The sequence below is a fragment of the Rhineura floridana genome, chromosome 3 (genome assembly GCF_030035675.1).
Source record: "Rhineura floridana isolate rRhiFlo1 chromosome 3, rRhiFlo1.hap2, whole genome shotgun sequence".
Classification (NCBI taxonomy): domain Eukaryota; kingdom Metazoa; phylum Chordata; class Lepidosauria; order Squamata; family Rhineuridae; genus Rhineura; species Rhineura floridana.
Window position 1 is genome coordinate 116,118,228 of NC_084482.1, and position 222,280 is coordinate 116,340,507.

Genomic DNA, 222,280 nt, shown 5'->3' on the forward strand with positions numbered 1-222,280 from the left:
AATATAGACTCGGAAGATTTTAAGTTACAGAATACTTACAGAATTTTTTTAATTTGATATGATCCATCCTTGGCTTTTGGGGTTCCTAGTACTCCTTCATTAATCAAATAATAAACAGGAGAGGGAACAGCCACCGCTGTCCTTTTTGGAGGGCAATTCATTAAAAAATATTTTTAAGTTGATTTTATTGATAGATATTGCAAGTTGCTTCTGTGTCAGCATATGATGGAAGCCCATATTTTTCTCCAAGTGTGTATGATTCAAACTGTGTGTATGATTCAAATTGTGAATGTCATCTGTGGTTTGTCACGTTCATCGCTCAATAAAATCAGGACCGGTCCTACCATTAGGCAGAATGAGGTGGATGCTTGAGGAGGCAGGTATTGGTGGGGAGCAGTGGGAGTAGCCCTCTCTCCACTATTCCACTTGAGCTCTGTTGGAAGAGAGAGCTGTATGTGCAATGCAGCCTGCCCTGAATCCCTAAGCTTGCCTGCCACAATCAAGCGTGGTGGAACATGCCATCCCATTGCCAGTGTTGCAAGTCTTCCATTCTGTAAATGGAATGGATGTGGGTCGTTTACTCTTGGGCCAACTCTGGTTATGGTTTAGTTTAGCCAAATACATTTAGACTTGCCATTAAAAGAATTGAAGTGAACTAGTGATCTGCAATTTTCTATCTCCGGTGGGGTTGTAGAACAATGGTTTGATTCCTGCCTTTGCCGTAGCATTTGCCTACATAGAATGTGGTTCATTATGCAGAATGCAGCTCACCAGATATCCATGGCAGCCCATTTGGAGTATGATGAGCTTGCTGTTTTGGCTCCTTGTCTGGAACTGTAAAAAACTGGGCTTTGGATCCTTTCAATTCTGATTCTGCTTTGAGTAGGTGGTCCATGCTAACTCCATAGTCACTTTTCAATAGAAAAGTGCCATGGTGAGGGCATAAACAGCTTCCTAACAGTATCCTCACTACAGTTTCAAAACACCTTATCTGCCATATTAACCACCTGATTTCCTTCATGACTTATACCATGGACAACCATTTTTCTTTTGAGAACACACTCCCTCAGGGGTAATCTCTCACGGGATGCATGCTGACTTATGTGTGGCTGAAATGGTGTGGTGGATGGGGTCAGAGACCATTTTGCCCCCCCACTGTCTGCCACCCTGTGTCTTCTCCTGTAATGGACTGCTGTGGGAGAGACAGATCACTATTGCCAGGTGTCAGAACTGATCACTTGCAGAGGGCTTTTGAAACTAGGCCTAGGGCTACATTAAACTAGGCCAACTCTGACATACCTATATTACTCTCATTTGGAGATCAGTGGGCAGATTACTGCCATCTTTCCCATTGCTTCCTGAGCTTTTCTGTGAGATGAAAAACTCTGGATGGTGATGGAGTCTATTTCCTGGGTAGCTTCATTCCAATGCCCAAAAAAGATCAGCCCCAACCTGAGACTCAAATGGCAGCTACAGAGCAATACCCACGACTAACTAAAATAATGCAGCATGCCAGCCTGAGTAGAGCTTGGCTTTTATTATTTATTTATTTATTGCACTTGTATACCGCCCCATAGCCGAAGCTCTCTGGGTGGTTTACAGCAATCAAAAACATTAAAACAAATATACAATTTAAAACACATATTTTAAATACAATTTAAAACACAATTTAAAAAATTTAAAACAATACAAAAACAATTTCAAACACATGCTAAAATGCCTGGGAGAAGAGGAAAGTCTTGACCTGGTGCCAAAAAGATAACAGTGTTGGCGCCAGGTACACCTCATCAGGAAGATCATTCCATAATTTGGGGGCACCACTGAGAAGGCCCTCTCCCTTGTTGCCTCTCCGAGCTTCCCATGTAAGGTCAAAACCAGCACCTTGAACTGAGCTCAGAAACATACAGGCAGCCAATGGAAGCGGGCCAGAATTGGTTTTTTATGTTCGGACTGTCTGGTTCCTGTTACCAATCTGACCACTGCATTTTGCACAAGCTGCAGTTTCCAAACTGTCTTCAAAGGCAGCCCCACATACAGTGCATTGCAGTAATCTAATTTGGAGGTTACCAGAGCATGGACAACTGAAGCCAGGTTATCTCTGACAGATAGGGACGTAGTTGGGGCACCAACTGAAGTTGGTAGAAGGCACTCCGTGCCACTGAGGCTACCTGAGCCTCAAGTGACAGAGATGGTTCTAGGAGAAGCCCCAAACTACGAACCTGCTCCTTCAGGGGGAGTGCAACCCCATCCAGGACAGGTTGGACATCCACCATCCGGTCAGAAGAACCACCCACTAGTATCATCTCAGTCTTGTCTGGATTGAGCCTCAGTTTATTAGCCCTCATCCAGTCCATTGTCGCAGTCAGGCACTGGTTCAGCACATTGACAGCCTCACCTGAAGAAGATGAAAAGGAGAAATAGAGCTGCGTGTCATCAGCATACTGATGGCAATGCACTCCAAAGCTCCGGATGACCGTGTGACGCCCTTCCCTGGCTCTCCCTGTCAGGTTCCTACCTGCGTGTGGCTACTGCCTGTCACTAGGCACCACCAGGGACTCCACCAGTCCGGACTGTCCTTTTTTATTGTTTCTCTCCCCGCTCTAGCACAGATCTCAACAGATCCCCCTGCTAGGAAACCACCAGTCACGTCCTAATACTAGTATTCCCAGAGACTCTGAATACTGGTATTGTTATTCTCTTCACCGCTGCCACCATTTGTTACAGTTCCCCTTCAGCCTTGGTCATTACCTTACCCTCCCTTCTGGTCTGTGAAACCCCAGCCAAGGATCAGGCCTTTGGTAAACCAAATTAAGTATTTATTAAAGATAACAAAGCTAACAAGATTAACAAGATTTCTTCTTAAGGCACATAAGCATATGGTTTTACTCAATACTAATCCGAACTCCACCCCCCTCCTTCTCCACTCTCTCCTGGCAAACAACTCTCTAAACCCCACCAAGCAACCCACTCAGTTCACCTCATCCACCACCACCACCTCCCAGATTCCACTGTCTCTCTTCCTTTTATACGTTCAGCCATTTTAAACACTCAGCCAATCATCTAGCATTCTACTGCCCATTCACTCCCCCTCCTCTTTCACTCCACTTAACATGTATCTTCTAAACAACCAACACTTACCATATATACATTAATATAGGAACATCACAGACCGCACCCAACGGTTTCATGAAGATGTTGAACAGCATGGGGGACAGAACTGACCCCTGCGGAACCCCATACTGGAGAGTCCAGGGTGCCGAGTAATGTTCCCCAAGCACCACCTTCTGGAGCCGACCCACCAAGTAGGAGTGGAACCACAGCCATGCAGTCCCTCCCACTCCCAACTCAGTTAGTCTCCCCAGAAGGATACCATGGTCGATGACTTTATCAGTGAATGAATGGGTGAACCTGCATTCTTTTCCACTGCACTGTTTATATACTCAAGCATGCTGTTGACACAGATCTCTTAATGCCTTCTCTGTATCCCATGGACTGTGCTTGTACAATAGCAGCCCATGGCCTGCTGCTGGCATTGTGCTTTACTTCTCTGCTGAAACCCCTTTTACCTCAGGCTCGCTGACCAGTTCCTGACAGGGTGCTATTGGCAGGGGAAGCAGTGAGTTGTTTTGCTGAGAATGTGAACTGTGCATAGCCGCTTTAGAGTGAATGGAATAGGACAGGGAGAGCATAGACTCTAAAACAGTAGTCCAGGAGTATTCTTAAGAAACCTTGCTAGACTTCTGAATTGCCTTTGCTTCTGTTGGATTTGTCTTTTCATGTGGAGTGTGTATGAATAGTCACTCCAAGCAAGATGGATGTTCCAAATTTGAAATGCTCTAATTCAGCCTTTCTCAACCTTTGGGTCCTCAGATTGTATTGGACTGCAATTCCCATCAGCCCTAGCCAGCATGGCCAATGGTCAGTAAAGATGGGAATTATGGTCCAGAAACATCTGGGGACCCAAAAGTTGGGAAAAGCTGTAATTTATTGACTTGTATGTTTTAAACATTTCTAAACCACCCTTCATTCTTATGGATTCCAGGACAGTGAACAACAACACAATATAGAAAATATAATAGAATGTAACGAAAACAACAACTGCATCTTTCAAACTATTTATTTATTTATTTATTTAATTTATATCCCACCCTTCTTCCCAGAAGGAGTCCAGGGAGGCAATAAATAATACTGAGAGGCAACAAATTATTAAACTGTAAGGCAGACAGAGGCCATGAAAAGAGCAAATAAAAATAGTTTTGACCTGGCACCAAAAAGATTGCAGTATTGGCAGTGGTCAAACTTCCAAAGTTTGGGTGCCCCCACAGAATTTCCTTTGTGTGATAGGTTTCTATATTTGTATACTAGGGGAATCGGTGTGGTGCCTTCCCAATGTTGTTGGACTACACTTCCCCTTATCCCTGGCCTTTGGCCATGTTGTCTGAGGCCGATGGGAGTTGGAGTCTACCAATATGTGGCGCGTATCATGTTGGCTATCCCTGTTGTGTGTTGTAGCAACTTTGGTGGGTTACAGGAATGAAATAAGAATTAAAGCTGAAACAAAAAGGAAAAGAGAGGACCCAGAATAAAGAACAGCCAACGAAGGGTGTTTTTGTGGCTGCCCATTCTTCTTCTTTTTTCAGGGTAAGTTCCACCTCATCCCAGTCAGCTCTTTGTTACTTCTCCAGCCTATTGTATCTGAAAGCTTTCCTTTGGAGAAGTGAATTTGAAGCAGCTTGGCATTTGTTACAGTGTTGACAGTCTGCCTGCCCTTTTCCCTGAATTCTTACAACAAATATCAACATCAGTGAAGTATGCTGCTCAAAGGCAGGGTACAGAGAAGGTGGGAAAGTGTGTTTGAAAAAGACGATAGGGCTGAGAAGGGAGGACACCTTGAATATCTGGTCAGGGTAATGCTGAGGTGGGAGTGTCTCCACATGGTGGGTGTACTTCCCACTAAACTGCAACCAATTCCTCTGGCGACGGCCACACACACGGCACAGGCCAGCTGAAGTTATGTGCATCACAAAGCAAACCAAGCCAAGGGCTGTAACTGAAATATCCCTTCACCACAAAAATGGAGAAAGAATTTAATTTATTTATTTAATTTTATTTTATTTTAAGATAATAATAGGGCACTCAGGGCGGCTTACAAAAATAAAACCAAACACGTGCATAATAAAATTGTAAACAAAATCACAAAAACATTAAAATAAATTAAAATACATAAAATACAATTAAAATACAATCACACACACACATATTTACATATATATAGGGAGTGGTATTAAAGGGACTACAAGGGTAAAATTTAACGTAGAGGGCATAAAATCATAAAATCAGTGTCAGGCTCTACCTTCAGTCCCTCCCAAAGACTCTCCAGAACAAGATTGTTTTCAGAAGTCTCCAGAAAACAAACAGGGAGGGAGAAGAGCGGACTTCTTGGGGTAGAGTATTCCAAAGCTTGGGGGCCACAGCTGAAAAAGCTCTCTCCCACGCGTGCCTGTCAATCTAACATCTTTCACTCCAGCCACACAGAGGAGACCAGAGGCAGATGATCTTAAATCCTGGGCAGGTACATATGGGTGTAAGCGGTCCCTCAGGTATATTGGTCCAAGGCCATTTAGGGCTTTAAAGGTCAGAACAAGAACTTTGAATTGGGCCCGGAAACAAATTGGGAGCCAGTGGAGTCGATAAAGCACAGGAGTGATACGTTCCCTGCGCCGTGCTCCAGTTTACATTCTGGCTGCTGCATTTTGAACCAACTGGAATTTCCGAACCGTTTTCAAAGGCAGCCCCACATAGAGTGTGTTACAGTAATCAAGCCTCAATGTCACCAATGCATGTGTCACTGTGGCCAAGTCAACTGTCTCCAGGAACGGACACAGCTGGTAGACCAGTCTGAGTTGGCCAAAAGCACTCCTGGCTACCGCAGCCACCCGATATTCAAGCAGCAGGGCAGGATCCAGGTGGACTCCCAAACTGTGGACCTGCTCTTTCAATGGGAGTGCAGCCCCATCCAGAACAGGTTGCAACCCCATCCCTGGTGTAGTTTTTCGCTTGACCAGCAGTACTTCAGTCTTGTCTGGATTAAGTTTCAGTTTGTTAGCCCACATCCAGCCCTTCACAGCCTCCAAGCACCAGTTTAGGATGAGCACTCCCTCCCTGCAATCAGGTAGTAGGGAGAGATACAACTGATTGTCATCAGCATATTGATGACATTGTACTCCAAATATTATGGGCCTTCCCTGGTGGGAGAGGGCGCTTTGGATCAATAGTGTCTACCGCCGGGGTCACCTCTGTATTCCAGAGATTGACCAGGGCTTCAGCAGTGTCGCCAGCCATGCTGGGAATATCCCCCAGAGCATTCAGGAAACCATCTAGATCCATGAGTCTCCGGGGACGGATGAACTTAATCGACCCTTAATCAGCCCTTCACCCCTGCGAAGGTTACCAGGGGCAAAAAAGTCTAAACCTTGTCAGGTGATGATCTGTCCATGACAACAGAGTCACTAAGAACCCCTCCACCCTCAGATCACCTTCTTCCTGTCCCGAACAGAACACAAGATCAAGTGTGTGTCCTGCCACATGTGTAGGTCCAGATGATATTAGAGACAGCCCCATGCTTGTGATGGCAGCCATGAAGTCCTGAGTTGGACCTGCCCTTACGTAAGCCACTGTGGGAAGAGAGAGATGCATTTACTCTCCTACTGAAGCAGGGACTACACAGTCTCTGAAAATGAAATGGAGGAGGGGGGAAATGGCTGGGGCATTGCTGTGGTGACAGGTGATAACACTCTTTGGGGGTGGGATCTTTTAAAAAAGAGTTTCAAGAGCGTTCCTCATCCAAAGAAAAGAAAAGAAAATTGCATGGAAAAAGCAACAGAGTTGCTGATAACCCCTATAAATGTGATGGGCACTATCCAACAGCTGTCTGTGTCTATTGCTGTTGTTATTATTATTTCAGTTTATTACCTGCCCTTCACCATAAGGTCCAAGGATGGGTTACATAATATTTAAAACAGTTTGAAACAAATTACAGTCTCAAGAAAAGGGTGGATCCATATATTGCAGGGGTCAAAGGCCAGGGTAAAGAGACGTGTCTTCAGCACATGATGGAAACTGCATAATGAAGATGGCAAACATACCTCCCTAGAAAGGGAATTTCCCACAGGTGCTGACACTTGCAATTATAGGAAAGATGGCTGGGAAGTAGGGTGGAAATAATATTTTCCCAACAGCAAAATATTGAAGATTTAATGCTGGAAAAATGCAATAGACAAGCTACCTAGGAAAAGGTACTTGGATACTTTGCAATAGCCTAATAAAAATAGCACATTTTTGTGCAATAAAAGGCGCTCTTTCTGCTAGTAATGAAAAACAACTTTATTCAAGTAAATTGCTGCTCACCTAATTCAAAACTACTGAATATAATAAACTCAGCATATGTTTAACAACCGGCACTAAATGCTATCCCAAATGTAAATGATATCTCATTGCTTCTAGAAAATGTATAGGCGCAGGCAAACTCCCTAGAGAAGGGAATTCTACAACTGAGACCCACTGTCAATGATAGTTACCTGTTCTTTCTGGTTTAAAGTGGTGCTCAGCACAGATGATGCCACAAAGAGGCCATTTCTGGTTGACCTTTAATCTCATTATAGTGTGTAAGAGGTGAGCTCTTAAAGAGTTTGGGTGGTATTCAAAGAAATAATAATGCTAGAGCAAAGATTACCACTAGCTAGGGTTGCCAGGTTCAGGGCCTGAGACTGATCCTGTATCTTTAGGAGAAGAGAAAGTCAGCCAAGTGGAAAAAACCACAAGGTGGAATTCTCCCTTGCCCCTGCACAACTTTTAAAGATACAGAAGACCTCTTGGTTGCCAGGCCCAGCCTCCAAGAGGTCTTCTGTGTCTTTAAAAGTTGTACAGGGGGAAGGGAGAATTCCACCTTATGGTTTTTCCCATTACAGTGTTGCAAGAACACTTGCACTTGGCTGACTTTTTCTTCTCCTAAAGATACAGGATCAGTCTCTGACCCTGAACCTGGCAACCCTACCACTAGCACAATGAGACTTGCCCCTCTCCCCGCATTCACCCCATGTCATCCCCAAATTTGCTCTGGCGGGTTGGGGGAAAACTCTGAACTGATTTAGGGGGGGTGTGGGGGAGAAAGTTCTGTTTCGCAAGGAAAAATATGTGCACTGCTGGAACATTTGCATTAGCACTACATTGAAAACAATAGTTTTAGTTTAAATCAGGGGTCTCCAACTTTCTGGGCCAGTAGGCACATTTGGAATTTTGTGAAAGTGCTGTAGATGCCAGTCATAAAATGGCTGTTGTGGGGGCATGGCATAGCATATAATGGCTGCTGTGGAGGCACGGCATAATGACTTCAGTGTAGGAGAGGCTGAGCCAGTGCAAACAGGAACTGAACAGGAAGGGCAAACAGTGTCTCATGTATTGTGGATTTTTTGTGGATTATTGTGAATATATGGAGATCTTTCACATGTAGAAGGTATTGGTGGGTACAGTGGTGCCTGCCCTGTGAGTACCATGTTGGTGACCTTTGGTTTAAATCATGTTCCAGGACCTTAAATAGTGTCCTGGAGTATATTATAAGTCAAAGCAGGTTATACAGCAGTAGTGCACTGTTTCCCCAGCAATTCCCTCTCTTAGAAGTGAGTTAACACATTCCAAACTAGCTGCATTTTCTGAATGGTAGTCATATTCAGGCCCACATAAAGCATAAAAGAAGCAAGGATGCTGCATGCACCAGTTATTCATGTGTTCTGTTTGCTGCTTAAGGTTGGGACAATATGGTTTAAATTCATAGGGCAGATGAGCTTGAAAGACTCTTACAGACAATATAATTAGGTTGAGATGATATCTTCCACTGGACCAAACAGTGAATGGAAACAAAGTCAACCTCACATAACTCTTCATTAGGCAAAATAATCAGAACAAAATACAAAGAAGATGGACTGTGCCAGGTTGTGTGGGTTAATTATTAGTACATCAAAAGTTCTGAAACAAAGAGAAAGTTTTTAGTAAGAGGGAGTCAGTTTACCAGAAAGATTAGATCAAGGAGCTAGGAGCATCATTGTTATCCAAGAAGGTCACTTTGGAGTTCATGTATTTTACTAGAAATATAAGGTTAATGAAGATTATTTCAATAATGTAACAGACGTCAAGGATCTGGGGGATATAAGGCTCTTCCTGGTGACAGTGTGAAAATCCAGTGCCCTGTGTTGTAATATTAGACTAGTTTTTAGACCAATAATATGATACACCATTTTTGGAATCCTTCATGGGATTTAGTGACACTGAAGCATTTGTTAAAGTGGGGGTTCCCAAACTGTGGTCCGTGGACCAGCAGTGGTCCACAAGCTTCATTCCGATGGTCTGCAGCATGTCCATATTAAATATTCATATTGTTGCAATGAGTTAAAATTAAAAAGGTTGTACTGAAATAAAATCAAACAATGCTAAGCGAAACATATGCTTGCCTCCCTTGTGAAAAGTATGGGAGTTTTCCGCTTATCTGCTTCTTTAACAATTAAAAATGTTATTCCCAGCTTATTGGACCAAAGGTCAAGGATAGAGGAAGTTTGGGATGAGAACAGAGAAGTGGACCAGAATAGACAGATGCTGAGAAATTAAACAATGATGTATTCTTGATTAGCTATGCATTTCTGATATTATGTATGTGACGCATCTATAGCCTATAAATATGATGACTGTCAGCAATTCTGGAGAGTCACTTGATGGTGGCCCTCCCTTTGCAAAGGTTCTAATAAAGGCAAGTATTTGCAGTAGTCTGGTCTCGTCTCTATTCCTTATTGGCATCTCAAGGAATTCAGAGCTCTTATCGGTCTGGCCTCCATACAGGCCTGGCTCCTTTTGTAACAATATTGATTTTTACTTGTATATTTATTGCTTCTTTTATTTCTTATATTGCATTTTGTTGTATTACAATTTGAATTCTATGCAAATTATAGCAGTGTAAAATACAATAAAAGAAATCAAAGAATAAAAACACAGTTAAAAATCACACAACATCTTTGTTGTTGTTGTTATGTGCCTCCAATTCGACTACAACTTATGGCAACCCCATGAATCAGTGACCTCCAAGAGCATCTGTTATGAACCACCCTGTTCAGATCTTGTAAGTTCAGGTCTGTGGCTTCTTGTTTGGCCTTCCTCTTTTTCTACTCCCTTCTGTTTTCCCCACCATTATTATCTTTTCTAATGAATCATGTCTTCTCATTATGTGTCCAAAGTATGATAACCTCAGTTTCATAATTTTAGCTTCTAGTGGTTTAATTTGTTCTAACACCCAATTATTTGTCTTTTTCGCAGTCCATGGTATGTGCAAAGCTCTCCTCCAACACCACATTTCAAATGCGCTGATTTTTCTCTTATCCGCTTTTTTCACTGTCCAACTTTCACATCCATACATAGAGATCGGAAATACCATGCTCTGAATGATCCTGACTTTAGTGTTCAGTTATACATCTTTACATTTCAGGACCTTTTCTAGTTCTCTCACAGCTGCCATCCCCAGTCCTAGCCTTCTTCTGATTTCTTGACTATTGTCTCAATTTTGATTAATGACTGTACCAAGGTATTGATAATCCTTGACAAGTTCAATGTCCTCACTGTCAACTTGAAAGTTACATAAATCTTGTGTTGTCATATCTTTAGTCTTTTTGACGTTCAGCTGTAGTCCTGCTTTTGTGCTTTCCTCTTTAACTTTCATCAGCATTCGTTTCAAATCATTACTGGTTTCTTCTAGTAATATGGTATCAACTGCATATCTTAAATTATTGATATTTCTCCCTCCAATTTTCACACCTCCATCTTGGTGCAATCCTGCTTTCCGTATGATATGTTCTGCATATAGATTAAATAAATAGGGTGATAAAATACACCCCTGTATCAAACCCTTTTCTATTGGGAACCAATCAGATTCTCCATATTCTGTCCTTACAGTAGCCACTTGTCCAGAGCATAGGTTGCACCATCAGGACAATCAGATGCTGTGGCACCCCCATTTCTTTTAAAGCATTCCATAGTTTTTCATGATCTACACAGTCAAAGGCTTTGCTGTAATCTATAAAGCACAGGGTGATTTACTTCTGAAATTCCTTGGTCTGTTCCATTATCCAACATATGTTTGTGATATGATCTCTGGTGCCTCTTCCCTTTCTAAATCCAGCTTGGTCATCTGGCATTTCTCGCTCCATATATGGTAAGAGCCTTTGTTGTAGAATCTTGAGCATTACTTTACCTGCATGCGATATTAAGGCAATAGTTCGATAATTACTGCATTCTCTGGGATCCCCTTTCTTTGGAATTGGGATGTATATGGAACGCTTCCAGTCTGAGGGCCATTGTTTAGTTTTCCATATTTCTTGACAGATTTTTGTCAAAATTTGGACAGATTCAGTCTCAGCAGCTTGTAGCAACTCTATTGGTATGCCATCTATTCCTAGTGATTTGTTTCTTCCAAGTATTTTAAGAGCAGCTTTCAACTCACATTCTAAAATTTCTGGTTCTTCATCATACGGTTCCTCTGTGAATGAATCTGTCATCCTGGCATCTCTTTTATAGAGTTCCTCAGTGTATTGCTTCCATCTTCCTTTTATTTCATCTTGGTCAGTCAGTGTGTTTTCCTGCTGATTATTCAACATCCCTACTCTTGGTTTAAATTTGCCTTTCATTTCTCTAATCTTTTGGAACAGGGCTCTTCTTCTACCCTTTTTGTTGTCCTATTTCTATACAGTAACTATTGTAATAGTTTTCTTTGTCCCTACGTACTAATTGCTGTATTGTTGCATTTAGGGTCTGACTGTGTTTCTATCTCCTTTTGCTTTCCTTCTCTCTTTAATCATTTTAAGAGTTTCTTCAGTCATCCATTGAGGACTTTCTCTCTTTTTAACTACAAGTATTGTCTTTTTGCATTCTTCCCTGATAACGTCTCTGACTTCATTCCATAGTTCTTCTGGTTCTCTGTCAACTAAGTTTAAAGCCTCAAACCTGATCCTTATTTGATCTTTATATTCTTCTGGGATGTTATTTAAATAGTATTTTGGCATTATGATTGCTTTGTTGGTCTTCTTCAGCTTTACTCTGATTTTCGATACGACCAGTTCATGATCTGTACCGCAGTCTGCTCCTGGTCTTGTTTTTGCAGAAAGTATGGAACTTCTCCATCTTCTGTTGCCAATTATATAATCAATTTGATTCTTATATTGACCATTTGGTGATGTCCATGTGTACAGTTGTCTTTTTGGTTGCTCAAAAAATGTGTTCACAAGAAACAAATTATTGGCTTCACAGAATTCAGTAAGTCTTTCTCCTGCTTCATTTCTGTCTCCTAGGCCCTATTTCCCTACAATTCCTAATTCTTCTGTTCCCTACTTTTGCATTCCAATCCTCCATGATTATCAGCACATCTTGTTTTGGTGTGTGATCAATTTCTTCCTGTACTTCTGCGTAAAATCTCTCCAATTCCTCTTCTTCTGCATTTGCCGTTGGAGCATAGACTTGGATGATGGTTATGTTGATAGGTTTCCCGTTTAATCTCATTGATATAACTCGCTCAGACCTTGCGTTGTAGTTCCTAATTGCTCTTGCTGCATCACTTCTCACTATTAAAGCAACCCCATTTCTTCTTAATTTCTCATTTCCTGCATAAAATGTTTTGTAGTTGCCTGATTGAAAATGTCCCATTCCCGTCCATTTTAGTTCAATCACACCAAGTATTGTAATGTTGATGCGTTCCATTTCTTGTTTGACAATTTCTAACTTTCCCTGGTTCATGCTTCTCACATTCCATGTTCCTATTGTGTGCGTCGTACAACTCCGGACTCTCCTTTCACATCTGTGTGCATCAGCCTCTGGGCTTCCTTTCGGCTTTGACCCAGCTGCGTCATTAGTCACAGCGCTACTTGTACTTGTCCTTTGTTCTTCCCCAGTAGCTCGGTGAGTGCCTTCTGACCTGGGGGTATCATCTTCCAGTACTATCTCTTGTTGCATTTTGGATACTCTGTTCATAGGGTTTTCGTGGTAAGAGGTATTCAGAGGTGGTTTGCCATTGCCTTCCTCTGAGTTTGGATGCATCTTAGTCTGGTGTTTCAGCTTTGACCATTCTGCCTTGGGTGCCCCTGCTAGGAGTCTAGCCTCTTGGTCTAGACTTCTGACAGCATTGCTCTCAGCTTCTTCAACACTCTCAACCCCCCTCACCACGTTAAGCATCCTAGAGGGGGACACAACATCTAGCACATTACAATTGTTACAACAGGCAGGGAAAAAATAATTAAGTGGTCCGCCAAGACCATCACTAATTTCCATGTGGTCCATGGGGAAAAAAGTTTGGGAACAACTGTGTTAATGTAATCTGAAGGTAATCGTCTTAGATTGTTTTTGCAAGATAGTTATCAAAAGGCACAAATGTGGGTAGGATTAATGTGAATCTGCCACTACTGTTCACTAGTCTTTATGGGTGTGGGAAATACAACTGTTTAGTTATGTTTGATGGTTTTCAAGCAAGGTTGGACAGCCATCAGTTGTTCAGGTTGCCATATTGCCCAGTTAACCAGGTTTTACTACTGGCTGGGATCCTCAGCTTTCATTTTTTTTAAAAAAGCTAGTCTCTAGCCCTTAGGGATCCAGTGATAGAAGGCAAAACATGGAGGGAGTTTTCTGCCCATTTTGCCCAGACTTCCAATGCAAAGTATTTAGAGTTTTCACCATAGAAATGACCAGGGCTTTAGAGCAATGCCAGTCTCCATCCATAAAGCCCATAAGCCTATGTCACTTCCTTGCATTTTCTTTTAGAGCTTTGGCGGGCACACGTGCTGCCCGCAAGTACTTTTTTGTTGTTACTGCAACCACCCTTTGCTTGGCCAGGTTGCTATGGTGAGTCCAGGGGATGGTGTTTCTCATGCATGAGCCTGAGTAGTGCTGCGGGATTATCCATTAGGCTTAGTAGGCTGAAGCCTAGGGGCCCAGAGCACTTGGGGGCCCGTGAATAAGCTAAAAAAATTATAATACTGCCTGCCATCCCCCGCTTCACTTACCTTTTTCTCTGCTGTTTTTTGCGGTTTGTCATCAATCAAGATGGCAGCCGAAGTTTCCCTAAGGGGCTGAAGCCTCTGCCGCCATCTTGGTTGATGGCATGCATGTGTGCTACACGCGCGCATTGCTGCCATCAACCAAGATGGCGGCAGAGGCTTCAGCTCCTTAGGGAAACCTCGGCCTCCATCTTGATTGATGGCAAACCTGTGCACGCAGTGCGAGCAGCCACAAAAGGAGCGGAAAGGTAGGTGAAGTGGGGGGGATGGGATGGGATGGGACGGCGGGCAGCTCAGAAGCTCCTGTCCTGTGATCCCTCCTGATATTGTGTAAGAGGAGAAGGGCCCCCCCAGACACCAATCAGCCTAGGGGCCCTCCTCAGCTTAATCCAGCCCTGCCTGGGGAGGTGGGGGAAGACTGGCAGCTCCTGAGTCCCAGGCAATGTTCAACCGAAAGGGACCAATGTAAGGGCATACTTTAGTCATAGAGGAGATCCTGCTCATTCATTTCATTGGCGATCAGTCGTGGCTGAGTAAATTGTCTTCCAAGATAAGGTTTTTAACAGTGGGTCTGTAAGTGACTGTGGAGCCCAATTTTGGATCCACACAGCCTCCCACAGTGAGGACATAGGTTTCCAGATGGAAGATGGTCTTGATGAAGATTTGCTTGACGTGCCTTCCGCTTAGCTCATTTGTTCCATTCGCCCTTTATTTGTGCTTCTTCAAAGTCCACAGCACCTCTGATAATAGCCAACCTCCATTTGGGAAGTTCATGGGCCAAGACTTCCCAGTTCTTGATGTTCATGTTACATTTTTTTAGATTCACTTTAAGAACATCTTTAAACCTCTTTTGCTGTCCACCGATGTTCTGTTTTCCATCCTTAAGTTGGGAGTAAAGTAGCTGCTTTGGAAGACAGTGATTAGGCAGTCGAACAACATGGCCAGTCCAGCGAAGTTGATGTTGAAGGATCATTGTTTCAACACTGGTAGTCTTTGCTTCTTCCAAAACACTAACATTAGTACGTCTGTCTTCCCAAGTAATTTGCAGAATTTTCCAGAGGCAGCGTTGGTGGAATCTTTCAAGAAATTGGGAGTGGCGTTTATAAATGGTCCATGTTTCACAGGCATACAGTAAGGTCGGTAGTACAAGGGCTTTGTAAATAAGCATTTTGGTCTTCCTGTGAATACCCCAATGATCTACGCTTCATTTGGGAGAATGTGGCACTCGCAGAGCTCAGACAATGTTGAATTTCAGAATCGATGTCAGCTTTTACTGAGAGATGACTGCCAAGATAGGGGAAGTGATCAACGTTCTCCAACGTCACACCATTAAGCAATTTTGGACAACAAAAAAGATCCTGCTAATCTCTTGTCTAGTCTACAAAATCAAGTCTAAAATCCTTTCACAATTTCTGTAAAAGATTTAAAACCTTTTATCGTGGGTAACTCTAATATCACACCAATGTTCTACATAGACTTTGATTATAATAGTTTATAATAACATTTTCCTGTGCAGTACACTGCTGCAAGCTGCATTGATCACATATTATAGCCACTCTGCCCCTGTGTTATCCTATAGGTTTGTTTAAATGGAGCTAAAAAGATGAGGAGTAAATATTAAATGTAGAGGGACAAAATATATCTTTTTAGAGAAACAATAAATGTGTTGATTACTCATTACTGTAGTAGAATATATGATCAGATTGTCTCTTTAGATGTACTTTTAGATGTACTTTAGATGTGCTTTAGACTAGTAAACTTGTATTATTTACAGTGCAATCCAATACATGTCTACTCAAGTAAACTCCATTGGGTTCAATGAGATTTACTCCCAGGTAAGTGTGTATTGGATTGCAGCCTTATTTTTTATGTTTGTTAGATTTTCTATGTATATATTTTTTAAAAAAAGAGATATGTGGAGTAATTCAAATAGAGATTTTGTTCATTTTCTTTCACTACCTCATACTGAGGATATGATCAAAATTTCCCATAGCCCTGGAATATATTGTTATTGTTCCCAGTTAAGGCTATTCTGCCTGCCTCATTTAGCATAGATGTTCAGTGTAAAGTTTCACAAGTCACTTCGAAGTATTTCATATATTTTAGTTTTCTGTACAGACCAACATCACGGTATTGCAATACAGAATTAGTAAGCTACAACAGATGTTAACGAACTATAAGGACCAAGATCAGCAGGGAAATATTATTTACAAAGTTGGACCAGTAGCACAATGGATTTAGATCTAGACCTTATAGTATTTCTAAAATTATTATCTGAATTTTGACTTGTTTTTAACAGTGGAAGGGCAGAATATAAATCCTCTTAATAAATAAATATTCCATAGTATTGGAATCTAAAGTCTCTAGGCATTTAAGGCTGAAAAAGTAAGGCTTTATTTTTAATTCCTCCTATTCTCCCCCAGTTTTTGGTGGTAATTACTAGGCACAAAAACAAAACAACTGGACAATGCAACTATGTGAAAAAAGTGGATAAGAGAAAAATAAACTCATTTGAAATGTGGTGTTGGAGAAGAGCTTTGTGCATACCATGGACTGCAAAAAAGACAAATAATTGGGTGTTAGAACAAATTAAACCAGAACTGTCACTAGAAGCTAAAATGATGAAACTGAGGTTATCATACTTTGGACACATCATGAGAAGACATGATTCACTAGAAAAGATAATAATGCTGGGAAAAACAGAAGGGAGTAGAAAAAGAGGAAGGCCAAACAAGAGATGGATTGATTCCATAAAGGAAGCCACAGACATGAATTTACAAGATCTGAACAGGGTGGTTCATGACAGATGCTCTTGGAGGTCACTGATTCATAGGGTCGCCATAAGTTGTAATTGACTTGAAGGCACATAACAACAACAATTTACAAAATTGCATAGTATGCAAATTAGCCTGGCTGGATTTGTGGAACTGGAATATGGCAACCCTATCAGTTGTTGGGTATGTTGTAGCTCTTGATGTCTTGCAGGGGCCTGTTCTATGATTCTCGAAAAACTACTTCTGTGTACCTTGTTAATTATGCCACTCAGATAAGTTTTGTCTGTGCTTTATGTACGTACACCAAGCTGGAACTCAGACAAGTTTCTTATGCAATTAAAAGCCACCCTGCAAGACATTACCACTTCCATAATCATGTGGCCAGATGTTGAGGTATTACTGTAATATGTTTAACAGTATCACAGTTCAATCCTTTGCATGTTTACTCAAAAGTAAGCCCCATTGACCTCAGTGGGACTTACTCCCAGGTGATCCTGTATAGGATTGCAGCCCTGTGGAAGAAAAGTGAGATCCCACTAGTTCATATATTTATTATAAGTTCTTCTTGAGGCAGCACATAAAACAATTAAAAAGTAAATGCAAAAATAAAATGAGCTTGGAGCATGAAAACATGAAACACTTTGTGCTAAAAGGAAAATAAAGTGGTTGCCAGGCATAGGACCCAAGCATTGTTTTTGGAGCTGAGTACACTCTTGCAACACGGGCCCCCTCTAACACACATATCACAATCTCATTTGATATATGCAATCTCATGAGTCATGAAAAGAACATTTTTATTTTAATTCTGAAATTACATTTTTTATATTTCTGATATTACACCATTACCCATTCTGGTATTTTTCTACCATGCCTCCAACTCCCCCCCCCTTTTAAATTTTTTATTTAATGTGACATCTGGCCTGAAGAAGAGGTCTACAAAGCTTGGTTACTGTTTTGTAACTTTTTGGTTGGTCCTTATAAACGTATTATGCTGCTGATGCTTTGATTTTTTATTATTATAATGGGCCAGTGCAACTGCAAGCATTTTATAAATAGAGCAATTAACTTCAAAGTTTTATTGTTATGTCCTTTTTCATTGCAAAAACATGAACGATTTCCCAAAGTCTAAAGAGGATGTTTTGTTCAGTTAATTGTATTTTATTGATTGTTTTTTGTAGTTGCTGTTTTAAGATGTTTTCATTTGTTATACACTGCTTAGTTTTATTTAAATATAAGTGGTATATAAATGGTCTAAATAAATAAATAAAGTCAAATTCTCTTTCAAATTTACATTTTATAGATAAAATAGCTAGATGGCCTAAACATTTTTGCTCTGTAGTTGAACACCTATAGCTTTTGATGAGTGCAGCTTGTTGAAACTCGTTTCACCTTTTTTGCAAAAATCTGCAGGGCTTTGCACCCTTCAGTGAAAATTAGCATGATCTAGAATCTAGCCTCAGTTTTTTCCCTTTGTGGTAATAGGGTTGCACCATGAGCCGGCCCCTGGCCATTTCCTCAGTTCAGAAAGACTGGCACTTATAAGGAAGCTGTTGCTTCAGAAATAAAGCAGCTCCAGACTGGGAACTGATATAGGAGCTTGATGCTTCACCTTCATGGCTCTCAGATGGGCCCCCTGACCCAGGCAGGTGCTTTCATGGACTTTTGTCTCCTCTTGAGCACCCTCAAATGCAGCTAGCCAGACTTTGGCAGCAGCCTTGAAGTCAGTTGTGGTCTGTGTGGTGGGGCAGAGCAATGGAGTCGCCCTCCTGACCCTGTCATCAGCTTTGCTGCACTTTCTCTGGATGGGGCGGGGCCACGGGGCAGGGCAGCTGCTCAGACACTCTACAGGAGCACCAGACTGGCTGTGCTGGTGAACCTGTGCAGCCCTGCACTTGCTGCCACCTTGCCTACCCCAACCCCCTCAGGTAAGCTGTGGCAACACCAGTGTTGGGAGAGTGACTAAACACACTGTCACACAGAACACTCCTGCCTGAAACACCTTCCTGGCTTAATATTTCCTCTGCCCCTGTGACTTTGGAGGAGATGGAGAGGGGAGCTGAGAGCAGGCCAGAACCCAGGCAGTTGGGGTAGGGACCTACAGTCCCAGGACACAGATGTCTGGATCCAGTGGCTCTTTAGGGTCACTAGCAGTGTGGGGATTTGCTGGGGGGGGTCCTGATCCCCCTGCTCCTGGACAAGGCTGAACCCTGACAGACCTTCTGGATCTTTGGGCAATGGTAAAATGTAGCTTCCCCCCTGGCCAGGCAAACTTATGAGAGCTGGGGTGCCACCACTGAGAAGCCCATCTCTCTAAGAGCAACTGACCTTACCTTAGATCAGCAATTGGCTGGTTAACCAATCTTATTTGCATATTTAACCTCCATTTTAGCAGCTTCTGTGTCTCTTATCTGCTATAAAAGGATCCTGTACAAGATACTTCCTCAGAAAAGAATCATTATGATTGTTCCTTCTACTGTTGAAAGAAACCCTAAAACATTTTCCTCTGTGTGAAAATCCAGGTTGACTGAAATGTGTTTAAAATGTTCTTTAATCATGAAGCAATCTCTCAACGAGCCATCATGAGTCTAGAGATGTAAGAAGGCAAATGTCTTATATTGTATTGCCCCATGCAGCTCAGGGAAATATGGAACAAGTGAAAGCTGCAAAAGTTTTAAATCTTTTAGAGCCTGCCCCTTAATTAACATATTTTTCTGACGCTGTGCTACTGATTCCAGTTGTGTAATTTTTATCAAAACTCAGCCAAGAAATTTCAGCCTCCCTCCATTCCCGAAATGGATATGTATGGAGAGGGTTCCTAAGCACCAAGAGTGTGTTTATATGACAGTCCACCTTTACTTTTGCCATTGCAGGATCCCTGCAAAGAATCAGAACCTGAGCAGTCTTTGCTATTGGCCAACGTTTTTCTCTCTATAGAAATAGTGAACCTTTAGTAAGGTTGTAGTCAGGCTGCAATCCCATGCACACTTACCAGGGAGTAAAACCTGATTAACCTCTGTGGGTTTTATCCAATGTTATCCCTACTCAGAGTAGATCCACTGAAAATAATGAACATGACTAACTTAGGTCCATTAATTTCAATGGGTCTACTCTGCCTTAGTTGGATACAACCCTAAGGCTGCAATTGTATACATTCTTACCTGGGAGTAAGCTCATTGAACTCAGTGAGATTTACTTCTGAGAACCTAAATGCAACTAACTAACTTAATTCCACCATTGGGATTTACTCTCAAGTATATAAACATACACTTGTTTGTAGGGATCTTTGGCTAGTCAAAAGTTGTATGAATGTTTACTAAGAAGTAAGTCCTGTGTGACTTTGAAGGAATCTTATTTCTAAGAAAGTGTGCATGTAGTTGTAGCCTTCCCGCAGATATCTGTTTGACACAGGCCTTTTTTTGCAGGGAATATTAGGAACTATTTTAAGAAACAGTAATTTATTAAACATAAATTTTCTTCATACATGGGGCTCACAGTGGAATCCCATCTAACAAAACGTTCACACATGCTTAGTTTCTTTCTGCAATAATGCATTATCAAATGCTAATGCTCCCAGACCTCTCACTGTAATCAAGACATTTGTTTTTAAAATAACTGTGCAAGAAGATTTAGTAGTGTTGCCAATTAAAATAAATCACTATCACCTATCTAGGTACTGCGGAACTGTTAGCCCAGAAGGCTAGAAAGTGAGAAACGTTCAAGGCTATAGACCCATTCTGACATGAAACCAGTGGAGGGAAGATGCTATCTCCCAGGCTGGCAAACCTGTGAGCATAAAATGGGATAAAATGTATTCATTTTCTTATATGTGGCTAATTTATTTTTATTCATTAATTCAAGGTTTGGTTTTGACATGTGAAGCAAACAGCTTGGTACTCTGAGGGTGTGCCTCTCCTCATATTGTCCTACCCGTGTGACTTGAGTTTTGCAGCTGGGGAGCCCCTGTTGATTTTATTTATTTATTTATTTAATTAAGCTTATATACCGCCCGACTAGCAACAGCTCTCTGGGCGGTGAACATTAAAAATACAATAAAAATAACACAAAACTGTACACAAAACTGTACAGTCTAAAATCAAAATATAATAATTTACAATTAACAGGAATTAAAATGCCTCAGAGAAGAGAAAGGTTTTAACCTGGCGCCGAAAAGATGATAGTGTCGGTGCCAGGCGCACCTCCTCGGGGAGACCATTCCATAGTTCGGGGGCCACCACTGAGAAGGCCCTAGATCTTGTCACCACTCTCCGGGCTTCCCTATGAGTCGGAACCCAGAGGAGGGCCTTCGTAGTAGACCGTAGTGTACGGGCCGGTTCATATCGGGAGAGGCGTTCCGACAGATATCGTGGTCCCGCGCCGTATAGTTCCAGCACTGAATGAAGTGGTCCCTCAGAGGGCTTTCTCAGTTACAGCTCCCCAGTTGTGGAATGCACTCTCCCTGGAGGTTTGGCTGGTGTCACTCTTGTGGCCACATCTACACCATACATTTATATCACTTGAACAGTCATGGCTTCTGTCAAAGAATCCTGGGAGCTGCAGTTCACCCCCAGTACCCTTAACAAACTACAGTTCCCAGATTCTTTGGGGGAAGCCATGTAATTTAAATGTATGGTGTGGATAGGTGCCAGCTCAAGATGTTTGTTCTTCTTCCGGCTTTTCAACACTGAAAAATCAGCCTGTGGATCAGAAAATTGACTGTTGATATCTTATTGTGTTTTATGTTTATTGTCTTATGATAAAAGGCAGCATCTATGTTTTAAAAATAAATAAAATCCAAGGGAAAAATGTTCTCCTAGATATCCAAAGTTTGGGAAGCACTGGATTTGACCACTGTCTTGCCTTTGCTTTTTATCATTTCATGCTGACTCCTATAAAAATATTTCCAGCCTTTGTGAAGAAAGCTGTCATAGAGCTCTCTCAAATGGACTTTGCTGGTTCTCCTCTTTATGTCCTTGCAGCTGAAAAAATCTGCAGGCTGCCCTTCTAATAAATTGGTCCTTCTCTCCCCAAGTTTTGGTTGCTATTAATATTATGTGTCATTCCCCCCCCCACACACAAGTATTCCCAAAGTGGCTTGTATAAAAAGTATTTTAAACCAATTAAAATACTATTAAAAGGAGCTAGAAACACACAAAAACAGGAAGCCACAGCATCAGTCAGAAATTTAATAACCTTGATCTGTAAGTTTAGCTGCATTCCATGATGTTTCTGGAAGGATGAAGTCAGCTGAATATTCAGTGATCATTGAATGAGGAAGATGAAGGGAAATATGTCTTAGGAGAAATGCAGACATATCCTGATTAACCTGTCAAACTAGTTCATGGGGACAACTGATTCCTTCATCTTGGGTTCAACTCATTTGACCTTTCCCATTATTATTTTTCTATTATATATGGAGGTGCAGGTTGGTTACAGTAACCACTGCACAAATATACAATCAATTATATTACAGATACCATGTATTTGTAATTCTCCTCCTACATGGAGGAGTTCTATGGATTTATGTCACTACGCAGGCTGAATGTGCAGACTGATGGTATGTGCAGACAGTGGAAGGCACACAGCTGCTGTATGCACCATTGTTTGGAGCAGAACTAGTCCACACTGTCCTCCAACCCCTTCCTTGCATTATGGCATAGGGTGGGCAGAAGGTTGCTGTGAGGCGTCCTTCCCTGGCTCTCCCTGTCAGGTTCCTACCTGCTCGTGGTTACTGCCTGTCACTAGGCACCACCAGGGACTCCACCAGTCCGGACTGTCCTCTCTTATGGTTTCTCTCCCCGCTCTAGCACAGATCTCAACAGATCCCCCTGCTAGGCAGCACCACCAGTCACGTCCTATAACCAGTAGTCCCAGAGACTCTGCCTGAGTCTCCCTCAATTAGGTTACCTCTGTGACTGTGTGCTTAAGCTGTCCCAATCCCTTTGATTTACTCAGACTGCTTATAATTCTGGTTTACTCTGAATACTTGTGGTGTTATTCTTCCTTTCCCCGCTGCCACCATTTGTTATAGTTTCCCTTCAGCCTTGGTTATTTACCTCACCCTCCCTTCTGGTCTGTGAAACCCCAGCCAAGGATCAGGCCTTTGGTAAACCAAATTAAGTATTTATTAAATAACACAGATAACAAAGATAACAAGATTACTTCATAAGGCACATAAGCATATGGTTTTATCTAATACTAATCCGAACTCTACCCCCTCCTTCTCCACGCTCTCCTGACAAACAACTCTCTCAAACCCACCAAAACAACCTATCAATATCCACTCCAACGTTCACCACCTCCAGATTTACCTGACCTCCTTCCATTTATACCCTCAGCCATTTTAAAACATTCAGCCAATCATCCAGCATTCTACTGCCCATTCACTCCCCCTTCCTCTTTCATTCTACTTACCATGTATCTCCTATACAAACAGCACTTACCCTATTTACACTAATACAGGAACATCACATTTCCCCCCCCTTAACATAACGGCAGAGTATTATTCCTGTTCCAGGATTTATACGCCGCGTTAACAAATAAACAAGTCTCTATGGGGAAAATGTCTTTTTTGTTCCTCCGTCTGGTCACGTCACTGCAGTCCCAGCCACTTGCCTGGAAAGTCCATCGGCCAGTACATTGTCCTTGCCTTTGATGAACTGGAAGTCCACTTGATAGTCCTGTAGGGCCCAGGACCACCTCTGCAGCATAGTGTTATGGTTTTTCATAGTCTGCAACCATAACAAGGCCCGATGATCCGTAGTCACTGTGAATCTTCGTCCCCACACGTATGGGCGCAACTTGTTCAGTCCCCACACGACCGCTAGGCGCTCCTTTTGGACCGACGAATAGTTTTTCTCCCTCGGCGTCAGCTTGTGACTCAGATACGCCACTGGATGTCTGGTGCCTTCTCTCTCCTGCAGCAAGACGACTCCCAGCGCGAGGTCTGACGCATCTGTAGGCACGATGAATGGTTGCTCATAGTGACTTCCGGGAAGGGTGACTTAGCCTGTGCCTGCTTTTGAGACGGGCTCCTGCCTCAAAAGAAGCTTATTCAGATATATCAGTCAGTTTTTTCTTTTTTTTTTGACTGATTAAACTTCTCCCGGGTAGGGAGAAACGAAGAGATTAACCTCAAAGCCTATTTTTGTTGGGACGACCAGATCTCATTAATTTATGGGACGAGGTCCAGCCGACGAAGGTGGGACGGATTTTCAACAGCAAGCTCTATCTGTTAAAGCGAACGTTCATCTTATCTTCTAAGAGAGAACGCACTAACAGGCAAGCACCCTTCTTTCTATATTTTTCTTTTACTTGACTTAAATTGTTGCTGTTTAAAAGAGATTTGCCAGATTGATCGGTTTTTGACATCTCACTGGGGAGCCGTAACTTCTCTCTGCTACGCACTAATTAATAGCTTATCTCTGTTTTTGTTGCAAAAAGCTGTCCTGGATTTGCATTCTAAAGATACACACAGAAGAGGGATTTCTATTCCAGATTTTTATTTTGAAAAATATTATACTGTTTTGAGACTACTCTCTTTTTGGTCTATTTTATTTTGACGAATCTGTTTCTTGACGATTGCCATTAATTGCTTCGATCCTGGGAACTGCATTTTGTTTACTTAACTATTGGAGAGATAAGGCTGTCTGCTCTGTTTATACTGTGATGTCACCAAGTTTGGAGTATTAACCCAATTGTTGCTGAAATAAGAAGTGGTTTTCCTATATTTTTCTTTTAAAATGGCAATTAAGAAAGTGGCTGAGAATCTGGAAATAACTATGTTTCAGAGAATAATGAATGAGATTGAGATAACGAAAATTGAATTGAGTAAAATGAAGCAGGAGATTAAAGATATAAGGGTCCCTGTGAGAGAGGTGACCCTGGAAGGGGTCCCTGTGAGAGAGGAGACCCCGGAGATTGGAATAGGGGTCCCTGTGAGAGAGGAGACCCTGGAGACTGGAATAGGGGTCCCTGTGAGAGAGGAGATCCCGGAGATTGGAACAAACGTGGAACAGGAACAAGATTTGGAGTCTATGGACTTTAGAAATAAAATCTATTGTTTGGAACTCAATGTTATCTCTGAAGAAATTAATGAAGATTCTAGAGATAAAGTTATCAATGGCATGGATTATCTTCTGGACTGGAATGATGTGATGGAGCCCAATATAGAGAAAATCTATGGAATTAACTGCAGCCATGTGACAATGGAAAAACTTTTAAGAGATGACCCAGTGTATTTTGAAAAAAAGAACAGAGATATGATTTTACAGCAGTATTTCAGCAACTTATTCAGAATGGATGGCAAGAAAATATTTGGGATAGAGGTAATTCCCATCAGACTCTTATTATATGACTATGGCTTTGACAGCAAGATTATTATGGAATACTGATAATGGAAGATTGGATATTGAAATTACTGGACTTAACAAGACTACTGAAGATGGAAGATGGAAAATGGAACTAATAGAGATAATAGAACAATGGCTACTGAAATTACTGAACCTAACAGATTCTGATGTGATGGATTAATTGAAATGTTTATTTTGACTATGGTTATGACAATAAGATTATCATAATTAGTAATGAGATGGATTAATCGATATGCTTATCTGGAAAAAAAAATTGATAGATATATTTCTTAAAGAATTGAAACCTCTCTTTGACTTTTTGTGGAAAGAATAAAGTAATGTTTATGAGATTTGATGATTAAGTAAGATAACTACTGGAGGAAAGTGATTTTATAATATGACTTAAGAGACAGGATTGCTATATATTATAGACTTATAACTGATTTGATCTTTGACAAATGGGAAGTCAATATTTTACTCTTTATTTTTTATTTTTGTTTTTTTTTTTTTCTTCTTTTCTTTTTTTCTTTTTGTTTAACTATTTTTGATTTTGTTTTTTGTCTTTGAATGTTTTATGATTTTGTCTTGTATGTTTTATGAAAATCTGAATAAAAATTATTGAAAAAAAAAAAAAAATGAATGGTTGCTCATAGTCTGGTGTTATTAATATGGGTCCTTGGCACAAGGCTTGCTTCAGCAGATCAAAAGCCTTCTGACATTCATCCGTCCATACCACACGCTCAGAACACTTCTTCTTTGTTAATTCATGCAAGGGGATAGGCCACGATTGCACTGCCTCTACCTTGCTCCATAAGGGGGTGACTTTCCCACTCCCCACCCCATGTCCTACACAGATTACTTCACTCACAACTTTCCCATTCACATGGTATGGCATAGATCTGATTGGGGCATGATATCCAGTATTAATGGAATGTTTGGCTATACTGGTTCGGCCGGGTTTATTACTAAAGAGATTCCCATAGTTTTTCAAAACTTTCAGAATCTCTTCTTTTACTTCCTCCTTCACCTCTTCTGACCATTCCACTTGATCTACCCCTCCTTTGTCTTTGCTTTCCTGTACCAAATCCGGAAGTTCAGGCCCACTTCCCTCAGGGAATAAGGTAACTTGCAACACCTGTGCATCCCTGGTATGGTAAGGCTTTAACATATTTACATGAACCACTTTGCTTTTGTTTAATTGGTCTGTGGTGATTACATACGTCACTGTGTCAAGCCTTTCTCTGATGCTATATGGTCCTTCCCAGTTAGCCTGTAATTTGTCATGTTTCCTGGGTATGAACGCCATAACCATATCTCCCACATCATACACACGTTCCCTGGCTGTTCTGTCATACCAGTAACTTTGCTTCTGCTGTGCTTGACTCAAATTCTTTTTCACCACCTCCATCATTGATGTTAATTTATTGCGGAATTCCAATACAAAATCTACTACAGATGTTTTGTACTCTCCCAGGGTTCCTTCCCATGAATTTTTTAACAGTTCCAAAGGTCCCCTTACTTTTCTAGTGAACATGAGTTCAAAGGGTGAGAAGCCTGTTGACTCCTGAGGGACTTCTCTGTATGCAAATAAGAAGCATCCCAAACGTTCATCCCAGTCTTGTGGGTGATCTTGAACATAGCTTCTTATCATGCCCTTCAAAACGCCATTGAATCTCTCTGTTAACCCATTAGTGGCGGGATGGTAAGTAGTGGTCTTTAGATGTTTTAGACCACAACATTTCCACATACATTGCATCACTTATCCCATGAATACACTGCCTTGATCCGTCAGCACTTCATGAGGGAAACCCAGCCTCATAAAGATTTTTAATAAAGCCTCTGCCACTACAGGGGCTTCCACGGATCTTAGTGCTTCTGCGTCTGGGTACCTGGTGGCAAAATCCACCACCACCACTAGATATTTCTTGCCATGCCTTGTGGGTTTGGAAAAAGGGCCCACCAAATCTATTCCCACTCTATAAAAGGGTTGTCCAATTATAGGAAGGGGCTTAAGGGTGCCTTAGTCTTTACTCCACTTTTTCCCACCTTTTGGCAGATACCACAAGATAGACAATGTTGTTTTACATCTTTGGAGATGTTTGGCCAATAATAGTGTGCAGCCAATCTCCTCTTGGTCTTTTTTATTCCCAGATGTCCTGCACATGGGACATTGTGGGCTACCTCTAGCAATCTGGTTCTGTATTTGCTAGGTACTATCAATTGCTTCACTGGTTCACATTCATCCTTTCTGTCAGCAGGCATCCACAGTCTATATAAAATCCCATTCTCACACACAACTTGATTCCTCAGTTTGTCAGTGAAAGGAATCTGTTGGGTCAGGGCTTGTTCCTTTATTTGATTCAAACTGGTATCCTTATTCTGAAATGCTCTGTCTCTTCCCCAGAGACCAGCTGATACAGTTTGTCTCCTTCAGCAGGCCTGCCAAGGGTTGCTATGGGGACCTGAGGCTCGGAAACAGATTCCACCCTGTTTCCTTCAACCCCCCTTAACATGGCTTCTTTTTCTCTGCCAAGTTGCTGTCTGGTCACCACATATATTTTCCCTTGGGCTCCCATAACATCTTTTCCCAATATCACTGGTTCTTGTTGTTGGGCATTAATGCCTACTTTATATCTGCCCTCTCGGCCTCTCCACGCCATTTTCACCAGGGCCACAGGCAAGCTTTCTGGTTGACCCCTCACTCCTTGGATATTCACAGTTTCCTGAGGTAATATTTCCTCAGATTTTATTAAATCTGTCCTCAGTAATGTCTGAGCGGCACCAGTGTCAAGCAATGCCCAATAATTTGCCCCTTGTACACTCACTTCCTCTCTCAGACTTGAATCAAGGTCTGTTACTTCTGTCCAGTTTATCTGGCAAAACTGAACCTTTTTCGCTGTTTCTAAAGCCTTGGGCTCTGTTTTCACTGCCCTTGTCTGAGCAAGATTACTAATGGGGTTGGCAACCTCACATTGAAAATGTAGGTGCCCCGGTCTACCACATTTGTAGCATAATTTCTCCTCTGTTTTAGGGTACACAGATCCACTCTGGGGTGTCCTGTGCCCTTCAGATTTTACTGGAGGACTTACTCGCTGTGGCACCACATCTTTTCTGCCAGCATTATATGGTCTGGGTTTAAAATCTCTTGATGTTTTCCCCACCCAGCCAGTTCTGTTGGAGGCGAAGTGATCCGCCATCTCTGCGGCCTCCTGCACCGATGTAGGGGAACGGTCTTTGACCAGGAGCCTTATTTCTGGTGGTAACTGATGGTATAATTGATCCAGTATCATGAGGTTTTTCACCTCCTCCACAGACTGAGCTTTTGCACTTGTCAGCCATTTCCCAAATATGTCCATCAGTTTTGCCCCCAGCTCCACGAAAGACCTCCCTGTCTGTATCTGGCAGTTTCTGAAAAGCTTTCTAAAATAATCAGGCCCCAGTCTGAATCTTTTGTAGACTGCCTCTTTAAACTCAGCATAGGTGACGGGCCTGTCTGAGGGGAAATATTGGTATACCTCTGCCAATTCCCCTTTGATCAGGTTTGATAAATACTGCATGTATTTATCTTCAGGTAGCCCCCACAACTGAGCTGCCTTTTCAAAGGTTGTGAGATAAATTTGAGGATCTTGACCAGGCTCATAGACAGCAAAGTCCTTTGGAGTAATTTTTATTTTTGCTCCATCTCTGTCTTTCCTTGTCTCCTCAGAGTGAAATTTCTCTCTATCAAATTTTAACTTTTCTACTTGTAATTCAGCATCCAATGCTCGTTGCTTCTCCCTCTCCTCAAACCCCAATCTCATTCTCTCAGTTTCCAACTCCCTCTGTTTTTCCTTCTCTGCACCTTCCATCCTCAATGTCTCAGTTTCCAACTCATGCTCCCATCTTAACTTCTCTCTCAAGTACTCTATATAAGCGGGATTGCTTAAGTATCCTTCTGGGGTCTCTTCTCTGACAGGTTGTTTTTGCTGGGCAGTTGCAAATCCTATAAGTGCTACCCTCAATTCATCTACCTCTTTACCCTCGTGAGGTAAATTGAATGTTATGCACTTCTCCACCAGCTCCTCTCTTTTCATTTTTATATATTCAGCCATGGTGTTTGAGTTCACTCGCTCTTTGCCACACACTCTTTGCCAGTCACTCTCACAAGTAATCTTGTTGTGTTATTTCTGTTTGTCACACCACTGTTAGGGATTCTCTAGTATTCGTACCACTGCTACAGCCAACACCTGTGACGTAGTCTCCTTTGTCACCACGTGTCTTTGGGACTCTCTTTGGTTCGTATCCCACCGCTACTGCCACCACATGTGAGGCGTCCTTCCCTGGCTCTCCCTGTCAGGTTCCTACCTGCTCGTGGTTACTGCCTGTCACTAGGCACCACCAGGGACTCCACCAGTCCGGACTGTCCTTTTTTATGGTTTCTCTCCCCGCTCTAGCACAGATCTCAACAGATCCCCCTGCTAGGCAGCACCACCAGTCACGTCCTATAACCAGTAGTCCCAGAGACTCTGCCTGAGTCTCCCTCAATTAGGTTACCTCTGTGACTACGTGCTTAAGCTGTCCCAATCCCTTTGATTTACTCAGACTGCTTATAATTCTGGTTTGCTCTGAATACTTGTGGTGTTATTCTTCCCTTCCCCGCTGCCACCATTTGTTATAGTTTCCCTTCAGCCTTGGTTATTTACCTTACCCTCCCTTCTGGTCTGTGAAACCCCAGCCAAGGATCAGGCCTTTGGTAAACCAAATTAAGTATTTATTAAATAACACAGATAACAAAGATAACAAGATTACTTCATAAGGCACATAAGCATATGGTTTTATCTAATACTAATCCGAACTCTACCCCCTCCTTCTCCACGCTCTCCTGACAAACAACTCTCTCAAACCCACCAAAACAACCTATCAACATCCACTCCAACGTTCACCACCTCCAGATTTACCTGACCTCCTTCCATTTATACCCTCAGCCATTTTAAAACATTCAGCCAATCATCCAGCATTCTACTGCCCATTCACTCCCCCTTCCTCTTTCATTCTACTTACCATGTATCTCCTATACAAACAGCACTTACCCTATTTACACTAATACAGGAACATCACAGTTGCCCATGAGGGAATGTGACTCTTGGCTGAGAAAGGTTCTACAGCCCTAGTTTAAAAAGCAACTTGCTCCTTGATCATTACAGAAGTGTCTTTATAGTGCACAGATATTAAAATATGGGCCAAGAGCCTCCATTTTCTTGGGGAAAGGCAACTGCAGTATGTACACAATGGAACTATAGTCAATGGGGTTCAGGAAATGGAGCCTTGGAAAATATCAAGACAAAAAAAATGGGCCAAACTCTAGCCATCTGACACAGAAAATTCACAGAGGGAGGAAAGGGGAGGAGAAAGCTCAAGAACAAAAGCAAGAGTGGTCTTTTTGAACCCTTTCCCCTCTGGCAGCTTTCCTGTTGAAAATCATAACCTGAAGCTGTGTGGCTTACACACACAGAGGAAAATACATACTCAGATATGGGATACAGGTACCCCATATCTCTCCCCCACCCCTTAGGGAGCACTAGTAGCAGCAAGCAGCAATAGATTCACATGAATTGTTGAGGCTGTGTACACACCATACATTTAAAGCACATTATTTTCCCCAAAGTATCCTGGAAACTGTAGTTTGCTAAAGGTGCTGGGTTCCCAGGAGTTGTTGATTTCAATGTGCTTTAGATGTATGGTGCGTACGCAGCTTCAGTCTTTTCTCTCCTGGTATAAAATGAATAATACTAACCTACTTCGAAGGGTGGATTTGAAGAATAAATAGGGATTATAAAGTACTTAACATATACAGAACACTATATAAATAAAAATAAAGCTTTTTTTAGCAATAAGTATTTAATGTGGTCATGCTTGGCTACTTAGTTACTGGCCAGGATGGTTCCATTCTGCTGGGTCACTGTACAGCATGAGCGCGCACACACACACACAATACATGCACACACTCCGTGCAAGCTCTAATCTTGCAGGGATACAGACAGCAATCATTTAGAATAACAGCTGTTCAGTCTAAGCTACAAGCAGAGCAAGCTGAAATACTCATTTTACTAAACGCAAATCTCTCTGCTTGGCTTAGTAGAACAGGAGTAATCACAGGGTCTTTGAACTGTTATCTCTCCCTGCCCCCTTGCAAGTCACCCTTGTTTGTGTTAGGCTAGGCCATGAGCAAAGTGCTGAACCCAGCCCAAATGGGTTATTCTAGTGGTGCACTCAGGTCCTCCTGGTTGCCCATTTAATTTATGCATTGATGTGTAGAATAGGCATGTACTGAGCAGGGTGACCTAATGACATGGGTGCCTTTGCCATGTCTTACTGTTGCCCTCTTTGCGTGGCTAATGTAGAGGCATTTTGGGCAACAACCTTGCAATTAGTGGGCGACAGTGGAGACACAAAGGATGCCATAGGAATGGCTGTCATCGTTACTCTTGCTGTGCTTCCAACTTTGCTACTTGCTGAGCAACAGAGTACAACATGAGCCATGCCCTTTTGCAGGTTACTCTATTCCACACCACAGTTTTCTGTCCCCCATCCACCATCTGTCAGTCAGCATTCTGTGGCCACTGTGCATGCTCAGTGTACGTCTGCAAACTTTATACTTGTACTTCTGCAAACCTTGGCGTTCCAACAAGCCTGCTGATGCTTTTCTCTTGTGTATGGTTGGTGCTGTTTTGACAGTGTAAGGACCCACACTTGAATAATAAGTTTGCTATTAAAATAGATGATAAAATTATTGGTTTCCTAATATGCTTGTCTTTTACCATACAAAGATTATAATGGGATTTTAACAGATGTTTATTCAATGGAAATAAGGGATTACTGGTCTCCCAGAAGCTTAATCCAGTCAGGTAGACGTACCAATCTGTCTGTGTGACAGTACAGAACAAATAAAGATAAATATTGGGAGAACCACATTCTCTATTCTTCCATCCAATTTGCAATATTTGGTCACTTACCTTTTCTTTAAAAAATTGCTTATACATTTTTTTTTGCCCTTCTCCTAGTACAATGACTTGGGCTAGCCACTCTCTCTCAGCCTAATCTATAGTAATCTGAGAATAAAATGTGGTAGGATGGGTCCTTGGAGGAAAGGTGACAGAATCATCAGCATCAGCAGCTGATAACATAAAGTTCAGTTTATTAACCACAGTATTAAATGGTATATAAATTAATAAAATAATAAGTACATTTAGATAAAAGAGGCATTTGATTTCATTCACCCTAGAAAATATAAATTCAAAGCTGACCGTATAAAAATGATGCCTTGGCTTTTTAAAAAAAAACTTATAGTGATCAAGTTGTTCTTGTACAGATGCTTATCTTTTGTTAAATATATACCTAATTATTTAACAGGTTGTTCTGTTCAGCTGAACGTACCTAACATAAAATAACAATAAAAAAGACTCTGGATTAATTTATTGTTACCTATTACCTCTGTTTTACACTATCCAAATTAGCTTTATAACCCAAAATAGATTCACAGTTCTAAATAAGAGCACTTAATGCCACTTCTGATCATTCTGCAATGGAAAGACATAAGAATATAATCTCTTTATAGGTAATGTTTACATTTGCTTGCTATTCTATGTAGTCAGTTTGCCTTATATAGTTGAAGAGACAATAGAGATAGCAAATAATCAGGTCAATAATGGGCATCCAGCCTTGTACGAGCTCAACTCCTTGATTTACTGAGGACCTGGGCACTAAGAATTGGTTTGGGAGATGGCTTAAGTAACAGTGGTGGAAGATTCAAGCTTTATCTAACTAAATAGGCCCATCAGCAATATTTTTCTGTTATCATGACTTCAACAGAACCATATCCGGCAGAGCTCTTCTGGACAGTGAGGGGGGGTTTTTGGTTCCCAAAGTGGTCTACTGCAAAGGGAATTGTATTGATATACAGTCCACAATGGCAATTTTCTCAGCATTTTGAACATCTGGTTGGAACATTAGTGCTGGCTCTTAGATGATTTTATTCCTTTCTGTATGTAGAGCTCCATATTGACACACGTTATATGCTATCGGTATCATGGATAGATAATCTCAGGGTGGGGGCTGAATGTGGCCTTCAAGACTTTTCTACATGGCCCTTGGGACTCTCCCCATGCCACACCATCTATCTCCAGTCCACATCCCGCACCACTGGCACACCATTCATGAGTGCTTTTGCCTGGCTAGTGTGTGTTCTTGAACTGTGATAACACCTCTTGTTTGCCTGAATGGACATAAGTGTGTGTGTGTAGAAACATCTGACTTTTGTGTGGCTGAAATGCAGCCTACTATAACCAAGGTGTGTTGCTCCATCCACTTTTGCCTTGGATCCTGCCCATCACTAGCATGCTCCTCCCAGATTGCCCATGGGGGAACATGGCCCATAGGTTGAAAACCCCCAATCTATATAAAGTCATTGTTGGAAGTAAAATACCCTGAACCAGTGGGGGCAATAGACAGAAAGGCAATCTTTTATTCCCTCTGCTGATTCTTCCTCTACAGTGTTTGTTGTTTTTGCAGGCTTTGCTCCTCCCCATCCTCCCTTCTCTTCTCAGTTCTCAGTTAGTTAGTAATGGCTCCCTGAGTACAAGTCACATGGCTGCTTCTGCATGTATGAGTTTACCGCTTTGTATTAATAAACCTTAACTTTCTTTATTCTTTCAATCATCACTCTTAACAGACCAGTTATTTCTGCACTCTGCTGTTATTGTGATTAACAAAACAGGGTTTTTTTTTTTATCTTACTAGCAAAATGTTTTGGCTTCCGCCTTCACCACCTGCTAACATACAAATGCTGTTACTAAGGTGGCAGTTATAGAGCTTTGAGGATGGAATGCTCAGAGGGGCTTCATTTGCAGAAACTAAGTAGCGGTGGTCCTCCAGGTTCAGGCCATGTGGTGCCAATGTGTCCAGAGAGTATATCCAAAAGTTCTCCCTTTTGCTGCTGGATCTGTTGGCATCTCTATAGTTGTTATAGATAAGTCAAACACGTTGCAGCCCTCAGTGTTGAAATGTTTTGCAATTGGTTGCTCCATTTTTTTTTAGTCAAGATTGCCGATTTGTGGTTTCTGAAATGTGTGTAAGTCAGTTGTAGTTTTTCCTACGTATTGGACCTTACATCCTGTTTTTTTGCATTCAATGACATAAATTATATTGCAGGACATGCAGGTGATGTTCTGTTTGATATATGTTCTGCCCGTCCTAGTGCTTTTGAAAGTACTTGTCTCCATGAGGTACACACAGATGATACAGCGTTTGGAATTACAAGGATGAGATCCAGGATTACTGATAGGTGGCTTAAGCACAGCTCTCATTAATAGTTTAAGTAAATTAGGAGACTGGCGAAATGCTACAACAGGAGGTGTGTTGATGGCTCTAGGAAGACATTCAGTTTGGTAGCAATGGGTAGCTCTTCCTGATTGCTAGTGATAATTAGGAGATGTTGGATGGAAATTTAGAGGCTCGGTGGATGTTGCAATCAATTACATATGGAGGATATCCTCCCAGAAGAAGGTGTTCTTTAAGTTCACAAAACCTTCTTTGGTATTTGTTTTCCTTGTTGCAAATACATTTGATTCTGAGAGCTAAGATATAGACAATGTTTTTCTTTATATGCTTAGGATGGCAGGATTTCCAGTTTAGATAGATGTGATAGGTACACAACATTTAGCTTCTGCAAATGAAGGCCCTCTGAGCATTCCATCTTCAAAGCTCTATAACTGCCACTTGGTAAAAGCATTTGTATGTTAGCAGCTGATGAAGGCAGAAGCCAAAACATTTTGCTAGTAAAATGAAAATCTGTTTTGTTAATCACAATTATGTGTATATATTTTCTGGTGATTAACGGAATCCTTACAGGGATCCAGAACAATCTTGGATGAACTTCTGTTTGTTCCTTTCAAAACTCTCTCTCTCTCTATTATACAGCCATCAGTGGCTGTATACTATAGCCAGCATGGATTTTTCGCATTCTGCAATGTTAAATTGAAAATACCCCCATGCCATTCTGATCCTTCCCATAAGCTCATTTCAAAATAAAACCTTACAAAACTTATAGTCCTGAACTCAGAAACACTTGCTTGGCGATACACAAAACAGTCAGAGAGAACAGAGAGTTCAAAGTCTAAAAAGAGAGAAAAACAAACCAGACCCCTGTTGGACTTTTTTCTGCCAATGTTCTCATAATTTGTGGAAATTAATTAAAAATCAGCCATGTTCATAGATTACATGTAATCCTATTACTGACCTTGCCCCATACTCTGAACCATCTTCTGCAGTGTAAAAGTTTAAAAAATGCCTGGCTGATTTTTAATTAATCTAAGAAATTTAGCATTGGAGTCAATGATAAGCGCGGGCATGCTCAGTAAGAAGCAACTATCAGTGTTCTAAAAGCCAGACTCACAGCTGCTAGGCTTGCTTAAACAGAGGGCCACACTCACACCAGATCTTTATTTCACTTTAGACAGTCATGGCTTCCCCCCAAAAACTTGGGAAGTGTAGTTTGTGAAGGATGCCGAGAGGAGGCATCTATTCCTCTGACAGAGCTCCAGTGGACAGAGTAGTTTAACAGTCACCTGCTCTGATTGAAGGTCTGTAAGGGAAGCAGGGTGTCTTCTAGCAACTTTCAACACCTTTCACTATCTACACTTCCCAGGATTCATTGGGAGAAGCCATGACAGTCTAAAGTGAAATAAAGGTCTGGTGTGGATGTGGCTGGGGACACCTCTGGTTTAAATTTGGGTGGGAGAATGCATGTGCCTGCTGTAGAATAAAAAGGTGAGGGAAACCCTGAAAAACAATGATACTGTTCACAATGTTTTCCTTTTGGAAGGGAAACGGACTTCCCTTCTGCCCAGTGTCCATCCATCCGATCTTCTCCCCTCCCCCTTCCCTTCCTGTCCTCCCCCTTCCCTCCCTGCCCCTCCCCCAGGTCAGTTTCACTTATCTAAGCATGATGGCACAGGAGTAATCCCACTGAAGTCAAAACACATGCAGTTGATCGGACCTGCCCTCCCCTCCTCCTCAGATGCTCAGAGGCACGTTACCATATTATTTCAAGCTACACAGGAAGTGGATTGGACTGTGTTTGCATTTTTACAAATTTGTAGGGCAGTACAATATCTCAGAGAGGAGGTCAAGTCTCCTGCTGCCTTGGTGCATTCACTAGAGCTGCCCTATTTCCCTGCTTTTTAAAGTTTGATAGAAATATCTGTGGGCTATAGGTGCATTCTTAAACTGCAAGGTTTTTTGCCTATTAGTGAATATATATATATATATATACTCTAATCATTAAGTTCATTTAGGAGTTTGGAGTGTATGTTGTCCATATGATGGGGACACCCAATTCTATGTTTCTGTGATGAGGCATCTCCCATGTTTGCCATTTATTATTTATTTATTATACCATTATGCCATGAACCAGTGCTTGGTCAAAAGGATGAGGCAATCAGGTTGAAACTGAATCCAGATATGTGGAAGGTGATCTTGGATCCTGCAAGTGGGACTGGTGATTGATAGGGTTGCAATCTTCTTATTAGTGTAGGTATGAAGAGTTTCTTGACACCCAGCACTGATTTTTGATAAGCAAATTGCTTTGGTGTCCTGAGATGCATTTTACCAGATGTATTTATGATGCAGGCTCTGCCCCTTAAGAACATAAGAAGAGCCTGCTGGATCAGGCCAGTGGCTCATCTAGTCCAGCATCCTGTTCTCACAGTGGCCAACCAGGTGTCTGGGGGAAGCCCCTTCTTGGACAAAGAGGATGTTACTATGTGATCAATTTCTAGTCTCAACTACTTTAGTGCACTCTATGTGGAGTTGCTATTGAAGACTATCTGGAGGCTTCAGCAAGTACAAAATGCAGCTGCCTGCCTCCTTTGAATACAGTAATACCTCAGTTAAAGTAGATGCATTCTTGGACATTACTTCTTTAACATAAACTTTGGTACCAGAGTGATGTAGGAATAACATGGAAAGAATAGGGATAGGTTCCTACACCTACTCATAGATGGTGGGGGCCACTTCAACAGGAGCTCTACCAGGTTCTACCAGGCACTTACCCCCTCTACCCCTCCTTCTCCGCCTCTGAATGTATTGGATCCTTCCCTCCCAAGCTCTGGGAGAAATCAAAAGATCTCTTTAATGCAAAGCAAACACACAGACTTGTCAGTTTCACCCTAGCAAAGTAAAGGCACAGGCTTGAAAGTTTATCCATAGCAAAGCAAAGACAAAGTTTGGTCAGTTTCGACCATGGTATCCTTCTGGGCCGCCTTGCCGGGATGGGACTTGGGGGCACTGTGTTGCGGTGGCTCAGCTCCTTCCTGGAGGGACGAACCCAGAAGGTGGTGCTGGGGGATTCCTGTTCGACTCCTTGGCCGTTGACATATGGGGTCCCTCAGGGTTCAGTTTTGTCCCCTATGTTATTTAACATCTACATGAAACCACTGGGTGAGGTTGTCCGGGGGTTTGGGGTTTGGTGTCATTAAATCCAGACAAGACAGAGGTGCTCCTGGTTAGTCGAAAGGTAAATCAGGGAATAGAGATTCAGCCTGTGCTGGATGGGGTTACACTCCCCCTGAAGACACAGGTTCGCAGTTTGGGTGTGCTCCTGGACTCAGCTTTGAACTTGGAGGCCCAGGTCTCTGCAGTGGCCAGGAGTGCTTTTGCCCAGCTAAGACTGGTGCGCCAGCTGCGCCCATTCCTGGAGACGCCTGATTTAACTACGGTGATGCATGCCTTAGTTACATCCCGTTTAGATTACTATAACACGCTCTAAGTGTGGCTGCCTTTGAAGACTGTTCAGAAACTTAAAGTGGTACAAAGAGCTGCAGCCAGAGTGGTAACTGGGGCTGGTTACAGGGACCATACAACCCCCTTGTTACGACAGCTCCACTGGCTGCCAGTTTGTTTCCGGTCACAATTCAAAGTGCTGTTTTTGAGCTATAAAGCTCTATACGGCCTAGGTCCAGGCTATTTGTCAGACCGTATCTCCCTATATGAGCCTGCCTGGGCGTTGAGATCCTCAGGAGAGGCCCTTCTCTCAGTCCCAACACCTTCGCAAGTGCAATTGGTGGGGATGCGAGATAGGGCCTTCTTGGTGGCTGCCCCCAGGTTCTGGAACTCCCTTTCTAGGGAAGCATGAATGGCCCCTTCCTTGCTATCCTTCCGTCGGCAGGCAAAGACTTTTTTATTCCGACAGGCTTTTGGACTAGAAGATGTTTAAGATAGGGCCTCATAAGGTCTGTTGTATTGTTCTATGGTCCTATTCTTAATGTTTTAAATTGTCTTAGTATCTTAAGTGTATGTTTCATGGTTTTAATGTCGCGAATAGTTTAATTCTATTTTAATTGTATATTCTTGTATGTTTTTTTTACCTATGTGTAGTTTTTATTTGTAAGCCGCCCTGAGTTCCAGTTTTGGAAAAAGGGCAGGGTAAAAATAAAGATTCATTCATTCGTTCATTCACCTTAAAGCAAAGGCACAGGCTTGAAAGTTTATCCATGGCAAAGCACAGCTTGCCAGTTTCACCTTTAAAAAAGCCTTCCTTAAAAGAAGCTTCCTTCCTGAAGGATTTGTTAACTGAGGTATTACTATATTGGGAGGTTTGACCATGTTTAACCTGCATTTAATAATCTGCACCAGCTGGTAATGTGGTTCCAGCCAAATTCATCATTAATTTGGGGAGGTGTGAACATATTTCATGTATGCTATCTTCACTGGCTGCCAGTGTGCATCTGGTTTAAACCTTCATGGTCTGGATCTCCTGCACCTTAGAGACCATCTCTCCTTGTGTCAGTTCTGCTCCAAATGTGTAGGTCAAATGAGCCTCTACTTAGTATCCAGTTATTAAGTGAAAACTTTGGCTGCTAGGAGCAGGGCTTTACAGTGGTGGTTCTGGTGCTGTGGAATGATCATACTCCTGGAGAACAAAGTTGCAGCTGCTTTTAGAAAGGATTGCAAGAGGATTCCCAATGGCTTTTATGCTGTCTGGTAAGAATATGAGTTGAACTGATTCAGTTTGGAAGCCAGTGGATGCTGTTACCTTTTGTTGTCTCTTGCATGTTTTACTATTTTATTTTGTGGCTATTTTGTAGTATCATTTTATCAATTGTAAGCCAGTTTGAACTTGAAGGAAAGCAGTCTATAGTAAACAAACAAACATATAATCAACTGTGAATGTTAAAAAGTTCTTATATATAGCCATTCATCAGCAACCTTGCTTTCAGTACGATGTAAATAATTCTGACCCAATTGTATAAAATACAATAAAACACTAAATTTATTGTCATTGGTAGTAGCACATTTAAAACAAGCATGTGAGATGCCTGTCAATTACTCCAGGTTAATCATCTGATGGCATTTTTCCCCTGAGGGTGGGTTTCCATGGAACATAATTACTCAACATGCAACTGACAGATTATTCTTGTTACAGGACTAGAGATGGTGTGTACATGACAGGTAACTATAAATGGAGCGCTGAAATTGCATCCAGAAGCTAGAATAATTTGTAGAGGCTGCAGGCATTCTTTCATATTTTTCTAGTTATCTTCTGATGCATGACTTCAACAGAATAGTTTCCAATCAGGTTTTGAAATACAAGCTATTTCTATAGGTATCAAAATGTAGGTATTATTGTAAAGAAATACATTTTTACTTCACTTTGCTCCCACCCCCTGGGTCACAACCCACTAGGTTTTCATATGGATTACAAGGTTGCTTGGTCCAAGATCTTATCAAAAGCTGTGTCTGTACGTTAGTTTCACTTCTATCTATGCTGAGACATAATACTGTTATGAGCATGGGGCGTTGGAATGGATGATTCCTATGGGTCACCTTTCCAGCCCGAGTTGGAATCCTGTACCTTGGAATGAGGAACTGGCTCTGCTGGCCGATGAGTCCTTTGTTTTGATAATAAGAGTGCCCAGGTAGTTAATGGGCCTATTTAGTTGCCCCAGCAACTGGTGAAATGGGCCAGGAAGATCCTTTTGTTATTGAAACTCTTCAGGAGAGCATCCCCCCCCCTTCCTGCAGCCTAGGAGAGTTTTGTGTTTGTAGTTTTATTTTATTTTTTAATAATTTTTATTCAAATTTTTCAAAAGACAAACAAAACAAAGTCAAACAACAAAAACATAACAATACAACAAAAGAAAAAAAATAAAATAGTTGACTTCCGATTTGTCGCAGATCAGCTATAAGTATATAATATATATCAAACCTGTCCCTTAATATATACATACAGGATCACTTTTCTCCATAGGCTATCTTAGTTAATCGTCAAATCCCAATATCATCATTTTATTTTGATCTTTCAACAAAAAGTCTAAGAGAGGCTTCCATTCCTTAAGAAATGTGTCTGTCGATTTTTCTCTAAGTAAACATGTCAATTTATCCATCTCTACTAAGTCCATTAATTTCAATAGCCATTCTTCCGTTGTTGGTGTTGATTCCATTTTCCACTTTTGTGCATATAATAATCTTGCTGCCGTAATCATATATAATATTATTCTTCCATATTTCTTTTCTATTTGTTTATCCATAAAACCCAATAAAAAAATTCTGGTTTTGACTGAATATTTATCTTTAGAATTTTTTGCATCATCCTACCTATCTGTGCCCAAAATGATTTTGCCTTTTTACACAGCCACCACATATGATAAAATGATCCTTCTTGTTGTTTACATTTCCAACAAACATTAGAAACATTACTATACATTTTTGACAACTTTTCTGGAGTCATGTACCAACAATACATCATTTTATAGAAATTTTCTTTAAGATTATAGCATAATGTAAATCTCAAGCCTTTTTTCCACATATTTTCCCATTGATCCATTTGTATGTTATAACCAAATTTTTTTGCCCACTTTACCATACACTCTTTTACTTGTTCTTCTTCCATATCCATTTTCAGCAAGAGTTTATACATTTTCGCAATTGTATTTTCATCATTTGTACACAAACCTATTTCAAAATCAGATTTACTTATTTCAAACCCATACATTTTCTTGTCCATTTTATATCTTTCTAACAATTGTAAATAGGCAAACCATTGAGAACTATATCCTTCCTTTATCAGTTGTTCTCTCTCTTTCATTATATATTGTGCTTGTAGTTTTAGAGTGTCAGATTTTGCTGTGGCTGCAGGCAGGCAGAGAGGCTGGCTCGCTGGATCATGGCTATAGGATGCCCCTGCACCCAGATGGAAAATCTGGATATTAGACTGCTGATGCATTGAACCCCTTCATTCTTGAGCTCAGGTTGGAATGTGTGTAAATAAATAAACCATATTTCATAAAGACACCGCAGTCTCCGCTGACCTTTTTCCCAAAGGAAACCAAACCCTGGATGGGCGCAGGGACCCCCGAAATCTCACCGCTCGGAGATTGGGGGAGGTGCGCAACACTGGTGTGAGCAGTGGGATTGAGTTTCCTGGGAGAAGCATTGGAAGCAAGGTGTGCCTGAGTCACGATGGAGGGAATAACAGCAACCCTCCTGGAACACATGAGATTGATGTTCCAGCAGTATAGCCAGGAGGACCAGCAGGAGAGGCAATTGGACTGGGAGCAAAGGCAATGTGAGCGCCAAGAGGAATGGGAGCAAAGACAAAGAGACCGCCAGGAGCACTGGCAACGAATGAGGGAGATATTGGGAAGTACCTTTGAAGAGGAAAAGAAGACCCCATGTGATGAGGTGAGAGCCCAGACTGATCAGCCGCTACAAGGGGTTGTGGGTGACCAGTCCAGCTGCAGAGCACCCAGACTGGGGTGGCTAAAGAGATCCAGAAAGTGGGTGGGCAGCTGGCGGGTTTGGACTGTAAGAAGTTGCAGTCAGTAGCAGAGGAGGAAGAGGTTTTTATTGTCCAGGAGCCTGCCGGGGGGGAAGACAGCAGAAAGCTGGAAGTGAAGCCCCAAGATTTGAAGGACAGGCTGGAAAATGAAGAGGAAGAGGCCTTGGAAGAAAGTGAGACAGAGTCTGGAGAAGAGATGCTACTGATAGATTTCTCTGCTCCCTGTGTGCCTGCTGTTAAGGAAAAAGTGCAGGAGGAAGAAAAAGTCTTGGAAAAAGGTGAACTAGAGGCTGGAGAGGAGCTGCCAGCAACTGGAGAAATGGCTGTGCAAGAAAAAGTGCAGGAGAGGCCTGAGGTGGGAGTGCAAGTCCAAGAGGCATTCCCAGCGCCTGGAGAGATGGGTGAGATAAAATCCCCAAGTAAGTTTGTCCCTTGGGTGCCCCATAATGGTCTTGTGGGGTGGGATGCGGCTCATATGATGGGTGCAGTCCCTGGGCAAATTCCAGCAGTGAGAGGCACCCAGCACTCTGTGGGTTTGGAGGGCAAGAGACACTGGGAGAGTTACCTGCCTCTGTTTGGGCCCATGTTTCACACTGGAGATTGTGAGGGAGAACAGAGAAGATTCCTTTCTGCCAGCCTGGGTGGGCTAGGTCAGCTAATCTTTAAGAAGTTCCCCCCAGATAAAGACTTGTGGCAGAACTTTGATTTGGAGTTTGGGGCAGGAGACCAAGTGGACTGGCTTAAAGACTTTTCCCAGAGCAGAGAGTAGCAAGAACATGGCTACAGACAGCCGTGTGCTGATGGGGAAACAGATCTGTTCCTGGAGAGGAGTCCCAACCCCCTGCAGGCCGCAGCAGGGATCAGCTTGGACTGGAAACTCCATGAAGCCCCAAGACAAAGGACCATTTTGGCAACCGCATGGTTTGGGGGTGGGCTTTGTGCTTATGGGACTGTGTACTGATGGGACTGTGTACTGATTTGCTGTAGGAATTTTTCTGATGGTTTTAGTATTGCCTTTTGAAATGCTGTTGATTTGTGCTTTTTTCATGAGTGTGGGGATATGAGCTGTTTATTTGGGGATATGAGTGGTTTAATTGTTTTTTAGGAATTATGCTGATAGTTTTTTTGTAATAAGAGTTTAATGTTTAAGATTTGTTATTCTGTGACTTGGATTGTGGGTGTATGTACAACTGTTTGGGAGAGCAAGAAAAAATGTGTGTGTGCTTGAGGGCATGCTTAAACATGTCAGTAACTCAGTATCTTGGCCACTGCCAAGTTATGAGGACTGGGAGCTCCAAGAAAGAAGAGGAAGCCTAAAGAGAGAGTAATTAATTGAAAAAGTGCTGTAAGGGAATGGACTGTTTTTTGTACTTGTGTGGAAATGAGACTGTAATATGACTATGTTTTAATGATGTATATTTCAATGTCTTGCTAACCTGTATCTGTTATTTCTTTGTAGGAAAAATTGTTATTCTGTTGTTTGTTTGCAGGTCTGGGACAGACCTTTTTTCAGAGAAGGGTGTAGTGTTATGAGCATGGGGGGTTGGAATGGATGATTCCTATGGGTCACCTTTGCAGCCCGATTTGGAATCCTGTACCTTGGAATGAGGAACTGGCTCTGCTGGCCGATGAGTCCTTTGTTTTGATAATAAGAGTGGCCAGGTAGTCAATGGGCCTATTTAGTTGCCCCGGCAACTGGTGAAATGGGCCAGAAAGATCCTTTTGTTATTGAAACTCTTCAGGAGAGCATCCCCCCCTCCTGGAGCCTAGGAGAGTTTTGTGCTTGTAGTTTTAGAGTGTCAGATTTTGCTGTGGCTGCAGGCAGGCAGAGAGGCTGGCTCGCTGCATCATGGCTATAGGATGCCCCTGCACCCAGATGGAAAAGCTGGTTATTAGACTGCTGATGTATTGAACCCCTCCATTCTTGAGCTCAGGTTGGAATGTGTGTAAATAAATAAACCATATTTCATAAAGACACGCAGTCTCCGCTGACCTTCTTCCCAAAGGAAACCAAACCTTGGATGAGCGCAGAGACCCCTGAAATCTCACCGCTCGGAGATTGGGGGAGGCGCGCAACAACACAGTATATTGTGTTGAGGCCATATTGCCTACCTTGTATAGGGAACTGACTGGTTTGGTCAGTAGCATACTGGTCTTCAACTGGAAAGTAATGATCTATGAAGTTGTCCATCAACTTGGATGGCTTTAAAATGATTTGGACAAATTCGTGGAAGATAAGGCTATCAGGGGCTACTAATCATGACGGTTGTGTACTACCTCCAGTTTCAGAGGCAGGGTGCCTCTGAATCATAAGTGAGGACAGTGCTGTTGTGCATGTCTCCTGCTTGAGGTCTTCCCAGAGGCATCTGGTTGGTCACTGTGGAAATGGGATGCTGGATTAGATGGGCTTTTGGTCTGATCCAGCAAACCTCTTATGTTCACTACTAGGATATGACTAGTGAGTGACATCTGCTGTACCATCACACTTTCTACATCAACAACTGCTGCTGAAAAATAAATTAATTAAGAGGGGTTATCCAAACAAAATTGTTGAGAACAGCTTTAAGAAGGTTTCCTATTGAGAATGCACTGATCTTTTGCAGCAAACGATACAGAAGGCTCCTGATCATTTGAACTGCAATGTGACATTTGACCATATCACCAACATACTTCAAAAAAGCGTAAAAAAACACTGGCATATTCATGGCTGTCATGAACAACCCCTTATTTCCTTCAAGAGAAGCAGAAATTTAAGAGGTAGCCTGATTAAAAGTGAATTTAGGGATAACATTCATCTCAATAAGAATATCCTGCCAGGCACTAGTGCACCCAGGGGCCATCACCCTGTGGGCATTGTGCCTATTGCAGGTTTATGTGTAAAATGACAGAGTTTGTTAACCTTATTAATAAAAAAAAGTACATTTTGAATCACTTTTCAACATGCCATACTGCCGGAGTTATTTATGTAATTCAGTGTGGATGTTTGAAATTATATGTTGGACAGACCTCCAGAATTGTCAAGAAATGCATAGGGGAACACCTCAGCAACGTTAGGAACAAGAGGTCTGGGGCCCTCTTAGTGGCTCATTTCAATAGTTGCCATTATTCTGTAGCCAAGCTTAAATTTTGGGTTTTAGAAAAAGTATATGGGGACAACATTGATGTTTTGCTCAGGAGAGAGATGTTATGGATACTGAATTTGAAAACAATGACCCCTGATGGTCTTAATGAGGGGCTCGAGTTCCTTCCTCTACTATGAAATCCAGAAAATATCTACGGTCCTTTACTTGTTTTTCATTCCCAGATGGTTGGCATTTAGTAACTAGAAAAATAATCAAGTGGTTCTACCTGTACCTTATTTCTGGTTGCTGTAATATATATACACATGCTTAATATTCTGTTCTTTGAGGTGTTTATATTGGTGTAAGTGGTCTGCTCATTTGAGTTTCTCGATAATCTGCAATGTAAGTCATAGACTGATTTAGAGATGTTATATGTTTATATAAGTAAATTTGTCCCTGCTGTTTTATTTGTTTATAGCCCCTGATGAAGGCCTAAAAACCTATAGGCTGAAACGCATCGGGTTTGAACACATAATAAATTCCTATTTTTCTAGCATCTTGGCTTTTGCCCTCTATTTTTTCCTGGTTTGGATGCTAGCCACTTTCTGTTGTTGCTTCCTATGAATCAGTGACCTCCAAGAGCTTGAACCACCCTGTTCAGATCTTGTAAGTTCAGGTCTGTGGCTTCCTTTATGGAATCAATCCATCTCTTGCTTGGCCTTCCTCTTTTTCTACACCCTTCTGTTTTTCCCAGCATTATTATCTTTTCTAATGAATCATGTCTTCTCATTATGTGTCCAAAGTATGATAACCTCAGTTTCATTTTAGCTTCTAGTGATAGTTCTGGTTAAATTTGTTCTAACACCCCATTATTTGTCTTTTTCACAGTTCATGGTATCAGCAAAGCTCTTCTCCAACACCACATTTCAAATGAGTTGATTTTTCTCTTATCCGCTTTTTTCACTGTCCAACTTTCACATCCACATCCAACTTGCCTACTCCAAGGGAAGCTCGGAGGATGGCAACAAGGGAGAGGGCCTTCTCAGTGGTAGCCCCCAAATTATGGAATGATCATCTTGACGAGGTGTGCCTGGTGCCAACACTGTTATCTTTTCGGCGCCAGGTCAAGACTTTCCTCTTCTCCCAGGCATTTTAGCATGTGTTTTATACTGTTTAAATTTTTAAATTGTTTTTATAAGATCTGTTTTAAATTGTATTTGTTTTAATGTTTTTAGTTACAGTAGGGCCCCGCTTTATGGCGTTCCGCTGATGCGGCGCCTTACATTTTCAATTTTAAAGAGTTCTTTTTCCCTTTTGCGCCGTTTTGCGCCGTTTTCGCGCGACACGGCCCATTAAAGTCAATGGGGTTCCGCTTTAAGGCGTTTTCCGCTTTACAGTGGGGGTCCAAAATGGAACCCGCCATATAAGCGGGGCCCTACTGTACTGTAAACCACCCAGAGAGCTTCAGCTATGGGGAGGTATACAAGTATAATAAAATAAATAAATAAATCCATACATAGAGATCGGAAATACCATGGTCTGAATGATCATGAGTTTAGTGTTCAGTGATACATCTTTACATTTGAGGACCTTTTCTAATTCTCTCACAGCTGCCCTCCCCAGTCCTAGCCTTTTTCTGATTTCTTGACTATTGTCTCCATTTCAGTTAATGATTGTGCCAAGGTATTGATAATCCTTGAGAAGTTCAATGTCCTCATTGTCACTGGAAAGTTACATAAATCTTCTGTTGTCATTACTTTAGTCTTTTTGATGTTCAGCTGTAGTCCTGCTTCTGTGCTTTCCTCTTTAATTTTCATCAGCATTCGTTTCAAATCATTACTGATTTCTGCTAGTAGTATGGTATCGTCTGCATATCTTAAATTATTGATATTTCTCCCTCCAGTTTTCACACCTCCTTTATCTTGGTGCAATCCTGCTTTCTGTATGATATGTTCTGCATATAGATTAAATAAATAGGGTTTCTATACTGTTAACTATTGTAATAGTTCACTTTGTCCCTACATACTAGTCGCTGTATTGTTGCATTTAGGGTTCTGACTGTTTTTCTATCTCCTTTTGCTTTTGCTTTCCTTCTCTCTTTAACCATTTTAAGAGTTTCTTCAGTCATCCATTAAGGTCTTTCTCTCTTTTTAACTAGAGGTATTGTCTTTTTGCATTCTTCCCTGATAACGTCTCTGACTTCATTCCATAGTTCTTCTGGTTCTCTCTCAACTAAGTTTAAAGCCTCAAACCTGATCCTTATTTGATCTTTATATGCTTCTAGGATGTTATTTAAATTGTATTTTGGCTTTATGATTGCCGTGTTGTTCTTCTTTAGCTTTACGACCAGTTTTGATACGACCAGTTCATGATCTGTACCGCAGTCTGCTTCTGGTCTTGTTTTCGTAGAACGTATGGAACTTCTCCATATTCTGCTACCAATTATATAAATTGGTATATTTATATCCTATATTCACCATTTGGTGATGTCCATGTGTACAGTCATCTTTTCGGTTGTTCAAAAAATGTGTTCGCAAGAAACAAATTATTGGCTTCACAGAATTCAATAAGTCTTTCTCCTGCTTCATTTCTGTCTCCTAGGCCCCATTTCCCCACAATTCCTAATTCTTCTCTGTTTCCTACTTTTGCATTCCAATCCTCCATGATTATCAGCATATCTTGTTTTGGTGTGTGATCAATTTCTTCCTGTACTTCTGCGTAAAATCTCTCCAATTCCTCTTCTTCTGCGTTTGCCGTTGGAGCATAGACTTGGATGATGGTTATGTTCATAGGTTTCCCGTTTAATCTCACTGATATCACTAGCTCAGATCTTGCATTGTAGTTCCTAATTGCTCTTGCTACATCACTTCTCACTATTAAAGCAACCCCGTTTCTTCTAAATTTCTCATTTCCTGCATAAAATGTTTTGTAGTTGCCTGATTGAAAATGTCCCATTCCTGTCCATTTTAGTTCAATCACACCAAGTATTGTAATGTTGATGCGTTCCATTTCTTGTTTGACAATTTCTAACTTTCCCTGGTTCATGCTTCTCACATTCCATGTTCCTATTGTGTGCGTCGTACAACTCCGGACTCTCCTTTCACATCTGTGTGCATCAGCCTCTGGGCTTCCTTTCGGCTTTGACCCAGCTGTGTCATTAGTCACAGCGCTACTCGTAGTTATCCTTTGTTCTTCCCCGGTAGCTCGATGAGTGCCTTCTGACCTGGGGGTCTCATCTTCCAGCACTATCTCGTGTTGCATTTTGGATACTCTGTTCATAGGGTTTTCGTGGTAAGAGATATTCACAGGTGTTTTACCATTGCCTTCCTCTGAGTTTGGATGCATCTTAGTCTGGTGTTTCAGCTTTGACCATTTCGCCTTGGGTGCCCCTGCTAGGAATCTAACCTCTTGGTCTATACTCCTGACGGCATTGCTCTTAGCTTCTTCAACACTCTCAACCCCCCTCACCACATTAAGGTGTGCATCCTAGTGGGGCGCCAAGAGGTAGCCTGTGTGTTTTTAGTTAGTCTGATGGGGAGCTGGGAAGAGTCAAAGAAGCCTGACTGCTCTCTGTCTGAATCCAAAGCCAGGGCTTTGAAGTGCCTCCCTGGAAACCTAATGGGGAAGCACGATTTGTTGGACTGTTCATGCTGAGAACGCTGCCATCTAGGGTTGCCAGGTCAGAAACACCCCAAACCCTGAGATTTCAGGGATGGGCCCTAGTGATGTCATGGGGGCACGTAATGATGTCACGGGGTGGGCTGTAGTGATGTCATAGGGTCAGGTCTGAGTGATATCACAGGTGCAGGCCCTAGTGATGTCATTGAGCTTGATACATTAAGAATCAGCCACAATTGCTTGAAGAGTGCAGTTCAAACAATAATATTTCTCCGATTGGACATTAATTTAGAAATCTTAGCTAAAAGATGGAGCCTGGGTAGGGAACTTAATCTAGCCTTCTTGTTTCTAGCAAGAAGGGTTTAAGTGCCCTCAGCCCAGGCCAGGCCAGTCACCAGAAGGCCACTGTAGGAAGAAAGGAGCCTAGTGTTGTGGAGATGTTAGATGAGAGCACTCGGGAGTAAAGATGGATGCCCCCAAAGGCTGTAATTCTAAACACACTTACTAAGCCCCATAGAACTCAATAGGACTTACTTCTGAGTAGATATGGTTTGGATTGTGCTGTTGGTAACGCTTGACTAGGGATCCTCTGCAAAGATATCCATACCCAAGCAGGGTTGACAATGCCCTGCCCCTACCATTTAACATGGCTGCTCCAAACTTCTTTACAGATTTGACCCTTCACTTCAGAAAGAGGTCTGAGAAATAAGTAAGGGTAAGAAGATTCTATACCCTTTTCTGCCTACCCTGTGGGCTGCTATAAACTCACTATGATAGCCAACCCAATTCCAGTGAGCAATAATTGACAGAGAGAAAACACACATGGTTTGGGTCTACCTTCACAGGCAACAGATTGGGAACAACAATTGCAGCCACACTTTCCAGTATGTGAATTCTCTTTTACCACTATTGGGCAAGAAACAAACCATCATGCAACCAACAAGATGCATCATCAGTGGGTTTAAGGGGGTTGAGCTGAGTGCGTGCAACTACTGTTGTTGCTTCTATGGATATAAGGGAGTGAGGTCAGAGGTAAATGAAAAGCAAACAGAAAAAGAAAAACAAGATAGTGATGCTTTCCTAAATGCAATACCATACCAACCACAACAAAATTCTTGTAAGGCAGAAAACTCAGCATTCCACAACCAGTCAGAATTTCTAACCAAAAACCAAAACTAAAAACACCCTGGCAGCTAGTCAGCCAAGGTCACAGAAATCCCCATACAGCACAACCTGACTCAGGGACTGCAGTTAGTGCACAATACTGCAGCACGATTGCTGACAAGAGTGAGACCCTATCAGCACATAATACCTCTGCTCTGAAATCTGCACTGGTTGCCGATTTGCTACCAGGCCAAGTGATATGCTTTTTGCCAATAATTTCACTGTTTTAATTCCTTCTGTGAACTGTTTTGAGTTTTTTTTACAATAAAGTGGTATATAAATTGAATATTGGACCTTTGCATGCAAAGCATATGCCCTGCCACTGAACTACAGCCCTTCCCATTTTAAAAAAGTATCTTTTAAAATTGTTCTTTTCAATTCACTAATGAATGCACATCATACCTAGGGCAGTTCCACACCATTCATTTAAAACACATTAAACACATTTGAAGCACATGAATTCCACCACACAATCATGGGAATTGTAGTTTGTTAAGGGTAGTGGGAACAATAACTCTGAGGGGGAAACTACACTTCCCAGGATTTTTTAGGGGAAGTCATGCACTTGGTCAGGCCATTGGTCCATCAATCTCATTACTGTCTACATTGACTGACAGAGGCTCCCCAGGATTTCAGGCAGGAGCTTTTTCCAGTCCTACGTGGAAAAAACAGGAACTTCTCTGGGGAATTCTGTATGCAAAGCAGATGCTTCATCACTGAGCTTGGGCCTTTCCCCAAATCCAGGCCTTGCTTACCCTGGTCAGTACTGCCTGCAAGATACCTTGTTATGTGTTAACTGAAACTCATCATAGAATCAGGAGATGGCAGGGGCACATTGGACCAACTTCTGCAGCATGCTCTCCTAAGAAAGGATATACTATGCCTATGGCTGCCACTTTTATTCTGGCCCCGCTCCTCTAACTGCTATGTGACTGATGGAAGTCGAACAAAATTTCCTTGCATGAGTTGAATTTCTCCCAGACAGGTCTCTGTGAAAAAAGAAACTACTGCAACCATATTGTAGCACATAGCTGCACAATGTCATACCCAAGTTAATGTGACAAATATTTACAATTTCAGAATATCCATCAATTTGGTTGGCTGGCTGCACCCTCATGACTGCTTCACATGAGATTTCAGAGTTGAGCAAACCTAGCATATGTCTATGCTGTGTTATACCAGTGGTAAAAAGCACTGCTTATTTACATGTCAATATTCCCTTGTATGACTGGTTTTCCAAGCATTACAGTTCCACTCCCTTCCTTTCTTCCATGTCTCTCTCACCCCTGACATTTACATCGATGGACAAAGAATCAGTATGTAGAATGGTTAGAGTACAGGGCTACAGCTGGGGAGACCCGGGTTCAGATCCCCACTCCGCCATGAGGAGTGCCAGTCACAAAATCTCACCTTAACCTACTTCGCAGGAGAGAACCATATACTCCTCAGCTCTTTGAACCAAAGGCAGGAAATAATGTACAAACAGGTAAACAGCATATGCTGATAAATCTGGCCAATTCTGCAACCGTAAGAAGGAAAGCTAGATAAAGTCAGAATGCAAGGAAGAAGAGAAGGTAGCAATCGGGAGGAGAAAAGCGAGGCTAGAAGGGGGCATTCATAAAGAAAATACAACACTAGATTAAAGGGACTTCTGAGCAAACACGATAGGATGCCGTGGTTAAGACAACAGAAACATGGAGATGATAAAGGAAAGTGGGAACTAATAGATCCCTCCCCGCGAAGATGGTGCCTACCTGCCCAGAGCCTTAAATGTTTCTGAAGGCTTCTACCGAGAAGGGAAAGCAATGCAACCGTATGCATACACCTTTGAACTCAACGGGATCTACTTCCACGTAAGCATGCATAGGATCGGGCTGTTAGGTTATACTTGGAAGTAAATCCCCTTGTAAATGCTCTCAAGGAAATAGGTGTAAGGACTAGGGTTCTGAAGGGCGATTTCGGTCCTTTGGAATGCCACAGGCCCTGCTTTCCTTCCGAATACTTGAGCCGAGGAGCAGAATGATGATGCCTGCATAAAAAGGCAGTGCTTCGCGAAGGCCCTTGGTGAAGTTAATAACGACGGCCGCCTCTTCGCCAGCGCTGTCCCTTTAAGGAGCGTCTCCTCACGTCAAATTGCATCAGGCACGCGCGCGTTTCCCCGGGCTCGGGCTACCTGCCTTCCTCTTTCTCCTTTCCCCCTCCTTCTTCGTAGGCGCGCTCGCTGCCGGGACGGGCGTGCACGCTCCCTCAGTCTCGCTAAGGCGGAGCTGGATGAGGGGCGCGCTCTCTCACCCGGCCAGTCGCGTGGTCTCCTTGCTTCTCCATATTGCTGCGGCGGCATTACTGGAGACGGGGGAGGGGGCACGCTGGGGTTGGGTTTCAAGGGTGGGGGGAGGAAGCCGGTGGCTCGAGCTCCCCCTTGCTTCGGGGTGCGCACCTACCTGAGGAAAGGGTTGGGGGTTAAAAGGCGAGAGAGGGAGGGACGCCTTGGGCTCGGTGAGGCGATTTTGGGAAAGGGGAGTCGGCAAAGTTTGGGGCGGGCGTGTGTTGTCCAGGGAGAGCCTGGAGCAGGGGGGACGAGGCGGCTCTGTGGAGGCGCAGATGGCTACCCAGGTGGAGGCTCTCCTGCCCGCGAACACCCTACTGCCCTCTGAGGAGCACGGGCTGGTTATCAAGAAACCTCAGGAGAAAGGAGAACACCTCATGCACCAAGGAGAGAAGGCCAACGCCGACGAGGGCAAGGGGGACGGCCCCGACAGCTGCAGCAAGGAAGGCAGCGGCAACGTGGGGGAGCATCCGCGACGAAACGGGGCCCTCCTGAAGCCACCCAGCATCAAGCAGCAGAAGGAGGACAGTAACAACCAGGAGAAGGAGAACCTGCTGCACCAGAGGAGCGGCGGCATAGAATCGAACCGGCTGCCCGGCGAGGCCAGCAGCGGCGGCGAGGAGGGCGGCGACCAGGGAGGAGTTGGGCGCCAGGAATTCATCGAGGCCCCCCCGCCCAAGGTGAACCCTTGGACTAAGAACGCCCCTGTGGCTTTGGTCACCCTCAACGGACAATCTCCCCCAGGTGGGTAGGAAGGGGCGCGGGTGGGCGGGAGAGCGAGAGGTGGTGAATGATGAGGGCCTCGTTTTGATACGGCGAGGAAGAGTCGGCTGCTCGTGGTGGGCAATCCTTCCTCTGCAGTATGGTGACATTTTCTCTTCACCCCCCCCATGGAACTCCACCCCGTCTTTGTCCATCTGCACCCACTCTGCTGTACCTTACCTCGCCCTGCGCTCTTTGATCCGTTTTGTAAAAAGCACAGAATCGAAGGCAGGCAAATGGAGGTGGATGAAAGCATGGGACGGGGCTTTCGAAATCGAGCGTGAGAAATCTAGGCCTTGCTTGTTAGGAAAGACGCCCGCGCTGGGCATGGATAGAACTGCCTTTTTAAAAAAAAGTGTCGTTCCCCCCCATGCCTCCCTCTTTCCGGCGTGGTTGATATGGGGATTGGACTTTTCCTGTGGTATTGAGGCGCCCGTAAAGTGAATAGATCTCTCCTATGTATCACCCTTCAATACGGCGCGCGCGCGCACACACACACACGCACCCGTTGTTGCAGTATTTAACAGATTGTGTTTAATAAGCGTGAGTTATAGAGATTCCCCACGCTGCTCCCTTTTTCTAAATAGTCCTAGTTAAATGGCGTGGGGTTGGGTGAAGGCTAAGAATATCGGCAGGCTAAACGTTAACCCAGTACAAAGTAGATCAGCCCAACGTCTTTAGCATCTCGGCATGGACGGGGTGGGTGTGGGGGTCGTCTTGGGTGTAGCAAACTGCGGCTTCCCTTCAAACTGGGAGGGGAAGATTTAAAACATAGTTTTGTTGCTTTTTTTTGTAAACCGTCAAACATTTGTTTTATGTCAGGGTAGGGTGGGGTGGGGCAAGAGAAAGTGACCAGCCGACAGCTGGGGCCCCTTTGAGAGACCTGAAGGCGTAAAGAGCATGTGTATACAGTACAAATTCCGGAAAGGCCCCGAATCCTGACTAGCGAGGCAGTGGGCCATGCGGCTCTGGTGGGACTGGGAAAAGTAGCGCGTTTTCGATTATTTCGTGGCGTTGTTGCGGCGTTCTAGGCCCGGTAGAAACGTGCCGCTGGCGACGGTTTGAGTGTTCCTTCTCTCAATGCCCCGCCGCCCAATGGCTAGGCGTGTGTGCCGCCGCGGTCTGTGCTTCCTCCCCTTTCCCAGCATTCCGCTGCAGCAAAGGCAACGTGGTTTTCTTTCGAGGCGAACATGTGATTTCTGTGAGCTCGCCGTGGGCCTTGCTTTTGGACCTCTTTCCCCCCGGCATTGCTCGTGCCTTTTTATTTTTTTTGCTTGAGCTCCGGAGAAAAACCTCTTCGGGGCCCCAGCACGTTTGTCGAGGGTGACAGTGAAACCTCCGCCAAAGGAACGAGAGCAGAAAAAGATTAGGCCTCTTGACTCCTTATGTTAACGATGTTCCCATGAGTGGATCGGTCCTCTGTATTGCCGTTTCTTTTTACATAACCCGAGAGGCACACGTGTTATCATAGTATAGGGTAACGATACTGAGTGTGGGACAAAGGTATTCTGAACGCCCACGTGGGCTTAGGCCTTTCTACGTTAATGCTGCTGGGCTTTTCATTCTTCTGTGACTTAGTGGGCTAGTAGTGTGACATTTAAACCTTCAGTCCAGCTTCTCAGTGAATTCGTATTTGGAATTCAGTGAAATGCTCTATTCCTCTATTCCTAGCATTGAATCTGGGTGAAGACTGGGAAGAGGGGTTGCAGGCCTCAGTTTGAAAGTTACAGCAAATTTCTCTTCACCTTTTGATATATATATATAAATGACCTTAAAGAAATTCGTATCTCCCCCTTCCATATGTTCTTGGATAATATGCAGGGAGGAGGGACTGAATTTACTACACAACAGATTTCTAAGCTTACATTTGTTGGCTTGTAGGTGGGAAATCTGAACTTTTTAAAAACACAATCCAGAAAGCAAGCAATTTTAAACTGCTATCTTTATTGAATTTAAGCTTTCAGTGTTGTTTAGATCATTACCAAAAGCAACACCAGGTTGTTCATGAATGCTTGTACTAAGTTATATGATGAATCATCAAGTTTTACCAACTCCGGGAAGATGCACTGCTCTGCAGCACCTACCTGAAATACTATCTTTCTCTCTTCAAAATTAGGGTGTGGTGGTGCTTATTATCACAAATGCAATGTCATGAGAATAGTTTTAATAATGCTATTCAGTCCAACTGTATCAACTTCTCATACGCAGCCTGATAATGAGTCTTCTGGAGGTTAAAGTCCTAGTAGACAGTTTATAGCATGTTGTGTATAATATTTAGTGTACTTGGAATGCTTCATGTGTTAAGCAAGTTTGGTGAATTACTTATTTGCTTTACTCTTGCTGCTAAGATACCTTAACAGAAATGCATGTTTTAAACTCTTGATTACTCTTTTATAGATACATATTGATCATGATAATAGAGCCTATTTTAAACAGTGCTATAAATATATACTGTTCATAAATAAGAAATGTAACTCTTATGAAAGGAAGATGTATCTCTTGTGCTTAAATTTTTCAGGATCCTGGAAACAATCTGCAAAGTTAAGTTATTTTCAGCATAGTCTGTGAATTCCTATAGGGAACAATTCACTTGCACAGTGGGCACTTTACCTACAAATGGAAGTTCTCTATAGGATTTAATAGTTTTGTTCATGACCTTGCCCTTACAGCCATATTGAGCACACAGGTACTTCCCATAACCTCATACTGCTTTCTCTTTGCCTGATGCAAGTACAGATACCTTGCAGTGCATGGAGATGGAGGACTGGACAGGAATATGGGAGGTAATTGCAAATGTTTCTTTTCCCCAATGCCTTGTTCTCAGGCACTATATGCATGGTAAAAGTGGATCATGCTTGTAATGTTTAAATCCATTTTTTGTCGGGCTGTCTAAAAGGCCTGCTAAAGCAAATGCTGCAAGCATTTCTGCTTCTTGGTAGCAATTATCATAATTCACACAATACTAGCTTGGGCAAATTCTGCTTTTTCGGCACTGTTTTTTCTGCTGTTTTTTTAATTGCAACATAAACATGATAGTTGGAGATATCAAATTGGACTAAGCAGTGATTGAGAACTGATGAACTTCAGAGAAATAAATTACTTGAATGTTTTAAGGTGGCTATCTTTTTATAGCATGTTGCACAAATTTTAAAATGGCCATGTGTTGTGTGCAGGCATCTGGAAGCTTGCTGTATTAGTGTTGTCTGCTTGAATATATTTGTGTAAACTTCCTGAAGTTTCTCAGCTTAGAAAAAGCTTTGTGTATTGTAGTATTGATTTCCAAAGCTGCAGATTGGCAAAGGCAGCTTTATTTTTATATTGCATAGAAAATTTACCCATAACAGATTTGGAAAAACAAAATGCTATATGGAATAGTCTATAATTTGTGTCAAACTAGTAATGAGTTATGAAAGAAAGGGCCTTCTAATATTGAAATCTTTATGTGATAAATGTTTATCAAAATAATTTTACTAGAGTGGATATTTGGGAGAGGAGGATTATTGTGGGAGCCAAGCTGACAGCAGAGCAACACTAGAGCTTTGTCATTGAGATTCTGTTCTCAGGCTAATTCCAATCACATACTAGTCCCTGGAAAGTCATATTGAGTTGGATTTTCCAAGAGAAAAGCAAATCGGTTCTCTTCAGTGCTTACCATGGAGGGTACAGTGAAATAGTTCTAGCAACTGTTTTGGCCCTCTGGCCTGAAATCTTCACCTCTTATTGTTAGAGTATGTGGATAAAAACACTAATATAATAAATCAGTGATTACTTTAATCTCCTGCTGTATTATCCTATCTTGTAGAACTTGAGGCGGTTTACATAGATGCTACAGCAGTCTCTGATCTAGCCACTGACTGGGTGCAGACCTGCTTAGTTTCAGCAAGGTTGCTATGTCACGTCCCTTCAGACCATACTTGAAGCTTATGTTTTAATTCAGCCATAACACCAAATCATGGTTTGGTGCTACAAGAATAAACTTTGTGCTCGATTTAAAATGCAAACCAAGATTGCAAATCTCAAAGCAGGCTCTTAATCCTGATTTCAAGGACAGGCATGAATCATAATTGCCCAGCTTCTACATAATGGGAAATTGATGGTTTATGATAAAAAGGAAGTAACATTGGATTAGTGTGTATAGGGAGGAGGAAGGGTGCTAGCACATGGCTCATTCATGTAATACCAAACCATTGTTGAGCCCTATGTGTGAACCAACACTATATGTGAAGAACTCTTGACTGTCTTGAAAAGCGGGCATGGTATCCTAAAATGATAATGAAGCTTTTCAGCTTGCTGTTTGCATAGTGGGCAAAAATCAGAAGGGGTCATGCAGAAAGTGTAAAGTTATTTTCAGGCATATCATAGCAGTGCCCAAGACAACTTGATAAAAAACGGTTCGGATAGTATGCATAGCTCAGCTTGTTTTCTTCCTACTTTCTAGCAATTGAAAAGTTTTTAAAAATGGAAAAACTTAAGTATTTGAAATTTCCAGGAAACTTATAAAGGGCAACTAAACAAGCACATGTGGTATTAGGCAACATAGGGAATGGTTGTATAATATAAACATGCAATATCAAATTTGATGCCAAAGGATAATGATCTTTTAGATTGTGTTGCTTACAAGAAAGTCTTTAAGTAATGGTGCTACACTGCTTGGCATCAATAGGATACCATCTGGAAAGTCAAGTTCATTTTGAGGGTGGGTTAAAAAGGTTTATAGAAGGCGCAGTCATGGGCTAGGTATCTTGACAGCCTGGTACCATGCATGTATGTTGAGAGTCCCATTGTGTTCGATGGGATCAACACTCAACATGCATAGGAATGGGATTGCTGTTAAGGCTGGTGGCAAGTAGACTGGCAGCTCTCAAATATTGAAAGGACTTTGTTATAAAAGACAACAATTTGCTGTGTGGTAGAGTTGGATTAGACAGGAATCTGTATATGAGCAAGTCAGCAATGGGATATAGACCTGCTTGGTGGCTTTTGAGCAACAGATTGAAAAAGCATCTATTGTAGATGCTTTGGGTGCAATATACTTGGTTTTATGGTAATAAAAAACAAAATTTAGAAACTGCTTGACTGTTGTGGCTTCAAATCCTAGAAATGAGAGGAGTATCTATAATTCCTTGGGCTTTCATAGTACTGCATTTTTGTTGCCCACCATGGATTAAGTTACACCAGATTAAGGTTGCAGTCCTATGCAGAGGTTAGTGAATGGAGTTTATTCACAAACATGTTTAGGATCAGGCTGTTTGATTGTAATGGAAAGAGCGTCCTTTGGGTAGTAGGTTAGACCAGGATAATCAGAAGGTAGGTCAAAGCCAAGATTTGTGGTAGATCATCTACTTGCCTCATGATTGTGGAAATTCTTCTGGATTTGGTAGACCTTTTAATTTTAGTGAGGCACATCATAGGCTGTCATAACACAGATCAGTTATACTTTAATTATTTAAAAGGTCCTGAACATGCACACGCTGTTGCTCTGTAAACTTAGAATTTTTCTATGTCATTTATCCTGGGTCTTGCAGTTGATGTTGGGGTGTGTGTGGTTGCTTTGTCGCCCCATCCTAATATGGTGATATGTGAGGAGGCCTTCTGTGTTGTGGCTCCCCAAATCTGGAGTGCCCTTTCCCTGAAGTTCAGACAGTAGAGACTCTGATAGGTTTCCACCAACACCTAAAAACAATCTCATTCTCCCAGACATTTTTTGGTTTTATTCTTGTGTTGTTCCACAATTACTTGTTTTATTGCGCTGTTTTTAATAATTGTTATATTGTGTGTGTTGTTGGAAACAACCCTATGATCATGTTGGTGTGAGGAAGGATGATCTACAAATTGGAGGACCTTGAGAACCCATTGGGACTTTCCAACCTTATAATGTTCTTAATTTTGCAAAGAAGATTTCTGTGCAGTTTATTACTAGTGCAGTTAGCTTATGAAGAAACCACCATTTTTGTTTCTGTATTTCTGAGAATAAGTATTGTGCCACCTCTGATGCAGCCTGGTGTATGAATGAGAAGAGTCACAGTTGCTCAGTCAATCACCAACTAAGTTTTAAAAATGTTTATGGTTTTTCATGGGTTTAAAAATTTATTTTTTATCTTGTGCTCTTACAAGTATATGAAACATACTTGTTAGGAAAGTATTTCTAGTATAGATGTTGCTCACAAGAAAATTTTCTTTTCTTCTAAGGCTCACAAGGAGCCAATTGTTTTATTTCCCTCCCCCTCCGCTGTGATTTTGTAGGATAAGGTGTTCTTCTGTAAGGACACATCTTTGCTAATCCTAATCTTAAAAGTTTAAATCCTAGTTGTTTTCGTTTGGAAAGGTTATTAAAATGACACATGACTCCAGAAAAGTGAGAGCTGAAGTGCACTTGCCTCAGTTCAGCCATGAAACAAATCTCGCTAGTTGTGTGAGACCTGACAACAGCATGGGAATTCCTTAGTTGAGGGTTGCATGCAGCCATTTTTCTGCAATGTGTCACGCTATAACAGTACTGTGGATGGGACTAGATAAACTCCTTGGCAGCAGGTTTTGCCCCTCTGTGATGCACTGCAGTATATTTTGTTGGCTTTGATTAACCGTTCAGATGTTGCTGGGTTGCAACTCCCATCATTCCTGACCATTGGCCATGCTAGTAGGTTGATGGGAATTGTGGTCCAAAGCTTCTGGAGGGCACCAGGTTGGGGAAGACTGATTGAGTGATTTAGAGCATTGTTGAATTCCACTCCATGAAATCTCTGAAAGCTACTGTGCTTAGTGCTTATTCTGAAAGTTAAAAGTTCTGTTATTTAAAATAGTTGATTTGGTTATGGTCTACTCCTCAGGAGTGGTTTCACTTCTTAATGTTTGGCACAAGTGAGTTGGGTGGAATTTCTTCTTTTGAAGTACAGTAGGGCCCCACTCATATGGCAGGTACCGTTGCAGGCCCCTGCTGAAAAGCGAAAACCACCGGCAAGTGGGGCCCTACTCAGCTGTAGCGCGGGAGCTCCAGCCACTACAGCTGATCGCAGACTCCAGCTGATCAGTTGGAGCGCGGGGAGCTCCAGCCGCTGTGCTACAGCTGACAGGGATCAGCTGGAGCACTCGAGCTTTCCGTGCAACAGCTGATCAGCTGGAGCGTGGGGAGCTCGCACGCTCCAGCTGATCTGTCAGCTGTAGTACGCAAGCTCCCTGCGCTAGAGCTGATTGCGCACTACAGCTGATCAGCTAGAGCACGTGATCAGCTGGAGTATGGGGAGCTCCAGCCACCACGTTACAGCTGACAGCGATCAGCTGTAGTGCGGGGGCTGGAGTTCCCCGCGCTACAGCTGATTGCCCCACTGGCACCGCCATATTAGCGGAACTCCGACAAGCGGGGCGCCGACAAGTGTGGGCCTACTGTACATCAAATGTCAGTTTTTCTCTTTAATATGCCCTTTTATTTTTATTTATTTTTATTTTATTACATTTCTAGACCGCCCTATAGCAGAAAGCTCTCAGGGCGGTGTACAACAAATAAAATCACAATTAAAATATGAGCAAGTGTGAAAAATATAACATGATAAAAATCCGAAATAGAATTGCCATGAGTTTATAAATTAAAATCCATATTAGGTTTAAAATTAAATTTAAAATGTTTAAAAAGCCTGGGCGAAAAGGTAGGTTTTTACCTGGCGCCGAAAAGATAACAAAGAAGGCGCCAGGCGTATCTCGTCTGGGAGGGCATTCCATAGTTCGGGGGCCACCACCGAGAAGGCCCTAGATCTAGTTGTTGATCTCCGGGCCTCTTTATGAGTTGGGACCCGGAGAAGGGCCTTCGACGTCGAGCGTAGTGAACGGGTAGGTACATAGCGAGAGAGGCGTTCCACCAGGTATTGCGGTCCGATGCCGTTTAGGGCTTTATAGGTAAGAACCAACACTTTGAATCTGGCCCGGAAACATATCGGTAGCCAGTGCAGCTGCGCCAGGACAGGTGTTATATGGTCAAATTTCTTTGTCCCAGTGAGAACTCTGGCCGCAGCATTTTGCACTAGCTGAAGTTTCCGAACCGTCTTCACAGGTAGCCCCACGTAGAGTGCATTACAGTAGTCCAATTTAGAGGTTACCATAGCATGGATAACTGAGGCGAGATTCTCCCTGTCCAGATAGGGTCGTAGTTGGGCTACCAGCCGAAGCTGGTAGAATGCATTCCGTGCCACCGAGGCTACCTGAGCCTCAAGTGACAGGAGCGGATCTAATAAGACCCCCAAACTACGTACCTGCTCCTTTAGGGGGAGTGTAACCCCATCTAGGGCAGGTCGAACGTCAACCATCTGGGCAGAGGGCCCTCCCACCAACAGCATCTCAGTCTTGTTAGGATTGAGTTTCAGTTTATTAGCTCTCATCCAGCCCATTATCGCGGCCAGGCAGCGGTCTTTAATATGCCCTTCAGTTTTATTCTAGACCTTTGCTGTGTGCACTGTTTGTTCAAGAGGAACTGTGGAATGTAATGTTGAATGAAAACTGATTCATGGCATGCTGTTTGTTGTTCTCTAGAATAATCCTAAATCTGTAGGATTTCCAACTGTAAATAATTTATCTGCCTCTCATTCAACTATTTCTACTCTATCCTTTGGTTTGTTTTCACAGAAACTGACTGGGTGTTTGCACTCCAAGCCATAATATATTTATTTGGAAGTGAGTGTTACTGGTTTCAGTGTGATTTCCTTCCAAAATAACTATGTTTAGCATTTTAGTTTTATGGTTACTTTAAGAAGAATAAACGTGAGTATACTCCCCAGCAATAGGTGTGCAGGGGTGCTTAAAGTTATTTAAAGGGATGGGAAACAAAGGATGTTTCCAAAGTTTGTTTTTGAAAACTTTGTATTTAATACTTTGACTCTAGGTGATGATCAGGGTGGGGTTGTGACTTCTGCAGCCCTCACATTCTAATTGTAAACTCTTCTGAATTGAAACAAATTCAGCACTACATGTTCTGTATGTGATTATTTTGCATGGTAAGGATGGGATTTTTGAGATGAGATGGCTGAAGATGCATTTTTCTTAAATAGGTATTCCATTAGATGAAAGTGATATAAGGACAGTCACAGTGGTGTAATTTTCTCCTCTCAGAATAATCCTCATTTGCTGCATGTATGAGACCCAAGATTTAGTCTCGGGCGTTTTGATTTGAGAATTTTATTAATAGTTATATGGCACTCTGAACAAAATGCTCTGTATACCCTTTTTTAGTATTCCTTGTAACACACCTATAAGGTAGGCCAGTATCTCCATTTTGCTGATATAGGGAGGACACAGTGGTTTACATAAGGACATTCCAAGTTTATAGTTGAGCTGAAATTTCAGTTGCTCTGGATCAGGTCATATTCTTTTTATTTTACCAGGCCTTTGAAGGAGCAGGATGGGTCATTGAGTTGGACTTCACTTTCCGATTCATCCCTGTGCTTTCTGAGTGGCCTTTGACAGAATTCTGGAATCTTTGCAAGGGATATGTCTGGGATTTGAACAGCGGTGATTCCTTATGAAGCTGTAGCATATGCTATGCATGCTGGATTTGTGTACATGCTGATAATTATGTCTGCTTCAGTTCTAGTCAGTGGAGCAACAATATTAAGATGTGCCATTTTGAGGAAGAATGAGGTAAAAATTATTTTAAGTGCCTTGCAGAAAAAAAGTAGTATAGGAATAACAGAAAACTTATAGTGGGTTTGTAGAAGGCCTGACTGATACCTTGCAGAGTTGACCTCAACACATCTCCCTATTCTGATCCTCCTGTTCAAGATTGATCTTTGCACAAGATGGCTCCTACTTATCTGTTCGGTTACAGTATTTGTATACTTTTCTTTTTATAGATAAGCCTTCTGATGGGAAGAGCAGTTCAGTTGCATTGTAGTCTTTTATATCTGGCTATGATGCACACTATACATAAAGGAAAGATCACCTGTCAATTTTGGTCATACATTTGACTTTTCTGATTTGCTGTGGTTTACTCAGTTTGATCAACAGACTTGCATCAATAATTCAAGAATTAAATCACTGACTCAGGAAATCCTAGTATACCATACCTATTTAAAATGGGGAAATAATTGAAATCTTGGTGATTGGCTTCCTGCAAATACAAAGACCACATTGTATTGTTTGATGAAGGGATTAATAGGGGAAAACAAAGTTGTATTGTGGTCTAGCAGTGCAGTTATTTAAACCAGCTGTTTTCTTGTCTGAGCAGACAATAGCTGATAGGACCTGGAAGCTGAATATTGCTGTTGGACGAATTGATTAACTGAGCATTGTGAAATGATTGGTTATATGCATAGAAATATATTTGGAAGGGCATAGAGGAAGGCACATAGGACTATCACCAGAAAGAAGGAACTCAATCTTGAAAGTTGAAACAGTTTGGGGAATTGCATGTGTGGGTCATAGTTTACTATGTATGACTTTCTAAGTATGCTGGTATGTTTAGACTGTAATTGGCTATAGTTAAGATGTGTAATGATGAAGGATGCTTTCTGAAAGAAGCTGCTAGTTGTCGCATCTAGTGTGTGCAATATGTTGTAATGTGGTGATATTGTATGGTGGTGGTTAGAGCTGCATATCTTAAAACTAAAAGACTTAATCTTGCATCCATAGGGCTGACTGGTATTTTTAAGCTATATGGGCAGGAACTCGTTGATCAGCATCAAAAGCTTTTGCATTTGGTGAGGATTTGATAGTGTGGAAGGGGAACATTGATAAAGAGTGCTGTTGCATAGACCTTCACTGTAAAATGAAAAGTTTATGTTAATAGTTTTGAGGAACATCACAGAAAAGAGTGACGGGTGTCTATTCACGCTGAATGAGGAGGGGTAGAAGTTAAGCTGCAGTTGACTTCTACTTGTTAAAATGTTTGGCACTGTACATGAGCTAAAGGTCTGAAGTTTGCATAGCTTAACTTCATCTTGTTGTAGCAGGTATTGTAGCAGTCTTACATATTTTCTCTGCGTTCGGTTGTTTCAGTGAAGCCCTTACTCAATTTGTTTCTGAAATGTGGCTTGTTAGCTAGTGGAGAGGTATTTTACATATAAAGTTCTTTATGGCTGCTTTCACACTGCACTTTATTACATTATTCTCATGATTTCTTACCTGGTAATTTGCTCATTATATTTGATCTTTCACATGATAAATTATAACAGAAGTAATCTGTTTGAAGCTTGGGAACCTGGAAAATCAAGAGAGTTTTTCACTAGCTGCAGTCGCTCACATGACAGGCATCCCAGCATGCAGTGCATTCCTGCCCTTTATATGCACTTTTTTATCTCATGAAAGTTGTACTGGTACTGTGGTGTGGGTGCGGATAGCAGCAGCATTTCCCATACACTCCCATATGTCTATACAACTAATTTATATATAATCAGATGCTAAAGGGAGAGAGACAAGATTCTAGACCTACATAGTGGAGACCTACAGTGCACATGTGTATAATAGACGAGGGACTAAAACGACATTGTTCACTGCAGCTGTGTGAAAGACATTTGCACAATGCCGGTATATGGGCTGAAAAAGCTACTTTTCTTTAATGCAACAGGTACTGCAGTGTGAACGGAATTTGAGGAATTGGGACAGAAGTTTTAATCGGTTTTTTAATCGGTTAAACTAACTCAATAAGTCCTATGTCTGAAAGCAACCTATGTAAATATTGCTTGCTTTACAGGTAGCTTGTGTGCATGTGGCTTGTACCTAAAACAAGTGGCTCACAAATTGTGGGCAGTTGTCCTGAGTGGGTATCAGAAGGTCCAGGAAGGAAGAGGATCCTATGGAAGTAGAGTGCCTTATCTCAGTAGCACAGGCTTAATATTGTAGCAACTAAAACTCTTATGCTAAGTGTGAAAGCTGCAGAGAACGAGGAAACAAATGAAAACGTCTGGGCATAGCAGAGTTGTCCCCCCCCCCATCTTTAGGGGCGATGTCCTTTTCTAATTTGCTTGTAATCCCAATGTTGATGCCCCCCTCCACAGACACTTTCAAGCACGCATTGTCAGTGAGTGAGTAGTGGTCTGCATTTATATGCAAAGTCAACAAATTCTGACTGGCTTTGCAACTCAACCAAATACTTGTGATTAACATGGAGAGAGAGGCAGATCTTGGCCCTGATCTCACGCTGCACCTCTGTGCAAGAACAGAACATAATCTTTAGCATTTTGGGTTCCTCAGTAGTTCTATAAGGACCTCATGAACAAATGATGTATGGCAGGGATGGGGAATATCAAGCCTATGCCTGAAATGTAGGGCTGTCTCAAGGTCAGTCAGCTCACCTTCCTGATTCCTTGCTGTCCTCAAGTCCTCTTGCCTGTCCTTGAGCTATGATGGTGCCTCTTGCCTGGAAGGAGGATAGAAACGTTTGTGTGCAGAAACATTTGACTTTCATACAGCTGGAATGCAGCCTACCCTATAAAGGTAAGTTGTGCTTCTGTTGCTCTGCCTAACTTAGGGAAGGGCCATAACTCAGGGGTAGAGCATCTGCTTTGCATGCAGAAAGCTCTAGGTTCAGTCCCTGGCATGTCCAGGTAGGGCTGGGAGAGACTTATAGAATCATAGAATAGTAGAGTTGGAAGGGGCCTATAAGGCCATCAAGTCCAACCCCCTGCTCAATGAACAAATCCAAATCAAAGCATTCGAAACAGATGGCTGTCCAGCTGCCTCTTGAATGTCTCCAGTGTTGGAGAGTCCACTACCTCTTTAGGTAATTGATTCCATTGTCGTATGGTGCTAACAAGAAGTTTTCCCCGATGTCCAGTTGAAATCTGGCTTCTTGCAATTTGAGCCCTTTATTCCGTGTCCTGCGCTCTGGGACAATTGAGAAGAGATCCCGGCCCTCCTCTGTGTGACAGCCTTTCATGTACTTGAAGAGTGCTATCATATCTCCCCTCAGTCTTCTCTTCTCCAGGCTAAACATGCCCAGTTCTTTCAGTCTCTCCTCATAGGGCTTTGTTTCCAGTCCCCTAATCATCTTTGTTGCCCTCCTCTGAACCTGTTCCAGTTTGTCTGCATCCTTCTTGAAGTGTGGAGATCAGAATCGGACGCAGTATTCAAGATGAGGCCTAACCAGTGCTGAATAGTGGGGAACTAGTACTTCATGCAGTTTGAAAACTATACTTCTGTTAATGCAGCCTAATATAGCATTTGCCTTTTTTGCAGCCACATCACACTGTTGGCTCATATTCAGCTTGTGATCAATGACAATTCCAAGATCCTTCTCACATGTCGTATTGCTGAGCCAAGTATCTCCCATCTTATAACTGTGCATTTGGTTTCTTTTTCCTAAGTGTAGAACTTTGCATTTATCCCTGTTGAATTTCATTCTGTTGTTTTCAGCCCAATGCTCCAGCCTATCAAGGTCCCTTTGAATTTTGTTTCCGTCTTCCAGTGTATTAGCTCTGTCCCCCAATTTTGTATAATCTGCAAATTTGATAAGCATGCTTTGTACCTCCTCATCCAAGTCGTTAATAAAAATGTTAAAGAGTACTGGGCCCAGGACCGAATCCTGTGGTACCCCACTCGTTACTTCTGCCCAGTTTGAGAAGGAACCATTGATAAGCACTCTTTGAGTATGATTCTGGAGCCAACTGTGGATCCATCTAATAGTTGTTCCATCCAGCCCACATTTAGCTAGCTTGCTAATCAGAATATCATGGGGCACTTTGTCAAAAGCTTTGCTGAAGTCAAGGTATATTATGTGCACAGCATTCCCACAGTCTACAAGGGAGGTTACCCGATCAAAAAATGAGATAAGGTTAGTTTGGCAGGATTTGTTCTTCATAAATCCATGTTGGCTCCTAGTAATCACTGCATTGCTTTCAAGGTGCTTACAGATTGACTGCTTTATAATCTGCTCCAGAGTCTTTCCAGGGATCAATGTTAGACTGACTGGTCTGTAGTTCCCTGGTTCCTCCTCCTTACCCTTTTTGAAGATAGGGACAACATTAGCTCTCCTCCAACCATCTGGCACTTTACCAGTCCTCTTATGATTTTGCAAAGATAATAGAGAGCGGTTCTGAGAGTTCTTCAGCCAGTTCCTTCAATACTCTAGGATGCACTTTATTGGACCCTGGAGATTTGAACTTGTTCAAAGTGATTAGGTATTCCTTGACCATTTGTCTATCAATCTCAAGCTCCAGTCTTGCCCTTTGTACTTCATGTTTCCTGGGAGGGTCACAGACCCTTTTTTGGGAGAAGACTGAGCCAAAGTAGGAATTGAGCACTTCTGCCTTTTCTGTGTTATCTGTTATCATTTTGCTGTGGCACCGTTTCTTTTCTCTGTCTTTTACTACGGACATACCCAGAATCCAAATCTCTCACGTCTGCACCACCTTCATAGCCATTCATTCACATGGAGTATTTTTCTTTCCCTTTCTACTCCTCTTCTAAGTACTGGAAGGATGGATGAAAAAACTATCTGGGCCCCAAAGCCCTTGAGTTTCCCTCCCAGAGCTTCAAATCTGATGTGATTTCTTTATAGCTCTGTTTGGCAGTATCATTTGTTCCCACATGGATGAGGAGAAAGGGAAACCTGTCAGTGGAGTGGGCTTGATGAGTGATGGCAACCCTTCCGTCAGATCTCTTAATTCGTCCTCCTGGTAGACAGCATATCTGGCGAGTCCACAGATCTTCTTGGCATACTTGGGGTTTGATCCCACGCAGTAGGGAGTCTCCCACTACTAGTACTCTTCTTGTTGTGGGGCGTGTTTTCCTTGTCCCTGCTTGATTGAGCTTCAGCCTGTTGCTTTTGTTGGATGGGGTCTCCTGTAATTCTTCCTCCACAGGCTGTCCTCCAGTCTCCTCCTCGAGTGGTTGAAAGCGGTTCCATAGTTCCATTGGTGAAGGGTGTCTTCTCACTCTTCTGCTCCTAACTGTCACCCTTTCCCACGGAGTTTCCTCCACTTTGTTGTTCCTCTCCAAAGCAGTCTCCTCTTCTGCTACCACATGTTGTTGCTCTTCCACTTCTCTTTGCTGCTGTTGTTCCAGCGTTCTGTCTAAGAACTCTTCATCTTCTCTTATAGTCCTCAGCATGACCACCTGCCGTTCCAGGCCTCTCACCTTTTCTTCCAACAGTGCCACGAGCTTGCACTTGTTGCACGTATATGCCATGCTTTAAGATCCTGGAGAGCCGCTGTAGATAATACTGAACTTGATGGATCAATTTGTAAGGCAGCTTCCTATATTCCTATGTGTTTTGCTCTGGCCACACCCACAACTGGTATGTGGCCCTTGGAAGATTTCCCATGAAGGAATGAGGCCCTTGGGCTGAAAAGATTCCCCATCGCTGATGTCTGAGATAAGCCCCACCCCTGATGGTGAAGTTTGCCCTATAAAGGTAATAAAGAGGACACATTTGCCTCATCTCTCCATGGGCTTTTAAATTAAAAATAATGAATGGAGCAGGCCTAGAAGTCATTCTTGTTGCCAGAATGAATTCATGGTTATTTTCGATAATGTTATTCAGTAAAGCTCAGTATTGTATTACAATTTTGATCACTTTTATGCTATTCGTTGACTGCTTTGTCAGATGCCCAAATTATTCTCCTTCTAATTTCTTGAACTTGGGGGTTGACTAGGATTTATAATGGTGAGTTACAGCTTTTCTGTTGATTTATTTTAAAAATGTTTATGCAATCCTTCAGTAACAACTCTCAGGTTGGTGTATAATATGTAAAAAGACAGTAAATATATAAAAACGTTTAAAAAATAAAATGGCAAAAGTGGCAATTAATACAAACTTGTGAAATTCAGCATATAGATAAAAATGTCATCAAGGTTGCTTAACAGTATATGTTAACAGTACAATACCTGGGCACATAAAAAGGGAGCCTGATGCCAAAATGGCATCAATGCTGATGCAGGGTAAGCTTCTCTGAGGCGGCAATCTGCATGTTAGGTGCTATGACCAAAAAGGCCCAGTCACCATCCACCTAACTTTAGGTGGCAAAGAGTCATGAAGGAGAATTTCAGACAATGACCATAAGGTTTGGGCAGCCTTGTGTGGTAAAAGGTAGTCTTTTATGTACCCTGGTCTCAAGCCATTTAAGGGGTCAAATCTTACTAGAATTTTCCCCTGCTCTGAAGCTCAGATTACAGGGTGTGTATCTTGCTGTTTAACAGCCTTTCAAGCACAGGGGCCTGTAAACATATGGTTTGGTTTTTTTAGCCAGCCATCATTTGTGATTTCACTAGTATCTTCCCTGGGACCTAATTGTGTGCCAGAGGACCAGGAAGAGGGGGTGGCCTTCACATTTCACATGGGGCTTTTGTGGAAGGAAACAAAAGCAGTGCTATTCAGTTTTATTGGTCTCGCATCCTGTAAAGCCAGCAAGAAGGAAGACTGGTCCCTTCCCCTTTCCAGAGTTTTCTGCACTTCATAGAGGGTACTTCCCTTTAGCAAGTGGGTAAGGGGATTCTTGGAGTCTTGCTTCTAGCCAAATAAAACTGCACTTCCTGGTTACGGATAGAATCTTGTGTAACATTAGTGAAGAGCAACTTAACTGCATGTTGATTCTTAAGGCGATTATAGGAGCACAGTTCTGTAAAGAAATTGGTGCTTATATTGAAACTCTGTAGATGTCCATGCATCCTAATTTCCTGCTGTAGCAGGAGTGTAAGTGCTGTAAGCTGATTCAGGTATTGTTCTCTAGAAAAACCTTGTGGCTTCTTGCTTAGTGTTTACAAGTTATCTCTGTGGTTTCTATCTCTTATAGTCCTGCATTGGGAAAACAGCATGACAACATAACGTGTAACTATTGGGAACACAGTCAAATGTTTAAATAGTGCTTTTTGTATACTGGATTGTTATTTAAACATAAAATGATACATAACATGTTAACAAACTCCAGACTTGTGGTACATTGAGTTAGGTAGAGCTCCTTTCGTGTAGGAACATAGGGAACTCCTTTATACCAAGTCAGACCATACTTAGACCATTGACTCAGTACTGAGCAGTAAGCTCAGTATTGTCTGTCCAACTGGTGGTGGCTCCAGGATTGCATATGGGAAAGTTTCTGAGCCCTACTTGGAGATGTTAGGGTTTGAACTGAGGTTCATTTGCATCCAAAAAACCATTGTGATATGACCCTTCCTCCACGTCCTCGCTTTTGATGTGTTGGTTTCACCTGTTATAACTGAAGGTGAGTCTGAGACAGGGAGTTCATCGTGGGCCAGGTTCAGACATTGTCAAAAAGTGGCTATTGGCAGCACCAATGTGAATTCATGATCCTCTGCAACCTTTCTCCCTCCCTTTCATGGTTTAAGATAATAATTTGCCATGCCATCTGAATTGGGCAGAGTGGTTTCTACTAATTTTATTCTAGTTTTATGTTCAGTTTTATTGTCCTTATATTGGTCTCTTACTATTTTAGAATATATACCATCCTGGGAGTTTTATGCTGAAGACTGACTTATAATTTTTACTATACATAAATAGTTTTCCATCCAAGGCAGGGATTCAGATAGCTACACTGTGCTTAGTTACCATAGTTTATCTGATTCAGATGTCACAGCAAACTATGCTTAGGAGAAAGTGTGCTTTAGGTCACAGGTGCTCCCAGTTGCCAAACCATTGTTTGGCTATGGCTCTTTATTGAGCAAAGTGAATACTTAAAAAAAAAAAGCAGTAATAGATGCAGAGTTAGCAGCTCCTTAATGTACAAACTGCATTGTTACAGTTGTGCTGGATTGATGGAGCAAATTAGCATTTTTGTTGAAAAACAGGCTTACAGAAAAAACACTTTCCTGAAAGAGGAAGAAAACAAGATATTTTACTCTTCTTAGGGGCCTCTGTCTCTAATCCTGTACCTGAATGTGTACATGGAATCCTTGCTTGATACTAGAAACATTAAGCCTCAAGAGAAGGTGGTGTGTGGTAAGAACTCAGGATGCTCCAATTCATATCTCTCCTCAGTCTGGACTCTGTGTTACTCAGGCTCCTACATACAATATGGGACAACATTGACCAACCTTACAAAGCTGTTCTCTATTACTGAGATAATGTGTAAACACTGGACCTGTGTTTCATTCAGTGTAGTAAGACTAACTGTAACCAGAGTCCTTCTGGTCTTAAGAACAAGATCCACATTAAGTGGTGTGACAGAGCTTCACTTGCAGTTTCTACCAGAGGTGACGGCTTTTCTGTTTGGAAATGGGAATGGCTGCTACTGAAACAGACTAAGAAAACCTCTGGCTACGTATGAGGCTCTTGTCTGTGAACGCCACAACTTCTAGAGAGGAGCAAGGATTGATGTCCTGCTGCAAAAAAGTCTCAGTCTTGCTAATGCCTGTGGTGGTAGAATGTATACAGCAGAACCTCTATGCCAGAATGAGCTTAGGAGTGATACTTCGTGTGTACTCAACAAAGGTAACTGTGGGGCTTTCTACTAACTTTGAGGGGAAAGCATTATGTTGTTGTGATAAAGTGACTTGGTGTCGGTTGAGCTGGTATTGTAGCATGGAATGTTGTTTATGAACATTCCAATTACTCAGGAAATAAAGCTGTCAATGCTTGCAGTCCTAAATCTATGAAGGAAGGAAATGTCAGTTTGATGGAGATTAAAATCTTGTAAACTCTATTGGCTGGACTAGCTTTGCAGGGTAGACTGAAGTGGGAAAGTGGTCCCAAACGGTAAGAGAAACTTAAGATCAGGATGGCTAGTGCTGACGTATTTGAACATAAACAAACATTATATCTTTGAAAATGTGCTCAAAGCCCTTCTAACATAGTGGTTCTTAATCTTTTTTGGGTCATGAAGTCCTTTGAGAATCTGATGAAAGCTGTAGACCCCATAAATAAATAAATACAATTTATTTTATTGCATTGGAAATGTGTTTTTGCACCCTGTTCACAGCCTGCCTGAAGCCCGTTGTCCATGCTCCACAGGTTAAGAACCCGTTTTTACATAAGATTGCAATACAATATAACAAACATTAAAATACAATAAAATAATGATCAGCAATCAAACATGTTGCAAACAGAAGGTAAATATTGTGTAGTACAATATAGTACAAAGGCCTGTCTAAATTAAAAGGCTGTTAACCCTTTTTGAAAGGAACGATAATGCAAATTTTGCAAACCTCTGAGAGGAAATTCTAAATTCAAGAGGCCATAAACTTAAAACTTTGACTGTAGCCTAGAAACAAATTGGTAACCAATGGAACACAGGTGTAATATTCTGTAGCTGGCCCTGTTTTGAAGCTGCTGGATTCTTGACTGTTTTCAAGGTCAGCTTCTGAGGCATTACTACCTTATTTTCCAGGAAGAGGTGTGGGTGGTGTACTGTATGAAGCTAGTAAAAGACACGTCTGACCATATTTGACAACTAGAGTATCCAATGGGAGACCTCTGTTCCAGGAGCCTAGATGTGAACCTTTTCCTTTAAGGGAAAGTGGGAATCCATCTGTGGAAGTTACATTCTGCACCCCATGAAGCACCCATGGTAGGTAACCATCTTGTGAAGATTTATTGCACACACCCTTATCAAATCCATTTGTGATTTCAAGCAATTGGCACCACTATTCCTGGCTCAGATGGCTAAAGAAATAGAGTTGGATGTCTTCGTATTGATGGCACCTCACTCAATTTCTGGACAACATCTCCCATTGGTTCCACGTTAAGACAAGATATGGAACTGGTATAACTTTCAACTGGCCCTGCTGTCATTAGTGGTAATATGGCACCCTAAATGTGCTTGCTAGGTTTCTACTATTGCAATTAATGGTAGCACCAGAAGCATTCCTCTCAGTTGGAAAAATGTGACAGTGGTGTCTTGCTCTTATGAAGAACATAGGAAGTTGCCTTACCGTTGATCTGTTTATCTCAGTGTTGTCTATACTGACTGGCAGAAGCTCTCCAGGATTTCAGTACCTGGAGATACTGGAGATCAAACCTGAGACCTTCTGCATGTAAAGCAGATGATCTGCCACTGAGCTGGAATTGACTGTAAAAAACGGTTTCTTTTAGTGATCACTCACAATAACCTTAACAGAAAGGAAAGTCAGTCCAATTCAAAGTTATTTGGATCTCAAGCTTGTGTGTATGAGCTTGTTTGTGTGATGAGCTTGTTTAATTTGTGCTTCTTTTTGTGGTACTGGCATAATCACTAGAGATTAGGTGCTTCCAGATTTGTCTCAATACTGATTCTGCAACCGCAAAAGAAATTGCTGTCAAATCTGTGCAGCTTGTTCTTTTGTAAAGCTAACTGTTAAGCAGGGCTTTGTTTGTAAAAACCTTGGTTGAAATTACTATTGCTAGTACACAGTTTTCTGTATAAAATTACGTATATGGTGTTCTGGAATACGTTAAACATCTTTTTTAGCGTTTGAATATGAAAGCAGCCCAGCTAGAAGGTTAATTTTTTTAGAAGTTTAGATTTTTGAATTTCATAAAGAAATAAACTTGCCACCTAACTTGCACAATCATCATGATACCACTAGGAAAATAACACAAAATAAGCTTCTTAAGGAAGCAAGTAAAATACTTTTGCCCTTAATTTGAAGGAGCTGCTATTCTAGAACACAATCCAAAAAGAGAATTGAAAATAAGTTTTGCAGGTGTGGTTGCCTACCCTGTTCCTACATAGCCTGTGGCAAGCTGGCTCTTGTTGAGAAAGGGTGCACCTGCAACAGCCAAGGCCAGCTGGGGTGGGATTAAAATAAAGGTCATATCCATGAGCACTGTGGGTGTGTTTTCCCTTTGTATCTGCTGGAAAAAGAGTATGAGTGCAGTTGGATACAGAAGTAGTTATTGGAGCACTCCTGTTCTTCTTCCAAACTGTGGCTTCTGTGTGTGCACTCTTGTTTTTTTTTTTTGGTGGGGGGGAATTACACATGGCAGCTGGAGGGCATTTTTCCTTGCCACACATGACCAAGTGAGAGTGTCTAATTACAAGGTTGTTCTAAATTACCTTGCACAAGTTATCTCCTGTGGCCCCAGTAATGATACACTTTTGGAGAACATTAACAATTCAGCCTTACCAGTAGTAGGTGGAACTCCTGAGAAGTGTCTTTGTATGTTTCGGAGAGAAGTTCAACATATTTTTTCAACCTTTGGAAGAGGCATCAAAAGGAACGCATGATTTGAAATAATGCTGACTAAAATGAATTTAGATGCTGGCTTTAGTCAAACAGTAAATTAAGCTATACAGGTAAGCCAGAATTGTCACCAAAATGTATATCAGGCTATTTTTTCCTAAACCTGAAATGTTGTCCTTTGACAGAAGAAGCAGTTTGCCTCTGAGTGTTAAATTGCTTCTGAGCAAACATGAAATGATTTGAAGTTTCACAAAAATCTTTTCTTGCTTTATCCCCAGTTTGTATTTTTGTCCTATTCTTTTGTAAGAGACTTCTTTTTACTTGATAATGCAAAGATACCTTTTCAGCTTTTAAATAAGACACAGAAGTTACTGAATCAATCCTATTTTACATTTATCCTAGCCTTCCCCCAATGGCATACGGTACTAATGATAGACCAACCCAAAACGTTGATCTTTCTCCAATTCCATCCAATGCGTGGCATGCTCTAATTTTCATGTGAAACTTGTTGAACCCTTCAGGTGTAAAGTGTCAGATTTTAGAATTTGGTAAACTTCAAAACTGTAATGGTTATCTTGAATGGTAGGTAGTTTTTATTCTTGAATCCCAATATTGCAAAGCCTGAACTGCCTGTATCTGCAGTAAATTATTGTGTAGAATTGTGTCATTTCATGGATGCTCAATTTATGACATTTCCCTTTTCAATTGAATGCCCTCAGGATATTTGTTATATTGAGAGGAAAAGCATCTGGCAGAACCAGTAGGTGATACAGTAGCATCTTGGGACTTTAGGTACTGCAAGTACTTCATGTGTAACCAGTATTAAAACTGGATAGACCTCAGGTGCAGTAGGGCATGCTTAACATAATCTGGCTTTTCCTTCCAGTGACACTCTTATGAAGAGCATGGATATATTATGAGAAAATTTGATAGGAGAAAATGCTATTATAGTCAATAGGACTGCTACAAAACAGTACAAAATGCTGCCTCTTCTCTGCAGCTAACTAAATGTAAATGTACTGCCTTCACGTCGATTCCGACTTATGGTGACCCTACAACTAGGGTTTTCATGAGGCTGAGAGGCAGTGACTGGCCCAAGGTCACCCAGTGAGCTTCATGGCTATGTGGGGATTTGAACCCTGGTCTCCCAGGTCGTAGTCTAACACCTTAACCACTACACCACACTAGCTCTCGTAAACACACTAGTTGTTACCATTAGCCACACCTGAAGGGCGAACGGGTTGATCTGCTGATCAGGTGGGAAATCTCTTTGAAGCGAAATAAAAAACACATCCCCTGGCTAATCCCATCAGGTTTTACAGTAAAAAGGGGCAGGGTTTAACTAGCGTCATATTCCCGGTTTTCAGCAAAGAGAGGTGGAGAGGTACTGGAACCGGCCGGACATGAGTGTGTTTCTGCCTTCAGAATCGTAGGCAGGATCCAGCAGAACATGAAGCCATTTTTGGTCACCGTTTCAATGGCTTAAACTCGTGTTGCTTATCTTCCTCTTTCCAATCTCTGAGACTAAAGTCCTGTGATCCTAAGCATGGTTAGGCAGTGGTAAGGCTGGACGAATTCAATAGCAGGTACTCCTCACTTAGCTCTTCCTAGGATTTCTTGTTTATACATATAAGATACGTCATGTCTCACCATGTCTCATATTTATTTATTTATACTGTGACTTCCTTAAAAACATCAAAGCGGTTTACAAAAAGTTAAAAAGGAAAAGGAAAAATGATACAATAAAATAATTAAAAATACAATAAAAACAAAGGTCAGCTGTTGCACGAAGGCACCTTCTTAATTGCCTGCATAAGCCTGGCATATGTGAGATTGATGTTTGTCTGCTTCGGTTATCTGCAGTTCTCACTGTTACAAACAAAGTCATCGTACATAAAACCATAACGAGAGCCTGCTGGTTCAGGCCAAAGGCCCATCTAGTTCAACCTTCTGTTCTCACAGTGGCTAAGGCCTATGGGAAACCCAGAAGCAGAACATGAGGACAACAGCACTCTGGGACATAGGAAATTGCCTAGCCTTATACTTAGTCAGCCCAATAACTGGTCAGTATTGTCTACACTGACTGGCATTGGCTCTCCAGGGTTTCAGACAGAAGCCTGTCCCTGTCCTACCTGGAGATGCCGGGGATTGAACCTGGGACCTTCTGCATGCAAGGCAGATGCTCTAAGACTGAGCTATGCCCCTTCCCCTATGCATTGTGTGAAGAAGTACATTCTTTTGCCTGTCCTGAATCTTCCAACACTCAGCTTCGTTGGATGGCCACAAGTACTAGTGTTATGAGATAAAAAGAAAAAATACTCCCTCTCCAGTTTCTCCAAACCATTGCAATGCCTAACCATTCTGATTAAACTGATTGCTAAATCTGTTGCCTTTTTATGTCCTGTAATGCCTACAGACAACAGGGTTCCTTGGTTTCTTTGCAAATGGGCAGTGAGCCACTATATCTGCTTATAGGCCCCTTCCTCTTCTGGCTCAGCTGTATGACAACCCCCCTATCTCCAACAATATCGCTTCAGGCTTACTGGTGATTAAAACACAGAGCACAGGACCTGGGTCACCAGTTGCTTCGTGGGACTGTTAATTGGGCATTACTTTTCTCTTGTTCGTTCTTAATCCATCTTATACTTTCTCTGAATCTTCAACACTCCCCACATTAACAGAGGGACACTTGGTCAGGTGGCACAGACAAGAAATATTTTGCTACTTATCCAATTTGCATGGCATTATCAGGAAGGTGGGGGTTACGATAAGGAATGTCCCGTTCTTGCTAGGTACAGATAAGTAGCTGAGAGAAAAAGCAGCTGTGACCTTTTATTTTTATATATTACCTCTCTGTATGTATGTTAGCCTTCTTAGTAAGTTCCCAAAAGTTTCTAGCCTTCACTTTTTGAGAACTTGCCTGGTTTTGAACATAAGACGGGTCCCTCTTAGGACCAAAAGTCAGGCTGGTAAAATTATTTTACAGGCTAAATCTAGAAGTGCATCAGGCTGGCAGAGGAGACATGGAGTGCTGCCTGTCTCCAACATTCTGCTTGATTTCTATGCTGGATGTGCAGGAAGAGGCTTTGCCTCCTGTCTGTCCAGCATAGAAGCACAGCTGGCTGACACAGATTGCTCCATTCCTCCATAGCCCAGGTGCTATGCTGCTTCCCTTCCTCTGTGGCTAGGGTGGAATTCAAATGAACTGACTGCTCTGTCCCGCCTTTGCCATCCTGCCCACTTGTCGGGGTAGGGGTAGGGAATTTCACATCCTCACCTGGAATTCCTGGTCACCAGTGGCATCCAAGTGACTGGTTAAATACAGAACTGATGTGTATGGCGAATCACAGTATTTGTTGGAAGAAATCTTTTATCTTTTCCAAATCTCAGAACTATGTTCAGCATTTTTGCTTTTATTCCAAGTTGGGTCGGGTTAAAACTGTTGCATCTTCATTTTCTTTTTCCTTTGCGTCTTTAAATGTCTGCTTGCATATAAATTCACTTACATCAGTGGATGGACATAACAGTTACTGTAGGCTAACTTCTCAACGTTCCTTTAGTTGTTTCTTAAATGGAGCTTAAATTGTGCCAATCTTTCTTTTCCCTCCTATTAAATTTTTGACTCAGGTGATGAGACAAGAGAATAGGGAAGAGTGCAAGATGCCAGGGAACACACATTGGCATATTGTGAGATGCTTCAGTATGTGGGAAACTAGGGCTGTACACACACTAGTCGCCAGATCAAAGCATTTCCATTTGTCACACCTGGAGTGGGAACAGGTTGATCTGCCGATCAGTTGTGAAATCTCTTTGAAACTAAATTAAAAAAAACCCCACACTCAAGCTGCTTCCACCAGGCTTCACAGTAAAAAGGGTGGGGTTTGACTAGCGTCATGTGCCCCGTTTTCAGAAGAGACGTGCACTGGAACCATCAGAACAGTGAGGATGTTTCTACCAACATTGAGCAGTAGTCTTCAGCCTTTTCTGACCAGGATCCACCGTAACTGAAACAGTATTTTGGAGCCTATCATGTGGCAGTGATGGCAGCGAAGGGCACTTCTCTACCACCATTGCGTCTGCTCAGTATCGTCCAGTGATGCTTTTCCGGGTGGTCCGGGGTCTTATGGGCTTTGGCCCTACATTAGACTCTGAGCCCTCAGTCGCTCGCTGTGACATGTTTGCGAGGCACTTTGCAGATAAAATTGCTTGCATTTGGACTGACTTGGATTCCTCATTAACTACAGTTGTGCCAGATGTCCCTGAAACTTCCTCTGGTCATTTTTCTATGGATACTTTTCAGCTTGTAAAGCCTGAGGATGTGGACAGGATTCTGGGAGAATTGAGGGCCACTACTTGTTCCCTTGACCCTTGCCCATCCTGGTTAATCAAATCTGCCAGAGGGGGAGTGGCTGACCAGTTGGCATATTTAATTAACACCTCCCTAAGGGAAGGTTCTGTGCCAACATTGTTGAAGGAGGCTGTGATAAGACCTTTGTTAAAAAAGCCTTCGTTAGACCCTGTGGATTTTAACAACTTCCGCCCAGTCTCTAATCTCCCCTTTCTGGGCAAGGTGATTGAGAGGGTAGAGGTTGCTCAGCTCCAAGTTTTCTTCGATGAATTGGACTATCTAGAACCTTTTCAATCAGGCTTCAGGCCTGGCCATGGGACACAGACTGCCTTGGTCACCTTGCTTGATGACCTACGCCGGGCATCAGACAGGGGGAGTGCATCCCTGTTGGTGCTGCTGGACCTCTCAGCGGCCTTCGATACGATCAACCATGGTATCCTTCTGGACCGTCTAGCTGGGATGGGATTGGGAGGCACTGTTTTACAGTGGCTCCAGTCCTACCTGGCAGACAGGACCCAGAAAGTGGTGCTGGGAGACTACTGCTTGTCTCCCTGGCTGTTGGCCTGTGGGGTACTGCAAGGTTGCATTCTTTCTCCCATGCTCTTTAACATTTCTATGAAACTGCTGGGAGAGGTCATCCGGAGATTTGGAGTACAATGTCATCAATATGCTGATGACACTCAGCTGTATCTCTCCCTTCCACCTGATTGCAGGGAGGGAATGCTCATTGTAAACTGGTGCTTAGAGGCTGTGAAGGGCTGGATGTGGGCTAACAAACTGAAACTTAATCTAGATGAGATGGAAGTACTGCTGGTGAAGCGAAAAACTGCACCAGGGACAGGGTTGCAACCTGTTCTGGATGGGGTTGCACTCCCCTTGAAGGAGCAGGTTTGCAGTTTGGGAGTCCTCCTGGATCCTGCCCTGCTGCTGGACTATCAGGTGGCTGCGGTAGCCAGGAGTGCTTTTGGCCAACTCAAACTGGTCTACCAGGTGCTTCCGTTCCTGGAGGCAGTTGACTTGGCCACAGTGACACATGCATTGGTGACACCGAGGCTTGATTACTGTAACACACTCTATGTGGGGCTGCCTTTGAAAACGGTTCGGAAATTGCAGTTGGTTCAAAATGCAGCAGCCAGAGTGTTAACTGGAGCACGGCGCAGGGAGCATATTAGTCCTGTGCTTTATCGACTCCACCAATTTGTTTCCGGGACCAATTCAGAGTTCTGGTTCTGACCTTTAAAGCCCTAAACGGCCTTGGGCCAATGTACCTGAGGGACCGCTTACGCCCATATGTACCTGCCCAGGATTTAAGATCATCTGCCTCTGGTCTCCTCTGCGTGCCTGGAGTGAAAGATGTTAGATTGACAGGCACGCGTGGGAGAGAGCTTTTTCAGCTGTGGCCCCCAAACTTTGGAATACTCTATCCCAAGAAGTTTGCTCTGTGCCCTCTCTGTTGGTTTTCCGGAGACTTCTGAAAATGATCTTGTTCTGGAGAGCCTTTGGGAGGGATTGAAGGTAGAGCCTGACACTGATTTTATGCCTCCTGCATTAAATTTTACCTTTGTAGTCCCTTTAGTATATCTGTGTGTTTTTGTGTGTGTGTGTGTGTGTGTGTGTGTGTGTGTATGTATGTATATATATATATATTGTATTTTATGTACTTTAAATTTTAATGTTTTTGTGATTTTACTGTTTTCAATTTTATTATGTACATGTTTGATTTTATTTTTGTAAGCTGCCCTGAGTGCCCTATTATAGGGTAGAAGGGCGGGATAGAAATATTTTAAATAGATAAAATAAATAATATTATTTAGGGACCCATTTCTTAATTTTTTACTGTGTATAGTATGGAGGTAGTGCTGTTATTGGGTAGTGGTTCCCTACCTTGCAATTAAAGATGAATGTAGACCGCTTTAATTATGTAAAGGAACAGAACTGCTTAACTAATGATATAAATTTGAACTGAATTCAGCAGAAGAAATGTTAGCAGTCAGTTAGGCTGTTTATTGGAACTAGCAGATAAGCATCTGGAGAAGGTTGAAGGATTTGAAGGCACTTTGGTAGTTTGAATGTCTTGTGATTGAATCCTTATGGGGTCTTCATGAAAAGATTGAATCATTCATATAACATATCATCAATACAGCAATACTGTCCTTTCAAACACTGCTGATATCCTCTTTGAAAATAAATTGTACTATCCTATACTTGAATTGCAACATGGATGAATGTTGCTTCACTTTTTATTATAAACTATTAATACATTGTGCTTAACACAAAATGAGAAGGGATTGTGAAGCATCATCTTTTGATCTGTGTATGTTTAAAATTGATCTTGCAAATGAATGAAGTTAGGGAGTGGAAGAAGAGAAATAATTGAACTCAATTCTTTCAGTTTACTTTAAGATCCATATTCTTACAGTTTAAGAAGAAACATCTCAGGACATCATGCGTGATACCCCTTCCTTCCTGTTCATTCAGGTTTGCATCCTTGAGGTTCTGTATAGATCTGTATCTGTAGCCAGGGTGCATTTCGCCTGAGGAGACAGTGTCATCTCATATTAGATATAGATATGGTGATCACCATTCAAACCTGCCTTGCTTCAAGTCTAGACTACCATCACATCATGCTTTATGTGGCTGCCCTTGAAGAGTCTGGAACAGGGATGGGAAACTTGTAGCCCTTCAAATGTTGTAGGACTACAGCTCCTATCGTCCTTGACTATTGATCGTGCTGGCTGGGACTGAAGGGAACTGGGATACTAATAACATCTAAAGTGTTGCAGGTTTCCCATCCCTTATCTAGAAGATTTTATATGTAGATAGTTCACCTTTTATTCTCTATTATCCTACTTTTCTGTTGCCTTCTGACATAATTTAAAGTGTTTTGAGCTATAAACTCTTTTTAATTACTTGGACCTACATGAGAGCGTTTCACAAGTATTGTCACCAGTGGCAACCTTACATTTATATCTATAATAGAAATGGATATAAGTTGTGTATAAAACAATAGAAACATGAAGCTTTCAGAAATGGACAGTTTCACCATTTGAGTGGTACTAAACAGGTGGGAAGAAAAGAGTATTCTGAAAATTTTAAGTTGTATTCCTGTGTAGGACCTCTAGAGTGATTTAAAATTGAACTTTCTGAGGGCTACTTCACAAAGGATGTTTATCATATATACACCTAAGATACACCCCAACTCAGCCTAACCCACCTCACAGGGTTGTTGTAAGGATAAAATGGGGCAGGGGAGAACCATGTACACCACCTACAACCTGTGGAGGAAAGGTGAAAAATGCGTAAATAAATGTATTGGTGGATCCAACAGATGAATATCATAAGGCCCTAGCCAGCAATGGATGGTTAACAGGGCCCATATTTTCAGCTGAACAAGGGCTGATGGGCCAACAGCATGGGCTCTTTAATTCCCTTTTAACCAGTGTGAACTGCAACAGAGGCTTTTGCAAAACTCTTCCATAGGCACTTCAGCTATTCATTGTCATTTCTCTGTGCCTTGGCTTGTGTATGGGAATGAGCAGCTCAGGTGGATAAGGAGGGGAAATAGCCTTCATACTTTTTGTCTAGTGCTTGGACTAGTATTGTTCAGAGCACGGTTGGGGAACCTTTGGCCTTGAGGGCACATTTCATCATGGGTAACCTTTGGGGCTGCATAAGAGTGGAGACAGAGCCATAGCTCTTTCAAGCACTCTTCTTCCCTCCTTTTTCTCTATTCATCGGCCATTAATTCCTCACACACTCCCCCGTAAAGGTGAGCTGTGTGAATGTATATCTGTGAGGAGACAGTCCAGCATTGTTGCAAACACTCTGGGAGGAAAGAGAAGGTTGGACAGGAGGAAATTGTCCTCATTCACAGGCAGAGTCCATGAATGAGAACTTGACACTTGTCCCCTGACGGATGGGAATAAATGATAGTCCTGTGGTGCATGTGTGTTGAGAATGTCCCAATGGAAGCTGTTGTACTGCTGTTGCTACCATCATCTCACCTCATTCCTTCTCCTGTCTGTCTTCAGTATGCTGATGCTTCCATGGTGGCTTGAAGCATTCCTCTTCCCTTTCTACAGTTTATAGTCCAGCTTTGGGGCTGCAGATATGTACTTCATCTGTGAAGCAAAGGCTGGAGGTGGAGGAGTTGGGCAGGAAAATGATCCTGTTAACAGGCAGAATTAATAGTAATATCATTTTCACTAACACAGTCAGTGAGAGCTGTAGAAGAATGTCTCAACTGCTTTGAGCCAGAATTTCAATAGCTTAGAGAGGGTGATTTGGCTAGGACAAATGACAGCTAAACCATAGCAAAGGAATTGTGTGGGCTTGCCCTTAGTGCTGATCATAGTTAAGGTAGTAAACCATGACTTGTTTTTGCTAGCTAACCATAGTTAAGGCACTGGACTGGGTTTGCATGTAACACTAAAACATAGTTTATTAACTAAGGTTTATTTAAACCATGGCTTAATGGTTACATGTAAACCAGGCCAGTGGATGGCTGAAGTTCCTAAAGGTAATATAGGTTTGCATTTTGGCAAAGCCCATAAATGTTGGCTGACCTTGTTGTCCAACCAAACTTTTGTGATTGCTAGGACCATATCCTCCCCCTCCCTCTCTTGCTTGGGTTCTTGTTCCAGATTTGTCTGCACCTTTGAAACATGTTTTGAAATGAAGGATATTTCCCTTTCCATCTTCAAGCTTGGTTCTGGATAAAGGGGTAGTGGATTCTGTGCAATGTAAGATAAGCTCCTCACTCCCCAACCCCCGCTTATCTTGTAGCTTGGAGGGTGGGAAGGTTTGCTTTCGCTTGGTGCTTGCAGCAGTCATATTTCTTGCTTGATAGAGAGTTAAATAATATGGAGAGCAATGGTGTGACTCCCTATTTGTTGAAAAGTGTGGTGTAGAGAGAGATGTAAACCTAAGGCACCCATATTTTCCATTGTCTTGGCAGTGTCATTTTGCAATGAGACACTTGGGATGCAATTTGATCCAACTTGAGACAATTGGATTGCTGCAATAGAGGCTACTAAAACAAAAATTATGGAGGTTCTTAGACAAAAATCTAAGGGCTCCTGCTGGGAGGAAGGGTGGGATATAAATCAAATAATAAATAAATAAGAAATGCCTATGACCTCTTAAACAGGCTCATCGTAAAGTTTTTTACATATGCTTGTGCAGGAGCAGTTCTTAACAACCTCTCCATCTGCTTCTGTTCTAGCTACACTAGATGTATCCAAAAGAAAGTGCTGTCTCATTTAGATGGAGTGTGACAGTTGCTGGTTACAGGCAAAGTAATGTCATAATCTTGTGCTTGCAGGGGCTCAGTTAGTGAAGGTGTGTCCCAGCTTTGGGATGGGAAATATTCCCTTCACATAGTACTTGATGTTAGACACTTGATGCATACGGAATGTTACTCCTATGCATCTTCAGTTAACACTTAAATATATATATATTGGATATGTTTGCCAGAATCTGAATTTTCCCATTGCCGTGTATGTTTTTCCTAGTCAGGACTAGCCTTGCCTTGAAGCAAAGTGAAATGGGTGCTTTGGGTAGCAGATTCCAAGACAGTACCTAAAAGTGGTGTTATAGTTCCTGGAGATTGACTTTGGTGCTGACTGGCTTAGCCAGTCAGATGTTCCAGATGCAAAAACTCCCCTAACAGAGATCTGTTTGCTTAGGCTGAGAAGGATACTGAAAGTTCTCTTATCTATTCATTTTCATTCTGATTTGAGCTTGTAACTGAAAAACTGACTGTGGCATGTAACCATACTTTTATAACTAAAACAGACTATGCTGTGCCTTGCCATGTGATGTATTTGAGGCAATGGCCTTGCTTTCCCCTTCTTGCTGCAGTAAGTGCCATCAGATGAACTTTATGGCTCCAGTGCCCATTAGAATGGCAGCTATGCTATTTTTAAAATATTTATAGCTCACCTTTTTTTTTGTCATGGTACTTTTGGTTCCCAGGCAGTCACCTGGCAGACACTTGACCAGACTGCACACAGTCACTGCTCTCCTTACTTAACTGCAACCGCCCAGTTCCATCACTATCTAAATTATTCTGATTATTCCAGGCTACTCTAGGACTATGGTTCTCTGGTGACTTAATTTTCTCTAGTCCAGTCCCTCATGGCAGAACTTCATGACCCAATGTGGAAAAAAAGCAGGACTGTCCTGAATCTCCTCCACAGGTATATTCTAATAAAGACTGGCACATTGATTTTGGAATATGTTGGAGAGCTATGGAGTACACAACTACTTTGTTGAGACTGCTTGAAAACAGTTGATTGTCATTAAAAAAAACCTGTGGAATTCCCTCACCTTAAATATTAGACAGGTGCCATCTCTGTTACCTTTTCGGTGCCTACTGAAGACCTTCCTCTTTCAACAAGGCTTTTAAGTTGAGACCTTATCCCAGTCTGCGTCTCTGTTGGAATTGCTTATTAATGTTTTTACACCTTTTTTAAAAAATGTGTTTAACCATTTTTTTTTAAAAAGATGTTTTGTTTTATCTTAATGTCAGTTTTTATGATGTTTTAAAGTGTTTTTAGTGCTTTTGTTTGCCGCCCTGAGCTCCTGCTTGGAGGAAGGGTGGGATATAAATCAAATAATAAATAAATAAATAATAATAAATAAAAAGCACCAGGCACTGATTGGACTATTCTGGTCAAGAAAGGGAATAAAGCCACAACAGTGATCTGTGGGCTGGCATTTCAGGCTGGTGTTTGCTTAAACGTGCTGATAAGCTTGGGCTCTCTGTGCTCTGTTCCCAAAGGACCTCTGGCTCTATGTCAAGCACCTCGCCCATATTCTTTTGAACTTCCTAAGGCACGCTTCCAAAGGTTTTTATTACCCTTCACAAATGCTACATGCATAGCCACATTTGACCAAGAAAGCATGGGAGGTTTAAATGAATTTAGACTGGGCATTCTTATCACCTTAAACGTATTGCTTAACCCTTTTTCAAAAGTGGCTTCTCTCTATTTTTAACGAAACCTTCTATAGATAAGGTGTGTGTTCATACATTTTTGCTTGTTGTTGTACAAAATACCTGCATGCTTTCTGCTGCATAAAAGCAGTGGCTTGTAGGGCCATAGAACTCAAGTGGTGTAGAGCATGTGTTTTGTGTACAGAAAACCTTGGGTTCAATTCCTGGCATCTAATAGTTAAAAGGATTTTGGATTGCAGAGTTGGGAAAGCCTTTGTGTTATACTCAGTGTATTTTAGTTTTATTTGTTCACGTTCTTCAAGGACAAGTTGGCTTTGGAATATTGGTCACCTACATGTCAAGAGTAATGGGCTCTCTTCTTCCTCTGGTGTTGGAGTCATTTCTAGCACAAGAATGTGTGTGGGGCTATTGCCAGCTGACCACCTGGATCTTGCTCACATGATTGCTGGACTTCCTCCTAGCAGAGTGCTCTGATGTCAGCATGATCTGTCAGATATCATTTTTTCCAGTGGCATAGGAATCCATCATAGGGTTGTGTTGCACTGTGTAAAAGAGTATTGGGCTGGTTGTATCGCTCTTGTCTAGAGAGGATTCTAGATTCTTTGGGTCTGAAGGGGTGAGGGTGGGGCTGTTCCTCACTAGGCAGTAATTTTGGGCCCTGCCAGTACTCCTTGCTTAATTAGTCCTTTGGAGTTCGCTGCTTGCATGTGCAACAACAACAATGGTTTGCACTTGCCAAAATACTTGTGACTGTCAAGATAAAGGTCAGCAATAGTTTGTTCTGAATATTATTTTTGTACATCTGAGAAAATTTCATTTTGGTTGTTTTGGTGACATTAGAGCTGCTTGTCTGACAAACTGCTTTGATGCAAATTTTTCTTGTAACAGAATTAGGGTTACCCTGAACGCTGCCCATCTGGATGACTAATGAATTTTGAGGAATAGTGTGCTAATGTCTACAAATACCCAGTGAGTGACACACTATGAAGATGATGGTTAAAATATATTGAAAGGGGAAAGGGTTGATGGTAGCTTAAAAATGGTTCTCCAGATGATGCTGGATTATAACTCCCATAACCCCTGATGGTTAGCTATGCTGGCCGGGGCTAATGTGAGTTGAAATACAACAACATCTGGAGAACTACAAGTTCACCAGGCCTGCCTTAAAATTTTGAAAGTTGTTAGCTCTTTGTTGTGTGGTAAAAAAAATTCAACCTGTGGATAAAGAAATGATTATTTGAGGTACACATAAATTATTCTTGCTTGAAAATAAATGCTGTTGGAAAGACTTTGTTTTCTTGTAGAATTTAAATAAACACAGCAAAGCTTGTGTTATGGTTTTAGCTCATAGATGTTTCCTTCTCAGCTCCAGCTAGTGTGTGAAGGAAGGGCCATAGCTCAGGGATAGAGCACCTGCCTTGCATGCGGAAGATCCCAGGTTCAATCCCTGACATCTCTAGGTAGGGCTGGGAGAGAACCGCTGCCAGTCAGCGTACACAATACTGAGCTAGATGGACCAGTGGTCTGACTCTGTATAAGACTGCTTCCTATGTTCCTTCTAAGCAGAATGCTATGATGTATCACATGGGTTAAAACCGCGATAAGGGATATATGTTGACTTAGTGAAAATGTGCAGTGTTCTTCCTCTGTTAGTGTAATGGGTTGTTTTGAAAATTTACCTTAACCTCTCCACCCCCTTTTTTCTTAATACATTGTTGTTTGCTACTGATAAAACATTGTATGTCTTACAAAAAAATTTTTTGCCACCCTGTGCTCCTTCATGGGGAAGGGTAGGATATACATTTAATAAATAAATACAAATAGCATGTTGCAGCAAATGAAACAGTCACTTGTGGCAACATAAAGACTAACGAATTTATTGTATATAATTTTTCATGATTAGAGCCTGCTTCATGAGTGCATGAGGTGTTGTCAATTTAGGATAAGTAATTATAATAAGTAGTATAACGAATGACCAGTTCACATGTAATGTTAAGTCAAACTGGTTTAGCGCCACAGCGTAGGCTTTTGGAGAGCAGATTGTGGCCGCTTTCTGCTGTTGCTGCTGCTGCGCTGCTAAGCCATGGCTTGGCTTAGCACATCTGAATCATGGATTGTGGTTTGTCTCACTCCAGACAAACCACAAACTGTAACTAACTTTTGTTCTTGGTTTACAGGTCATGGTTTGACTGAAGGAGACAGACAACGAACTCTGGTTCAGGGGACATACCAAACCATGGCTTAGCTCACAGCAGCGGAACAGGACTGGAGGTGGCACAAAGCAGCTGCAATCTCTTCTCTGGGAATCTTTGTACTTCTGCATTTGTGCTAAGCCATGGCTTGGCTCGCTGTTAAAATGCAAACTGAGCCAATGTAATAATGAATTATTCTACAGTCACGGGACCATGTTTACAATTTTGTTTTGTGGGAAATATTCACTCTGAGGGAGGGTGTGTGTGTGTGTTTAAAATCAAGCTGATACAAAGCCTGAAAACCGAAAAATGTAGCTGGAATGATTTGGTTGGTTTATTAGATTAATTGCCCTTAATATAAGTCTATGCACAGACCTTCTTACCCATTTTATTTAATTTTCTTACATATATACTCTTCCGTGATGGAACCCAAGTCAGCATGTATATGGTTACCAGACAGTCACCCATCCAGACACTCACTAGACTCAGCCATGTTTAGCTTCAGCAAGGCAGTGAGCTCACATCCCTTCATACTATATCCATAAATGTTAGCTATTTATATAGTGTCCTTGATAGGTAAAGTGATATACAGCACAAGCTTGATCTATTTTTTAAAAAGATTTGCATACTGTCCTTCATCATTTGATCCCATGGTGGCTTACAGTATGTCAATGCAATAAGAGGAGGGGGGGAATCATGTACACCACTTTGAACTCCTTGGAGGAAAGGTGGTATGTAAATGTAGTTGTATGTAAATATTATAAGCAAAATGAAGAAATAAAAATAAGCTACAATAACTACAACACACGATTAAAACCATCAGCCAGTATAAAATACAGCAGAGTGTAAGAATCAGAAGCTTAAAAATACCTGACATATTTTTAAAAATCGTGAGCAAATAAAAGTTTTTACCTATCACCTAAAAGATAAAGTCAGAGTCAAGGAGGATTTCATTAGAAGGAAATTCCAAAGACAGGGTGCCACAGCCAAAAATGCTGTCTCCGTGGTTGACACCTGCCGAGTCTCCTCCGATAGGGATCTTTAGCGGAGAACATTGGTAAATAATCTTGATATATGGGCTTTTGGGAGTAGATGTTCTTTTAGGTACCTGGATGCCAAGCAGTGAAGGTTTTAAAAGTAAGCACCAACACTTTGAATTAAGTATGAGAATAGAAGCTCATAAGGCGGAATGTTTCCAGTTAGAGATCCTAGTTACTTTAAAATGTTGATGCTAGAATTCCAACTGCAGTTTATAAAATCTGTTTAGATTGTGCATATAACACATTTCAGCAAAGTATGGATTAAGTGGCCATAACCAGAGTTCTTCCATTTTTGTTTCTAAAAACTCCGGTGATTTCTGTGCTAATCTGAGGAAAGCTTGGGATATCTTGCCCATCTCTAGTAATTAGCCATGAATGGTAAGGATCGATCAGATCAACAAAAAATAGGCTGCATAGCCCCAAGCACCTTGTCTGCATTTTCAAGTTACATCAACTGAAATTAATCCCACAACACTAGATCAGACAGTACTTTTGACAAATCCTCAGATTGAACTGCCGTAATTGTGGCATCTAGTATCTGATGAATGTGAACGGAAATGTTTTGTCAACATGCTTAGCAAATATGTTACAGCAGGTCTCCAAGGATTATTGAATTGCCCCAGGTGGGACAAGGCCATGAACCACTTGGATAATCTCTGCTGGATATTACTCCAAGGATACAGTGGTAGCAGAAAAGTGTGTCTTTGCTGCTATTGTGACCACAGAGTATGCTCAGTAATGAGCGTTTACCTGTGTCTGAACATATTCATTGTGAGTCTTTTGTCACGTGCATTCTACTAGTTTTCCTGCCTGTTTCAATTACGTAAGCTATCTGGTAAGAGAACACTTAGGAGCTATTTGCATCAGCTGCCAGAGTCGTCTCTATATTTCACATTGGGACTGGGGCTTTGGGGGGACTGGCCATGCAGCTGGAAACTCCTTGAGGGTTTTTAGGAATCCATCAACTGTTTCCGGAGCAGACTGTCCTAATTGCTCCACTATCCCTACAGAGGAGAGTAGTCACTGCTAGTCTAAATCTCATCTGCAAGTGGTCTAAACATGATAAGGGAGTTAGTGGAAAAACCCTCTACACCACTGTTTTCCTGCTCAGTTGAGAACACTAGGACCATAATGTGACTTGCTGCATGGGTAGGGCTGATTATCTCCATGGTTGTCATGACATCTTAAATCACTCCTGATAAAACAGCCTCAGCCTGAATATTGAAGTCCCTCAGAACAGATTATTTTGGGAGTTATCAATATCAAATCCCAGACTACTTCCATTGGTTTAGGCAGAGCTTGGAAAAGTTACTTTTTTTGAACTACAACTCCCATCAGCCCCAGCCAGCATGGCGCTGGCTGGGGCTGATGGGAATTGTAGTTCAAAAAAGTAACTTTTCCAAGCTCTGGGTTTAGGAAGGAAGATTGTTGGTCAGTGGAGTGACTGATACACCAGCAAAATTCCTAATCTGTCCCTAGAGACCAACAGCAGATAGAAACACTGTAAACCTCAATCTGACTGGACAGGTACTCTACAGGGAGATTGGATTCTTATAGATCAGCAATCTCCAACCTTTACAGACCTGGGACCCACTTTTTAGGTCTGATATAAAATGTCTTTAATTTTTAACTGTATATTCATATGTGGTACTGCTGTTGAGAACCACCCAAGTCAGCCTGTGAGCCAGTAGCAGGTTCAGTCCCTTTCCTCCAAGATTAGATAATGAATAGTAGTTTATTATGGATTGACCTGTTAAGTAACAGGCAGGTCATCATTTCCAGCATGGGTGGCCAGACCTGTGGGATAGCCAGTAGTTTTCTTATTGCAGCAGAACTTGTCTCTGGCATAAGTCGAGCCAATATGTCTGTCTGCCTCTTCCATGCTGTGTTGCTATCAGATCTCTGGCTCATTATGCTTGAGGCAAAAAAGCACCAAGGTGTGAAAGTCTGAATCTGTATTGAACTATTAATATTTATTAGTCTTGTTAATCACTTGGTACCCAGAGGTCTCCAAGCAACTTACAACACATTAAAAACACAAAAACATAATACTATAAAAACAGAACAAACAACCCCCATAACAGCCACAGGAAGCTTGACAGCACACTAATGACAAAACTGGGAAGGTCTCACTGAAGTGGCATTACCTATGCGTATGGTATGTTTCATGTTACATGTGGTTGATCAACAGTGTTTTACTACTTGGGTGTTCAAGAGAAGGTAGAAATTATCCAGGACAATTCTATGAACCTGTTCGTGAGCAGATAATTAAACCAGCTTCTTCAAACTAATGGCATAATCACTCACTTTTGTAATCCAAGATTCCACTATTAATTGCCTACTTCTCCAGATTTTCTTGGTGTTCTATATAGTCTTTGGTAAGTGAGATTCCTTTTTATATTTGCTAACTATACTAGCTTGTCAGAAAATGAAAGTTTACTGTGGATGAAGGCATCAGAACAGCTTAGTTTGTAGCTTGTAGAGCGGGGATGGGGGAAGGAGAATTAGATGTAATACACCCTGAGTGTTTAATCTTGCTGCAATTTCATGTGTATTACCATTTATTATTGTAGTGCATATATTTAATTTTGCTTTGCTTTACATATTCCTAAACTGAATGATCTGAAGACTATTCAGTCGACCAAATGCATCTTGAGAAATGATTTGTTACTTACCTTAATTGTACTGTTATTATGAAGTACTGTTTTAAATTGACTTTGTGGCAACAAGGAGAAGATTTCTTAAATCATGTTGTCTTTTATAGCAATTAACAGAAATGCAACTGCAAATAATGTGACAAGCTGTTGTATGGCAATCGAGAGTGTTTCTCCATTTAGCTGTTGTTGAGAATAAGAAGGTTGAAGAAAAGGGAACTGGTTGAGTTGTGAACAATTTTAAGCTGTATTTACATGAAGGATGTATTTCTTCCTTTTATTTGCATAACATATATGATGTGCCTGAAGCCTGCAGTATATCCTCAGGGTAGGTGGAGGCTACTCTTCATTGCTGTTTCTCAGAAAAAGAACACTGCCAATACCGGTTTAGCTGATAATTACTGCAACTACTGATTTAAATGTACTTTTAAGCCTCATGGAGTAGAGGAAGCCCCTTGCTTATACAGATGAGCTGGAAAAGTCAGTTATGCTGGTGGTAGATTTTTTTTAAGAAAGCAAAGCACTATTTTTTATTGCTGCTTGATTTTTCTCCAGCCCTCCACTGTGCTTAGCCTTCTAACAAAGTGGTTGAATAAACTGCATTTTGTAAGCTTTGGCAACTGATCCTTAGCAGTGTCTTTGTTAACTCAGAATTTCTGAAGAGAAACTGCACCATCCTGTTAATCAGGATCAGAGGAATGTCTGATCAGAAATTGCAAGTCTCTGATCACTGGCAGCTTGGCATGATTACACAAGAGGAAAAAACCCTCTGTGGATCTCATCAAGCTGTGCCTTGGAAGCTCTGATACTGCTCATGTGCAGTTACAGGTATTAGTTATTCTACAGTTCCCCCCCCCAAAGTAAGAACAGGAGACTGACCCATAGCTCAGTAGTAGTTCACAGGTTAGCATGCATTAGGCCCAATGTTTCCACTTTTGAGGTCTCTAATAACAGGACTAGGAAGGACCTCATTGGCCAGTTGTCTAAACTGACTTACTTCGTCATGGTACCTTCCAGTTGTTCAACTACCATCAGCTCAAGCCAGCATGAACAATGGCCAGAGATTGGCCAGTGGGCTCCTGCTGGGAGGAAGGGTGAGATATAAATCAAATAATAAATAAATAAATAAATAAATACATTATGGAAGCTATCGCTCAAAACATCTGGAAGGCTAACTTGATAAAAGACAACCTCAAAATGACAGTTCCATGATGAAATGCCCCCCATGAAGTTGCTATATTGTGGCTGTGATTACTTAACTTTTGCTTATTCTGGAATCCAAACATTGATTTGATAGTAATTTTGGTAAATCTATTTATTACATAATTCTGTTAGATTAATTTAATTATGTAATAGTTGAGACTGTGGACAATATAATGTGAATCTTCTATCTTGAATTCATCAATTAGAAATGGTGTTTGTTGGTTAACCAAAACTTTGCTTGAGTGATCCAAGGAAGTGGTTGCATAGTTCATTCTTCTTTGATTTGCAGTTCACATATGGAGGGCCTCTTGTAGTGGCTCTGAAGCAAGATGGTGGCTTTCGGAGAGAGGGCCTTTTGGGGTGGGTGCCTCAGATTTGCCTGAGACCTCAGTTGTGCCTTGGACCTTCTTTATCTTTTCGTTGTTTGGCAAAGACCTTAATTTTCACTACGTTCACTACGCTCGACGTCGAAGGCCCTTCTCCGGGTCCCAACTCATAAAGAGGCCCGGAGATCAACAACTAGATCTAGGGGCTTCTCGGTGGTGGCCCCCGAACTATGGAATTCCCTCCCAGACGAGATACGCCTGGCGCCTTCTTTGTTATCTTTTCGGCGCCAGGTAAAAACCTACCTTTTCGCCCAGGCATTTTAAACATTTTAAATTTAATATTTTAAACCTAATATGGATCTTAATTTATAAACTCAATGGCAATTCTATTTCAGATTTTTATCATGTTTAATGTTTTTATAATTGTACTATATTTTTCACACTTGCTCATATTTTAATTGTGATTTTATTTGTTGTACACCGCCCTGAGAGCTTTCTGCTATAGGGCGGTCTAGAAATGTAATAAAATAAAATAAAATAAAATAAATAAATAAATAAATAAATAAAATTTTCTGAATTTTTACGTTTTAATTGTTTTGCTCTTTATGTAAACTGCCAGGGGAATGTGATTGACAAGAGGTCTTAAATACTTAAAATAAATACAATGATGTCTTAACTCTAGATTTCCACACAATGTTTTAATTTCAAAGGCCCCTCATGTCCAGACTGGATTCTCCAAAAGCAGCCATGATTCATTTGTGAAAATCAGTGCACCTAAACCTTCCTATTGCATCTTCATGGTCAATTCAGATAGCATGGCAAGCCATGGTTAAGAATGCTTAACTATAGTTTGGCATGATTCCTGAAGATGAGCCATGATGTGTGGGGCTACCAAACTAGAATGAGAAGCCGTGGATTGAGGTGGGTTTGGAAACAATGATTTGGCTTGTGGAAGAGCAAGTTCTTTACTGCTTGGCCATGAAGCACAGTGTCTGATCTTGCGCTAGTCATGCCAATGTCACAGAATGATTATGAGGATGAAGACAGGAACAAATATAAAGCTGAATGCTGAGAAGACAGAACACAAAAGTGTACAAAAAATTATTCTATTTTATGTATAAATTTTCTGGCTACTCTGTGTAAATCTGTCCAAAGCATTTACACAATAAAATCACAAAATATAACAATAAAAAACAAAAGTAAGGCAGTAGAAATAGCAGCAAAAGCAACTTGATATCTGAAAGCTGCAGACCATCAAACGTTAAAAAAGTGGTGAAATATAACAATAATAATCATAGTTCATCTAAAAACAGAAAGGGAAAGACCATGAATGGACTCTCTCAAGGAAAGCATTTCATTGTTTTAGTGGCACCGCTGAAAAGGCCATTTTACACTTGCCACCTCTCTTCTCACAATAATGGGACAGAAAGCAGGGTCCTTAGCTGAATTTAATATGCATGTTGGTTTAGAATCAAAATATAGTTTGAGCTGCAAACTCTGGTTAGCATAACCCATGATTAGGGGTGAGTTAGTAAAGTTTCTGCTGAGCCTTTGGCTGCCATCTTATTCACCTGGGTTCAACATGCATAGGATTTTACCTTTAATACTCCAGTGAGGAGTTTGTCAGAAACCACTTCCCCAGGATGAATAGATTGAATAGCCCTTTTGTTTTGTTTTGTTAGGGCTATGAAGCTGCAGGATGGCTATATAAAGACACTGGCACTTTGAAATGTTAACTCACAGTTATGGTCATGTTGTGCCACTATGTTGGATTAGAATTATACAGCCATGAGAGTGCCTGTATACTGTAGCCAGCGTGGATTTTTCACATTCTGCAATGTTAAATTGAAAATAACCCCCATGCCATTCTGATGCTTCCCATGAGCTCATTTCAAAACAAAACCTTACAAAACTTAGTCCTGAACTCAGAAACACTTGTTTAACAACCCTCTCAATTTTCATGGCGATACACAAAACAGTCAGAGAGAATAGAGAGTTCAAAGTCTAAAAAGAGTGGAAAAAAACTCAAGAGCCCTTTTGGACCTGTTCCTGTCAGAGTTCTCATAATCTGTTGAAATTCATTAAAAATCAGCCATGTTTACAGAGTACCTGTAATCCTATTACTGACCCTGCCCCATATTCTGACCTTCATCTTCTGCACTTTAAAAGTTTAAAAAATGCTTGCTTGATCTTTAATTAATTTAATGAATTTTGCATGGAACTCAATGATAGTGTTGGGCATGCTCATTAAGAAGCAACTGTCAGTGTTCTAAAAGCAAGACTCACAGCTGCTTGGCTTGCCTAATCAGGGGGCCACCAACATGAGACTTTGATTTCACTTGAGACAGTCATGGCTTCCCCCGAAGAATCCTGGGAAGTGTAGTTTGTGAAGGGGCTGAGAGGAGACTCCTATTCCACTGACATATTCTAGTGGCCAGAGTGGTTTAACAGTCAGCCACTCTGATTTAAGGTCTGTGAGGGAAACAGGGTGTCTCCTAGCAACTCTCAGCACCCTTTACTAACTACACTTCCCAGAATTCTTTGAGAGAAGCCATGACTGTCCAAAGTGAAATAAAGGCCTGGTGTGGATGTGGCCAGGGACAGCTTGGGTTTAAATTTGGATGGGAGGCTACATATGCCTGCTGTAGAATTAAAAGGTGGGGGAAATGCTGAAAAGCAATGATACACTTCACAATGTTCTCCTTTTGGAAAGGAAAGGGGCTTCCCCTCTGCCCAGTGCCCACCTAATCTTCTACCCTCCCTGTCCCTGTTACCAGATTCTCCCAAGCTACACAGCAAGTGGATTGGACTGTGAAAGACCAACCCAAATTGTGTTTGCATTTTGACAAATTTGTAGGGCAGTGCAATATCTCAGAGAGGAGGTCAGATCTCCTGCTCTCCTGGTGCATTCACTATAGCTGCCCAATTTCCCTGCTCTTTAAAGTTGGATAGAAATATCTGCGGTCTATAGGTATGTTATTAAACTGCAAGGGTTTTTGCCTATTAGTGAATTGCTTTCTATTTCATGGCTTTTTAAAGCACTTGATCATTTATTGGTAACGTTGTAAATCAATTAGGGATATAACGTGTTGAAGCATATATAGAAACAGAATGAAGAATTTTTGTACTGAAAACTTCAATTGGCTGCTAAACACATTAAGTTTTGTTGCTACTGATATAGAAATTTCCTTTCTTGTTAGTATTTAAGCTGCATGCAGAGGATCTCCCGTGCATACCAAAGGAATGTAATTCACTTGGTTCTTGCTACTTTTCTGCTTTATTTTTGTTTATAATGTAATTAACTTCATAAACTTTAGAAAAGTATATGATTGAATAGAAAGGATTACTATTTTATTATGTATTTTTATGTTGCTTATATACTAAAGTAGCTTCAATTATAAAATACATACATAATTAAAATACACAATTAACAACTTGGTCAGAACATTAAAACATCCATAATTAAAAAATACACTAAAACAAACCAGTTAAAATGTATGACAATTAAAACAGTTAAAAAAAAAGTTAATAAACCAAAACAAGTTCAGGAGAATGCTTGCATACATATACTTTCTATAGTTTTCAGATTTTTGAGTAAGTTATATATTGCTTTGTTAATAGTTGCTTACAGCTAAGCCATTCAGGATGCTTTAGAGCTATGTTTTGTTAGTTTACATGCCCCTATGGCACCTGTTCAAAAAGAACGCTGTGATAATGCATACAGGGGTTTCATCTCTGCTTCTTTCCAAGCATAGCTGAAGTTTTGATGGTTCTGCTCTGTGATCTTTCGTATAACAGTGACTAATGAAAGTGTATATTTTGCTACTTAATTGCCTTATTCATTTTTGTACAGTTTTAAGTTATATTTCCTGCACAGGAATGTCTGTCTTTGTGTGGTCGATTTTCACTTTGTAGTTAACAAGTGGGATTATGAGTGATATGGAATGCTGTCTTTCTGAACAGAGTGAGATACTGAGACTTTCTAGTAAGTCTTAAAACTTGCATCAAAACTCAATCCCTTTGCATTCAGACAAGCGGCTAAGGATGGCTACTACACTGTTAAAAGAAAAAATGTTCACTCCAGTTCTCTGAGGCTCTAAAGGGAGCTGCAAGCTTTTTAAATTAGATTCTAGAATTCAACTATCAACCTTTCTGTTTTTTGCTCTTCTTGTCCCTTGCCAAGGTGGCTGCTACAGAATGCGTTGCTCTCATTTCCATGGGCCAAGAAGTAGAATAGATCATCCTGTATTGCTGGGTTGAATCTTGTCACTCATATGCAAAGTGCACCATTCTGTGCACAGCAGGGCACCTGCCAGTTACCTTGGCAGAAGGGGATGCAAGGCATCTGACAAGAGGGGGAGATTAGTTTTCCTTTGGCTTGGGACAGATAGGTTGCCTCTTTGGATTGTCACAGAGGATTGGGGGTGGGAATGTAAGCATTATTTATAGCACTAAATATAGCACTCTGCTTTCATAGAATAAAATTTGAATCATGTGACCATTTTCCTCCTTCCTTGGTTGCTGGTCTGTCCTGAGATCATGCATCTAAATAGGTAATAATTAACTGTTAATGAGCTTTTCATTAGAGGCCAGGCTGTATATGTGCAGGGAGGCATTGCTAAGGCTCTGGAAGAACCTGCTCTCTCTCTCTTAGAACAAGGTTGCAATGCTTTTAGGCTACTGTTCCCTCCTTTAAATGTTCCCTAGCATTTATTCCCTGAATAACTTGCATTGCTCCAATTACTTCAATACTGCGGCATTGTTTTGAGGTACAATTGCTTGACAGTGAAACTTTTTGCTTAGAAAACGGTTAGTGTGCTATTTACTTTGAGTATAAAGGAAAGTCTGACCCACATATTTTTTTCAATTACTTTTTTGCTGGTGACTTGTTCAGTTGCTTGTAGCAATTGGGTGAACTTGAGTGTAGTTCCGTGGACTTGCCCAGGTGAGGGTGGTTGTTAGAAGCTGGTTGCTTGTGTTCATGGAGGTGCATGGTGACAGCTGAAAAAATGTGTAACTTTTCCCAAGAGTTATCATATAGTCCTAGCCCAAGGTCATGATAGACAGACGCAGGTGGGGAGTGACAAAAACCAGCCCACTCCTGTGTGTGCATTTCCTCCTCCGTCTTTCTTCTGTTAACAGCTTCTTTTACTTTGACTGTGTGCTTCCAGATTGGACTACAGTGACAAATGTAGGGTTTTGATACAGCAACCCTGGAGAGAGCTGCTCATTAATTAACTTACCTCTGTTTTTGGAAAGGCAAGCAATCTTTGGATTTATCCCAGAATTTTTCTTTTCCAGTTTGCTATGCTGCAAGTAAGGAGGCACACTTGTCAAAAAGCCCTTCTTTCTTTCTCTCTCCATCTCCAGCCTGTTTGGGAAAGATATCATGACCTAGCTGATTGCAGAAAGTGGGGAGTGGGATGCCCTTTGAATTCAAATGGGAGTAAAATCCTTTGAGCAAATGACCTTGAGCATGTAAATGATTTGCCTTGCTTTTCTCCCCATCCAGCTCAAAGTGTGTGTGCACGTGTGTGTGTGTGAGTGAGAGAGAGCATGCATGGGTTCTAAATACGCATTTGCTGCTAACAGCAAACTTGTTTTTATAACCACCCCTCTGTTTCTTTCTGGAACTGTTTTTTTGGTAGGTCTGCCTTGTTACTGCTTATAGCCATTTGGTGATAAAAGGTATATGGATACTTTTTGTTACATATTTTTGTGGAAAGATGGCATTTTAGAATGATTTACAACATAGGACAGACTTCAGGCTTGCAGGATCTACTTTTGTTTTTTACTAGATCCCTGAGATCCACCAAGTAGAGCCAGGTGAGTTACTACAGATTGTGGTTTTTTATAGCATTCTGGGGAGTGGAGGGAAGATGCTTTCTGGTGTAACTGTTAAACACTTAGAACAATTGGAAACCCTTGCTATGAACCCAAGACCTGCCAGCATATCCAGGTCCACTTTTTGCCCACTACCCCTGATTTAGTAAAGCAATCTCTCTGCCTTCCCCCCCCTCCGCCCAATAAGTGAACTCTGATACCAGAGTATTACTGCTTAAGGGTGCTTTCAGCATTTCCTTTCTGTGCCCACTTATTTGGAGTTTTAGAACTTTGTAATGGGATAGCCTACAAAATAGTGATCTTTATTTATGTGTATTATTTAAGTATTAGGTATTCCATCAGGATGGCTTTCCCAACATCCAAGGAAAAAAGCAAAGGTAAAAAAACCACTGCAGAGCAGTTGCAGGATACTGATACCTTGTAAGGCATCTTACTAGATACCATGTATAGTCTGTTTTTTTTTAAGCTCTTTTTTTTTAAGGAGATGTTTATTTAAAGCATTTTTACCCTTTTTTCAGCCCAAAGGGTTTGTATGTCATTTATAGAGCAGTCAAAACCCCTGATCTGCTGTACTGGAGGCATTTGGAGGTGTCCACCCACAGAACTCCTCCTGGCCCCATATTGGCAGGGGAGCGCTCCAATGCACCCACCCAGGCAGTGGCTAGAAGCTACTAGTAGCAATAGCCAGTCAGGAAACCCCCATATGGGGTGTTTCAAAGCCAGTGGATTTTGAATGTGACCTGCTGTCGTCATGTGATTGGAATGGGTCCAGTTCAGGTCTCTTCTCTTCTCTAGGCTGGGAGCCGGTGCACTGAAGAAGCATTTTTTCTCTCCCCCTTCTGCCCTAGCTGATGTGAGTGGTGGGGCTATGGATGTGGTGGTTGCTGTGCTGCTCCATCAAGCTCTGCTGCTACTAGCCAGGGGTTAGTAATATATCCTTACTAATCAAAATGTGAGACAGCTCCTGTCCTCAGGCTTTACAATCTTGATGCAACACAAAAGGAAAAAGGAATGGGGAGGGAACAGGAAAGCAATCAAACTTGGGTGCCAGTTTTTAATAATGTCACATGGTTCTTAAAATGACTAGTTTGGATGGAAACCGTTCAGGGCAGAGGCGGAGCTAAATAGAGCAGGTTTCCCAAGAGAGGTGATGGCGTTACGTGGCTTCTCTTCTCTCCCTTTGCTGTACCCTGATGGAATGGTTGCTGCAGTATTAGAGTTGTCCTGTCTTGAGGCTTAAATAGCAGATTCCTCTCAACCACTTGGGTTTGCTACTTTTCCAGCTGCTCTGATCACTCTTTTCATCAATAGCACATTGATGAAGATTTAATTAAAAATGAAGTGTAATATTTCATTAGAAACACAATCAAATAGAACCTGCTCTTACACAAACTTCTATTGTAGGAGGGCATGGGCAAATGGAAAAGAGAGACCTGAATGTCTCTTTCCAGGTAGAGATGTGAAAATATTATTACTGTTTCTATCGCTATCTGTCCATCCACTGTTCCTCCCGCTAGGAGCCCATGGTGGCATTTATAGTAGTTATGGGGGAACTCTCCCCTGGCTTAATTTCATATGACTGTGCAGATGCTGCAGGCCACTGTTGCTCTCCAGTCAACCCTCTGGGAATCAGTTACTCTTCTGTATTGTGCCTTGTAGTTGTAGGAGCCTGGAGGGAGAGAATCAGGGCTTGTGCCAGAAGGCGGCCAGGTCGGGCCCTGGCTGAGGGCCCCTCCTGAGTGTGCGAGGGTAGCACTCTTGTACTGCAATTCATGGCAGCGTCGACTCCTGATCCTGCTGCAGATTGCAAAGAGGGACCTCCCAGCCCCCCCGCAGACCATGCGGATCCGCAACACCCGTCTGCAACCCCACCTACCTCTCCTGTTGCTGTGAATGCTGTGCATGCTGCATGTGTATACCTGCCATCAGCCAAGATGGGGGCGGAAGCTTCTCTAAGGGGCTGACACCCCTATACCCATCTTGGTTGATGGCAGTGGGGGCATCAGCCCCTTAGAGAAGCCCTCACCGCCATCTTGGTTGATGGCAGCCATTCACATGCAGTGCTCAGGGCATTCTCATGAAGCAATGGAAAGGTAGGTGTGTGCACTCTGGGCCTGAGGCAGGCTGGTACCCAAGGGCCCAGTCATGCCTGGCGCCAGCCCTAGAAAGAATAATGGTGGGAGGGAAAAAATGAAAATGGATGGAACCCTGGAAGGTGTGTGTATTTGTGTCAGTTCCAACCTGCGTTGATTAAAGGGGTAGAAGTGGTCGGAAAGCTGAAACAGACAGAGAAATTGAGGGACTGGGAATGCAAATACAGAGGATGTAAGGCTGCAATGCTGCAGATTCCACCCACTTTTGATTCTGCCCCCACCTGTTGCTGGTATGTGGCCCCCAACACATTGTCCCTGAGGGAATGTAGCTCTTGACAGAGAAAAGGTTCCCCACCCATGGTTTCAGGTTTGACGTCCATATTTGCCATCTTGGTTCTCTAGTTATTGTGCTTGAAAATGTCTGCCAGATGGACTCTTAATAGAAGCTTCTCCCTAAAGTTGCATATTCATGGTGTACTGAAATGGCTTCAGCAGAGGGATTAGTTGCTGATAAATTGTTTACAACTCTACTCTTTTTAGGTAAGAGAATTCCACATAATGGTTCACCATGGACTGGCTCACACAGAGATTTACGTCACTTGATTGCTTTAATTCATTACGTTATGATTTGAGGCAATATCAAAAGTTTTGTCTGTGCTATTAGATCTGTAATTGCTCATTCACACATGCAAATTGTTTGATACTGCAGAAATCAAGTGATGAGCATGCACCAGCCCTTAGCTTCTGTTTCTTGTCAGGTATGATTGTCAACAAGACCAGAAGTACTATTGATGAGCCCTTTTCCTAAGAAGAAATGTTTCTTGCTTAGGAAGGCATCTGTAATACTTGTTCATCTATATTAATTACACTCGCCCCCTCTTCTTTTTGATACTTGCATAACTAAGTAACTGTATATTCATTCTATTGAATTTCAGTGTGTTTTGATAAAAGCATGACAAGTTCTTCTCAGGCATCCAGTTCTCTAGGAGTAAAAAAAAAAGATTATTTATAGGCCTTAGTATTTGCTTTTTAAAAAGACACTTGCATATATTTACTCTTCATAAAACATTGAGAGATTTTTCTGGTGTTTTCAGATCTCACTAGATGCAGAACTAAATAAAATCTTTAAAGAAAGAAGCACAAATTTAAAATTGCATGTTAAATCTACTAATTAGATGAACAACTCAAATTATTGAATTGGATAGTTAGCACGTGCAGTAGATGATTGGACAGCATATTACAATCTTATGGAATATGACTCCTGCTTAGTTAAAACTCGCATAAAATGTTTTGTGCTTGAAGCTGTCATACCAGTTCTGTCACCCCATTCCTACACCTCTTCCCCAAATCTTCCAAAGCTCAACATGGTAGCAGGAACTTCACAGAAACATCCACTAGTAGCAGTAGTTTTCCATACAGTTCAACCACTAATGTATAAGAGAACTATGTCCTAAGAGATGGTCTGTACGTACTTTAAATAAATAACCTGGATGTTGCAGTGCTGATTCTGAATTAGGGGTAGTCTCAGCAAGGGTAGCTAATATGGTGCCCACCAGATGTTTTTTGGACTGCAACTTCCTTCAGCCCCAGGCAGCATGGACAGTGCTCAGGGATTATGGGAGTTGCAGTCCAACATCTGGAGAGTGCCGCATTGGCTACCACTGGTCTAGAGCATAGCGTATATCCAGCAAAGATTCCTTGAGTTTCTGTGCCTTTTATTGTCCAAATTGGACATACCCATCAAACAACTGGCTTGGCATAAACTGAGTTAATACAGGGCTAGACTGATGTGCCTTTGGAAGACTAATTTTTCCAGACATTACTTCGTTGTACTACCTGAGGACACTGAAACTGAGCAGTCCAGGAACTTTTCCCCTGTTGATGAGAATCGTCCTGGGTGTTTACCTGTTACCAGTGAGAGAAGAAAACTTAAATTTTGTTTTGTAAATTTTCACTCTTTCAGTAACATGAAAGCCAGCTCCTACCACTTTCTGGTGTCTTGGGTAGATAAGGAAGGTGAAGGTTTCTATGTATCTGCATTAGGAGATGACTGCCAAATTCTTGAGGCATCTAATTTTCTCTGTTGAGTATTTCACCCTGCCTTCCACTGTTTTAGTATGAATTTGTGTTTTGTTGTTTGACTCCAATTTGGAGAGTGCAAGATGCCTTCAGCAAACATTGGCACACTTTCTGTTCCTAGTTCTGTTGTTGTCTCTGATAAATGGGGGTTTCGGGGAGAGAGGAGGGATACCCTGCCCACTTTTCCCACTCTACACAGATGAGGGAGTATTTCTTTCCTGGGATCGTAGCAGAGAGTTGCATACCTATAGTCAAACAGGAGTTACTGTATTATTGGTGTTAATAATAATTGCTGAATTTTGCTTTTGCTTATTGCTGTTCTTTATGTGAAATATTTAAATAGCCAAACAAAATTAGTGAATGCAATATCCCTCCCTAACTTAAAAAGCAAATCTTAATTAAGAGTTGCTAGGCTTTTGATGTGGTGGAAATTACTTGACTTTCCTTTTTACTTGGGTGCTTTCAAACCTAAATATGTACAGAAGAGTGAATGGCAGAACCTTTTCCTGCCGTTGTTGGTTGTTGCAGTGTTATGTTTAGCCCAGTGCTTTTCAAGTTACAGCTTGCTCCTCTCCATTTGGGGTGTGCAGAAAAAATGGAAGGGGGAATAAAGCTCTAGGGCACAATAGGACTTTGAGGCTAGCACAGCCTTTATCACTAGCCAAGAGATGTGAAGGACTGAATGCACTTTTGGAGACTTTCATTTGGGTCATACAATTTTTGAGAATGAATGGGCAACTAACCCCCTCCTTGTCCCATCATCTTACTCTCATTTGGGAAGAAATTCTACATTATTTTGACAGAGTGGGGAAACTCATAAACATTTGAAGGGACACTGTATCTGTGGATGTCATCTGGAACATCCTGTTTCTTCCACCGCTGAAGGAGGGAAGTTAAATTTATTTGGGAATGTTATGGTATCTAATTGTGACATTAGACATTGTATCTAATGTGTGGGTGACCATGGCTGGTTGTGTGGCGTGGATTGAGATTCAGAAACCATTTTGAGTATATAATTACATTACCAATGTAAATGCATTACACATGCTTCCTAAGCATATCTTGGTTCTGTGTTGGTAGTGAACTAGTTTTGGACGCTGACTGTTGGTAGAGACTGTGTGGGTAAGAAGAGTGGGAGGAGGAGGATTATGGAAGTGAGCTGTGGTGTAATATTTTGATTGGGGGGGTGGGGAGTAGAAGACCTGGGAGTAAAGCTAGGTAACTTGTCTTCCTCATAGTTTTACTACTTCCTATTAAAGCGACTATGAAAGGTGTTGTCTAAAAGTGTCATCCATGGAAACCATTGGGGCATTCTTTCATCTGTCCAGCCAGCCAGTGATGCCTTCATATTTGAACTTTCCCTTTTACTGCCTTGGCTTGTACAGAATCATTCCTTGCAAGGCACAGTAGCACTTGGGATCATCTTGGAGTCTCATGTGGCAGTGCTCCCTGTTCCATTTTTGTGAAATAGTTTGGCATCCTCTCATGAGGCAGCTCTCCAGATTGACTGTGGTTGATGCTGTGTGCATACTAGTTTTTTCTCTTGTTTGGAATGGGGACTGTTAGCCTTTTCAGTGCTAAGGGAAAATAGCTATTCCTCCAGGTCACTTAGTGACATATTAATTGGGGGTTTGCTGCTTTGGTAGCTCTTGAGATTCTGAGTGCTTTTGGATCAAAGAGGTTGTTTTGCTCCAGTCATGAACTCTTTTTTTTCTAATACATGTGATAGATAGATTTTATTTTATTTTACATGAATATCTGCAAGAGTTCATTCTGAAACAGAAGCATGTGGCAGGAAGAGGTATGAGAGTGGAAATGTTAATGAACCTTAATTAACTGTAGCTGCACATGTGGGGTGGCCCTTTGGTCACTATCTATAAAAATTCACATAAACATGTGGTGGACACACACGCACGCACGCACGCACACACACACACAGTTCATATAAAACTAAGCCATGAGTATTACTACAGTGTAGAATTACTGCAGTGTCAAATTATATTGTATTTATTATTTGATTTATATCGCACCCTTCCTCCCAGCAGGAGCCCAGGGCGGCAAACAAAAGCACTAAAAACACTTTAAAACAGCATAAAAACAGACATTAAAATACATTAAAACAAAACAACTTTAAAACATTTTTAAAGACTTGTTTTTACAAAAAGATTGAAAAACACTGCTTTTTTTAAAAAAAAAAAGGTTTAAAAGCATATTAAAAACCAATTCCAACAGAGACGCAGACTGGGATAAGGTCTCAACTTAAAAGGCTTGTTGAAAGAGGAAGGTCTTCAGTAGGCGCCGAAAAGATAACAGAGATGGCGCTTGTCTAATATTTAAGGGGAGGGAATTCCACAGGGTAGGTGAAACACACTTAAAAGTCCATTTCATATGTTGTGCGGAATGGACCTCCTGATAAGATGGTATCTGCAGGAGGCCCTCACCTGCAGAGCGCAGTGATCGACTGGGTATATAAGGGATAAGATGGTATATGTAACAAACAGACTCGCTGCAGTAAAAAAACCAAAGGTAGCAGTGTTGGTCCATAAAGGGGGGAAAACTTTAAAAATCCTTATGACAGTACCTTTATTGGTCCCATTGAAGGTCCCTTTGCTGTGGGTTTTGGAGTGGTTTTTTTAAAGAAAAAAACTGCAGTAAAGATCTTCCAGTAGATGCATATAGCTGTTCCAGATCTGTAAGCAGAGGCCACTGTCCTGGCTGCTGTACGAAACAAAATCAAAATAGCAATTTATTTTTTGCATACTCTGTACTTTTTAATTTATTTTATTTGTTGGTAGTTAGAATTGTCAGGGGGCAAACTTTTGCTGAAAGCTAATTGGATGTTTTAATCACCCCACTTTCCCCCACCCCCCTAAGATGTTTTGATGTGCTGAATAGCAAGAGAGCTGGCTTTGATTTTAGTGCTTTTCTTTAAGGAGTATAAGGATGCTGAAGAAAAAGCCACTGCCACCCTCCCCACTTGCCTGCCCTTCTCAAATGTGCCTACACTACTGCCCACTGGTACTAAAAAATACAGACCTGATGTTCCTAATCTGGGATCTCTTACTGCACAGCGTCATGTAATAAAATCATTTCTGCAGAAAAGATGTGATTTATGCCTACTGTCTGTGAGGTGCATTATTATGGATAGTGCTAGCAGTCTGTAGTTTTTTTATGATCACATTTGCCTACTAGGATTCTTATGGCAATGGTAATCCTGTGCTACTCAGCCAAATTTAGGAGACACTGTCTGTATAGTATTGTTGTATCTGAAATTGCCCTCAGTGTTGGTTACAAATCCACAATATGGTACTGGGCCAGAGTAAACTTCTTTCTTCCCAACCAACTTTCCCTTTTCTGTTCATGAGCAAAGCAGAACTTTATGTTCATGCATAGAGGATGTTGTTCTGTCTGTGTATGCATACACAGTTCAACAACTGGGAAAACCTACACTAAGGGGATGCTCTAGAAGTTGGAAACAGAGCTTGGCAGCGTACTCTGTAACTAGCTGAATGATTGTCTTCTGACTGATATGCAGCTAGTAGCCATTCCATTTTTGGTGAGGAGGCTTACTTATTTTAAGATTTTGATGTATAGCTGCTTCTGTCGATTTTTGTTGTATCCAGTTTCTGTAGAGATTTACGTTCTTGGCCTCACTGGTAGTAGTTTACTAGTGAAATAGGGATATTCTCTCATTTGTTGTTGTCCAGATCCTGGGGTGATCTCCCACTTTATTCACTAGGAGGCAGGCTCTTCTAAACAAAAATCTGGGTAGTGGGCAGGAGTAGGAAGTATCTCCTACTTCTCAGAGTTAGGCTTCTTCCTTCCTTCACAGTGAATGGATGGAGATTCACAACCTCCCCTTCATGCCAGTTTTGAAAACACAGGTATTGCCCATTCTTAAGGTGGGTGAGAACTGTTTGAAGATAAATGCTTTTCATTTACTTTTAGATGGAACATTAAGGTTTTTCTGGGTACAGAATGATAAGAGCAATACATTAAAAAGAAAAAAATGTAAGACTCATGGCTTTTTATATTGAACTTGAATATCATGTTTCAATCTACAGGAGAGAGACTTGAATGTCTTAGAGGCTGACCTAGTCATTCCTTAGAAGACAGATGAATATTAAGTGTGATTGTGTGGAATTATACAATAGGAACTAAAACCTGCTTCAGCAACCAATTTAGCATATTAATTTTTTGGCTTTTCTTCCTCCCTAGAGCATTCAGCCCCAGCCAAGGTGGTGAAAGCAGCAAATCCAAGGCAACGTAAAGGAACCAAGGTAAGTACTAAACATTTTTATTTGTGAGTACTCCAAAAATGCCTACACTGTGGCAAGAGGTGGAGACCCACATTAATGGGATACTTAATTGTGTATCAAAGTGAATTTGTTGTGGGCCTGTTACTGTTTTATTATGATGCAGGTAAATTTACATCCTTGGAGTTACACTGTCTTGGTTGTGGTTTGTTGACAAAAACTTGAAGGCAGGTTTAGGTGTCTTGTATTTTTGGTTCCATGCTTGAACTTTCTGTTGTCTGCCTTCAAATATGATTTTGATGATCAGTACCTTTTTACTGCATCTGTTCTTAGGCTTTCCTCTCAAAGGAGCCCAGGGTGGCAAGATGTTGTATTAATGTATGGAAACTGAAGACAATAATCCTTCCCACCCATCTAGTCACTGGCTGGTTTCTTTAACCCTCTGTGGTTATCTGCTGTTACGTCTGGATTATTTGTTCAGTCCTGTCCTCCTGTCACTCTTGGTATCTGTGGAGCAGCTTTAATCTATGATGAAAAAGCTTCAATATACAGCACTGAATATTGGGAAAAATGATGTTTGCTTGTAGAAGTTACATGCCTGGAGTTAGCTACTAACACCTCTAGAGAATAGGCTTGGGTTTATGCTCCTGTTTTTTCTTGGCACTAGAGACTGCATCATAAGAACAGCTCTGCTAGATCAGACCCAGAGGCTCATCTAGTCGAGCATCCCCTTTCCCATAGTGGCAGGGGATACACTGCAACATTTTGTTGTGGGCCCTGCTTGTTATCCCTTAATAACAAAAGTAGTTTCCCTCATACACACCCTATGATTATAGGTAATAAAGTGTCATTATTGTGAAATGCCTACATTCCTAAAAGTGTACTTTCATGTTATCCTTGTAATGTTTCATTTGGCCTCTCTGAAACCGTTTTGCTTGCTTTATGTGGAACATGTAGCTTTTTAGTGAATATGACACCTTACAAACAGATTTTTGATTACAATATTGGGGTACTAATGCAAGCTGTAGAAAGGTCACTCTAAGGTGACATAATTTAGGTTAGACCAGAAGAAATCACATTGGAATATCAAGGGTTAGAAATTGGAAACAGCTGGAAGCAGGATATGGCATTGATTTGATCTACAGTTACAGGTTCTGCTGGAGGGCAAAGCTCAAGATGTACTTGCAAATTAAAACCAAGTTAGGTTCACTCATTCATAGCAATGTTTGCTGAATATAACATATGTGTGCCACCCAGTATCCCTAGCAGAGCTTGGAAAAGTTACTTTTTTGAACTACAACTCCCATCAGCCCCAGCCAGCACCATGCTGGCTGGGGCTGATGGGAGTTGTAGTTCAAAAAAAGTAACTTTTCCAAGCTCTGATCCCTAGGTATATACCATGATGTCTCATGAACAAAATGTTATAATTTCAAAACAATAGCAATAATGCAGTGAGCAAACTTGACTCAGTAAGGACGAGAGCTGGTGATTGTTAATTTCATGTAGCTATTTAAATAAGCAAAACAAAAATTGCTATGTCATATGTAAATACAGGAAAATATTCCCAGAGTAAGAGTAACCATTCGTATTAAGTTGTGCAAGTGCCCCTGTCTCCTAAGGACATCATTACTTGCTATTTTATCCTTCTTAAATCTCCTAGTGTCTGAATTTCTTCTTCTCCTGTTTATTTGGGAAGCAGTGTCTGTCCTTGCTGCTACCTGCTTCTCTTTCTACATCTTGTACTTCTATTCACATAAGAAGAATAAAGCCAAACCTTTAATTTTAAGCAAACATTTTGTATAAATCAGTTTTATCTTAGGGTGACTTCACATGTTGCAGGGAAGCAGATGTAGAAAGCATTTGGAAATCCAGTTTATTCTTCCAGGGCAACTTCTCGAAGAGGAAATGCAAAAGCTCCAAGTGTGTGTATCTGTTCAGCTTGCATGCACTGTCCAAAGTGCACACAGGAATATGTGGGAGGCACTTGCACAACTGCTTTTGGCACTTTGTGAAATATGTGAAGCTGCAATCCCAATTTGGTATTCTTGTTAGGCAAGAAATATAGGTCCAGTCCATTAGGATTGGGCTTTGAGATCCCCTTATTTGATGTACGCCTGATTTAGGGTTTAACCAATCTTCTCTATTTGTGCTATTTAATTTTTTATTTATTTACATTTAAAAATCTGCCATTTGCCTGAAAGCCCAAGGGTGAAAGATACACAGTAAAAGCAAAATTTAACAACATAAAACCAAGACAAAATACAGCAACAACCATATAATTTATAATAATAAATTATAAAATAATAAATTAATAATAAAGAACAATAAAATCAGTAGCAGCAAAAACACAGTGCTATCAATACCAAATACACCTCAGCCTTCCTCAAAAGCCTGGACAAAGATGCATCTTCAGCTGCCAACAAGGAGACAACAGTGTTTACGTGAGACACACCTAGAGGGGAAGTAATTCCATAGATGTGGAGTTAATCATAGAGAGCCCTCTTATGGACCCCATTGGATATGGGAGCTACCCAGAAGGACTTCCTCAGCAAAATTCAGGCTGGTTGGTATGAGATGAGGTGTTACTTCAGATATTTGGAGCCTAAGTCTTTTAAGACATTGAATGTTATCATAAGCACCTTTGATCTGGCCCAGTCAACAATTGACAGCCGACACATTTGTTTCAGATTAGGTGTTGTATATGAAAAAATGGAAATGGACTGCCTTCATGTCGATCCCGACTTATGGTGACTCTTTGAATAGGGTTTTCATGGTAAGCAGTACTCAGAGGGGGTTTACCATTGCCTCCCTCTGAGGCTGAGAGGCAGTGACTGGCCCAAGGTCATCCAGTGAGCTTTATGGCTGTGTGGGGATTCGAACCCTGGTCTCCAAGGTCGTAGTCCAGCACATTAACCACTGCGCTACACTGGCTCTCGTTGTATATGAATGACAAGCCATATCTACTAACACAAATTCATTCCAACCACTTGGTAGAGCCTGTTAGTGGAAACAATGTTCACTAGGTGGCACTGTGTTTGGAATGACAATGTTTAATTCTGTCTTAATTTCTGGAACCTTGAGTTGAGGCCCTTCCTTCCATTGCATTTTAAAGAGGAATAAATCAGTCATACCTCTCAAGTCTGTGGAAATTGCAGCATGGAAATCTATAAGGAACTTAGAACAATACAGATGAAAAATAATGTAAGGATATGTAGGTAAGACTTACACAAAGCAAACATTTGGAGGATGGCAAATTAAATTTACTTAGCAACTGATCTTTTTAAAAAAAATAATTTTGCACAATCTTAATATTAATCTATTTAGCACTTTGTGTCACAGATTAACAAAGTCATCAGCTCCAGCCAGCATGGCCAATTGTCAGGACCGATGGGAGTTGTCGTCCAGCAATGCATAGAGGGTGTCACTTTGTTGCTCTAGAGCACTGTTCTTCAACCTTGGGTCCCCAGATGTTGTTGGACTGCAACTCCCATCATCCTTGGCCATTGGCTAAGCTGCCTGGGTTTGATGGGAATTGTAATCCAACAACAACTGGGGACCCAAGGTTGAAGAACAGTGCTCTAGAGCAATATAAGAGGATGCTGTGCCCAGTCAGTATACTCCATAATGGTATTAGAAATCTGAAATATTTTTCACCATTGTGAGGTCATCAATGCTTCATTTAGATTTGTATAGGAGGTCAAAAGTTCTCATTCTGGAAAAAATATTTTGTTGATTTTATAAATGGGAACTTTCTGCTATATGGTAATCTATTGATTGGCTATTTCTGTTTGTCTTATTAGGTTGGTGACTTTGGGGATGCCACAAACTGGCCAACACCAGGAGAAATAGCTCATAAGAGTGTCCAGGTAAAATACACATTCTGATGTGAGAAGGAAGAAGCTTATTCTTTGGCATGAATGTGGATGACTAGGGTTCCTGAGTGAATTGTGTTCTATCCAAAATCAAAGCAGTTGGGAATTTTCTTTTTACTGAAGTGGTTTGCTGTGATACTATAAATTTAGATATCTTACAGCACAATCTTATTTATGTATTCTCAGAAGAAAGTCCCATTATGTTCAATGAGACGTACTGTACGTAAGTGTGTGTAGGATTGCAGGCTTGACGTATGCCTGTGTTAGGCCTAGGCAAAAGTTTGTCTAGTTTACCAGTAATGTGCAAAACATTTTTCATAGTCAGAGTTGGATCTAAGTCATTGTGTGAGCAGAACGTTTCCTTGCACAATGGAACCTTCCCTCCCATGTGTGCCCCCACACCCCAGATTTTTCTCTGAGTTTTCCCCTATGCATCCAGTGCAGATTTGGGAATTGTGTGGGGGCAGGAGAGGGAGGGGAAGTTCTGTTGAATGCACAGAAGTTGTTCTGCTTGCACAATGACTTATTGGATACAACCCAGAATAATGTGAATAATTCTATCTCTGCAGTGCATCAGAATAAATTATAGAATCATAGAATAGTAGAGTTGGAAGGGGCCTATAAGGCCATCAAGTCCAACCCCCTGCTCAATGCAGGAATCCAAATCAAAGCATTCCCGACAGATGGCTGTCCAGCTGCCTCTTGAATGCATCCAGTGTCAGATAGCCTGCTAACTCTCTAGGTGATTGGTTCCATTGTCATATGGCTCTAACAGTTAGGAAGTTTTTCCTGACGTCCAGTTGAAATCTGGCTTCCTGCAACTTGAGCCCATTAGTCTGTGTCCTGCACTCTGGGTCCTCCTCTGTGTGACAACCTTTCATGTACTTGAAGAGTGCTATTATATCTCCCCTCAGTCTTCTCTTCTCCAGGCTAAACATGCCCAGTTCTTTCAGTCTCTCCTCATAGGGCTTTGTTTCCAGTCCCCTGATCATCTTTGTTGCCCTCCTCTGAACCTTTTCCAGTTTGTCTGCATCCTTCTTGAAGTGCGGAGATCAGAACCGGACGCAGTATTCAAGATGAGGCCTAACCAGTGCTGAATAGTGGGGAACTAGTACTTCATGCAATTTGAAAACTATACTTCTGTTAATGCAGCCTAATATAGCATTTGCCTTTTTTGCAGCCACATCACACTGTTGGCTCATATTTAGCTTGTGATCAACGACAATTCCAAGATCCTTCTCACATGTCATATTGCTGAGCCAAGTATCCCCCATCTTATAACTGTGCATTTGGTTTCTTTTTCCTAAGTGTAGAACTTTGCATTTGTCCTTGTTGAATTTCATTCTGTTGTTTTCAGCCCAATGCTCCAGCCTATCAAGGTTCCTTTGAATTTTGTTTCTGTCTTCCACAGTATTAGCTATGCCCCCCAATTTTGTATAATCTGCAAATTTGATAAGCATGCTCTGTACCTCCTCATCCAAGTAGTTAATAAAAATGTTAAAGAGCACTGGGCCCAGCACCGAGCCCTGTGGTACCCCACTCGTTACTTCTGCCCTGTTTGAGAAGGAACCATTGATAAACACTCTTTGAGTACGATTCTGGAGCCAACTGTGGATTTGTTCTTCATAAATTCATGTTGGCTCCTAGTAGCAAATGTTCCATTTCTGGGCAAGGTCCTTGAACGAGTAGTTGCGGGCCAGCTCCAGACACTCTTGGATGAGACCGATTATCTGGATCCAGTTCAGTCGGGTTTCAGGCCTGGTTTTGGCACAGAAACAGGCTTGGTTGCCCTGTATGATGACCTTTGTCGGGAGAGAGACGGGGAGTGTAACTCTGGTGATTCTCCTTGATCTCTCAGCAGCTTTCGATACCATTGACCATGGTATCCTTTTGGGAAGACTGGCTGAGTTGGGAGTGGGAGGTACTGCATTGCAGTGGTTCCGCTCCTACTTGGCGGGTCGCCTCTAGAAGGTGGTGCTTGGGGAACATTGCTCGGCACCCTGGACTCTCCAGTATGGGGTTCTGCAGGGGTCAGTTCTGTCCCCCATGCTGTTCAACATCTACATGAAACCGTTGGGTGCGGTCATCCGGAGCTTTGGAGTGCATTGCCATCAATATGCTGATGACACGCAGCTCTTTCTCCTTTTCATCCTCTTCGCGTGAGGCTGTCAATGTGCTGAACCGGTGCCTGGCTGCGACAGTGGACTGGATAAGGGCTAATAAACTGAGGCTCAATCCAGACAAGACTGAGATGCTGCTAGTGGGTGGTTCTTCTGACCAGATGGTGGATGTCTAACCTGTCTTGGATGGGGTTGCACTCTCCCTGAAAGAGCAGGTTCGTAGCTTGAGGGTTCTCCTAGAACCATCTCTGTCACTTGAGGCTCAGGTAGCCTCGGTGGCACGGAGTGCCTTCTACCAACTTCGGTTGGTGGCTCAACTACATTCCTGTCTGGACAGGGATAACCTGGCTTCAGTTGTCCATGCTCTGGTAACCTCCAAATTAGATTACTGCAGTGCACTGTATGTGGGGCTGCCTTTGAAGACGGTTTGGAAACTGCAGCTTGCGCAAAATGCAGCGGCCAGATTGGTAACAGGGACCAGACGGTCCGAACATATAAAACCAATTCTGGCCGACTTGCACTGGTTGCCTGTATGTTTCTGAGCTCGATTCAAGGTGCTGGTTTTGACCTATAAAGCCTTACACGGCTTGGGACCACAATACCTGATGGAACGCCTCCCCCAATACGAACCCACCCGTACACTGCGTTCAAGATTAAAGGCCCTCCTCTGGGTGCCTACTCCAAGGGAAGCTCAGAGGGTGGCAACAAGGGAGAGGGCCTTCTCAGTGGTGGCCCCCAAATTATGGAATTATTTTTATTGACGAGGTGCGCCTGGGCGCCAACGCTGTTACCTTTTGGCACCAGGTCAAGACTTTCCTCTTCTCGCAGGCATTTTAGCATGTGTTCTATACTGTTTAAATTTTTAAATTGTGTTTTAAATAGTTTTTATAAGATCTGTTTTTAATTGTATTTGTTTTAATGTTTTTAGTTACTGTAAACCGCCCAGAGAGCTTCGGCTATGGGGCGGTATGCAAGTATAATAAAATAAATAAATAATCACTGCATTGCTTTAAAGGTGCTTACAGATTGACTGCTTTATAATCTGCTCCAGAGTTTTTCCAGGGATTGATGTTTGGTTGACTGGTCTATAGTTCCCAGGTTCCTCCTTCTTACCCTTTTTGAAGATAGGGACAGCATTAGCTTTCCTCCAATCATTTGGCACTTCACCAGTCCTCCATGATTTCGCAAAGATAACAGATAGCAGTTCTGAGAGTTCTGCAGCCAGTTCCTTCAATACTCTAGGATGCAGCTTATCAGGCCCTGGAGATCTGAACTAGTTCAAAGTGATTAGGCGTCCCTTGACCATCTGTCTATCAATCTTAAGCTCCAATCTTGCTGCTTCTACTTCATGTTTCCTGGGAGGGTCACAGACCCTTTTTTGGGAGAAGACTGAGCCAAAATAGGAATTGAGCACTTCTGCCTTTTCTGTGTCATCTGTTATCATTTTGCCATCTTCATTGAGTAGCTGTGCCACCGTTTCTTTTCTCTTGTCTTTTACTATGGACGTACCTGAAGAAAGTTTTTTTTTTGCTTTTAGCATCTCTCGCTAACCTCAGCTCATTCTCAGCTTTAGCCTTCCTGACATCATCCCTGCACTTCCGTGATACCTGCCTGTACTCTTCCTTTGTGGCCTGGCCTTCTCTCCACTTCCTGTATATGTCTTCTTTTGTTTTCAGGTCATCTCTAAGCTTTTTGTAAAGCCACATTGGCTTCTTCTCTTGTTTTCCCCCTTTTTCCTTTTTGGAATTGCTTGCCATTGCGCTTTTAGACTTTCCTTTTTTAGAAACTCCCACCCATTTTGGACTCCTTTTCTCATTTGGGTGGCTTGCCATGGAACGGTACTTACAATTATTCTGAGTTTATTAAAATCAGCTTTCCTGAAGTCCAGGGTGAGCGTATGGCTACTCTCAGCTTTTGCTTCTGTTAAAATCAAGAATTCAAGTATGGTGTGGTCACTTTCCTCCAGAGTTCCTGTAACTGCCACTTCATCCACCAAATCATCTCTGTTAGTTAGAATCAAGTCCAGGATAGCTGATCCTCTGGTTGCTTCCTCCACTTTCTGTAGGAGAAAGTTATCTCCAACACAAGTCAGAAATTTCTTGGAGGGGCCGTGTTTGGCAGAATTTGTCTCCCAACAGATATTGGGATAATTGAAATCCCCCATTATGACTACATCTTGCCTCCTCGAAAAATTGGCAATTTGCTTTTCAAAAGTTACGTTCTTGTGTTCTCCTTGATTGGGTGGTCGGTAATAGACTCCAAGCATCACATTCCTTTTATTACTTGCCCCATTAATTTTAATCCAGATACTCTCATTGGAGCTACCAAGCTCATCTTCCTGTATTTCTGTGCAGAGATATATATTTTTAACATATAGCTCACCTTCACCTCCCTTTTTATTCCTTCTGTTCTTTTTGAACAAGCTATATCCTTCAATTGCTGTATTCCAGTCATGGGAGTCATCCCACCAAGTTTCAGTTATACCTATCAAGTCATAATTGCCCTCCTGTAGTAAGAGTTCAAGTTCGTCCTGCTTGTTTCCCATGCTCTGTGCATTAGTATACAGACACCGAAGACCATGTGATTTATGGCTTGGCTTCCTTACTACATTTTTCTGAGGACTGTTACTGGTCCCTATTAAAGCCGATCTCTCTGTTCCCGTTACTGTGCACAAGCCTTCATCAGTCATTACCACCAAGTTTAAATCTCCCTCCCCCTTAGGATTCAGTTTAAAGCCCTCCTGATGAACTTTTCCATGCTGTGGCCAAACACATTCTTCCCAGTCCTTGTGAGATGCAACCCATCACTTGCCAGCAGTCCATCTTCCAGGAAGTATAGCCTGTGGTCCCAGAAGCCAATTCTCTCACGTCGGCACCACCTTCGTAGCCATTCATTCAGATGGAGTATTTTTCTTCCCCTTTCTACTCCTCTTCTAAGTACTGGAAGGATGGATGAAAAAACTATCTGGGCCCCAAAGCCCTTGAGTTTCCCTCCCAGAGCTTCAAATCTGATGTGATTTCTTTATAGCTCTGTTTGGCAGTATCATTTGTTCCCACATGGATGAGGAGAAAGGGAAACCTGTTGGTGGGCTTGATGAGTGATGGCAACCCTTCCGTCAGATCTCTTAATTCGTCCTCCTGGTAGACAGCATATCTGGCGAGTCCACAGATCTTCTCGGCATACTTGGGGTTTGATCCCACGCAGTAGGGAGTCTCCCACTACTAGTACTCTTCTTGTTGTGGGGCGTGTTTTCCTTGTCCCTGCTTGATTGAGCTTCAGCCTGTTGCTTTTGTTGGATGGGGTCTCCTGTAATTCTTCCTCCACAGGCTGTCCTCCAGTCTCCTCCTTGAGTGGTTGAAAGTGGTTCCATAGCTCCACTGGTGAAGGGTGTCTTCTAGCTCTTCTGCTCCTGTCACCCTTTCCCACGGAGTTTCCTCCACTTTGTTGTTCCTCTCCAAAGCAGTCTCCCCTTCTGCTACCACATGCTGTTGCTCTTCCACTCCACTTCTCTTTGCTGCTGCTGTTCCAGCGTTCTGTCTAAGAACTCTTCATCTTCTCTTATAGTCCTCAGTATGGCCACCCGCCTTTCCAGGCCTCTCACCTTTTCTTCCAACAGCGCCACGAGCTCGCTCTTGTTGCATGTGTACGCCATGTTGTTCTCAGGCAAGAAAACAAACATGGCAAACACCTTGCAGGTCACAACCACTGGAGAATCCTTCCTGTTGATACTCCCTTCTACCTTTTGTTTCTTTCTGACTACTTGCATGGGAGTGGCCTGTCCTTTGTCCTGTCCTACTTCAGGGTAAACTTGAGAGTCCCACTGGTATGCTGTGCGCTGTACAAGGAGAATTAGTAATTTGTTTGGTGTTTTTTTTAGGGACCTCCCCCTTGACTTCCCCTGTGGAACTCCTTTGTCAAACTCCTGTTTGCTCTCCCTGTTTGCTTGCTCTCTGAAAGCTGGCTTGCTTACATGTCCTCACCTGTAGACCAACTGAGACAGCTCTCTCTGCTCTGTTAGGAGTCAGGAAGCAGAATGAAAGTCCCAGCACACACAGCTGCTGCTTGTTGCTCTCATCAGTTCTCAGGCCACGCCCTTAAGCCAATGGCTATGAGGCCACACCCCTTCCAATGAAGCTGCTATGGAGCCCTTCAGAGCACACGGCTTAGAGCACATGGCTTCTGAGCCCTCTTGGCCTTTTTCCTTTCCTCGGTACAGCTCCTTTGTCAAACTCCTGTTTGCTCTCCCTGTTCACTCGCTCTGTTCGTTTGCTCTCTGAAAGCTGGCTTGCTTACATGTCCTCACCTGTAGACCAACTGAGACAGCTCTCTCTGCTCTGTTAGGAGTCAGGAAGCAGAATGAAAGTCCCAGCACACACAGCTGCTGCATGTTGCTCTCATCAGTTCTCAGGCCACGCCCTTAAGCCAATGGCTATGAGGCCACACCCCTTCCAATGAAGCTGCTATGGAGCCCTTCAGAGCACACGGCTTAGAGCACATGGCTTCTGAGCCCTCTTGGCCTTTTTCCTTTCCTCGCTACAGCTCCTTTGTCAAACTCCTGTTTGCTCTCCCTGTTCACTCGCTCTATTTGTTTGCTCTCTGAAAGCTGGCTTGCTTATATGTCCTCACCTGTAGACCAACTGAGACAGTTCCCTCTGCTCTACTCTGCTCTGTTAGGAGTTGGGAAGCAGAAACATTTGTGCACGCCGATAAATATAATATTTTGTTAGTTTTCTTTTCCTTGCATCCTATCAGTTGGGATAGCATTTGATAGTGGCATTTTTGAAAATTACATATAGCGTAGGGGATCCCTTCAGAATATTTTATGTGTCCCTGGGTTGTATGGGTTGAACTGGAATTACATGAATGTAAGAACTGTGTCCTCCCGCACCCAATAATGAAAAATGATAATGGCATTGAGAAAAAAATGAGGGTAAATAGTAGCTTTTAAGCAAAATCTTAGTTGCCCCTGAAGAGACTTGTTCCTTCAGTTTACTATGAATGGAAAGGACACTTTAGTGGTGGGGATCTGCAAGGTGTGTGCAATGTTTTTGTTGCCTCAGAACAGCATGGTGTACACATGCAAGAAGTACATGGTTGTGCTGTTGGAAGAAAAAGTGAGAGGCCTGGAGTGGCGAGTGGCCACACTCAAGGGTATAAGAGAAGCTGAAGAGTTCTTAGAACTCTTAGATCAACAACAACAGAGAGAAGTACAGTAGGTGGGAAAACAACAGCAAGTTGAAGCGGAAGAGGTTAGTGTTGAGGTGAGGATCAGCAAAGTGGAGGAAGCTCGGTGGAAAAGGGTGACAGAAGCAGGAGAGCTAGAAAACACTCTGTACCTGTAGAACTGTGGAACTGCTTTCAGGTAGTTGAAGATGAGAATGAAGGACAGCTTGCAGAGGAAGAGTTACAGGAGACCTCGCGGGACTGTGAGTGAGAGGCTGAAGCTAAGTCAAACAGAAACAATGAAATCACACCCTACAACAAGAAGAGTAGTAATAGTGGGAGACTCCCTACTGTGTGGGGTTGAAACTCAAGTATGCAGGGAAGACCCATGAACTCACCAGGTATGCCATCTCCTTGGAGGATTGATTAGAGATGTGACTGAAGGGATACCAACACTCATAAAGTCCACTGACACATATCCCTTTTTTCTCATCCATGTGGGAACAAATGATAGTGCGAGGAGTTACAAAGAAATCACGTCAGACTTTGAAACTCTTGGAAGGAAACTCAAGGACGTTGGGGCCCATACAGTTTTCCCATCCATCCTTCTAGTACTTAGAAGAGGAGTAGAAAGGGAAAGAAAAATACTCCAGGTGAATGACTGGCTATGAAGGTGGTGTTGACGTGAGAGATTTGGATTCTGGGACCACGGGCTACATTTCCTGGAAAATAGACTGCTGGCAAGTGATGGGTTGCACCTCACAAAGACTGGGAAGAATGTGTTTGGCCACACCATAGAGAACTTCATCAGGAGGGCTTTAAACTGAATCCTAAGGGCGAGGGAGACATCAACTTGGAGGTAACAATTGACGAAGGCTTGTGCACACTAACAGGAACTGAGAGAACATCTCTAATGGGGCCCAATAATAGTCTTCATAAAAATGTGGGAAGGAAACCAGACCTTAAATCATGTGCTCTTTGATGTATGTATACTAAGGCCCAGAGTGTGGGAAACAAACAGGATGAACTTGACCTCTTAATACAGGAGAATAAATACGATTTGATAGGTATAACTGAAACTTGGTGGGATGACTCCCATGAGTGGACCACACCGATTGAAGAATATAACTAGTTCAAAAAGACAGAAGGAATAGAAAGGGAGGTGATGTTGCACTATATGTTAAAAATAAATATACCTTCACAGAAATACAAAAGGATAAGGTTGGTAGCTCCTTTGAGAGTATCTGGATTAAAATAAATGGAGGCAAGGAATAAAAGGAACATGGTTGTTGACGTCTAATACTGACTATCCAATCAAGGAGAAGGCGAGGATGAAACTGTTGAAAAGCAAATTGCCAATGTTTCAAGGAGGCATGATGTAGTAGTAATGGGGGATTTCAATTACCCCTATATCTTTTGAGACAAATTCTGCCAAACATGGCCCCTTCAAGGAATTCCTGACTTGTATTGGAGATAACTCTCCTGCAGAAAGTACAGGAAGGAACTAGAGGATCAGCTGCCCTTGACTTGATTCTAACTGACAGAGATGACTTAGTGTCTGAAGTGGCAGTTAGGGAACTCTGGGGTGACCATGTTATACTTGAGTTTAAAGGCAACAAAAGCTGAGTGTAGCAATGCACATACCTTTGACACATATAGGAAGTGGAAGGAAGGCAAGGCCACAAAGGAGGAGTACAGACAGGTAGCACAGAATTGCAGGGATGAGAATGTGCTGAAGAGTGAGCTGAAGTGAGGCATGCTAAAAGCAGTTAAATGCTTTCTTCCATAGTAAAAAACAGAGAAAAGAAATGGTGATTCAGATACACAGTGAGGATGGCAAAATGATAACAAAGAAAAGGCAGAAGTGCTCAATTCTTACTTTGGCTCAGTCTTTTCCTAAAAGGGGGTCTATGACCCTCCTGGGAAATGTGAAGGGTCAAGATTGGAACTTGAGATTGAGAGACAAATGCTCAAGGAATATCTAATCACTTTGAATGAGTTCAAATCTCCAGTGCCTGATGAACTGCATCCTAGAATCATGAAGGAACTGGCTGAAGAACTCTCAGGACCACTGTCTGTTATCTTTGTGAAATCGTGGAGGAAGGGTGAAGTACCAGATGACTGTAGGAGGGTTAATGTTGTCCCTATCTTCAAAAAGGGCAAAAAGGAGGAACCTGGGAACTACAGACTGGTCAGCCAGACATCAATCCTTGAGAAAATTCTGGAGCAGATTATAAAGCAGTCAATCTGTAAGCACCTTGAAAACAATGCAGAGATTACAAAAAACCAACATGGATTTGTCAAGAATAAGTCCTGCCAGGCTAATCTTATCTCATTGTTTGATCGGGTAACCTCCCTGGTAGACTGTGGGAATGCTGTAGATGTAAAATACCTAAACTTAAGTAAAGATTTTGACAAAGTGCCCCATGATATTCTGGTTCGGAACCTAGCTAAAGGTGTGCTGGAACCATCGGGTGGTTCCCAGTTGGCCACAGAATCATACACAAAAGAGTGCTTATCAATGGTTCCTTCTCAAAGTGGGGGGAGGTAATGAGTGGGGTGACTCAGGGCTCATTCCTGGGCCCAGTGCTCTTCAACATTTTTATTAATGACTTGGATGAGGAGATACAAGGTATGCTTATCAGATTTGCAGATGATGTAAAATAGGGAGGGATGGCTAATATCCTGGAAGACAGGATGCAGACAAACTGGAACAGGTTCAGAGGAGGGTAGCAAGGATGCTTAGAGGACTTGAAACAAAGCCCTGTTGAGAGAGACTGAAAGAACTGGGCATTGAAAAGAGAAGACTGAGGGAAGATATGATAGCACTCTTCAAGTACTTGAAAGGTTGTCACACAGAGGAGGGCCAGGATTGCTTCTCAGACATCCCAGAGTGCAGGCCACAGAATAATGGGCTCACATTACAGGAAGCCAGATTTTGACTTAACATATGGAAAAACATTCTAACTTTTGGAGTGGTACAACAATGGAACCAATTCCCTAGGGAGGTGGTGGGCTCTCCAACACTGGAGGCGTTCAGTAGGCAACTGGACAACCACCTGTTGGATGGTTGGATTCCTGTATCAAGCAGGGGGGTGTACTTGATGGTCTAATAGGCCCTTCCAATTCTACTGTCTGAGAGATTTGGGAGATCAGTGTTTAATGGATGCAAACCTTTAAAAATAAAGTTTTGAAAATTTGGTTAGCATTGTAATTGAAAAAAAAAATAACATGCAAGAACTAGAGTAGTTGGAAGTAGTATATCAAAGATGAGATTGTTTACTTAAAGTGAATTGGTATTTGTGAGGGTGTGCTTTGTATATTCTCATTAAAAAGCTTTTGAGAATAGGTTTTTTAAAGGTCTTCTTAAAAGAAGCCACAAGAGTTGTGGCCTGCCTGATCTATACAGGAATTGCATCCTATGACTGTAGAGTCAGCTCCAAGTAGGCTCTCTTGTGTGTGCTTGTCAGCCTGATTTCCTTGACTGGCAGACAGTCTGTCCAGACCGCAAGATGTGGGCAAGACAGTGGTGTGTGTGGGGAGTCATTTAATTAACCTGACTCTAAGTGGTTCAGGGCTTTAAAAGTGACAACCAGCACTGAACTGAGATAGGAAATACTTTGGTAACCAGTGAAGCTAGCACAAAATTAGTATAATATGTTCTGATTGTCTGGCCCCCACCAGTATCTGAGCTGCCTTCAAAAGGCAATCCTACTTGTAGGGCGCATTACAGTAACCTAATCTGAATGTGATAAGTACATGGATAAATGAGGTGAAATCTGACTTCTCCAGATAGGGTTGCAGTTGATGTACCAGACTAAGCTGCTAAAAGGCAGTCCTGAGCTCCATGACCACCTGAGTCTGCCCATTCAGCAGTGAATCTAGCAGCACCCCCAAACTGGGAAATGGATTATTCAGGGGGAGTGCAATTCCACCATGTCCAAGGTTGCACAGTCTCTCCCACAGCTCCTCCATCTTGTCTGGATTAGGTTTCAGCTTGTTCCCCCTCATCCATCCTCAAATGTTCTCTGAGCACATGCTCAAAGGTTTCACAGCCTCCTTAGGATGAATAGTTGAAAAAGAAGTAAAGCTGAGTGTTATCCACATATTAACAGCCAAACCTCTGGATGACTTCTCCTAATTGCTTCATATAGATATTAAATAGCATCTACTCCATAAAACATGGGATGGAGTCAATGTTACCCAGTACGGGGGCTGACCATCCAGGAAGGACCAGAGCTACCCTATCATGGTGCCTCATATACCCAAACCAGGTAGTCAGTCCAGGAGGCCTATAAGGCCTAAGGCTAGTGTAAAGCTGCAAAGTTTTTTTTAAAAAAAGTACAAGCAAGAATTCCAATCAGCTGCTGCTTAATTATAGTATGGTAAGAAAGAGCAAGAGACAAACACTCCTGCTCCTTCCCCACCCCCAAGGGGTTATGGAGGGAAGTGAACCTCTTATACTCATCGAACAAAAAGAGTGGACCTGCTTGTCTGCAACTTGGCCAGCTTAATCCACTCTGAAGGGGCTCTTGTGCCTGTCAATGTCATCTTGGCCAAAAGGAGAGAGATACATGAATACCCTGCTATATGGACCTTCACTTTAAGGACACTTGTGAGTACGGACATACTTACAGTAGCACCATTCCCCTGTTTACATACACTCGCTTCACAAGAACAGACACTTAACCTTTGGTTGTGGCCTTTCGGTGCGTGGGGGGGTGGAAAGAGATGCGATCATGATCAGCTGAGAGGCGCGGCGGCGCAGCAGCAGAGGTGCCGCAGCGCAGCAGCAGAGGCTTTAGCGCGGGGCTTTGAGGCTCCGCGTGAAGGAGAGATGGCACAGTGGCGGCACAAGTGAAAAAAGGTAGTGTTTCACTTTAAGTACATTTTCGGTTTACGTACTCACTCTGCACCCATTGCATACGTTAATGCAGGGTATTCCTGTACAGGCATTTTCAGATTTCCTGTGATAGTGAATGGGGCCGCAGAGTGGCTTAGAACCCAAAACACAGATTCAATGGAAAGAGCAGAGAATGACTTGGAAACAGATCAGAATTTTTAAAAAATGCATAGATACAAGGCAAATCTTGTCCACATCCCTTCATTTTTACCTTCTATCAAACTCTGTAATGACCGAGAACAATGTTGAATGCCTTGAATTTGGCATGCAAAGCATCTTCATGTTTTTTTTGAAATGGTTAGAACAATGTGTTTTTTCATCTAAAAAAAATCTAGACTTTGAGGTAGAACTTAGATTGTGTCTTTCTTTTTTAAAAAAATTAAGAAGAACATTCCAGTTCTGTAGGCTGTAAAGGTAATTTAGTCTGCTCGTTGAAAGTTTGTTTTAAAAAACATACACCAAAGCAGTTACAAAACAGGTTAAAGAATAACCTTTTGTGCATTGGGCATAGTGTCACTTTTTAATACCAGATTCTCCATTGCTTGGTGTGTACCATTCTCTGCTTCTGTTAAGCGAAAGAGGAAAAGGAGCCAAATGTTCTTGACTGGTGTTCTGATAGCAGAATTACAACATTGTGCAAAATGTAGGAGATTAAAGGGCATACGTTCTCTTTTCCAGTGTACTTCCTATCCTCTTCTCAATATATATCTGTGTAGTTCTTCTTAATCCTTGACAATGTTTTTCCAGGTGGACAACCATTTCCTTCTTTTTCCCTTGAGCTTTACTTTTTTACTGTGTAAGCTTCCCAGATAACTTGGTTATCCAGTGGCATATAAATATTGCTAATAAATAAAAACCTTTTGGAAGTGACAGGAAGTAAATAGGAAGCTAATCCTGGTGTAATTCCCTTTCTTCCTATTGTATGTATGAGCTCAAAAGAGAACAATTAGAAGCCTCATTAGTTGGGCAAGTTTGCACCCATCAGGCAAACTGGGATTTACTAGGAGTCATATTCCTGCTTCTTGTTGGTTGCACACTTCCTGCAGGGTGCTTCCCAGTTGCAGCAAGTCCTCCAATCTCAAGCTATTTGAGAAACCCCATGTACATATGAAAAAGAGGCATGTTAATCTTTTTTAATAGAAAAAGGCTGATTTCTTATTTTTTAAATTATATTGAAGGAAGGCAGGCAATATATATTTAGCAAAACAAATCTCATGTACAAAAATAGCATCCTGTAGATGCTTAGATTGCATTTTACTGGTCTATGTTCTTGCTGTTATCTTTGTGTATCAAAATTCCAAGGAGACTTCTATTAGGTCAAATATTCCTAAGATGTGTGTGTGAGTGAATGTTTGAAGGGGTGAAGATGTATAGGAATTAAAGAATTCATGCTATAATACAGTGTGCTGTTTCTCCACCGTATTGCAGAGAGTTCTGTTTGAGCAACAATTTTGGGGGGTGCTAAATCTCTGCTTAGAAGAAAGCCAGGAATAGCTCATTACAGGTTCCAGGCAGAAGATTTCCTTTTAGGGTTTCCCTGCCCACTATGCTCCCTAGCTCAGTGGTGCTATTCTGGGACTTCAGCTTGGAGCCCACTCTAAAACCTGGCCAAACCAGAGAAGGTAAATTTACCAAGCATTCAGGCAAGGCTGGGATTGATGTGACAAGGGGTTAAGCAGGTGAAGTGGCTAGTCCCAAGCCCAGCTTCTAAGCCAGTGTCTTGCACGTGGATTGTCTGCTGTACAGCTTTATTGTGGGTAGAATAAGCACTCAAAGAGAGACACAGCGCAGATGCAGAAGTGCTTAAAGCATACTTCTATTTTTGGGCTTCCCACCACTTTGGCAGTAGCTTCCCAGTGTTGTAATGACCTCTTCTCAGCCAGCCCTTCTCTGGGTTTGGTATCTTACTCTGTCTTCATTCACCAGACTTACCATGTGAGGCTTCTGAATGATTCAGAAATCATTGGGAATTGTTCTTCAGTACCTGTGTATCAAATGCATACTTGCCTTCTAATTTTGGTGAAGCCTTGTTCTTAACTTTCTTAACTTGGGAACGTGCTGCTGCTATATAACTATGCCATAAATACTTAGGCGTAAAGTCTTGCTTTATCAAGCTGCTGTTGCTCATGAACTGGAGCTCTTCTGAAGGGCAAGCAAATGTTCTTGATTTACAACTCTGTATTCTATCTTTCCTTGGGGTGGGTGCATAAGTACGATTGTAAGCAGAAGTGTGATTGTAAGTGCATCAGGCAGCTAAATTTATTTGTTGTGTTGGTTGCGATCCGTCTTTTTTGAACCACGATTAAGATTATCCAGCTTGCATGTCTGATTTGTCATTTCTAGCAGCTGCCACACAAGCCTCAATCTCTCCGGAAGCTCCCTATTAAGAAAAACATGAAAGAGCAAGAGAAGGGGGAAGGAAGCGATGGCAAAGAGAATATGAAAACACGGTCAGATGAATCGGGGGAGGAGAAGAATGGAGATGATGACAACCAGAAATCAGCTCAGAAGAAGAAGGGTGAGAAGCAACTCTTTGAAAGTGCTGGTGCACAGAGGTCTGAGCTCTTAAGGACTTAAAGCAGCCATCACCAGTCTGGTGTCGTCTAGACGCTAGACTACAGATCCCATCAGTTTCAGCCAGCCCAGTCAGTCCAAAACATCTGGAGGGCATTACTTTGGTGAAGGCTGACTTTACAGTATGACTACACTTTGAAGCTCCAGCTCTGTGGGCTTTCTAATACCAAGTTTTTAGTTCAGGGCAATCTTTTTTTAATTCATTGCATGGAAAATGATGTATTCGCTTTGGAAAATCATCATTTTCTTAAGTCATTAGTGAGGTTACTACGGCTTAAACAGCATCAATCAAATTTGGAATGTGTCCCATGCTTTGACTATGTCTCAAATGGGATGGGAATTGCACTTGGTGGAAGAAGATATTTCATTATGATATCATCTGCACTGATTGCTCCAGGATACCATGTCAAGTGTCAGTGGCTTCAGATGTTCCAAAGAAATGTTATAAAGGAAGCATGAATGATGCGTCTCATCTCATTGTGCTTCCATGTCTTGCCCAAAGACAACAAAATATTGATCTCCACTTTTCTGCTCAAGTAGAAGCATGGGGGATTTTAAAAAATTACTATTATTATATTTAGGTCCCATTTTTGTTCCAGTGAGTGCAAGGAGGTAAATTTATTTACTTTATTTATAAAAATATTTGCATACCACTATTTCATTAACAGTGATTTACAACATGTTAAAAACAATAAAAACAAATGTGGTTCAGTAACTGACTGGTCACCCCAGTGACTTTCATGGCTAGGTGGAGGTTTGAACTTGGGTCTCCCCAGTCCTAATCCAAGACTCTTAACTGCTACACCACACTGGCACTAGAAGGCCCATGCTGTTTGTTCATATCTTCACTTCTTTGGAATACCTGAAGTGGCTCATTGACATACGGTTCACTTTTAGCCTGTGAAGCCCTATAAAGTATTTTGATTCAAGGTTCCTCATGACATGCTTGAGAAATAGATTTGGGGCCTTCGGTATGATTCAGCAGAATTCTTCTGTTCTTAATGTTTTCGCTGAATAAGGTCAGTTATGTGCAGCGGAGGAACATGTGAATGATGTGCCTTATCTTCTTGTACTTCCATGCCATGCCTAAAGTGAGTGAGATGTTTTGTACTTCCCAGTAAAGATTTGTAGTAGCCAGTCCTTTCTGCCTTGCAGGCAGCAGACACAAATGGGTCCCTCTGCAAATAGACATGAAGTCTGAGGTTCCAAGGGACAAAACAGCATCTCGCAACAACAGACAGAATGAGCAGCACCGGCATCCTTCCAACAACCGAAGTGACTCAAAAGGTATGTGTGGAAGCAGGTAACTTTTTAAAAAAAACTGTATTTCTTGTTAATTCTCCGGCTGTCATGTTTTTTCTACTCTTTTGTAAGGTAGACTCCAAATTTCTGTGTGGTCTGCAGCATAGTCTCAAACCCTTAGCAATTTGATAGGGAGTTCCTTTACAAGTGGATGAATGCATGCTTCTGATACCTCTGGGTGATAGGAGTTGACTATTACTTATCAAAACCATATCCCAACTTAGCTCTTGTGTATTTAATGCAACAAAGTTTAGTTTGTTCTCTGGCTAAGCCTCTGTCATCACCTGCGTGATGGGAATAGAGGGACATAGATTCCACCAACATCCATGATTCACCCAGGATCTCACAAGTATATAGTTTCACAGCTCTAGGAATGTTAACAGAGATGAATGTTCATGTTTTGACATTCTGTTGCAGGTTGGCATCTGGATAACAAGCATGAACGAAGTTGGCCTGACCATGATGAAACTTCAAGTATCAAGAGTGAGGGGGCAACTGTGCGTGGTTCCTTCCGGGGAAGAGGCCGTGGTCGGGGCAGAGGGAGAGGGAGAGGAAGAGGAGGTACTCGGTGTACGTATAAGACCATAAAGTTTTTATAATCATGGCTTTTTGTACGGGACATTGCTGATGTTACAGATAAAAAACTGGCAGGCGACAAACTGCTTCTCCCACTTGGAATATCAATGACTTGAGGATAGCCAGTTTGTTTTGGCTGAGCTGTGACTCGGCATTGTTTGAGCAGATGCACTGAAATAAATGTACCATTAAAGAGCATTTTTCATCTTTGAGTAAAGTCATTCCAAATGTTCAATGCCATTGGAAAGGGCAGCCTTAATGTTACTGAATATTATGAACTAAAAAACTGCTACTGATACTGTTTAAAGCAGAATTTTGTAGATTCTCAAATATGTAGCATATGTGTGAATGTAATAGTCATTCAAGAAGTGGCCAATTATGATCCTGCTTTATTATGTAGTACAACTTTGTTTAGCTTGACCAGTGCAGTTCTATGTGGGTCTTGCATTGCAATTTCATTAAAAATGGTCTTTCCTCAAGAAAATGAATTTCAGTAGGTCAATGATTTGCCCAGCTCTTAAATTACATTGCTACAAACCTGGCCCTTCTAATCTACCATGGATATTGACAGCGTAGAGTAAAAAATGGTCTTACAAAAGTAGAGGCTTTAAAAAGTTTCCTTTTGCTTCTTTTCCACCTGCAGCTCATTTTGATTATCAGTACGGTTACCGAAAATTTGATGGCTCTGATGGCTCACGCACTCAGAAGTACACCAGTAATATCACCTATTACTTTGACAACATCAGTAGCACTGAGCTCTACAGTGTTGACCAAGAGTTGCTCAAGGACTATATCAAACGCCAGATGTAAGTGTCAGCTGTGATTCTAGGAGTAGCTTACCAGTTTTAAATGCCCATTTTGACTTTTGAAGGGTCATAAGTCAGTTTTGTTCCTCTGTCAAGTAACTTCAATGTTAAGACAATGGTCTTCATTATAATATTTGCTGTGCTACGAAATAAAAGTATTTAGAATGGAGATTCTTGCACTATTGAAGCCCGTGAAGATGTTCTAGGGTCTTTTAAGTGGGTACACTGACCCAGCTATATGTAACAGAGTGGTCAGTTGGAAACGCACAAGTTTTTTCTGGCCCTTGAATCAGTGGTGGCAGTTACCACAGTCAAGCCCTGCACTTAGTTGAGATTCTAGCAGGAAAAGTGAGCAGCCTCTGACATAAGCTGCACCCCCTCCAACATACTATTTTATATGATGCCAGCTTACAACTCTATTGGATCAGCAGTAGTAGTGTCTGCTTCTAGAGGAGGAAAGCTTACATTTCTGTGGAAGTGGCACCCTGCTCTTTGTGGAGATTATTTATTTATTATTTATTAATTAGATTTGTATTGCACCCTTTCTCCCAGTAGTAGCCCAGGGTGGAATGAGATATGCAGAGGGAGTTAGTGGCTCACCTGGAAGCCACTGCATAGCCAAGCTGTATTCAGGATTGCATCCTTCAGAAAACAACTTCAGTTAAATGAGTCTATTAGAATGTCACTCAGGTTCTGTTACTCATATTATGTCTGAAGAAGTAGCTTAGTTTGGACTAGTTTAGGTGAGACTAGAGAAGAATGAGAGACAGTGAGAGTTTTCTTATGCCCAAATGAATACTGAATCAATTTTTTTATTAGTATTTATGCTGAGGATTTTCTGCTGCTTGTTTTATATTTTTTATTCTGTTGATACTATTTTACCTGTTACAACTCTTTAAACTTGTAGATGTATTAACGTGGGTGTTAGATTCTGTAGTTCTAATGTTATAATTTATTTTTGAACGGTTTTAATTATTGTATGCCTCCTTGGAAGGAGTAACCTGGAAATATTGAGTATAACATTTAAAAATACATACTTGGGCAATTCCTGTGAATGTGTCTTGAGCTGTGTTGGTGGAATTTTCCCTGTAGTGTTCACTGCTGTGAGAGAACTCAAGTATTCACCTACTCCAGGGCAGGTGCCTTTCCTTCAGGATTACTTCTGCCCTAGGCAGAAAAGTTTGTAAACAGAAAGGGGCAGGGTTTCCAGGAGGCCAGAGGTATATATTTTGTTAAGAGGTACCTAATATATGTGCATCTCTCATCTTCTACTACTTGCTGTGTTCAGAGAATACTACTTCAGTGTTGACAACTTGGAACGAGATTTTTTCTTGAGGCGGAAGATGGACGCAGAAGGCTTTCTTCCCATCACTCTCATTGCCAGTTTCCATCGGGTGCAAGCCTTGACTACAGATGTTGGCCTTATAATTAAGGTAAAAGATTATCCTGAGTTTCTATTGGGGGTGCGCTTTTGGGTGGAATACTGGTCTGTCTGTCTGTCTGTCTGTCTGTCTGTCTGTCTGTCTGTCTGTCTGTCTGTCTGTCTGTCTGTCTCTCTCTCTCTCTCTCTCTCTCTCTCTCTCTCTCAACAGACTTTAAGATATATTAAAACAAAACATCTTTTTTAAAAATCATAAAAAGCAATTCCAAACAGAGGCAGACTGGGATAAGGTCTCTACTTAAAAGGCTTATTGAAAGAGGAAGGTCTTCAGTAGACGCTGAAAAGATAACAGATGGCACCTGTCTAATATTTAAGAGGAGGGAATTCAAAAGGGTAGGTGCCACTACACTAAAGGTCCACTTCCTGTGTTGTGTGGAACAGACCTCTTGATAAGATGGTATCTGTAAGAGGTCCCCACCTGCAGAGCTTAGTGATTGAGTATATAAGCAGTAAGATCATATTTCAGGTATCCTGGTCCCAAGCTGTATAGGGCTTTGTACACCAAAACCAGAACCTTGAACTTGGCCCGGTAGCTAATGGACAGCCAGTGCATTTTTTCAGCAGTGAGGTGACATGTTGGCAAAACGTGCCCCAGTGAGCAGTCGCACCACCGCGCTTTGCACCAGCTGCAGCTTCCAGACCAACCTCAAGGACAGCCATACAGAGTGCATTACAGTAATCCAGCTTGGAGGTTACCAGTGCGTGGACAACAGTGGTCAGGCTATCCTGGTCCAGAAACGGCCACAGCTGTCTAATCAGCCAAAGCTGGTAAAAGGCAGTCCTAGCCACTGTGGTTACCTAAATCTCTAGCAACAAAGATGGATCCAAGAGCATCCAGCAGACTACAAACCTGCTTTTTCAGAGGGAGTATGACCCCATCCAAAGCAAGCAGGTGACCCATTATCTGACGTCTGGAATCACCAACAAACAGCACCTCCGTCTTGCTAGGATTCAGGCTCAGTTTATTGGCCCAAATGCAACCAACTACCTAGTCCAGGCACCAGTCCAGGGGTTGTGCGGTCTCTCCCGATTCAGATGTTACAGCAAAATAGAGTTGAGCATCATCAGCATAATGCTGACACCTTGCTCCAAATCTCCTGATAACCACGTCCAAGTGCTCCTTATAGATTAAATAGTGTTGGGGACAAGATGGGCCCTGCGGCACCTACAGCACAACTGCCAGGGGGCTGAAAGATAATTGCCCAATCCTATTCTCTGAAAATGACCCTGGAGATACAGTGACTCCAATACCCATCTCACCAAGTTGGTCCAGAAGGATACCATGGTCAGTGGTATCAAAAGCTGCTGAGAGATCAAGTAAGAATAACAGAGTAGCACTCCCCCTGTCCTTCTCCCGATTTCGGTCATCCATCAGGGCAACCCAGGCCAATTCACTCCCATAACCAGGCCTGAACCCAGACTGGAAATGGGTCAAGAAAATCTGTTTCATCCAAGAGTACCTGCCACAATCCTCTCAATCACCTTCCCTAAAAAGGGGGTATTTGTCACAAACCAATGGGTCCAGGATGGGCTTTTCCAGGAGCAGCTGGATCACTGCCTCTTTCAGGGCGGCTGGAACCACTCCCTCCCACAACAACGCATTGACCTCACCCTGGATCCACTTGGTCAAACCTCCTCGTCAGGGAGCTTATGATGCTTTACTCGTCCCCAATCAGCTTCACAGCATGTATTTAGCTGCTTGTGCTCCAGCTGTCATCCAGCCTGTTTCATTGCCCTTAGTTCACTGGTGTGCTAAGGTGCAATCTAGGCTCCACAATGCCAGAGTGGTGCTCAGGGGCAACCGTGTTAAGACCCCAATGCTCCTTGCCGTTCCACAGTGTGACAAGGGCTTCAATAGGGTCACCTACTCTACTGGGAACTCCCTAGGGCAGTGGTTCCCAACCTGGGGGCTGGGAAGTAATCCAGAGGGGGCCGTGAACAGTAAAGAAATGAATTATTTATTAATTTTTTAAAAAAGTCTTCACTGCTTCTACACTGTCTGCTTTCCACTGCTGCTGCAGATGACACCTCCCCCTTGCTCCGAACAAGAGGGGAGGCCTTTTGCTCAAGCGCCAGAGCGTCTTTCAGGTGCACTAAGGGCAGGGATCTGCCTATAAAATACATGGCAGATGCCAAAGGAGGCTGAGGGTGGAGCTACCAGGAAGAAGAGGCGATTACTATCACTGATTCCCGTCTCCTTGCACTGCCGCTACTGGCAACGCCCTTGCTTAGAATGAGAGGAGAGGGGTTTTTGTGAAGCAAAAAGAAGCAAGCCTGCAAAGAAAGGCTGCTTTCCCCCTTCCTTCCTGGCAGCCAGCCTGCCTCCCTGCGGGGAGGGGGGGTCACAATTTTTTTTCAGCTTATAAAGGGGGTCCCGTGCTCATAAAGGTTGGGAACCACTGCCCTAGGGCATTCAGGAATCCAGTGGATTCCATTAGTCTTCAGGGGCAGACCATCTTAATCTGTCCACCACCCCTGCAGGGGAGGATTGGAGCTGTTAAGTTTAAACTTCACCAGGAAGTGGTCTGACCACGACAATGGGGTGACATCCACCCCCCATCTCCAGACCACCCCTTCCTCCATCCGGCGCAATAACCAAGTCGAGGATGTGCCCTGCCCTATGCGATGGGCCAGTGACAAGTTGAGACAACCCATAGTCGTCATGGAGGTTTCTTGGTTGACGGAGTTGGAAGTTCTGTAGACCACAGCAACCCCTCTCCCTGTCCCTGCAGCTTGTGCTAGTGTTGCACTAAGTATCCAGGTGGGCAAAACTGGGTCAGATCAACTGCTCCCAGCTCACCCAACCAGGTCTCGGTAATGCACACCAAATCGATACCCTCAACCATGATCAAATCATGGGTGAGTTTGGTCTTGTTACAGACCGATCTGGCTCCCAGACCTCTCAACTAACCTACCCAGGTCTCAGTAATTGGCACCCTCCTCCATGATTGTTGTCTAACGATCTGGCGTTCAACAGCACACGCAGGCCAGTGGGCACAGCAGATGAGCAACAAGGCACCCATCCATGGGAGGAGTGGGAGCAAGGAACAAGGTGTAGATAGCCTTGCCTTTGTCTTCTGTGTTAGCTCACCACCTTCCCATGGCTGTATAGTGTCGTGGAATTACGACTGAGTCCCTTCTGAGGAGACTTAATAATGAAGCCAAGGCCTGTTTTAAGGTTGTTTATTTAGCTAAGCACTTAGCCAGAGTAGAGTACAGGACTCAACTGTCTTCTTCAAAATGGTGGTTAGTTACAGACAGTTATATACCTTTACCTCTGTCACATTCATGGCAACAGTTACATTGCTTTATTCTATGTTACAATGCTACAACGATGCTCTGCCCCCTGTTCCATCCATCCTCCCTTCATTCCTGCAATATCAGTGTCCTTGGCACATTTTCATTACAACAGCACTATTGTCTACGTGACCCCCTGTCTCGGGAAAATGGCAGTCAGACTTGTTCAGTATTGATCGAAATCCACCTCAATAGCCAGAGAGGGCCTTCTCAGTGGTGGCCCCCAAATTATGCAATGATTTTCCTGATGAGGTGCGCCTGACACCAGCACTGTTATCTTTTCGGCGCCAGGTCAAGACTTTCCTCTTCTCCCAGGCATTTTAGCATGTGCTTTTAAATTGTTTTTAAAAATTTTAAATTGTGTTTTTAAATTGTTTTTTAAAAAATGTGTTTTTAAATTTGTATATTTGTTTTTAATGTTTTTAGTTATTGTAAACTGCCTAGAGAGCTTCGCCTATGGGGCGGTATATAAATGTAATAAATAAATAAATAAAAATAATAAATACTCCCTCTGCCCATGATCAATGAGATTGGGGTGGCATCACCCATGTAACCAGGCTTCTAGTGGGAGGAAGGGCGGGATATAAATTTAATAAATAATGTTCCTCCTTACTAAGACTCTGCCTAAACACCTGATAGGGCACAAGAAGAGCCCACCAACAAAACCTACCTGAATCATTTATCCCAGTAGACCTCTAAGAGAATTGGAAACAGTCAGACTCACTCAATATCTTTCACCCAGGGCACATCTACTCTCCTCTGTCTCACACCCAAGGAGAGCCAGCCTTCTGTCAGTTACAGAATCTCACTCTGAAGGCATCTGGCGACTTTCTCCTATCATTCAGTTCACTGTGCAGGCTCTCACCCTGTGTTGGAACACACATGTGCTGTACACCCTCCCCACTATGAATCTCCTCTAGATTGGTTTTTAAAAAATAAATAAATAGAAGGGGTAGTGCTCACGTCCTTGGGACTGCCTAAGGTCCCCAAGGGATGACTCCCTTTGGTGTCGCTGCTTCTGTGGTGACCCCCCCAGGGCGACAGACCTGCTGCCGAAAGGCAGCCGGGCTTTTATGCTCCCTGACCAAGCTAGGAGCTGATGCAAGAGACTGCAAGACTGACTGCAGCCTGTTTCTGGACTCAGCGTCAGGCAGGGGGTCCCAGTTCTTGCAGAACTTACCAGGGACTTCAGCTGTCTCAAGAGAGAGCAACCCAAAGGAGTGAGCAAGCAAGCACCCAGATGTGCAAGTACTCACTCCCAGGGCAAGTCTTCTGCAGTCCCTCAGTACTGCATGTCATGCCGTGTTCAAACCTTTGGGTGTGCCCTGGTATTCCTCTGAAACTTGCACTAGGAAATAGAAATTAGCAAGATGAGGACTGAAGGTCCATGATATGTCCTCTCAAATTGGGGCTTCACATTTTTGGCCTCTATAAAAACATTTAAACGTCCAAGCCAATGGAAACATTTCACTGCTCTGTATTTGTACTTGTTACCCTTTTCCAAGTATGTTTTAATATCCTGTGGCTAGTATAGAATATGTCTCTACTAAAAACATCTAGCAGCCCTCAACTCATGGGAGGGGGCCCATGGCCAGATGTGGACCATAGTCACATTTCCTGTGGCCCTCTTTAAGTCTTCTCCTGAACAGCATTTAAGAGGGAAAAGAGTTTGATGTTGTGTATAGTATGAAATTGCAGTTCATTGTACTACACAATGATCAAAGCAGAGGGGCAAATGTCTCAGCAGACCTGTGTTCCTTCCAAATATGCACAAAGTAGTCTATGCATTTTGTAATTGCATGCATGCAGGTTTCAGGATCCAAATGCATTTTGTACTTAGGGACTTTAAATAGCTGTAAGGCAGGGCTTGCAGTTCAGCATTGACTTTATTTACATTCTTCTGCTGAAATTACTGAGTTCTTTCTGTCTTTTGCATACTCAAGGATGTTAGAGAGCTTTTTGTTGCTAAAAAAAAGGTCTGGAGAAAATGGAAGGTGAAATCTGAGTAGTTACAAAGAATTGAATACATGCCTCTGTTTCCATGGAAATAGGTTGTGTGTGTGTATGTTTGAAGGGGGGGGTATCTTGCTTTAGTATATTAATGCTTGACAGTAAGGGATTGTTTTTCAGGCACTGAAAGACAGCAAAGTGGTTGAGATTGTGGACCAGAAGATCAGGAGAAAAGAAGAACCAGAGAAGTGGCCTTTACCTGGCCCTCCCATGACGGACTATGCACAAACTGACTTCTCTCAGCTCATCAACTGCCCAGAATTTGTGCCCAGGCAAAGCTTCCAAAAGGAAACAGGTCTGTACTGATGGAGTACCTGAGAGTAGTGATGAATTTGAGACCAGGATGTCATCTGTCTTATATAATGGTTAGCAAAACTGCAGCTTTACTTAAGAAACACACATACACACAGAGAGACAAAGTTGACTGCTGTATTCTACCCAGAATTCCTTGACCATTAAAAATTCTCTTATGGACCATGTATTTTGCATCCTGTTTTTGATGTTGCTGTTCTGTTGCAACGGATATGTCTGAACACTGTTTGTAGAAATGCTTTTGTGATAAAATAATAGTAAAATGTGCAATGAATAGCAGTTTGTGATAAGGACAACTTGGAGTCCTCGGTCATGTGCATCTGTTGCTGTACAATATCTGAAAGTGGTTTTCCCTACTTATTGCTATCTAGTCATGCAGATAGTAGGTGATCTCACTCCATTAGGAGACAGGCTTTTTTTAGGACAAATGACTGAGTCCCTTTGTTTGGCTTTGAAAGTTTTTTAGAGTTGTAATTGATCAAGACGTTAGCAGACCTGTGCCTCACACTCATGTTGCTGTGTTATGTATTGCTGAGAGCAAGCATTGTATTATGCTCTTGATATATACCTGATGAGCATAGTATTGACTAGCAGAGCTGTTGTGAATGGTGAAGGGATTATAATAATAATAATAATAATAAAATTTTATTTCTAAGCCGCCTATCTGGCCGAATTAATGGCCACTCTAGGCGGTGTACATAAAAATTTAAAATACAACATATAAGTACAATTATAACATCAATCTCTAATTAATCCATCCCCCCCACATCTTTACAAAATAAAATTATTACATACTAGTTCCCAAAGTAAGGAGGAAGAGCGCTCAGCAGCTCATTGTAGCTAGTTTGCAAACTACTTTGTTGATAAAGTTGCTCATATCTGCTCTGACTTAAGACTTCATGTTGAGAGCTGAATCTAGCTGATCTAAAGATTCTGCTTGTCCTATTTCAATGACTTAAGTTTCTGAATATTCAGCTTGATGATGTGGACACGTTGCTTTGAAGACTGAGGCCTGCCACTTGCTTTTTAGATGAATGTCCATCTTGGCTGAGTAAGAGGGCTAGATGGGGCTGACAATACATATTGTGTGGACTGTGAAGGCCCCGGATGAGAGCTATCCCATTAAAACAAACAGTTGTGAGACTTTTATTTAAAAAGCCCTCATTGGATATCACTACCCTTGATCATTATTGGCCAGTTTTTAACTTATTTTCTGGTGCTCATTTTTTATGATCATATTACATGATCTTGTTAAAAATCCATTGCCTTTCAGTTTGTTTCTAGGCCCAATTCAGGGTGCTGGCTATTTCTTAAAGTGCCCTAAGTAGCTTGAGACTAGGATATTTGAAAGGATCACCTTTCTTCCTGTATGAACCTCTCCACCTGTTACAGTAATCTTTCTAGGCCCTTCTGTTAATTTCACCACCAAGGCAGATGCAATTGGTGAGAATGTGACTTTTTGGTGGCAGTGTCCGTGTTGGGGGACTCCCTCCCAAGGACAGTTAGACTAGCTCCTTCTCTGTTGTCCTTCAGGCAGGTGGTTAAAACATTTTAAACATTTCTCTAGCACTCTTTGTCATAGAGAAACAGGAGTCTCAATTGGTAAAAAGAAACCTGTTGGATACGACAATGATCCAGGGCTATGCAAGGCTCAGGCAGAAATCATAAGGCTCATAGAATAGAACCAACCATTTTTCATGAACACTTAATACAAATTAATTGGAATTTAAAACATGTAAATAGCCAGAGCTCTTCCATTCATCTCAGATGTTCATGATAGCTCTTCAAAGGGGAAGAAATTTGCCACACCTACTCAGTTGCATGCTATTCCCAGCACAGGGCTTATCATTGTAGGTGTTTTTAAAGGGTTCTTGCCTGCTTGTACAGATCCTTATCTTTTACTAAAATACCATTTACAGAATCTGCTCCTGGGTCTCCCCGCTCTGCCAGTCCTGTGCCAACCAAGACTGAGGAAGTGAGTAACCTGAAGACAATGCCCAAAGGCCTTTCTGCTAGCCTGCCAGACTTGGATTCTGAGGCATGGATTGAAGTGAAGAAGAGACCTAGGCCTTCTCCAGTCAGACCCAAGGTAGTTGGTGAATTGCATCAGGTGACATCCTCATATGGGTCAGACCTCCAAATGGACATAATATTTAATGCTGGGGAGAAAACATGGAGGTTCTAGAACATTTGTTCGTGTGACTCTCTTTTCCCTTAGTAGTGTTTAAGCATGCTGGGTAGAGAGATGTTTTTCTTCTCTTTCAGAAAAGAAATACATTCCTTCACGCAAACTTCATTCTAATTACTTTTTTTGGGGGGTGTAACTTGTGCTACCAAATTATATGAGGGTTAAGAAAGAGCCAAAAATGGTGGTTCATTCTTCCTCCCACCTCCCTTCAAGAAGTAATTATCTGTTTGGTTCAGAGAATTTCTAGCTGTGCAAGGTTTTACTTTTAGGCTACAGCATAGGATAAACTCAAGATAGGTGGAAGATGAGTTTATGATGGGTTGGGCTTAATGTTATCAGACTGTGTTTGGTTTTATTAGGCATTGACTTTCTTCTTGAGGTTGAACCTGAAACCTCAGTGCCTTTTGCCTGTCAGTTTTGCCATATAGGACCAGTATAGGTCTTTTGTGATGAATGCCCCATCAGCTTCTATCTTGACAGCATTATCCATTTTGATACCAGAAACCAGAAGAATCCAAAATGCTGCTGAAGCAGAAGGACCAGGATGAGCCTGAGGAGCTGGACTTCCTGTTTGATGAGGAGATGGAACAGATAGATGGCCGGAAAAACACCTTCACTGATTGGTCAGATGAGGACTCGGACTATGAGATTGATGACAGGGACGTAAATAAGATTTTGATTGTAACACAGACACCCCCTTACCTGCGCCGGCATCCAGGCGGAGATAGAACAGGCAACCACACTTCCAGGGCAAAAATGAGCTCAGAGTTGGCCAAGGTGATTAATGACGGGCTGTACTACTATGAACAGGACCTGTGGACAGAGCAATTTGAGCCAGAGTACTCTCAGATAAAGGTGAGAACCAGAGCTACCACCTTAGTGCAAACAAGAATGGTGTGATCTGAGATGACAGCAGAGGAGCTGTGTGCACTGTGACTTGATCATATTTTTGATTCAGCAGTGAGTTAATTTTCACAGTTGTTCCTGGGATGATGATATATGCCTGTGCCTTGTATAAAAGTATGAGAATTGTTTGTCAACCCACTTATTGTCAACCTTGAGTTGAGAGCATTACAAGTGGTTGGTTTGGCAATAGTTTGCCCTGGGTACTACCTTTTTTTTGCCTCCTATGTGGAGATAGCTAACGAAAGAAGATTGTACTGAGGGCAGTTACCATTCCATGTTCCCGTGCTTGTATCTTGAGTATGAAAGTAAAGCATTGCTTGGTTTCTTTTTATTGTATTGGAAATGAGAGTAGTTCTCAGGGCCAGCACCAGACCATCACGGGCCCTGACAACCCCCCTGTGTATGTGCGCATTTAATTACACCCAGTCATTGCCACCTCTAGCGTCACTACTTCAACATGCTTGTGCCATCATCTTGGGTGATGGCAGGCATGTGGGTACAGTGTGCTGATCTGGCGATGCAAGAGGTGCCACGACCAGGCATATATTAAAACATACTCGGGTGATGTCACCTGGGAGAATGGAGCTCCTGCTCTGTGATCTGCGCCACTCTCCGGTTGCGGCCTACAACCCAATGGTGGAGGGGATTGCAGAGTAGGAGCTCTACCCTCCCAGCTGCAGGACCCTCAGCTGGCACCCGACCTGTCCACTTGTTGGCGCCGGGCCTAACATTTCTATTCTGGACATATGTCTCAAGCAATAAGTATCACTATGTGTTTGTAAGAAGCTTTACTATGTCTTCACCCTACATTGACTTCTTCCATCTTGTATCGCACCCATGCCTTCCTTTTTTTGTTATCAAGACTTAGTTTTAAACATGATGCTGAGCTTACTTAATAAACAAACATGTCCAGGTTTGACAACTTGTTGCTTATAATCTGAGAGCATTGCAGGCTCTTTGGTTCCTGGCTTACTAACATTACATACTCAAGCAGCAGTGACTGTTTATATGTGATTCTGAGCATGTATAGTACCAAGCAGGTAAGGTTCTCCCCTCTCGGATATTTCTGACATTTTTGTTTAAACTGGCCCCTAATTTTTCAGCTTCTGTGAAGCCATTGTGCTTGCAACCTGTTGTATTTCACAAATGCTTTAATGTGCCACCGCATTTTCCTTTTAACACTTGATTCTCGTAACCCATGCTTATCATAGCTTAACTGTGGAATCTCTGTTTACTGTCACTTGAATAGTGCCTGTGAACATGCGCAGAGTGCCATTCTCTCTTCCACTGAGTAATCTGGGGTTAGGAAGAAGGTTTTTCAGGCTTACATATGAGCAGATTGGAGCACCTTGCCTTACAGAAATGAAGAGCTGCCAGTGGTAATTGCACAACTACTTCTCAGAGGGAGCTCTTATAGTGTTTGAGAGCATGCAAATATCAGCCACTAAACACAAATCTACAATATTTATATGCAGTGCTTATTAGGACTGGATTTGGATGTTCTGCTGGTAGATGTTTGAGATGGAAAGGTAGAGTTGATGTTGAAAGGATAGCAAGTATTCAGTGCTGGCTGGCATTTGCAGCAAATCAGAGAATCATTCTTTATTGCCTACCTGAGGGCTTACATTAGAAAATGATTTTCAGGACAAACGTACTATATGTTTTGCTCCGTACTTGATAGAAAGAAGTGATCTTGGGTGTGGTTGCCTGAAGAGGCTTTGTGAGCAATTGCATATTACTAGATGATATTTACTACAACGTAATTTGAAATTGCGAGTCAACAGGGCCTTACTTGTCTGCCCTGTACACATATAAAGCAGGGATTGATGGAAGGTCTGTCTTTAATAATAAAAGAAATGTGTGGGAAAGAGATGTTGAGTCAACCCTCCTGTGCCACACTTTTCCACGGTTGGTTGCTCTGCCCACTTTTTCTTTCTTCCTGCCTCTGATAGTGGAAGTGAGCTGGAAATGGAGAAAAGTAGTTGAAATAATAGCTGCGGTTCTGCCTCTTAATGTTAAGACCTTCCCCTTATCCTCACTTTATGAATGGGGCAATGTATGAAAAGAAAAACCCTGTCTGTCGCCACTGCTTCTATTTTGGCTCTGTATGCTTACTGAACTCTGCACATGGAGGCTGCATTTCTGAGTTTTAATGGATCATCTATATTCTTCTGTTTGGAATTACCACTTTTCAGTCAATTCAATATACAGTGATGTTGAGAATTTCCAAGTTCCATATATAATTTCTAATAAATCTGGGTGCACCCTGTTTTTATTGTTGTGTCCCAGCTGACTGTCTGTCTCCATGATTGGAATTCTTAGTGGGGTTTTTTTTTTGTGGGGGTTTTTTTTTTGGTTTTAAGAATGACAATCAAGAAAGCGGCCGAGACCCTGGATGTACAGGAAGGGGTTCTCTCTCTAAACATGTTTCAGAAAATAATGGATGAGATTAAGATAACGAAACAAGAATTGAGACAGAGCAGACAAGAGATGAAAATTGAATTTGGCAAAATGAAACAGGAGCTGAAAGAAATAAAGGATTCTATGAGAAAAGATATAACTGGACAAGCAACAGGAAATGAAAGAAAAATTACAGGGAAGGTGCAAGTCCTGGAGATTGGAATAGATATATCAAATGTGGAATTGGAAAAAGATTTGGACTTTATAGTTGTGATGGATCCTAGTGACAAAGATTATTACTTGGAATTCAGCGCTGTCTCTGAAGGAATTGGTGAAGATACCAGAGATAAATTTATCAATGTTTCAAAAAAATTTCTGGACTGGAATGATCTGATGGAACCTGAGATAGAGAAAGTTTATAGAATTAATTCCAGATATGTGACAATGGAAAAACTCTCAAGAGATGTGCTAGTGCACCCCGTAAAAAAGAACAGAGATATGACTTTACAACAATACTTCAGTAACATAGTCAGAATTGATGGCAAGAAAATATTTGTGATGAAGGAAATTCCTATCAGACTTTTACTATATGACTGTGACAGCGGAATTATGTGTGCAAGGATGGAAGATGGTACTAACATTGATAATGGAAGAATAGCTGTTGAAACTACTGGATTTATTAGACTTGAATAGATGGATTAATTGACGTGTCTATTTGGAGAAAAATCGACAGAAATATCTCTCAAGGACTGGAAACCTCTCTTTGACTTTTTGTGGAAAGAATAAAATGATATGATGTTAATGAGATTTTAATGATTAACCAAGATAACCACTGGAGGAAAGTGATTTTGTAATATATTAAGGGACAGGTTTGTTATATACCATAGACCTATAGCTGATTTAAGACAAATCGGAAGTCAATATTTTTATTGTATTAGTTATTAATTTGTTCTTTTTCTTTTGTTTTGTTTTAGAAATCTGAATAAAAATTTATATTTAAAAAAAAAAGGAATTCTTAGTGAAAACTTTTTCTCTCAATGAAGGAGTCTGACTCAGAAGGTGAAAGGCTTTGGATGATGTGGGTGGCTGTTTCACAAGATTTTTAAATGTGATGCCAGCTTGTTCACTTAACTGTGGATTTTGTCACTGTTGAAACTGGTACTTCATTCTTCAAGACAGCTAGCTTGTAATTTGCCATTTCCTGGGGTCCAGGGAGAGGAAGTGTGAAACAGAATATAATAAGATATAAATTATTTTTTTATCCCACCACCTCCAGACTTTAAGTATCTAATTTCTGTGTGTGATTTTTTTTTCAAATACAGCAAGAAGTAGAGAACTTCAAGAAGGTGAATATGATCAGCCGAGAGCAGTTTAACACCTTGACTCCTGAGCCTCCCATTGATCCAAATCAGGAAGTCCCTCCTGGACCACCTAGGTTCCAGCAAGGTAGGGAGACCAAACCCTCTGTAGCATGCTGGCTGCCTCTTTCACTTACAAAGTTTCGGGAAGGAGAGACTTGCCCAATAACACCTCCAATCATTTATTTTACATTTCTGCATTCGCTGCTATGCTCTCAATTTTTCTAGAGCTGGGAGTCTGGAAGAATCTGGCAACTGGAATAACATTTTGTATTACAGTTCTAATCCATTTTTTAAAATATAAAAAATGATTAAACTAATTCACTTGCACTTCTTTCCACTGAAGGTCACTGGGTCGGGGGGAGGGTCAGAAAAATGTGTCTGTGGAAGTTGGATGGTTATGTATAAGCTGAAAAATCTATAAAATTTTGAGTGTTAACTTATTTCATTGTAGTTCCTACAGATGCTCTGGCCAATAAGCTCTTTGGCGTTCCAGAGCCTTCAACCATTGCCCGATCTTTGCCAACAACTGTGCCAGAATCCCCAAACTACCGCAATGCCAGGACTCCCCGTACTCCTCGCACACCTCAACTAAAAGACCCAACACAGACACCCCGATTTTACCCAGTGGTTAAGGAAGGCAGATTGATAGATGCCAAGGTAAGGCTTGTATCAGAAGCTTGTCCTATGTCTGTATGCATGTGTTGATGCTTGAGGTATTTGTGATTCTTTTTTTCTTGACTGTGCTGACTTGGGGACTCTAAGAAACTTCAGTGTTCATAAGGTAGCAAAATCTCAACTGAGCCCCTACTTCTTGTAGACACCCCGGAAGAGGAAGACACGGCACAGTTCAAACCCTCCACTGGAATGTCACGTTGGTTGGGTGATGGATTCCCGGGAGCATAGGCCTCGAACTGCATCCATCAGGTACCACAAGGCAGGGAGTTGATGTTCAGTGAAGCTAAACAACAGATGTGAGGGGGAGTAAAAACTGGATCCAATGATAACAATTTGTTTGCATAAGTCATTTGTTTTGGGGCCCCTTCCCCAGATTGATTCCTTAATCAATTTTCAGTGTTTTCTCAGAAAAATGCATGCTGTTAGAAAAAAATCTTCTTTTGAAGTATAGCTGCCCCTTGTGTCATTTCTGTAACTTTCTGGATACTTGCGTAATGATGCTGAGTGCTTCACTGACTCAATTGTTTCCCCTTGCTCAGTTCCAGCCCCTCAGAAGGCACCCCAGCCATTGGCAGCTATGGCTGCACCCCACAGTCGTTGCCCAAGTTCCAGCACCCCTCCCATGAACTTCTCAAGGAGAATGGCTTCACACAACATGTCTACCACAAGTATCGCCGGCGCTGCCTTAATGGTGGGTTGTCGAGATACAGCTGAAGTTGTTACGTGCTTGGCTTTTATGCAGGCCTTGATAATCATGTAGTTGGTACTGAATACAGCAGCCATTTTTCTTAGTAATACAAGTGCTAAAACTGTATCTCTGTGATATACTACATTTCCTGTAGTGGAATGATAGACCCACCAAATCAGGAATAGTTGGTATTTGTCTAGCAAAATATGGAATGATATGAGTGGGTGGCAAATAACTTTGAACATTCTGAGGTCTATTGTGTAGTACACTATCTGGTGCCAAATTTCACTGCTTTACGGTTTGTTCATCAGCCCTCATAATTATATGAAGAAGTTTAATGATTTGCAGGCAGCAACTACATGCACTGCAATAGGTATGGGCTCCAGTGATCTGGAGAAAGTACTTTCATGTTCTGGACAGTTTTCTAGCCCCAGTTCCCTGTTTGCATGCTTAAAGAGCCGGTCCGCAGTCTGGGAGTCCTCCTGGATCCTGCCCTGCTGCTGGAATATCAGGTGGCTGCGGTAGCCAGGGGTGCTTTTGGCCATCTCAAAATGGTCTACCAGCTGCGTCCATTCCTGGGAGCAGCTGACTTTGCCACGGTGACACATGCATTAGTGACATCGAGGCTGGATTACTGTAACACACTCTTTGTGGGGCTGCCTTTGAAAACGATTCGGAAACTACAGTTGGTCCAAATGCACGGAGCATATCACCCCTGTGCTTTGTCAACTCCACTGCCTCCCAATTTGTTTCGGAGCCTAATTCAAAGTGCTGGTTTTGACCATTAAAGCCCTAAATGGTCTTGGACCAGGGTACTTAAGGGACCGCTTGTATCCATATGTTCCTACCCTGGATTTAAGATCATCTGCCTTTGGTCTCCTCTGTGTGCCTGGAATGAAAGAAGTTAGATTGACAGGCACACTGGAGAGAGCCTTTTCAATTGTGGCTCCCAGACTTTGGAATTCCCTACCCCAAGAAGCCCGCTTTGCTCCCTCCCTGAAGGTCTTCCGGAAACTTGTAAAAACTATTTTGTTCCAGAGAGCCTTTGGTTGGGACTGACGGGTCAGCCTGACACCGTTTTAAGTTTTTTATCTTTAAGTTCTTTTATTCTCACTTCCTTATATGTGTCTGCACATATACACATGTATGTATATTTGTATGTGTATGCATAATGCATTTTATGTATTTTAATAGTATTTTATGCATTTTAATTTGCTGTAATGTTTTGCTTTTGTTGTGTATTTTATTATATATATGTGCGATTTTATTATAGCCGCCCTGAGTGCCTTATTGTAGGGTAGAAGGTCGGGATAGAAATATTTTAAATAAATAAATAAAGCCATAGGCAAGAATGTGATTGAGTTGGTTGTATAAATGATGTGTGCAGCCTTGCAACTAATGCCAAGCTATTTTCATTACTCGTAGGATAGTTTCAAAGGTTGCTAGCCTTTGCTACTTGAGGGATGTTGTAGGCAAAAGGAATTTTTATATATACTTGTCTTCAGTAAGGAAAATGACTGGTCATTCAATGTTCTAAGGCAGCGGTTCCCATTCTTTTCAGTATGGTGATGGCACAGTTTCAAATTTATGGTAGCCTACCCTGGTATGGGAACTTATCGATTTATTATCACATTAATTCTGGACTGTAGGTCTTTGACAGCCATTGGTTTCATGCATTTTAACTGCAAGTTTGCCTATTTTATAACCATTACTTAAGGCATCCAAACAAAAACATTATGTAACACCCCTATTAATATATGGAACTTGTTGCAATATTCACACTTTTATTTATTGTAATATGCCAACAAATGAAAACATTGTAAGAGTCATTCATCATACCAGTTGATTACTAGCAAAGTAACTATTTGGGCTTTACTTATAAAGCTTGTGACCCACAGGCTTCATGACTCACTTGCGAGTTGCAACCTCCAGTTTGGGAAATACTATGCTAAGGAATAAATTGATTTTATGATATTGATACAATATCAATAAAATTGATAAAAAATAAAAATATATTAATTTTTTTAAAAGGGGAGAAGTTGTGATAGAAGCATGGGGAATAGAGGCTTTGTGATTCGCCCCTGCTCCTACTTTCAGGACATTGAGTATACCACAAGCTAGTTCTTATTTGCATCTTTTCTCTTGAACAGAGCGAAAGAGATTGGGCATTGGCCAGTCCCAAGAGATGAATACTCTCTTCAGATTCTGGTCATTTTTCCTTCGTGATCACTTTAACAAGAAAATGTATGAGGAGTTCAAGCAGTTGGCCTTGGAAGATGCAAAAGAAGGATACAGGTAGGTCTAAGCATCTTCAGAGCACCACTATTAAGAGGCTTGCATATTAAAGGCTGGGAGGGGAGAATGTGTGTTGAGCTTGAATCAGTCAGTGAAAATGTGGGAGTCCTTGCCTTTGAAGGAAAAATTAGATTGAGTAATTTATCTGGACTTAAGGGAAATGCAGCACGAAAGGCTCTTCGTGAGGTCTAAGGCAAATGCTGATGAGGTGAATGTAATGGTCTTGCAGGTATGGACTGGAGTGCCTTTTCAGATATTACAGCTATGGATTGGAGAAGAAATTCCGACTTGACATATTTAAGGATTTCCAGGAAGAAACTATAAAAGATTATGAAGCTGGTAAGTGGGGTACTGACTGGCTGATATTCCGGGGGCTTCCTTGTGTGACTTGGTGGCAGCAATCATCTGTGAGGAACAATGCCTGTAATCTTGCATCCTGTCTTTGGCCTGAAAGGTTCTGTATGTATTCACTGCGATTCCAGACCTGTTGTATAACGGTGTTATAAGAACAATGGGTGGTAACAAACTTGCTTTAAGAGATCTTGAGCATATGCTCTTATAGAGACTCCCTTCCAGCAGATGACTGGCCAGAAACTTTGTAGCCGTAGAAGAGTGCTTTTCAATGGTTATTCTGACATTTGGCTAGGTTGCCAGTGTTCATTCCTTCTAGCTTTTACTGAAAATAGACTGTTACGGATTTCCCCTTTTTTCCCCCTTCCACCATTCTTGAATGACAACTTTTGGAAACTCCGTTGTTGGTAGGTCTGACTTGTGTCTTTTTTGTAATAGGGCAGCTTTATGGGCTTGAAAAGTTTTGGGCCTTCTTAAAATATTCCAAAGCCAAAAACTTGGACATTGATTGCAAACTGCAACAATACCTCAGTAAATTCCGACGCCTTGAAGACTTCAGAGTGGATGTGAGTAGAAGCAATTGTTTGTTTCCTCCTTGTATGTATACAGTTTTCTACTAGGCATTTATAATTGATGTATCTTGTAGAGCTCTAGAGATCGGTTTTGAACGTATCTTCTAAAATAAAGTTTGTTAAAAATTCAGTTATACAAAAACAAAATCACAGTATTTACAATATTCACATATTCTAAACAATATGGTTTCTTGGTAAAGTCATCTAATAATTAAACCTTGTTGATCGCAACTTATGGTGACCCTATGAATCAGCGATGTCCAGTAGCATCTGTCGTAAACCACCCTGTTCAGATTTGTAAGTTCAGGTCTGTGGCTTCCTTTATGGAATCAATCCATCTCTTTTTTGGCCTTCCTCTTTTTCTACTCCCTTCTGTTTTTCCAAGCATTACTGTCTTTTCTAGTGAATCATGTCTTCTCATGATGTGTCCAAAGTATGATAACCTCAGTTTCATCATTTTAGCTTCTAGTGATAGTTCTGGTTTAATTGGTTCTAACATCCAATTATTTGTCTTTTTCACAGTCCATGGTATGCGCAAAGCTCTCCCCCAACACCACATTTCAAATGAGTCGATTTTTCTCTTATCCACTTTTCACTGTCCAACTTTCACATCTATCAGGAATACCATGGTCTGAATGATCCTGACTTTAGTGTTTAGTGATACCTCTTTGCATTTGAGGACCTTTTCTAGTTCTCTCATAGCTGCCCTCCCCAGTCCTAGCCTTCTTCTGATTTCTTTACTATTGTCTCCATTTTGGTTATTTGCTAGTAGTATGGTATCGTCTGCATATCTTAAATTATTGATATTTCTCACTCCAATTTTCATACCTGCTTCATCTTGGTGCAATCCTGCTTTCTGTATGATATGTTCTCCCTATAGATTAAACAAATAGGATGATAAAATACACCCCTGTCTCATACCCTTTCCGATTGGGAACCAATCATTTCTCCATATTCTGTCCAACAACAACAAAAAGAAAAACCCAAGCAGATTTAAAAGAAATGTGTATTTATCACTTTATAGGTTTAGTTATTTTTGAACAGAGTATCCAAAATAACTAATCCTATGAACTGATAAATACAGATTTCTTTTAAATCTGCTTGGGATTTTTTTGCAATTAATAAACACCACCACCTTCCTTATCCTCCATTAATTTAATCAAACTGGTATTTCTTAAAACTGGACAATTTTATAATTAAATAATGTATCAAAATAATTCATTTGCACACACCTCCTTGATTTTCCCTGTTTTCATCCAACTTTGTCAATTTGATCATTTTCTAACATTTAATTTCCCAATCAGTGATTGTCAGGGCTTCTTCCTTTTTCTAGTTCTGATCTATCGATCTGTCTATCGATCTATCTATCGATCTATCTTTATCTAATTACGTTTATATACCGCCCCATAGCTGAAGCTCTTGGGGCGGTTTACAGCAATTTAAAAAACTTAAAAAAATATATAAATTTAAAAACACATTTTTTAAAAAAACAATTTAAAAACAATTAAATTTTTTAAAAACAATTTAAAAACACATGCTAAAATGCCTGGGAGAAGAGGAAAGTCTTGACCTGGTGCTGAAAAGATAACAGTGTTGGTGGCAGGTGCACCTCATCAGACAAATTATTCCATAATTTGGGGGCCCCCACTGAGAAGATTCTCTCTGGCTATACTGAGAAGTATAGCCATGGGAAGGTGGTGAGCTATCTACACCTTGTTCCTTGCTCCCACTCCTCCCATGGATGGGTGCCTTGTTGCTCATCTGCTGTGCCCACTGGCCTGCGTGTGCTGTTGAACGCCAGATCGTTACGCAATAAGACCACACTTCTCCATGATTTGATCATGGAGGAGGGTGCCGATTACTGAGACCTGGGTAGGTTAGCTGCAAGGTCTGGGAGCCAGATCGGTCTGCAACAAGACCACACTCACATATGATTTGATCATGGTTGAGGGTGTCGATTTGGTGTGCATGACTGAAACCTGGTTGGGTGAGCCAGGAGGAATTGAACTGAACAACTTTGCCCACCTGGATACTCGGTGTAATACTAGCACAAGCTGCAGGGACGGAGGGGTTGCTGTGGCCTGCAGAACTTCCAACTCCGTCACCAGGAAACCATGTCATGGAGCTGGGTGTGAGGGCCTGCACCTGGTGCCAGGCCAATGAGACAGCAAACTACGGTTGTTGCTGGTGTACAGTCCACCCTCCTGCCTGGCAGCTTCTCTGACCCAGCTAGCGGAGGCCGTCTTGGCTGTTGTATTGGAGGAGCCCAGAACAACAGTCCTGCGTGATTTCAGTAGCCATGCTGAAGCTGCCTCCAGTGTTCCAGCTCAGGACTTCATAGAATCATAGAGTTGGAAGGGGCCTTGTAGGCCATCGAGTCCAACCCTCTGCTCACAGCAGGAAATCCACAGCTAGAGCATCTCCCGCAGATAGCTGTCCAGCCTCTGCTTGAAGACATCCAGTGAAGGGGATCCCACCACCTCCCTAGGCAGTCGGTTCCATTGCCGAACTGCCCTTACTGTCAAGAAGTTCCTGAATCTACGCTCCTGCAACTTAAAACCATTAGACCTAGTTCTACCCTCTGGGGCAGCAGTGAACAAATCTGTACCCTCCTCTATGTGACAGCCCTTCAGGTACTTAAAGAGTGTAATCTTGTCGCCCCTCAGCCTTCTCTTCACCAGACTGAACATGCCAAGTTTCTTCAACCTTTCCTCATAAGACTTGTTCTCCATCCCGGCTGTCATCCTTGTTGCCCTCTTCTGAACCCGCTCTAACTTGTCTATATCTTTCTTAAAATGAGGCGCCCAGAACTGAACGCAGTGTTCCAGATGAGGCCTGACTAATGCAGAATATAGTGGGACTATTACTTCCCTCGACCTGGAAACTATAGCTCTGTTTATGCATCCCAAAACCACGTTGGCCTTTTTTGCCGCAGCATCACACTGCTGGGTCATGTTCAACTTGCGATCCACTACAATTCCAAGGTCCTTCTCACATGCACTACTGCTAAGCCGGATATTTCCCATCCTGTACCCGTGCATTTTGTTTTTGTGGCCTAAATGCAGAATCCTGCACTTGTCTTTATTGAATGTCATTTTATTAATTGCAGCCCAATTTTCTAGTCTATCCAGGTCCTTTTGGATTTTATTCCTGTTTTCCATTGTGTTAGCTATCCCTCCCAGTTTCGTATCATCCGCAAACTTCATAAGGCTTCCCTCCACCCCATCATCTAAGTCATTGATAAAAATGTTGAAGAGTATCGGCCCCAGGACAGAACCCTGTGGCACTCCACTCGAAACCTCCTTCCAGTCCGAAGCAGAGCCACCGACGACCACTCTTTGAGTACGGTTTTCCAACCAGTTGTGAATCCACCTGACAGTATTTCCATGTAGTCCGCATTTGACGAGTTTGCTAATCAAAAGGTCGTGGGGGACTTTGTCAAACGGTTTGCTGAAATCTAGATAGATGACATCTACAGCATTTCCACCATCTACTAGGCTAGTGACCCGATCAAAAAAAGAGATGAGATTAGTTTGACAGGATTTTTTCTTGACAAACCCATGCTGTCTCCTACTAATCGCAGCATTGTCATCTAGATAGTTGCCAATGGACTCTTTTATTATCCGTTCTAATATCTTTCCCGGTATTGAAGTCAGACTGACCGGCCTGTAATTCCCCGGATCTTCTCTTTTACCCTTTTTAAAGAGCGGGACGACGTTCGCCCGTCTCCAATCCTCCGGCACCTCTCCCGTTCTCCAGGATTTCTCAAAGATGATGGCAAGAGGTTCCGAGAGTACATCCGCAAGTTCCTTCAATACTCTGGGATGCAGTTCATCAGGCCCTGGAGATTTGAACTCATTTAGGTTAACTAGGTATTTCCTGACTAGCTCCTTATCAATCTCGAATTGCAATCCTGACCCCTTACTGAGATTGCTACCGATGCAGGGTTGCACACTGTTCCCTGTTTGGGAGAAAACGGAGGCAAAATAGGCGTTGAGCAGTTCTGCCTTTTTCCTTGTTATCTGTCAACATTTTGCCATCCTCATTGAGCAGCAGTCCCACCGTTTCCTTGGTCTTTCTCTTCGAACATATCTGAAAAACCCCTTTTTGTTGTTCCTCGCTTCCCTCATCAGCCTCGGCTCATTCTGGGTTTTAGCTTTCCTTACGCTATTCCTGCAAGCCTGAGCCACTCGTCGGTACTCCTCCTTGGTGATGCGTCCTTCCTTCCATTCTTTATACATGCTCTTTTTTACTTTTACCTCCTCCACCAGTCTTCTGTGTAGCCACATTGGCTTTTTCCGATGTCTTCCGTTTTTCTTTCTCTTTGGAATTGTTTGCAATTGCTCTTTTTGTAATACATTCTTCATGAACTCCCACGCTTCTTGGGCTCCTTTTTTCTTTAGTCTATCTAGCCACGGGATCCTACCCATCATATCCCTGAGCTTGCTAAAATGGGCTTTCCTGAAATCCAAGGTCCATGTTTGACTATATTCTTCTTTGGCTTTCCCCAGAATCACAAATTCCAGCATTACGTGGTCACTTTCCCCCAAGGTACCGACCGCTTTAATTCCCATGACCAATTCGTCCGTGTTAGTTAAGATCAGGTCCAGGATTGCCAATCCCCTTGTTCCTTCTTCTACTTTTTGAAAGAGGAAATTATCAGCAAGGCCCATCAGGAATTTGTTGGAGGCTTCGTGCTTCGCAGAGTTTGTCTACCAGCAGATATCCGGGTAGTTGAAGTCCCCCATCACTATTACTTCTTGCCTCCTTGAGATTTCAGAGATTTGTTTGAGAAAGGCCTTGTTTACTACCTCCTCTTGGCCAGGGGGTCTGTAGTAGACACCTACTACCATGTCGGTTTTATTTGTTTCTCCATTTATTTTTACACAAATGGTCTCTACCGGACCCCTTTGTTCGCTCTGTTGGATTTCCATAGAGGTGTATTTGTCTTTGACGTATAACGCTAGTCCCCCTCCTTTTCTGTTGCTTCTATTCTTTCTGTAGAGTTTATATCCTTGAATGGCTATATTCCAATCATGGGAGTCATCCCACCAAATCTCTGTTATCCCTATGAAGTCATATTTGCCTTCATGATCTCCATGACGACCATGGGCTGTCTCAACTTGTCACTGGCCCATCGCATAAAGCCTCAGTGAGCAGTCCCACCACCACATTTTGCACCAGCTACAGCTTCTGGACCAACCTCAAGGGCACCCCCACATAGTGTATTACAGTAATCCAGCCTGGAGGTTACTACAGTGTGTGGACAACAGTGGTCAGGCTATCCCGGTCCAGAAATAGCTGCAGCTGTCTTACCAGGCAAAGCTGGTAAAAGGCACTCCTAGCCAGTGAGGTCACCTGTGCCTCTAATGACAAAGATGGATCCAGGAGCACCCCCAGACTACGAACCTGCTCTTTCAGACGGAGTATGACCCCATCTAAAGCAAGCAGCCGACCAATTATCTGAACTCGGGAACCACCCACCCAAAGCACCTTCATCTTGCTAGGATGCAGACTCAATTTATTGGCCCTCATCCAGTCCAGGCACCAGTCCAGGGTTGCACAGGCTCTCCCGATTCAGACGTAACAGAGTAGAGATGGCCATCATCAGCGTACTGCTGACCATCAGGAGATCTGGGGTAAGATATCAGCATCCGAAGGGCTTCATAGAGATGTTAAACAAAATGGAGGACAAGATGGTAATCTGTGGCATCCCCACAGCACAACTTCCAGGGGGCTGAAAGACAGTCACCCAGTTGTGTTCTCTGAAAATGACCTTGGAAATAGGGTCAGAAACACTGTAAAATGGTGCCTCCAATACTCGTCTCACCAAGTTGGCTCAGAAGGACCATGGTCCAAAAGCTGCCAAGAGATCAAGTAAGAATACCCCCTGTCCTTCTCCCAATAAAGGCCATCCATCAGAGAGACAAAGGCTGATTCAGTCCCATAACCAGGCTTGAACTCAGATTGCAATGAGGTCAGGATATCTGTTTCATCCAAGAGTATTTGTGGTTGCTGCACCACAACCCTCTCAATTACCTTCCCTAAAAAGGGAATATTTGCCACTAGGCGGTAGTTGTCACAAACCAGTGGGTTCAGGGTGGGCTTTTTTCAGGAGCAGTTGGATCACCGCCTCTTTCAGGGCAGCTGGACCCACTCGGTCAAACTCCCTCGGCAAGCTTTAATAAGCCAAGAAGGGCAAGGATTGAGAGGATACATTGCTGGCTGCAGCATCGCAAGCATCTTGTCCATGTCATCAGGAAACATCAACAGAAACTGATCTCAAGAAGCTGCAGCAGACGTTGCATGGGACACCTCACTAGGGACTACAGTAGATGTGTACAGGGCATCAAGATTGCTACAGAGATGACTTCCCAGGAGGATCCCTCCGCCTGTGCAGCCTCTGAGACGGGCTCCCATCTTGGATGAAACTTTTTCAGTTTTAAATCCAGTCAGAAGGGTCTTTTTTGACTGGGGATAATTTCTTCCGGATAAGGAAGAAACGTGAGATTTCCCACACAGCTTTGTTGTGATTGTTGGAGACTGGAATTCGTCAGAATTGTCTGTGAAAGAAAGTCTTCCAGGAGCTCGGACGGAGCGAGGATTTCTAGCTAGCTCAGGTGAATAAGTGACCCGTTTTTTTTTCTTTAAAGAAAAACGATCTAACAGGCAAGCATTCTCCTGTCTACGCTTATTACTTTCTTATCTATACAGCTAAAGAGATTTGTCAAAGAACCAGCAATTAAGAAAACCTGGGTGAGTCAAAACTTTCCTTCTCTTTTACTCACGGAACTAAGGGGGAAGAAAATAAAAATAGCCTATCTTTTTTATTGCAAAAAGCTGACATGGAAAATAGCATTATAAAGATTACAACGGATGAGGGTTTTCTTTTTGATTTATAAGACTTTTGTGTAATATATGTCTGGGACTATTTTTTCTGATCTACCTTTTTTTTTACGAATCTGCTCATTTTTTCTGCTACTAGTTATTTGGACGCTGTGAACTAAAGCTGTTTTTGCACTTCTGGGCATATAAGAGATAAGGGCTGTCTAGAGTGTGACGCCAGTTGGTTTGAAAGATTAACTCCTTTGTAACTGGATAAAGAAATAAACTGTTCTTTGCTCGGGGCATTGAAAATTGAAGGAGTTTTGTACCTTTGGCTTTAAGAATGACAATTAAGAAGATCATGGATGTACAAGAAGGGACTTTATCTTTAGACATGTTTCAGAAAATAATGATGAATGGGATTAACTCAATAAAACAAGAACTGAGAAATAATAGTCAAGCGTTGAGAATTGAATTTGACGAAATGAGACAGGAGCTGAAAGAAATTCAGGATTCTATGAGAAAGGAGAATAAAGATAGATCTGGAAAACCAAAAAAGGATGAAAGAGAAATTAAAGGCAAGGTTCAAACTATGGAGATTGGATTAAATATGGACATGGAAAAAGATTTGGATTTCCTGGCTGTGATGGATCCTGGAGACAAATATTACGGTTTGGAACTCAGCGCTGTCCCTGAAGGAATTGAAGAGATTGGAGATAAAGATATTATCGGTTCAAAAAAATTCCTGGACTGGAAGGATTTGATGGAACTTGAAATGGAGAAAGCTAACAGAATTAATCCCTGTTTTGTGTCAATGGAAAAATCTTCAAGAGATGTGCTAGTGTATCATGTAAAAAAGAGGAACAGAGATGCGGCTTTGCAACAATACTTCAGTGATACGTTCGGAATTGATGGCAAGAAAATATCTGTGAAAAAGGAAATTCCTATCAGACTCTTATTATATGACTATGACAGCAAGATTATTGGGCGCGTAAAGATGGAAGATGGAAGATGGAACCAATACAGATAATGGAAGAAGAGCGATTTGAAATTACTGGACTTAGTAGACTTGATGAGTTGGATTAATTGACATGTTTATCTAGAAAAAAAATGATGGACATATATCTCAAGGATTGGAAACTTCTCTTTGACTTTTTGTGGAAGAATAAAATGATATGATGTTAATGAGATTTGTACCCAATTAAGATAACCGCTGGAGGAAGGTGATTTTATAATCTATTAAGATATAGGCTTGTTATATATTATAGACTTATAGCTGAACTACGACAAATCGGAAGTCAATTTTTTTATATATTTTTTTTCTTTTTATTGTATTAGTTATGGATTTGTGTTTTTTCTTTTTGTATTGTGTTGGTTTTGAAAATTTGAATAAAAATTATTTGAAAAAAAAAAAAAGATTGCTACAGAGATTAGCAACTTTACCCTCAAAGTGCCTTGCAAACAATTCACAGTGGCTCTCCAAAGGGTCTAAAACGCCATTTCCTGGAGTTAATGTCAACTGATCCCTGACAATACAGAAAAGCTCCACTGGATGGTTACTTGAGGATGCGATGATGACAGCGAAATGGGCCTTCTTCACCTCCCTCACTGCCACACAGTAGGCACGGTTATGATGGCTTACTTGTCCCCAATCAGCCTCACAGCACGTCTTTAGCCACTTGCGCTCTAGCTGTTGTCCAGCCTATTTCGTTGCTCTTAGTTCACTGGTGTACCAAGGGGCAAACTGGGCTGCACAATGCTGGAGAGGGTGCTTAGGGGTAACCATGTTCAGAGCCCAACGTTCCTCACTGTTCCACAGTGTGACAGGGGCTTGAACAGGGTCACTTACTGTAACTATCTCCATCTGGCACCAGAACCAAGTTGAGGATGTGCCCTGCCCTATGTGATGGGCCAGTGACAAGGTGAGACAGCCCATGGTCGTCATGGAGGCCATGAAGTCCTGAGCCAGAACACTAGAGGCAGCCTCAGCATGGAGATTGAAATCACCCAGGACAATTGTTTTTGGCTCCTCCAATACCACAGCCGAGATGACCTCCACCAGCTGGGTCAGAGAAGCTGCCGGGCAGCAGGGTGGACTGTACACCAGCAACAACCGTAGTTTGCTGTCTCATTGGCCTGGCACCAGGTGCAGGCCCTCACAGCCAGCTCCATGACAGAGTGGTTTCCTGGTGACGGAGTTGGAAGTTCTGCAGGCCACAGCAACCCCTCCGTCCTTGCAGCTTGTGCTAGTGTTGTACCGAGTATCCAGGTGGGCAAAGTTGTTCAGTTCAATTGCTCCTGGCTCACCCAACCAGGTCTCAGTCAAGCACACCAAATTGACACCCTCACCCGTGATCAAATCATCTGGTGTTAAACAGCAGCACACGCAGGCCAGTGGGCACAGCGGAAGAGCAACGAGGAACCCATCCATGGATGGAGTGGGAGCGAGGAACAAAGCATTGATAGCCTTGCCTTCATCTTCTATGGCACCTCCCCATGGCTGTACCTTCCTCAACCTAGGATCACTGAGATTGGGTGACATCACTCATGTTTCTCCTTACTGAGAGCCCACCCAAAAAAAGCTACCTGAACCAGTTATCCCAGTAGGCGTCCGAGAGAATTGGGAATAGCCAGACCCACTCAATATCTTTCACCGAGGACACATCTTATTTCCCCCCTTTCTCCCACCCAAGGAGGGCCAGTCTTCTGCCGGTTGCAGATTCTCACTCTGAAGGCATCTGGCAATTTTCTGCTATCATTCAGTTTACTGCATAGGGTCTCACCCCACTCTGGAACTACAGATACGCCCTATACCCTCCCCACTACCAATCTCCTCTAGAATGGTTTTTTTAAAAAATAGAAGGGGATACCACCCTTGCCTTCAGTAAGGGACTCCCCAATGGTTGATTCCCTTTGGTGTCTCCCTTTTTGCTGGCAATCCCACCGGCAGCAGACCCACCGTCCAAGGGCAGCCGGGCTTTTTGCCTCCTGATGCAAGAGGCTGCAAGACTGACTGCAGCCTCTTTCTGGATTCAGTGGCAGGCAGGGGTCCCAGTCCTTGCAGCACTTACCAGGGACTTTAGGTGTCTCGAGAGACAGCAACCCAGAGGAGCCAGCAAGCAAGCACCCAGAGGTTCCAAGTGCTCACTCCCAGGGCAGGCCTTCTCCAGTCTCCCAGTGCTGTAGTTGTTCAAATAAGCTTCAGATATGTTTACATTTGGGATAATCTCTTACTCCCAAATTTCTATATAGATTCCTGTATCTTATCCGGTATTTCCTTCCTTACCTTGATACTCCATTTATTACAGTAGTTGTTTTTGCCCATTGCTCATACCTACTATCATATTGCATATTTTAGACCTCAATTTCCCCTTTTCTTGTTCAATCAATTTCTCTTAGTGTTTCCTTCCTTAAATTAATTTCCCTCAATTTATATTGCACCCAATACTCAAATTGTGAAAATTTGCAAATTGGAAATCCATGGTTACCTCTTTTCAATTCTTGGTAAGAATAAAATTCTTTCCTCTTAATTAGATGTTTCAGCCTTACTAATTCTAAATGTTCCCATTCTGTCCCAAAATTCATCACAACTATTATTGTAAAATTATTCCCATAGGGATGCTATGGGGCTCAATTTTTTCTTTATCTGATGTCATACCATAAAAATGTATGTTGTTATTGGATTTTCTGTTTTTGGCTGTCTTCTGTCATCATTTCTTGTCCACATTATTTCCTGTAAAGTCCTATTGATATTTTGTTAATCTCAAGTCTGGGTTAAATCAATCAGACGTAGCCTGTAGCTCGATTGCATAATGATACAAGAACAGTATAATAGAATATTAGAATTGTAAGGGGCCTATAAAGCCATCAAGTCCAACCCCCTGTTCAGTTCAGGAATCCAACTTACAGCATACCTGACAGGTGGCTGTCCAGCTGCCTCTTGAAGGCCTCCAGTGTTGGAGAGCCCACCACCTCCCTAGGAAATTGGTTCCACTGTCATACTGCTCTGTTAAGATGTTTTTCCTGATGTTCAGTCAAAATCTGGCTTCCTATAAATTGACCTCATTATTCTGTGGCCTGAGCTCTGAGATGATCAAGAAGAGATCCAGGCCCTCATTCTTCTCTTCTCAACACTAAATATGCCCAGTTTTTTCAGTCTGTTGATAGGGCTTTGTTTCCAGTCCAGTTTGTCTGCATCCTTCTTAAAGTGTGGTGTGCAGAACTGGATGCAGTACTTGAGATGAGGCCTAATGAGTGCCAAAAAGAGGGAAACTAGTACTTCACACACTTTGAAAAGTATACTTCTGTTAAAATGGAAATGGACTGACTTGAAGTTGATTCCGACTTACGGCGACCCTATGAACAGGGTTGTCATGGTAAGCGGTATTCAGAGGTGGTTTACCATTGCCTTCCTCTGAGACTGAGAGGCAGTGACTGGCCCAAGGTCACCCAGTGAGCTTCATGGCTGTGTGGGGATTCGAACCCTGGTCTCCAAGGTTGTAGTCCAACACTGTAACCACTACACCACACTGGCTCTCTATACATCTGTTAATGCAGCCTAAAATAGCATTTGCCTTTTTTCCAGCCACATTGCACCATTGGCTCATACTCACCTTATGATTAACAACATTTCCAAGATCCTCCTTGCACCAATTTTCCTCCATCTTATAACTATGCATTTGGTTCCTTTTTTCTAGGTGTATAACTTTGCACTTATCCCTTTTAAATTTTATTCTGTTGTTTTCAGCCTAGTACTTCAGTCTATCAAGATCACTTTGAATTTTCTTTCTGTCTTCCAAGGTATTAGCTGTCCTCCCAATTTTGTATCATCTGCATACTTGATAAGCATTCCCTGCACCTCCTCATCCAAGTCATTAATAAAAATGCTAAAGAGCATTGGGCCCAGGACTGCCCTGCAGTACCTCATTCATTATCTTCCCCCAGTTTGAGAAGGAACTATTAATAAGCACTCTTCGAGTACGATTCTGTAGCCAACTGTGGAGCCTCCTGATAGTTGTTCCATCCAGCCCACATTTAGCCAACTTCCTAATGAGAATATCATGGGACCCTGTCAAAAGCTGTGCTGAAGTTGAGATATACTATTTCCACAGCATTCTCACAATCTATCAGGGATGTTACCCAATCAGAAAATGAGATTGGTCTGGCAGGATTTGTTCTTGACAAATCAGTGTTGGCTTCTAGTAATCTCTGCATTGTTTTCAAGGTGCTTACTGATTGACCACTTTATAATCTGCTGCAGAATTTTCCTAGGGATTGATGTCAGGCCGACTGGTCTATAGTTCCCAGGTTGCTCCGTTTTGAAGATAGGGACAACATTAGCTCTTCTCCAGTCATCTGGCACTTCACCCATCCTCCACAATTTTGCAAAGGTAATATAGATAGTGGTTCCAAGAGTTCCTCAGCCATTTCTGTCAATACTCTAGGATGTAGTTCATCAGGCTCTGCAGATTTGAACTAGTTCAAAGTGCTTAGGTATTCCTTGACCATATGTCTATCAATCTCAAGTTGCAATCCTGCCCCTTCAATTTCACGTTTGCAAGGAGGATCATAGACCCTGTTTTGGGAGAAGAGTGAGCCAAAGTAGGAATTGGATCATTTCTGCCTTTTCTGTCATCTGCTATCATTTTGCCATCCTCATTGGGTAGCTGAACCATCATTTCTTTTCTTGATCTTTTACTATGGATATACCTGAAGAAAGCTTTTTTTGTTGTTGCTTCTAGCATCCCTCACTAACCTCAGCTGATTCTCAACTTTAGCCTTCCTGACAGCATTCCTGCAATTCCATGATACCTATCTGTACTCTTCCTTTGTGGCTTGGCCTTCCTTCCACTTCCTGTGTGTGTCTTTTTTTGTTTTCAGGTCATCACTAAGCTTTCTATGAAGCCACATTGGCTGCTTCTGCTGTCCTGGTTTGCCATTGTGCCTTTAGAATTTCCTTTTTTAGAAACTCCCACCCATCTTGTACTCTGTTTCTCATTAGGTTCACTTGCCATGGAACCTTACTTAGCATTGTTCTGAGTTTATTGAAATCGGCTTTTCTGAAGTTCAGGATATGCATATGGCTACACCCAGCTTTTGCTTCTTTCAAAATCAAGAACTCCTAACAGAGCAGAGCAGAGGGAGCTGTCTCAGTTGATCTACAGATGAGGACATAAAAGCAAGCCAGCTTTCAGAGAGCGAGCTAACAGAGAGGGCAAAGAGGAGTTTGACAAAGGAGTTCCACAGGGGAGGTCAAGGGGGAGGTCCCTAAAAAACAAGAACAACAACAAACCAAACAAATTACTAATTCTGCAGTGGGACTCTCAAGTTTACCCTGAAGTAGGACAGGACAAAGCACAGGCCACTCCAAAACAAGTAGTTAGAAAGAAACAAAAGGTAGAAGGGAGTATCAACAGGAAGGATTCTCCCGTGGTTGTGACCTGCAAGGTGTGTGCCATGTTTGTTTTCTTGCCTGAGAACAAAATGGCGTACACGTGCAACAAGAGCGAGCTCGTGGCACTGTTGGAAGAAAAGGTGAGAGGCCTGGAAAGGCGGGTGGCCATACTGAGGACTATAAGAGAAGATGAAGAGTTCTTAGACAGAACGCTGGAACAGCAGCAGCAAAGAGAAGTGGAGTGGAAGAGCAACAGCATGTGGTAGCAGAAGAGGAGACTGCTTTGGAGAGGAACAACGAAGTGGAGGAAACTCCGTGGGAAAGGGTGACAGTTAGGAGCAGAAGAGCTAGAAGACACCCTTCACCAGTGGAGCTATGGAACCACTTTCAACCACTCGAGGAGGAGACTGGAGGACAGCCTGTGGTGGAAGAATTACAGGAGACCCCGTGCGACAACGAGCAACAGGCTGAAGCTCAATCAAGCAGGGACAATGAAACCACACCCCACAACAAGATGAGAAGAGTACTAGTGGTGGGAGACTCCCTACTGCGAGGGATCAAAACTCAAGTATGTCGAGAAGATCTGTGGACTCGCCAGGTATGCTGTCTACCAGGAGGACGAATTAAGAGATCTGACGGAAGGGTTGCCATCACTCATCAAGCCCACTCCACTGACAGGTTTCGCTTTCTCCTCATCCATGTGGGAACAAATGATACTGCCAAACAGAGCTATAAAGAAATGACATCAGATTTGAAGCTCTGGGAAGGAAACTCAAGGACTTTGGGGCCCAGATAGTTTTTTCATCCATCCTTCCAGTACTTAGAAGAGGAGTAGAAAGGGAAAGAAAAATACTCCATGTGAATGAATGGCTATGAAGGTGATGCAGATGTGAAAGATTTGGATTCCGGGACCATGGGCTATGGTTCCTGGAAGATGGACTGCTGGCAAGTGATGGGTTGCATCTCACAAGGACTGTGAAGAATGTGTTTGGCCACAGCATGGAGAAGCTCATCAGGAGGGCTTTAAATTGAATCCTAAAGGGGAGGGAGACGTGAACTTGGTGGTAACAACTGGTGAAGGCTTATGCACAGTAGCGGGACCAGAGAGATTGGCTCTAATAGGGCCCAGTAACAGTCCTCAGAAAAATGTAGTAAGGAAGCCAAACCATAAATCACATGGTCTTCGATGTCTGTATACTAATGCACAGAGCATGGGAAACAAGCAGGATGAACTTGAACTCTTAATACAGGAGAGCAATTACGACTTGATAGATATAACTGAAACTTGGTGGGATGACTCCCATGACTGGAATACAGCAATTGAAGGATACAACTTGTTCAAGAAGAACAGAAGGAATAAAAAGGGAGGTGGAGTTGCGCTATATGTTAAAAATATATATCAGTGCACAGAAATACAGGAAGATGAGCTTGGTAGCTCAACCAAGAGTATCTGGATTAAAATTAATGGGACAAGTAATAAAAGGAATGTGATGCTTGGAGTCTATTACCGACCACCCAATCAAGGAGAAGACGAGAATGTAACTTTTGAAAAGCAAATTGCCAATGTTTCGAGGAGGCAAGATGTAGTCATAATGGGGGATTTCAATTATCCCAATATCTGTTGGGAGACAAATTCTGCCAAACACGGCTCTTCCAAGAAATTTCTGACTTGTGTTGATAACTTTCTCCTACAGAAAGTGGAGAAAACAACCAGAGGATCAGCTATCCTGGACTTGATTCTAACCAATGGGGATGATTTGGTGGATGAAGTGGCAGTTATGGGAACTTTGGGGGAAAGTGACCACACCATACTTGAATTCTTGATTTTAACAGAAGCAAAAGCTGAGAGTAGCCATGCGCGCACCCTGGACTTCAGGAAAGCTGTTTTTTAAAAAATAAAAACAATTGTAAGTACGGTTCCATGGCAAGCAACCCTAATGAGAAAAGGCGTCCAGAATGGGTGGGAGTTTCTAAAAAAGGAAAGTCTAAAAGCACAATGGCAAGCAATTCCAACAAGGAAAAAAGGGGGGAAACAACAGAAGAAGCCAATGTGACTTCAGAAAAAGTTTAAAGATGACCTGAAACAAAAAAGGACACATACAGGAAGTGGAAAGAACGCCAGGCCACAAAGGAAGAGTACAGACAGGTATCATAGAAGTGCAGGGATGGTGTCAGGAAGGCTAAAGCTGAGAATGAGCTGAGGCTAGCGAGGGATGCTAAAAGCAACAAAAAAGCTTTCTTCAGGTATGTCCATAGTAAAAGACAGAGAAAAGAAATGGTGGCACAGCTGCTCAGTGAGGGATAGCAAAATGATAACAGATGACACAGAAAAGGCAGAAGTGCTCAATTCCTACTTTGGCTCAGTCTTCTCCCAAAAAAGGGTCTATGACCCTCCTGGGAAACATGAAGTAGAAGGGGCAGGGTTGGAGCTTGAGATTGATAAACAAATGGTCAAGGAATACCTAATCACTTTGAACGAGTTCAGATCTCCAGGGCCTGATAAACTGCATCCTAGAGTATTGAAGGAACTGGCTGAAGAACTCTCAGAACCGCTGTCTATTATCTTTGCAAAATCATGGAGGACTGGTGAAGTGCCGGCTGACTGGAGGAGAGCTAATGTTGTCCCTATCTTCAAAAAGGGCAAGAAGGAGGAACCGGGGAACTACAGACCAGACCAGCCTAACATCGATCCCTGGAAAAATTCTGGAGCAGATTATAAAGCAGTCAATCTGTAAGCACCTTTAAAGCAATGCAGTGATTATTAGGAGCCAACATGGATTTATGAAGAACAAATCCTGCCAAACTAATCTCATCTCATTTTTTGACCGACTGTGGGAATGCTGTGCGCATAATGTATCTCAACTTCATCAAAGCTTTTGACAAAGTGCCCCATGATATTCTGATTAGCAAGCTAGCTAAATGTGGGCTGGATGAAACAACTATCAGATGGATCCACAGTTGGCTCCAGAATTGTACTCAAAGAGTGCTTATCAATGGTTCCTTCTCAAACTGGGCAGAAGTAATGAGTGGGGTACCACAGGGCTCGGTCCTGGGCCCAGTGCTCTTCAACGTATTTATTAACGACTTGGATGAGGAAGTACAAAGCATGCTTATCAAATTTGCAGATGATAAAAGGGGGGGCATAGCTAATACCGTGAAAGACAGAAATAAAATTCAAAGGGACCTTGATAGGCTGGAGCATTGGGCTGAAAACAACACAATGACATTCAACAGGAATAAATGCCAAGTTCTACACTTAGGAAAAAGAAACCAAATGCACAGTTATAAGATGGGGGATACTCGGCTCAGCAGTATGACATGTGAGAAGGATCTTGGAATTGTCGTTGATCACAAGCTGAATATGAGCCAACAGCGTGATGTGGCTGCAAAAAAGGCAAATGCTATATTAGGCTGCATTAACAGAAGTATAGTTTCCAAATTGCGTGAAGTACTAGTTCCCCTCTATTCAGCACTGGTTAGGCCTCATCTTCAATACTGCGTCCAGTTCTGGTCTCCGCCCTTCAAGAAGGATGCAGACAAACTGGAACAGGTTCAGAAGAGGGCAACAAAGATGATCAGGGGACTGGAAACAAAGCCCTATGAGGAGAGACTGAAAGAACTGGGCATGTTTAGCCTGGAGAAGAGAAGACTGAGGGGAGATATGATAGCACTCTTCAAGTACATGAAAGGTTGTCACATAGAGGAGGGCCGGGATGTCTTCTTGATCGTCCCAGAGTGCAGGACATGGACTAATGGGCTCAAGTTGCAGGAAGCCAGATTTCGACTGGACATCGGGAAAAACTTCCTAACTGTTAGAGCCATACGACAATGGAATCAATTACCTAGAGAGGTAGTGGGCTCTCCGACACTGGAGGCATTCAAGAGGCAGCTGGACAGCCATCTGTCGGGAATGCTTTGGTTTGGATTCCTGCATTGAGCAGGGGGTTGGTCTCAATGGCCTTATAGGCCCCTTCCAACTCTACTATTCTATAACATGGTCACTTTCCCCCAGAGTTAAGTCATCTCTGCTAGTTATAATCAGCTCAAGGATAGCTGATCCTCTACTTCCTTCCTCCACTTTCTGTAGGAGAAACTTATCAGCAACACAAGTCAAGGAGGAATCCAATCCTGTCTTGCCTTTCTGCTTTTTCTGGACCTCTTTTTTACTATTTCCCTTTTTTCCAGTGGAACAAATCTTTTCCCCCACCCATCACATTTTTTGCCATTTCAAGAGTTAAATTTGAAATAAAAATACATTTAGGCAAAATGCACATCTTTAATAAAACTGTTTATCCAAACCAGGATATATTTAAATATTTCCATCTTTTAAAATCAAGCTAGAGTGCTTCAATAAGTGGTTCATAGTTAACTGCTGTTAACTAACTAACCTATTTTTGCTATTAATCTTACCACTAAATACCATACTGGCATTTTTCCATCTACTTCCAAATTTACACTTTTTCTTCTTTCTCCAAGAGAAATCCTATAAATTCTCCACAGGCAGTAAACAGGAACCAGCCTTGCATACTGCTTATATTTTATTTGGAGCAAGAGAAAGCACAAGCCTCGGTTCAGATTAATGCTAAGTCAAATCATGGCTTGGCCTCCAGTAGCATGGCAGCAGCAGGATCAGGGGAGGAGCAATAGTGGCTGCCACCTTTGCTCCAGGAACCTGCACGTTCTGCTTGTTCGTGGTAACCCATAGTCTGGCTTAGCATTACATGCGAACTGGGTTACATCTTTCAAATTGTCTATTTGCGTGCACCTGTAAACTGCTTAATGATTCTATTTGCAATCAAGCAAATACATTTATATATGAGTAGGAAATAAATAATTTCGCCTCTTTTTCTGTTAATAAATCTGTTTGTGTGCTTTGCTATACTTCTCTTTGCATTTATTCATTTATTTCTATTTTTGTATTCATAGTTCCACAACATTATCTAACTTTTTGTATATATTCCAAAAGGTTTTAAATTCAGGTTCAAATAGATCTTTGATATCCTCTGTTGACCAAACCTCATCTTTACTAATTTTACCTTTTCTTGTCTCCATGGCTTTTGCTGTTCTTGATTTCTTACTCAGACTATTCATCTTACATATTTATTAAAATTATATCCTGCCCTTCTTCCCAGAAGGAGCCCAGGGCAGCAAACAAATGACAAAACACTATAAACCTGAAAAACATCTTTAAAACATCTTCAAAAAAACCTTTAAAAAGTCTTAGAAACACAGATGCAAACTGGCATAAGGTCTCTATGTAAAAGACTTGCTGAAAAAGGAAGGTCTTCAGCAGGCACTGGCATGACAACAGAGACGGCGCCTGTCTAGCGAATTGCAAATGGTAGGTGCCACAACACTAAAGGTTCGCTTCCTGCATTGTGTGGAATGGACCTCCTGATGAGATGGTATCTGCAGGAGGCCCTTACCTGAGAAGCGCAGTGATTGACTGGGTAAGACGATCTATATAAGCTGTATAGGGCTTTTATACACCTGAACCAACACTTTGAACTTAACCTGGTAGCTAATGGGCAACCAGTGATATTCTTTCAGCAGCGGAGTAACATGTTAGCGATGTCCTGCCCCATTGAACAGTTGCACCACTTTAACCAACCTCAAGGGCATACATATATAATCTATAATTAAATTATTGTTGTTTTAATGTAACTGTTTGTTAAACATACCAGAACCACTTCCTACTTAGAGACACCAAACTTTTCTTTATATGCCATCTTGACATTGTAGAATCATGTTAAAATGCTTTAGCTTTCTGAAAAGACAATTAACAGATTTCAAAAAGTGCACATGCTTTTACTCAGTATATGACCATAAAATGCAAGTACTTCCTGTTAATTGTTCAGTTAAGGTAATATAAAATTAATACTACTTTCATAAATTCATTAGATAGTCTTTAAAACAGAAAAAGTCTGTCAACAATCTTCACAAGATTTTAAAATATGCTTTTGTTTCTTACTGATGGGAGATCAAATCCATCTTCTCAATAATAAATGATTATTCAGGATATCCGAAAGCCTTTAAGTGTAATCAAATCCTAAAGTGCCAGTGTTACAAGATTTTTAACGGAGCACTTATTTTGTAGCCTTGACAAACTTCTCATAGGATCTTAAAGTGCAAATGTTTTTAATTTTTATATTTCTAATAGTTTTCCACATATTTCTTATATTGATCTAATCACCACTAATAGTTTATTGCAAGGAGGGAAGATAAGAAAATTCAAAAGACTTATGTCACTTATTTCTAGCACTTACTCCACTTAGTACTTTAAATTGTCCTCAGTCTGTTACTGCTCAATTATTCTATAGTTCATTCTCTTCATCTTCCATAAACACAAAAGTCGAACGTCGCTCAGCTCCTGGTCTCTCGCCCTCTGGTGTGCCTTGTGCCCATGGTTTGGTTATAAGGAGCTGCTTGGTCCCACCCCTGGGCTGCGACCAGCAGGAGGCTAATCCTCACCAGCCAGCAACCCTCCTCACACATAAAAACAAAAAATGCAACCTTGTGAGCCCAAACACTTTTTTAAGAGCAGGATATTTCACTCTTGCTGCCCCTCCATGGAAAAATGTACATCTCTTTTGGTGACTGTCAGCTGAAATGTGAGCAGTAGAGATTTTTGACAGATCTTTCTGTTTTCAGTTTGTGTTAAATTCACATGTTTTATAAGGCTGCTCTGTCCCATTTTTGCATCATTCTGTAATTCTTCCCCAATCGTATTTTATCACAGAATAAGTAATAATGTTCACATTTCTAAACTTATTTTATCATAAAATATGGAGAAGTTAAAAATTTGAACAATAATTACATTCTGATCTGTTATTTGACCCAGTAGGTATGAATTAGATGAGTTCACTTTAAAATAGGACAAAATTCTCCATTTTGCTCCATCTCTTGTGAGCAGACGATTAAAAACATTGTGTTTGATATCTGTGATAGCTCATTCATACATGAAAGTTGTCACTTGATATTGTGGTCTTCAAGTGATTGTGCATCAGTGAACAGTATTCAAGCTCTTCCATGTGGTGTTGCCTCAGAGGATATCTTTATATTGAAGGGGGAGAAAGTACTGCTATTTCCTATCAGCCATTTCCTAGTTGCTATGTTGTCTTTACTGAGTCTCAGTTCAGAAGTTTTGCTTGGGACTTTTGCATCTGCTCCTCTCCCCTCGCATTCTCCACTTTCCTCTCTAGTCCACAATAGTAATAGTTTGCCCAGTTTGAACATCATGACAATCCTATGATTTGGACATAGTTCATCTCCAAACCAGAACTGAAAGCGTGTTAACGATTTTGGCTTGGAGACAAACTAGTTTGTGCAGTTCAGACATCATGACAAAATATTTTTGGTGCAAACTAGTAAGTGAGGTAGAAAATCAGAGTGTGGAGACAGTGCACAAGTCCACAACACCATTCCCAAGGGTCAAACCATGACAGCTGAACCAGACCTAAATCTAGCCTGTGGTTGAAGTCGTTGGTCATAATACAGATCAGTTGAAGTAAAATAAAGGTGAAGTAGCAGCAGCATTGTATATTGAGAGGCATAGTCCAATGCGTTTAGGCCATCTTTCTCTTATTCATAGACACATGTATATCTTCCTTCCTATAGCATCTTCACCTTTTCAATTGTCTATACAAACTTTGCTTTAACATCTCCAAAAAGGCTTCACCAGTAAAACAGGAAGGCCATCCTGCAATCATACCCAAAGAGGAGTTTGTCAACTGACACAAAAGGAGCTAATTTTATCTGGTGTTTTCCCTTGTTTATCTTCTATTTGCCCTCCCTTTTATACCCCCCTTTCTCTCCTTATGCTAGAATCTTCCATCTCCTGTGCTTGCAAAAAATTGTCAGATGACTTTGTGCTACTCCTGCATCATTTCTTTAGCTGCTACCTGCATGATGTGATTGGTGCATAACATTTATTTGTAAGCATCTGGGGTGAAAAAGGAAGTCTCCCCAAAAGATGGAATAATGCCATGGTCCTTACCCTACTTTCCTACTACTCTTGACCATCCAGTTTGAATATCTGCCCATTGTTCGCTTGACCTTTCTCCCCATCATTTTATTTATTTATTATTTCATTTATATCCCACCCTTCCTCCCAGCAGGAGCCCATACACTGTACTTCTCTTTAGTCCTTCCAAATTCTGCCAACTCTGTATGGCCTTTCCTAATTTAGTTCAGATTCCTCCTTGCCACTTATCTCATCTTACGTTCTAGACATTGTTATATATTCCACCCATCTCTGTATTTTTGCTAATTACAAGCAGAAGCATTAAATTTTCCATAGATTTAGAGCAGAAGCTTTGCTCCGGTCAGGCCAGTTTGACCAGGCTGTCATGACAGTAATAGAGAAATTATCAATAATAGAACAGCTGCAGGAATCTGTTTCCTTTTAATAAAATCTCATCTGGGACCTTAAACTGTAGACTTTGAGGGAGGATAAAGATTGGTTTTACAGGGCCATAGGGTTCCAGTTTGGAAGCATGGAAAGAGCTACAGGTGCTGAAGGAAACTAGTTGATGCTAGGACAGGTAGAACTCAGCACTGGTGTGTCCAGCTTCAGTTCTGTTGCTTCTATGCCAGCTATTTCCCCCAGCCTTTTCTAGACTCCTCCTCTGCTTGATCTGACAAAGAAACACAACCAGTTAGCTGCTACAGTAAACGCTAGTGTCTATGAGGCATAATTGCTGGTCTTTCTAGCAACTCAAAGACATCCTTTGTGAACAAGCATGATTTGGGAAAGCTTTACTTTAAATGAAGCATGCTTGAGGGGATGCCCAAGTGCTACATAATTCAATATTTTCATTTTCTGTTTCAGCCCCCTATCGGGGAAGAAGGTAGTCACAAGAGGTACCCAGCGGCATTGGGTGTAGATGGAAGGAAGCGATACCCATCTCAGTCTTCCAGCAAACCTGTCAGCCAGACCACTTCCAGTCAAGTCTCTGTCTCATCCAGTCAAGTCCCCACCTCATCTAGCCAGACTGTGCAGGAGGATGCCAAAAACCTGAGCCAGCCACATGCAGTTTCTACAGCAACTGTGGAAACTCAAACAATGGGGAAGTAGACACACCGGAACTTCCAATGGAAAGGGGGCAGGGACACGCAAGGGAGTTAGAAGGTCGGTGTCGAAGACCAGGCTGCTTGCAGAAGGTGGGGACTACAACGCACACGATTTCTCTTGGTGGCTGGAAAAACAAGATGATCCAAGCTGAAAGCATCTTTTTCTTTGGTGTGATTAAGTCACTGATTGGAGCCAGATCCTCACGTTTTTGTGTCTTAGCGCCTTTCTGGGGTAGGGTTGGGAAGGGGGAGATTTTTATATATATATATATCTATATCAAGTTTTAAATTATTGATAGAATTTTGTTTGGATAAACCAAAACAGTTCTGCATCATGCAGCCACTCGATCCAGCTCCCTTCCATCCCACTGATCAACTATGCAGCCCACTTGAAAAGCTGGAGGTGGTGGGCTGAACAATGTGGCTCCATTTGGAATTGGCATTTGGCTTTCCAAGCCCACTAAGCACCTCTTGTTCAGGATATGACAATGCACAAGGAGTCCCTTTGTCACCTTCGCAAGTATCACTTCTGTTATGGCTTCCTTCCATGCTACTCACCTTCCAATGCTCCATCACTGACTGACTACTGGAAGTCAACCAAAGGACCCTAACTGAACGTGGGCCCACTTAGCATTGGGCTCGCCCAGTTCCTTTTGTGTGATGGGTAGAACATAAACTCGCACAGTGTCTCCCCTCACATAGGAATGCTATTCTCATGATGAGATGAGACTTTGCTAAAATAGCTTTCTCTACAAAACAAAACAAAACAAAAATCACAAAAAACTTGTTTTAAAAAAAGTCTTTGTTGTTTTTTTGCTTCCTTCCTTGAAAATAATAAGTTGCCTTATTGTGGAGTTGGGAAATTGGAGGCATCCCTGACTTCTCTGAGCAAATTTGGAGCATGGCATCTGCTTGGGACTCAGCCAGGCTATGATCATCTCTGCTGTTCCCTGTCCAGTGACTCTTGTCTGTAGTGGTTGGTGAACTCCCTGTGATTGGCATCAACTGGAACAGTACTGTTGATATGTAGGTGAATGTTGGTTGAAACCTCCTAAACAGTTTACCTCTGAAGCAAGGGGGTACTGGAGCACTTCAGCCTAAGACTTCTGCTATTGTGTAGTTGATGCTGATGTAAATGTGTCAACTTTTCTAGTGTCCTTCCTGCTACAGCAACTACACATGCTATTGCCTCACTCAGACCTCCAGGTGCACTGCCATTTTCCTCCCTCTCCCACCAGGGCATGCCAGGCCAAGAAGTGGCCTGTTGATCTCACAAATTCTTCCTATCCCAGGGTAGGCAGGCAGATGTGCCAGGAATAGGTAATGCACAGAGAAGATCCACAGGGACACATCCTTGCTCTTTAATATCTTTGATTGAAGAATGTGTGTACAGAGAAATGAGCTTTAACGCAAACAAGGTGGGATTTTTGTGTGTGTGTGTGTTGGTTTCCAAATCTGAGGTGGCTTGCTAAGTGTTAACTTTCCTATGCAGGCCTTCCCTTTCTGTAGACTCTTGATTACTGGTATGCTTACCTGCCTGCCTGCCTTCCCTGGGTTGACCATGTAGCCACGGAGGACCCAGCTGTGTTTAGACTCTACTCTAGCTGCCGACACCTTGACTGTCTTGCATCATGAAATCACTTCATGTATTGGAACCATGTCCACTCATCCTGTGTCATAGAACTTTATACAAAGCACCATGATTGACTTAGCTGCTCTCGGGTTAACTGCTGGAACTAAGTCTGAGACTATTCACAGTGTATGCCGTCATGGTACTTGATATCTAAAAGCAGCTGATACTGGAGCTATAGAAGTGAACTTCAGTGAAGATGGAAGCATATGCGTACAGAGAACTTGTTTCTGACAGCTTGCGTTGCTGCATTTTGTTATATCCCTAATGTACTATCCCTGTTTTGCAAGCCAGAGATTTTAATAGGGGAGGGAAGATCTGAGATTACATGGTCATTGTGCTACCCCATCTTGTTCTGTGACTCTGAAGAGGGATAAACGGTGGTGGCAGAAAGGGTACAAACCTTATTTTATGTGGTCTTCCACACCATGGCTTGGCTTCAAACAGTCCTCTCCCTCCCTCCCTGATAATGCATGAGCAGAAGGCGCTTCCATGATGCTGGAGGCTGATTCCTTCCCAACTGCAGCCCCTCAGATACTTAGCAAAACTGCTCTGGAGGATCCTGCTACCAATTTTTGAGGTGTGAAGACTACTGCCAGAAGGATGAGGAGGAGCAATCTTATACCACTTTGGATCCTAGACCATTGTTGTGTGCAGGAAGAGAAGAGTTGTCTTCAGTACTCAACATGCTGCAAAGAGTGTGGCCAAGAGGCTTGTGTTAGGCGGGATATTGTATCCTCTGCAGTATGGAGCAAATGTTTCTTTAAGGATGCAGGGGATGTGATGATAGGCAGTTGGTTGATTTTTATCACTCCTCTTCCTAGCGTATTGGTACTACAGATGTAGATAATTGAGGAGACAGGGCTTACTATGTAGAAGTCTGTTTTGTCAAGCTAATATTAATTCCTTTTAGCTGTGTCAAGCATGCTAGTAATGGGAATGGAGCAGTCTTGAGTGACCACGCGCTAACTCATGACCTGTAGTTCTAGTTTTTGCTGCGTCAGTTGTGATGCTGTATTATATCAAACCCTCAGCCTGTCATTGCGCTTACCATAAAAAGGCATGAGCATTGCACTGTTCCACTGGGTGTGGCAGAGTCTCCACTGTGAGCTTTGCTGGGTGCATTGCAACAGCAGAAACATGCTAACATGGAGTTGCTAACATGGAGTTGACAGAACTTCTGCTGTTGGCTTTCAATTCCTTTTGTGCTACATGGTGAATTTGGGCTCCTTATGTTTGGCAGGATTTCAATTTGTAAGGACAGGAAAATGGATTGAGACCCTAACCTTGTATCTTCACAATTCAGTTATGAATAAGGCAAAAACATGTATTGAGGAACTGCTGCTTATGATACAGGAGTATGTGTTCAGGCTTAAGAAATAGTGAGATTAACCAGCATGTTTAAAGGTTTCCTCTTAGAAAGGAAATAGTCTTTGTACTTTTAACCCAGTGGTGTATAGTGCTGAAGTATTGGGCTAGCAATAGTTTGTATTTCACCTGAGTGATAACGCTGCTTGTCTCTGCTTGATGAAGAACTAGGTGAACAGAAACAGTTAATGGTGGTGCAGAAAAGGATTTATTAAGTGGTTTAGGAGATCAGTTAAGGAAGCAGGGTTAGTTTATGGGAATGAAAGGAGGTTGGCACAGGGATGTAAGAATGGCATATTGATTCTTTTGTGGATGTCCCTGGATGTGCCATGAGCTTAAACCACAAAGTCCTTTCTTGCTTTGAAGAGAGAAGTTGAAGGTACTTGTTACCTGAAGGAAGTGTAGCCTCTTGTAGGCTTGATTGGTCACTTCCCTGCATCATTTTGAGATGACGATGGCAGCGTGTCTTTGTAGGCACAGCTGTTAATATATGCATACAATGCCTAGGCTGCCCAGTGCTAGAAGGTTACTGCATTGATCCTATAAAGATGGCATTCATTACCTTGCACTGTGAACAGGGAGTAATTCTGTAGCTGATGCTTTCTGCGTGGCTATTAGTACAGTCAGTTTTCTCTCATCCTGGCTCAAGTATTCCCAACGCTTTGGGAAGAGAGCAGGGATTCCCAATAGTAACAATTGTTTCAATTTATGTCTTGGTTTTTAAAATGGACCAAGTTCAGTGAATGTTGGTATCCTATGCTCTGATACATGCAGTGGTAGGTTCCTCCTGAAAGAGTTTCAGTTGCATTGTGTTTGGGAAGCTACCAACTGTTTCCCATTGTATGAGGCTTCTGTTAAAGCAGAGATACTGGCTGTTTTCCACTGGAAACTGAGCCAGCATTCTTATTATAGATAAGAGATATCTAAAAACAAGTTTTGTGTCATCTGGGGTCGCTGATGCCCTGACCTACTTTGGACAGGTCTTAATGGGGTGAGGGTCTAAAATCTGGTCTAGGATTGGCAGTGAAAATAACCCTTTTTAAGTTTTGGTGCTCTGTCTGCCCTATCCCTCTTTGTTCCTTTCTGCTTCTTATCCCACCTTTGCAGCTGTTTTGTTGCTTTGGTTCTATACTTGCCCATCTTGCTTCTGGTTGGCTAGTTGAATGTACTGCTAACACATGACACAGTAACCTCAGTACTCTGCCATACATTTTTAATAGAGTAATGGGATGGGAACCATCATTCACACCTTGCTCATTATTTTATTTTTGATTCAGCAAAAACAATCAAATCTGTTAATGCAGCAAACTCTGCCGTGCTGTTATCTCTCCGCTTGGATCCTCTTCTAAAACTTGGATTTGTCAATAACTTTTTAAAACTCAGCTAGGTTTTTAGAAGGGATGGGTAGCTACATTGTTAAATGCCTCAGTTACTTTTTTAAATCAAATTTCATATATGAGTGGTTTTATGGGGGAGGGTGGGAAATTTCATCTCAAGAACATGGGTTTGGACAAAGTGGTTTTTTAAAAAATAAATTCTAAGGATAACATTTCTGTTAGTTTACATTTTAACTTTCTGAAGACACTTGAACATAGGACCGATGTATCTGTGATGAGGACACCCTATGGTTGGAAGCATTGAAAAGCTATGGGCTTAACCATTCCTGTGTGGTTTGACAGACTTTGTTCTTCCAAGTCTGGCCTTCTGTTGCCCTCCTTTTTGTTAATTTCCTCAATTATATTGTTCCTGTATCTATTTGTCCTCCCTCCCAGAATATAGATCTTGGTACAACAGGGTGGCCTAGGTCACTGATATCCTTTGGATAAGGGATATCAATGCCCTTGGCAGAAGCTGTTGCCCACCAAAGCCATCCTGCTGTAGTATCATTGTGTGGCTATGGAACAGGAATGGCTGAATTCTCCTCTCATCATTGGATTTGCCCCTGCAGTAGTGCACTACCATTGTGGTTGAGATTTCCAGCCTGTGAAACTGTGACTCAGAAAACACTGAGCTTTAAATTGTGAGGGTTGGAGTTTCATTAGTGTGAAGTCTGTATTAAGCTGCTAAAAATTTTAGGATGAGCAATCTGCAAAAGATGCAATGATTGTTTTGTGTAGATGTCTGATGATCACAGTAGAAAGGAACATCTGTTTGTTTGGTTTGCGTGCTCTCCCTGAGCAGGTTTGTGTGTATACGTACTCCAACCTTGCCCCTTCTGCTAAAGCAAAATCCCAGAAGTGTTTATAATCACTTTCAGCTGTATTTATTCATAAGAAAATTTTAAACCAACTGTTACCATATATCACCTTGGAGGAAAAGATCTTGTTAATATGGCCCACCATACACAATCCCATCTCCTGTTAATAGTATGTATATCTTAACCCATGTGCTAGGATCATCATCACATTGGGGGGGGAGGGGGAAAAAAGAGGGGGGAAATTGTAAAATACTTGAATGAGAGCCTGTATTATAAACAGTAATATTATTCAGAGTATCTGCTTTCTAGGCTGATATGACTCATTATTCTAGTAGTGCTTTAGTCCTTTGTAATTTGTGGTAATTATGCTTTTTCCTTTTTAATACAAGAAATGTATAAAAATAAAAACCTCAAAAGACCTTGTAGTTTGCACACTCTTTGTTTCTGTCGTCAGACCATTTCTACTAATGGCACTCACATGTGGACCAGAGGATTAGGAAATGTGATATGATGATGTAAAGACAGGGTAAGCGTCCCTAAAATGTTACCAGCAAGATGGGGCTTGACATGTAGCAGACATTTTTTGTGGAGCTCCCAAGCTGAATGTCCATTTGTGCCCTCAGCATTATGTACTTAAGCAAGATTCCTGGTTTCCTCAGTTATTTCAACTGTTCTCCAAAGAATGAAAAATTAGTCTAATAGGCAATCTGTATCTGTGCTTCTTCTAGTTGTAGAGTCACAGCTAAATGGTCCTCCATACAAAAAATATACCTTGCGCATAGAAAACGAAACATTGGAGAGAAAGGGTTATAGCCTGGCTTTGTCCTGGAATTAATAATTGCTATCTGTATTTAGGAATATTTTATCACAAGGTGAGCCTTTTGTGCGTGTTCTGCTTGGAGTAGTGCTTATGCCATCACCTCATCCGTTGTTTTTTGAGAACTAGGCAAGAATGGTTTCATGTTGCATTTACCTCCTATTCCAAACGGCTACTTACACTAATTACAAGTTTACCTAGTATAAAATCATCATAATGCTCTTTGGCTATGCTAATTAGTTCTACTATCTCTTAGGAATTTTCAGCAGTTACTTGGAGAGGCATGGCTTTCTAATCTCTTCTCCCTTTCCCATTTTTACCGTTATGTTTTGCAACACGAGAGTATCAGCCAACAATATGATGCCTTGCAGGGTACTGCTGGATAGGACTTATCTTTCAGCTTTGTATTCTGAGTGATTTCAGTCCTCTGTAGTCACTGTGGGATGTCCAAAGGTTAAAAGATGCCAACTAGTTGCTTTTCTCCAAGATTAGGGATGAATGCTCCGAGTGCACCTGGTCTTGATTCTTTGTTGGGTCAGGCTGAATTTCTGGCTCATCATAACCTGGAATTCTGTGACAGTAACTGGTTTTTGGTATGCTTGAAAGTATATACTGTTCCCTCCAGCAAATAACTTTATTACACTTCCAGCTCTTTTGTTTCCATGATCAACCACAGCCATATCTGCAGAAGTTGGCATCATTCTTCTGCTGTGCTCTCCAAACATGAGTGTCATCAAAGGCCAACATGATAGGTTTAGTTCTGTCCCTTGCCAAAGGATACTTGAAACCTGCTACAATATCATCTTGGTAATTGAGTACCTCATTAGAAAATCTGATATAACCCATCTGCTGTTTCTTGTGATTATCTGGATGATGGTGAAGAAAGTAAGCTGCAATAAAGGAAGGGTCATTCTAATTTTTAGGGGAATCTGGCATGCTTTCTGTAAGGGGTGTGAGGCTCAACAGGACAATGTCTCTCTTGTAGGCCTGGGTTTGCTTGAACAATGTGTTGGTTCCATGTAGGTGGTCCAGCACCCCCAAGACTCCATAGCACTGATTGAATCTGATGAAAAATAAAGGGAAAGAATTATATACATTAATAGTAAACATACTGTAATAGTGTAGACATTTCCCTTTGGTTAGGTATGTCCCCATCCCACCACGACCTAATCATTAATTTGCTTGATAGGGCTGGAAGACATTCCTGATTACGGATGGCTCCTCCTACTGGTCATGACAGGCAGGGTCTAGAAACTTCTTAGTCTCCTTTCCGGGGGGAGGAGTCATCCCGCTCTCCAGACTGGCCCTGCCTGCGGCCTGTGAAGGTTGGGTCTTCTCTGTGCTCAGAACTTCCTTTTACCTCATCAGTTTTTTATAGGTCTCAGGAGATAGACCGTCTTTTCTGACCATATCCTTCCTGCACTCAGGTGCATAGGTAGCACCTGTTGGACATCATTTATTGCATTTGTATACCGCCCCATAGCCTAAGCTCTCTGGACATTAGGGGTGCTGCACACTGGAGTTTAGACATCCCGAATCATCATTTGTGTCTTTCCTAACTCTAAGGGAACTCTAAGGGAAAAAAGGTGTTTACTTCTTCCATCTCTCGCTGGTTCAGGGTGGCCATAGCTCAGGCCTATGAGGACATTCTGTTAGAGGGCACATTCTGTTAGAGGGGCGGCTGCCTCTGCACCATGCAAGGGCGGTTTCCCAATCATGAACATCTGTTGGGGGACAAATGGGCCTCTCCACACACCCTCATCAGACATGATAAAAGAGATTTCTATTCCCCAGCTGATGCCGTGTTTGGTAGCAAGGTGTTCCAGAAGGTGCTATATCTCTAGTTTCACACAGAGGAAGCCCACCCTGGGGATGTGGATACTGCTATGTTATATCCCTAATCAGGAATGTCCTCCAGCCCTATCTAGCAAAAATGGAAATTTTACTTACCGTGAATTTCTATTTGTGGATAGGGCTGGAGGACATTCTACTCACCTCTCCTTCCTCTGCTACAGCCTTCTGGTCAAGGGGTTGGGGGCTTGAAGCATTCTGCTAGCGTCTTACATTTTCACACGATGTCTAGTATGGCGGGTATCATTTTGTGTGAAGGTTTTCTCCAGTTGTCTGTTTTGTCTCTGGTTATTACCTTTTCCTAGTTACTACTTTGTACAGGTGTCTGTTTAATAAACGTCTGCATGGTTGGCGTTGATGGGGTCAAGGAGTTCTTGCTGTCAGCTCGGTCTGGAGAGTGGGATGACTCCTCCCCACAGAGAGGAGACTAAGAAGTTTCTAGACCCTGCCTGTCACAACCAGTAGGAGGAGCCATCCCTAATCAGGAATGTCCTCCAGCCCTATCCACAAATAGAAATTCACGGTAAGTAAAATTTCCATTTTTTTGATCCTCCGTATTGTTCCATACCACTGACGCTTTGAAGCCCTCAGTCTGTCATCCAAAAGTGGGATGTGACTTAATGTGTAAACTACACATTAAGTGCATAGTCTGTACTTGCATGATTAATTTTTCTAGAAAGCCAGTGTGGTGTAGTGGTTAGAATGTTGGACTATGACCTGGGAGACCAGGGTTCGAATCCCCACACAGCCATGAAGCTCACTTGGTGGCCTTGGTTCAGTCACTGGCTCTCAGCCTCAGAGGAAGGCAATGGTAAGCCACCTCTGAATATCGCTTACTATGAAAACCCTATTCATATGGTCGCCATAAATCAGGATCTACTTGAAGGCAGTCCATGTTTGAGAAAGAGTGATTGAATGTGGTGCAGGGAAGGGTTTTTTTTTAAAAAAAACTACAACCTTAATAATTGACCCCCATCCCCCCACCAAACAAACAAAAGCTGCTATTTGCATTGGGAGAGAAGCTGCCAATTGCTCCTTTCCTGCCAACACAAATAACAAGATCACATTGTGGGAATGAAACATGGCTGCTATTTAACGTAGAAATTTTAGGCACGTAAGGCCAAATGATACATGTTCATTGTAATACGTTCTACAGAGCAGGGATAGTTAAATCACTGATCCTCTAGATGTTGTCGGACTACAACTCTCATCATCCCTGGCCATTGGCCATGCTGGCTGGGGATGATGGGAACTGGGAGTCCAACATATGCAGGGCCACAGGTTGCACAAACCTGCCTTAGAGATTATTTACGTGAGTGCTTGTTGGGAATATTATCCCAAGGATAGCAGCATAATTTGCCTATACCAAATTCATTTCTGAAAACATGAGACCAGTAATGTAAAATTGCTTTGTATCTGAAGGTGCTCACTTAAAATCTATTTAAAACACCTTGGGGGCTGTTGTTGTCCCCCCAGCTCCCCAAACAGTACTTTTCCAGAAAATAGTATGCCTGAACATTATGAGTACTTTCATCTGTTAATATAATTGTGGGTTGGTGTGTGCATGTTGAAAGCATGAGAATAGGTGTAATTGAGAGGTTGCATAGCTGTGGTTAAAAGTTAGAATTTGGTTGATGTGTTTTGAACTGAAAGTTTTAATCCTTCAGTTGAATTTTATGGAATCCTGCAATTGAGTTTTATGAAATGATTTTAAGAATGATGGCTAATTAAGGGAAGTCTGTTCCAGAGCTGTATGTATCACACACACACACCCCAATTTGTGAGCAAGTAAGGAGAAATGTAGCTTTTAAGAACACAGTAGAATTACTTGAGATGATGGAAGTCATGGAATTCTGGTGAAGGCAGGAAAGGTAAATGGTAGCCGCAGTGAGAGATTGAGGTAGTCAGAAGGACAAGAGAGAGCCACATCATGATTGATATAACATGCGATCCCATGAGGATTGGGCCAGTGATCACAGGCAGTATATTGGAAACCTGGAATATAAACACAGACTCATAATGGTGAACATGTGTAAATCCCTAAAGGAGTCTCCGCCAAGGAAGACAGAGATGTTGGTGAGCTTCAAAGACTGACTGAAGTTCCACTGTTGAGAAGCTAACTGGTGTTTTAAGCGCCTGGGAATAATATTATGTAAAACACTGCTTACACACAGTAGGCCTACTACTCTCCTGTTCCCACTTATTCAGGGAGCAGATAATGGGGACTTTTTTAATTGCTCCACAGGATGTGTTAAGAGCAAGTAACTATACTGCATACTGTATATAGTTTCAAATCTCCTTTCACCTGATGCCTCAACTTCAAAAATGCTGTGGATACCATGTCCAAGTGCCTGGACTCTGTAAGTGAATGGATGGGAAGGAATAGGCTGAAGCTGAACCCCGACAAGACCGAAGTGTTGCTAGTGGGCGACAAAGGAAGATTGGGAGATATAGACCTGGTGTTCAGTGGGGTAAGCTTGCCCCTGAAAGACCAGGTCCGTAGCCTTGGGGTCATTCTTGACTCCCAGCTGTCTATGGAGGCTCAGATTTCGGCTGTGAGCTGGGCAGCTTGGTATCAATTACATCTGATACGAAGGCTACAAACCTACCTTCCAGCCCATCTGCTCCCACGGGTGATACATGCTCTGGTCTCCTCTCGCTTAGACTACTGCAATGCTCTCTACGTGGGGCTACCCTTGAAAACAGTCCGGAAATTACAACTGATACAGAATGCGGCGGCTCGGTTGCTCATGAATAGCCGTCGCCGTGATCATATTACTCCAGTGTTAGTAGATCTACACTGGTTGCCAGTTGTTTACCGGGCCCAATTCAAGGTGTTGGTGTTGACCTTTAAAGCCCTATACGGTTTCGGCCCAGTTTATCTGAAGGAGCGCCTCCAGCATCACCAATTATGCCGCCTGACGAGATCAGCCACACAAGACCTTCTCTCGGTTCCACCAGTTAAAACAGCGAAACTGGTGCGGACCAGAGAGAGGGCATTCTCAGTTGTGGCCCCCACCCTCTGGAATTCCCTTCCTTTCGATCTTCGCCATGCCTCTTCCCTAATAGGTTTCTGCCGGGCCTTGAAAACCTGGCTATTCAGGCAGGCCTATGGGATCTCTGGGGCGGGTTAGTTATTAATTTTGTTATTACTTGGTAGAGTGGTGCTTAGATGAATGATGGTCTTATTGATTGTATATTGTATTTTATTGTATTAATGTACGTCGCCTAGAGTGGCCGTTAATTCGGCCAGATAGGCGACTCATAAATAAAATTTTATTTATTATTATTATCCCAGTTCTGCCCTTCCTTTGCTGACATGGCTGGACTCCCCTTGCTAACTGTCCACCACAATGCACTATTCTAGGTCCAGGTGAGGCTAGCTTTGGTGTGGTTTGGGAGGAGGCAAAAAAAATTTGGAAAGAGGAAGCAGTGTGAAATTGATGAAGAACAGTAGGTCCAGTCTCCCTCACGCTTTGTTGATAAACTTTTTTTGGGGGGGGGGAAGGGGGCAACCGGAGTCTCTAAGTGGGAACAGGAGAGTAGTAGGCCTACTGTGTGTAAGCCGTGTTTTACATAACCTTATACCCAGGACCGTTACATTTCTCTCTTCAAAAAGTTTAATACAAATACAGAGAATCTCAGTGATGTAGCCCTTGGGGTCATTCCCACAATGAATTAGAAATTCCACTTTCTATATGGTATTGGCATACAATCTTTCCTTGAGATAACTTGCAGAAGCTGTGGAGAACAGACCTATTGATTTGTTTTGGTCTGAAATATCATGTGACTATTTTGTTAACACATCTTCAGGTATTCTCCCCTCAGAAGCAAGGTCAGTCTGTTGGGAGAGGTCCTTTGTGATGTGCCCCATATGTTTTCACAGCCTATTGGAGAGAGAGACAGGCTGTTATGGAATTGTCTAAACTGCTCCCAACCCAATTAATGTGAGATCAGTTATTTTAGAACACCTGACTCAATAGGGGAGGCTGTTTCAACTCAAATGGGCAGACCAGTAAATTCACCTAGTCCCTCTCTTACCCCAGGAAGCTATCACTTCAGCTCTCCCAACCCCTTTTTCAATATCTTCCTCTGTTCCCCTCAAGGCCATTTGAGTTGGCTCTCCTTGGTCTTTGGCCCATCAGGTCCAGCCATCAATTTCCCACCAACTCTGCTGAGATGCTCAAGCCAGCTTCTAGTTTCTTGGCAGCCACTGTCAGATATGTGCTGCACAGGGTTTTATAGGACTGAGAATACTATTCTTGCTTGACTAAGGGGTCCGGTTGCCCACCCTGCAATTAACTACCTTTTTAACATCCCCAAGCAGTCAACCACTGTCTCCAAGAGGAAGACTGGAACTGCAGTACTTAAACTCTTGGTATCTTTTCAGAAACTAAATCGTTCAGCCTGATTCAGCCTGTCTTAAATTAGGGTCCTACACCTGTTGTTGTTATGTGCCTTCAAGTGTTATGGCGACCCTATGAATCAGTGACCTCCAAGAGCATCTGTCATGAACCACCCTGTTCAGATCTTGTAAGTTCAGGTATGTGGCTTCCTTTATGGAATCAATCCATCTCTTGTTTGGTCTTCCTCTTTTTCTACCCCCTTCTGTTTTCCCCAGCATTATTGTCTTTTCTAGTGAATCATGTCTTCTCATGATGTGTCCAAAGTATAATAATCTCAGTTTCATTATTGCTTCTAGTGACAGTTCTGGTTTAATTTGTTCTAACACCCAATTATTTGCTATTTTGCAGTCCATGGTATGCACAAAGCTCTCCTCCAGCACCACATTTCAAATGAGTTGATTTTTCCTGCTTTTTTCACTGTCCAACTTTCACATCCATACATAGAGATCGGGAATACCATGGTCTGAATGATCCCGACTTTAGTGTTCAGTGATAAATCTTTGCATTTGAGGACCTTTTCTGGTTCTCTCACAGCTGCCCTCCCTAGTCCTACCTTCTTCTGATTTCTTGACTATTGTCTCCATTTTGGTTAATGACTGGCCAAGATATTGATAATACTTGACAAGTTCAATGTCCTCATTGTCAACTTTAAAGTTACATAAATCTTCTGTTATTACTTTAGTCTTCTTGACATTGAGCTGTAGTCCTGCTTTTGTGCTTTCCTCTTTAACTTTCATCAGCATTCATTTCAAATCATTACTGGCTTCTGCTAATAGTATGATATTGTCTGCATATCCTAAATTATTGATATTTCTCCCTCCAGTTTTCACACCTCCTTCATCTTTGTCCAATCCTGTTTTCCATAGGATATGTTCTGCATACAGATTAAACAAATAGGGTGATAAAATACACCCCTGTCTCAAACCCTTTTCTATTGGGCACCAATCGGTTTCTCCATATTCTTTCCTTACAGTAGCCTCTTGTGCAGAGTATAGGTTGCGCATCAGGACAATCAGATGCTGTGGCACCCCCATTTCTTTTAAAGCATTCCATAGTTTTTCATGATCTACACAGTCAAAGGCTTTGCTGTAATCTATAAAGCACAAGGTGATTTTTTTCTGAAATTCCGTGCTCCGTTCCATTATCCAATGTATGTTTGCGATACGAACTCTGGTGCCTCTTCTCTTTCTAAATCCAGGTTGGACGTCTGGCATTTTTTGCTCTATATATGGTAAGAGCCTTTGTTGTAGAATCTTGAGCATTACTTTACTTGCATGGGACATTAAGGCTGTAGTTCGATAATTACTGTATTCCCTGGGATCCCCTTTCTTTGGAATTGGGATATATATGGAATGCTTCCAGTCTGTGGGCCACTGTTTAGTTTGCCATGTTTCTTGACAAATTTTTGTCAAGATTTGGACAGATTCAGTCTCAGTAGCTTGTAGCAACTATCGGTATGCCATCTATTCCTAGTGATTTGTTTCTTCCAAGTATTTTAAGAGCAGCTTTTACCTCACATTCTAAAATTTCTGGTTCTTCATCATATGGTTCCTCTGTGAATGAATCTGTCATCCTTGCATCTCTTTTATAGAGTTCTTCAGTGTATTGCTTCCATCTTTTTTATTTCATCTCGGTCAGTCAGTGTGTTCTTCTGTTGCCAATTATATAATCAGTTTGATTTCTTTATTGACCATTTGGTGATGTCTACGTGTACAGTCGTCTCTCCGGTTGCTTAAAAAATGTGTTTTCAAGAAACAAATTATTGGCTTCACAGAATTCAATAAGTCTTCTGCTTCATTTCTGTCTCCTAAGCCCCATTTCCCCACAATTCCTAGTTCCTCTCTCTTCCCTACTTTTGCATTCGAGTCCCCCATGATTATCATATCTTGTTTTGGTGTGTGATCGATTTTTTCCTGTACTTCTGTGTAAAATCCTTCTTCTGCGTTTGCCGTTGGAGCATAGACTTGGATGATGGTTGTGTTAATAGGTTTCCTGTTTAATCTCATTGATATCACTCAGTCAGACCTTGTGTTATAGCTCCTAATTGCTTTTGCTACGTCACTTCTCACTATTAAAGCAACCCTGTTTCTTCTTGATTTCTCATTTCCTGCATAAAATATTTTGTAGTTGCCTGATTGAAAATGACCCATTCCCATCCATTTTAGTTTGCTCACACCAAATATTGTAATGTTGATACGTTCCATTTCTTACTTGACAATGTCTAACTTTCCCTGGTTCATGCTTCTCACATTCCAAGTTCTTATTGTGTGTGTCGTACAACTCCAGACTCTCCTTTCGCATCTGTGTGCATCAGCCTCTGGGCTTCCTTTCGGCTTTGACCCAGCGGCGTCATTAGTCACAGGACTTCTCGCACTTGTCCTTTGTTCTTCCCCAGTAGCTCTGTGAGTGTCTTCTGACCTGGGGGTCTCATCTTCCAGCACTATCTCATGTTGCATTTTGGATACTCTGTTCATAGAGTTTTCGCGGTAAGAGGTATTCAGAGGTGGTTTACCATTGCCTTCCTCTGAGTTTGGATGCATCTTAGTCTGGTGTCTCAGCTTTGACCATTCCGCCTTGGGTGCCCCTGCTAGGAGTCTAGCCTCTTGGTTTAGACACCTGACGGTATTGCTCTCAGCATCTTCAACACTTTCAAACCCCCTCACCGTGTTAAGGTGTGCATCCTAAAGGGGGGTCCTATGCCTAGGAGGCTCTTTTTCAGTTATAAAGCAGAGAAGGCGTGACAGTCCATCTTCTGCTTTTTTCTGTTGATGCTTAGCTTCTGCACATCTCTCATTTAATTGTGGTTAGTGAATGGGAATTGTCTGACCTCCACCTCGTAGGAACCTTCCTCAGGTACTGGAGGAGAGATTTACAGAAAAGGATAGCATTCTTTGTGGTCTGTGCAGTCGCACAAGTGGATTTTATGCCTGTGTAGAGCTACATTGGAACTTTGTAGAGTTAGGCTAGGGTCTTGTCAGGAAGCCCACCTACAGAGATTCGCAGAGGGCAGTATTTTATTTTCTCAAGGCAACAACTGTAACAACTGATGTGCTCATTTATCTCTTTCTCCCTACTCCTTGAATTCTCCCACCCCAGAAAGAGACTACAATGAACCAGATCTACACAGGTAGATCTGCACAGGTTCAGAACTGTATAGGTTCGCAGTAGGGATGGCTAACTACAGGCCCTCCAGATTTTGTTGGGACTACAACTTCCATAATCTCTGACCATTGGTCATGCTGGCTGGAGCTGATGGGAGTTACATTCCAGCAACATCTGGAAGGCCACAGAGAGCCATCCCTGGGTCCTTTCTGCTCTAGCTGGACCAAATATTTCACAATTAGAAAATCTCCAATATTAAACTGCTACGGTTCTTTCCATTTCATGAGCTCCAGCTTTTTCAGTCTGAAGGGTGGAGGGTATTCCCCTGCCAGCAGAAAGGAGGAACAGAGTCTCCTCAAATGTCAGCTGGACCTTTTGCATACCACTTACCACATGCTCTACTGGATGAGCATAGACTGAGACTATGCCAACCGGAGCAGTCCATTCGTGATGTTTTTTATGTATGTGTTTAAAGAGGAGAGGGTGATGAACAAGCCTTCATGGGAAGAAGCAGAAACAAAAGGTAAGATGTGTCATATTTTCAAGTGGGTGGAACTGTTGGTGTTGAGGCTCCATGGTATGAGGCCAAAATACAAGGTATGGAAAGGAACAGCAGCATCATAGGTACTTTGCTTGTGCAATTGTGGCAACTACGCTTCAGTCAAAAAATTACCACTGACCATGCTATCATGTCTTGTTAGTTATGTTTAGCTAGGGGTGGGAATTTCGGCTTAAAAAGTGTGAATTTTAAACTAGCCAGTAAGCTGCAGAATGTTATGAAGCCAATGCAGGAAAGAGCCCAATTTGTTACATTGGTGTAATGTGCACCTTACCGATGAGAGTAATAGAAGAGAATTTCCTCTAGCAGGGTAAAGGTGGCCAGCTCAAGAAGAAACCAGTGGAAGGTGGGCAGGTGCAAACTGCATGGCTCCCCACTCCATTTCATGATAGGCAACATGAGGATCAACATGGGCAGAGAGATGAAAAAATGATTGAACAAGGCTGTATGGATGGCACTGCGCAGTTTTTCTGTGTCAACCTGGGGGGAGAGGGAACATGAACCTGTGTCAAAATGTGCAACAGTATTTGCTATGCCTGAAAAGGGACCTATGCAAGACCCTTGACTACTCAGTAAGAGGCTCAAAATGGCTCCTGCCCTGTACCGGCCAAATAAAAAGGCATTTCGTTCTAAACATTTAGTCAAAGCTTCATTGGCCTTGGGCAACACTTCAGATAAAGTCACCACAGCCAACATTTGTGCACTTTCTAGTAGAAGTAGTTGCCATATCCCTACTCAATGGAAATTTCTGCATTTTGTTTGGGTAGTGGGAGAGATTGGACCAAAACAAAGCTTCCCCCTCCCCAACAGTTCTTCCAGCACTTCCCTTCTTCATAGTTGTAGGGTACATCTATCATCCTGCTTGGCCTCTAGAACAGGATGAAAGAAGGGAACTGTCTGTTTCCCAGTCCCACAACTCTTAAAAGGAAGCTATGTGTTGGTTCTTTCTTATTTCCTCATCATATTTAAGAATATTAACATTTACACACACAGGAACATAGGAACATAGGAAGCTGCCTTATACCAAATCAGACCATTGGTCATTCCAGCTCAGTATTGCCAGCAACGACTGGCAGGGTTTCAGGCAGAGATCTTTCCCAGCTCTAGCTGGAGATGTCGGGGACTGAACTTTGTGAGCAAAGCATGTGCTGTACCACTGAGAGATAGGCCCTACCCCTCCTGGTCTCCATATAAAGAAGGCTACAACTAGTAAGGGACTTTTGAGCCCAGGGATGTTGAGCCCAGCCTCTCTCCTGAGGATCAAGGAGGGGGAAGGCATGAGTTGCAGGTGCCTCATCCATCAGCGGGCATGGTTGATCCAGCTGTTGTTGAGTCTAGCCCAGACCTTGAGGAAGAGAACGAGTTAGCCACCCCGCCAGTTCCCACGGATGGCCCTGCCCCTCAACTGGACAGCACTCAGCCATCAAGCACCCCCACGGAGCCGTTAGGGGAGGATTCCGAAAGAGCAGTAACTCTTGCTGTGCCAAGCAGTATCCTAGAGATGCCCGACACTTCCCAGCCCTCTGCTTCCCCACCTGCAGATGAAAACCCTGTTCTGTCCGATGAGCCCGTAGAGACTTGCCCCCCTTCACCACGCTCATGACATAGGGAGAAGCGGACAGGGCAGAGGGCGTGTTTGCGAAGGAGTGAGAGGTTACGCTCCAAGACCTCTCCTATTTAAGACTGCCGCGCTGTGAATGGGGTGCTGAGTCAACTTTCATCACACGTTACAGAGCACGTCTAGAGGGTAGTTAGGGACTTGTACTGAGTTAGCATTGGGTTTTTCTGTGAGGCGCTCAGCCTTTGATGTATCCATTACGTTAATAAAGCAAGAGTTCCTTGCATCCTCGTCTCCGACTTGTGGTTTCTGCTCTGAACCGGACAGGGACCAACATTCTTACAACACTGCAGCCAGGCAAAAAAGGCAGAGGGGAGCGAGTGAGAGAGAGAATTGTAAGCAATGGTTAACCAATAAACTTCAAGATAAGTCTCCCTCATTGACTGTCCTAGAACTCTTCTATCTTTGACCAAGCTCCTCAGAATCTCCACCCTTTTGGTTACAGGCAGAGGGGAGAGAACCCCAGCTGCTTTTTACCCTTGTTGGGTTCCAGGAATTCCTTTCAAAACTTAGGAGACTTGAAAGGCCTGTGGTGATCCTGCATTTATGGTCTTCTGCTCAACAATAAAACAAATCCCACTACCTTCCATAACTCTTTGGATCCTGTGCTGCCATTTTGTTTTTTAAAAACCCGTCTAGTTTCATAGGCTCTGTGGGCTGGATAGCGACTCATTTCATGAAGAAATGCTTGGGTTAAAATGGCTGCAAGAACTCAGGACAATGATTAGTATATGTTTCAATGAGAAATAAAATTCCTAGTCTCCAACTAGGGCTCGATTATGAATTACTTGAGGACTACTGCATAACAGTTGCAATTCATCTCACCAGCAAGCATAGATGCGCTGATTGCTGAATTATGATTGCTCTGCCTCTACCAGAAAAAGGCAATTCTTGTTTCCATCTACATTCTTTGGGAGTTGGCTCCCTCCACATCTTTTCTAAGAAAAGCTAACATCTAATTCCTACTTCATCTGTAGTAGTTTCAGTGTTGGAAGCACAGAGATTAAACTGTGTTTCAATCACAACCACCTCCACTGCTGTGATTCGTGGGAAAATGCAGTTGCCATCACAGAAATGGTTGTCAGTTCTCTGTATGTACGGCCTCAGCCCCATTAGCTGCTCTCCACAAAGTCATGTCCCTGTATATATAAACAGGTACATGGCTGCTCATATCTGGCAACAGGGCTCGCTTGAGTTCTACACACTTGTTTATTCCCATGAGATGGTTAAGTTGTGGATAGTGTGTCAGACCAGGAATAGGGCAACCTATGGTCATGACTAAGCAGAGTTGGAAGCTCACTGAGTCGCTTTGTGCCAGTTGCTGTCTCCTCAATCTAACCTACCTCACAGAGCTGAGGAAGGGAAGATGAATCTTCTATATCTCCCTGGAGGACATGTGAAACAGAAATAAAAAGAAGAATGACGACAATCCAAATTCAATCTTTTTAAACTATCAAATGCATCCTCTGACAGTGGTGGAAAGGCTATATCTGGGGTGGGGAGGAATCACCACCTCCCTCTCAAAACCAACAAAGAAACCCTAGGCTATATTCAATCCAATTGTGGAAACAAATACCTACAGGGTCATTCTTCCCCAACTGAATGCGGTATCGTGTAATGAAGCTTGGCTTCCCAGTGACATCGGCTACCATCAAGATTCCATTGAAGCTCCAGAAAACAAGGCCAGGGACTACAGCAGTGCCTGTGTTACAATATGAGTGGGTTAGTGAATGGATACAGGAGAAAGAGAAACTCTTGTGAGTCAGTGAGGTTTTGGCTCCGAGAGAGTTATGGTAACAGATAAGTAGAATGGACTTATTGCCACCTATAGGACAGATACTTCATTAACAGAGGTAGGTTTTGAGGACATGGAACTTGTCAAGGATTAACAATACCTTGGCACAGTCATTAACCAAAATGGAGACAATAGTCAAGAAATCAGAAGAAGGCTAGGACTGGGGAGGGCACCTATGAGAGACTAGGCACGGTTCTCAAATGCAAAGATGTATCACTGAACACTAAAGTCAGGATTATTCAGACCATGGTATTCCTGATCTCTATGTATGGATGTGAAAGTTGGACAGTGAAAAAAGCGGGTAAGAGAAAAATAGTTTGAAATGTGTTGCAGGAGAGCTTTGCGCATACCATGGACTGCAAAAAACACAAATAATTGGGTGTTAGAACAAATTAAACCAGAACTGTCACTAGAAGCTAAAACGATGAAACTGAGGTTATCCTACTTTGGACACATCATGAGAAGACATTATTCATTAGAAAAGACAATAATGCTGGGAAAAACAGCAGGGAGTAGGAAAAGAGGAAGGCCAAACAAGAGATGGATTGATTCCATAAAGGAAGCCACAGACTTGAACTTACAAGATCTGAACAGGGTGGTTTATAACAGATGCTATTGGCGGTTGCTGATTCATAGGGTCGCCATACGTAGTAATCGAGTCATGAGTAAAACCAGTCTTGAGTAAGCATCAATGATTGCAGGAGCCTCTACATTCCCTTCTGATGCTTCATAGCAGGGGTGGGGAACCCGTGGCACTACAGATGGTGTTGGACTACAACTCCCATCATCCCTGACAGTTGGCCACACTGATGAGAACTAGACCCCAACAATATTTGAAGGGTCACGAGTTCCCCACCCCTGCTTTATAGCCGGGACCTTGTATTTGCAGATAGAAAATATTCCTTGCTGATGTAATGCCATCACTATCAATAGCATAGCAGTAGTTTTGGTAACAGAACCTGTCCCTACTGCTGGTGCGGGTGAGGGGCTCTTACTACTGCTCATCCTTTTCACCTTTTTGCAACATATCAGGACTGTTATTGTCATTTAGTAATTGTGAAAATGCTGCAAGGCGACTCGGTGCTCTACATACTGTAAATACAAATACCGAGGTCTTTGGCCACAACCTCACACTCGTAAATAAATAGTCACTTAACACATTTCAAGGCAACTCACCTAATAAAAAATTCAGCCATTCATTTCCCCCTAGTAGGTGGTGCAGATTCTCCCGCTGGGTCTGCCAGAAGAAGCCAGAGGCTTCCCAGAATTTCTGCAGGTGCCTGAAACACAAAGTGATATAACAACAATGGTGGTTGCCACTTTCCTAGAATCATGTGTTCAAACCATGATTAAGCTCCAGTGACCTTACCATGTGACTGAGTTCCTGAATTCAAGAAACATGAGCAGGCCAGGGCCCAGTAGAAGGCAGCGATCTTTGAGTCCCAGAACTTCCATGCCTGAGAATAACAAATGGTAAGCAAGAACATCTCCACCATCAATAAAAAAAAAAAATAGAGGGAATAAGCAGCACAGAATATGGGGATATAATAATACTCCTCAAAAGTTACATACTATTTTGAAAATGTTGACATAATTGACATTCTTCACTGGGAGGCCAGAGCACCTTGTTCTGTCAAAGCTGCAGTTTCATGCTCTGGAAAGAACAGCCTGAATTTCAGCACTATCTGTTTTCTTCCAAATGGCTTATGGGATGTACAGAGCTGCAACTAGGGCTGCTTCCTTTTTATTGGTCCTATTTGGGATGTTTTTACTTCAGCAGACACAAAGCTTTTCCTGGCATGGCTGCTCCTCTTCGGGCCTCGGGCCCTTGGTGCTGTGGTGCCGCTGCTCTTGGGCCGCTGTCGTCGTGGGTGCTGTTTGTCATCGTTGCGGTCTGCCCTGCCGTTGTTCTGCCCTGCCGTTGTTCGTCCTGCTCTTCTGCTCTTCGCCTGTATGCTGCCGGATGTTGCTGCTGTTCCTTGTTGCTTGGACGCTGTCTTTGCCATCGTTGTCTTCGCCGTTTGTGTTTCGTCATCTTTGTGGTCGGAGACGGAGCGGGTCGCTGTTGTCTTGGGGTCGTGGGCATCGCATTCGTTGTTTCTGGAGGACTGTTGTGGCTTTGTTTCCTTGTTTTATTGTCGCCTTTACCATCATTGTGTTGCCGCTGCTCCTTTAAGTGTGGCTACTGTTACCAACTTAGTTGCGACCTTGAGATTGCAACATTTTAACTCATTGCTGCCACCTGGATGTAACTAATAAGATTGAATGTGTATTGTGTTGGTATGAATGATTGTTATTGTGGTATATGATAGTTTTTATTTGGAAGTTTGTAGTTAATTAATTTTGTTTGGTTGTAGTGTGTGAATGTTTATTGTATTGGGTGATTGATGAAGTGTGTGTATGTGTGTCTTTGTGAATTGTCGTGCGTACTGGTGTAAAAGTGTTTTATGTGGTGAGAATGAAACCAGGTGTGTATGTATATGTGATTTCTTTTTTATTTAATATGTGCCTGGGAGAGAGTATTATACATCAACCGGGGAGACTTTGGGGGGCCCCAATTAGTGTAGTGACGGGTAATGGGAGGTATGGTGTTGTGAGGAGAACGTGCCAGGTAAGGGGAACTCGCCCCAGACAAATAGTGTCTGTGACTTGTTCCAGTTCTCCTCACATCCCCGGGATTGCTGGTTGTTCTATCAGTCGGCCTTTGGATCTCCATGTGCTGTTGTTGAACGCCAGGTCGGTACATCATAAGATCTCCCTTGTTCATGATTTAATTGTGGAGGAGGATGCCGACCTGGCGTGTATAACCGAGACCTGGGTGGGAGATCAGGGAGGAGTTGCTCTTTCCCAGCTCTGCCCACCTGGGTATATGGTTCAGCATCATGGTAGAACCGAAGGACGGGGAGGTGGGGTTGCTGTGATCTATAGGAGTTCTTTCTCACTCACCAGGCACCCTGTCCAGGTGACGACTGGCTTGGAGTGTCTCCACCTTGTGCTGGGCCAGAGAGACAGACTGGGAATTTTGTTGGTATACCGCCCTCCCTGCTGCTCAACAAATTCCCTAACTGAGCTGACAGAAGTAGTCTCAGAGGTATTGTTGCGGTCCCCTAGGCTATTGGTACTGGGGGACTTCAACGTCCATGCCAAGACTGCTTTATCTGGGGCAGCTCAGGACTTCATGGCCTCCATGGCAACCATGGGGCTGTCTCAATTTGTTACTGGCCCGACGCATGTGTCGGGACATACCCTTGATTTGATCTTCGCCACTGGAGATGGGGATGGTGATCTGGAGGTTGGCGGTTTTTCATCTATTCCGTTGTCATGGACAGATCATCGCCTGCTGAAGTTTAAGCTCACAGCGTCCCTTTCCCTCTGCAAGGGTGGGGGACCTATTAAAATGGTCCGCCCCCGGAGACTAATGGATCCGGAAGGTTTCCAAAGGGCTCTGGGGGATTTTCCGACTGAGAAGACTGGTGCTCCTGTCGAGGCCCTGGTGGAACTGTGGAATACAGAGATGACCCGGGCGGTTGACACGATCGCTCCCATGCGCCCCCTCCTATGTAGAGCTCATACAGCTCCATGGTATACCTTGGAGCTGAGAGTGATGAAGCAAGAGAGGAGGAGGCTTGAGTGCAGATGGAGGCGAACTTCCGATGAATGCAATTATGCCTTGGTAAGTGCCTGTTCTAAGCGATACATAGTAGCGGTGAGGGCAGCAAAAAAGAGCTATTTTGCTGCCACCATTAAGTCATCACTTTCCCACCCAACGGAGCTTTTTAAAATTGTACGAGGGCTTTTACACTCTGGCCCTCGGGACACTATAGATTCCTCTGTAGCCCACTGTGATGAGTTCACTGGGCACTTCCAAGATAAGATCGCATGCATTCGCCGGGACTTAGACTCCACTATTATAGCAGTTGGACCTAATGAAGCGTCCAGAGCACGGTCTTGTCCTTATTTCTTGGATGAATTTCAGTCTGTGCAGCTTGAGGATGTTGACAAGATCCTTGGAATGGTGCGGGCGACCACGTCTGTGCTGGACCCTTGCCCCTCTTGGCTGGTGAAAGCTGGCAGGACCGGAACCGCTGTCTGGGCCAAGGAGGTGATAAATGCCTCTTTGAGAGAGGGAATGGTCCCTGACTGCCTAAAAGAGGCAGTAGTGAGACCACTCCTGAAGAAAGCCTCCTTGGACCCAGATAATTTGAACAACTATAGACCTGTGGCGAATGTTCCGTTCCTGGGCAAGGTCCTGGAACGGGTGGTTGCTGGCCAGCTCCAGGGGCTCTTGGATGACACTGATTATCTTGATCCATTTCAATCCGGTTTTAGGCTCGGTTTTGGTACCGAAACAGCCTTGGTCGCCCTGTATGATGACCTTTGTCGGGAGAGGGACAGGGGGAGTGTGACCCTGTTGATTCTCCTTGATCTCTCAGCTGCTTTTGATACCATCGACCATGGTATCCTTCTGGGAAGACTCATGGAGTTGGGAGTTGGGGGTACTGCCTGGCAGTGGCTCCGCTCCTACTTGGTGGGGCGTCACCAGAGGGTAGTGCTTGGGGAACATTACTCGACACCCTGGACGCTCCATTGTGGAGTCCCACAGGGATCGGTACTGTCCCCCATGCTCTTTAACATCTACATGAAGCCGCTGGGTGCGGTCATCAGGAGTTTTGGGGTGCGTTGTCATCAGTATGCTGATGACACGCAACTCTACTTCTCCTTTTCATCCTCCTCAGGTGAGGCTGTTAACATACTAAACCGTTGCCTGGCCGCGATAATGGACTGGATGAGAGTGAACAAACTGAAGCTCAATCCAGACAAGACTGAGACGATGTTGGTGAGTGCTTCCCCTGCCCAGATGGTGGATGTTCATCCTGTTCTCGATGGGGTTACACTCCCCTTGAAGGAACAGGTTCGTAGCTTGGGAGTTCTTTTCGATCCTTCCTTGTCACTGGAGGCCCAGGTGGCCTCAGTGGCACGGAATGCTTTCTACCATCTTCGTTTGGTAGCCCAGCTACATCCCTATCTGGACGGTGATGACCTCACCTCTGTTGTTCATGCTCTGGTAACTTCTAGATTGGACTACTGCAATGCGCTCTACGTTGGGCTGCCCTTGAAGATAATTCGGAAACTACAGCTAGTCCAGAATGCAGCGGCCAGACTGTTGACGCGGACCAGAAGGTCCGCTCATATAACACCTGTTTTGGCTCGTCTGCACTGGCTCCCTATTTGTTTCCGGGCTAGATTCAAAGTGCTGGTTTTGACCTATAAAGCCTTACACGGCATGGGACCGCAATACCTGGTGGAACGCCTCTCCCAATATGAACCTACCCGTACACTGCGCTCAACATCTAAGGCCCTCCTCCGAGTGCCATCTCATCGAGAAGCTCGGATTGTGGTGACTAGATCTAGGGCCTTTTCGGTGGTGGCCCCCGAATTGTGGAACAGTTTCCCCGATGAGGTGCGCCTGGCGCCAACGCTGCTATCCTTTCGGCGTCAGGTGAAAACCTTTTTATTCTCCCAGGCATTTTAAAGTGTATTTTAATCTGTTTTTAAAGTGTATTTTAACTGTACTTTTTATGTTGTATTATGATGCTGTTTGCTTTTTGTTATTTGTTTGTTTTTGGTTTTTGACTTTATTATATTTATTGTAATTATATATTGTGCTGTTTTTATCTCTTATGTACACCGCCCAGAGAGCCGTCAGGCTTAGGGCGGTATATAAATGAAATAAAATAAATAAAAATAAATAAATGGTAACAGTGATTAAAAAAAACACTAGTATTGCTGGGATGAAGGGAAGTGATGCCTTAATTATCATTCAAGAGTTAGTATGCATAGAATTCAGCATCTAATAAAGCAAGTGTGGGGAATTTTGTGATGCAGTTTTCCAACCAACCAATGTTTACAAACATGCATGTATTAGGGGAAAGTGCACATAAAATTAATATATTAGTGAAAATAATATAAAATATAAAAATGCATTATATTAACAAACGGGATAAATTGAATTAAAATCCTCCAGCCCTACATAGCCCTTTCCTTCCTCTATGTGAGAGCTTTTACTTAGCCTTCTTGGAGGTGGGTAGGAATTGCTCTAGGTATGATGTGTTGTGATTGGCTGTGAAGTGCAGAGAGCAGATTGGCCACCACAGGAGGCAGACAGAAGCAACTCCAGGGAGTTTCTCAGACTTCAGTAAGTAGAAATGTAAGCATATGAACATGGGGCGCATGAGAGAGGTTGAGCTATGGCTTGGAGGTGATTTTAATCATTTTGGAGAACAGACCCCTGGGAAGGTTGTACCCCCCAGCCCTAATTGAGAATCTGTTGCTGACTCCTATACGTACACACTAGGGAACAAATACCATGGAACTCAACGGAACTTACTTCTAAGCTGACCTGTACAGGGTTTCTCAGTCACAGAAATTCACTTGGTGCCAAACAATATACAATATTACGTATGTGAATTTTGGAGAGGAAAACAAATTAAACCCTCATGTCTCCCCACTGCTGCATTTTAATTGTGTGTGTCAGTACATAATGCAAGGAGGTTTAATGCCCATACCTTATGCTATGGCCATTTGACTAGCACTATCAATGACATACAAACATCCTTCTGCACCAAGCAATAAACAACTGCTTTAACCATTATACCACTAACTGGGCGTTATCTCGTCTCCCACTCAAGGCCAGGTTGTTGTTGTATTATTAAGGATTTTATCCAGGTCAAAGGCAAATTAACAAGTAATATCGTAGATACTGCTTGTCTGAAGCCTGGAATTTTACAAGCATCTGGGTGGGAACCTTTGGCCCACTAGACCTCGCCATTTGGCTTGTGAGGCTGTTTATCCAAGCCACACCCACTTGTCCATCACCTGATGTCATGTGACATCAGTTGTGGGGCAGGTAAAACACTGAATTCAAAAGGAAACAACAATTCTTCCTTTGCAGCTGTGGCTTGAATTCTGTGCTTTTTAAAATTTGGCACCTTTTTTTTATGAACTGCAAAATTGTACCAGTGGAGGTTGTGGGAGAGGTACCTTTACCTGTCTCTGGTGTCTTCTAGGATCATGTTCACAGCATTTAGGATCTTCTTTCATCTTCTGAAATGCAAACCAATTGCATATGCAAATTAAAGTTAAACAGATTGAAGGTGAAGATGCATGACATATCATGTTTACATTAAAACTAGCAAATGCCTGGAAAAAGCCTATACTCATTAAACAAATCTCATCCTTTAAAAGGTACACAAAATAATCATCATAAATAGAAAATGTCTTGAGGAAGCTCTCCTTAAAAGTTCCTTGTGATTAAGGAGTTAAGCTGTCCTTATACTTTAAAGTTAACATTTCTTACATAATTCTGCATGGAATCATCAGGAGTTTTGGGCTGCGGTGTCATCAATATGCGGATGACACGCAGCTCTATCTCTCATTTAAATCTTCACCAAGGTTGGCTGTAGAAACCCTGTCCAAGTGCCTGAAGTCGGTGAGTGGCTGGATGGGAAGGAATAAGCTGAAGCTGAATCCAGACAAAACCGAGGTACTGTTTGTGGGAGACAAGGGAGGGTTAGGGGATATAGACCTGGTGCTCAATGGGGTACGTTTGCCCCTGAAAGACCAGGTCCACAATCTGGGGGTCATTCTTAATTCCCAGCTGTCCATGGAGGCTCAGGTTTTGGCTGTGAGCCGGGCGGCGCTGTATCAACTCCATCTGATACGGAGGCTGTGCCCCTACCTTCCCAACCATCTGCTCCCACCAGTAGTACATGCCCTGGTCACCTCTCGCCTAGACTACTGTAATGCGCTCTAAGTGGGGTTACCCTTGAAAACGGTCCGGAAGTTGCAACTGGTACAGAATGCAGCGGCTCGTCTGATTAAAGGCAGCCGCCGGCAGGATCACATCACTCCAGTGCTAAAGGAGTTGCACTGGTTACCGGTTGCTTACCGAGCCCAATTCAAGGTGTTGGTTCTGACCTTTAAATCCCTATACGGTTTCGGGCCAGTCTATCTGAAGGAGCGCCTCCAGCATCGTCAGGGATGCCGCTCAACAAGATCAGCCTCAGAAGATCTTCTCTCGATCCCACCGGTTAAAACAGCCAGACTGGTGAGGACCAGAGGGAGGGCCTTTTCAATAGTGGCCCCCACCCTGTGGAATTCTCTCCCGAATGATCTCCGCCATGCCCCTTCGATGATGAGCTTCCGCCGGACTTTGAAGACCTGGTTCTTCAGGCAAGCCTTTGGGTTGGGTTAAGTTTTTATTGTTGGGTTCTAATATTTTAACATTTTAATGTTTAATGTATTTTACTTTGTACGTCACCCAGAGTGGCTGGACAACCAGCCAGATGGGCGAGTAATAAATATAATATAATAATAATAATATAATAACATTGACATTTGAGTGTGTATGATGAGTACCAATGTCACTGCAGAGACATGAAAAATGTAAAGAACAATTTAAGGGTTATGTAGTTGATTTTGTGGAAGTGCTTTATACCATCTGTGAATCCTGAACCTTTGGAGTCTCTTTAGTGTCAATGGAAAAGTAAGGATGGAGCAAAGAACAAAACTAGGCATATTTCAAAGAATCAAAGAGATCATATTACTTTCAGAATTACTATTTCAGTGCATAACTGAAATACATTATTCTTCCAGTCTTGAGCTTGGCAAATATCACCACAGAAATTGTGCTAGTAGTTATTTTCTTGGGATAAGATGCTGATTATCAAGGCTGTGGAAATGCATTGATAATATTTAAACTGAAACCTCACTAATGACTTGTACGGTACTGTCCAGAGATTCCCCCCCACCCAATAAACACCATTTCAAAGTAATCCAAGAAAGCTTTTAGGTTAGGCTTATAGAAAACAGCAACCATTCTTTAGACCTATAGTCTTTCAACTTTTCAAACCCAAGAAGACCCATCTGCAGCTCAAACATCTGTTTGGGAATACCACTTCTTAATTTTTACCATTTATATGTATAATGACAATGCACCCCACCCACTGAAGGCTTAACACTTTTTAACACAACACTTTAGACCTGGGATTTCCATAGTTTTGCTGTATCTTAAAACTGAAGGAAATGAAGATTCTGCTCTTTTTTGCAGTTTATAAGAGTAGCAGATCTAATTGTTTGGATTCCTAAGCTATCTGTTGGACTCTTCTTCTTAGCTGATCCATGTCATTAATCTCTTCAGAAGTAGTAAATATCCTCACATCCACATGCTAGATGTCAGCTACCCAGCAACACAGCAGGCAGCACCAAGAAGCTGTGCTATCAGGAGGTAGAAAGTGCCCTGACATTAATTTTTAAGAGAGTTATTGTTTCCTTTATGCTGATACCTTAGCTAGTAGGGATTGTTCTGCTCATGTGATAACTCCTGCCAGAGGAGGTGATTCTGACCAACTTCTCCTTCTCCCTGGTGTCGCCTGTAAATCTGCTCTGGAGAATTGAGAGACCCTCCAGAGCAGCACCAGAAGTAGCAGAGAGAGCTAGAAAAGGAGATTGGTGAAAGTTGCTTTCCATTCTGCTGCCGGGACCCTTCACTGAATTTGTCCCATCCATGAACAGAAGGAGCCCTTTTATTAGAAACCTGGTTAGGCCTCTATGTATATGTTCCCAATTTTAATCTCTAATTCAGAATTTCACCCAATCTGGACAACATGGGGTTAGTCGAGAAGTCATAGTTTTCTGATCTTTAATATAGTTTCAGAATACAGAACAGGGATTTTCAAAGCACTTCATCTGACATATCCCTACATCAGGTAAAAGGCGTTGGCAAGCCTGACAGAAATCCAAGGTCAGGGAAAAGTGCAACCGGCTTGGCCTACCTGCTGGACCAAAAACTATCTGAAAGAACCCTGAAGACACAGGAAGCGTCAATGTTAGGTTCTCCTGAGCAATGCTGTCTGCCTGCTGATAGTTCTTTTCTCAGCGGCAGGGTTTCTCACTTGCCTTCATCTTCTAGAACATAAACTTCAAAAAAAGAAAAAGGAAAACTGACCTGCTGTGGAAATATCTGCTAAAACATGCTAAATTAGGTGGATGAGGACCTAATCCTGTGAACTTTTTTTCTTGATTAAAAAAAAGACCTATTTCACAAAGTCACTTTGCCCACTATCCTGCTTTTATCAATGCCAATTGCATAGTGATGCTCCATGTTAACATACAGGTAGGAGGATGGAGGTCCCACTACATGAACTGTGCCAGCATTGGCTCTTGGGGGCCAGCAACCAGATGTTGGCACAGATCATGGAGCGGGACCTCTACCCTCTCAGGAAACACTCCCCCTTGCAGCCAGTGGCAGACTTAAAGAGTCTACCAGCCTTACCTACCTCCCACATCACCATGTCGGCGCACTAGCTTGCTGTGTGTACATGTCCACCATCACTCAAGATGGCAGTGGGGGCATCCCTAAGTGGTTGATAACTGCTGTCGCCATCTTGCATGCTGACACAATGACACAGGAGGTAGGTGGGCAGGCGGGCCTATTTAAGCTTGTGCCGCCTGCATCAGTAAGGGATGGAAGGGGAGCATGACGATGTGGGGCCAGGGCAGTTTGATGTCCAAGGGCCCAATCACTCCTGGTGCTGGCCTTGTTAACATAGCCATGTTTCTCAGAGATACTAGCTACCCAGTTTGCTTCCAGAAAAGCAACATGCTTACTAAGCAAAAAATAAACTCGGGAATGTTCATTCTTTGGACCTTTTTCCTTGTCCCTTCATTCATTTCACTAAAAGTCAAGGATGAATTCCTATTTTGGGATTATTCAAGTCTGGTAACTTGGCTGGCTCCTTTCAACCTATAACAGGAATATGAAACTATCCCATGCTAGCAGACAATAACAGATTAGACATATTACAAACTCTTTTTTACCAATTCATCTGTCCAATACAGCTACTTGTTCTGCTGTTTTAATATCATTTAACAAATTTATAAACCACTTCATAGCATGAAGCCATAAGAGCAGTGTAAAAGATAAAATAAAACATAAAAATATATACACTAAAAATCATTTCAATAAACTCCAAATAAAACCATATCTACAAATTCTCAAAAAGAAAACCATTTCTGGAGATGTGCAATTCATCTAAAAATGATTGGGTCACACCTCAGGGAAAGCCTTCTTAAACAAATTCTATTGGTGCCTGTCTTAATCTTGGCCGGTAATTTTCAATACATCTTCAGGCAGTATTGGCCTTCCCATTATTAGCTGTTTCCCTCCACAAATCCCTGCCAACATCTTAAAGACCTTTCCAGTTGTCCCTGTACTTAAAATAATTCTTGTTAGTCCTTTCTTACAGGAAATCCTTGCAACTTTCCTCAGGGAACTATTTCTGGGCTCTCGCATTTCCTCAGTATTCAAACTGCAGTATGTTGTTGCTTACAGTTTCCCCCATCCCTCTCTACCTGACACTTCCATTGTAATTGCTGTGTGGAATGTGATTGCAACTGAGTCTAGGGCGTAAACTGAATGGTGCTTGTCTCATCAATGGTGATTAGAGGCAAGTCCTTTCCTACCTCTCCAGTAGGGTTGTGCACTGGATTTGTACAAATCACAAACCAAATTGAGCTAATACCTACCCCATCCTACAAATCTCTACAGAGCACACCAGTTAATCCCAAATCAATTTGTAGATATTTGTACAGATCTGTAACTCAAAACAGTCTCTAGTGAATCCAAACAGAGTGTGTCTGAAATGGAACAATCACAACATCATATAAGGAGAACACCAGGGTGGGGAAAGAGGGAGGAAAGCTAGAGTGCTATCAACCCACCCAACAATCTCCAATTACAATGCTTGGAAGGGCTGACATCTTAAAATGCAGAAATCTTTTGTAAGTTCTGTCTCTTAGAAATGTTTGATGGAAGTTGGCTGGCATTTGTTCAGCTTGTGTATATTTTCTGTTCTTTCCAAATCAATTCCAGACCCATCCTTATTTACATTTTTTAAAAATAAGTTTGTTGTCTGTGTTCTTTATTTCATTCTATCCTTATTGTTAAGAATTATTATTTATTATTAAACCTTGTGGGCATTTTAGCCACAGCTTTCTGAATTATTACTATTATTATTACTATTATTATTAACAACAACAACAATAATAGCAATAACAATAATAATTTTCCAGTTGCTCCCACAAACAATAAGCAGCCAGCTTGTGTGGTTACACATTTTTATTATTAGCGACCTAGTCAAACCTTGTGGTCATATTAGCCAGCATTCTGGGTCAAGATTTATTATTTCCAATGGCTAATTACAGTGAATATTATTAATATTAAATACTATTTTTATTTTTCCCTCATTCACAACTGCTGTTGGCAGTCTACCCCCTATGTGACAGGGTTTTTTTTAAGAAAAAATTCTTTCTTGGAAAAAGCAAACTTTAATGGTGGTTAGCATGAAATCCCCTGGAGCTACCCACCTGAAATTTTGCAGCATTAATTGCCTCTATAGGGGCTTTGTTGTTGTTATTTGCCTTCAAGTTAATTATGACTTACGGCGACCCTATGAATCAGCGACCTCCAATAGCATCTGTTATAAACCACCCTGTTCAGATCTTGTGAGTTCAGGTCTGTGGCTTCCTTTATGGAATCAATCCACTTCTTGTTTGGCCTTCGTCTTTTTCTACTCTCTTCTGTTTTTTCCAGCATTGTTGTCTTTTCTAGTGAATCGTCCTCTTATTATATGTCCGAAGTAGGATAACCTCAGTTTCATCGTTTTAACTTCTAATGATAGTTCTGGTTTAATTTGTTCTAACACCCAATTATTTGTCTTTTTCACAGTCCGTGGTATCCACAAAGCTCTCATCCAACACCACATTTCAAATGAGTTGATTTTTCTCTTACCTGCCTTTTTCACTGTCCAACTTTCACATCCATACATAGAGATTGGGAATACCATGGTCTGAATGATCCTGACTTTGGTGTTCAGTGATACATCTTTGCATTTGAGGACCTTTTCTAGTTCTCTCACAGCTGCCCTCCCCAATCCTAACCTTCTTCTGATTTCTTGACTATTGTCTCCACTTTGGTTAATGACTGGGCCAAGGTAGGGGCTACCATGTCTCTAAATGCCATTTCCCTATGTGCATATTATCTCCACAGTGCTGCCAGCTCATCCCTACTTAATGCTACCTACTTGTGTCTAGAGTGGCAAACCTAATTTAAAAAACAAACAAACTCATCTTTTCCCCAAAATCTTGAAGAAAGGAACACAGGAGCATGAGAACTGGCATGACTGAACACTCTAGGTTATTTTTTTAAGCAAACTGTAAAGGTGGCTAGCGTGAAAACCCCTAGTGCTATCCACCTAAAGACTTAATCCTCTATACAGCAGCTACCATGTCTCCAAAGGTCATGTCCCTAGGTCAAACAACAAGAAAGTTATGCTCATTTTGGTTTTGCAGTGGGATTTCTTGAAATATCAGAATTGCGATTTGGATCTTGACCAGGTCTGAATTTGTCCAGACTAGATTGGGCCTGATCTGTATTTACAAATCAGAACCACACATCAGATTGGGGGGGGGGGTCCATGCACAGCACTACTCAGTGTATTTTTATGAACTTTTTGGAAAATTTCTCCACTGGACCAGCCAACCACATAAGTATTCATGTATCTTTTTGAAAAGAGGTTGGGGGAATGCTTCTCCTCCCCAGTTCCATCGATGTGGAAAATGTATTTGCAAGCTTTGTGTGCTCCCTCTCTTAAGGATATGTTGCTAGCCTGCTTCTCTCCCCCAAGTATTGCTGATATAGACATAGGTTACTAATTTGGTGTATGTTTGCTCCATTTATTTACTGCCTTTTTGCAGAGGAACTCAAGACAGTTTCCAAATTAAAATGCCACCAATTTGTGTTTTTTGGCAAAATGTAGAACAATAAAGCAGCTGAATTCTAAGGAAATAAGGCATACAAAACAAGCAGGGATAAATGCCAAGTTCTACACTTAGGAAAAAGAAACCAAACACACAGTTATAAGATGGGGATACTTGGCTCAGCAGTACAACATGTGAGAAGGATCTTGGAATTGTCATTGATCACAAGCTGAATATGAGCCAACAGCGTGATGTGGCTGCAAAAAAGGCAAATGCTATATTAGGCTGCATTAACAGAAGTATAGTTTTCAAATTGCATGAAGTACTAGTTCCCCACTATTCAGCACTGGTTAGGCCTCATCTTGAATACTGCGTCCGGTTCTGATCTCCACACTTCAAGAAGGATGCAGAGAAACTGGAACAGGTTCAGAGGAGGGCAACAAGGATGATCAGGGGACTGGAAACAAAGCCCTATGAGGAGAGACTGAAAGAACTGGGCATGTTTAGCCTGGAGAAGAGAAGACTGAGGGGAGATATGATAGCACTTGTCAAGTACATGAAAGGTTGTCACATAGAGGAGGGCCAGGATGTCTTCTTGATCGTCCCAGAGCAGGACACAGACTAATGGGCTCAAGTTGCAGGAAGCCAGATTTTGACTGGACATCAGAAAAAACTTCCTAACTCTTAGAGCCATACGACAATGGAACCAATTACCTAGAGAGGTAGTGGGCTCTCCGACACTGGAGGCATTCAAGAGGCAGCTGGACAGCCATCTGTCGGGAATGCTTTGATTTGGATTCCTGCATTGAGCAGGGGGTTGGACTCGATGGCCTTGTAGGCCCCTTCCAACTTTACTATGATTCTAAGCAGGACTGTATTGCTGATCAGCTTCTTTTACGCCCTGCAAGTCTTTTAGACCCTGTAAGCCTTTATCAGTACTGCAAGCAAGAGTTCTGAGGAACTCCGAAATCTATATATTCCTTTCCCAAGAAAAATCCCTCCAATTAACTATATTGTGTGAACTTTCTCCAAAAGGCCACTGCCAGGAGAACGATCGTGTATAAGTGAAGGACATCTTCAGTGTCAGTCTCTAAAATAAAACATACTTTTCAATAATTGCTTTGGGATAATTATAGGAAGCAATTTAATAAATAAATAAGATATTTAACCCTATCCTGCTGTCATCAAAGAAAGGTAGGTGTGCTTAATTCTCACCGGACAGGTTCGTGCAACCACTTCTGTGCTAGATCCTTGCCCTTCTTGGCTAATAAAAGCTAGCAGGAATGGAACAGCCAGCTGGGCCAGGGAGGTGATTAATGCCTCTCTGTGAGAGGGGGTGGTCCCTGGCGGCCTGAAAGAGGCGGTAGTGAGACCACTCCTGAAGAAACCCTCCCTGGATCCAGAAAAAATAACTATAGGCCGGTAGCAAATGTTCCATTCCTGGGGAAGGTCCTTGAACGAGTGGTTGCGGGCCAGCTCCAGACACTCTTGGATGAGACCGATTATCTGGATCCAGTTCAGTCGGGTTTCAGGCCTGGTTTTGGCACAGAAACAGCCTTAGTTGCCCTGTATGATGACCTTTGTCGGGAGAGAGACAGGGGGAGTGTGACTCTGTTGATTTTCCTTGATCTCTCAGCGGTTTTCGATACCATCGGCCATGGTATCCTTCTGGGGAGACTGGCTGAGTTGGGAGTGGGAGGTACTGCACTGCAGTGGTTCTGCTCCTACTTGGCAGGTCACCTCCAGAAAGTGGTGCTTGGGGAACATTGCTTGGCACCCTGGACTCTCCAGTATGGGGTTTCGCAGGGGTCAGTTCTGTCCCCCATGCTGTTCAACATCTACATGAAACCGTTGGGTGCGGTCATCCGGAGCTTTGGAGTGTGTTGCCATCAGTATGCTGATGACACGCAGCTCTATTTCTCCTTTTCATCTTCTTCAGGTGGGGCTGTCAATGTGCTGAACCGGTGCCTGGCTGCGACAATGGACTGGATAAGGGCTAATAAACTGAGGCTCAATCCAGACAAGACTGAGATGCTGCTAGTGGGTGGTTCTTCTGACCGGATGGTGGATGTCCAACCTGTCCTGGATGGGGTTGCACTCCCCCTGAAGGAGCAGGTTCGTAGCTTGAGGGTTCTCCTAGAATCATCTCTGTCACTTGAGGCTCAGGTAGCCTCGGTGGCACGGAGTGCCTTCTACCAACTTTGGTTGGTGGCCCAACTACGTCCCTATCTGGACAGGGATAACCTGGCTTCAGTTGTCCATGCTCTGGTAACCTCTAAATTAGCTTACTGTAATGCACTCTACGTGGGGCTGACTTTGAAGACGGTTCGGAAACTGCAGCTTGTGCAAAATGCAGCGGCCAGATTGGTAACAGGGACCAGACGGTCCGAACATAATAATAATAATAATAATATTTAATTTGTTTGTCGCCTATCTGGCAATTAGCCACTCTAGGCGACGTACATTAAAAAAGATAAAATACAATAATATCAGATGCAATCACATTAATAACAATAGATAGAAATACTGGACAGTCATCAATACATATAAAAGCAATTATATTAACAACATACGATAGATGACAGACTCATGACGATTTACCCATCCCAAGGACCTCGAAGGTCGAATTGTTCATTTTTCCACCAACGGTGATCATCATTAAACTTAAAAGCCCATATAAAACCATATAAAACCGATTCTGGCCCGCTTGCACTGGCTGCCTTTATGTTTCCGAGCTCGATTCAAGGTGCTGGTTTTGACCTATAAAGCCTTATATGGCTTGGGACCACAATACCTGATGGAACGCCTCTCTCAATATGAACCCACCTGTACACTACGTTCAAGATCAAAGGCCCTCTTCCGGGAGCCTACTCCAAGGGAAGCTCGGAGAATGGCAACAAGGGAGAGGGCCTTCTCAGTGGTGGCCCCCAAATTATGGAACGATCCCCCTGACAAGGTGCACCTGGTGCCAACACTGTTATCTTTTCGACGCCAGGTCAAGACTTTCCTCTTCTCCCAGGCATTTTAGTATGTGTTCTATATTGTTTTAAATTTTTAAATTGTGTTTTAAATTGTTTTTAAAAGATGTATTTTAAATTGTATTTGTTTTTAGTTATTGTAAACTGCCCAGAGAGCTTCGGCTATACAAGTTTAATAAATAAATAAATAAATAAAAACTCATGAGAATTATTATTAAATTATGCCATAACACCTGCTCCTATAACCACAATAATTTTTACAATTATTGTAAATTATTTATAGGCATTTTAGCATGTGTTTTATATTGTTTTAAATTTTTAAATTGTGTTTTAAATTGTTTTTTAAAAGATGTATCTTAAATTGTATTTGTTTTTAGTTACTGTAAACCGCCCAGAGAGCTTCGGTTATGGGGCAGTATACAAGTGTAATTAGTTAATTAATTAATTAATTAATTAATTAAATACCTCAAGTTAAAAAGAGAGAAAGACCTCAATGGATGATTGAAGAAACTCTTAAAATGGTTAAAGAGAGAAGGAAAGCAAAAGCAAAAGGAGATAGAAACACAGTCAGAACCCTAAATGCAACAATACAATACGAGGTGTGCCTGGCACCAACACTGTTATCTTTTTGGCGCCAGGTCAAGACTTTCTTCTTCTCCCAGGCATTTTAGCATGTGTTTTAAATTTTTAAATTGTTTTAAATTGTTTTGAAAATATGTGTTTTAAATTGTATATTTATTTTAATGTTTTTGGTTGCTGTAAACTGCCCAGAGAGCTTTGGCTATGGGGCGGTATATAAGTACAATAAATAAATAAATAAATATGGCAGGTTTGAGCCTGTACTTAGAGCAGCTTGACAACAGCCTTTACTGCTACCATTTTAATTTTTTTGAGTGGCATTTTTCACCCCAGGGAAGGGGGCAGAATACCTGATGACTAAAATCTTGGATTTGTCCATTGGTTTCTATTTTCACCCTGGGAACACTTTTTCTCCCTTTTTAAAAAAAAGTTCTATTGAAACCTTAAATTCAAGGTTTGAACAGGTTTTTATATCTCTAGGTTTGCTTGAGTTGCTAGTGTTGTAGGACATGGGGCAGGGCTGCTATTTAAGCAGAGATGTCACGGCCTAACCGCCCTCCTGCGCAAATATTTAGTTAGGATCAAAGCCATAATCCTATGTATATTTACTTAGGATCACGTCCCATTAAACTGTAGGGCATGTACTTTGAATTTGCAAATTCGCATTATTTTACATAATGATCCTGTTAACTTGGAACACAGTCCTTGCAGTTTCGAAATGGCAGTTGCTTTCTAGTAGGAACTGTAATCCTATGCAATTCATCATCTTCTAGGGGAATGGCGAATCAAAGCCAAGGTTTGCAGCCTTGATTGCTTCAGTACAATTTGCTAGAACGGGGGAGGTGACGGAAGCATCCCTTTGCTAATCGCCCGTCCTCCTTTCTGGTTAGACTGTGCCGTCGTTGTTCAGGAGTCCTACCCACCAATTTCAGGAGAATCGTGTCCCATAATGCAATGCATTCACCAAGAATATAAGTACCATCAACCCCTCACAATGAACTACACAGACTCATCGTTGGGTTTAATGAACTCATTCCAGGAACATGCGTAGTTGGAACAGTGAGACACCATTCCTGGCTATACGCATGCGCTTACTTTCGTCTTTTCGGCAACTTACGGAACGCCGGCTGTTTCCTCTAGGAAGGCCCGTTGTCTCTCCTTAGAGCGCACGCGCTTGTAGGAGGAAACCGGAGAGAGAAAAAAAACAGTTCATCAAACCATCGAGTGATGGAGAATCGGTAGCCTAGAGCGGACCCCACTGGAGGAAGACCAAGGCGGCAAAAGGGAGCAACGATCCGGCGCTCGGTTCTCCCGCGCTTCTGGTAAGGCGTTGGGCTCACGTTTAGGCCACAGGCTTGGAGGGGAGGCTGGAGAGGGGCCGGAGTCCCTGAGGGCCTCGGGTGGGAAGTTCCTTTGTTTGTAGACTGGATTGCCTGATCCCCTTCTTTGAAGACCGGGCTCGCTCTCGCGGGCTCGCTCTGTGTCTCGTGACCGTGGTCTCGGTGGTTTCAAAGAGGTAATGCACAGAAACTCGGGACTTTAACGTCCCAGAGAATTGCGGCATTTTCTCTCTTACCTCCCCCCCCCCGCCCTTCATACAACAAGTAGAAGCAAGGCCTAAAATTCAAATGCAAGCTTTCCTGTATCTCTCTCCGTGTGTGTGCGAAAATTGAGGCTTTTCTTAAACACATACACAAAATGGCCTGCAAATGTTTTGTGAAGAGGTGAAGAACTGAATTGCCCAATATTATTATCTCCGTATTGCAACGTATCAGAGTTGAGATGTGCTTCTATTGCGGATTAGGTAGTGCAATATTACAGCACTAGTCTTGTAAAAGTCAGTATAGATTCATTGCCACTTATATCAGTAAATGTTATTTTCTTACTTTCTTTCGTTGTGGAACCTAAGGCGTCTAGAGATCCTAAGGAGGTTCCAAATATAACCAGAAGATAGGATTTTACTCTAGTCTGTTTTTGTCTGTGGGCTGGATTGTGAAGATAGTTCAGCGAGAGGGGTGTGTGAGTGAATAAAGAGAGATAGATGCAGGAACTCGGGGGTGTTTCTTAGAAATGTAAGTTTTCCTGAACAAGAAAGCTTTAATACAGGAGAGAAAAGAATGCAAAAGAGGACACGTTTCTTAACTGCTAAGATGGAGGATGAAAAACTGCCTGTTTCTGACAGGAAAACGTCTGTTTGCCTTGTAAAATGGGATTGAGAAATTTTTCAGAGCAGAATCTGGAAATCCTGCTTTTATGCCTGATAGTTTCATTGTGATGACCTCACTGAAAGCAGGCATTTCACTTCCTGCTTTCAGTGATCATCACAAATGAAACTATCAGGCATAAGAGTTGACAAAAATATTATTTGCTGTTTGGTCAGTCAGGGTGAGGTAGAGTGTTTCCTGTTTGTGATTAAAGTGATGTATTTGTTGTATTATCTTTTTTAGATGTAACATACCTTGAGATCTTACTGCTAACAAAAATTAATAATGCACTTAAACCTGCTGAACATATTCTCAGAACTTATGAGGTGTTTACATGGGGTTTTCTTTAAAGGATGTCTCTTAAAAATTATTACAATTGTAGAGTCATAGGTCAGTGGCAGAGCATCTGCTTTGCATGCAGAAGGTCTCAGGATCAGCCTCTGGCATCCTAAGATAGGGTTGGGAAACACATCTGGAAAGCTACTACCAGTCAGTGTAGGCAATACTGAGCTTGATAAACTAATGTTCTGGCTCAGGATAAGGCAGCTTCCTGTATTCCTATGTAAATAGCTCTTAACAGAGAGACTATGGTTTAATAGAGAGAATACTTTGGAAAACGGCAGCACCATCTGAAGCATCTTTATGAAGGCAAAATTGTCTTCCTCAAGCTTTTGAGACAAATTATCCTGGTGATTGTGATACATTTTTAGAACTGGTTATTTTATTCTGAAAACCATATAGAAAATGAGATGCAAGAAAAAATGATATGGTTTTTGGAGTTGAGAAATTTACAGATCATTTGGGTTCAAAAAAGATCTGGGAATTTGGTATAAAACAGTGAGAAGGATGTGTGATAGGTTGTATGTAGGGACATTCAAAATGCTTCTTTCACACCAAGAAATTTTAGAAGCCTAAAACCATTATAGTCAAAAGGTTAGATAAAATAGTGTGAAATATAGCATCAGAAGTGAGGAAGCCAAAGTGTCACTAGACCGTAAGGCTGGAAGTAAATATCAAGGTGGGGGCAAACTTTGCCTTAAAACACACAAACAGAAAAAAACGCTAGAATAATAAATGTTTCACTCCTCTAGATAGATCTCTGCCTTTTCTGTTAAAGTAGTTTTTCATGGTAAAGTGCAAATATTTCTATTTTAAGAAATTTATTACACAATCCTATCTATCTTTACTCAGAAATTTCAGTGAATTCAGAACATAAGAGCCCAGCTGGATGTTTCCCTACTGTAGCCAATAAAAACTCAGAAGGAGAACATGAAGACAATGGCCATATTGTTTGCTCCCCAGTAATTGGGAGGCATATATGAGAGAAATTCTATAAATAAAATATACTACCTCTGATTATTACCAAGGTAAATAGCCATTGATGAGGAATTTGTCTATTCCCAGCTTAAAGACATATAAGTAGATGGCCATCAGCACATCTTGTGGTACTGAATTCCATAGTTTAACTATGGACTGTGTGAAGAAGTACTCCTTCTGCCGATCCTGGATCTCCTGACAAATCAATTTCACTGGAGTACCCAGGGTTCTGTTATTAGGAGAGTGGGAGAAAGATGCTTCTCTATCCACTTTTTCCACACTGTTGAAACCACCAAGGCAGTCTCTTGTGAATGCACAGGATTGGGGGTTCTTGCTTTTTCCCCTTTGTCTGTTGGCTGTGCAAGAGTCCTTATATGTAGGATGTTGTGTTCACCTAAGTTTACACAGTAAGCTCATGGCTGGAGTTTGAACCCACATATCTGTGGGTCTTGGGAGGTAACAGGAATATAAATGGCTGACAGTGGAATATCCTTATGGAAATGGACTGCCTTCAAGTCGATCCTGACTTATGGCTACCCTATGAATAGGGTTTTCATGGTAAGCGGTATTCAGAGGGGGTTTACCATTGCCTCCCTCTGAGGCTAGTCCTCCCCAGCTGGCTAGGGCCTGCTCAGCTTGCCACAGCTGCACAAGCCAGCCCCTTCCTTGTCTGTAACTGCCACCTGGGGAAAAACTGGGCTCCTTGGGACTAAGCTGCTTGCCCACGGCTGCACAGGTGGCAGGGCACGTAACTCCTGAGCCTCTCTGTGGGGGTAATCTTTAGCTGGCCCTTGACCCAGGAGACATGAGTGGGGATTTCAACTCACAGACTCTGGACTCCCAGCCAGGTCCTCCCCACTGTGCCATACCAGCTGTTTGGAATATCCTTATAATGTTCTATTTATTCATATCTTACACACTACACTATTAAATGCACTCTAGTCAGCCTTGGCCAGCATATCAGAATCATAAATACATATCAGAAGCAGGTATATTGCAGCATACAGTCAATATATAAAGCATAGGAACTTTAAAGTATAAAACCTATCGGTTTTTAATTTACTCAGGGAAGTAGATATGATGGTTGAGGATGTATGGCTGCAATTGATTGAAAGGAAATTGGTTTTGGAGCACCATCTAGGGATAAATTGTAGAACTGATCTTGGTGATACTGGGTGGGGTATAAATTAACTGCAGAATTTATTTGAGGTGATTTGAATGGCAAATTGGCTTGCATTCAGTGAAATGTAAATTCTAGTAATTATTTTTAAATTTGCATCTGTACATATAAATTAGTATATACAGGTTTTATGCACGTTTGTGACATCATTTCTCCTCTTTTTTGGTGGGGTAATACATAAGTGGCCACCCTGGCAAGAGTTCAGGCAGCTCCCGTCCCCTGGCCTGTATTGCTCCCAGCTAGGCTGATTTCTGTGTGACAACGTTCCCTACTTCGTCTCCTGGAATCTTTTAAAATATTGCAGTGACTGGAGACAAAGGCCAACGCTGTGCCTGCAGCAGAGTGTAATAGAAACCTGAGGTAATAGAATGGGTTGTGTCCCAAAATAGGAATACAATTTTTTGCATTCTCATGTAAATAAAAAATGAAATTAAAAAAACCTCTGGTACATGAGCGGGAAAAGTTATAGTCCAGTATTCTTTCTAATGTGCTATTTTTGTGTTTGCACAAGGTTTTCATATAGGTGAGCAATCAAAAATATGATTACCCTTTGCAGTCTGAAATGGCATAACTCATTTTTTCACTTCTGCACTCTGCTACCTCATTCTGCTGCATGTGTACACCAGGCCATAAACTGAGGGCAGTGGGAATGAGTAACCAGCTAACCATCAGAGTGAGCTATATTTTCTATAATCCAAAATATCAGCTTTATTTTCCGTCTGAGTATTTAGAACGAGATTGATTTATAGATGGCACCAGTATATAGAATTCTGTTGTGTTACTTATATATATTCAGAGGAACTGCACATTAATCTACAGTTACTGTTTTTTAAATGTTTTCCAACATCACTTGCAGATAAAGCATATTGAATGGAATGAACAATTTGCAGCATTCCTTTTTTATGTTGCTGATTTCTACAAACTCTGGAGTTACTTGGAGATTATGGTTATTGCATGGGCAAAGGTCAAAATTATGATTAAGTTATCCTGAAGCATGCTCATATACCAGTGTTTCTTGGAAAGTATGCATATTGGCCAGAGAACATACAAAATGCTGTTGAGCTGTGCACAAACTCCCAAGGACCTGTTGGAAACAAGGATATTGACTGTCAACATGTGCATGTTGATCAGTCAGTGTACAGAATTCTGCTAGCATAAGCATGTTCTCTTACATTTCTTAGAGACGTTATATTTCTCATAAAATATACAACATGGACTCTATGCACATTTCTCAAGGCGTGTTGGAGTTTATGCATATGGTCTAGAGAATGTATTTTATGCAGTTAAGAAATGTCTTAAAACCTGGAAAGTATGCACAATTCCTTCTTCATGGACAGATGTGCACATTCTACATTAGGCATGGTGAATGTACAGAATGGCCAGCTGTTACTACATAGAATAGTAGAGTTGGAAGGGGCCTATAAGGCCATCAAGTCCAACCCCCTGCTCAATGCAGGAATCCAAATCAAAGCATTCCTGACAGATGGCTGTCCAGCTGCCTCTTGAATGCCGGAGAGCCCACTACCTCTCTAGGTAATTGGTTCCATTGTCATATGGCTCTAACACATATCTGTTCAATTCACATGATCTGTAACATATATACAATCCATGAACATTTGTATGAAAAATAGACATGCATTATCTTGACAGACAGGAGGGCGGGAACAAAGCAATCTGTGGAATATGAACATTGCCTATAAGGTCAATCTAATAGAAAATTATTCGGATAGTTTCCCATCCATCTCTTTTCCCTTCTTCCTGTCTCTTGAAAAGATATGCATCACTTATTTGGACAGAATTTCAATAGATGTGTCACTTATAATGTGGAAACAAAGTAATTAATAAATAGGGTGGAAACTAATGTACGTCTCATTAACCTTTTGCTTGTGAGAGATGCTATGGCTGAATCGAGCATGTAAGTTTCCTTATCTTGCTGCCAGTATACAGGGTTGTATCAAAAGCTGCTGTTCTGCTTCTACAACAAACTTCTGCTTGTGCTACAGACTTGCCCTCCTTACCTCTCCCCTGCAGCCCCGCATGCACCCTCAACATCTGCTCTGGAGGGTTGGGGAACCCCGCGGAGAAGATTTGTGGGAAAGGCAAGGGAAGTCCTGTTGCAGAAGTGGAACTCCATATGCGAGTTGTTGAATAATGTTGTTATTAATTAAATTTATATTTCACCCTTCCTCCCAGAAGGAGCCCAGGGCCGCATACAACCCCTAGTATGAAACAAAAAAACACACATTGGGTTAGAAACATCTTCTAATGTTATCATAAAAGTGTGTTATTTTAAATTGCAGGTGTATTGTATAGCTCCTGCTCCATTTACACAGAGCACTTAGATCTGGAGCCCTAGAAGGTGGTGGTGGGGAGTAACTTTGTATTACTCTTTGTCTTCCTTTATATTTTTTTGGTTTTAATTTATATTGTAAGAATACTTGCTGGGGCAGTAATATAGTTGTATATCTGCACTGAATTATGAAGTTAATGGTAGAATATCTGTGTACACTTCTTTGAGAGTAAGTCCTGCTGAACCCACTGCGACCTATTTCTGAATAACCATGTATAGAATTGGCCTGCCCATCTACTGTGTTAGTGTTTTGTTTTTTTTACTGTAATGTCATGTTGGAAAAAAGGACTTGTTTTTGTTTCTGTTCTCTATATATTTAGGGTAGTTTATCTTGACGTCTCAGAGAGCTTCCACCTTGCTACTGTGACTGTGGTGCAAATCCCTCAAGATGCCAGCCGCACTTGCAGAAAATAGTCAGGTGATCTGTGAAGTATGGGCAAACAATCTAGAAGAAGAGATGAGAAAAATTCGGGAAATTGTTCTTAGCTACAGCTACATCGCAATGGTAAACTATGTTCCAGTGTTCAACTTTCTAAATCTAGGATTTATTTCTAGGGAATGGGTTATTTTGGTTTAAATCAGTATGTGTAGACTATATAGTCTAGGTTAGCATGCATCTATGTTCCAAGGTTAAAGGCTAGCCTATTCCAGCATGTGAAAATACCATAGCATGTACATGCAGAAGAGCCATGTCCCTACCTCTTAATATCTGCCAATACTTCTGTGTGAAAACAAACTGAATAATCACATTTCACATTTGGGTACGTCTTGAACATGGCTTAGTACTGGGGAGCAAGACTTAAATTGGTCTAAAGGTTGCTTTTTCATTTTCATTAAATTAGAGGACTACTTTGTTTAAATCGTAGGTGAAAAATTTTTTTTTGTTATGTTTCTGTCATCTCTCAATTCCCTGGCCTACCCATGATGTTTTATCTACTCCTAACCTGAATTCAGAGGGAATAGCGTATGGTTTCACTTTCAAAATAATTTACACATTGGGCTTTCCAGCATAGCTGCCTGGCTGCAACAGACTGGAAAAACTGCTACCAGTGTGTCTCTACCATGTGCCTCTGAATTCAAGGATGTAGATGTAGGGATGTGGGCATTTTCCCACCTTACCCCATTTTGGATTGGATTGGGAAGGCCAGATGTTCTCCAAAGAAGGGAAAGGGCCACAAATAGGGAGGGGCTGCAGTTGGATGTGGGCCCTTTTTTGTGAATGCCTGACTTATTGTGATATTAATGCTAGGATGCTGGCAACTTGTAGGAAATCATTTGTGATATTTATATATTTGACACATGCTTTATGATATGTGTATCTATAAGTTTGTATTGGATAGGGGCATGTTATACCTGTGCACAGAAGATCTACTCATCTTCCTGCTTCCTTGAAAGCTTAGAAAAGCATGAGATACTCTTTTAGTACAGCAACCAGGTCTTACTCTTGCTTACAAAGATTAGGTTAAACTTCTCCCTTCTTTCTAGGACACAGAGTTTCCTGGAGTAGTTGTTCGACCAATAGGTGAATTTCGCAGCTCTATAGACTATCAGTATCAGTTGCTCCGATGTAATGTTGATCTGTTGAAAATTATCCAGCTAGGCCTGACCTTCACAAATGAGAAAGGAGAGTATCCTGCTGGGATCAACACGTGGCAGTTTAACTTCAAGTTCAATCTTACGTAAGTCTTCAGAGTTGGGGGTGGGTGGGAATATCTGTTCTGTGAAAAGCTGTTGTCGAGAAGTGAGCAGAGCTTGCCAGCAGTCAGAAGTATAATAGGAAAAAATTCCCATCCTAGTCTGAAGGGGTAATGTTTCAAACCTGCTAGTGCAGAAGCTGTTAATGATTGGTGTTTTATCAAAGGCCTTGTTAAAACATCACTCTTAAACTAGAATTATTGCCAAATTATTTGGGCTTTAAATCCTTAATAGACTTAAAAATTTGCATGATGATGATGAATCACCTTTTACATGTGTCTCAAATAAACAAAGATACCATACAATACAAAAACCCCTCAAGATAGGTGTTCATTGTCTATTGTTTTTAAGTCTAAAGAAGAGACCTTTTCATCCACTTGGGAAAACTTGTCGAAACAATGATGTCTTAGTTGATTCTGGAAAATACAGATAGTGAGCACCTGTCATATCTCAGCAGAAATGCTATTCCTCCAAACAGGAACACCCACACTGAAAGCTCTGCTTCTGATAGAATACAAGTGATCTACTGGATATATAAGAGATAAGGCAGCCTCTCAAGTAACCTGGTCCTGAGCTGTATGGAGCCTTATATGTTAGTACTAAAACCTTGAACTTGGCCTGGTGGTAGATTGGCAGCCAGTACAAATCCTGCAAATGAAGTAGCCCCACAAGCAGCCTAGGAGTTGTGTTCTATGCTAGTGGCAACTTCAGTACTAATGCCATAGAGTGCACTACAGTAATCCAACCTTGAGGTTTCTGATATATGCATTTGGTTTTTTTCTGTATATAGAGCAACAAATAAACTGGCATATGTCCAGAACTGTAAATGACACCAGACACAGACCCTGAACATATGACACAAAGGTAAAATTCTTTGTGGTAAATGCACACATATAGAGGCTGCATTTACATGTCACATTAAACCAGATATGAACAAGGAAGAGCCGTTGGACTTATGCATTCCCCTTTCCCTACTTCTGTGTGGTCTTTCCTTTTCCCCAATGAGTTCATGTATCGGACCATATAATTTTAGCCTTTCCTCACAGATTACAATCCTGATAAGATGAAATGCATATTAAATAGAATAGTCCTGAAAATAGACTAATGCATTCAAATAGACAAGAAAAAAAGACATGCTACCTCTTACTTTAGAGATCCAGGTTGGGATATTTGGGTTTTTTTGATGTGTGGAAAAGCATTGTTTGGTACATATAATACTTTCATGTATTTTGACACTGAAAAGATAGCACTCACAAATCTATTATGGCATAAGCTTTTGGGTAGTAAAAGTCCATATCATCAGATGCATGAATGGAAAGTAGTAGATGATTTGCTTGGTCCAGTGATGGGTTTAGGCATAATGAAGACCTGATCTATAACATTCATTTGCCTTTCTCACTAGGGAAGATATGTATTCTCAAGACTCAATAGATCTGCTTGCAAGCTCTGGGCTGCAGTTCCAGAAGCATGAAGAGGAAGGGATTGATACCTTGCATTTTGCTGAGCTACTTATGACCTCTGGGGTGGTGCTCTGTGACAATGTCAAGTGGCTTTCATTTCACAGGTTGGTCAAATAGTCTCTCCCATTTAAGCTTCAAGCTAAGTTGTGAAAAAATTATTCTTGTTTATAGAGTTTTGTTTATTCCATAAAATCTCATTGTGGCCCTTGGCAAAGAAACCAGAAGCAAGCTCTCCCATTCCTTGCTACTGAAACCCACTCTACTTGAAATCCACATATAGCAAGGGTTTATTGACTGAGATAATGATTGGGGATGGGGTAGGAGATGAAATTCTTAGTGCTGAAGTAGACTCCGTAGTGTAATCTTCTGCATTGCTGGTGTTTCTTCTGCAGCCTTTGTTCTTCTATCAAGAGGGGCTAATAAGCTGTTACTTGTTTGCAAAGGGCAGAGTTGAAACATGTGATAGATGATTGAGGTATATTATTTCTTAGCAAAGTGTTACAGGGGTGGCATGTCCTTGTATCCTAGAAAAAAGTTTTATGGTGAGGCTGTCTCGCAAAAGCAGCATGTGTAGATGGCCATCAGTTTGTTACCATGGCTAATTGAACAGGTCTGAATGAATCTGATCTTAACGTTGCATAAACCCAAAACTGATCAAACATGTCCAAGTAAGTCCTTTAAGCAGAATTGTATGAGGGTAATAACTTACACCAAGCAATAAACATAGGCTTGCGGTTAGTTTTTACACCTTTCGCTCCCAGGGCAAGTTACGTTTTTTAGATGGGCTGAGCTTCAAGGTATGATTCTGAATTGACATACATTATACTTTAACAGGCTTCCTTTGTCATCTTGACTTAAAGATCCAACTTTTTTCTGGCAGGACTCCTAGGCTTTTAATAGTAACACAACACACATAAATTCAGCAAGCAAACTGAATTTGTATCGGCAACATATTCACCTCTGAAACTTTGGTTGCCATGCAGTAATTAATTTCAGGAGTCCTACAAGGAAAAAATTGGATACTTGAAATCATTGTTCTGGGTAAAGTAGAACAATTTCATGAAAGTAGCCAGGAGGAAAAAGCTAGGAGGGGAAAAGGGGGTGCCCTGCCCACTTTTGGCTCTAGCCCTGCCCACCACTGGCATTTGGCCCCACGGATTACTTCCAAGCGAATGTCACACTTGACAGAAAAAGGATTGCCCACCCTAGAGTAAAGGAATGAAAAGAAGAGTTAAATGACACTTTGCATTTATAGGACAGGGACTACAAATATACCAATAGCTTTTAAATGCTGGACTTAAATCTTGTCTGTTGAGAAAGCTAGTTAACATTGTATTGGTCTTAGTTTGACTTATTTTGATTGTTGCACATAAACTATTAATTATATGTTGAAAATGTCCTTAGCTAGTACTTTCTAGTAGGGATGGGGGAGAATACAGTAGGGCCCCACTCATACGGCAGGTTAGGTTCCAGACCCCCACCAAAAAGTGGTTCAGCTGTAGCACGGGGGTCTGGAATCTAACCCGCTGATCGTGCCCGAGGAGAAGATCAGCTGTAGCGCGTTAGATCAGCGTGAGAGTCTGATGGTGCCAGAAGAGGAGATCAGCTGTAGCACACTACAGCTGGTCTTCCCCTCCTCCGGCATGATCAGCTGGAGTGTGGGAGTCTGACAGCCCCCAAGAAGATCAGCTGGAGTGCGGGGAGCTCCAGCCCCCCTCCAGCTGATCACCCTGCTGGCGCCGTATTAGCGGAATGCCGAAAAGTGGGGCCGTACTGTATCTAACAGAATCGAACCTGGTACTGGATCCCAACTGAATTTGCTAGTTTGCTATCCCTTCGGAACAGCACTGATCTCTTGCAGCGGGCCACAGCTGTAATATGTATGGATTTTGCAGCTGCAAACGGCGAGATTTCCCCCCCGAAATCCTCCCCCTATTTTACGTATATATTTTTTTGTAATTATTTTTCGCAATGTTTTTCCCCTCTGCCAAAATCCCACGTGGAACATTCTGTGTGATCATTCATTTAAGCAACCTAAAAATTGCATAGGGTTTTTGTTGCCAAAAAACATGGAATGCTGTCATTTACATATCTATGAAAACAATTATGTAATTTTTGTGACCTGAAAAAAACCACCTGTGGATTGAATCACCCCAAAACACTCCCAGGAGATCGAATTGGCAAGCGCCAGGGAAAGCGGAGGGGGGGAAGGACAAACTGGTAAAGAAACGACAGACTATCGAAATACATGCGGATCAGCACTATGCAGCAAACCCCATTCCTACTTTCTAGTAGCTGTTTCTAGGATGGCTCCTAATAGCAGCACTTTAGTAGCTACCAGCTGAGTTTGAAAAATAGAGTATTATCATCCGAGAGTGCAGGACACAAAATAATGGGCTCAGCTTCCAGGAAGCTGGATGTTGGCTGAACATCAGGAAAAACTTCCTAACTGTTAGCATGACAATGGAACCAATTAGCTAGGCAAGAGGTGGGCTCTCCAACACTGGAGGCATTCAAGAGGCTGCTGGACAGTCACTTGTCTGGTATGCTTTAAGCTGGTTTCCTGCACTGGCCCCTTCCAACTCTACTATTCTATGAATGGTAAACAGAATACATTGATGTAGTTGGCTGACCTGTCTTTGCACTGTTTCTTCCACAGTGGCTATGACTTTGGTTATATGGTGAAATTGCTGACAGATTCAAGGCTTCCAGAAGAAGAACATGAGTTCTTTCATATCTTGAACCTTTTCTTCCCATCCATATATGATGTTAAGTACCTAATGAAAAGCTGCAAAAACCTGAAGGTACAATACTTAACTTTATCAGTACTGTAATTGTAATTGCCAAATTTGAAATAATTTGGTTGTTGCTTTGTATATATAGAATCATAGACTAGTAGAGTTGGAAGGGGCCTACAAGGCCATCCCCCTGCTCAATGCAGGAATCCAAATCAAAGCATTCCCGACAGATGGCTTTCCAGCTGCCTCTTGAATGCCTCCAGTGTCGGAGAGCACACTACCTCTCTAGGTAATTGGTTCCATTGTCGTATGGCTCTAACAGGAAGTTTTTCCTGATGTCCAGTCGACAAAGTGAGATAAAACATGGTTCGTATGGTATATTTATGGCTTTTAAAATAATAAACAGTATAGTTTATTATACTGTTCATTATTTGTGTAGGCATATTAAGACTGTGATGCATCAATTGACTCTTACTGCTGGGATGGCCGTATAACCTGCAGCATCTTTTTAGACTGTGTCATCATTTCTTTCCTCCCCACCACCCACATGCTCACATGATTGCACAGCAGATTTTTGTATTGTTACTATTCAATTAGATTTATGCTTTAATTAGTTAAATGTCTTTTGACTGATGTGTTGACTTAGTTGGGTTGGGGGTGATTGGCCAGATGCCAATCCTAAACTAAGATACGCATATAAACAAAAATAATATATTTGATGGATCTGTAAGTAGCAGTGCTTGTATTTTAGTTTCAGAAGTTTGCTGGTATAGTAATTAAATTTTTGTACAAGATTAACCTAATTAATAAACATGAATTGGAACCTTGGCCTTTGATTTGAAATTATTGTAAAATTCCAGTCTCTTCTACTTGCTCCTCTCTTAAAAGCTCTTAAATTGTCATAGTCAGAGAAGAATATAACATGGGCTAGTTAGATTAGGTGTCAAATTTTGTCCTCTCTTGCAGGGAGGCCTTCAGGAAGTTGCTGACCAACTAGATTTGCAGCGGATTGGACGGCAGCACCAAGCTGGATCAGACTCGCTGCTTACAGGGATGGCATTCTTCAGAATGAAAGAGGTGGGTATGTCTTGCCCTCCCACCAAACAATGAGAGGCTTGTGACCAGATTCTAACCTTCTTAGCATATTCAACCCTTCTTTGGGCTCAACACCATTTCCCTTTCGTTGAGTTTTGTAACTGTCAACCACTGCTGAAATATTTATTTAAAAAAATATATGGCAGCAGCTGAACTGGGGCAAAGACATAAATCACCAGTGTCATTTTTCCTTTTTGCAGTTGTTCTTTGAAGATACAATTGATGATGCAAAGTACTGTGGGAGACTGTATGGCCTTGGTACAGGAGTGGCTCAGAAACAGAGTGAAGATGTAGAAGCAGCTCAAGAGAAAATGAGTATTTTGGCTATTATCAACACTATGCAACAGTGATAACAGAATGCTGTTCAATATGAGATGGGTCCACGGAGGTAAACTGCCTCCTTTAAAACTGATATTCACATTTCAAAACACATGGTGGAAGACATAGTGTTTTTAGAGGGCAAGAGGCATCTTTACTTTGAATCTTGGCAGATTCTAATAAGCTGTATCATAATGGCTGGTAAAGTGTTATGCTCTTATGTTAAAAAAAAGATCTACAGTGTATATACCTCCTTTTTCTTTTAAACCTTACTGAATTTGCAAGGAGTAGGTCATTTCAGAACTTTCAGCAGTGCTGATGTTCTCATGCACTTGCAGATTCAGCTTTTGAAAGCTTATTTTAAAACTTTTTTTGCTCTCTGTGAGGGTGATGTGTTCCTAAGCCCTCTGCTAGCTTTTATCTTTTGTGAAAGTCATTCTGTGAAAGTGATCCATTTAGCCCTGGTGGTGGAGACATAATACATGAGATGTTTACATCTGTTTTAGTAGCAGCCATAATGGTTGTGCTGGCTGGTATTACAGCTGGCTTCTCCTTCCTTTAGATTGCTGGGCCATGTATCGTATAGCAGTAAGTTTCATCTTAACTACCATAGAATGGAATAAAACTGTCTGCGTGCTTGAGATTGCAATAACAGTCTGGACCAAAAATGGTTTCACTCAAGTTACCCTTCTAACAGGATGTACAGACAATGGATAAAGTCATGCATATCTACCAATGAAGGCTAGTACAGCTTTTAGATTTCCCTTTTATAGTACTTTGAAGAGCAAACCAGATTGCTAAGTGGTTATAGACTAAACGTGCATTTAATAGTTTTGCAAGTTTCATACAATCTTGAAAACCAAAATCCTTTTGAGGGAGAGATAAAATCCTGATATTGTATTTTTAACAAGCATACTAACTCTCCATTATGTAAAAAAAGTATTGCAAGTTGCAGTTAAATGCTCATGTATATATAATTGGTTCTTAATTTTGTAAAATAAAGAATTTTCTTAAAGCATGAGACTTTGACTTCTTCCACACTTCTTTTGAGAGGGTGTTAAAAATGGTTTTGGATCTAAAGAACTGAGTAGAAGGCGAATAACCCTAAAGTCTGTTCTGCATACACTTAGTAAGCCTCACAGTGGTTCTCATGCATCACCTTGTGTACTGTCTTTGACAATCAGATCACCATGTTTTTGGATTTAGTTTTACACTTAAGGTGAAGGAGTAAGTCAGCTTGTAAGTGATCCAACCCTGGCATGACAATAGTATAACAGGCTCTCTCAGCCATCCCTCCTTCACACAGAAAGATTAAAGTTTCACTTTTGAGCTGCCCATTATGTCCAAATTAGGAGCTGCTGTTTTAATGTTAAACCAGGATCAAACAGTGGCTTAAAAGCCTAACTTGTTAGAAGAACAAAAGCATAGGTCTGAGACAAGCTATGTAACAGGACTGCATGTGCGCTGTAGCAACAAATCATGGTTTCATTACACCTGTAGTGCCTGCCCTGGTAACAGAAGCAGTTTTTCATGGGGTAGATAGAATATCTACTAAATACAGCACCTTAAAAATTGGATGGTGTAACTAAATATTTTGAACCATGCATAGACAAATACAACAGTTTTGAACTATTCTCTCAGTGAAGGTCGAGAACTTCCCGGTTATTCACTAATAGGCAAAAAACCTTGCGGTTTAAGAATGTACCTATAGCCCACAGATATTTCTACCAAACTTTAAAAAGCAGGGAAATTGGGCAGCTATAGTGAATGCACCAGGGGAGCAGGAGACCTGACCTCCTCTCTGAGATATTGTACTGCCCTACAAAGTTGTCAAAATGCAAACACAATTTGGGTTGGTCTTTCACAGTCCAATCCACTTGCTGTGTAGCTTGGAAGAATTTGGTAACGTGCCTCTGAGCATATGGTGAGTGGTGGCAACACCTGCCATCTCCAAAGATAGAGAATTATATTTTTGTATGTTTGTTGATGTTCTTCTTACTTTGCTTCCTTCCTGTGTTACTAATGTTTCTACAGAGGATCTAAACCAGAAAATGTTATTTCCTTCATTATTCATCCTAGAAATCTCGTGTCAAATTCATTTTCATTAATTTCAAAGTCTTTTTATTGGTCAATGTCA

The 222,280-nt window shown here is 42.1% G+C and overlaps 3 protein-coding genes across 10 annotated transcripts; 2 read left to right on the forward strand and 1 right to left on the reverse strand.

Moving 5' to 3' along the window:
• The first annotated feature begins 52,251 nt into the window (after nt 1-52,251).
• LARP1 (La ribonucleoprotein 1, translational regulator) lies at nt 52,252-174,646 on the forward strand. Of its 4 annotated transcripts, none has more exons than XM_061617454.1 (19): nt 52,252-52,924; nt 106,928-106,989; nt 110,766-110,831; nt 125,370-125,541; nt 126,753-126,884; nt 127,317-127,469; nt 128,119-128,281; nt 129,570-129,714; nt 135,150-135,324; nt 137,261-137,430; nt 138,031-138,384; nt 142,158-142,281; nt 142,648-142,853; nt 143,014-143,120; nt 143,411-143,562; nt 145,710-145,854; nt 146,084-146,193; nt 146,644-146,771; nt 168,827-174,646. In XM_061617454.1, the coding sequence occupies exons 1-19, from the start codon at nt 52,456-52,458 to the stop codon at nt 169,070-169,072; spliced, it is 3,279 nt and encodes a 1,092-aa protein (XP_061473438.1). In that variant the 5' UTR covers nt 52,252-52,455; the 3' UTR covers nt 169,073-174,646. The 4 variants fall into 4 exon arrangements, with proteins under 4 accessions (XP_061473438.1, XP_061473436.1, XP_061473440.1 ...); XM_061617452.1 differs by having other exon boundaries at nt 52,253-52,924; nt 125,367-125,541; XM_061617456.1 differs by lacking the exon at nt 52,252-52,924 and adding an exon at nt 55,701-55,725 and having other exon boundaries at nt 125,367-125,541.
• On the reverse strand, nt 174,198-207,178 carry FAXDC2 (fatty acid hydroxylase domain containing 2). Of its 2 annotated transcripts, XM_061617457.1 has the most exons (9): nt 206,904-207,178; nt 195,459-195,515; nt 189,781-189,868; nt 189,588-189,691; nt 188,197-188,318; nt 185,273-185,478; nt 184,830-184,935; nt 178,760-178,926; nt 174,198-176,143 (listed from the first exon to the last, which is right to left on the reverse strand). In XM_061617457.1, exons 3-9 carry the CDS (start codon nt 189,864-189,866, stop codon nt 175,993-175,995), a joined length of 942 nt encoding a protein of 313 aa, XP_061473441.1. In that variant the 5' UTR covers nt 189,867-189,868; nt 195,459-195,515; nt 206,904-207,178; the 3' UTR covers nt 174,198-175,992. The 2 variants fall into 2 exon arrangements, with proteins under 2 accessions (XP_061473441.1, XP_061473442.1); XM_061617458.1 differs by lacking the exon at nt 189,781-189,868 and having other exon boundaries at nt 206,904-207,176.
• CNOT8 (CCR4-NOT transcription complex subunit 8) lies at nt 206,796-221,148 on the forward strand. Of its 4 annotated transcripts, XM_061617460.1 has the most exons (8): nt 206,797-207,108; nt 210,670-210,847; nt 213,158-213,342; nt 214,323-214,516; nt 215,935-216,096; nt 218,652-218,796; nt 219,697-219,807; nt 220,026-221,147. In XM_061617460.1, exons 3-8 carry the CDS (start codon nt 213,226-213,228, stop codon nt 220,173-220,175), a joined length of 879 nt encoding a protein of 292 aa, XP_061473444.1. In that variant the 5' UTR covers nt 206,797-207,108; nt 210,670-210,847; nt 213,158-213,225; the 3' UTR covers nt 220,176-221,147. The 4 variants fall into 4 exon arrangements, with proteins under 4 accessions (XP_061473446.1, XP_061473444.1, XP_061473443.1 ...); XM_061617462.1 differs by lacking the exon at nt 210,670-210,847 and having other exon boundaries at nt 206,796-207,108; nt 214,434-214,516; nt 220,026-221,148; XM_061617459.1 differs by lacking the exon at nt 210,670-210,847 and having other exon boundaries at nt 206,798-207,108.
• The last annotated feature ends 1,132 nt before the right edge of the window (nt 221,149-222,280 follow it).

Excerpts from the sequence above, each read along its gene's own strand:
- LARP1 (XM_061617452.1), top strand. The coding sequence starts at position 52,456 with ATGGCTACCCAGGTGGAGGCTCTCCTGCCCGCGAACACCCTACTGCCC. Across the intron at positions 52,925-106,927 it reads CAACGGACAATCTCCCCCAG|AGCATTCAGCCCCAGCCAAG; the intron begins GTGGGTAGGAAG and ends CTTCCTCCCTAG. Across the intron at positions 143,121-143,410 it reads CCTCGAACTGCATCCATCAG|TTCCAGCCCCTCAGAAGGCA; the intron begins GTACCACAAGGC and ends CCCCTTGCTCAG.
- FAXDC2 (XM_061617457.1), bottom strand. The coding sequence starts at position 189,866 with ATGGAAGTTCTGGGACTCAAAGATCGCTGCCTTCTACTGGGCCCTGGC. Across the intron at positions 189,692-189,780 it reads TTCAGGAACTCAGTCACATG|GCACCTGCAGAAATTCTGGG; the intron begins GTAAGGTCACTG and ends TTTGTGTTTCAG. Across the intron at positions 188,319-189,587 it reads ATGGCTGAATTTTTTATTAG|GCACTGCTGTAGTCCCTGGC; the intron begins GTGAGTTGCCTT and ends ATTGTAACACAG.
- CNOT8 (XM_061617460.1), top strand. The coding sequence starts at position 213,226 with ATGCCAGCCGCACTTGCAGAAAATAGTCAGGTGATCTGTGAAGTATGG. Across the intron at positions 216,097-218,651 it reads AAGTGGCTTTCATTTCACAG|TGGCTATGACTTTGGTTATA; the intron begins GTTGGTCAAATA and ends TTTCTTCCACAG. Across the intron at positions 219,808-220,025 it reads CATTCTTCAGAATGAAAGAG|TTGTTCTTTGAAGATACAAT; the intron begins GTGGGTATGTCT and ends TCCTTTTTGCAG.